General features: G+C 37.9%; 1 protein-coding gene across 3 annotated transcripts; it reads left to right on the top strand.

The window, feature by feature from the left end:
- The first annotated feature begins 109,010 nt into the window (after positions 1-109,010).
- On the top strand, positions 109,011-241,508 carry phf14 (PHD finger protein 14). Of its 3 annotated transcripts, none has more exons than XM_041246261.1 (18): positions 109,011-109,102; positions 111,009-111,119; positions 112,725-113,395; positions 116,007-116,151; positions 137,948-138,107; positions 145,419-145,530; positions 145,782-145,919; positions 155,318-155,464; positions 155,896-156,166; positions 156,463-156,569; positions 157,694-157,789; positions 162,327-162,430; positions 164,806-164,937; positions 176,944-177,112; positions 185,741-185,797; positions 185,886-186,007; positions 203,991-204,108; positions 240,845-241,508. In XM_041246261.1, coding segments are annotated over exons 1-18 (2,733 nt in total). In that variant the 5' UTR covers positions 109,011-109,101; the 3' UTR covers positions 240,917-241,508. The 3 variants fall into 3 exon arrangements, with proteins under 3 accessions (XP_041102195.1, XP_041102196.1, XP_041102197.1); XM_041246262.1 differs by having other exon boundaries at positions 176,944-177,100; XM_041246263.1 differs by lacking the exon at positions 203,991-204,108.
- Positions 241,509-271,861: the final 30,353 nt, after the last annotated feature.

The raw sequence follows: 271,861 nt of genomic DNA on the forward strand, positions 1-271,861 counted from the left end.
AGTTGTTTGCCACTCAAATAGAAGAGTTGGCAGATGTAGCTGACTGTGCAGGTTTGTTTGTGTATGTGCGTTACTGCTGCAATGGTGACTTACAGGCAGTGTTGCCAAATTGGGCAGGTTCCCGCCCAACTGGGCTGTTATTTTAGTATTGTGTGTGAAAAAATGACTTTGGGCGGGTGCCTATTTGTTTGGCTAGTTTTTGCCATTTGTGCGGGTATTACATTTGGATATATTTTGAATAGTTTAAAATATTTACAATATTTTTAAGCCAAATACTAAGCTATATGATACACAATCCACAATTTACATCACTGTTGCTAAGCATTGTAACAATAACACGCATCAATATCTGTCATATGACGTACATTCCATTGTTACTTTGGGCTAGAAACGTAGTATTTTCTAAAAGGCACAGTGTGGTAACAGACGTTATTGAGAAAGATAATTTGTTCTCAAGGGTTTTACTTGATTAAAGAAAAGGAATGATTGATTCGTATGATTCATATCAGCATTATTCTGCAATAAAAATCAAAGGCTAAAATTGAGGGCCCCCCACGTCACATTATAAGAATCATAAACAGCACTATTGAATAACAGTTTTACAGGAAGCATTAAATGGTAATTCAAATTCGAAGGAAGTTCCATAAACTCACCAGACTGCCATCAATCAATAGTAAACAAACCTAAGCCTATCATTTTACTTTACACATTGCAAATACTAATAATAAAAACCAAACAATAGTATTTATATTAGTTTATCTCAAGTTAGTCTTTATCACCTGGATGGATATTGCCAAACTTACTGACCTGATTTCTATAGTTTTTGGCATCTTTAAACAGCTTTTTGAGTAGTAAATACTTGAATGTGACACGGACTATGTGCCTTGTTCACCAGAAGCAGTTTTATTGAACAAGTATGCTTACTAAATTTAAAGCAAAATTGCCTGTGTCAGTGATTATATATGATAAGTGTACTGACTTGGTTACACCCTGCCCCCAAGCTCATATAAATTTTGATAGAAACCTTACAGAGGGCAGGCAGGTGCAGATCAGGTTGCTGCTTTTTTTTTGTTTTTTGTTTTTTTTGTAATCATTTTCTTTATTTATTTGTAATATCTACATTAAAAATATTGTACCTTTTTATGTCTTTATGGCTTTATTTTTATTGAGTGGGTCACAGCTTCAGTAGAAAAATACAAAAGTGGGTCTCCAAAAAAAAAAAAAAAAAAGTTGAGAACTGCTGCTCTAAGGTATATTTGGGCTTAATACTAATATAGTACCAAGATGTGTGTTAAAAAGTATGCTTGTCTCTCCCAAGTGCATTGTAGAGGTGATTAACTGGCCTGTCCTACTGGCCTTGAAGAGCTAAATAGGTTCCAACAGAAAAGAAAATGTCACCAGAAAGACAAAATACACAAATGTGGCAAATAAAGATTAAAATATGTGATGTAAATCCCACTTGCTCCAGAAACAGTTCACTATAGAAGTGTCTCAGTCTAACGTAATACTTACTTGATCTTACCACTGACCAAAAGACAACATTGACCCCTCTAATGTACTATACATTTCTATATTTATAACTCACCAAAATTACAAAGAAATATACTACTTTACCACAATTAATCAATAATTTGATAAATTTTCCTTTGCCAGGTAGCATGGATTTCTTGTTGGCTTGGTGTCTCCCAATATCCAGCACAACGTCATGATTAGGAACTACTTAGGAACAAAGGCAGATCACTGCAGCTGTGCTAACCACGTATCACTGCGCCACCAAAATCAAAGAAAACATCTGTCAAAATGCCTGCTGTCATGGAAGATACTGAAGATATCAATGTGTCTTGTCATATCTTCCAGTTTATATTAATTTGCACTACAAACCACTAATTGCTATTTTAAACAAGACACTGTTTTGGTATTTTATTTGTAGTACTTAGATACCAGTCATTTTCTGTAACTCCAGCTGGAACCAGTTGTCAGATATTCAGTTTTATTTTCCTCTTTATAGTTGGTATCAGCCATTGTTTTGTGAAACTGACCTTTCATTAAGTTTTTTAACTGTGGACACGTTTATATTTTTCGATAGTATTTACATTACTACACACAGGGTATGATTTTCAAACTAAATGCGTTAATTAAATCAGTCCGTTAATGCTTTGAAATTGAGTCGATGAGGTCGTTAATGAACGCAGTTCTCATTAAAAAGCTTAATGACTTCCTGTCTCACCGACTAGAGAAGGTAAACTCATTAATTAAAATGCATGTTAGCGAGATCAAGAAAATGAATGGAAGCATAATTACCTGGTGTTGAAAGTAATACTAGCGTACAGTGAGGCAGCTCTACAACAGCGAGCAGCAGCCAACTGGAAATAAAAAATAATGGGACGATCTATGTTGTGTATAATTTGTAAACTTCATTTAAAAGATTATCTGGCGTGTGGGTAAAAATCAGACATCAGGGATTAAAAAATAAATAAATAAATAAAATAAAGCTCCATTGGTCATTTACCCACATTCGAAGGGATATTGTGCCACAGCTTACTATATACATCTCTTTTAATGTGCATTTTGCAATCTTTTTTTGGTTAAAAAGAAAAAAAAATACTGTAAGCCATCTGTGTATGTTGGTTGGAATTTATTTTCTTGTGTTGACATCTACTTTTGTCTGTATTTTAGTATGTATGATTGTAGGCTATAAATAAATATGTTTGAAGTTCCATTTGTGTTTGTAGTTGTTAGCTATATTATACATGTATGTAACACTTTATTATATATTTATTAAGCTTTTAAAATTCTGTTAGAACTCCCTAACCCAATACACAATTTGTTTATAATAAATTGTTCGGTGAGTCTTCTAATCATACATTTTCTCTGGTACTCTTTGCTCGCCTCCGCGATAAATAAACTCAACATGATTAGAAGTAGCCACCGAACACTTACAGAATTATAAGAACATTTTATATGCATACAAACCTGTGAAGGTGAAAGTGTACACTGTACATAAAGTGTGGGGGGAGTCTGACAACATTAAATACATTTAGGCAAATTCCATGTCTATGATCTCGATCACATTCATAGTGCATCTCTGTGTGCCCTTGTATGCCTGTTCTTCATTCTTGTGTGGACAAGACACAGGTGTTAAAAGCCAAGGAGGCATTGCAAATCCGCAATCACCTAAGGAAACTTTATTGTAATATCTAATATGCCATTTTCTATACAAAGATTTCAGTTGTATAATTCAAATAAAATCTACAATAGAGGTCTGCTGTCATATAATGTATGAATGCAGAATTCAAATAGGCTACAGTTGCACAGATAATTCCTTGGTAGTAACATTACACATCGTGCAAATAACGGTGTATCATTTTAGCAATACAACAAACATTCCGTAAGGTTACAAATGGTTAAAACAAGTGAATAAATATCCTTCATAACCACAAGTATAGAAAAGGCTAAAATATTTTCATAACTACAAATATTTAATAAACTTGGATTATTTGCTCTAAATTCCCACGCAAACAAAATAGTCACAAGAAGCATTGCATGTTAAGACATTAACATTATTTCATACATTAACATAATTTTGGAACTCACATTAGGACGATTATTTAATAATGAAATAGGCATAACGACCGCTTGAAAATGCCAAAATCAATGCTACATACCGATTTATTGATTAATACTGAAGTTATCTTTTGCGACCTTTTGAAAACTTTAAATTACTTACCGTAACCCTGGTTCCTTGAAAGAGAAGACGACCACCAAAACGTTACGTATGGGACATGCCTGCCTATTAGTAGGTATTTTCTGAGCTCTCTATAGGAGGCTTCTTCCTGGTAAGCATGTTCTCTTTTTGCATCGAAACTGTGAGGGCGACTGATGTGACCCAGCTGATTGGTGGTTGTCTTCTCTTTCAGGGAATCAGGGTTACGTTATCTTTCCGTTCAATTTGAAGACGAGCACCAAAACAACAATAATTCAGGTGCAATGGTATTTTATTTGTAATTCCAATGGTCTGATGACACAATACATAGTAAATAATAATGATAACAAGCAATACAGTGGCATGTATTGCTTCATTATTATCCATGGGTTGGTCCCGAAATAATTACAGTCCCGTTCTTTTTGCTTGTGGTGCAAATACAGTTTATCGTGAAACAAAGTGTAGTGTTGTCCAACCTTTAGCGACAGCTCCGGATCGTGTTAGCCATCTAATAATAACAAGTATATGTTAGACACGACAAACAAAACAAGAAAAACAATAACAACACAGGTTCTCCTTCCGGTTCAGCTTTTAACCATACAAGGAACAAATCACTTCGCTACGCCCCCTTTTGTACCGTCATTCATGAACACTTGGTTAAGTAGTGCAACTGCTCCTCCAATCCACGGCTGCCACGAAGAAAATGGAGGTGGATGGAAAGACTCCAGTTCTACAGACTGGTTCATGTGGAAGGCTGTAATCACCTTGGGTTGGAAAGTAGGGTTTGTATGCAGTGAAACCCTGCTGCCATCATTCCAAATCCGCAAACAAGATCTGTGCACAGACAGCGCTGTAGCTCAATGACCCGCTTTGCGGAGATGATAGCCAAGAGAAAAGGCTATTTTCATTGACAGATGCTTCAACTCTATGGAGTGTATGGGCTCAAAAGGGGCCTTTGTGAGAGCCTCCAGTACAACATCAAGGCTCCAATTGGGGATACCGGCCCTCTTGGGAGGGCATAACCGCCGAGTGCCTTAAGAAACCAGGTAGCCAAGAAATGCGCACCCAGAGATACCAAATCTACATGGGCAAGGCATGCAGAGATAGCCGCTAAATACAACTTCAATGTGGAAAGTGACCTACCAGCATTAAGATAATTGCCATGGAGCAAGAACCTGGGTCGTGACTTCTAGTCAGACACCAATTCTGAAAATACTTCCACTTATAGGTGTATAGCGACCTAGTGGAGTCTGCCCTAATGCTATGCAGAGTACCCACATCCACGTCTGATAGCCCTAGGGCTGTCCAGCGGTCCGGTTCAGCGGCCAGACCCACAAATGGAAACTGCCCAGTTCCGGATGCCAGAGAGTGCCTCTCGTCTGACTGAGCAGAGCCAGGCAAAGCGGGATCTCCCAGGGCTTGCCTTGTATGAGCTGGCATAGGGTCGAGAGCCAGATTCTCCTGGGGCACCAAGGGGCCACTAAGAGAACTGTTGCTTTCTCTAACAGGACCTTCTTCAAGAAGGCCAGGAGCAATGGTACTGGCGGGAGCGTGTAAAGGAGCATCTTGGGCAACTCGTAAGCTAGGGCATTGACGCCGAGTGGACCGCTTAAGTGGTGCAAGGAATACCACAGGGGGCAATGAATCATCTCCGCTGAGGCAAAGAGATTTCTGCACCTTCCCAAACCATTCCCAAATGCTCTCCACCACCTGTGGGTGGAGTCTACACTCTGACGGATGCTCACCCTCCCAGACAGGAGGGGCGCAGCCCAGTTTGCCACTCCAGGAAGATGCGTCGCCCATATGGACAGAAGGTCCATTGTGCTCATTTCAGGAGCTGGAAGGCGATGCAATGCAACCCCAGGGACTGCAGGCCACCCTGATAGTTGACATACACCACCATTGCTGTTATTGTTGTTCATTTATTTATTTATTTATTTTGAAGGCCCAACACACCGAGGTTGGCTGGCCAAGTCAGCGGGTCTACTCTACAGCGGGTTTAGTAAAAATACAGCCCTGTGGAGGACAAGGCCTTTTACCCAGATGCTGTGCATCACAGGCACGTGGGTGTTCCGCAAAGTTATTTAGTCAACAACAACTATATATATTTTTATATATATTTAAACTGCCACACGACAGCTAACTTAGTCGCTCAACAGCAGGGGTATAGCAAAGCCTAGCCCTGGTGGAAGACGTGCTCCCACATGAGTGAAGGCTGGAAAAAACAACACTCACTCCTTTAAATCAATAGTGCACAGACAGTCGACGCACATACCACAGATAGAAAGCTAGCAGCCTGCAACATGTGCGCGCGGAAGTTGCTGAGAAAAGATAGAAAGAAAAAGGATGGATCAAGAGTCACTGATTCCCTGAAGGCAAGGGAACTGCAATAGACTCAAAGCTCTTTTTCACAGTACACTCAGATACCAACACAGAGGATCTGACCTTACCGTCTTGAGAGGCAAAAAGAGAAATGGCTTCCGTGGAATGATGGCTTTAAACCATCGGTAGATGGGACCGAGGGCATCATCCCAGGAAGGGGCCTATCGGCAGCTCTGGTATAGAGAGCTCAGAAAATACCTACCAAAAGGCAGGCATACCCCATAAGTAGTGTTTTGGTGGTCGTCTTCAAATTGAAAGGGAATCCTCTCCGAGATGTCTTAACCATCTGACTCGCCTTTCTTCACTGTCTCTCTTCTCCTTTACCACTGCACACTCACTCTCATTACAGGTACAAAAATCTAACATTTATGTGTTAAAAAAAAAAAAAAAACTTGAAATAAAATTAATACCACAAAACAAATAAATTGAGCTGTTAAATGCTTAAAGGACTGGCTTTCTAAAAAAAAAAAAAAAAAAAAACAACGAGTTTAAATTAATTACTTAATAATTAATAATCTTCATCCCAACAAAACAACTTAAACTCTTGCGCTGTTTGGTATATGCTAGAGCCAGTGGGAGCTACCTAGCAACAATGTTACGTAGAATATGCATGAAGGGCTCACAGATAAACAACTAAGCAAGGGCTTAAGTCAGAAAAAATGAACTGAAGCACATATAAGCAATGTTTTTATGTTTATTTAAAGCCTTTATTTTAAAAGGATATTGCTTTTACTGAAACAAAAAAAATGAATGTTTTACTTGAATATTATTTTTAGTTCATAGGGACTATTTTCTGTTGTGGAAGGTTACACCTCAAAATGTTAATAAATCTTTAGAAACTATATAGATTTCTCATTTCTTTTTTATAAAACATTTATACATCTGTTTTATAAAAGCAATAAGGCATTTGAGGGCATGGGTTGTGCTGGATGTTGTCACTCGACTGTGTCTCGTGCCTAACAACGCACCAAGAAGTGATAATATCCAGCACAACACAAGCCCTCTCATGCCTTATTGCTCAATTATAATTAAATCAAGAAAGCCATCATGTTGAGAACATAAAATGATTAGTAGTCACATTGTTGGCTCAGAAATGTTACCTTAGTGTCAAGAACAGTGAGAGACTGTTAATTACCTTACAATCTTGTGAAGGTCAACATTAGTCAAACATAAATGTGAACCCACCTTATTTTCAAAGTTATATATCTGTGTATAATAAATTTATATTATTAGGCTCTACACATTTACTTCAGATTTTAACGTATTTCTACAACATATGTGTCTTGAGAGCTACATATAATGTGTATCAGTAAACAGTGCTTTCTTAAATGTAGGTTTTTACAAATGGACTTGAATGTACAAAGAATCAAGCAGCCCTTGTTCCAGACATTAATGGCCACTACCACATTGTTTGTCGTAAATGAAAATACACTTGGTTTGCAGAACAGTTTTCTAATCATTAATTGCAATGTAAAACACAAGTTTGTGGGTTTTTTATTATTTATTTTTTGTATTTTGAGGATCATAACATATTTTCCTCCAGTAATTTCATACTCAACCTAACATCACAGAAATATATATTTTTTAATTTTTGTATTCACTTCTCTATGTCCTTGTCCATGTCCTTACAACCAACACGCTTTCAAAGAGGTTGGTTTATTTCCAGGTAAAATGTTGCCACTGAATTAATCTAATAAGCATGGCAGTTATACTGTAAAGTAGATATATAAAGTTGGCTGATTATTTTGTTTTAGATCCAACTAGTTTATTCCATCACGTGTCGCCTTCTATCACCTCCAGTGAGGTGATCAGGAGTTCTTGACATCTAATAAAATTGGCACAGAAAACACATTAATGCATTCCTTCAACTGAAGGAACACAAAGTGTCTCTGGAGTAAATTAACAGGTTATAGAAAAGGACATTTTGCCAGCTGTTTTATTTTTAAATTACAGTGCTGTGATTGGATTTACTTCTGGGTCCCCCCTAGTAACCATTACCTAAAGGAGTTCAGCTCATGCAGACTGTAAAACCAGAGCAGCAATGTGTTGGCCTCTTTTTAAAATTATATATATATTATATATATATATATGAATTATATTAGGTTATATATATATATATATATATACAGTAGAACATTTGTAAAAGATACTTTTTTTTTAAAATTAACAATAGAAGTCTTCAGATGCACTAGATGGGTTCGAAACTTAAGAAGTACCTAATTCTGCTGGCTAAAACGTAGTTGCATGCCTTAATACTAAGGCCTCACAGCCGAGTATGGTACTGGTCCAGATTCATTGCTGGTAAGGAAGTGATCTGCCAGTGATTTTTTTAAAAAAGTACAACTGTAACATATTTAAAAGTGCCAGCCCATTCAATTTAACCCATTTCAGGGGTGACCTGGAGTTGATAAGTAGGGGTCTGATTGTTAATTGATTGTCTGAAAGTTTTATATATATATATATATATATATATATATATATATATATATATATATATATATATATAAACTTTCATCAACAAAATGAACAGCATTTGATAATGTGTTAGTAAGGACAAGAGATCAACAGCTAACCTATCGTTAAGCCAATCTGCTCTTTTCACCCAGTAAACCTAAGCTTGGCTCAGCTCTTAGTGGCCTCTCTGAAAAGAAATGAGGCAAATTATCTCCAGTTGATTTTATGCACTGATACACAGACCAATGAGCTAATCCCTGCAGACCCTAGTCAAGCTCATCAGACTCAACACAACCAGTATTTGAAGCAGCAAGCTCCTGATTTTATGACTCATTCTGTATATAGTCCATACTTTACAGAGTATATGTTATGCAGCCCAGTTTGAACAAATGGGGACAAAAAAAACAAAAGGAAACTGTTGAGTTGTTGGATAGCAGCAAGAAGTCACTGGAGATCAAGACAACAGTGAAGTGAACACAGAAAAGCACCTTCATGTTCATCATGAATATATCAAGCAGCATGATATTAGAGATAGATTACCTGTCTGTGGTAGCTAACAGATATCCCCTAAGGGCTAGTAGACAAGGTGCAGCCAGTAAATTCCAATTATTGTGGTTTAGAAATAAGAGATGAGTGAATTTGGCACAAAATATAGACATGCTTTTTAATCCATGATGCTGTTTGAAAACCTGACACCACTAGTCTCACGACAGACCTAAAACTAAAATAAAGAGGCTCAAGAATACACCCAGTTTTCTTGAAATATTGGTAACATGTTAGGATCTAGATAATATATATATATATATATATATATATATATATATATATATATATATATATATATAATATATATATTCATTTTTGTTGATATATATATACGGTAAAATATATGATTATTAGAGACGAAACTTTGTTTGTTGTCAATTAGATTTTTCTTGTTGGAAATCACTTTCCTACGACCGCCACTTTTACGAAAATCAATCTCTGCTTTGAAATCAAAACCAAGTGCACACAGCCATATCTAAACAATAACACCCTTTAGTGAAAGGATGCTGGGTAATGTAAAAGATATGACATATAGTACTGAAATGACAAGACAAATGTCTGCAGCTGCGAGCTGGTTGACATCAGTGGCCCTCCACTGGGGTTTATGGATACAGGCTTTTATGCTTTTCAATGGCATTGCAGAATAACTTCTAAATTAGTTTATTTCACCAGTAGTGTTAATAAGGTTCCAAAAAGTGACAAAATCTACAGAATATGTTAACAAGATCAATTGACACCTATTGTCAGTGCTGTTGCTATGCATTTCTTTCCCACCAGCATATCAATACAAAGGTGCATATAGGCTCTTCTTTACTCCCTGTGAAACTGATTCAGTAACCCTGTTTATATTTAAAATATTTATATTAAAATTCTTAGTTTTAATATTCCTCTAGAATGTGTTCACCTTTGTACATTTCTATGACTAATATACTTATAATGACGATGTAAATAATCACAAATACATTTCAAAATCTGGTTGTTTTTTTTGGTTTTGTTTTAATCTTTAATCTCTTATTCATTAAAAAAAAAAAAAAAAAAAAAAAAAAAAGTCAGGTCAAAATCAATCAAAAATATTATTTTCCCAGTGTTCTGGTTAAATATCAGGGGTAATATTGGGGGACGGATGTATTTTCTAAATATACAACTATGATTTGTCTTGGTACACGTGAGTATTTCCATATGCTTAAAAGGATTGACACTTCTGATAAAACTGACCTATACCTATGTGTTAAACCTGGTCATTTTTTTGGAAGAAAAAAAAAAGAAAAACTGAAACAAAAAAGTGCTTGATCATATACACTCATTTGCATGAGCCTTTCTCTTTATAAAGAAAGGAATTGTGAAAAAGACACCAAGGGTTTTTAAATAGAAATTAGTTTAAAAATAGCAACTACCGCAACCACCCATGCGCATCATTTAGATAATCCTGATAATTTGAAGTCAGTGTATATTGTTTACATTAAATGTATTCTGTATGTCATTTTTAGAGTTTCTATTATATATATATATATATATATATATATATATATATATATATATATATGCCGAGTCGGTTCTGTCAAGATGGCTGCTTGATATCCCCAGTACATGGACAGGGGAAAACAGGTGTGCCTAGTAGATAATGAGATACCATAAATAATACCAGCAATCATCATCATCATCATCATCATCAGCAGCAGCAGAAGAAGAATGCACAACTTAGTTGTCCTAAAACAGAGTACCTTTATCGTAAAACCAGTGTTTAGTTCCTCCATATTTCTCCAAGGGTAACTTTTAATAGCCATTTGCTGACTTATTCACAGTACCCGGGTCTCTTTTCACTACTCGGGTATCGATTTATTAATTTAAGAATTTAAAGAAAATATGACAATGCAGTTGTAAGTGCAGGACACATAACAACACAAATCTGATTAAAATACAAAATAAAATAACTTCCAACCTAGGTAAAAAATACTGTAGAACATTTCAAAGGAGGAATATCAAAAGCCAACTATAGAAAATAGCTATTCAAAACCATGTGCTTTAAGGATGAAGGTAACATGAGTGTTGTAATAGTGAAAGGGAGACTAATACTGTGAGTACACTAGTCTAAAACATAACTTAGTCAAATGTGCAGAATATGTAATCTGAAAAAAAAAACTGGTTGTACTGTAGCAGTCCTGTATTTAAATTTTAAACCATGATGTCTTGTACTATGATTCACTGCTTCACTTCCTTTTCAAAAACATCTTCATTATTTACAGTGGCTCGCAAAAGTTTTAACACCCTCTTGGACTTTTCCACATTTTATTGTGTTACAACATGGAATCAAAATGGATTTAATTATGGGTTTTTGCCACCGATCAACACAAAAAAGTCCAGAATGTCAAAGTGAAAAATAAAATCTACAAATTGTTCTATATTAATAACAAATATAAAACAGAAAATAATTGATTGCATAAGTATTCACCCCCTTTGCTATGACACACCTAAATAAGCTCTGGTGAAACCAATTGTCTTTAGAAGTCACATAATTAGTTGAGTCCACCTGTGTGCAATTAAGGTGTTTACATGATTTCAGGTTAAATACACCTGTCACAGTTGGTTAGTACATTTCCTAACAAAAACTACATCATGAAGACGAAGGAACATTCAAAGCAAATCTGGAATAAGGCTCTTCAAAAGCACCAATCAGGGGTAGAATATAAAAACATTTCCAAGGCATTGACTATCCCCTGGAGCACAGTAAAGTCCATTATTAAGAAATGGAGAGAATATGGCACAACTGTGAATCTGTCTAGAAAAGACCATCCACAAAAACTGTGTATCCAGGTGAGAAGGGCACTAGTCAGGGAGGCCACCAAGAGGCCTAACACTGCACATCATCCTGAGAACACCATCCCTACTGTGAAGCATGATGGTGGCCTCATCTTGCTATGGGGATCCTTCTCTGAGTCAGGGCCTGGAAAGCTCGTGAAGATAGAGGGCAAAATGGATGCAGCAAAGTACAGAGAAATCCTGGAGGAAAACCTGCTGAAATCTGCAAGAGTCCTGGAACGGGAGAAGATTAATCTTCCAGCAGGATAATGACCCCAAACATGCAGCCAAAGCCACACTGGAGTGGCTTAAAAACAAAAAGGTCAATGTCCTGGAGTGGCCCAGTCAAAGCCCGGACTTCAATCCAATTGAGAATATGTGGAAACAGTTGAAAATTGCTGTTCACCAAAGGTCCCCATCCAACTTGATGGAGCATGAGCAATTTTGCAAAGAAGAATGGACAAAAATTGTAGTGTCCAGATGTGCTAAGCTGGTAGAGACTTATCCAAATAGATTCATGGCTGTAATTGCTGCCAAAGGTGCCTCTACCAAATATTGACTCAAGGGGGGTGAATACTTATGCAGTTAATTATTTTCTATTTTGTATTTGTAATTAATTAGAAAAAACCTAAGCCTTTGTTAGGTTATCAAAATGTAATGGTCATCATACATAAACTTGGTTCTAAAAAAAAACCTTTTATTAAAAAAAAAAAAAAAAAAAAAAAAAAACTTTATACACGTATAGTATTTGATAAAAATAAATATGTGTTAAAACCCATGGAGTGGATCCAATTTTGTGGAGAGGAAACTGTTATCATAAGCTCTTATCAAATAGGATAGGGAATATACATTATCTACTATTGCTACATGTTGTGTTGCACTGTACATAATATGCTTGTTTTGATATTTGTATTCACATATCCATGATCATAAATGCTTCTGATGTTTTTTTGTTATCATGCCACCCATCAAGTTTGCCCGTGAAAACTCCATGTCAACATCACTGCATCCACTAGGCCTGTAACTTGTCCTTGGTTTCCAGTGAATTTATTGTTTTGATTGCTTCATCTGTCCTCCATCTTTGCAGACGTTCTTTTCAGCTCACTCCATGGCATACACAGATGCATGAACAAGTTTATGAATATACACGACACGCTCCATATGACATGGCACCCTTCAAAAACAATTACAATTATCAACTTCATGAACTCATTATATTCTATTATGTTACTGTATATTATATTATAATATATTATTTGCTGTGATTTTACAGAAACTAAATGTGCCTACATACTTGTATCAATTTACACTGTTATATTATACTCTTCCAAAAGTTTGCTCAACAATGCTTCAGCACCCTCCAGGATCAGGTATTTGTGATTAACCATTGTGACTATGGATTATTGTCAGACCAATCTTAAATCTGATCCAGTACATTTTAACGTCATGTCTGCTATGACTACAAAGACCAGCTCATTTGAAGATTATGTCTCAAATATTGTAATATTCAATAGATAAATCCTTCAGTAATCCAAAATGTAATCTATCCTCATCTCTAGGCTTACATTTGGAATTAGAAAAGAGGATTTTACAAAATTCATATTTTAATATAATGGAATACACTTTTTTTTTTTTTTTTTTTTTACTTTGGCATCATTCATTTTAATAAAGTATTCATTATATGTGTAGATGTAGGCTTACTGTTAGATAAAGCTAAGAAAAACTGATGAAAAGCAGAATGGCAGGTTTATATTTCCTTTACACCAAATTATATTTATGCATGCTTCACTGGAATTTTCAAGTATAATTATCTTTTAATATGTTTTATTTTATAGTTATGAACCATCTGCATAATACAGATAAGATATTCAATTAACTAAACCATAAAGATCCATGTCATTAAATAAATATTAATAATCTTAAATATTGCTTGATTTTAACTGCTTAATTATAAAAGTGTTGTAAAGCTGTATTAAATAACTCTTAATTCTTTTGATTTATACTCCTATAAGAAAAAACAAACAAACAAACAAACACATGAGATAGAGTTCTGTTAATGCACGACTAAGACTCAAGACTCCTTCTTAACACAACATTTGCCACCATTGTATATATATATATATATATATATATATATATATATATATATATATATATATATATATATATATATATATATATATATATATATATATATATATATATATATATATATATATATATATATATATTATATAATATATTCTATTACTCCTATTTCTCAAAAGTTCTATGTCTGGATCACCACGAAAACGTGGTGTCACTACAAAACAAATTTATGTACCAAGTGTGAACATTTGTTTTAACAAACAAAAAGTTATTCCAAAGTTATGTATACAATAGGACAATAACAGGCTGACTTTCATTCCTCTAAACTGCTGAAGCACCTAGCTATTGAATGAGCACCTTTGAGGTTTGGTTTTTTCACACTTGCGACCTCCAAGAGGTGAAACTTCCATATCAGTGGAAGCACTGGGAGGACTTACGAACAGTTCTTTTTTTAAGCCTAGGCACCAGAGAATGCTGGTAAGTCATTGTCAGAAAAATAAAGAAATAACAGCGGGTGTGTTAAGCAATTATACTGTAAGGCTTTATATTACTGAATACTTTAGCACCTGAAAAATGTAATCTTATTGCTTCACAGCTCTTTTTACATTCCAGTAAGAAGTGGGAAATGTCAGTTTAAAGCAAAGTATTTTCATTAACAAATATTTAGGGACCTAGGAAATAGGAGAATAGGAATCACATTTTATGCTTTTTTGGGGGGAAAATGGTGACCCCTTTAATCACAATAACAACAAACATGCTTTGTATCTGCTTTGTATGTCTAGCATAGGTTCACCACACTAATGAAATGGATACAAAGGGAGAAAAATACACTCCCATATTTGTATCTAATCTAAAAGAAAGACATACTTAGGATTGTCACATGTTTTGGTAGCAACATCATTTTTTGTATTTTCTTTTGGTTGTTTATATTGTGACACTGATGCATTTATGTAATTAGAATTCCCCTACAAGGGAATTGAATCCAGAATCTTCATAAGTGTTTATGGAGCTTGAGTAGTCTTAGTATCACAACAAGTGTTTTCAACAGTACTCAAGAATACTCAAACTTTTGTCTTTTTAATTATGAAAGGAAATGTATACCCGCAGATATCAAAACAGGAAAGAACCTTGCAGTCTTTAATCAATGTTCAGCTTGCTGTACAGGTATTATAAAACAGCAATAGTCAGTCATTAGACATTTTTCTGTTCATTCTGCAGGCTTTTTTTTTTTTTTTTTTACCCAAGGACGGATATGTAAATCCAATGATGTTCAATTTATGATATGCATTTAAAAAAATGGATAATGTTGCTAATGAAGAAATGGAAATAACCAACCACCCTATGTTTATAGAGTAAGCAGGGTTCTGAAAAATACAATGTTATACATCGTCACATGCTACAGCTGTTTAAATAATGTGCTTGTATTTTTTCTTTTCATTGTTAACGTTTTACTTTTTACACGTTTAACTTTAAAGTCTGTTTCAAAGGCTGTTTTTTTTTTTTTCAAAAGTGTTCGGTCTGTCCGCTCTAGTGCACTGGTGTTTGAGATTTGTCCTCGGTCTAAATCAAGAAAAAAAAAAAAAAAAAAAAAAAAAAAAAAAAACATAACAAGTGCTCTGGCTTTTCTTTTCCGTACCACATAATGGATCGTTATCGCTGTGTTACCTGTTTGACAATGTGAGCAATAATCCTTCACTATCAGTGAAATTACATGAAAGTTATTTAAACAGTTGTAAGACGCCTTTATCCAAGGCAACTTACAGGTGTTACAGGGAGTACTGTACAGGGTTACAATGCAAGATTAATATTTAAATGCAGTATAGTTTACATTAAGTACAAATAATACTACTAAAATACAATATGAACTAGGATGCAACAAGTTAGGATTACAACAAGTTACATATCTACAATGACATATTAGTAGTGCAATAGTGCAATGATAGTGTATCAGCTGATGATCCAGTAATGTGGTGCTGAGGTTAAGCAGGTTCAATGCATAATAGTAGAAGGGGCAGATCAAGAGATTTGTAAGTGTAGTTTAAACAGGTTTTACCCCAATGCGGCTGGTAAATGCATTTTCTCCACTAGCCAAATGAATAAAGAAAACAGTAGCCCATGATAGTTTATTTAAATAAACTTAACAGTTACACTATGCTAGCGTATGTTTATAAATACATTGTATACAAAATGAATATAGCATTTAGATGTCAAGACCACGTCACTAACATACTTTGCATACAAAAAAAAATATTTTACTGGATTTAATTTAAATCATGTAATTCCTAGATTTAACAAAAGATTTTTTTTTTTTTTCCCCATGTTTAGCTTCATACATGAATGTTAAGAAAAACATACTTAAATTTGGAAATGTGTACATTCAATTATAATTTATAAATTTTGACAACGCGTATCACAAATTCAACATTTAAAGTCAATATGACAATTAAATCTGGAAATAAAATGTTTCAGTCTTTACATTTTTTTCTTAAACTTGGCATCCAACATTTAGCTAGTAGATTAGTCTGAAATACACGATCTTTCCACATTTTAAATAAAGTTAAATCTTTGTCATTAGCAATTAAATCTGGAAAAATAAATATGTATTTTGCAAGTTAAATCTGAAGCTAACATGCAAATGAGTCCCCGCCCATTTAAGCAGGGGAGGGGGCTGTGCCTGTCTACAACTTACTCTGATTCTGATTCGATGTATTGTTGTGTGTCTATATTGGGTCTGTAAGCATTCTTGGTTATGTAAAGCAATTTAATATGCTCTCTGGTAATGCTGCGCTTTAAAATCATGACATATATGGTAAACAAAACCGAACCTAAGATACTGAAATGTTGCACCTCATAATAAAAGCTATTGGCCTGTGGATTTAATTTAATTTGATTGGAGAGTCATCCCTGAAGTTTATCCTATGAATATTTTGCTAAAGTTAATATTTAGTAGATGTATTTTTGAGTTTATAAACATTTTGAATGATTTAGTAAGGTTTCTGGTATTCTTGTACTTGTGATCGCTGAATCCTGACAAAAAAATAAAATAAAATTATAACTTGTCTAGCTTTCTGTCTATCTAACTTTATTATTATTATTATTATTATTATTATTATTATTATTATTATTATTATTATTATTATTATTATTATTATTTATTTCTTAGCAGATGCCCTTATACAGGTGTTTCTTGAGGAGGCGCAGGAAGGTGGTCAGGGACTGAGCAGTCCTGATATCCATGGGTAGGTTGTTCCACCACTGAGAGGTAAGGGTGAAGAAGGGCTAGCAGTGGAGCAGTGGTGTAGCCTGGCAGAAATGAGGAAGGGAAAAGATGCAGTAGTCAAGGCGGGACGGTACCAGGGCCTGAACTAGGAGCTGGGTGAAGTAGTCATTGAGGAAGGGGCAAATTCTACATATCTTGCTAAGGAGAAAGCGACAGGAGCGTTGCGGAGTAGAGATGTGGTGGGAGTAGAAGAGGGAGAGGTCAAGGGTGACGCCGAGGTTCCTAGTGGATGAGGAGGGAGAGAGGGTGGTTGACTCGAGGAACAGAGGTAGAGAGGTCAAAGGTGGGGGAGGAAGAAGGAGAGAAGAAAAGGAGGTCTGATTTGGAGAGGTTGAGTTTAATATGATGCAAGTCATCCAGGAGAAGATGAGCGAGACAGATCTAGACACAAGACGAACAGGAGGGGTCCCAGGACTGAGCCTTTGAGGACACCTGTCGAAAGAGAGCAAGAGGCAGAGAGTGAGCCACGCCAGGACAACCCGGTACTTGTGATCAGTGAGGTAGGAGGAGAACCATGCAAGAGCAATGCCGGAGAGTCCCAGGTCAGCGAGGGAGGACAGGAGAATAGTTTGGTCGACCATGTCAAAGGCTGCAGAGAGGTTGAGGAGAATTAGGACAAAGGAGAGGGAGGCTGCACAAGCAGAGAGTAAAGAGTGACAGAGAGAAGAGCAGTTTCAGTGGAGTGTGCCCGGTGAAAACCAGATTGGAGTGGGTCGAGCAGAGAGTGTGTTGACGGGAAAGCAGAGAGCTGGTGATGTACCACTCACTCAAGGGTTTTAGAGAGGAACAGGAGAAGGGAGACATGACAGTAGTTCTGGAGGGATGATGGATCAAGGGAGGATTTTTTTAAGATGGGGGTGATGCAGGCCTGTTTGAAGGCAGAGGGGGAACAGCCAGAGAGCAGAGAGTTGTTGAGAAGCGAAGAAATTAAAGGGAGTAAAGTGGGGGCAGCAGTCTTGAAGAGGTGAGTGGAGAGAGGGTCCAGAGCACACATGGTGGGTTTATGGCTCTGGAGTAGGGAGCAAAGATCAGAGTCTGAGAGAGGCGAGAAGGAGGGGAAGAAGGGTAGAATAATAGGGGTTGCAGAGGGTGATGGGGATTGAGTGAGCAGAGGACAGGGGGTTGGTGATGAAGGAGGCGAGGTATTGAAGAGTGAGGATGTCTGTGATTTTGGAGGAGAAGGAGGAGGCAAAGTCTTCAGCTGAGATAGAGGAAGGGGGAGGTCTAAGGAGGGAGGAGAAAGTAGAGAAAAGTTAACAGGGATTGTTAGAGGAAAAGAGAATAATAGCGTGGTAGTAGAGGTGAGTGTAAAAAAGAAGGAAGAGAGGAGTGAGTGACAGAGAGCCAAGGCAGCAGGAAGATTGGTTTTCTTCCATTTCTTTTCATCAGAGCTCAGTTTGGTATGAGACGAGCAGTGCACAGAGAGCCAGGGCTGGTGCGGGAGGGGTGAGGGGGTCAAGGGGTGAGAGGGCAAAGGCAGTCGAGGAAGGAGGTGAGGGAAAATAAACTGTGGAGGTAGCCAAATCTAGAGGGAGTTGGGAGAAGAGGAAGAAAGGATGGGAACAACAGACAGAAGGAGATAAAGTAGTGATCAGAGATATCGAGAGGAGTGACAGAGAGGGTGGGGAGAGAGCAGTCCCTGATGAAGACGAGGTCCAGTCGATGGCCCGCTGTGTGTGTGTGTGTGTGTGTGTGTGTGTGTGTTGGGGGGGGAGACAGAAGGTGAAGAAGGGGAAGATATCCAGCAGACTGGTTAGGGTTGGAGAGGTGGATGTTGGATTTTAATGTACATCATGGCTCACCTCTCTTTTAGATAAATCTAATAAGCATTGATTTTATGTATTACTTGAATTTTCCGTAATATATTTAACATCATGTAATCAAAGAAACTACAAAATGTATGCAAAAGTCTATGGAAGCCATAACAGTAGTGCAGTATTTCATGTTAGATTTCGAAATGTCAAATGGTTTTAATTTGTGTCAGTTTTTGCGTTTAGTATATGGAAAACTACAAAGTGGTGTGTATTAACATTCAGTATGTTAACATAACATTATTCAACAGGTTTCATTCAACTTTGTGAAACAAAAATATTTATTTCTATAGAGTGATGCAAAACTTTTGGCCATAGCTGTATACTAGTTAAATCACTAAGCCAGCCATTTTTCAGACAAACAAGTTTATCAATTTTTTTTTTTAAATCTTCTTACTTTAGACTAAGATGATATGATAGACTTGTAGTATTTTGGTGAAAGGAAAGCACCGATGAGCAAATGTTTAAAGTTGCAGTCTTCCAGTAAGTACCCTCCAGTACCCTCTGTCATTTTTTAAGATTTCTGTTTTGATGCGGCACTCAGGTAGATTAATCAATAAATTATTTTCTAATTGATCAAAGCCCACAGGTGTGACCAATTGATTCCTCTTTAATCGATTAAAACCCAAACTTTGCGTTTGATCTAATCTATATGTTCACCAACACTCTGGTAATTTTCATTTTCACAGTCTGTAGCTCAGTTAAAAAAAAAAAAGAGTAGTACTAATGAGTATGCTGTAAGGGTTATTACACATTTTTAGATCTCGTACTGTTTTATCCCTGCCCTCTTCTAATGGTAAAAATACACATACAAATGATCAAAATCAAAATTGACTAAAATCACTGTCAAACGTTAAGCACTGGTCCCAGAAATTAGTTTTATGACACTTCTGATTTTACCTCTGAGTTATCATAGCCTAATTAGTGTGAGTATGAGTAACGTCCCCTCTCAACACACCTAGTCAAAAACCTCAGCGGAAAGGTCACGTTCTTTGGTACTGCAGCAAGCAGTCTACTCCCTCAGTGCAATGTATAGAGAGCTCTATATAGTTACTGTCACTACAGGGATATACAGAAAACAGGAAGCTCAATGAACATGACATTACATATTATTAGTTCATATACTCCAACTTTGTTATTGTATCTTTTCTGGTCTTATAATTTATGTTAAGCTCTAGTCAGGAGAAGATTCATGTAACTGGTCTTTAGTAACCAAAAATAAACATGGCCATGAGTTTCTCAGTAATTGCAGCAGAAGGTTTCTCCACAGGTAACCCGTCAGCTACCTTCTGGGACACTATATGTACCTGTGAAAACAGATAACAATCTGTCACAGATGAAACAAAGTCCCTGTCTTTATTAAGTTTAAAGGACAGCATATGGGTTTATCTCACCCTACAGGTGAGGGATCCTCTCCACACACAGAGCTGGGGCTGGTTGTGAATAGTTCAGGCCTAAGGAGATCTCCACATCTGATCAGTTTGTTTGAGATCACCACTTTCTGCACCATCGACCAGAGAAGGAATGATTTTACTCAGTGCACCAGATGGTCTGTGTTGCACAGATAGCACAAAAAGTACAAGTGTGTCTTTCTCAAAACTTTGCTCTTTTATACAAAGTTACACTTAAAAAGTAGAGATCCTTTAATGAGGCTGTTTTAGTACTGAAAGGCCAACAGAGAGAACTGGATAATGGAAATGCCATCACCTACAGTGAAGGATGCTATTATGAAGTCTAAGATGGAATTGCACCAGACATTTATCCTGGTCAGAAACAAATCCAAGCAATAGTCCCTAGCTGTGAAGTCAGAATTAAGTACAACTGTACTTTTTTTATGAGAACACTTTGCAAATGTGCTACAGTAAATATATGTCCATGTATGTCAAATAGCAACATAGCAGCATAAACCCTGCACCTGTGCATATTTTTTTGTTATATGTTGTATGTGATATGTATGTATTAGTGCACGGAGTGTGGGTTATCATGGGTGATTTAAAATCTATAATTGTATGGAGGCATGGGGATTGCACAATCACTTCACATGCAGGTAAAATGTGTATTAGAATGTGGGCCCACAGGGACTGCACAAATGAGTTCACGTGCTGGGATTCAAGTGAATGATTAATTAGTAATTGAATCCTGGCACAGCTGTATATATAGATGCACAAATCACTCACTTGGGGTTGGGTGTTCGGTGAGGAGAGAACAAGAGTCGGGAGGTAAAGAGAATATATACAAAATTACAATTGCTAGTCGTGGTGATGTTAAATCAGCACGTTACTTGTTTTGGGCTTGTCTCACCGTGTTCGTTTAGGTTTGGTCTCACCGTGTTTGTTTAGTGTCTGTCTGTTTTGGCCACCATGCCTTTTGTTTTGTGAAGTGTTTGTGTTTTTGTTAAATCTTTTTATTTCTTTCTTTATTAATAAAACGTGCAAGCAGCGCATTCACATTTCCTCGTAGTACTGTGTGTTCTTCCAGGTCTGACATCACACAAACCAGCCTGTTCACACTTGATTTAGGTAAAGCACATGAAAAATAATTGCTTACTCACAAAATTAACTGATGTAGTATTAGCTACACTGAAATAGTATGATTAACAATTCTATGAAAATAACTATAAATGTTACCCAATTTATCAAAGGTAGTAAATAATTTTTTCTGTGTATAGTACATTACTGTTTCGATTTTCATATTAACAAAGTAAGATTTAACTAAGATCCCTCTGGCCACCAGAGAAGTGGTATATTACACTGACTACACACTGTTGAATGTGTTATTGTGCTAATTGCATTATAGTTAAAGTTTTTTTTTTTGTTTTGTTTTTTGGCCAAAGGTCTATGACCATTAGTGCAATTTTGGGAAAATATTACACGTATGTAGTACTAGCTACACTGAAATAGCTATGTAGTAACAAATTTATGACATAGATCTCTAGGTTCCATCCCAAGTTATTACAAACAATTCAATAAACATGTAATGAAAGTAATAAGTTAAATTTTCATCTAAATGATTCTAAGGGAGACCGTGGTCTCTTCACCATATAATGGACGGTAATTGTGTGACACACTATACACAAACGGTTGACATTGGCTATTAACGTTATCTCAGCAGCAATAATCTTTGTTTGTTTGCTAATTTTTTCAAGTGCGTCTTGCATTAATCACACGCTTTCCAACAATCCCCAGTTTTGTCTGCAAAAAAAGTATCAGTTTTGTTTGTAACAGGCGCCCCTTCGCCATCCTTCCACAGGACCAGCTAAAAAAAAAAAAAAGTATCAGTAATTCTTATTATCATTTTTAACAGGATTTTTTTATTGAAATTACAGTAACACCGAAATCAATTTCAAATACGATACAATGAAAAGTATTATCATTTAAAAGTACTATGAAGTTTATTGAAAAGTGAACTTTTAAAAAGTATATATTGTAAATTAGCTGCTCTTGAAATCTCAATGCCCCATTCTGATCACAGACATTTTTTAACCACAAAAGGCCTCAACATCAGGATATTGAGAAAATCAAAAACACTGATGACTTGCATCCACAGTTTGCTGTTCGTAAGCCTGTATTATTATATACTGGTTTACTAAACGGTTGACAAAGTGTTCGCCATAATGTTCAAATCTGCAGCAACATCTTTTATTTTAATTTTTCAGTGGTGCATTATCCACCGCTTTCAACATCCCCACTTTTGTCTGCAAGGATAATGCATGTTTTTTGCACTGCTTCATGGAAATGGCATTGATTCGTGAGAATCATGGCAACTTGAAAGCTATGTCTATGGCAACATGAAATTCATCACTGGATCAGTATTCCCAAAACAGTGCTAAAATGCAGTGCAGAGGAGCTAATCTGGATGCAATTTAATACATTTACCAATATCCTTAACACACAGCTGTTCAAACTAAGTTATTCGTTTTATTCAATTTTTTTTTACCTGAAGGGGCTTTAAAATGATTAGCAGGAAATTTGTGAAAGTGAATTTGTATTATAAGAAGTAATTTACAAAAATGTCTCCGGGAAAATGTAGAACAGGGGTGTCAAACTTGTTTCGTATGGCGGGCTTGATCCGATACCCTGGTGCTTGGTGTTAGCCAAATAACAGTTATAAAAATACAAAGATGAACCCAAAATCTCAAAATGATCAAGTTCCTTCGCATGAGCAACACAAGATGTCATGTTGTGGTGATTGCTGTCAGTTACAACATCAGTGATACCACAAAAAGATTTTTTTTTCAGTTGTGATTTGTAGGTTCTGTAGTAACAAGTGTTACTATGTCTTTATCCATGAGAGAAAGGTCACCAAGAGTGCTGTGTGTTCCAAGACAAATTGGGAATTTCACATTTCTTTGCGGACATGAATGGAAAGCCAACATGCTTAATTTGAATACAGCATTAAGCAGACACTATGAAGCAAACCATGGCAAGAAATATGATAAATATACAGGAACGTTACGTGAAGATAAATACTCTAAATCAGAACAGTCATTGAAAAAGCAGCAATCGATGTTTACGAAGGCTTGCAGCATAAGTGATGCTGCTGTTAAGGTGAGCTAGGTGATTGCCCACGAAATAGCTGTTTCTTCAAAACCATTTTCCGATGGAGAGCTTTTGAAGAAATGCTGCTAAAAGCTACTGAAATAGTGTGTTCTGAAAAGCAGCAAGCTTTCTCCATCACAAATATCGCCAAATATAAATGTTGTTCTCAACTAACTGTCACACTCCTTAACTCAATATCCGAGATATCCTCAGCCCAGTCATTTGCTCCAAATGTTGATGCTCTGGTTGAAGCAAAGAGGTCCCAGGTATCAGGAAGCAGCCGTAGCAGTCGCTAATGTTCTTTTATCTTTTGGTGAGTGTTCAATAAATGTTCAATAAATATTGATCCATATCTATGTATATTTTGTGATTTTTGATTTTTGATAGTTGATTTTGCATGACAGCAAAGCATACATACACAGTTGATGTTGTTACTTTTATCACACAACAGACCTAAAGGATAAGCTATGGCATGTACTTTATAACAACCCCACCCCCCCATCTAAATTCAAATAAAAAAGCCAAAATACACAACAATGTGGTATTGCAATGTTATTCATTACACTGCACATGTGGCGAATCAATAACACAACTGTTAGTAACATGCCATTGTTAACTGAACACACTATTCCTATTTTAAATGAACACACCATTGCTGTATATAAACATATTATCAATCACTCTGAATTTCTAAAGCAATGTTGATGCTGAAATTGTAATAGAAACGCCTTTCACTATTTCTGTGACTTTTAGACTTTCCTGCAGAATATTTTGCTATTTGAGTCTGGGAACATGTCTACTACAGATTTGCTGACCTAGTCACAAGATGTAAATGTCTTTATATGTAATTTTTCGCCATTTTTCCTCTGGCAACAAAAGTTATTAACTCTTGCTCCCACCATTAAAATCAGTCCTGCATAGTTTACAGAAAATATGCATTATTTTTTCAGCAATGCTTTGGATTAAGTGAGGGTATGTTGTTGTCCAAGAAGCTTGAAATTTGAATGAGTATTTGTGTTTTTGTAAAGGGAGGGCTTATTGCATGCAAAGCCACTGTAGGTGGTCAAGTATGTGAGCTTGCCTCCTGCATTGAATGCATGCCTGTCACAGGGCTTCCCTGCGTCCTAAACACTGCCAGGTACAGACGGGAATTGCAGTAACCACAGACTGTACATTATTTTTGCAGAAATTCCTGGGAGTTGTCCAGGAGAATTGTCCAAAAAACGTGAGAGTCCCAGCAAATAAGGGAGAGTTGACAGTTCTGGTATCTTATTGAATAAAAACATTATATTTCACAATATTCCATGGGCCGGATGACATTGCTCCAGGGACTGGATCTAGAACGCCTGATGTAGAACATTCTTAGTTTCAGGAAATGTGTTTTAACCCGAGTTTGTTTCAATGAGAATTGACTGTATGTATATGTGTATGTTTTTATTCTCCTTTTAAGTGCCAGCAGTTTTCACATTATTCACAAAAAATAAATAAATAAATAAAAAAAATCCTGTATAATTTGTATGAATTTGTGAGCTGAAAACAAGTCATTCTAGGCCGGCTATAAGATAGTTGCCAATGCCAGATGATGAACCCTGGCATTGTGGAACTATAGAAGAGAGGATGGGTAATACATTCCCCACCCATGTAGTCTTGCTGTATATCATTTGTTATTGCCATAAATTAGGCTGAGGCCCTTTAAATATAAACAGTGTGCTTTTGGTGTTAGTTTTGTAAATAAGGTATGTTTCATTTGAAAATGTAATTTGTTCTAGATTTGGCAGGGCTGGGGTTAGAATTCCCTCCCTAATTAGAACAAGTGTGAAATGTGGCCAGGTGTTAATTGGTTGATTGAGTATCAATCAACACCTGGCCACATGCAGGAAAGCTAGTTCCTTTGTTCTTTGTCTTAGCAAGCTGGAGGTGAATTTGCTGGGAATCCTCACGACTACATGTATGAACCAAAGTGAGCAAACAAAGCAACCAATGACTGGCGTTCACTATATGTATAACAGGATCCTATTTTTTAGAGCAGGGACTCATTTATCCCTTTGAGTAGAACAAACGTACCAGTATGTCATTGAGTTAATGATCCCCAGGGAGTACTTTGAACTTGAACTTTGAACTTGAACTACTAAGTCTACAAAACTGCTGACAACCTGATATAGCAATTCTAGGTGTCTGAAACACCTTGTAGTGGTCTTTTGTGCCATCTGCCAGATATTTACGGAATTACACACAACAAACCCAGTCACAAAATGTCAACAATGTCGGAAAACAGTGAGAAATGCTGTGTGGGAAAGTACTAGAAATTATATTCAGTTCCGATTCTGATTTAAATTCTTCTACTGAATCAGGTGTTAGTGAAAATATCAGTGAAGACTATTGACCTTCCACATCGAGTGGGCCAAGCTCAGACAACGTGACAAGGATCACTGACCTACGTTTACCTCACTGCTTTCATTCACCCTCACCACGTGTTTACCCAGATGTGATGTATACCTATCTCTCTCTCTCTCTCTCTCTCTCTCTCTCTCTCTCTCTCTCTCTCTCTCTCTCTCTCTCTCTCTCTCTCGTTTTTTTTTTTTTTCTTTTTCTGGACGTGTTGTTGATCCTGATCGTTGTTTACTGATTACCTGTTATTTTTGTCAAAACCTTTCGCTATGACAAAATAACGATTAATATTTATTTGTTTTGTTTACTTACTGTAAGAAATAATTGTTTACATATTTTCATTGTGTAATACATTTCTAATAGGCCTACTAACGAAAGTGTCGATGTGAGGAGTGTAAATATGAAAAATTATGAAAAATAAAAAAAAAAACTCACTCCAGTGGGCCCATCAAAACATTCTAATCCCACCTAGTGTATTTCAGTTCATGTTCCTGGTGAGGGACCTCCCCGTATAGCGGGAGTAGCGCACAGCCCTCTATAGACCAGCTTTTTTATATTTTATAATATTTTTATTGTTTTGTTTTGCATTTTTTATTTTGCTTACACGTCTGTATGTCGCTCCACACTGGGTCTTACCATTTCTGGTATTCTAGTGGTGGCTACCTGCAACTGGAATAATAATTACTGTACATAATGTAAATGAATCCTGCAATCCAGCATGGCATGGCAAACACAACCTCCGTCTCAGTCTCTCTAACCTATATCCACACCCTTATAACACCCCTATCACAACCCTTGTTATAGTCAAATGTTAAATGCAACCATATTTTTAGTAAACATTTTCTGCAATATATATATATATATATATATATATATATATATATATATATATATATATATATATATATATATATATTACATTATTCCACTACTGGAAGTATATTTTTGATGTGCATTTACCAGATCTGCCGAGTTAATGTCCAGGGGTCGTAAAGTTGTCATCTCGGCAAAAGTGTGTGTGGTGGGGGCGGTGGCGTTGATGTCGACACAGGCAGGAGTGAAATTACAGGCATTAATAACATTAGGTAAATAGATTACATTTACAAATTAGACATACTTAAAATTCAAAGGTAGAGCACAGCACACAGTCATGTTAAAGAATCAAATAGTGCAGTTAACATATTTATTGACTGGTAAAATACAATTAAAAGTTAGTGCAGTATGTCCCCTGTTTTGTCATTTCAAATATTGTCACAAAATAAAAGTTAAACTTTAAAGCAGTGCAAAATCACTTCATGAAAAAAACACATTTGTAGGTGAAAAATGCTAGAATAAAAGTCGCTACATTTAAAAAAATATAAATGGTACATTTTCAGTCCACTAAAATAAATGGCTTTAAATAATATCTGTAAATAACAAATGCACAGTATGAAAACACAACACAAAATAAATTAGCGTAGCATCCAAAGTAGTAATATATATATATATAAATGCCTGAGTTACAAGTCTTGCAGTGTCTAAAAAATATAAAAAATCCAAATTATGGATTGCAGCGTGTGACAGGGCACTCATCGCCCCTGAGCATATTATGCTTTGTGTTATTTCGTATTCATTGTATTAGTATTTAAATTTACTGGTCTGTGTATTTAAAACACGTCGTTTTACTGGTATTGCTTTACAGCCTGGATGGGGTTAAAATGCCCCATCCAGATAAAATTGTGCGAATGCGCGGTCAACAGCAAGTGGTTATTGATAAACTGGCTGTGACCACGCATATGATAAAACCGGCGCTGAATGTGGTTGAGGAGTAAGTTAGGTAATTGAAAACCAGTTGACCCCTCAGCCATAATATAAAAGACCTGCAGCTTTGGCTGAACGGGTTTAGTGTGTTCAGAGGCGGAACGAAACGTGAGTGAAAAAGAAACTAAAATAAATCATTGCAATTGCTATTTGTGCTTTAGTTTATACCAGCGTGATACTGGCGTATTCCATGTCTGTTTGTCTGTTTTGGCCAACGTGCCTTTTTGTTTCTGTAAAGTGTTTTGTTTTGTTAAAACCTCTTATTTATTTTACAATAAACTGGCGCACCAGTGCATTAATTCATATCCCAGCACTATTGCAACAACAGAAAAGCCCTAGCAGTATTCAGATAAGCAGAGTTTTTAAAGTTGTTTTTTGTTTGCTGAGATTTGGAGGAAAAAACAAACAAAAAAGAAGTGCTATGTTGGTAAGACATACTAGAGCAGCTATCAGCACCCTAGACACAGTAGGCTGCCTAATGCCCAGTTTCCCACTGGAATTAAACTAGAGTGAAGTAGATAAACTAGTTACATTTATTCATGAATAAAATGGTTGTGTAAGCTGCAGAACCACACTTGGGCAATTAATTGCTTCTTTATCTATGACAGAATATAAATAAGTTTGTTTTGCTTATTTAAATAATGCAGAATTGTGGTTTCCTTCAAAGTTGTTCATTTTAACAGTGTAGATTACTATTTATATGTTCTATATTAGTGCATAGTGTGATCATTTCCCCATAGAATTAAACAATATATAGACCACAGTTGAAAAAAATCTAGTTTAGTTTCCACCTATTATTTTTAAATTTCTTAAACATTTTGTAATTTGAGTATAAAAGTACTTGGTGACATTTGACAAAAGCACAATATATCATTACACGCCCTCACGTCATCCTGCGCTGTTTCCGTCCCAATCGAGCTGTCATCTGCTTCTGGGAGGGTCCAGACATGTATGCAGAACAGAATAATGAATGTGCACTACCAGCTGCTGGAACCTGTGTGAGACAGGAGGAGCACAGAGTCTCTGTGAATGTGCATTACCAGATGCTGGAGCCTGTGTAACCACTCCTGCTCCTCCATCACTCTTGCCACCAATGGCCAAGATGAGGCCAGATTCAGGGTCGGCACCACTTCAGTACTTGGTGCAAGCCCCTTTTGCAGCAATAACAGCCATGAGTCATTTTGGATAAGTGTCTACCACCTTAGCACAGCGGGATGGTGCAGTTTTTGTCCATTCTTCTTGGCAGAATAGCTCAAGCTCTTTCAAGTTGGCTGGGGATCAACTGTGGACTGCAGTCTTCAAGTCTTGCCGCAGATTTTCTATAGGATTCAGATCTGGGCTTTGATTAGGCCACTCGAGGACATTCACTTTTTTCTTGCCACTCCATTGTTGCTTTTGCTTTGGGCTTAGGATCATTGTCTTGCTGAAAGATGAATCTTGTCCCCAGTCCCAGGTCTCTGGCAGACTGGAACAGGTTTTCCTCCAGGATCTGCCTGTACTTTGCACCATCCATCTTTCCCTCAGTCTTGACAAGCCTCCCTGTCCCTGCTGCTGCAAAGCATCCCCAAAACATAATGCTGCCACAACCATGCTTTACTGTAGGGATGGTGCTAGCAGGGTGATGTGCCGTGTTTGGTTTACGTCATACATATCTCTTAACATTGAGACCAAAAAGTTCCACTTTGGTCTCATCAGACCACAAAACCCTCTCCCACATGCGTGCAGTGTCCCCTAAGTGTTTCTTTGCAAAAGCTCATCATCTGGCTTTTTTTCAGCAGTGGCTTCCTTCTTGCCACCCTTCCATACAAGCCATGTTTGTGGACTACTCTTGAAATTGTCGAACTGTTAACATTTTCCCCAATCTCAGCCAGAGACCTCTGTAGTTCTTTTAAAGTAATTTTCCGCCTCACAGTGACCTCCCTCAGCAGTTTCCTTAAGCTACGGCTACTAACTTTGGAGGGACAGCCGAATCAAAGCAGTGTCTTGGTGGTACCAAACTGTTTCTACTTTACAATGATGGACCTGACAGTGCCCCAAGGGATATTCAAAGACACTGAAAGTTCCTTATAGCCTTCCCCCTATCTGTACCTTTCAATAACTTTATCCCAGAGTTCTTTTGGCAGCTCCTTGTTTGGCATGTTTAGCCATTTGCTTCTAATTCACTTCATACAACAGAAACAGCTTGATTCTTCATCCAGGAGTATTCAAATCAGTTGAACTATTGTGATTGGAAAGAGGTGGGCTCTATTTAACTTATTATGTGCCTTGTTAAGGCAAATTGTTGTACCTGAGCTAATTTGGGTTTGCTATGAGAAAGGGTGTGAAGAATTATGCAATCAAGACTTTTTGGTTTTTTATTTTTAATAACTTTTTGAATATTTCTATGATTGTTTTTTCACGTTGAAAGTGTAGATGATGTTGTATAGATCAATTAAAACAAACTTCTACTTTAATGCATTTTGAATTTTATTTCTTACGCAGCAGAATGTGAAAAATGTTCAAGGGTGTGAAGACTTTTTCAAGGCACTATATATAGTGGGAGCTGACCGAGCTGGAGCTGCTGCTCCAGAAATGGGAGCAGGCACGAGAAGCCCCGCTGTCTCCAGCGCCTGAGGGAGAAGCCCAGCTTTCTCCAGTGCCTGAGGGAGAAGCCCCGCTGTCTCCAGTGCCTGAGGGAGAAGCCCTGCTGTCTCCAGCGCCTGATGGAGAAGCCCCGCTGTCTCCAGTGCCTGAGGGAGAAGCCCAGCTGTCCCCAGCGCCTGAGGGAGAAGCCCCGCTGTCTCCAGCACCTGAGGGAGAAGCCCAGCTGCCTCCAGTGCCTGAGGGAGAAACAACAAGCAAGGGGGGGGAGGTGAGGAACCCACCTCCACCACAGCCCTGACCACCACCCCAGCGACCCAGTCCAGTGCTGCCAGGTATGGTCCCATGCCCCTTGCTCCTGGACACCCTGCTGGTATGCTTGGACCTCCCTGGACTAGACCTGGAGCCCAGGAGTCTGCATCACCGGCCACAATTCCTCCACTGGTCTCCGACTCCGCTCTCCCTAAGCACCAAGACGTCGCTGAGCTGCTCCCAAACGTTGCTTGTGCATCCCCTGGTCACTGCTTCGCTCCCCCTGGGTGATTGGTGTTAACTGCGCCAGTCCCCAGCGGCGGACCTCTGCCCAATTTTGCAGCCTTCTGTGCCCCGGTCGTTGTTGCTGTCACCCCAGTCGTCCTGGTGGGGTCCCGTGTCGCCAGTTCGCGGTCCTTCCCCGTAAGCGCTGGAGGGACCCGTCCACCCTCAAGCCCGCCCATGGAAGAGGGTGAAAATTGATATTTGTGGACTTGAGGGTGGGTGGTCTTTTAAGGGTGGAGGGAGGTGGCCGTTAAATGGCTGGTGTCTTAGAAAGACAAGGGGGAGGATGTGTAATACGGCAGGGAAGGGGTTAAGTTTTCCCTGCCCAAAAACATGTGAGAATGCACGTTTGAGTGTTTAATAGTTTTATTATTTGATTATTAGTTATCCCCTGCACCTGGTGTGTATTGTAAATTGGAGCCAGGTGCAGGGTATTTAAATGCAGCAGCCAGTCTGTTCAGGGCTGCTGTGTGAAGAGCCCGTCTGGGTAAATGTGTGTGCCAGGACGTAGAAAAACTAAAGTATAGTCTTTTGTTAGTATTTTATGACAGGTAAACGGCTTAGCCATCCTGCGTGTTAGTCAGGGAACTGTTAGTGTGTAGTTGCTCAACTCCATGATTGTATAGCAGCGGACCCACAGGTGTCCAGGTTTCCCACTGCGCCTGCAGAGGTTCCTTGGCGGGTCCTCCATTCATCTTCGTTGCATGCGGTTCTAGTGGAGGGGCTGGAGTGCTCTTCCCAGGGTACAGACTTAACTTGTTCAGCAGGGTCAGAGCCAGCGTGATGGTGGTTGGGCCTGCTAGTCGCACCTGGTGCTGGAGCTCAGTGAGAGTCAGGCCCTGGATGAAGGCTTCCATCACCAGGTCACTACGCACCTCGGGGTGGGGGGATGCTTTCTGGGTGAGGTAGCAGTCATCAGCAGTCAGAACTCCAAGCTTCTCCCTCTGGGCCTGCTGTTCAGCCCCTTCTTCAGATCCACCTGTGGGTCCACGGTCCAGGTCCACAGGTTGAGGACTGCCAACAGAGTCTGGATGTCTTGCTGCTGCTCTGTATCCATGTCCAGCAGTACCTGAAGTGCCGTTCTTTCCAATGCCTCTGTCATTGAACTTACCTTGATTACCAGCATGCTGCTGGTCTGCTCCTCAGCTTCCCGCTGTCTGCGGCATGATGCACCATACACCCTTTGAAGGGGATTTCATAATAATATTATTACAAATCGTGGCCAACAGTAAACAAGGATCGTTTTAGAATGTAAATGTTCAAATTACATTTTCTGTACTGTGTAAATTATTCTGAAATATTTTCCAATTAGAATCTTTTTATTTAACATGTCATTTCTAGAGCTAGTTGTTAATGAATTGCTTTAGCAAGGTATTATTCATATACCAGGACAAACCTTGTTAATTAAAGCCAGGAGCATTAGCTCTGTGGCAGTTATGACAAGCATGCTGGTGTTGATGCCTTAGGTTTGGTATATAATGAGACTTTGAGCTTTTAGGCAAAATAAGACAGTCTGTTATGGACGAAGCGTTAACACTGTAGCAGACCCTGCTTATCAGCTACCTTGCTATTACTATTCCAACCCCAATGTGCATACACAATATTTTCATCCTCTTCCCAAGAGATTTATCTGTCTGTTGAAGTAGAAAATGAATATTTTGCAGTTCACTTGTCTGATCAATTAACTACAAGCTGTTGTGGTATTTTACAGCAAGTTGGAGAGCAGTGTAGGTGAGGACAGAGAAGTCTAGGGGGAATCTTATAGCCAACTACAAAAAGATGTTGAGAATGAGCCATCTCAAATGAACCTTTGTTTAAATGGATCTAGTCATACATTTCAGCACAACCAATTAAAGCTTTTAAATGTTAATCAGCGTGACATGATTTCCAAAGGTGACAAAATATGATTGCGTGATTAGAGGATAATAAGTGTTGTTTCATTCAAAGCCAATTTGTATTTCATAAGATGACTTTCCCTTTGTATTCTTGAAGCAGAAAACTGCCTCTAGATAATTGTAGTGAAATTATAAAAGAATAAAGACAGGCTACTTGTGTTAGTATTTATCCTGATTGCTAACTTTGTTCATAAATTGCAAATAGTATACACACCACCCAATGTTTTAACATTATTTGTTACAAAATCATGTATAGGGCATCACAGTTTGTACTTGTAGTTTAATTGTATCATTGAAATTAGAGTTTAGGTGAACACTAAATAAAGACTAAAAGGGCTTGAAGAACATATTAATGAAAGAACACAAGCTGCCAACAATACATCAGATTTTTAAATTGTGTTTGCTTTTGGACACATATTTTCTTCATTATTGATTTATGTATAAATCAAATATATAGTTTCACAAGTAGTTTAATTACATATTTACTTTTGCTTATTTGAGTTACTGATTTCACCTGACAGTGTTTTATTTATTTTTTTTTGTGTTTTTTATTCACGTCCTGCAACCAGAAATGGATTAAGCACCGCCACCTGAAGTTAATGAGTGGCTGCCCACACAGCTTAAAAGCCCGCAGGTTAGCCAAACAGGGAGGGAGAGAGAGAGAGAGAGAGAGAGAGAGAGAGAGGGAGGAAGGAAGGAAGGAAGGAAGGAAGGAAGAAGAAGAAGGAAGGAAGGAAGGAAGGAAGGAAGGAAGGAAGGAAGGAAGGAAGGAAGGAAGGAAGGAAGGAAGGAAGGAAGGAGTCACGGAGAACAGTGGAAGCAGGAGTGAGCAAGCAGACAGGACTAAAGAAAGACAGAAAGAAACACGACTGCGGGCAACAACTGAGAAAGAAAGGAACAAGATCTTCAGAAGCTGAAAGAGGATTGAAACAAGGAAGAGAAAAACAGCATATCACCTGGAGTCGGAGAGAACCGCCCCAGGATGACTGCAGATTGAGTGTGTCTGTAGATTTAGGCTGGTGGGGGAAGTGACAAGAGAGAATTTGCTCCCCTACCAAAGCTAAGTGCACTAGTAACTTGTTACACTATCTCATGGTACTGCTTGTTGCTCCTCGTTGTCATGTGTTTTCTGCCTCTCTATATGCTTGATTAGTCATTTTAGTGGTCTTAGTCTTAATTATCATAGGGCAAGTGTTCTATATTACAGTTCTATATTACAGTCTCTCTGGATCCCATTGTTTTAAATGATTTAAAAGCATTGCAGTCCTGATTACTTGTTTTTAAAGAGACAGTTATTATTTTATTGTGCTTTTATTTGTGTGTATTTAATATACAACATTTTAATTTGTATCTTTGTAATTCATTGGTGACCTCACGGCAGAGTCCTGTGTGGGTCAGATTTTTTCCTGCTTCTGACCCGGACTTGCTACTACAGGACCCGACCCAAACCTGCAACCCCCTGCAATGCCATTTTCTTACCCACGACCCAACCCTCTTTAATAACCGACCTGCAACCTGACCCGAACCGGCAAGTGTTTATCCTTTACCTACTGCCTGTGCCGACTGGCTTTCTCACGCTCTCACATTCACACACATAGATATCACTACCATTCTCCACAGATTGAATTTTTAACGTACACAAAAACACAATGACTTTTACAGGTTTTACAAGCAACAAATCCAGTCACATGTTCATCATTCCATCCCTCTCAAACTATTATCCACTACATGATATAAACCCTTTTGTTTCAATCGTCCACAGACATTTTTTAATGTCGCCAAGCAAACGTGATAAAAGGATCTTGCAACTATTCAAAAAAGCAGCGAGAACACTGCTTAGTCAGCCTACTCCTCCCTAATCGCTTTGGTGCAGGAAATGCATTTATCTTCTAATACATTATTTGGGAAAGGGTTACAGACCAGTACGCTGAAAGGACAGAAAAGGTAGGTGGTGATTCAAATTCAGACGTGTCACAGGTATAAGGGGTTGATGCCTTTAAAACCTTTAATTTTACATTATAAAATGTAAAGAATAGAGGGAGCAACCTCATTGACTAACAAGTGTTCCAACCAGTGAAGATATGTCACTGTACCAGCACCATATTTCAATACCCTGTCTTATTGCATATTTACCACTTTCAACATAAGCTTGTCAGGCAGTTGTTTTGAGCATTCACTAAATAGTGTTCAAATTCTTGTTAACCATTTAAAGAGTAAGTAGCGGGGTTCCCAAAAATATATAGCATTACATGTCACCACATGTTGCTACAACAGTTTAAATAATGTACCTGTCATTTTTCTTTTCATTATTAACTCCCTGTGGCAAAGTGGTTGGTAAGGGGAACAGGTGCAGTGATGATGCGGTGCAGGAGTGATGAACAGACAACGGTATTTCAGTGAACAAGGTGCTTTAATTGGTAATCTAGGTCCTGAGTGCGTGCAGACGTGCAGGTGCTCGCTGCAGACACAAGTTTGTGTGGAGTGTAGTGGTGCTCCGGATAGTGCTGACCCTTTTTCCGACAGCTCTGGAAAAGTGCTTTAACTGTCTACAGTGACAAAAACACAGACAATTAACAATACACACACACACAACACTTATTTCTCTTTTATTTACTGAGAGTTCCTCTCTCGCTCCTTCTCTCTCCAAATGTTTACCCAAACGAAGGAAAAGATCAGCTTTACCCTGGCCCCTATATATAATCCTGCATGATATCTAGGTAAACGGTTGCAGCTGCCATATTACTTGCAGCTGCCCCTCGTTTACCTTTCAAGTCAATACGGTCTTACAACAGAGTCTCACTTCTTTCCAGGCTTCAGGCCAGCACTTCCAGATACTTCTCCTCTCATTCTTTAGTGCCCTCACAAGTTGGGAAGAAGATTTATCACCAGAACTGATTGTATTTCTGTCACACACCCTTACAACTGTTTACACTGCCTTTAGTCTGTTTCAAAGCTCTGTGCACTCTAGTGCACTGATAGTGTAAAGATTATTGCCCACATTGTCAAACAGATAGCACAGCAATAACAATCCATGGTGTGGTATTGAACATAAAAGCCAGAGTACTTGTTTTCATGTTTTTTTTTTAATTGCTCTTCCTACAGGTTTACTTTTATTCCCAACAGGGCCAGCACAGGAACATCTAATAGCACAAGCACAAATACCTGTACTCCATAATACTCCATGATAGACTATTCTAGCTCTATTTAATATCCTCGTTCGTCACCATTGGGTGTTACAAGTATGTATAGCAAATTGACCAATGAAACACATATTATTAATATTTAGTTTTTTTGTAATTTAAGTAACACTATATGCAGCACACTATATGTAGCACCCCAGAAAAAAAACCTAATATAAATATAATTTCAGTCCGGTTATTGCAGTGCAATGCAAGTATTAAGATCAGTCCAGTAATGCTGCCGTCAGTAGAGTGTGACACCGCCTCACACAATGCTTGATATTGCGGTACTCTCACCTTGGATTAGCTTTAGCAAAGAGACACCACGGTGAATGCAGTAACTTGTAGATGGCTGTGTTGAGCTGTAAAGTTCACAAGAACTTTTGTTTTACTTTTTGCAGAAAATCAATTAAATAAATATGGCACACTTGAATGAAAATTGTTCGCACCTTATTTAGTGTGTAAGATATTTTGACGAGCCAGCCAGGAAAAGTGATACCAAGAAGGAGAATACAAATCCAGCAAAGGGCCCCCACTCCTTCAGTGAGACGAATCGAAAATCAACTACCCATTAGTACTGACGAGAGATCGATTCTACTGACAACACAATGGACTTAGGGCTGTCAAGAGTAAAAATAGAAGAGGCTTTTGATTAAAATGATTGAAAAAGTGTTGGATGAAGTGAAAACGTTAATGTCAGTTTGTTAAGGACCTCCTGGACTTTTTAGGGAATCTATAGGCACGAGCAGGGGTAACAGAGGGGGAGTTTCAACAGCTGAGAACACAATACCTCCAAATGCAGAAAGCCCAAGAGGAAGTTAGGGAAGCCATTTTAAGTGTAAAGGTCAATGAAGAATCTGCACCCTCTTCCCCAGTTAAAGTACTAGAAGTGACCATAAGGAGGGAGTTTCGGATCTGTGGACAAATAGGTGAGGAAGAACAAAAGGACGAATTGTCTTATACCAACCTGCTGCACCAGATCAATGCAGGGTTCCAAAAGGGCCACAGCGATGCTGAAGTCATTGAAGCAGTTATCAAAGCATTACACAAGTTTAACACTAGAACTGCCACAGTTATACTCATACCTAAAACTGCCACCAGCAGTCATTATGACAGTTACATTTTAAAAAACATCAGTATTAAAATGAAAGAAAAACTATCAGATACAACTCAAAAGTTTTATTCAAACACATCATATCAAACATCTGCACAGCGGAAACGTATTTAAATGAACAATTAAACATAAAAGGGTTTATTTTCTCACTTACCACATATAAAGCACTACTTCAAAAAAAAACTGTAATAAAATAAACATTTCATAAGAAACTAGTGTGTAAACAGGTGTAAACAGGTAAGAACATAAGAACATAAGAAAGTTTACAAACGAGAGGAGGCCATTCGGCCCATCTTGCTCGTTTGGTTGTTAGTAGCTTATTGATCCCAAAATCTCATCAAGCAGCTTCTTGAAGGATCCCAGGGTGTCAGCTTCAACAACATTACTGGGGAGTTGATTCCAGACCCTCACAATTCTCTGTGTAAAAAAGTGTCTCCTATTTTCTGTTCTGAATGCCCCTTTTTCTAAACTCCATTTGTGACCCCTGGTCCTTGTTTCTTTTTTCAGGCTGAAAAAGTCCCTTGCGTCGACACTGTCAATACCTTTTAGAATTTTGAATGCTTGAATTAGGTCGCCACGTAGTCTTCTTTGTTCAAGACTGAACAGATTCAATTCTTTTAGCCTGTCTGCATATGACATGCCTTTTAAGCCCGGAATAATTCTGGTCGCTCTTCTTTGCACTCTTTCTAGAGCAGCAATATCTTTTTTATAGCGAGGTGACCAGAACTGCACACAATATTCAAGATGAGGTCTTACTAGTGCATTGTACAGTTTTAACATTACTTCCCTTGATTTAAATTCAACACTTTTCACAATGTATCCGAGTATCTTGTTAGCCTTTTTTTATAGCTTCCCCACATTGCCTAGATGAAGACATTTCAACGAGTCAACAAAAACTCCTAGGTCTTTTTCATAGATTCCTTCTCCAATTTCAATATCTCCCATATGATATTTATAATGTACATTTTTATTTCCTGCGTGCAGTACCTTACACTTTTCTCTATTAAATGTCATTTGCCATGTATCTGCCCAGTTCTGAATCTTGTCTAGATCATTTTGAATGACCTTTGCTGCTGCAACAGTGTTTGCCACTCCTCCAACTTTTGTGGTAGGGGTGATGCAGACTTCCATGAATTGTGGGTGTGCCAGTTCCTCAAGATCCTGTTGCTGTCTCACTTCTTCCAGCTCCATTTCTAGCACGCTTACTAGTTTATGCAAATCCTGGATCGCGCGGCACTTTACGCACACTTGGTTTAGCTCCGCTGGGTTTTCTCGGATTTCCCACATCAAGTAGGTGTCACAGATTACTGGCTTGAAGACCATGTTGAGGGTTTTTTTTTTTTTTTTTGAGTTTAGTTTCTTCTGCAGCTGTCAACCTGCTTTCAAACTGCTTCGAAACTGCTCTGTACTTTTCCACGCTGTACTTCTCCCACTCGCTGTCGCTGGGAAGACTGCCTCGTTTAACTGCGTTGTTCTGCTGTGCTGTCGGCTCCTCCCCTCGCCCGTGTCTCAAAACGGCGCTGAATTTGAATCAGCTGCTCCGAGTTTCAGCTTGTTTGTTATCAGAAAAACACACGCGGCTGTGTTTCCCCAATGTCCTCTGTTTTCTGATTAAAGCAATTCAAGATGCAATTTCTCCTTTCTGCTTCGAAACTGCTCTGTACTTTTCCACGCCTGTACTTCTCCCACTCGCTGTCGCTTCCACTCGCTGTCGCTGGGAAGACTGCCTCGTTTAACTGCGTTGTTCTGCTGTGCTGTCGGCTCCTCCCCTCGCCCGTGTCTCAAAACGGCGCTGAATTTGAATCAGCTGCTCCGAGTTTCAGCTTGTTTGTTATCAGAAAAACACACGCGGCTGTGTTTCCCCAATGTCCTCTGTTTTCTGATTAAAGCAATTCAAGATGCAATTTCTCCTTTCTGCTTCGAAACTGCTCTGTACTTTTCCACGCTGTACTTCTCCCACTCGCTGTCGCTTCCACTCGCTGTCGCTGGGAAGACTGCCTCGTTTAACTGCGTTGTTCTGCTGTGCTGTCGGCTCCTCCCCTCGCCCGTGTCTCAAAACGGCGCTGAATTTGAATCAGCTGCTCCGAGTTTCAGCTTGTTTGTTATCAGAAAAACACACGCGGCTGTGTTTCCCCAATGTCCTCTGTTTTCTGATTAAAGCAATTCAAGATGCAATTTCTCCTTTCTGCTTCGAAACTTCTCTGTACTTTTCCACGCTGTACTTCTCCCACTCGCTGTCGCTTCCACTCGCTATATGTACATACAAAACTTAAAAACTAAAGTCATTTTTAACGTAAAACGAAAGAAACATATGTTTTCTCTTGCTCGTGTCATTCAGTGCAGCACAGAATCCAGATTGAGCTGCTGCAGTCTCCTGCTTTGCAGTTTTATGATTGAAATGTTTCTGCTGAAGCGCTGTAGCTAGCTTCAAGATGAAATCTCTCCTACTGATATCTTCCCCTGTGCATTCCTTGTACAAAATGAAGGAATTGATGGTTGTCAGGTACAGTAGAGGTAATAACAGGCTTATATATAAAAATAAAATAGAATATTGTAGGTTATATTCAAAATAAAAACATGCATTATAAATGGGTAACATAACTTTCAGATACACAGAGGAATTTAAATTTGAAACCTCAAACTGTCAAAATGACTGCCGTGGCGGTTCTAATGTTAAGGAACATGTCAGAGATTAAAACAAAAAAAGGTTCATTTAAAGAAGAACACACATCAAAACTGGACAATAAAGTGGTCAACATCACTACCAGGCTACTATACACAAACCATTCCAAGAGAGAACTTCAGAAAGTTTGAGTGATAGGTCAGGTTGAGAGGGCAACACCCCAGTGAGGAAAAAAAAGAAGAGAACATGGAGATGTAGTTGCACTGCTGAGAGAGTTGGAAAAATTGTGCATTGACCAAAATGGAACTTTCTGAAGAGGGCATCCCATAGTCAGTTAGTCCTCCCCAAAGAATAAGACCGCTGTTATATAAAGAGCTACATCAGCAAATGGGACATTGAACCTTATGCAAGACAGGTTATACCGGCCTGAATGCAACAGGAGGTGGAACAAGTTTGTAAATGCCTGAAAAAGGGGAAAGAGGCCAGACCAACCTGTGCACCATTGTCAAGCATTAAGACTACCTGTGGCTTTCCCACCAGAATTCACCATGACATAGGAAAGGAATTTGAGAACCAGTTAATGGCTAGACTGAAGGAGCTGTGTGGAATCTTAGGCTCACACACCACACCCTATCACCCACAGAAAAACGGTTAAGTGGAGCGGTTCACTAGAACGCTGCTGGGAATGTTGAGGCCCTTACTGTAGAGCAAAAAGTGGACTGCAAAGCTTCTATGGCAAAGGTGTTGCTCATGCACAACTGCACAATACATGAAGCAACTGGGTATTACTCAGGAAAAAGGACAACCCTAGAAAAAAACTAATATAAATAAAATTTCATTCTGGTTACTGTTGTCCAATGCAGGTATTAAGATCAGTCTATTAATATAGTAGTAATGTAGTTGTTCTTACAGTTCAGTCAGTAGAGTTCTATAGAACCTCTATCACACAGTGCTTGATATTGGGATGCACTCACCTTGGATTAGCCTTAAAGAGACACCAGGGTGAAGGCAGTAAATTGTAGATGGTTGTGTGGAGCAGTAAAGTTCACAAGAACTTTTCTTTTACATTTTGCAGAAAATCCAGAAAAGTGTGTAAAAGCAGATTACAGTTGTTGTAAGTGACTCTGCAGCTGATGCATGGTTTACAAACCCTAATCTCATATCTTTTAAAGTGCTTTGTGATGGTGGTCCTCTATGAAAGGCACTATATAAAAATAAAGATTATTATTATCTGTGTAGCTAAAATGCACAAACATACAGTAATACTAACAGGTCAATTGTATTTTGAATAACCCTATGTGGCAAAGTGGTTGATTGTGTACAGGAGCAGAGGTGAAGCAGTGCAGGAATAAAACAGACATAGATTGTAATCTGGTTTGGAAAAGTGTTTCTTTATTTTATAATCCAGACCTGGTGATCAAACAATGATCCCTGGCAATACACAGCAATGTGTAGTACACAGGGTAAATAAAAAGAGGTTTGCCGTCCCAATCAATAAACACATGTATCTTTCCCACAATGTACAAACACAGTCACCAGTCCTGGGTGAGTGCTGTAGTGCTGGTGGTGAGTTATAAAGTTTAATACGTGACAATAGTTTAGTGCTGTTCTGGGTTTTATGCTGGCCCTTAGCAACAGCTCCAGAACATGTTAACTTAATAACAATTATAGACAAGACAAACAAACACTCACAATATTTTACAAATATTGCACGGGTCCTTCCAGGTTATTTTTTGTAACCAAAGCGAAGGAACATATTATGAGTGTCCATCAGCTGAGAAAACCTTTCAATGGCTGAGTGAGACCAGTAGGAGCTGAATGAAGCTGAAAAAAGGGGAAAAAGAAAAAATCTCACAGCCCCATGCACTACATAGATACGCGGACATAAACAAAAGAGACAGCTGCTTCTGTATCCAGTGCTCAAAGAATATCACAGACATTTGCAGAGCTTTTTGAGATGTTATAGTAATAAAATAATGAGTTGGATTGCATTATTGATGAGTTTGGTGATAAATTGAATGATCAGGAGAGGATTTATCAGTATGCACATCTATAAAGAGGTATGTGAAAAATACAGGGAACAAGGGGTGGGGCTTGGCTGAAGATGCAGTACCGAGTGTCTTTTTGCGATTCAGTGCCTTTTAAATGTGTTTTATTCTGAAAAAAATATTCTAAACAGCATGTGTGAAAATAAATTGGACCTAACGCGCCTGACAAGTGCTGAATAAATGGACTGCAAAGAGTCTGCGGCTGCTATGTCATTTCCCTTCCAGGTCAATACATTCTTGCAACAGTCTCACCAAGATTCATTGTATTTTGCAGTCAGATGTTCTAAGAACATTGTATTTCAGTCACACCTTATATATATATATATATCTATATATATATATATATATATATATTATATGTAGGTGATACTGGTGAGGTGTCTGGTGAAAGAATCCACAGACCACTTCTTAACAAATAATTGAAAACAATACAGTTCCATCCTCAAACTGCTTTCACTTGGCAATGTTGATTGTGCCTATTTCCAAAATCATGCTGTGGACTGGTCTGCCCATTTTCATTTTTATGAATGTATTCATGAAAAAAGCTAAAAGTTTTTAACCAAACTGACTCAAAAACATCTATCGAGGATACGAATCCTGATGTATTAAATGAATCAAACATGTCTAGAGGTGATTACCTCAATTTGGGAATTCTGGAAAACAAAAATGACCATGCAACAGCTTCATTGATCATCTCTACCATGTGTACTCGGTATTTCTTTGTTCACACTTCACAGCGGATGTACCAAACCTTACCGAGTGTGGACCAAAACCTCTAAACGGACCCAGTGTGAACACAGCCTTAGATATTTAAACAGGATTAATCCTCTAATGTGCAGCATTTCTTTTCCAGGGATGTCCTAGTGTTGTTTATAGGGTTTGGGAATGTAAAGACTTTGCTTTGGTCTTGACTACCTCCTGCTGTGCCTCAGATGAAGTAGAATGCATCAGACATTAATAGATGACATACAGGAAATGGGTGGGTTAGAGGAAGTGCTATGAAAGGAGAAACAAATAAAACTGAAGCTCAAACATCAATGCTACGTTTGTATTCTTTTGTGTAAAAGAGAAGACCGCACATCACAGATACCACTTCCTGCAGTGCCTGTGTTTTTTGAGTGTCTCCCATCCCATTACTAACTAAAATATCTTAAAACTATTAAAACATTGGTTAGTTATAATAAGCTAATTTATATGCATGTCATGTGACAAAGACATCAGACATTATTTCATAATCTGTTTCTTATGCTCTGTCATAATAACTGATGTTTTTCACATCAAAGATATATATTTTCTGATGTACAATTAATTATGTAAAACAGTCTTAATCTAAGGCAGATTTTTCTGGCCCGAATATATAAGGTATTATTAAATCTAAGCATTTATCTTTATTAAACAAACATTGAATTATAATATTCTGGCTTAGCAGGGTGTCTTATTTCAATACTTCTAGAACTCAAACACAGTACTTAACATAAGATATTTGTAGCCAGGGATTTGTTGTGGGGATGCCAGCACGTATATAGAGAATAATGCATGGAGTAGTGTGTGATGTGTGAATTGAATGCCCACCCGAGGGGTGGGATGCTACATAAACCCGATGGGTGGTTTATCCAAGCATCCCACCCTGAGGGTGGCCATTAAATCCTCATTTATCACACACTACCCAAAGCAGTTTTTTTATATAATCTCTGGTAAGCTATTATTTTCTTGTCAGTTCTAAAATTCTGTGTTGTGTTTTCTGGAATAACTGGGTGGTTATTTATGGGAAATATCAGCTGGATGAGCCCACTGAAAGGAAACAGCTGAAAGCATTTTTTTAAAACATATTTAGAAATGTTAAAGCAACTTAGTAAATACAAAATGTTTTTTCACATTTGACTTATTTACTTGCTTATATGACCTACTCAAACTAGCGGTGTTCACACCTCGGCATATATATTGTTGAATACGTACAGAATCTGCATATGCACATTCCTCTTAATGGCACCATTAATGAAAAAAATAGTACTATTCATGCATATTAGAAAATCTATATGGTTATCCCTGAGTTGGTTTGCCTGAAAATGCTTAACATGCTAGTTTATAACATTTGACCCTACTTATGTCAAGCATGCAAAATCAATTTTGTGCATTTAGGCTGTATTATATTAGCTCAGGTACCACTGGTATAGTTTGTTTTTAAAATATGGTCTGCTCAGGATGTGTTTAACAGAGTGTGCACTGTCTTGTCTAAAGATAGTTGCAAACTTCAGGTCATTGTACATATCTGCTGTGGTCAGCTATAATGAATCATTGTCCACAAAGTCTGTGAGGTATATTATGGGAATTTTGGATATCTGTGGGTAGAGTTTCGATTACCCAAACCATTCATAGAAATGAGATAACAGTTATCAGTGTATATAGTTTATAAGAAGTGCTGTTAAAAAAAAAAGTATACACAGAAAGGGGAATTTATTCTTCTTAGAATGGACTAATTAAAGTATTTACCAACTTTTATCTATGTTGTTATTTTAAAAAGTAAATGATTTAATTAAAATGTCAATTAATAATTAAAATGAACTGTATTGCATTCTATACAGGCCTATGAATTACTGCGAATCAAACACAGAATATCGTTAGAAGCAAATTGGGACTGTATATTGGTGAATTACAACAAAGCCACACCCCAGTCATTCTTCATCCTAGAAAATTGAGTTTGGTGCATGTGATACAGCGGACCCTGTCGCTGGTTGTTGCGTGGTTGTGTGCAGCTGGGATGCGTAACAGGTGACATGTTGCTAGGCAACTAATTGAGCAGGTAGACCGGTGCTGGTGACTAGATGGTGCTGAGCTGATTGCCTGGGGAGCCTGTGTGCTGCTCTAGGCGATTGCATCGCCATGGCTACCCAGACCGGTGCTTTGTTTACATCAAAGATCCACTCCGCTGGATAACTACTACAGAACCCTTCAACTGCAAGATGGTGCCTGTGAAGTCACTGCCCAGCCAGGATCATCGGAAAGAACCAGAGTCGCCGGGAGGCCATGATCAACAGTAGTGGGTTAGTTTAGGGAATGTGGATCCCAACTAGTATAGTGCAGTTTTTTCCTGGAGCGGAACTTCTCTTTCAATGAGGCTAGTGCTCACCTTGTGCGGCAAAATTTTATTTGTAGCTTTGTTTTGTTTATTAAATCTGATACTAAGGCTACCATTCCTGGTACCCTAGTGGCAGCACCTGTCTGTTTATTAAATCTTCGCACCTGTGCGGCATGTTAGCACCCAATGTTCTGTGTCTGACTCATTGTTATTCAGTGACGACCCACTGTATATATTTGAAGAAGATGATTGTTGATTTTGAGATTCATATTATTTGTAGTAAGCAAGTGATCTAGGTGGAGTAAAAAAAGGCAAAAATACCACAACCCATTGACCACAAACCAGTATATCATCTACTTTTTTGGCAAGCTTTCCTATAAAATATTCAATTGAGCCACTGTGAATTTGGGAAAATTGGTCTAAAATAAAACTAACTTGTGGTCAGGCACCAATTGTGTTATTGTATTGTGGAATGACTGTAGAACTGGGAGTTTTTTTTTTTTTTTTTTTAATATATTTGTAACATCATTTTAATACCAAGCTTGCTCATAGAAATTCATTATAAACCGGGGCTGTTCAGTTCTTAAAAGAACAATTGTATCTTACTGAACATTGCTTTTGCAATGATTTCAATAAAAGTGTTGACTTGACTCAGTTATTTCTTTTGGGAACTAGGGTGATATGCTCGCTGTCATTGCGAAATGATGAATGTTTTATTAAGAAACATATCATTTTTTATAATGAACTACTGGGATTTTTTTCACACAAACACACATTTAATGAATTTTAATTGTCTTGTTAATTTTGTTACATTCGTCTGTCTATTCCCAAGACATAGCTTTAAATGTTTGAGTCAATTACTTTTTTTACTTAATAAAGTTTCTGTATTTTACAAAATGTAATTATTTTCACACAGCAAGGGTTATTTGCATGTTTACTGTATGTTGTGTGGTACCAGCTATATACATTATTTTCCTTAATTTATTGTAATGTAAACAGAGATAACGTTGGAGTTCTGTTAGACGTGATAAAAATCCTGGCCAGATTAGGTTTCAGTTTTACATGCACAAGAAAACCCAAGACAACAGTCTTATTTAAATTTTCAATCTTTTAAACAATTCCTTAACGTGATCCTCAAACTGTATTTCGTTTTGCTACTTTTGACAGTAAATACCAGTATCGTGGAGTTAATATATTAATTTAAAAAATAAAAGGAGTATTCTTATTTGGTGAAAGAAGAAGCATTTCAATGTACTTTTAAAAAACTGTTATAATGACGCAGGAGGATTTAAATGCCCTGTTAGGATGCGAGTGGTGTCCACAAAGAAGGTGTTTTTACAGTAATTGTCCTGTTGATTTAAAGAACTGTGTGTCCCCTCTACCAACAATGGTATCGGGATCAAATGGTGGGCTTGCAGTCCCAAACAATAATAAAACAATAAATACAGTCCAAAGTGCTTGCACTTATTGTGGGGGTGTGCACGTGCCCGTGATCTAAGTGCTGGTACAGTTGTAGTGAGTTGGCAGTACAGGTGCTTCGGGTGTTAGTCCATGGTTTCAGCTCCCGAATCAGTCTCCGTCTGCTAGCACACAAAAAAGCAACAATCAAACACATCTCCGCAGCGGTGTGCTCACATGCCAACTTAAGGGACCGTACTCATGTAGCTGCATCCGTTTTGTAGTGCTAAACTCCTTCCTGTGATCAGTGCAACGTACCACCAATCTTACTTAGCGCCCTTCCAGGTCGGGAGGTAGATGTACAGCTCAGACTCATTCTCCAATAATTTAAGATGGTGAAGAATGCACGATAATGATGTATATAGTCAGACTGACAAAAACCTCCTTATATTCCTAGATTAAGACAGTCTTAAAAATTTGCGTTAAAGAATGACAAAACCTAGTTTTATAGTTGGATAAACTTCTCTAAAAATCAAATCTTTGTTTACATTGAGATAGATGACCAGTCTCCAAACAGCAGCAACATCGATGTGATGAAGAGGAATCCAGAACAGAATGAAGTCTTGGATTTAGGTTTAGGAGATTTGGGCGAATAAACATGTTTGAGTGGTAATATAAAAGTATCATGAAGGAATAACTGTACAAGATGACTTACTGCAGTTGTTTGTCTTTCACACTAGCACTCAGTTAGATGTACAGAGAACCTCATGTGTTCTAGATTGTGATAAGTAATGCCAAGCCAAAAAATAAATTTGCAGAATAATATTTATGGTACATTTTACATGATATGATTTGGGAAGATCTGAACACAGTTATAGGACAAAATAACATATTGGCAAAGTTGATAATCTTCACTGGGGACTTGCGTCATGTGGGCTTTGATGCTCCTGTGGGTCAGGGAGGCAAAACAGGCAGGGACTATTTCTCCTAATCGTGCTAGAGCAGACCCAACCGGCCAGGCGCCTAGTGAGATCAGACGGACACATAAATTTTAAATCACTTGTTCCATCATTGTTAGTTTGTTCATAGGTTGAACTTGTTTGTCTTTTGAAAGTTCATATTGCATTAGACATCTTATCAGAGAATTTACATTCAGTCTGAGCTGCAGAGGATATCACAAATGAAAAGGGGATTGCTTAATTATTTTGGCTTCTCTAACTATTTTTTTTTTTTTTTTTTATAAATGTAGTCGTCACCAATGATTTTTACCCCGGTTTTCTCCCCAATTTGGAATGCCCAATTATTATTTTTACTGGTTCACCGCTGCAGCTCCCTTGCCAACTCGGGAAATGGCAGCAGACACACATGTCCTCTGAAAGGTGTCCTGCCAAGCCGTCTTTTTTCGTGCTGCAGCTCTACAGTGAAGCCACCAGACCCATAGAGCCAACAACATAGATCTGAGTGGCTTCTACAGCAGACCCGCAGATGCCCTATCAGCCACAGGAGTCACTGGTGCGCGGTGAACCGAGGATTACCCTGCCAATCTGAGCCCTCCCCACCTGGGTGGCACTCGGACAATTGTGCTCCCCCCCAAGAGAACTCCCGGCCACAATCGGCGAAACTATATCTTTTTAAAAATAATTGTCAATAATAACGGTTCATAAAATGATTCCATAGTATACAATTTGCTACTTTGTAGTTGTTCGACACCACTATTAAATACATTGTGGCATTTTGCATATTCACTAGCAACACTATTGTAACATTGTACATTATTTTTGAGGGCACTCAATTATCCAAACTCCTCCAGTGACAAACACTTTGCATTGATAATCAGGTTCTTCAGATCTTATAGTTGCATTGAAGATGCTTTTTACCTTATAAGCTGAATTTGTTTCTATCTTTGATAGGTACAGTAGCTTTATTATGAAAGGTAGGTAATTTCAGGCAAAGCAGTCTCCCTAGCTTTCTATGTTTCTCATTTTAATTTCTAATTGAGTTGAAATGTGACCATGATAACCGTGAATGGAGGGGGGGGAGTAAAAAAAAGTTGAGAAGGAGGCGCTTGATTAAAAAAAGGCTGTTCAACAGCATTTGCCTCTGAACGAAGCAACAGTGTATTGTGATATTGTGTAACAAACCAACATCAGATGATTTCCCCTCCATAGTATGTGAGTGAAAAGGATATTTCAGCTCTCCATGTGGACCTCTAACCAAGATCAGGAACTCTGCATGACCAGGATTCAAACCGATAAGCTCCAGATTGCATTACTCAAACCACATTCTACATAGCACCTGGGATGCTACTGAGGACCCTTGAGTCTCTTTTTCCTGGTATAATACCATGAAATTCATCTAAAATAGTCTTGGCAACTTGATTGAAATCTTCTTTATTTCATTAAATACTTGGAATGAAATCTTTCCACTGACTGTCGTTTTATTTGATTTGTATAAGGGAAACTTTTCAACATACATGATTTCATCAGCATTTCTCTTAACTTGTTAATGCTAGAGACTGCACATGAAAGCTAGAATTAATCAAATCATTAAACCCTTAAACTAAAAAAAAATGTTAAGTTTATGACAGGGAAGTGATGGCTGGCCCTGCGGCTCTCATTCCTGGACTTTGGAACGTGACAGGGGCTCAGGGGCAGATTACAGCGAAAAATAAAAATAAACTGTAACAGTATTTTAAATGGGTACATGTGTCCTCAAGAGAAGCTTACTAAATGTGCATTTGGGAGTGTGACAGGGTCTTCCTCGGGTCACACGCGTGGGTCGCCGCTAATCAAGCATACAGAAAGACTGAGGTGGTGTTGAAACGCCGGCACAGGCGCGCAGGATTTATTAACAACAAACAGAAAACGAAAGTAAAATAAAGGCGGTCATGTGACGTTACCAGCGATGGTAATGCACAGAGGACAAATACAGTAAACTGTACAAAAAGTGCAAAATAAAACACAATACCCCAAACTATAACTCAAAAGGTGCCGTGAAAACGGCAGGCATTGCAGCAGCCCGTGGGTATCCCCACCCTGCCCCAGTACCCGGGCCGGGAGCTCCCGCCGACACCCCCCGACCAAATCCTGGACTACCCCTTCCCCCCAGTCCCTTCACCCTTTCCGGGGCCAGTTGAGGGGACGATCCAGTAGCCACACTCCTCCCGGGCAGTTTCACAGGCGTTGGCTCCGCTGCCTGGTACTGCTCAGCAAGTTCGACCGCCTGGTCCAGCGTGTCCGGAGCCTGCCGCTGGACCCACAGCCGAGGTCCCGAAGCTAGACACTCCAGGAAGCGCTTCACCACGATCATCTTCACCACCCTGGCTTTGGTGTTTAGATCTGGATTCAACCAACCCATGGTGTAATCCTTCAGCCAGTGGGCGATGGTTCGTGGGTGCTCCCCTGCCGCAAATTGCTCCTCACGGAATTTCTTCCGGTAGCCCTCCGGTGTGGCCCCCTCACGCCTTCAGCCGGGGGGTAATCCAACATGTGCTCCGGGGACAGCGTCCTCGCAGCTGCTTGAGCCTCCCCGGTGAGTTGGGGCAACACATAGCTTGCCCACTGGGCTTGGGGCCACCCGGCCGAGATCGCCATAGCCTCGAACACCTCCAAGTAGGCGTCCGGTCGATCCTCGGCCGTCAATTTGGTGGGTCTCTGGATGGAGTGGTCTGGAGCTGCAGGTCTAGCCGCCCCCTGCACTGCCGCGGTGAGCGTCTGCCGCAGGAGGTCCATCATTGCGGCAAACTGAGTCGCATCCATCGCTAGTCTGCTCCTTCTCTAGCTGCACTGCTTGGGGCAGTGCCAGTGAATCCCACTTCTTACACCACGTGTGGAAGGGGTGTGGGTAATTCACTGACCAGGAGACAGACAGGTGTACTTGGAACACCACACAGGTGCCCAGTTTTATTTTAGACCGGTTATTGTTTTTCTCCGGTAGAGGGCACTGTTGACCGTGGGCTGCCTATCAACGATGATAGACAGCACCACGGAAATACCAAAGCTGGTACACAAACAGCAAATGCACTCGCAGGTGCTCAAAGAAATAATAATGAAAACAGAAGGCGAAAAGAACAAGGGAAAACAAAACAGTAACAAAACTACAAATAAAAGTTGCTGCACTCGGCAGCGTTATCCCGGTCGCCGCTACCCGCACGACCCGGATCACCGTCCTACTCTATCGGCTATCTAGCCTGCTCTTTCACAATACGCCGGGGTCTGCCCAAGGATTCCCCACTCTCTCTCTCTCTGTGTGAATCTTTATTTCTCTCCCGGCTGATTCCCGGTCCCGAATCAAAGCTTCCGCACTCTTAACGCGTCTAAGTGGGCAGACCTGAGGAAACAGCAGAGCGTTATTTTATAGGACCAACAATCACCCAAGACCCGCCTCTCAGCCATTCAGAGAGGGGGAAAGTCCACACACCCACTTTCCCACCTCCCCGTGTCACTGCCATGACTCACAGGCGGTTGTTGGGCGACTGCCGCCCTCTTCCTGCAGCCCGTGAACACGCCAGCAGAGTCAGTACAGATCTCTCCCTGTTACAGGGAGTTACATTTTCTTTGAAAATAGAAAAATACTTTTTTATTTTTATTTTATTTTTTTTGTGCCTTGACAGTTTCTACATACCTGCAAAGACAGCTAACATACTTCTCATACCTTCACACACCTGCACCTGTAGCCTTGTTTAACTAGTGCCACATACTGCATCTTTTACATTCACCTTGCCAAGTATGCATGAGATACTAATAATGCTTCAACTGACATTTCAATTTTAAATGTTGTAAAGGATTCCTGCAATTTTATCATTTTGTAGAGCAAAACCCTCATAAAAAAAGTTTTGGCAAGCAAGATTTCAGCAAGTAAGCTGATTTTCCACTTTTACAAAGAAATACCTATTTTTCTATTTTGTAAATGTTTTAAAAAGAGAGGTGTTGTGTTACAGAGATCATTCATGTTTTGTATAACCCTACGTTATGACTTCTTACTCTTTCATTATTTTTTTCTAAATCCTCTCATTCTACACAAACGTGTAAAAGCACTTGCTGTAAACTCGTTGAAATATCACACAGTCACTTTCAATCATGTATGTAAACTATTTAGTTAGAATTGCAGATAAGATTTAGATATCCTCGAAAGCAAGTCATATTGTTTGGGTTGATTTCTATGTCATTACTGTTTAAGCTTTAAAGTTGGTGAAAGCAAATAAAAAGTACGTTTTGAATAGGTTTGAAAATGAAAGTGGTGAAAACAGCAATGGTTACCACCAAGCAGAAAATATGCACATTTTATGTGTGTAAGTTAATTATGGCACTTCAGAGGCACTTTTGAAAGGATAAGGAAAGCTGCATAAATTTAGCTGTAATCCAGGCAGGCAAAACTCATTTGCAAGGATGGTCTTATCTAGCCACTGCAGCTTTCTCAAAAAATTAACCTTGGATATTTGGGCCCAATTCAGAGAGTGTTTGATTTTTTTTCTCCTCTGCTCAGCATATGAGAATTTCAAATGCAATACAATAGCTGACTTTTAAGAGGCACTACTAACGCTGTAGGCAGTTCAGAGTTATTACTGCTATGAAAAAAAAAAAAAAAAAAAAAAAAAACATTGGCCTTCATGGTCGTTATTCCAGCTGATTATATATGCATCAGAAGGCCTGTCTGGAAATGTATGGGTTTTTTTGGATTAAGGCAAGATGCAACTCATTTTTATGCACTTAAAAAAATCATCAAAGTTCATTGCTGAAGAAGTCATGCATACTGGCTTGCTCATTCCACTGAAAAGGAAAATATTTCCCATAAATATGTTTAATGAAGTGTTGGACTGAAGTCCTGCCTGTTATTGCAATTACCATCTATTCAGAAATGATTGGTTTGTATGCAGCGCAATTAAAAGTTTGGTCTTCATTTCCTGTTTATCTTGTAAAGTGGACTCCAGCCGGGTATATTAAGTTTAATAAATTTGAATATTTGACACCTAAGACCTGCTGGCGAAAATAAACAAGTTGATTTGTATGGATTCTGTTTGCAAATACACAGAAATAGATTTACTACAAATACAGACAGACAGAATGCATGTAGCAACAGTGTGCCCTACTCTTCATGCTCTCACTACATTTTTGTTGTGATATCTTGGGAAACCCGAGAGTTGTATTGTATTTTATGAAATTCAATTCCTAGTCTTCACGAAGTAGAACAGGAAAATACTAATTATTATGAATTGGTTCTGATAAACTCTCTTATTGGTTGTAAGTGATCACATGACTGTGAAGTGATTTCCGTACTATTGCACAGCTGTGACAGCATTTGCCATTCATTCACACTGTCCTTGTATGTCTGCCACCAACTTGACAGCAAACAAAAGTCTTTTATACATATTTATTATAAGAAATAATGGGCACCAAACTGCATTAAATGGGTGTAATTAGAAATGCATATATTAATCTCATAGCATAATAATAAAAAAATCCCATTTAGGCAATCCAAAGCTATCCCCTCTGCCATCAATGGTATTGAGGATGTAAACGTTTCCAAAAATAATAAACAAATAAACAATAAATACAGTGCCCAGGGTGCAGGTGCTCATGCTCCGTGGTGCTGTGCTCTGGTGTAGTGCTGTGTTACTGCAGGTGCTTGTGCTCTGTTGTGCTGTGCTCCGGTGTAGTGCTGTGTTACTGCAGGTGCTTGTGCTCCGTGGTGCTGTGCTCCAGTGTAGTGCTGTGTTAGTGCAGGTGCTCATGCTCCGTGGTGCTGTGCTCTGGTGTAGTGCTGTGTTAGTGCAGGTGCTTGTGGTCCGTGGTGCTGTGCTCCGGTGTAGTGCTGTGTTAGTGCAGGTGCTTGTGGTCCGTGGTGCTGTGCTCTAGTGTAGTTCTGTGTTAGTGCAGGTGCTCATGCCCCGTGGTGCTGTGCTCTGGTGTAGTGCTGTGTTAGTGCAGGTGCTCATGCCCTGTGGTGCTGTGCTCTGGTGTAGTGCTGTGTTAGTGCAGGTGTTTGTGGTCCGTGGTGCTGTGCTCCGGTGTAGTGCTGTGTTAGTGCAGGTGCTCATGCCCCGTGGTGCTGTGCTCCGGTGTAGTGCTGTGTTAGTGCAGGTGCTCATGCCCCATGGTGCTGTGCTCTGGTGTAGTGCTGTGTTAGTGCAGGTGCTCATGCTCCGTGGTGCTGTGCTCCAGTGTAGTGCTGTGTTAGTGCAGGTGTTCGTGCCCCGTGGTGCTGTGCTCTGGTGTAGTGCTGTGTTAGTGCAGGTGTTTGTGGTCCGTGGTGCTGTGCTCAGGTGTAGTGCTGTGTTAGTGCAGGTGTTCTTGCCCCGTGGTGCTGTGCTCTGGTGTAGTGCTGTGTTAGTGCAGGTGCTTGTGGTCTGTGGTGCTGTGCTCTGGTGTAGTGCTGTGTTAGTGCAGGTGCTTGTGGTCCGTGGTGCTGTGCTCCGGTGTAGTGCTGTGTTAGTGCAGGTGTTTGTGGTCCGTGGTGCTGTGCTCAGGTGTAGTGCTGTGTTAGTGCAGGTGTTCTTGCCCCGTGGTGCTGTGCTCTGGTGTAGTGATGTGTTAGTGCAGGTGTTTGTGGTCCGTGGTGCTGTGCTCAGGTGTAGTGCTGTGTTAGTGCAGGTGTTCTTGCCCCGTGGTGCTGTGCTCTGGTGTAGTGCTGTGTTAGTGCAGGTGCTCGTGCCCCGTGGTGCTGTGCTCAGGTGTAGTGCTGTGTTAGTGCAGGTGTTCGTGCCCCGTGGTGCTGTGCTCTGGTGTAGTGCTGTGTTAGTGCAGGTGTTTGTGGTCCGTGGTGCTGTGCTCAGGTGTAGTGCTGTGTTAGTGCAGGTGTTCTTGCCCCGTGGTGCTGTGCTCTGGTGTAGTGCTGTGTTAGTGCAGGTGCTTGTGGTCTCTGGTGCTGTGCTCTGGTGTAGTGCTGTGTTAGTGCAGGTGCTTGTGGTCCGTGGTGCTGTGCTCCGGTGTAGTGCTGTGTTAGTGCAGGTGCTTGTGGTCCGTGGTGCTGTGCTCCGGTGTAGTGCTGTTAGTGCAGGTGCTTGTGGTCCGTGGTGCTGTGCTCCGGTGTAGTACTGTATTAGTGCAAGTGCTCGTGCTCCATGGTGTGATGCAGTTCCATCCTACCACTGAGTCAGCCCATCCCTGTGAAGGTGTACCACCAACCTTACTTGCACCCTTCCTGGTTGTGAGATAGATTTGCAACTCAAATTCCTTCTCTCCAGTTCACAGACGGCCTTCAGTCTATACAATGGATGGATCGGTATACCGGTTTTGAGGTTTACCATGGTTTAGATACATTCAGTATAGATACTGTTCCTGTGACGCTGCACCACAATTATCGTAATTGCAGTATAGAATGGTTAATGTTCATGTTCTTATGAACAAAGTGAACAAAAAAAGTCATGTACTTGAATGATCCATCCACGTATCGTCCTCTTACTCATCAGTGCCACCATTTTGTTTTTTTATATTTTTTTATAGGAAATATCAAACAAAGCAATGACAATTCAAGCCTTAGCTAAATGCCTGAGTTAGCTATTTTCCCACCTGCAAAATGTATTAAAACTACTGCTTGGATGTATTTCGGACATAAGAAAAAGCATTATTTGAAGACAGTGTGTGGTTTTGTAGACGTTGTAGAACACCAGTTTCCGCTCGTGGTGGAAACACATCTAACCTTTTTACACACCTCAGTGACCATCACCCTGCAATTTATGTAGATATAGTCTTATGTATATATAGTTGTAATAGGGGAGATCTGTGCTGACTGTTTGGCGCATACATGGTTCTGCAGGAAGAGGGCAGCAGCCCTGTAAGATCCACCTGCCAGTCAAGGTAATGACACAGAGAGGTGAGACGAGGGTGCGTGGTTTCTCTCTCTCTCTGAATGGTTGGAATGCAGGCCTTGGGGAATTGCTGGGCATATAAAATAATGCTTTGTTATTCCCTCTGGTCGGCCCCTATTGGACGACAAACGAGCAAGCATAAGCTCTATTTCCGGACCGAGAATGGCCGAAGAACAAAAAAAAAGAAAAGAAAAGAAAGATAGGGGTAGCGGAGAAACCGTGGGCAGGTGCCAAAAGTAAAGACCGTAGTCTGAGGGAACGGTAGAGTGTAGGACGAAGACCCGGGCCGTGCGGTCAGCGACGATCGGGGAAACATTGCAGAGTACAGCACCATTATTTTATAGTTTTGTTAACAGTGTTTTGTTTTCCCTTTTTCTTTGTGCCTTTTGTTTTCATTATTATTTTGAGCACTTTACAGGAATATGTGCACTGGACTGTATACCGGTATTGGTAACCCTGTGGTCCTGTTTACTGTTGGCAGTATTCAGGCTATGGACAACAGCACCTTCTGTGGGTAAAAATAAATCAGTGCGCCTGAACGGCATTACAAATAAAGTTTTGTCTCCTGTGTGTCATTGAATTACCCACCACCCTTCCACAATAGCATATATAGCCTTCTTTGCTATTAAATAATAACCAATACTAGTTAATGTCTGTGTTTCAAGCAATATGACTGATCATTTCTTAATTCTGTTTATCAGCAAATAAATAGTGCACTATATTTTTATTAATTTTTATTTTTGTACATTAGAATTTATTTAGAGTATAACAAATCTGATGCCTGTTTAAAAAAGGCCTGCAGCACAACATTCTTTTGAGAAAAGGATAAATATTAATATTAATACATAATGTGGCAATATAACATATATTGCACAACCTGAGGGTGTTCTTTTACATTTACATTTTTTTATGTTTGAAATTTGTGTTATGTGTTTACCAGTACTGTACTGTATTGCAATAAGTGAGTTTCTGCCAGCTGTTATATACTGTTCATTATTTTACAATATTTTATTTTCATATGGTGCTTTGCCAGAGAATAGTGTTGTTTGTATTGATTGTATAAAGTATTTTAAGTTGTTTTATTTTTCTGAACTTGTACAGTATTTCAAGTTACTTCTAATAAGTTACTTGTAATAAAATAAATAAAAATAACTTAGTTTATGCTGGCTGTTATATACATTATTTTACTTTTCATATCGTGGGTTGTTTACATTGAGCGTATAACATATTTAAAGTTTGTTTATTATTCTTAACGTGTTCAATATTTTAAGTTATTTGTAAGAAAATATAAGGTAAAAATAAAGTTCTGAATCTCATCAAATTGTGTCCTATATACATGTACACATACCTATAGATCCATTGTCATTATCTCCCACCCCACACCAGTCCCGAACCCATGCAGTTATGCAGAGTTGACTTTATATACTTCTTTTTTGTGCTGAACAGAAACAGAAAAAAAAAACCTTAAATGACAAATAATAAGCTTAATGGTATATTATTACACAAATGTTGAGCATGTAGAATGTTAACATAGGTTAACATAATACATTATTTATTTGCATTCTCTAAAATATAGTATAGAGAATTAAGACTAAGAATTTCTTAGTTTTAGAGATGGGGTTCTATGTAAAAAAAAAAAAAACTGAAACACAAACTGCGCAGACCATGAGTAAAATCCATGTTTGATGTAACTGTGTTGTATTTGCTTCATTTTATAACTTGCATTTGCACCATGATAGTAGGGTTACCATGGAATTGTTTTTAAAGGCTATCATACTGTGGAAATGTTATACCGTCCCATCCCTAGTCTATACCCACAGGGGACATTTTCCTGAGGTAATTTCTTACGACATTTAAGTTGCTTATTTTAATTTTTGAAAGTACTGTACTTTCATTTTTTTGCTTGTCTACAAATTTTTTCTGTGGACAAAACCTAAAAGCTGAATCATATACTGGTAGTAGCTTTTTAAAAAATTGTGGTTAGCAGTTTTATCATCAGCCTTATTATACATGGGTCACCATCTTATCTTACTATACACAGGTCTCATGCCACCACTATAATAAGACTGTAAAACACTGAAGTTTATAGGAAAATGATTGAACCATGTATTATAATGCATTAATTCAAACACAGCCTACTCCCGACTAGTATAGACACAAGATAAAACATTTGTTTCTTATAAGTTTTACCTTTGCTGTGATTCACTTGTGTTTTAGTATATTCAGAATTTCAACAGAAAGAGGACCTTCAGTGACGTGTCCAGTTCAGGCACTACTCTGTGGTGGAGGCGCCCACGACAAAATGAAGTTCAGCCTGTCCAAGCACCCCAAAATAGGCCTGTAGAGCAGCCTGTGTGGCTTGCAGAAGGGCTAACTGACCCTCCCATAGCAGAGCCTGGAGCACAACATCCCCAGAGAACAAGGCAGGTATAGGGATTATTTTTTAGATTATTACATGGGAAATGTTTTTTTTTTAAGGGAGGGGGTAGTGTAATCCAAGGGTGGTGGGTTTTAAAGAATGAATGTAGCCAATTACCTTCATTCTTTAAAACTTACCTGTAATGTTGTTGCAGCTGACACCCTGCGATCCTTCAAGGAGCTACTTGATGAGATTCTGGGATCAATAAACTACTAACAACCAGATGAGCAAGATGGGCCGAATGGCCTCCTCTTGTTTGTAAACTTTCTTATGTTCTTAAGGCAGCCCGCACATAGGTCCTATGCACTTAGTGCTTTAATTATGAAATGCCATTTTCCCTCCATGTCAATACAGAGCACAAATACTTTACAGGATGATGTGACCAAGATGGATGGTGGAGATGTCAGACTCAGAAGAGAATGGTCACCGACAGTCAGTACTGCAGGGTATGAAAAACGTTGCTTGCGCATTTAATAATAAATAAACAAAAGGTTTAAACAAAACAGAAAACATTATATATATATATATAATATTATATATATATATATATATATATATATATATATATATAATATATATATATATACACACACACACACACACACACACACACAATGGCTTATTCAGACCCCTGACCAATTCTCTCATATTACTGAATTACAAATGGTACATTGAAATTTCGTTCTGTTTCATATTTTATTTTTAAACACTAAAACTCAGAATCAATTATTGTAAGGTGACATTGGTTTTATGTTGGGAAATATTTTTAAGAAAAATAAAAAACTGAAATATCTTGCTTGCATAAGTATTCAAACCCTGTGCTGTGGAAGCTCCCAGTTTGCACCGATGAAAGAAATTGCCCTAACGAGGACACAATTACCTTACCATTGGCTTCCACATGTGAACCATTAAAGTTGCTGTCACATTTTCTGGATAAAAAACCCATTGTTGAAGGATCATTGGTAAGGCTGTGAATCTGAAGGAAAATTAAGACCAAAGAGCATTCTACAGAAGTTAAAGATAAAGTAATACAAATGCATAGATTAGGGAAAGGGTACAAAATAATATGCAAGTGTTTGGATATCCCAGTGAGCACAGTTGGATCAATAATCAGGAAGTGGAAGCTGCATCACACCACCCAGGCACTGCCAAGAAAAGACCGTCCCTCAAAACTCAGCACTCAAACAAGAAGGAGACTTGTGAGAGAAGCTACAGAGAGGCCAACAATCACTTTGAAGGAGCTAGAGAGTTCAATGGCTGGGAGTGGAGTAATGGTGCACCAGTCAGCCATATCAAGAGCTCTGCATAACTCTGGCCTGTATGGGAGGGTGGCAAGAAAGAAGCCGTTACTCAAAAAGTTTACCAGAAAGCATGAGAGTGACCCAGCTGCGATGTGGGAAAAGGTTTTGTGATCAGATGAGACCAAGATAGAGCTTTTTGGCCAAAACTCAAAGCGCTATGTGTGGCGCAAACCTAACACTGCCCATGCCTCAAGACACACCATCCCTACAGTGAAGTATGGTGGTGGCAGCATCATGCTGTGGGGATGCTTCTCATCAGCAGGGACTTGTTACAACCGAAGGAAGAATGGATGGAGCAAAATACAGGAAAATACTGCAAGAGAATCTGCTTCAGTCCGCTAAAAAACTCAAGCTTGGGAGGAAATTCACCTTTCAGCAGGACAATGATCTCAAGCACACGGCCAAAGCAAGACTGGAGTGGCTCAAAAACAAAAATGTGAATGTCCTACAGTGGCCCAGTCAAAGTCGTTATCTCAATCCCTTTGAGAATCTGTGGCACTATTTGAAAATTGCGGTCCACAAGCGTCGTCCAACCAACCTGAACAACCTGGAGCAAATCTGCCAAGAAGAATGGGCCAAAATCACTCCGACACTGTGTGCAAAGCTGGTACATACTTACCCCAAAAGACTTAAAGCTGTTATTGCAGCGAAAGCTGGCTCTACCAAATATTAATGTGTGGGGGTTGAATACTTATGCAAGCAAGATATTTCAGTTTTTTATTTTTCTTAAAAATATTTCCCAACATAAAACCAATGTCACCTTACAATAATTGATTTTGAGTTTAAGTGTTTTAAAATAAAATATCGAACAGAACAAAATTTCAATGTACCATTTGTAATTCAGTAATATGAGAGAATTGGTCAGGGGTCTGAATACTTTTGCAAGCCACTGTGTGTGTGTGTGTGTGTGTGTATATATATATATATATATATATATATATATATATATATATATATGACAGACTTCAGCAGGTTTTCCTCCAAAATTTCTCTCTACTTTGCTGCATCCCATTTTGCCCTCTATCTTCACGAGCTTTCCAGGCCCTGACACAGAGAAGCATCTCCATAGCATGATGCTTCCTCCACCATGCTTCACAGTAGGGGTGGTGTTCTCAGGATGGTGTGCGGTGTACGGCTTGCGCCAAACATATTGCTTAGCATTGAGGCCAAAAAGCTCTATTTTGGTCTCATCAGACCATAGAATCATCTTCCACTTGGTCTCATAGTCTCCCATATGCCTTCTGGCTAACTCTAGCTGAGATCTGATGTGAGTTTTTTTCAACAATGGCTTTTTTTTTGCCACTCTCCCATAAAGGCCAGTTATGTGAAGCACCCGGACTATTGTTGACGTATGCACAGTGTCTCCAAGCTCAGCCGTGGAAGACTGTAACTCCTTTAGAATTGCCATAGGCCTCTTGGTGGCCTCCCTGACTAGTGCCCTTCTTGCTCGGATACTCAGTTTTTGAGGATGGCCTGTTCTAGACAGATTCACAGTTGTGCCATATTCTCTCCATTTCTTAATAATGGAATTTACTGTGCTCTGGGGGATATTCAATGCCTTGGAAATGTTCTTATATCCTACCCCTGATTGGTGCTTTTGAAGAACCTTATTCTGGATTTGCTTTGAATGTTCCTTTGTCTTCATGATGTAGTTTTTGTTAGGAAATGTACTAACCAACTGTGGGACTGATCAGACACTGGTGTATTTAACCTGAAATCATGTGAAACACCTTAATTGCACACAGGTGGACTCCATTCAACTAATTATGTGACTTCTAAAGAAAATTGGTTGCACCAGAGCTTATTTAGGTGTGTCATAACAAAGGGGGTGAACACTTATGCAATCAATTATTTTCTGTTTTATATTTGTAATTAATTTAGAACAATTTGTAGATTTTATTTTTCACTTTGACATTCTGGACTTTTTTGTGTTGATCAGTGGCAAAAACTTCCTAAGTAAATCCATTTTGATTCCATGTTGTAACACAATAAAATGTGAAAAAGTCCAAGGGGTGAATACTTTTGAGAGCCACTGTACGTATTAAATATCTCAAAGCATCAGTAGACCCAGGGTTGCAGAAACTTATGAAGATATAATACGTTATATTTAGAACTACTGCAGCTGTCATTTTGACCGTCATAGTAAAAATGGTGGGTTTGGCTTAGTGCATGCGATCGAGCTGCTGAAGATTGGTGTTTATTTTGAATGGCTACAACAGGTTACTTTTTCAGACAAGTGATTTATTTATCAACAACTGCAGAAATACTTATTGTCTAGTGAAAACGAATAAACCAACACAACATAGGACTGCAGTACAAGTCTTTCAGTACTTTCAGGAATTATTGGAAGACGAATGTGGACACAAAAATACGGCACAACAGGAGACAGTTATGAAAATTATTGTAATCACAATTAGGTTACTGATAGTGACAGTGAAAGTGATAACGAAGTTGCAGACATTTTGGGACAGAGACAAACACAGCCACAGCTGCATTCTCATGTTAGATTTCTGTTGCCATCCAGGAGGCAGCAATTACTTGCCTTAGATACAGGTTGATCAACAGGCTGTGTATCAACTTGTGGACACAGAAGGGCTGCACTCTAACAGTCTGAAAGTGCAAACCATGAAAACTTGTAATTCTGCTGAGCTATCAGGGAATAATGCAAAGAAGATCCCATAGATTGTACAGTTTAATAATTCCACGAAGTTCGGAGTTGATATAGTAAACCATACACATGACTGCTGTGCTGCGTGCAATAAGGCCAAGTGTGACTCCACAAGGTCCTTTTTTTTTTAACATTCCACAATCCCAGAGATTGTACAGTTTAATAATTCCACGAAGTTCAGAGTTGATATAGTAAACCAGACACATGACTGCTGTGCTGCATGCAATAAGGCCAAGTGTGACTCCACAAGGTCCTTTTTTTTTTACATTCCCCATTTTGAACAGTTGTACACTTCCATCTTTTGAACAGTTGAACAATCCACGTTTTGAACAGTTGTAAGTTACATCTTTGAAGAGTTGTAAGTTACATTGTGATGAGTCAAAGGGGTTTCGGTCTGTGATTCAGCCTCCTGACAGTAGATGGCATCAAACCAACTCGGGACTTCCCTTACCAAGATCTCGTGACCATGGCAAAAGTCATCTTTTTGAGGGGCGGCACCTTGGTGAGGGGCGGAAGTACGAGTATGTAAATTCCAGCCACTGGAGTCAAGTGAAGGATAAGGACACTTGTCAGTTGGGGATTGGTGTTCCACTGACTACAGAGGTGGGACATTACATACTAAAGGGAACGTACTACTGTGTTCGGGGTTGGTCCGAAGGTAAAATAGGCGGAGTAACGGGTGGAGGGAGAGACTAGTTTGGAGCAGCGGGATTTTTGAAAATCTGAACTAATATTTATTTTGTCTTTGTTTTGTTTATGTCCGGTACGCCACAAAGACGATTAAGGAAGAGTTTTCACGATCTGTTTTGGATTTTTACCCCTGCACTCCCTCCCTCACGCCGTTTTGTTTTCTTTTTGTTATTTAATTTTTTTGTTGTTGTGTATAGAAAATAAAAATAAATTATTTTATTTCTGTACACATAAATTACTGTCTGGACATTCCATTTAATACACTCTCGCCTCACATACATCCTTTGAGCTTTTGAACCCTTTTTAATGTAGTCCTGTTGTGCATGATTATATTACAAAACAAAAATAAAGTTACAGAATAATAGTGTAGCAGAGTCTAAATCAGGCATATAATAAAAGACGGGTAAACAGAAAACATTTGTATAAAATAAAACACTCAAACAAACAAATGCGGGCACTGTAATTCTCTACTGCTCCACAGAATGTCAAAAGTGTTCTCTAAGCTGCTACAATCACCCCATTTTATAGCCCAGTATTTGCATACATGTGCAACATTTTACACAATGCAACCAATCAGAACTCCCCTTCCAACACCACCTCCAAGCCTGCTGTCCATCAGTGTACCAAGCAGGCTGCAGAAATGGTGTCACAAACACAATCCTGGAGGAAAACAAACAGTAATGTCAAACAAAAAGTTTTTTGCAACCTTGTTCTTCATGCTCATTTGCACTCCAAATATCACAGGCAAGATGGGGGAACATCTGATAATAGCAGTTCAGCAATAGCCTGTTCTTTATGATAAGCAGCACAAGAAATACCTCAATAAAGAATACAAAGAAATTATGGGAAAATATAACTGAGGAAATTGGAATTCCAAGTAAGCATTATGTTTGTTATTATATTATGTTTTATAATGTAAAACTGTCTGTGCTGTCTCATGTTATATCTACATTTACTGTATTGTCTAAAAAAAAAAAAATCAGGATGCATCAAAATGATTGCTTTTGGTAGTCCTATTAATTTTGTTTAACACAGAACAGTTTCGTAGCCTGTGACGCTGCTGTAGTTTTATACGCATTTTACTATAGCGATTAAAAAGACTGCTCCGGTAGTTCTGTGTGTATATGTACTTCCGTTAGTTTTAGTCTTAAATGGACGGACTAAGTCTGAACACTTTTCGAGATTCATTCGCTTTGGATATTTCATATGTATGAGTAACCACACGGAGACTGAACTTTTATGTATGTGAGCATCTCATTCCGTCTAACTAAAATGGGAAAAGGACATGGTCAATTGAATTGATCGTTTGCTTTTTTAACTATATACACCTTGCATTCATCAGGAATAAAGAAACTATTAAATACTAATACGTTGTCTGCTCCATAAATCTGTTCTTTGCACTGCAAGAAAGTGGATGTATGTTTGGTCTAATTGAACCTAATTGAAGATGATATACACTTTCTGAAGAATGCTTTTGTTGGAGAACACCTGTAGTGCAATGGGGTTAATTCATATATATATATATATATATATATATATATATATATATATATATATATATATATCAGGGGTGTGCAATTTGTATCGCCCAATGCCCGGGATAACACGATTTCTGCAAGGGACAACAAGTGTTGCTGTTATACGTTTAGTTTTTATTTATTTCTTTTTCCTGTATTCATTGAGTTGCTGGAAACACACTCTGGGTATGTTTCTAGAGAGCCATGCAAGTTTCTGAAACTGAATTCCTGAAGTCCAGCACCTACTGTACACACAAACATTTTAAAAATGTTTAAATCCCACATCCCATATAATTGGTTAGCTGAAACAAAATCATGATTCTAAAAATATTTCCAATCTCTGTAGAGCATTAGCTATCTTTTTTTAATAGAATTAACTGAATGGTGCTCTACCTATAAAATATTCTACAGCTTAAGCTATTTTCTGTAGAGGTACATAAATACAAATAAAAGAAAATACATTTCCCTTTTTTTAATTGGACTTAAATGAATTGGAAGGAACTGCAAGACAATTAACTGTTTTTTTTTTTTTTTTATCTCTAGCACACAGTTTGAAGGGGGGTTTAGTGCATGATGATAGTAGGCTGTCTTTGCTACCAGGTAAAATTTCTCTGAGGCATTTGAGGGACTTTGTTTATCTCGTTTTCAATTAACCTCAGTGATTTAACTTCATCATAAAGCTTCGTGCCTGTTTGTGCTAAAGAACAAATAAAATCATTTTCACTATAGTTCCCTGCCAGTAGTCCTATGCTTTGGGAAAAAAGCTGTAAATGTAAGATTACAAAAAATCTATCACAAGTGATACAGCTTTTTTTCAACACATTCTCTCTTTTTGTCAAGTTTACCATCAGAAAGAGAGGGAAAAAAAATGTACCATTAAAAAAAAAAACAAAAAAAACATGTACTGTGGGTATGCTAGTTGTGTCTTTAAAAGTTGTCCCTGTATTTAATTTCCCAGCAGCTAGTTTGTGATATGTAACATCTAAACAGAACCAAGCAGCGATGTTCAGACACCCGAAAATTCCAAATTCCACAAAGATTTCCATGCTGAATGTCAGTTCACGGATGGGAGCTAGGGCTGCGTGAAAAATATGGATTAGTATTTAGAGGCTTAGCCTTGAGGGAATGATGATGGCCTGTGGACCAGGAGTGCTTGTTTTGAACTACCATGGCAAAGGACGGGGTCTGGACTTAATACCCCAAGAACCTCGTACTGCGGAAGTCGGCCCCATGGGCCCCTGGGACCCCCTGAAAACATAGAAATCCAATGGAGTGCGCCTGCAGGGGTATCTGAAAGAGTTTGTTATTGTTTGTTTTTTTTGTATTTAAGGATTCTAGATGACTACAGCTTTTACTGGTACAGTGAGAGAGAAACAATAGAGTCTCTGGGTGAGACAAGAACAAGCACATGAGCTGCAAAAGATCAGTGTGGCCGGTGGTCCCCTCTCGCTACGGCAAGGACCCCCCCTTTTAACAAAGGCATGAGTAGTTGCGGCTGACTTGAGGACGTGAAATCCGAAGAAAGCTGTCAGGTACATAGCTTCCATCACCAGGTCATCAAATGGGTTCAAACATCCTGAGCGTAAAGTTGAAATTAATTGGGAAAGGGCATCTGTAGATATGGTTGGATGGATGGTGGTTGGCTCTTGGAAATTTCTCTGAGTGTGAGGCGCACTGCGGGGATAGAAAGAAGGAGATAAGATAAGATAAGATAAGATAAGATAAGATAAGATAAGATAATGAAATTGGATACCTGAGATGTAGGATTTATGGATGCTGGCAAAAGACGTAGAATGTCTCATGTGTGGACGATGAATGCTACAATCCATGCTACAATCTAGTTTTCATTAATGGAGTAGGGGATACAATGACGACCAACCTGTAGCATAGGAGGACCTGGTAGATGGAGAAAGGGCTTATGATATGTATTCTCTTGCAGATCAGAGTAGATTGGAGAGTGATGGGTTTAGTTGAATATAAGATGTTGGAACTGGGGAACCTTCTGATGTCTAGAGAGATGAGATGCTGACCATCCTATGTGTTAGTTAATACAGGATCAATCTGCAGTTTGCTACTATCATGAACTCACATTCAGAGATTTGGCTTTCACAACTCCAGTCATTTTCCTAATAGTGAAACTCCTTAACTCATAATCAAGACAGATTTCCACTCTTGTATCACGTCGCTCACCATGTATTAATGCTTGTAGTATTTGAGAGGATGAGCGGACATATTAGATGGGGATTAGGGTTAGCTTTGACTGTGGAAATGGCTGCCATGATCCAAGTATTGGAGGAAAGCTGGAGCACTGGAAGCTCTGGAGGAAGGTTTCTTGCTTCTGAAAGATATTTTTACATGACAATCCAGGTTTCTGCAGTTCAAGCGAGAGCAAGAAGGCGCGATGTGAATGTTCTGCCTTGGGAATAATATCAATTGCGAAATTGAATTGGCCAAAGGGAGATCTGTATTGAGATTGATTTTGATACTTGTTAATGAACTGACGAATGCTTTCTATTTTTTTAAATTATTTTTTTATTTAACCTTTAACCAGGAAGTCACATGATTGTCGAGTGGGAGGATGGCTTTGGAAGTGTCCCGGGTGATTCTGAGGAATTCTAGTCAGGGCGATGGTTTATCTTTAGGGTGGGATGGCTACTGAAGAAAACAGAGATCACAGATTGAAGATTGCTTGAGCAAGAGGGTCCAAAGATGGGAGTATAAAAAGAAAGTTGTCTCCTCCACAGATCCCGAACAGGTGGTGGAGAGAGGGATGAATGGCTGTGATTTAAAAGAGTCTAAAATATCTGCAGTGTTGCCTGTTTCATTGATGGATTTAATAGCGTTGGAAGCTGTCGTGTAACAAAGGGAGAATTGATCGTGGGGTGTTATGGTGTTGAGTCTGGAGTATAACTACCTCTTGGGGCAAAAAGACTGATGATTAGGTGCTGAGCAAGCAGGGACGGGGCGTGAGTGAAAAATTCAGCTTTGCTGGGGTAAAATCAAAATTATGAAAATATCTTTAGTTCAGTAGCAGTGAAAACTGGAAGTGTACAGGATGGGAAAATCTAGTAAAATAGCAGTGTGAAGCCTTTTTCCAAAAATTTAACTTGACAGAAACAACAACTCAGCCATTTCTTAGTAGTTCTAAGCAGTCTAAATTAGATCTGTACTTGAAAATGTTCCCTTTCAGAAAATAAAATGAAACAAGCTTGTAAAATAGCTTTGAGAATCTAGCCCTGAATGTGGTGGCTGGACTTGATTTTTGACTACATGCGCTTGCTGCCGGCCACTGAGGGCGGCCGATGCCCAGTTGTAGGTCAGAATGTCAGCTATGGGGACCGGAAGTTCTGTACCCGAAGAGACGGCAGCCAAGATTGTAGTAGCGAATACTGGGCTTGAAGCAATGGAGGAGCAACCAGTTTGTCCATATCGTTCAGCCATGTATTAATTGAGGCAATTGTGACAACGATGGGGTGAATGAGTGACTTCATGTCCTCGACAATGTTGTTATGAAGCTGTAGGATGAGTTCGGGTGCATCTCCTGGTTACTGGGCTGCTGAGAGGAGGGGCTGCTGCAGTCTGTCTTGGAACTCTGTGTGAGCAAGTTTGCTGAAGCGTGCTTGAGAGAAGGAGGCGACGTGGATGAAGCAGATATAAAGGTACATTTATTATTGAACAACGCCATATGCTTGCTTCCAGCCGGGATGTTGATATTGTTGTAGTGCAGGTTTTTAAGAGTTTGGCAAGTTGCTGGTCCTTATAAAATGGCTGAGCCTGCCGACGGGGCGTTTTGATCTTCAAAGTGCCAGGACAGCAGGTTTGGTTGCTGGGTAGGGGTCTGCATTAGAAGAAGACTGTCCATTGGAGAAATGAATGAGATATTTTGAGAATCCGGCAGGGAGGTTTCCTGCAACGTATGTAAAAAAAAGCAAACACAAGAGAAGGAACATAGATTGTGATGTGTCTTAAATAGACAGATAGCTTTGATTGGCAGGAGAAAAATAGGAGGAAAGCAGCTCCAGCTCCCGCCCCAGAACCCCACTTTAAATTTAACATTTAAAAAATACGTAACTGCTGTATAACCCGCAATACTTTACAGTTTTACAATATCTGATAATAGTTACAGACATGGTAGGGAACCTCACAAACTGCATTAGCAAGAGTATACAAAAAGTTAGTGTAACAGAGAGAAACATGCTCCCACTTGAAATCATCGAAAAACCCTCTTTTGAGTGCACTCATTGTGTTGCATGCTGGTTGGCCCTTTTTATTTATTTCGTAAACTCACTCTGAGTTATATAGTGGTTGGCCGATATTTCTGTATACTGCACTAAGTCACAGTTTGAACTGTGTACCACTTTGTAAAACAGAAACAGATTGGTATCCAAGCTGTCCAAGTGATTCAAAACTATCGAAATAATTCTCACATACTAGTACATAAATATCCTATTACAGGTGTATAGTTATATTGCTACAAAAAGAAAAATAACTGACCCCATCAACAAATTAACAATTAACCCTTTGCAGCCCTATGTCAGACCAGGTCTGACATTACAATTTTCCTTTCCAGTCTGATGTCGGACCTTGTCCGTCATCATGAAAAAGACATAAAGCACAGACCTCTATTATTTTTTTCTCAGGAAACCTTTCAATGGCTGAGGGAGACCGATAGGAGCCAAATGATATGAGGGAGGCTAGGTGAGTAGTGAACCAATGTCTTATGATTGTGGAAGAAGAGTCATGAAATGGGGATCTGACAGAAGGAAAGGAGATGTACTTGAACATGGAGGAGATTTGATTTTCGAGAGTTGGATGAATCGTCCTTGATGAAGCTGATCAGTTTTAGAGGTATTTAGGAGGATGAAGAAATGAAGGTTGTTGACCAAGAGGTCGCAGGAGCATATGCCTGAGGAAGGAAAGCTGGTAATTGATGAGACTGTAAACTCAGAGCATCTAAGAAAGCCAAAAAATGCAGTAAGGCACAAGACTTTCATGACGAGATCATTGAAGGGAGAAAAACAGAATTGAGATTCATGAAAATAATAGATCTGTAGATATGAGTAGCCAAGATGGGGAGGGAGGAGGGGAGCTTCTGATGATTCTATGAAGTGTCATACAAACTGTTGGTTTAGCTAGGTTGAAAAGATCAGGGTTGGGATGAGACCAATCTGTAATGAAGTTCAGAAGTCAGAAGCAAGGACTGAAGGACTGGAGGCAGGAGCAGCAGGTAGTCTGCCTCTGTCGCTGAAGAATGGTGTGGCTTTCCCTTGGTCGCTGGAGACTGGTGCAGCTCTCTTTCAGTCACTGGAGACTTGGGCTTCCCTTTCTTGGGCTCTGGACTTGTGGGCTTCCCCTTCTTGGGCTGTGGAAGCTCTGCCTCCACCTTTTTGTGCTGTGGATGCTCCAGCTCACCCCTCTTGGGCTGTGGACACTCTGCCTCCCCCTCTTGGGCAGTGGACAATCGAGCTCCCCCCTTCTGGCGCTGGAGACACTGGTACATGGGCTGCAGTTCTCTCCAGGTCTGCCTCTAAATAGCAGAGGACCAACCCTGCAATTTCCTCCAGTGACATCAGACTTTGTCTTTGTTGCCAGGCCTCCCATCGGCCCCCATCCCTCTGCCACAGGACATTACTTGTTATTGGGCTGGTCTGGTCCTCTAGCCCAGGACTTGCCATAATCCAATCCCACAGTTGGCCTGACTAGCTCCACTTCCAATTTTTCTCCCTTTTTTTCCAAAAAAGTGTTCCCGCAGTACCGTCTCCTTCCTGGCCTGTGACCCTCTATAAATAAAGTATAATCGTAAATCTCGAAAAACTACTCACTTCTAAATCTTTTGTAGTCATCTTTGTATTACTTTAGTATAAATACATGTTAATTTGGATTCATATGTTGTTTTTTTCTGACTTTATGTGAACGAAAAGACACACATTTGCCCATTTTCCCATTGGAAATAGTGATATTTCAAAATATCACTGTCCTGGTCACAAAAGCAAAGTTTGTGGGGAATAATAGCCATTTTCTATACTTTTGAGGTATAAACAATTTGGAAATAACGCTTACTACCCAGGAACAAAAATTGTGTTACATAGTGTAATAAATAAACTAAACAAAGATTTACAGTTATATAATTTTTTTCCCAGTGGGTATAGTTTCTTTCTCACAAAACGACACAGCTAAAACCACCATCTTTATTGTCACTGTGTATGTGGAAGCCTAAATAAGCGTGCATACTCATTCTCCCTAGTCACCGCAAGTGCTGTTCAAAGATCTGCTGAAAAACTCTGCTTTGTACACAAACACCATTTCATGATCCGGCTAAAAATAAGCTGGGATCCAATCCTTAGCCTTAGTAGTAAAGTACATTTATTTTACTACTAAGTACTATGGACATTTGGAAACTGGACAACTCATCTAAAAGCTACACATAAATCGTATATAAATTACAATGTTGTAATGATAATGTACAAAATCACCGCCAGTAAGTCACAATTACAAAGCTCTGAATCTCATGTTAAAATGTGACATTTCCCAAACAATTTGCCTGAGAGAAATTATTTACTTCACATACTTCAACTACTTCTCATGCTGCCTTCTCCAACCAGTGATGACAGAGGAGTGATTTCCAGCAGTGGTGGATTATAGTTTGATAGACAGCGGAATTTAAACAGCTTGTTTGACATATACCGATCAAAAACAATCAAAACAAACCCGAGATTACATTGCTTTCCCATCTATTTTATCATTTACAAACAAACCGAAAAGTGTTTCCTGTCCCCTTTTAAAAACATAATTTTTATAACTCATTTCTGCTTAGCGGAAGTGACCAACTACCCTGCGCGCACTGGCAAAATTACATTATTGCAGCATGTAATGGCGAATGCTGGAGAGAGAAACCAGTTTTAGCCAGATGACAACAGCAATCTGGTTGTAGGCAGACAGTCAAAAAGTGCAAAAAAGGAGGAATGCCACCAATTTATTGAAACATCTTTTATTTTAAATAAGTGAATCCAAGTGCACATTACTTATAAAAAAAGCAAAAATAAAAAATAAAATAGGAATGCGCTGGAAGGTGATCAAAAGGGGGTTCATTGATGCTTGTTTATTTCATCCTTACAATGCATTTGCTGGAAGCTGCAAAAAATATAAGTTGCCGACATGTGTCATTAACCCTTTGCGGTCCTATGTCAGGCATTTTCAAGCGGTCGTTATGCCTATTTTGTTATTAAATAATCGTCCTAATGTGAGTTTCGAAATTGTTAACCCTTGGCGGTCCTATGTCGGACCCCGCAAAGGGTTAACAATTTTTTAACTCTGTCCGACATCATCAAAAAGATGTAATGCACAGGCCTCTAGTTTTTCTCCAGAAAAAGCCCAGAAAACCTTTCAATGGCTGAGTGAGACTTATGTTTGTGTGTATTCCCTAATGTAACACATTAGTGTGCTCGTTTAAAAATACAATGTACATGAATCAATCAGGCTAGTCTAGTTTAGCATTATACTATGTGTTTACTTGTTTTACTTTCTAAAAGATTTGAACAGTATAAATTCATGAAGGTGTGTAAAGAGGACGGCACATTGTGACGTTAGATCAGAGAAATTAAACCAAAACACAGGTAACTGCGGGCAAAACTGAAACACTACAGCGTTCAGTATTTTATTAAACAATAAAACAAAATATTTAAACAAAACAAGACACAACAAAAGGCACGTTGGCCAAACAAATAAATAACAAATAAGTATCGTGATGATGTATAAACCAGCACACTTAGCAACTTTTATATTTTCAGTTATTTCTCTTTTCCTCCTGTTGGAGGCTGGACAAGGGCAGCATACTGTGGCTCGCCATCTTGGGTGCTCAAAGCCAGCAATTTCAAACCTGGCGAGATGGTATAACCAGACACACTCTGTCAATGACAGGCCATGAACTGGGAGACCAAGAGTATACCTGCCCAAGATTGACAGATCATTTTGCAGCATCTTCTTGATGTCAGTTGTTAATCAGTACACTAAAAAGTCACTGCACCTGCTCTAAAACAGCGGTTGTAATTTTTCGATCACATCTAGTGAATTTTATCCATATATATGTGATTATCTCAAAGATAAGAGAAAAGTTTATTTTGATGCTCAGTATGTGTATATATAAACAGCAAGTAATCCACCATGCTATAGCATTATTAACTGTATATAAGCCTCTTATGCACTTCGCACTTACAAAAAATTGAATTTGGCAGCCATTTAACACGTAATGGACATAAGATCCAAAGTATCGAATATCATGATATTGTGCATGGTATCGTATCGATACTCCCTAAATGACGTATCGCAGAACATTAATAGTTACTATGTAGTTGTGTAGGTTTGGTTGTAATATGGACTTGTAATTAGTCTAAAAATCTCATAGTGAAAACTAGACACTTCCAGTATTGTCTACTGCTGTTAACGTTGTGTTTACTGTGCAAACCTGGTGAATAAATGTTACAGCAACTCATCTCAGTTTTCCTGTGGCTGAGTATTAGAGCCTTGAAAATTTCACACAAATTGATTTAACTTCAATTCAGTCTTATAGCCCCCAGATGTCCACATAAAGGCTTCACTTAAATAATAATTGGGTTATTAACAGATTAACTATTAGCTAAAGAGTAATTATATCCATGGAAATCAAGGTGATTAAATGATAAAGCTGGCATTCAAGGCTTTATGTTTTACAGATAACATACCGTACATCAATACACATCTAGAGTAAGTACACGGATACTAATACATTTTTTCATGCTCTCACATTTATCATTCCAGAAAGTCTAGCTGCATCCACTATTGTTCTTACTTTTGTTTTACAGTGTGCTGCACATTATAACTTTTAAAGGACTACCCCAGGAAACACACAGTTAAAAGCCACGAAGTGACTCCTAACCAGAAAAAGGCTCTGATTAGCTGTCCTAAACCCCTTTCTTTGATCTTTGATGAATTCCACCACCCCCAAGAAAGTAACTATTTAAAAAGCTGCTCAGAATGAATCCCTTTGGTACCTGCAGGCATTGTGGGAGAAAGGAGGAGTACATTGGTGGAAAGGGCTGGAAACCTTTTTGATAATCCACAGCATGTCTTTGTGGGGGAGACCAGCTAATTTACAGCTGGAGGTTTTCTTTTTCCTTTTACCACAGTAATGTACTTTGAGGTATTTACTTTGCATGCTAGAAACTGGATGAAGCTTTCTGACCCGAGGGTCCCAGTTTCAAATTCCTGTCCTAACTGATAGCTGATGGACCGTTCCAGAAGTCGATTGTGCTGCAAGTATACCTTGCTTGAGGGTAGAGAAATTGTCATTACTGATAAGAGGCAGCTTAGCTGACTAACCAGCACGAAACAGCAAGGTGAGCATGAGTTTGATACTGCCAGGAAGGATGACATGAAAATGGTTTCTTTCCACCAGCCTAGTAAGAGTGGCAAGCTGCAGTGGCATTCAAATGAAGAATTTAAACTTATCAATTCCAAGTTGTCATTGGCTATGCATACAACAAAAATAGAGGTAGCAAACTGAAAGTAATGCACTTATTCCTTTAAAATAAATCTACTTCACTACAAGGCTTGTTAAACAAACTCTTTATAGAAATAAAAATCTAATTATCGATCCTGTACATAGACCCACCTCGGAGCCTTTTTGCAACCCACAGTTTGGAAGCTGCTGATCTATCTCACTTCTCTGGGAGACTGATCTTACTGTTCCTCATGTGACTATCACTGCCAATAGTGATTGTAGTACATTTTATAAAATACGAATCTAAAGTATACGTTTGGCAATGTTTATATTTTGATTAGTATCACACCAAAACACCGTTTAAAAGATAATATTAATAATACAGAAATCTGTAGTTAAATTGATACTGCAGCTCTGCCCTTAAACACATTTGGAGGGGGGTGGAAGGGTGGGGTTGGGGGCCGTAATCCCCCCCATGCCCCCTGTAATCCCACCTATGGATTCAATCTAAAACACTCAAAACAATAGGGATTTACCAAATTCCCTGCTGACAGAATATATTCTCCTGACAATTAAACTCACATTTCTAGTGTCTGAAGACTACAGCATTTGATCCACTACGTGTAAACTGCTATGGATGAATTGCTAGGGATGAAAGGATAAACTGCTTGTCTTATGTTTATCCATTGCCTTCGAAAACAGTTTAGTGGAGATTTCTGCATTCTTACAATCTGTATTCTACATGCAGTTTAGGCCTCAGCTACTGTGGTAATCACAGTGTGCAGTCCCAGTCCTTTATCCTTGGATCCCTTTGTGCATTAGCCAGATGAAGAAATCAGTGCTTAGGGAACAGCTGTCCTTTTGTAAACAGGAAAGCTTTCATTTTGTTAATATGCAGCTTGTATGTGATGCCAATTATATGATTACAAACGTTTCTGCCAATTATCCAGGATCCTGCCACAATTCCATCGTCTAGAGCACTATTCAGTACTTCTTATGTCATAGAAAATATAGCAAGCAGCTAAAGCTATATTTACTTAAAACAAAGGTTTGCTTTAGTCTTTTTTTTTTTCACTTTCTAAACGTTCAGCCTCCTATTCAAACTGTGTTATCTGACAGTATCACCAGTGCAGATCTTATACTTATGTTTCAAAATTACAGAAGGTCTGTACCATGTTTTCTAAGGGTTGATGATTGCATGCCCATATGCATGTTGATAATGAATTAAATCACCTTCATTAATTGCAGCTTAGATACTGTCTTCTTTCTGGCACAGATTAATACGGTAATCAATAGATGTTGTCCCTGTACATTTAACAAAGCATGTCTAAACCCAAAACAACAATATACTAATAAATCATGCAAAACATATTGTGGCACTTTGTCTAATTTTAGTAAATAAAACTGTTGTCTTTCATGCAGAAGCACATTTTGTCAAACACATATTATGAAAACTAATGATGTGTTACTCTGGGGGAAAAAAAAAAGTTCTCTTTATGATAAATACTATTACTAGAAATGTTCTTTAATGACAAATTCCAGTGTATATGGAGGTAGTGATCAAGGTTATTATAGCCATCTGTGAGCCTACAAATGAACAAAACTAAATGATACAGACTGATTGCTTTTGCAAAGAAAGGAAGAAAATGTGGAATTTACTCAAATCTGGTGGAAGTCAAATCCAAGCAGTTAAAGTGAGCATGACCTTTTGTCAGCGTGTTTTCTATAATGTCACTTCATAATTTCTAAAGAATAATCAATGAGACAGTTTTACACATTTTTCGCCCTTGGATGTTTAGTTTTTAGTAGATGTTTGTTCAGTTTCAAAGAACATTGCCCATTTGGCTTGTTGTAAATAGGTGTCCATGTACTGTACTGTGTATATATATATATATATATATATATATATATATATATATATATATATATATATATATATATATATATATATGTATTATAATATATATTTACACTATTTAAACTATGATTATAGACCTGGCAACAATAGACAAATATCCCTCCACTGTAATTGTGTCAAAGAATCAGAAGAACGTTAAATATCCATTTACATTCCTTAGATGTTTGTTGGGGGTAATTCCACATTGACTTGGGGCACTTTTATTGAATTCTATTAACATTTACATTTAGAGAAGAAGAAAAACTTTACCACATGCATTGTGCATAGCAGTAATGTTTTTGCAGCAGGCATTTGCATGACTCTTGAGAAATGTTGCTTATGAATATGTAACATTCAGTCATTTCGCCACATTTGTATGGTAGCATGCATCTCACTCACAATTCTTTCTTTTTAACTGAGGGACACAATTTATTTTCCTCTCAGGCAATGAAGGCAAGTGTGGCTAACTGGCTGAAGCTGATAAGCCCCCCTATAGAAGCAGTACTGCTGGCAAGACAAGATTTGTGAGAAAGACAATAGCCCACTGGGTCAGACAAGCTAGACTGTATATCAGACCTATCAAGAATCACATCTACTAAACAATACCTTAAACACGTGCCAACTATCATAAAAGCCCTCTGCTGTTTCAGTTTAAATGCCACATTATAATACTCCTTTTTGTTTCTTTAGTTTTAAGAATTTTGAAAGAATTCTCCAAACAACCAGCCTAGTTTAGGGTTATATCTTAAGAAAAAAAATACACTGTACTGGGTTTAACTTTTAGGAATTGTTGGATTTGGGAGCAATGCATTCTATTTATCATAAGAGATTTTATTTAATGTTTTATCTTGTTGTTTGTGTTGTGTAAAAATAGGACAGGAATATCATAATTGGGAAGGATTACAACAACCTAAAATGTCTGTATATGATAAAACTATACATTTTTTATTCATCAGGGGTGATGAATTAACACCCCTGAGCCATATGCGTCACTATGGAGTTTTCAAACATTGATATACACAACTACCGTAACATGATTTTCTTAATTTATTCTGTACAAAAGTTCCTTAAAATATCAATAAGCCTGTTCAGTTTTTTTTTTTTTTTTTTTTTTTTTTGCTGTTGCTGTTGTTGAAGCCATTGACTGAGTAAATCAGTTTCAGCTAAATAATGTTTGAAGTGAATCTGCACTCTTCCTTCGTGGTCTCTTTTTCTTTCTCTTTTTCTATCCTGGCATCTGATAATTTGATGGCTATTACATTGTAAAAGTTTCTTACTTTTTTTATTTGGCAAGACACATAGAATTACATATTCTGAACGACGAGAAATAGCATGTTACTATCAATCATATGTCAGCCACTGCACAATTTCTGTAGGGCATTCAGGACATTTTGATGTCTATAAATATTAAAGTCAAAGGGAATATCAAAAAGTTTCCTGATGGATTGGTGTAAGAGCAGAATTCAGCTATGATAGCTGTTTACAAATTACCTCATAAATTAGTATCCTTAATCAAAATTAGTCTTTGCTTCACATGACAGCAACCAATGTACCGTCTTCAAACCATAACCACACACATATTTTGAAATATTTACAAATACAAAGAAATGCTCTGCACATAGTAAACCTTAGCTTTCTCTTAGAGTTATTTAGTCACACAATTTCAAGTGAATAGATGTGTGTAAAAAGCAGATACAAATGAATACATATCATACCCTCTGATCCCGATTGCCACAAGTGATATACAATCTGAAACAACAACACATTGGAAATGTGAAAAAAAAACGGCAAGTTATAAAAAGTGCCCAGCCATTTAAAGTGGAGATATCAAAAACACAAGCCAAGTTTCAAGAACCCATTGGGGCAACCGAGCCCAGCACAAAGCAAATAGGCACAACTGTAAAACCAAAGGGGGCCAAGGTTGCCCCAATTGTTTCTTCTAACGTGTAATAAGTCTGAAAGTCTATGAAAGTTACTTTTGCCAGAGATAATATGATTGTTGATCTTACAGCAGCTTTATGAGCCTTCATTCTAAGTAGTATTTTGATTAAATAAATAATTAATTAATGGTCCAGATATATGAAAAACATGTAATACAGTGAACCTTCATTAATAGACCCACATCCATTGATTCAAGTGGCATTCCCCTGCCTCATTGCTATATCTTTTATGCCAAGGGTTAATAGGATTTGCTGTTGACTGATGTGACTTCAAGGCATGTTAAACGGATGGTACAAGCAGGGGCCAGACAGAACAGTCAACTAATGAGATGAAACTCAACATGTGGGGAGTCAGATAATATTGCCCTGGAGGCCCAGTTCTTTATAGGATAAATATCTGGAGCAAAATCTACAACAAACATTTTCCTTGATTTGTTTGGGTTCCAACATTCAAATCTTAGAGATTATTTATCATATCTAAATATTCAAAATATTTTTTGGAACCATGGAACTACTCCAGCAACAAAAAAAATCCCTTTCTACCCACATATACTACTTTTGAAAAGACTCCTAAAAACAGATTTTTTTAAATTAAATTTGTTATTTATTTATTGATATATGGAATCATAATGAGGCAAATGCTTTTAATTGAGAATGACTTCAGATACGCAAACCTTTGGGTGCAGGGATTAAGTTTTGATCATACAGATGATTGTGTTCCATTCCAAGAAATCAGCTTTTTCTGTAAAATGATGTCTTCTTAATACTAAAGGGTTATGTTGCAGCTGAGGAGCAAAATGCTAAACCAATGACTACATATTAACTTGCTATTAACACATAATTAAGCAATACATCTTGGCTAGCTGTGTGCCTGTTTGAGTGAATCATTTGAACAAGGGGGAACCACAGCAAATGTTGTGCGATGTTAGGTAATTGTCAGGAATGCAGCTTGACAGCATGTAATAAGGTATCCTTGTAATTGGAAAAACTCTTGGTTCCCCAGTATCACAGAAATAAATATTATTTCCTGTTTGTTGTGCATTAGTTCTTTTGATCACTTTAAAAATATATATATATATAATAATAAAAATTTAAAATAATAAGCAGACTGAGGATGTACTTTGAGGAGCAGGAATTTGACATCCTTGGAAACTTGCCTTACAAGTAAACCAAATTTTTCCTCCTGGATTCTTCCATCAGTGTGGAAGGGTGGTGGGTAATTCACTGACACACGGGAGACAGAACAGGTGTACTTGAAACACCACACAGGTGCCCAGTTTTATTAATGCAATGATTTGTTTTTAGCCTGCAGAGGGCGATGTTGTCTGTGGCCTGACTATAAGAGATGATATACAGGACCACGGGAATACCAGTGCTGGTAAGAAATTCACAGGGGGCGCACTCGTAGGTGATAATTAAAAAACCAAAGGCGAAAGAAAAAGTGAAAAGAAAACACAGTAATAAAAAACTACAAATAAAAGGTGCTGCACTCGGCAACGTTACCCCAGGCATCGCTCCCTGCACGGCCTGGGTCTCCGTCCTGTTCTGACCGTTCTTCAGTTAAAACTACTCAGGGGTCTGCCCACGGTGTCCCCGCTAACATTAGGGTTCTTTATTTTACGTTTGTTTCTTTCCAATTTCGTTCCTGGGTTTGTCTCTGTCCCGATAGTTCTCGGTTCCTGAGCTTCTGTACACCTGGTATGTCTTAGAAGGGCAGACCTGAGGAAACAGTATAGTGTTATTTTATAGGGCTAACAATCCCCCCAAGACCTGCCTCTCAGCCACTCAGAGAGAGGGAAAGTCCACACACCCTCTCTCCCACCTCTTCGTGTCACTGCCATGACCCACAGGCGGGTTTTGGACGATTGCTGCCCTCTTCCTGCAGCACTATGAACACGCCAGCAGAGCCAGTACAGATCTCCCCCCTGTTACAATCAGTTATTGATTAAAAATATGTCTTTTACATATTATCAATTAAGGTTGCAAGTGTCAGTGTTAAAAAGTAGAAATCCAAAAACAGACTGCTCTCTGTAAAAAGATATCTGCTGAAAGTAGGATTATTCTCAAAATGAAACTGACGGCTAACATTTTGGAAATAAAATGCTGTGGATTTTTTTCATGCCAATCAAATTTACTGTTCTTGCACGTTTCCAATTAGAAATCTTTCAATGGTCAAAACAGTGAGAATTGGTGGGTTTAAATACAGGTTCTATGTTCTAGAGAACACAAAGACTATACCAATAATTCCTCAATCATTTACAGAACAATGGTCTAAGTCAGACACAAATTGAAGATAAAGCTTATACAACAGACTGTAAACACATTTTGGTATTTACAGACATTATCCTTGTATGTTTTACTGTGCACACTACACTGGAAATGCTGTAGACCCAGTTGAAAACACTAGGTTTTTTAGAGGGGTTGTAATGTCATAGAGTTTGGCCCAAAGCTGAGGAGTTAGCAGTCATGCAAAAGCCTTGTCTGCTTCAAATGAAACATATGGCTAGATATTCAAAAGAGATGCAAGTTTCACAAGGGCAATTGACAAGACAAAGGAGTTGGATTCACGTTTGAGAAAAGCACTCGTGGCAAACTACAACAAAAGAAATAGTTACAGCACAGTATCAAAAGAAAAAATGGAATACCAAAATCCACAATCAGAGCAATACTACAGAACAAATTCAACTGAAATGCTTGAAAAAGTAGTAAGAATTGCCTGAGCAGCTACAAAAAAAAAAAAAATCAGAGATTAAAAGCCAAGCACTTAAAGAAAGATTTTGAAGCATCAGATATAATGGTACATGAATAACTGTACAAAGGACACAGAATAGTCCTCACTTGAAACCATTTAAAGAAAATTCATAAAACAAACCATCTTAAATAAGCCAATAAATATGAACAGGAATCTGAAGCATTGTTCAACAAAATTATCTAATCAGAGGAGTCAAAAGCAGAAAAATGGAACATAGTATGTGCAACAAGGTAGTATCACAGCCCAAGCGCTTACCGGCAGGACAAGAGACAAGTAGAGTCAAGAAGCTGCAGTTCAAGCACTAAAGCACACTTTTATTAAACAAAAAAACATAGGAACAAATAAAAGGCATGATGGCCAAAATAAAGATTTTTAACAAAATAAGCAAATGTAGGCTGGGCATTTGCCTTCACTGTACAGTATCACACATCTAACTCCCTCCTTCCAATGGACGCATTTCTGTTCCCTTTTATACAGGTGGCCACTACCCAATCAGCACTCAGTTACTTAACTGGGGAATGGTCACACCTGTGATTGTTGACAAGGGCAGAATTAACCCCATCACTGCCAAACTTACATTCCCATACACATTATTTACATAAGCAGGTCTTTTGCCCTGCCACAGTATGTTTGGAGAAAAAAAGGGAAAGCCTTCAGTGAAGAAAACCTCATAGAACAGTTATGCATGGAGGTGGTTCAGTCATGATGGGGGGTGTTTTAGTAGTTCAGGGAGTGGAGACATTGATGTGAATGAAGATCAAATGAATGCAGCCATATATCACTTTGTATTTTGCAAAGTACAATGATACCATCTGCTCGCAGGCTGATTGGCAGATTCAACACAATCATGACCCAAAGCATACTGCCAAGTCAACTCTGGAATTCTTGAAGAAAACCAAGATAAAAGTTCTGGAATGCCCGTCATAATCACCAGATCTCAATACAATAGAAACGATTTGGACTGATCTGAAAAAAGCTGTAGCCAAGCATTGTGCACCCTGTCTGACAGACTGGATAATTGAGTCTCTGTTGCCTCATGGTGGACCTAAGCCAGTGCTTAATCAGTGCCAACTTTGAAAACGACCGCTCACCCCCCCGGGTGCACCCGCTCCTTCTCTTTTGACAGCCTTCAACAAGAAAGTTGTTATGAAAATCCACGCCTTCAAAATCACACAGAATATATGGAAGACAAGATATGCTGGAAGACAAGACTCCTTTTGCAAAGCGCGTAGAAACTGCTTTGCGGCAGTTTTTGAAGAAATTCTCCTTTTATATTTATTTTCTGTGAACATTTGATTATGGATAATCTTATTTGCTTTTAAATCAATTAAGTTGTTACAAAACAGTTACTATTATTTAGTCCATTAGTTTTAATTCCGTACATGGTCTTGTAGTAGTGCTAAAATATACACTGCCTTTTTTTTCTTTATATATAAGAACATAAGAACATAAGAAAGTTTACAAACGAGAGGAGGCCATTCGGCCCATCTTGCTCGTTTGGTTGTTAGTAGCTTATTGATCCCAAAATCTCATCAAGCAGCTTCTTGAAGGATCCCAGGGTGTCAGCTTCAACAACATTACTGGGGAGTTGATTCCAGACCCTCACAATTCTCTGTGTAAAAAAGTGTCTCCTATTTTCTGTTCTGAATGCCCCTTTTTCTAAACTCCATTTGTGACCCCTGGTCCTTGTTTCTTTTTTCAGGCTGAAAAAGTCCCTTGGGTCGACACTGTCAATACCTTTTAGAATTTTGAATGCTTGAATTAGGTCGCCACGTAGTCTTCTTTGTTCAAGACTGAACAGATTCAATTCTTTTAGCCTGTCTGCATATGACATGCCTTTTAAGCCCGGAATAATTCTGGTCGCTCTTCTTTGCACTCTTTCTAGAGCAGCAATATCTTTTTTATAGCGAGGTGACCAGAACTGCACACAATATTCAAGATGAGGTCTTACAAGTGCATTGTACAGTTTTAACATTACTTCCCTTGATTTAAATTCAACACTTTTCACAATGTATCCGAGCATCTTGTTAGCCTTTTTTATAGCTTCCCCACATTGCCTAGATGAAGACATTTCTGAGTCCACAAAAACTCCTAGGTCTTTTTCATAGATTCCTTCTCCAATTTCAATATCTCCCATATGATATTTATAATGTACATTTTTATTTCCTGCGTGCAGTACCTTACACTTTTCTCTATTAAATGTCATTTGCCATGTGTCTGCCCAGTTCTGAATCTTGTCTAGATCATTTTGAATGACCTTTGCTGCTGCAACAGTGTTTGCCACTCCTCCTACTTTTGTGTCGTCTGCAAATTTAACAAGTTTGCTTACTATACCAGAATCTAAATCATTAATGTAGATTAGGAATAGCAGAGGACCTAATACTGATCCCTGTGGTACACCGCTGGTTACCACACTCCATTCTGAGGTTTTTCCTCTAATCAGTACTTTCTGTTTTCTACATGTTAACCACTCCCTAATCCATGTACATGTGTTTCCTTGAATCCCAACTGCGTTCAGTTTGAGAATTAATCTTTTGTGCGGGACTTTGTCAAAAGCTTTCTGGAAATCTAAATAAACCATGTCATATGCTTTGCAATTATCCATTATCGATGTTGCATCCTCAAAAAAATCAAGCAAGTTAGTTAGGCACGATCTCCCTTTCCTAAAACCATGTTGACTGTCTCCCAGTACCCTGTTACCATATAGGTAATTTTCCATTTTGGATCTTATTATAGTTTCCATAAGTTTGCATATAATAGAAGTCAGGCTTACTGGTCTGTAGTTACCTGGTTCAGTTTTGTTTCCCTTTTTGTGGATCGGTATTACGTTTGCAATTTTCCAGTCTGTCGGTACCACCCCTGTGTCAAGAGACTGCTGCATGATCTTGGTTAGCGGTTTGTAAATTACTTCTTTCATTTCTTTGAGTACTACTGGGAGGATCTCGTCCGGCCCAGGGGATTTGTTTATTTTAAGAGCTCCTAGTCCCTTTAACACTTCTGCCTCAGTTATGCTAAAGTTATTTAAAACTGGATAGGAACTGGATGACATGTGGGGCATGTTGTCAGTATCTTCCTTTGTAAAAACTTGTGAAAAGTAATCATTTAACATATTTGCTATTTTTTTTTCTTCCTCTACGATTTTGCCATTTGTATCTCTTAAACATTTAATCTCCTCTTTGAATGTTCTCTTGCTGTTGTAATATTGGAAAAACATTTTGGAATTGGTTTTAGCTCCCTTAGCAATGTTCATTTCTATTTCTCTCTTGGCCTTTCTAACTTCCTTTTTGACTTGCGTTTGCAGTTCCGTGTACTCTTTCTGCGTACTTTCTTTTCGGTCCTTTTTTAATGCTCTGTAAAGTGCCTTTTTTCGCTGAATATTTTTTTTAATTGATCTATTAAACCATTTTGGCAATTTAGTTTTACATTTAGATTTGTCTACTTTAGGGATGTAATTGTTTTGCGCCTCTAGTACTACATTTTTGAAGAACACAAGAACACAAGAAAGTTTACAAACGAGAGGAGGCCATTCGGCCCATCTTGCTCGTTTGGTTGTTAGTAGCTTATTGATCCCAAAATCTCATCAAGCAGTTTCTTGAAGGATCCCAGGGTGTCAGCTTCAACAACATTACTGGGGAGTTGATTCCAGACCCTCACAATTCTCTGTGTAAAAAAGTGTCTCCTATTTTCTGTTCTGAATGCCCCTTTTTCTAAACTCCATTTGTGACCCCTGGTCCTTGTTTCTTTTTTCAGGCTGAAAAAGTCCCTTGCGTCGACACTGTCAATACCTTTTAGAATTTTGAATGCTTGAATTAGGTCGCCACGTAGTCTTCTTTGTTCAAGACTGAACAGATTCAATTCTTTTAGCCTGTCTGCATATGACATGCCTTTTAAGCCCGGAATAATTCTGGTCGCTCTTCTTTGCACTCTTTCTAGAGCAGCAATATCTTTTTTATAGCGAGGTGACCAGAACTGCACACAATATTCAAGATGAGGTCTTACAAGTGCATTGTACAGTTTTAACATTACTTCCCTTGATTTAAATTCAACACTTTTCACAATGTATCCGAGTATCTTGTTAGCCTTTTTTATAGCTTCCCCACATTGCCTAGATGAAGACATTTCTGAGTCAACAAAAACTCCTAGGTCTTTTTCATAGATTCCTTCTCCAATTTCAATATCTCCCATATGATATTTATAATGTACATTTTTATTTCCTGCGTGCAGTACCTTACACTTTTCAACCATCCTTCTTCTGTGGGTGTTTTCTCTATTTTACTCCAATCTACTTCTGTTAGTCTCTGTTTCATGCCTTCATAGTTTGCTTTTCTAAAATTGTAAACCTTAACTTTAGTCTTTACTTTTGGGGATTTAAAAAACACTTCAAATGAGACCATGTTATGGTCTGAGTTTGCCAGTGGTTCTCTGACCTCTGTTTTAGTTATTCTATCTTCGTTATTTGAAAAGACTAAATCAAGGCATGCCTCCCCTCTAGTGGGTGCCTTCACAAATTGTGTTAGGAAGCAGTCATTTGTCATTTCCACCATTTCTATTTCATCCTTCGCGCTACCCACTGGGTTTTCCCATTTTATTTGGGGGAGGTTGAAATCCCCCATTAGTATGGCTTCTCCTTTGCTACACACATTTCTAATATCATTGTATAACAGATTATTGTGCTCACCGTCTGAATCTGGCGGTCTATAGCATGCTCCTATTATTATGCCTTTTGAATTTTTGTCTGTTATTCTGACCCATATTGATTCGGTTTTATTTTCTTTGTCCAGGTTTAACACCTGGGCTTCAAGACTGTTTCTTATGTACAGCGCTACCCCTCCTCCTCTTCTGTCCTGCCTGTCTTTCCTATACAGTGTATACCCACAAATATTATATTCGTCCCCATCACTCTCAGATAACCACGTTTCTGTAACACCTATCACATCATAGTTACCTGTTAGTGCAGCAGCTTCAAGTTCTAGAATTTTGTTTCTGATACTTCTAGCATTTAGATAAATACATTTAATGGTTGTCTTACCTGAGTTGTTGTTCTTGTTTTGATGCGGTCTCCCTTCTGTTTTTTTGTTGATTTCTCCCCCCTTCCTTTCTAGTTTAAATGCTTCCGAACCTGCTCGAGGATCTTTTCTCCGAGTAGACTAGTTCCCTTGTTATTTAAATGCAGTCCATCCCGTCTATACAGATAGTCCTCGTTGTAGAATGTGGTCCAATGATCAAGATAGGTGAAGCCTTCCCGTGTGCATCACGTCTTCAGCCATGCGTTTTGATTAATTATTTCCAGCTGTCCATATGGTCCTTTGCAAGGTGCGGGTAGTATACCAGAAAATACCACAGTTTTGGTTTTCTCTTTTAATTTCCTTCCTAGCTCTCTGAATTTATTTTGCAGGGATTTTGGTCTGTCTCTTCCAATGTTGTTTGTACCGATGTGGACGACTACTACCGGGTCGTCTCCTGTTCGTTCTAGGAGCCTGTCCACGTTCTCAGTGATGTGCTTGACCGAGGCTCCCGGAAGGCAGCACACTGTTGTAGTAAGGGGGTCCAAACTGCGAACTGAACTTGCTGTGTTTCTCAATATGGAGTCCCCAACAATCATGACCTCCCTTCTTTTTGCTGTCTGGTCACCACTGTCAATGGGGTCCTGGATGTTGTTCCTTTCATTCTCTTGTTGTTGGTTCTGCTCATCACAATTCTGAAGTGACTCAAATCTGTTGGTTGTTTTGATTTCTGGTGGTTGTGTTTGACGAAGTTTCTTTTTTTCCCTGCTTCTGCCTACCTGAACCCAGCTGTTCTGACCTTCTATCTCCCTGGTGGCTTTCAGTCTGTTAGGGGTGATGCAGACTTCCATGAATTGTGGGTGTGCCAGTTCCTCAAGATCCTGTTGCTGTCTCACTTCTTCCAGCTCCATTTCTAGCATACTTACTAGTTTATGCAAATCCTGGATCGCGCGGCACTTTACACACACTTGGTTTAGCTCCGCTGGGTTTTCTTGGATTTCCCACATCAAGCAGGTGTCACAGATTACAGGCTTGAAGACCATGTTGAGGGTTTTTTTTTTTTTAAGTTTAGTTTCTTCTGCAACTGTCAACCTGCTTTCAAACTGCTTCGAAACTGCTCTGTACTTTTCCACGCCTGTACTTCTCCCACTCGCTGTCGCTGGGAAGACTGCCTCGTTTAACTGCGTTGTTCTGCTGTGCTGTCGGCTCCTCCCCTCGCCCGTGTCTCAAAACGACGCTGAATTTGAATCAGCTGCTCCGAGTTTCAGCTTGTTTGTTATCAGAAAAACACACGCGGCTGTTTGACTTTGAGCTGCTGCTGTGTGTAGCAATCTTGGTTCCCGCAGGCAGGAACCTCACACAGGGCAAGGCAATCCACACACAGGCGGAGGGCATGCGCGAACTCGGGCCCTCTCACACTAAAGCATGGCGCCGATACCACTGTACAAAAGAGCTGTCTCCTTTGCAAGGAGCGTATATTGGGCTTATGTCTTTGTATGTGATTACATCACCTATCTGCCCTGCTGCTGCCTTCCCCCATGCACGCTACATATATTTACTTGAAACCTTGAGCTTTTAAACCAATTCAGTTGTTACAAAAAAACGACTATTCTATAGTCCATTCATTTTAATTCCGTTCATGGTCTTGTTGTACTAGTGCTAAAATATACACTGCCTTTTAAATTAAAAACTACTTTTGTTTGTATAGTTTTGTATGCACATAAACCTGTTTACACACTATTTTGAAATGTTTATTATAGTTTTTGATTTTTTGAAGTAGTGCTTTATATGTGGTAACTTAGAAAATAAAACCTTTTATGTTTAATTGTTCATTTAAATAAGTCGTTTCGGCTGTGCAGTTGTTTGATATGATGATGATGTTTAAAATGCACCGTGATAATGACTGCTGTCGACGGTTATAGGTATGAGTATAACCACAGCGGTTCTAGTGTTAAAGAAGTCCATAAATGTGCATTGTGTGTGTGTGTGTGTGTGTGTTTTGTATGGCCTTTCTTCTGGCGATTATGTGAGATTAAGTCAGTAGAACTGGATCTTGACTGCTGAAATCTTGTAAGCCACAAGCACCTTTCCTTTTTCAGTTTCACGATGTACTCACGTGACAACATCACACAGTCATGACTGTAGAGTTGATTTTCACATGCATTTAAACCCAGCCAATGAGACATCAGTTTATTTGCTGAACTAGTATTTACTTTGCTTTTTTTATGTGGCATCAAAAAATATGTAACCATTATTCACAACCAACAATGGTACATCCCTTAGTGTAAGATGGGTGAAGAGCGCCAAACAGGACCTCTAGGTTGGGGTTTGATGTATTTGCAGCACATTATAGAAATGCTCATTCCAAAACTGTATATACTGTAAATCAAAGTTCCTGTTGTGACATCCTGTGAATTCTTTGTTAATGACTTTTCCACACTTCGAAGACAGCAGACCAAATTACATTTTGGTATTGGTAGTGTATGTCTTTTTTCCAAATAAAATAAATGGAATACCTTTTACAGTATAATCTGTAACACTTACATGGTGTTTTCACATTTCTTTAAAAACAAATCCTTATTGAATTGTTTTACAATTGTATTTCATGTAGTAGTAACAAAAAAAAAGCAAAAAAAAAAAAAAAACAGGAACAAGGTTCTGCCCCTAAACTCTGGTTAGATTACTAAATCACTCACTGTTTTGGTTGTGTTAGAGCCAAGCCATACAAATCTGTGATCTTTAATATTATGCTTTTTAAAGCTAAACTTCTACTTTTATAGGGCTGAATGATTAATGTTTTCCTCATCCTTTGTAACTGCACTGGAGAACAGCAAACTGGTAACTTAAACTTGATTATTGTTCATCCAAATGTATGGGGATATTAATGTAATGGTCAATGTTCTCTTGCTAGAAGATTAAATAATCTGCACACAAGCATGGTGATTGGGGAGCTGTCCCTGAAATAAAAATGCATCTTAAAAAAAAGACCTTTTTCTATTTTACATAATGAAATTACTCATTTTATTTAAAAGTTTTATTTTGTGGTGACATTATTGCTGTTTTAATTTATTGCTTAGCCAATCCTTTGAAATCCATGATTACAATTATTGGAATACAGTGTTTAGATGGTTTTTATCCCCATTCTCTTTTCTTTTCAACATAATGTAGCATAATTGAGACTTGCGGTGATAGAGTAAGCAATCATCCACTATTGCCATTAAATAGTTGTGGAAAAAACATCAATAGGATTGTTTCTGACACTTCCTTCTCTATAAGTTAACCTTTTCTATTACACATATGAATATCTGTCCTTTAAAGAAACTAGAAACACTGCTATTTTAGAGATCTGACACCTAGTGTTTTTTTTTTTTATATATATAATATTGGGTTTGTTTCTTTTGCCCTCCTTTTGACTTTCTCAATTTCACAAACGTCATGATTAATATAAATGAGCTTAGATTCATTCAGATACGAAGGGAGCTCAAGACTGATGGTTGGAGCAAGCAAGAAGGATGATACGGATTGTCCTTGCACTATGATAAATTATACTGAATCGTGCATTAAAACCTTGAATTTTATCACACAGCATTAAACTCTTCATAATACATCATGACATACAATATCATCCTTTTACTATGAACAGTCAACTATCTTTATAATATATTCACAGATATACAATACTCTATACTGTTTGTTGCAACCAAATTCAATTTTTTGTAAGGTTTACAGTATTGTGGCATTTCTGAATCATACATTTTGTTAGTAAAACTATTTGCCACAAAAAGCAATAACATGTCTGTAGCAGGGCGATTGCCCTGCGCATGTGGAAATTAATGTTGGTGTAATTTACATGGGGAAATGGGTTTACTGTGTGTGCACTTTAGAGTTGATTTTTTTGATTAATTGACTGTTTACATACGGGCGCACGATTGAGACTGTGCTGCCAACTGGGTTTGGTTGAGAGGAGGGGCAGCAAGTGATTGGCCTCAATCAGCAGGTAGGCGGGTGTCTACTTAGTGTCCGTCAGTTTAAAAATATCCGGTGGAGATGGCTCAGGGCGACTGTAATGCCCTGCCTCAGAGGGAGGCGCTGTACATATATGAGCAGAGAGCGTCCGCTCTGCAGGAACGATAGCTATGCAACCCTGAAACTGAAAGTAGTGCTTGTGAAGGCAATGCCCAGCCAAGGCCGTATGAATCAGCATGAGTCATCGTATGAATACCGGTTCACGAGTAGGTTAATTTGGGGGACAGTGATCCCATGTAATCTATAGCGAGGGTTACGTAGTGCAGCCGGTTCCTGGAGCGGGACGCCTCACTTATAAGGCTAGCACTCACCCTGTGTGGCACATTTTATTTGTATTGTGTTTTATTTTGCATTTTGTACAGCTTGCTGTATGTGTCCCCTATGCGTTACCATCGCTGGTAGCATCACATGACCCATTTATTTAATTTCGTCTTGTGTATGAATAAATCCTGCGAGCCTGAGGGACGTTTCAACTCCACTTCCCATGTCTCTCTGTCATTCATATCACCGGTTACCCACACATGTGACACAGTATCCTGTCACAATGCCGTACACATTATATCCATGAAATGATTCAGTATGTCAGGCACGTATACATCATGGGGCAGCATGCATGACAAAACCTTCCCCACATGCCTAGTTAAACAGGTGCTGCCTTGTTCTCTGCTCATACAGACCTAAAAAAAAGATCAATTGTTAGCTAAAAGGCACGCTTAGTTGGCTTGGAAACATTAGCCATTTTTCAATAGTTACTGATACATAAGGTTAAGGTTTTCTTCTGGGGTTCAGGACAACTCAATTTATAGTAGTTTCTACATTTTAATGTATTGCTACCTCTTACAAAAGAACTTTTTACATGATATATATATATATATATATTATATTATATTATATATATATATATATATATATATATTTTAAATTTAGTGAACGTCACTATGCAGTGTGATATTTATCAGATCCATGGTTTTATGATAAAATACGGAATAAATTCTGTTGGCAGCAGGAGTATCCCTGAGCTTTACAAATGGAATACTGGTAATTTTTTTGATTAATAAATGTAACAAACTACAACTAACAGGATCTATTTAAATCTCTTTTAAAAAAAGATATTAGTCTTTAAACAATTCATATATAGTTTGATTCAGGGTAAAATTCTCAACAAAAAAAGTGCAGGTACTCATATGTACAGCCGGGTGTAAACATTTAAAAATTGAAACAATTTGAGTGCCAATGAATAAATACTTGTGACAGAGATCGAATGACGCTTGGTGTTAGATCTCCTTCCCGACCGGTGAGGGCACTAGAAAGAAGGAACAGAGTAACCTTAAACAAATGGCAAGACAATTTATTCAGAAGGGTAGGTGGAAGTCGGCCATTTAGGAAAGGGGTGGAGCTACGGCACCCAAGATCACTGACCCGGACGGTAAACGGTGTGGCATCTGAGGATTGGAGGAGTGGATGCACTCATTAACCTAGGGGTCATGGGCGAGGGTATAAATGGGGGGGGGGGGGGGGGGGGGGGGGGGGGGGGGGGGGGGGGGGGGCTTTGTGATCTGTTCCTTTGCAGATGGTTATGCTAAATAGCCCAGGAGCCTGTTTGTATACCGAAAACGTGAGTGTCCTGCTTGTTTGTGTATTAACACTGTTTGTCTTGTGTTGTTTTCACTAAGACTACTGAGAACGATCCGGAGCTGCAGCCTCAGGCCAGCGTAAAACCTGGATATCACCACTCACCTTTCCACTACAGGAACCGTCTTTTTCCACCACAAGCACTAAAATCGCGCACTGTCGGAATTGTGTCTGTGTTTTGTGTTTTGTGTGGGTGAAAGAACTGAACTTTGGGTTACGGGTCAAACCTGTGGGATTATAAATTAGAAGTGATACATATTGGTACACAGTACATTTATAAATACAAACTAAGCCTTAAAAAATAGCCAATCTACCATAAACAAAGAAGTTTTGTACCCTCTGCTTGTATTGGTTGTCAGAAGTAGGATGGACTACGCAGCACTGTCGGCGCTGCTGGAGCAGCTGGATAGCAGACGGAAGGCGAAGGAGAGAAGGAGAGAGGAGAGGTACACCGCGCTGATCGAGAGGGTAGGGCTGGCGATACCTCCCCCCGTATCAGCAGAACTAAAAATGACGGCGCCAAAGGCAAGGACGCACAAAATGACGGGGGAGGATGACCCTGAAGCTTACTTGGTGGCGTTTGAGCGGTTGAATACCATCGCGTCATGACCCTGACAGTACTGGGCAAGCCAACTAGGACCCTGCCCGATTGGTGAAGCCCAGGCAGCATACCAGGCGTTGGGCGATGCCATCGCCACCCAGTACGACCTAGTAAAGCTGGCCATTCTCCGCCGTCTGAACATCACGGAGGAAACTCACCGTGCGAGGTTCAGGGAGTATAAAAGGTCCCTGGATATACGCCCCAGAGTGGTCGCGCAGAAACTCTGTGACCACATGGTACACTGGCTCACCCTGGCGCTAAAAACAAGCGCACAGATGGGTGAGGCCATTGTGATCGAGCAGTTTTGCCATGTGGTCGGCGCCGAGACCCAAGCGTGGATACGGCGTGTGAGGCGAGAGTGTATTAAATGGAATGTCTAGACAGTAATTTATGTGTACAGAAATAAAATAATTTATTTTTATTATCTATACACAACAAAATAATTAAATAACAAAAGAAAACAAAATGGTGTGAGGGAAGGAGTGCAGGGGTGAAATCCAAAACAAACCGTGATGACTCGTCTTTAATTGTCTTCGTGGCGAACCATACATAAACAAAAAGACAAAAGAAATGTTAATGTTTTTTGTTTTAAAAATCCCACTGCACCAAACCAGTCTCTCCCTCCACCCATTACTCCTCCTATTTTACTTTCGGACCAACCCCGAACACAGTAGTACGTTCCCTTTAGTATGTAATGTCCCGCCTCTGTAGTCAGTGGAACACCAATCCCCAACTGACAAGTGTCCTTATCCTTCACTTGACTCCAGTGGCTGGAATTTACATACTCGTACTTCCGCCCCTCACCAAGGTGCCGCCCCTCAAAAGATGACTTTTGCCATGGTCACGAGATCTTGGTAAGGGAAGTCCCGAGTTGGTTTGATGCCATCTACTGTCGGGAGGCTGAATCACAGACCGAAATCCCTTTGACTCATCACACGGCGCCACAACCCCGACACCCTGGACAAGGCAATAAAACTCGCAGAGGACTTTGAAGACTCCCTGGTATCAGCCCAGACTGGGCTACTGACGACGCCAGGCCAACGGAACGTCCGAGCCCCACCTCCTCCCTCTGCTCCACCAGCTCTATCACCAGGACCGGGACAACGACCTCCTAGAGCGCCGGCCCCAATGGGCAACCTTGCCTCCCCCCCATGGAGACCAAGGTTGGCCCCCAGTTGGGGTAGAGGTGCTGCCCCCGCCCTGTTGCCATACCAGCAGCGGGACAGATCATTAACCTCTGTGCACTCCTTTCCCCCTACCTGTTTTAGGTGCCACCAGCCAGGTCATCAGGCCAGGTCATGCCCATTTGCGATGGAGTGCGACATGGCCGTATGCAATCTGGCATCTGAAGCGGGTAAGCGAGAGAAAAATGGTTGGGAGGGGCCTTGTATTGTTAATGTGGTTTTGGGCAATGTGAAAACCCATGCATTAGTGGACACAGGGTGTGGTCAGACCTTAATTAGAGCATCTCTCCTAGGCGATGTGTTGTGGCAGCCACAAGGTCAGGTGGCGATCTCCTGTATCCATGGATACACGGCAACATATCCCACAGTTAAAGCATATTTATCGGTTGGTCCGATTAAACATCACCTGGTAGTGGGAGTGGCGGAAAGGCTACCACATCCAGTTACTCTGGGTCGAGACTGGCCAAACTACAAAGATTTGCTGAAATTAATGGCAGTCCCGACCATACACGTAAAAGTAGCAGAAAAAGCCGAAAAGGAAACGATTGGTAGCATATTTCCTTTTCAAACGGAAATGTTCCCTCCCCTATTCCGGCCGAGAAAAACAAATAAAGAGAGAATGTTGCAAAAATGGGAGGGAGCATTAATGAGACAAGGCTGGGGGCTGGTGAGAGCCTGCTGTAACGGTGAGAAACGCCAGTCAAAGGGGGTTGGAACGCAGTGCGACCGAGAGGGCGAGGTTACTGGGCCATTAAGGGCAGATGCTACTCCCGCCCCTCTCAATATACCGGACATGTGGTACTCAAATGTGGACATAGTGTGGGACCAGAAAAACGACCCCTCACTAGTGCACATTTGGGAACAGGTCCGGTCTATTGAAGGTAAGGATGTTGAAGGCGCTGGGGCACTAGTATTTCCACACTTCATTATCAAGGGGCAATTACTATATAGAGTAAACCTGGCCACGGGCACAGGACAGCCGGTAACACAATTATTGGTTCCCTTGTTCTGCCGGCCAGAGGTCATGAGGATGGCGCATGATATCCCTTTTTTGGGACACCTCGGAGCCGACAAGACAAGGGAATGAATATTGGCTCGTTTTTTTTGGCTAGGACTTTATAGAGATGTATCGAAATATGTAGCCACATGCCCAGACTGCCAGCGAGTAGCGCCAGGTCGAGTGCGCCACTCCCCTTTGGTTCCACTGCCGATTATTTCCACCCCTTTGAGCGCATCGCAATGGACATAGTCGGCCCTTTGCTACCTTCTGATTCCAGGTATACGCATATATTAGTGGTGGTAGATTACGCAACACGATACCCGGAGGCAGTTCCATTGAGGTCCACTAGTGCCGTGGCGATAGTCAAAGAACTAGTGCAGATTATGGCAAGAGTAGGGATCCCCAAGGAGATATTGACTGATCATGGAACTAATTTCTTGTCGAACACGTTACAGCAGGTATATAAAATACTAAAAATACGTCCCATCAGAACGTCTGTTTATCATCCACAGATGGACGGTTTGGTGGAACGTTTTAATCAGACCTTGAAGGCGATGCTGAGACGGTTTGTAAATCAAGAGCAAAAACGTTTGGCATCGTTGCTTCCCTACCTCCTTTTTGTAGTGAGAGAGGTACCGCAGAGTTCGACAGGGTTCTCCCCCTTTGAACCCTTGTACGGCCGACAGCCTCGCGGCATTCTCGATCTGTTGAGAGAGGGATGGGAGGAGCACAAAGGCTCGTCTAAAAATGTAGTGCAGCATGTGCTCCTCCTACTCAGAGATCGCCTAGATTTGGTCGGTCGTTTGGCCCAAGACAATCTCACAGCGGCTCAGCACCGACAACAGCAGCATTACAATCAAAATATATTGATTCGAACCTTTCGACCTGGAGACAAGGTAATGCTGCTGCTTCCCTCAGCAGAATCCCAACTATGTGCTAAATGGCAGGGGCCATACGAAGTGATTCGGGCTATAGGAAAAGTGAATTATGAAATTAGACAGCCCGATCGCCGAAATGAAAAAGAAATTTATCATATAAATTTATTAAACCCCTGGCAGGCAACAGAGGTCTTATTTATAGCCCCAGGCAATGTAAAGGATGATTTGGGCACCGAGTTAGAATCCTCTAGTACAAAGAGCATTTCAATGGGGGAACAATTACTTCCAGATCAGCAACGAGAGCTGCGCATGTTAACTGAGGAATTTAGTGATGTTTTTTCTAACGTGCCCGGTAGAACTAACATTGCTGAATATGATATTATCACTCCACCAGGTGTCACGATGAGAGAGACACCATACCGGATCCCAGAAACTCGACGAAATGGCGTTCGCAAAGAGACATGGGACATGCTTGAACTTGGGGTGATTGAACCTTCCAGGAGCGAGTGGTGCAGTCTGATTGTCATAGTGAGCAAAAAGGATGGCACCAACCGTTTCTGTGTGGACTTTCGTAAGGTAAACGCCATTGCGAAGTTTGATGCGTATCCCATGCCTCGGGTTGACGAACTTCTCGATAGACTGGGGAAGGCAGGGTTTATTTCCACCCTAGACCTGACGAAAGCATACTGGCAGATCCCGTTAACTCGTAGATCCAAAGAAATAACGGCATTTTCAACTCCAGAAGGGCTGTTCCATTTCACAACCATGCCGTTTGGGCTTCATGGTGCGCCCGCTGCCTTTCAAAGACTTATGGACCAGGTTTTACATCCACATCGTGAATATGCGGCAGCGTATATTGAGCTACGGCACCCAAGCTCACTGACCCGGATGGTAAATGGCATGGCATCTGAGGATTGGAGGAGCGGATGCACTCGTTAACCTAGGGGTCATGGGCGAGGGTATAAATAGGGGGGCGTGGCTTTGTGATCTGTTCCTTTGCAGATGGTTACACTAAATAACTCAGAAGGAGCCTGTTTGTATACCGAAACCGTGAGTGTCCTGCTTGTTTGTGTATTAACACTGTTTGTCTTGTGTTGTTTTCACTAAGACTACTGAGAACGATCCGGAGCTGCAGCCGTAGGCCAGCGTAAAACCCGGACATCACCACTCACCTTTCCACTACAGGAACCGTCTCTTTGCACCAGGAGCACTAAAATCACGCACTGTCGGAATTGTGTCTGTGTTTTGTGTTTTGTGTTTTGTGTGGGGGTGAAAGAACTGGACTTTGGGTTACGGGTCAAACCCATGGGATTATAAATTAGAAGTGATACACGCCGCTGTACCACTTCCAACATTATTATTATTTGCAGGTTTGCTATAAGGCTCTGGACATTGAATTCATTTAATAAACACCCTTGCACCTGTATATCATCGTCTGTGTCACTTATCCACTCTGCACTGCACTCACCTGCACGTATTCACCACTTTGCCACAATACTTAAAAAAAATTGTATACATATTGGTACACAATACATTTATAAATACAAACTAAGTCTTAAAAAATAGCCAATCTACCATAAACAAAGAAGTTTTGTACCCTCTGCTTGTATTACTCAGTCATGTACTGTAATAGAATACTTAAGATAAACCTTGTATAAAAAAAAAACATCTGTGCTATGAAAAAATTATAAAAAAAAGGTTGAAGTCAAACTGCACAATAGGGGCTAAAATACCCCTCAATACTATGATCATTAGTCACTACTATGACTAATGATGTTCTTGCCCATTTCAATCTCCACAGTATTCTCTGAAATCATCTTCATACTTTCCAGACCATGGGTACACCCCTACAACAGGACCTGGCCATGGTACAATAATAGCCTTGGATTAGAACACATATCCCTGTTTGTTTTATTTAATTTGTACTTATTACTTATGTTCTGTGTGCTTCTCTGTTGTGTTTCTGTGTAGATTAATTACCATGATCTATTCCAGAAAAAAGATTTTTCATGCAGAAACAGTGTAAGTGTCAACTTTTTATTTTATTTAATTCCTGGTATTGTGGTTTCTGCACAAGAAACAAAGTCGCAAAAGACACATTTTCATAAAGTAATATCATTATTGTGGTGAAAACTCAAATACATAAATAAACTCTTCAAAATGTTTTAGAAAAGGGGGCATTGTACAAAGAAAAAAAACACCTCACCATTTTGGTTTTCGTGTATTACAATCCTCATACAGAAAATATAAGGATCACAACAAAACAAAATATCGATCACTATGCTTAATGTGATACATCGGTGCAAGGCAAAATGTGCTATGATAATTATTTCTAAATATTTATCATCTATGTAATTTATGGTGAACACTGACATGGATTTTTGCCTTCAAATTCATGTGCAGCAATGTTCATTTAGACTATTTCAGAGTTTCCGCCACACTAAAGAAAATAATTATTACTTCATAATAATGATAATTACTCCATACTGCTTTTTTCACATTGCACTGCTAAAGTATTCTCTCGTTGATCAACGAATGAGCGCTGATACAAAGTGAAATGGGCGGCGATTTTTGATTCATGCCAAAATGAAATCTGATCAGAATGAAAGCTCGGCCAATCAACAGGCAGTGATTATACTGACGTTAATAGTGGCCAATAGCAGCTAACAGAAACAGAAGCAGCTAACCGAACAGAAGCAGTATGAGGAAATAGAATGCAAGCAGCACAAACTGTGCTGAATGAAAATGCTCCTGTGAAACGTTGCGCTAGTGGACTGTGTGAGTGGATGGAATGCATCCGCATTGGATGAAAAGTAAATGAATTAAGTCCCAGTACCCAGTACCTGCGTCAAAATAAGTCTGGGTACAGAGTACTGGTGAGTACTGGTAGAATTTTACCCCTGGTTTGATTGAATACTTCCTATTTACAAAATGTATAAAGTAACACTCCCTTGTTGCATCCAGCACCCAGAAGTTATAAAATGCCAAGTTATAGGATATTCTGTAAAACATGTTACAGACTTCTCAAGATTTATAATCATTGGATGATTGTTGCAGTTGCCTACTGAATGTGATCAAGCCCTATACTTCACAGGGATCCTTTTGTTTCTCTCCAGTTAATGTCAGTCATAATACTACAGTCCAACATGCTGTATTTGTCACTGAGCCAAGGGCGAATTACAAAACTAAGTTAAGGGTGTTATTATTATGATCGTGAAACTAAAGCTGATAAATGTGTAGGTGTACATTTTTTACAAGTGGTAATATGCCTGCTCAACTGTGAAACTTTTTTCATTCACTGGAGGGTTGCATTTATCTTCACCTAATGGTGCAAAAGTACTATGATATAAAACTATAAGACTTCTTAGCTGGAAGTAGCCACTTGTTCTGTATTCAAATGTCACATTGTTTGAAATTAAAAGAATATTTTGGGACTGTTATGTTAACACTTCTATAAGTGACAGTGTTCGCTTTACGTACCTGCAATTACTATTGTTGGTGTGCTCTTCTGTAGAACTATACAATTATATATATCTGTGGCAAAGTGCCCACCCCTGTGTGTATTTTCTGTTGTATGTTGTGTGTTCGGTGACTGGAGAACGGGATTGGAGACGGAGGTAATAATAATAGGAATAATAATAATAATAGTAATAGTTAAAAACATCAGCTCACCGTGTTTGTTTAGTGTTAGTCTGTTTTTGTTTCATCTCTTTCTTTTGGCGAATGTGCCGTGTCTTTGTTTTTGTTTGTCTTGTAACCTTTTATTTTCTGTCTGTCTGTGTACTATTAAATGCTGAACGAGACCATTCGCTCAGCTCCACCCAACTCCACCTCTCTGTCGTTTATTTCCTGGTTCCTGTTTCTGGTCTGACGTCCACCACTCCAGCCATCTTTATGACATGTGGTGTTAGTAGTGGGATTACCAGCGCCTCCTAGACGCAGGCCAGAGCGGGAACTGCAGTGGTTTAAAACAAATAAAAAGACCAAAAAATGGAAGGCTGGAGAGATGGCTGCACAGAGCTGGAGGAGCTCCTCAGTGGTCTGGAGGACCAAGGCTGGTGCCTTGCCTGCAGGGTGTACAGGCACGTGGTGGCTGTCTGCCCCTACCAAGAGGGAGAGGAGGAACTGGCCCAGGAGAGGAAGGTGAGGAGAAGGAGGCAGAGAAGGGGAAAGGGGAAGAGAAAAGCAGAGCGTCCACCGCCCAAGTCTCCACCAGCAGAGGAAGAATGCCTGCTGGTTTCACCTCCACAGCCTGCGTGGAAGGAGGCCGAATGTCCACAGCCCAAGAGGGAGGAGTCAGTGCGCCCACAGCCCGCAAAGGGGGAGTTGGAGCCGCAGGCTTTTATACAGATGACCATCTCCCGATTAGCAATAAATTAATCACTTAACTAATTCGGGAGATGGCCACCTTCTGCACGCATTTGAATTATTAACGTGGATGGGCTTCCCACCCACGCTGCACAAACAAAATACAGCCCTGTCGTCATTTATAATAAATACATTTTTTTTAAAACAATAACAACACAAAAATGCACGGCTGCGCCGTCATGTATTTATAAATACAAAACAAAAAAAATAAACAGTTCACCATCCTCTATAAATACACAGAAGAAACACAATAAACAAATACAATAAATAAATCATAATACATAAATAACACAAGGATGGAGGAGGAGTTTATTTTTATTCTAAAAATAAACAAACAAAATACATTTAAGCAGGGCTTTCCTACCGCCTGCTACATATCCCCCTCCTTGTGCGAAGCACACATGGCCCCAATGGCCACCTCCCCCCTTAGTCTCAAAGTCCCGGAAGAGGGGGAGCAAGGTGTCGATGGTGACAGCCACGGTGGGAGGTCCTTTTCCCCCCACTCCTTCGTGGCTGGCAGCTTCCTCTTCCGAGGCTTCAGCCAAAAGTGCAGCTGTGGGAGCTGGTCTCCTGACCTCCCCCCCTTCTTTGTAGCCGGCAGCCCCCTTTTCCGAGGTGCCGGCCCCGGTGCTTCCTGCGGTCCTGCAGGACTAGTACCGGCTCCAGGGAGCGTAAGCCAGGCATAGGCCCTAGGCGAAGCAAAGCCGGCAGCGGCCCCAGGCGAAGCAGAGGAGAGACAAGCAACCCCAGGTGAAGCGGGACCCTTGGCAACCCTAGGGGATAAAAGAGAGAGAAGCAGCCCCAGACGAAGCTGAGGGACAGGCAGCCCCAGGCGATGCAGATGTGGCATCCTTGGCCGGTGCGAGGCAGGCATCCTTGGGGGGTGCAAAGCAGGCATCCTTGGGCGGTGCGAGGCAGGGCAGCAACAGACCCTCGGGAGGCAACGGCAGGAGGAGAGCCAGGCCTAGCTGTGGTGCGGGGTTTGGCCCTATTCGTAGCCACTGTGGCTGGGCGTTTTTCCCCTGTGCTCCCCTCAGCCACCTATGCAGGGGCTGCTGAAGTCTGGCAGCATCCTGACCTGGTCCCTCCAATGCTGAAGGGATGAAGCAGCTCGTGCTTCTCTCCCTCTAGCGGGGTTGGAGACAGAGGCAGCTCCTGCTGCTCTGCTCCTGGTGACGGTGGAGACTGAAGCAGCTCCTTCTGCTCTGCTCCTGGCAAAGATGGCAGGGGCTCCTCCCCTTCTGGCAGTGAAGGCGGCAGGGGCTCCCCCCCTTCTGGCAGCGAAGGCGGCAGGGGCTCCTTCCCTTCTGGCTGCAGTGGGGAAACCAGCAGACATACTCCCTCCGCTGGTGGAGGTGGGAGTAGCGCGTAGTCCTCCCACAGTGGTGGAGGTGCCACCAGCAGGTGGAGGTGGAAGCGATAAGCAGGGCCCCTCCCACTCTGGCGCAGGATGCTTGGGCTCCTCCCCTCTTGGTGGAGGTGGCAGAACCAGCAGGTATTCTTCTAGTGGGAGGGGGCAGTTGAGTGGAAAGTGCCTCCACTCCCCACAGAGGTAGCACTCCTGTGTCACCCCTATGGTGTGGAGGAAGGCTATTCAGTTGCTCTCCTCCAGTGGTTGTGGTGGGACCAGCAGGTTCTCCTCCTCCACTGGGGCAGGCTTGGGCTGTGGCTGTTCAGGATCCTCCCTCTTGGGCGTTGGCGGAGTCTGGTCTCTCGGCCAGAACCACTCTGACGCATCCCCAACCAGGCCCTGGTTCCAGGCCTCCTCATATTGGGGGTCGCCATAGGGGCAGTCCTCCCGAACGTGTCCAAAGTCACCACAGGCTCCGCACATGGGGTCCCCTTCAGCCCTCCATCCTTCCTGCTCAGCTGCCGTCCAGAGGTCCAAACCGAGTTGGAGCCCGTGTCCACCACCTCTTCTGCTGCTGCGGTTGCTGCTGCTGCTTTTTGCAACTCCTCATCTTTCCTTCCATCCTTCCTTCCTCTTCCTCACTCCAAAAAATAATTATAACAATTAAAAAAATGAAACTGCAGTACCCTTCTGCAGTACCTCTTCTGGCCTGAGTCCAGGAGGCGCTGGTGATCCACCACGTGTGGCAGGAAATGGCGTTGCGGTGACTCAGACCAGAAGAAAGCACACACAGGTCAGGTAGCCACAGTTTACCAAAGATGCGGCATGCGTCATTTTATTTAAAGAAAAAATAAACAACATATCTAAACAAAAATAAACTCTTGCTCACAGAGCACAAAAATAAAATAATAAACAAACAAGTCATGAACACAAAATACGATCAGGCTGGGCAATAGCCTTCACTGATCTTTACTTTTAAATTGATTTTCTCTTCTTTCTCCACTCTTGTTCCGCATCTGGAACACCCCACCACCTCTAACATGGAGAGCAGCAGGCTTTTATACAGATACAATACATTAAAAGATACAAAGCAAAGTAGATATGCAGCTTTATAACAAAACAACATATTATTTCATAACAGTAAATATTTTGAAACCAGTTCCTGGCATCTTTCTGGAGGTATTTTTGCATTTTCTTCAACACATGGTTACCTGCCCCGTAACCGATTGCAGGGGATTCGTTTTGTATACATGAAGCTAAGCACTTCTGCCAAGATGGCCGACCTCCGGTTTCTACCTACCGTCGAGTCGACCAGTCTGCAGGGAAGCGTACCACTCACCTTACACAAAGCCCTTTCTGGTTGGGAGGGAGATTTACAACATAGACTATTTCTGTCTCTGTCACAAAGCCAGAACCAAAAATTGTAATTGCTAATAAGAAGAGGTCATTTCATAGTGGTTGGTGGATTTACTGACCGAAGGTACCATCTTAATTGCTAGCCTTGTTTACTTTTCAGTAACTGTGTGCGTGCATGGTCAAAGTAAGGCTTTATTGATTTAAAAAGTCTGGAGCGGGCTATAAAGCGTCACAGCCAGTCAAGAGTTATCCATCTTTAATTTAAAGATGGATAACAACCTTGCAAGTGTCCATTAATTTCAAGGTTATCTTTTTTACTGCCTGAATCGGTATATTCTTCCTAAAGTCATAATATTTGTGAATAACATCTAAGAACTGCATTTTTTTTCTCACTGTGTAATATATTCAACCTTAATCCTTTACTAATTGTTGATATAGCCCTCCAACTCTGACACTGAGCAGTGTCTTTGAAGCTTTACATTTATTTTTTGAGTTATTTTTATTCCCAGGAGACTTCCTTCTGAAGTTTGTTACAAAGGATATAACCTGTCCTCATATAAAGTCTTTAAATGCATTCCAAATAAAAAAAAATGCATGAATATCGAAATGGGGTCTGTTTTAAGAATCTAAACAGGGATGAGAATAAGACTCCCATTGCATAGCAGTTTGATCCATTCCTGGTTTTACTGGTTTTACTGTGAGTTTAACAAGACACACCTGAGCTTGTTACCTATACACACTGTGGCTAACCAAGCTTGTAGTAAAACCCGAAATGATCAAAACTACTGTGCAATAGGAGTCTTATTTCAATCTCTGCACCTTGTTTAGAGATGTGAAGAAGAGGCCAATAAATCACCTTGATAAAACAGCAGCAGGACTAATACAGAGCTAATGAGCTGCAGTATTTTAATTCAGTCCTGTTTTATATCATTACATAGACCAGTTTCAGAAGTTTTCTATCATCCAGTAGAAAATTTAAATCTCCTCGGAAACCCCCTCTTGGCTATATAAAAAGCACACACATTTACAAATCTGGAAAGGTATTATTTGGTTGGTTGTTTTCAAGACACTGGTACAGTTGTCCTTCATTTTCCAACCAGAATATGTCTTGTCAGTTTAATTATTTTAGATATTATCTTAGATAATTAATATTTTACAAAAATGGTTTCCTTTTTTAAAATCTGTTTTTCAGTCTTTCTAGATACAGTACCTTTTATGTTTTGGATGCCACTTGTGGCCTGTTGTGTCTTTTGCATATAAGTCATTTGGAAATGGTTTCTTGGAGAATTTTAATATTTGAGTTTATATTATTCAGCTTTTTTGTGAGTGTTTGGCGTGTGAGTAAAAATGGATTTTCCAGACAGCGATTTACGTGTAAAAAAAATAAAACTTTTATTTAATATCACACGGAAAAGAAAAAAAAAAACAATAAAGAAGGATGTGAGGGAGGGAGTGCTGGAGTAATCAAAAATAAAGGAACGGAAGCCTCTTAATCCTCTTCGTGATCTGCTCAATCCAAAAATGAAACAAAAAGGAATAAAAATAGGAAAGAGCAAAGTTAGTAAGGCCTCCGTCCGTAATTAAAAGTAAATAACACAGTCCACCCCACACGTACTTCCCTCCAGCCTTTTTTTCCCCGCCTCTATTCCTGAGGACCAACCCCGAACACAGTATCACGTTTCATTTAGTATGCAAACCCCGCCCCGGTAGTCAGTGGATCACCAATCCGGCTGAATTGCAGACCGAAACCCCTTTGACTCATCACAGTGAGTTTGCAGGTATTCTCATGTATTGTTTTTGTAGTTGTTTTCTTTGATTTATAACATCTCTTAGATATCTTTTTTCATTAAAAATAAATAAATACTTATGTTCAGTACTTTAATATGTACAATGGGTTTGGTAAAAATGTATGCTCTCAAATTGTAAGCTCTTAAGATTAAAGACAGTGTTTTACTAGCAGTCCTACTTGCAGCCGCAACACCACAAATATTAGGGGTGAAAAAAGCTTTTTTCCTTTAAACTCAGAAAAAGCAACGCTATTTTAAATAGAGTCCTATAAGATGATATAGGAGTAACACATTATACTGCACAAAAAAAGTGTTTCTTTCTTAATCTTCCATTGCCATTGTGCAACCTTTGATGTTTCAATCTTGTTACAAAGAACATCCAGTCCAAAGGTTCCAAAAAGTGGTTAGCTTATTTCTGACACCTTCCATTTCCCTTTAAAACATGTAACTATTTATAAAACTGCCTCCCTCTATCCTTGAAGCTGTTGACAGTGCTTTCATTTAACTGATGGATGTGTGCTGTCATCTGGAAGCTATGTGGAGCTTCTTTAAGTTTATGGACATTGTTTCCTTCCTGACAATATGGAATCTGCGGAATCACTTTTTCATTTACAATAAATAAAAAATAATACAACAGTATTTTGTATATTGGACTATAAGGAAAGTTAAGATTTTTTCCTCCCTCACTAAATTTAGTTTTAATCCCTTGCACAATTATGCTAACCTTTTAATTAGCAGTTTATTATTGTAGTATTTATATATGCAAGATTAATAGTCTATAATATTTTAATTAGTGTATGTGTGTGACAGGCTGGCGAGTGGATAGAGGCCCAGAGACAGACTGCAGTTCAAACAAATAATACTTTTATTATAAATAAGCACAAAATAAAAGGACACAAGGGCTAAAACAAAGGTATTTATACACAAAAAAACCCCCAAAAAACCAAAGCAAAACTTACAGAAAAGGTTTTCAGGCTGGGTGATGCCTTCACTGGATCAGAAAAATCACAAAACACAAAACAAACCAAAAAATAGCAAACACAAACACCAGCTTGCTTCCTCAGCTCCCTCCTCTCTCTAATGGGAAGCTGAGGCCTCCTTTTATGTCAGATGGCTGGGTGCTGATTGATTGTTAATTACTCCAATCAACCCCCCAACCCCCCCCCCAAAGAGTCCCATTATGTCCCTAGAGTGGGCTGTTTCGGTGGGTGGTGGTGGGCAGGGTTGATGACGAAGCCCCTAAGCCTTCTTTGGTTGGGGGGGCCCCAGATCTCAAAGGAAGTAAGGCAATGCTGTCATGGGACCTGGACCCTCCAGCATGTTGATAACTACGGGGAGGTCGTGGAAGAGGTTCGCTTCAGGGTGCATCAACCAGTCCCATATATCCTGGGACGGTGCTGGAGGTAGTGGGGCGGCCGCTGATGCCTGGGACTGATTGTAGGGGCATCCTGCCCAGTTGTGGCCGTCCTCCTCACAACTGCCACACCAGTCAGGCGGTGGCACTTCTGGGCAGGACCTCCAGCGGTGGTCCTCCTTCCCGCACCAGGAACACCAGGGGAAGAGGCTGGATGGGTCCTCCAGCAGTGGCTGTTACAGCAGCTTACATTTCTTCAGCTGCTGCATCTCCGTCTGCCTTTGCCGCTGCCTGCTTTTCTTTCCCATTTATTTATTTATTTATTTGTTTAAAAAAATTGTCCCAAAAGTTCCAAAAAGAACAAACCCTGCAGTACTGCTCTGAGCCTCCTGGAGGTGCTATAATCTCATTTCTGTCACCAAGTGTGACAGGCTGGCGAGTGGATAGAGGCCTAGAGACAGACTGCAGTTCAAAAAAATAATACTTTATTATAAATAAGCACAAAATACGCGGCGACCTAATTCAAGCATTCAGAATTCTAAAAGGTATTGACAATGTCGACCCAAGGGACTTTTTTGACCTGAAAAAAGAAACAGGGACCAGGGGTCACAAATGGTGATTAGACAAAGGGGCATTCAGAAAAGAAAATAGGAGGCACACTTTTACACAGAGAATCGTGAGGGTCTGGAATGAACTCCCCAGTAATGTTGTTGAAGCTGACACCCTGGGATCCTTCAAGAAGCTGCTTGATGAGATTCTGGGATCAATAAGCTACTAACAACCAAACGAGCAAGATGGGCCGAATGGCCTCCTCTCATTTGTAAACTTTCTTATGTTCTTATGCACTGCTCACGTGTTATAGGCATAGGAGGCTGTGTGGTCTGGTGGTTAAAGAAAAGGGCTTACTGTGTGACCTTGAGCAAGACACTTAACCTCCTTGTGCTCTGTCTTTTGTGTGAGACATTGTTATAAGTGACTCTGCAGCTGATGCATTGTTCACACACCCTGGTCTCTTTAAGTCGCCTTGGATAAAGGTGTCTGCTAAATAAACAAATAATAATAATAATTAGTGTATGCTAGCCTTGGTGCAAGTAGGGCTTATGACCCCTTATGTTTTTTTTTTTCCCAGGAACACCAAAACAACCCTAAAGACATATATTTGTTTGTGTCTACTAAGGAGCTTTACAACTATACTTATGGGCTATTTATAGGCAGAGTGAAGAGAACATGCAGCACACAACAAAACTGCCATAGGCTTTTACTAATGATTGCATAGTTTGTCTTAGCTTGACCCTAGATACTAAATGTATCTGTAAATATAAAGCTACTGTAAGACATATAAAGCATGTATTCCAGAGCACAGTTCGAAAGACATTATTTACTTAACATTTCCAACAAAGATGTTATAGTTTTCAGTATATAGATACAAAAGGGCCCTACTAACCAATTTTATGGCTGAATGGACAAAGCACAAGAAGGTTAAGTGGCTTACTTAAAGGTCACATGGTGAGCATGTGTCTGAGATGAGATTTGAAAGTTACATCATTCTGCTCCTAGTATTTGTCCAAATACAATTCCCACTTAAAGAAGCAGATGCAACTGACACCCCATCTGCTCAAATATAGATATCCTTCGTTACTTTCATTTAATTGTGAATATGCATATTTTTTAATTAACAACTCTGTAGCTTTGTAAAGCTCAGATTGCTCTTAATGGTACAGTTCCTTCGTCAGACTGATTCTAATTGTCTACCAAAGCGAGGCTCTTTGGCCAGACCACAGAAATGATTATGGTGACTCTTTTCCTAGATCAGGTACTTATAATCTAGTATATTTTATTATTTTGCCGAATTTTCTGTTTTTCTATCTGCTACTTATTTTGTGAAACACTGAGGCTTCACTAAGGGCTGGAACTTCTTTCCTGATTTTATCTTTCAATATACAACTTAAGAATTTCATTCTATCTCAACTGTATTTACTAAGCTCTCAGCTCCAACTGAGGGACTTACAGTTGATTAAGTGAACTGCTTGCAGTGGCCATGTGTATCCCACATATTGCAGCTCGGAATTTTAACACATTTTCATTTACGTCACATGGATAGTTGCTTGAGTGGGTTGTGAAGTTTCCTTGGTGACACAAAGCTGAGTTAGTCATTGCTTATCTCATATCAGCACTCTTATCAGGACAGCTCAGATCTGATGGCCATCATTCTGAAGGAAACTGACTTAAAGCAGGGAGATGCCTTTTTAAAAAGTGGATCTCTTGTATAATTAAAATAAAATTGCCTTATTGTGCTTTGTGCAGACTAGAATAAAAATTTCAATTAGGTGGGTGAAAAAAACAAACAACAATTCAGCCTGCAGGCAACTCATTTGTTGTGATGTGCTCGGTTGTAAACAAGAAATTATTGTTAATTCAAGTAAATTTGTTTTAAGGGCAACATAATCAGGAAATACAAATAAAAGATCTATTATCTTATGTAAATTAGGAATTAAAAGATTTAAAAGTTTGGATGCAGGTTGACAGGTTACTTTGGACAAGCTACAGACTCTCAGACTGCAGCCTTCTGCTCTGTAAACATTTCTCATGCATACGCATCTTCCGACTGATAGGTCTTTGATGAAATAATAATTAATCAAAATAATCGTTGATAATTATTAGTAACATTAAACAAAATTAGACTACACATAAATTGATTCCTGTTTGGCATCAGATCCAGTTTCAAATAATACAATAAATGAATGACTGGATAAGACTATTACATTGAGGAAATTAGTCATTCAGAACAGTGTTCTCCATTACATTCACAAAATATGGCAAGCCCTTTTAACATGTAATCTTCTATTTCTAAAATCAGTATTCTGTTACTGATAACTGGAACTGGAGGAACTGGAGGACCCCCTTCTGCAGATCCAGCTGGCTGCCGGTGCCAGAGAAGGTCCAAACACAAGATGCCCCCAGTCACGGTGCACAGCTGCACTGTAGTAGTGGGTAAACGCCCCCGTTTGGTTGAACAGATAGATTGAACAGATAAACATGAACAGATACATTGTTATTGGCCCTCAGCCAACCAGAGCCCTCAACCCCCATACAGTTATTTCCCCTCTCAGGTGCTGTTCACGTCTGAATAGTCAGAGACCGGATGATGCGCTTCACGTAAACAGTTCTGTGAGTGTCCTTTTGTAGGCTAGGATAAAGGCTACTAGCACCACTCTGCAGGTCCAGTCTGCCTAACAACAGAACATTAACAGAACATAAACAACCAATCACAGACACACACACATACACACACACACAAACAGAACACGCAGTCCAGTGGCCATGCCTCCCTGCTCGCGCCACAGTTCTGAGTGCTCTAAGCTGTCAGTCTCGCACGCAGCAACATAACACAGATGCTTACCGTTAAAATATCTTGTCATTAACGCAGGATTTGCATATCACAGGAGAGTAGAAATAAGTAAACTCTGTATCGCTTATATGGAAGTGGGTAAACTATATTGGCCACATTAAAAGTGGGTAAATGTGGGGAGATCATAGGCATTTTCCCCACAGGTACACATCTATTCTACTCAGAATTGATGACAGACTCAACAGAGTTAAAGTTTTAGCTACCCATTCCACATAGCTGCAGAGCATAACACAAGTCAGACAATTCAACACACACTCCGGAGAGACGGGGGGGGGGGGGGGGGGGGGGCATCAAATGACTCACACACACTATACGGTAATACATCACACTTACCCCAGACAGGACAGGATGGTGGTACACATAATGGGAAACAATAACACAAGGGTTAACGTCCGAAAAGGGGAACAGAACAGTCCACTTGTCCTTCGAAGCCGATAGAAAGTCCAATCACTCTGTCCCAGCATGCCCCGCTCTGGCCATATGCTTATTAGGTCCCCAGTTGCTTGTACTGTGAGGTAATGTCATTTATAAAGTTGATTTGTGACAAGACAATAATGACATGTGTGTGATAATATGAAGTATTAGACTTCTTCAGGAAAGGATCAATACAAATTAATAATAAGTCAAAACTGCAATATACAAGTCTTCATTTGCTTTCCTATATTAGTAAAATAATATGTCTGGTAAGGAATTCAATTTAGCCTTTTATTTTTAGAATGTATTGCAATATATTTTGATGAAATCCAAAATATATTTTAGCATTCTGCAATCTATAAAATACATCTTGCATTCTTGTAAGAATGTACTGCAATACATTTTAATGTTTTCTGAAATGTATGAGAATATATTGCACTATACAGAATATATTTAGGAAAGAGGTGACAATATATTACCATATATTTTTAAATATATTTATATTGCTTTGACATATACTGCAATATATTATTTTTCTGTATGGGTTGTACCATGGACATTTCAAAATGGAAACAAAAAATTGGTTAAGACACTAATCTGTGCTAGCTGACTGATTGACCTTGGTATACAACTCACCCCTTCATTGACACAATACTGAGTGACTTGAAGATACCGCAGATCTAATTTTATTCACCTGGCAAAAAGCGACGACCTCTCTTTCTCTATGCCCTATAAAAGGTAAACCTGAAATCGAATTTGACATTTAAAAATATAAGTCTTTAATGAGTCAATTCTGATATGTTTTGTAAGTAGTGGGATCTCAGTACCTTTAGTCCATGTTGCAACACGGTAGTGCTTTTCGCTGTAAACGAGGAAGGCTGTTGCTTTGTTGCCATGGTTTTTGAAGTTCCGCCCATAAAGAACGTCAGCAGTTTGTGTTTAAAACGTAGAGCGCATTATTGGTTCGGAGAGGAGTTCTTTGTGTTACAGCAAATCTATTCAGTAGTTCTCCTGTTAGAAACGTGAAATTATTTTAAAGTGAGTGGGTTTTTTTGTTTTTATATTGTTGTATTTAAATATTTAAACTAAGCCAGTAAAGCGATGCTAATATATTTGCTTATTTTTTTTAAAGAACGTGGATGACTGAAAGGATGCATGTACTGTAGTATTTTGTCAGAGGCCTATTTCACATTGATTAACCATTCGTTCTTTTTCATATATATATATATATATATATATATATATATATATATATATATATATATATATATATATATATATACACAAAGGTGTACCTTACGTGCTTGAAGCGGGTTGCTTTTTGTGTATTGTATGGGTTCTTGTTTAGCATTGTCACTTTGTTTTAATATAAAAATCAAGAAGCTAAGTTACATTGTATCTGATAGATAGCTAAATGCACGGAATACTTAAATTCTAAGCAACATTGTTTATACAATATTGTGTACAACTTGTATTTTTTATTTTATTCGAATTTATTTGCTTACATAGAATAATTACTATAACTACATTTTTGTACTTTTCAGATTTAAAAATACACAGCCCAGTTATGGGGACTGCAAAAACAGTAATAAGAAAAGCTAACTTGTAGTCTTTAAAATCCAGTGTTTCATTACCGGATTTAAACATGTCGGGTTTTGTAGTTGGAGCCCTTTACACAATTCATATTTCTGATCATGTAAAGCATGAATCAATTCGGTTGCGTCACAAGGAGGTCACATTTTCTTAGAAATGCATTTGAAGAAAGTACGGTATCTGCACTTTTTTTTTTTTTTTAAATTCCACTATTTTAGCTGTATTTATATGTACTTTTTATTAGAAACTGTTTTTAAGAGTGACTGAAACTGAATCATCATCAATTATACATAAAGGTCATTGCTGTGAGATGGGCAACTTAATACACACATAACTGATACTCAACTGGCTGAGCTATTGAACATTATATTGGACCACTTGACTCATTTTAATTAACTTCAGAAGTAATTTTGGTTCAGAATGTTGGTCAGCTTTCACAGACCCGAAGCCCGATTGTTTGGGGTATTAAATTCTTGAGGACACTTCTGTAAAAGCAAGCTGAACTAACTTATTGATGACCAAACAGACATTTTTATTTAAACCATTTTGTCTGAAACAGAAGCTGCCAATATAAAACTTTCTGTAGTTTTGTATAGTGAGGAGCTTTACTTTGGTATGTCCTTAATAAGTCTTACTGATGATGTCACAGCTAAATCACCACATAGTGTGAAAAAAGTGTTCATGACGAAACAACAGTCAGGTTTGTACTTGTAAAAATGGTGTGGTGGTGTTTTTTGTTTAGCTCTTTAAGAACATGTAGTTGTATTGGCTCTATTCATAAAGCTTGTCATTTTTTTTTAAATTTAGTTATTTCATTTAAGAATGTCATGAAAAATGTTCCATATTGTTGAACATTGACTTTAACAGCCCAGCATATTAAATGCATTTCATTCATAAAAACTGAAAACGTATTCACCAATTAATGCTTAACTATTAGTCTACACACTGCCAAGCTTACTACGTTTCCAAAGAATGTGTTATCTTTAGTGTGAAAATGTAATACAACTTTATTGAAAAGCAGTTTATTGAAAATAACAGCTTTTATTAAAAAAAAAAAAATCTAACAAAAAAACATAAGTAAGGAATTAACTATTTTCAAAGCATTTGAAATTAGGAAAGAAAATGTTACAAAATGAATAAGGAAAACAGCTCGATTAATCTTAAATTCTATTATGTAGTTTGGTTCTAATTTTAGGAGACAGTATTTTGAAAATAAATGCCTAATTTTACTTTGTAACTGATTTTTATTTCATGAAATCTAAAAAAAAATGTTCTTAAAGTATATATGTTGAATGAATTTTCCCTCAACATTATCTCACCTTAATGGATTTTGACTTTTTATTGTTCACAGTGGAACGCAGTTCAAAGAGAAGACAAGTGAAGCCCTTGGCAGCTTCTTTGCTGGAAGCTCTTGATTATGATAGTTCGGACGACAGTGATTTTGAAGTTGGTGATGCTTCAGGTAACTGCGCCTAAAGGAATACCAACTGGCTTCACAAGTTGAAGATTATGCTGGCAATCTGTATTATTTTTCTCTTTCTATAGAAAAATGTATTACCCCTTTCATTTTCACCGTAGGGAGTAGGGCCACCATTGGCAGTCAGAACAGAACTGATTTTATGTGCTGATTCGGCAAGGTGACACAGAACTTAACCATTCCAGATTGATTGGTACCTGAATTTTTTTCAAGCAAGTGAACAGCTGTCATTGATTTATTAATGGATTTGGAAAGCCCTTTCTCTGCAAAATCATGGCCAACATCTTGTCTTTTTATATTTAAAGTATAGTCTAAATTATAGATTGCACACATATAATCAGGTTGGGACTCCAACTGACTCTACCAGCACAGATGTATGTGTCTATGCCAAAGAATTTGCCAGCATCCAGGTTTTTCAGTTGAACAGCAGAAGTGGCAGCAGCATGCGCTTCTGTAAATAGATTTTTGTTCAACAGCCTGCTGTGCACAATTGTAAATATATATATATATATATATATATATATATATATATATATATATATATTTATCCTGCCCCCTCCTGTCAGGATGAAGTCTGTAGTCTTTAACCTTGGAGAGTGTATTGAGAACCTTGCCCCAAACGCTCCTATTAACATGTTAAAAAAAAAAAACATAGCCAAAGTTACTGAAATGAAAAAAATGCTTTAAACTGTTTCACAATACTCTTGGTAGGTTTATTTCTTTGTTTTTTTTGTATGCTGTAGCGATAGTCTGTTCAGCGTATGTTTCACAATACTCTTGGTAGGTTTATTTCTTTGTTTTTTTTGTATGCTGTAGCGATAGTCTGTTCAGCGTATCGGCAGCTGATGTTAAGGACGTTAAAGGCTGATTCAGGTTTTTTGCTTCATTTGCTATTGACAACAAGTTATTTGATTTATACCTACCTATTGTTTCTGATTGTCTGGCTTTAGTGGGAATTAATGAGGCCACTCACATTTCATTTACAAATGGTATTAAAAAGCGAGTCTTGACATCGATAATAAATAAAAGATTTTATTTTTTATTGCTCTGTTGCATTATGAATGTGTGGCTGAACATAAGAAGCATACGTGTATATGAAAAGTGTTGAACACGAGAAAGGCATTTGGCCCTTTAATGCTTGTACAGTTCCTAGTCGCCGATTGAGCTTTGAATTTTTTCACGGTGATTCTGAAGTTGCTTCAACAGGAAAAGCATGACGCGTTTGCCCATTTCAAATACTCTTCACTCATTGCTACAAATGATTAGTAACTTATATTAACTTTGTCTGTTTTAGTATTTCAAAGACTTTGATTAGGTCTCCCCTAAACCTTTTTTTTTGTACTAGGCTAAATAGGTTCTGCTTTCTTCAACGTGACTTTTATAGCCACAGGATTAGTCTAGTTGCTATTTACTGGTGACTGTAAGTGTACCAGTTATATATTGTAATGGAGACAAAATACGATTAAAGTATCGTTTTTCATTTGAGTGCACAAGTTGCTGTTTTGTGAGTTATAGCAATATACCATCTATTAGTCTGTATTCAAAGCTGTTCTCAAGTTATTATTAAATTTTATGCTCCTTAATTGACAGGCTCAGAAGGCAGTGGAAATGGAAGTGATGATGATGGGTCAAAGGAGAGTGGTGGAGGATCGGACAGTGACTCTGAAGAAAATGCACTGGAAGAAGAAGAGGAGGAAGAAGAAGGAGGATCAATTTGTGAAGAGCAGCCTAAAAGTCTGAACACTGAAGTAACCTCTGTTACAAAGGAAAAATCGGACGACGAACCATGTGGATCTGCAAGCAAAGAGGAGGCTGTCACCAAATGCAAGAAGAAAACTGAAAAAGTTTCAGAGGGTGAGGCCAGTGCCAGTACCAGTACCAGTGCCACTACCGAAGAGTCTTCCTCGGAGCCCAAAAAGTGGAATTTGCGCAGAAACAGACCTATGTTAGATTTTATCACAATGGAACAGCTGAATGAGATGGATGATTATGACAGTGAGGACGACAATGACTGGCGACCAACGGCTGGGAAGAAAAAAGGAAAAGCTACAGCGCACAAAGGGGGAAGTGATGAAGAGGACAATGGAAGTGGGAGTGATGAGGATAATGATGGTGATGAAAATGATGAAGATGACAGCAGTAGCGGAAGCGAGGATGAAAGCCAAAAAAAAGCCAAAACGAAAGCACCAAGAACAAACAGTGTGGAAGAGGAGGAGTGGACTAATGATAGCCTAAGTATCTCTCGGGGTAAAAACAATGAGGTACAGATGTGTTTTTTTTTTTTTTTTAAACACTATTGATTAACGTGTACTATCCTGCTGCATTTCTCAGGTTTTTGAAAGATTGTTGTTGAGTGCATTAAGACTGCTGATTTTAGAGCTTCAGTTTTTGCTCATTGTACTGCACAGTTATGCTCTAAAGCAGTGGTTTTCATCTCAAGTACCAGTGTTTCCATCAAGGACCCCCAGGTCTATCAGTAACTGTGCAATCTTCACTGGCTGTTGTAAAACAGATACCTATCCCATTACAGCCAAGTTTGTTGTGTCTGTACACACGTGTTTGTTGCCTTATTCCCATGAATGGTTAATCTATGCAGCTGATGACTGCAATGAACTCTGCATGTTTATATTATGTTGTTTTATGGAATTGGTGCACTGTTGTAATATGGGAAATAGCATGCTGCAGCTCCCATGCTCAGTGTTTATGAAGACTTGATCTGACAGCTTGCAACACAGACAGCTCTATAATTACATGTTCCCGTTTATTTTTCAGTAAAAAACAGTTTAAATTGCAGTGAGTTTATTCTGCTATATTTATGATAATAAATACACCACAGCAAACACACTGTCATGTATTTACATTAGCACAATCTGAGAGCTAAATGTAGTGAATGGAGTTTTTTTTTTTTTTTTTTTTTTTTTTACTGCAATCAAGTAAGCAGTACTACATTTTATTACGCTTTCTATTTACAATCCCATGTATTTCTGTGTGTTATACTTTCACATTTCTTAATTGTCGTTTTGAGAAGTAAACTTTGTTTTCCTGCAACAGCTGACCCTGCTTTAGTACATTACTGTTTTTCATTATGTTAACGATACTCTTAAATTACTGTGCCTGCTTCTTTGCATGAAGAGATACTATCAACTCATCATCTAAAGCCCCTTTCACACTGGCATGCTCTACCCAGGTCAGAGTCTACCTGCGTCAGTATCCGGTGTCATGTGAGTGGGGTAAGCGATTTCACACTGTGTTTGATAAAGCAGAGTTGACCTGGGTGACAGACGCAAGTACACAATACACGTATCAATGCCCCGGAAGCAGCTTGTTACTGATGCTTCCATCCAAGCTTCTCTGTATATGAACCGTCAGCCCAAATGTTGATTGGAGCAAATGTTTCTACATCCCTGCTGCAGTCTGGCTCATGCTGTGCCTTAATCAACAAAAATATGGCTAAACAGAATAAATGAAAATGTTCCTCACGGAAGTGAAACCTTTATGCAGGAGTGGTGGCTGTTTGTTATTGCGTCGGCTCATGGACGGCCGTCAAGCATTTTGTCTCGCTCAACCCGGGTCAAATCGTGTCAACCCACATCCTGAGGTTGCCCTGGTATGTAGTTTCATACTCCGCGGGATTGTGACCCGGGTAGCCAGGACCCAGGTAGGAGTGCCAGTGTGAAAGGGGCTTAACTGGGGAAACTGTTTTACAATTAAATCATCCTTAAAGTCCTGACGGTAAACAGTATATCTAAATCGATTTATATCTGGGATGCAACAGATGAAAAAAATCAGTTCGTGTTGACTCAACACTGTTTAGGTTCTCTGCGAGTTGACTGCAAAAGGTTGGTTTATTGGAGTTCACAGACTTGGTATGGTAACCTTTTCACTTCCTTTTTTGTTTAATTGTTAAGCCTTTTGCTACATTTCAGCCCTTCATTAATTATTTTCTTTATTTTAAGTTTCCAGGGCAGTTTGTTAATGGCACATGTGCAATACACAAACGTTAAGTGTATTTTTGTTTTTCACTGTTTTATATTTCTTAAAAGGAGCTCTCACGCGTTTGGTCACCATCATAACTGTTGCAAAAAACTGGGGTTCCCGTATTCTGCAGGTGTAAATACCACTGTGCGCTTGCAAGCATTTGTATTAGATCAAATTGTACTGCCCTTCTCACCCTTGTTTATTAAAACATGTGATATGCATTTTAAAAAAAAAAAAATAAATTATACAGACCGACGTCCTGTCGCATTCAGAAAAAGTGACGCATGCTTTTTAAAAGGAGAGGCAACATGTTTGTGGTTAACCCCAAAAAACAGTTGTCAAAACTTTTGTTTTCTTATTTGCAACCATTTTAGTCGCAGTCTGGAGCCCTGCACCGTCATTTGTCTGTGACTCAATGGTACAAACAGATTGATACATTACGATGGTGGGATTGAGGGAGTATTGTGGTTGAGGAATCATGTCGTCATAAAGAACAACTTCCAGTGCGGGTACCAGTTGCAAGCCTGTCATGTACCAGTACTGGTATGCGTACCACAGTTGAAAACCACTGCTCTAAAGCACATTGACATGCTCCGTTCAAAAAGCTTATTGGGAGGCCATTGAGTTATGTCATTGATCTAACAGCCAAACATGGCACAGTGAGTGCCGTTGGGTTTTTGATCTGTTTAGTCAAGTTTGGTGATGTTTTGTCTAGCAAATATTTTATAAGTAAAAGTGTCAAAAACACACCCCAAAGGAAATCCGTGCAGGAACTTAAAATGTGGTTCTGTTTTTGGCTCAATGTGCATTGGCTGAGTCATTTTCTCATCATCAGCTTTTAGATACACCTTTTTAAAATAAACAATATTATTTCTTGATTTTCTTTTAATGTAGGATTCACTGCAGCTAGACAAAAGCCAGAACAGGAGCTCTCAGAAGATGGATCACATACTAATCTGTTGTGTGTGCCTAGGTGATAACAGTGAAGATGCAGATGAAATAATACAGTGTGACAACTGTGGAGTAACCGTACATGAAGGTAACTATAATGCTTTCCGATATCTTAAGTTACCTGCATAATATGTGAATTAATTAATAAAATGACATGGTATTAGAACTAATTTTTGCAGCTATGTTTGTTTTTACATTTGAGAGACTTTATATAACTTCACAGTTATTGAAATGTTCAGTTGCAAAGGATTTACTGTTTTGTTACGGTGCATTCCTGGATGATTGATTTCAGGGGGAAAAAAAAAAAAAAAATCGTTATGCTGTTTTAAGCATACTACACAGTCTAACCCCTTTCATGAAAGCACACATTTTACTAGTTAAAAAGCAAAACTACGTAAGGTAGTGGGAATGTATTGCACAAAAACAAATGAAAACAGACATCTCTTCTTCCTTCTTTTCAAACGTTTTGGAGTTGGCACGGGGCTCAGACACAAAAATCACGCAGTGACACTGCCAGTAAACAAGTGTGATTGAAAAATCCTGGAAGCGTGGTCATATTGAGCTTTAAGCCAGGTACAGATAGGCGCGGCATCCGCCACTGACAGTACTGCTCAAAACGAATACAGAGTATATATTTTCTGGCTGCTGCTCGAATTTACCAATCACAGCTAAGTGCTGACAACACATGCTTGCCGGGAAGAATGAAACTGCTATCTACGGATGTGTCCAAGCACCCTGAAGTGTTCCCTCACATATTGCATACAAGGACAGGCAAGTCAGTATTTTATACATCACCCCTGATGAGCCTCCTTCCTGTAGCCAATTTGATACTGTTATCACGTTTTACCTTTTTTTGTCATTGCTGTAGGTCACTATTGTTTTTACTAAGTAACTGGCTGTAAAAGGATATACAGTATTTCCGAACACTTTAATAGTAGGCTGCTTGCTGTCAGCAACATGTTTGTATGTTTCTTTGCTAAGATCACATTGCTCATTTCATACACCTACATATAGATGACAGAAAAACAACTTTTAAAAAAAAAAGTGTTTTTATTTAGTAGATTATATGGGGTGGCATTACAGCTATGGCCAAAAGTTTTGCATCACACCTTATAGAATTAATAATGTTACTTTGTCATATTGAAATTACATATCGCTTTGTTGTTTTCCAAAAATGGAAAAATGTGACATTTTGAAAGCTAACATGAAATACTGTACTACTACTACTATAGTTTCCAGTAGACTTTTGGGATACTGATTAGTAGTTTCTTAGATTGCATGGTGTTAAATATAATATCGAAATTATGTTCATATAGTTTTTTTTTTTTTTTTTTAAATTAAAACCTTTTGGCCATATATGAAAATTATGTTCAGGTACATAGTCTACGGTGTAGTAGTGACAACTACTGTACTGTACATTTTTTCTATATTGTAAGAAGTCAGTCTCGTAGTGCATACCCCTCCTGTGTGTCTGGTTGCAGACTAGCGGTATCGCACTGAAAATGACAGCGGTGCCAAGCCTGTCTGTCTGTCTGTCTCAGGCTTAACAACGTCTCTCCCTCTGTTTGCCCATCATGAACCAATGGTACAGTATGTCTTTCTTGTGGCTTAGTGCTGGGAGGGGCACAGTAAAAAGAATGGCAACAATAATACATTATGACTCATTTTCTGTCAGGACGAGATGAAGAATTCAATTGAATTGTGGCGGAACGGGCCGGCTGACTCTGAGCAAGTTTGTGAATGGGTTGTAGATCAGATGTTCTGGTGCAGAGGGACACTGGCGGCAATGATGGGCGGGCTGCATGCAGGCAAGCAGCTTGGTCACTGTGGCAATTGCTGTTGGTGCTGTCAGTTATTTCGCACCCTGATTATTGTAACTACGCTGAGCTAAGTGCGTTTCAGTTTTTTAGAACTGGGGGAGGGAGTCCCATCTTTAGGTTTCAGTTTTCGGGGGATGAGACTGTTTTGCGGGAGGCTTTGAATTTTTGGGGGTGAATTTAAAAAGATAATAGTTTTAATAAAAACTGACACCTAATTCATTATAATATATGAATTACCTAATAATAAAAATAAAACAATTGTGGCTAGAACACATTTTCTTCTTAGCCATGTCCATATGTACGGCAGTGTGTAAATTCAATTTCTTCATCTTGAGAACCAATAATCCAATATTTGACTAACCTTACTAAAGCATTGTACAGTCAGTTTTTATTTATTATCCCCCACTAGGGTGACTGGGATGTGGTTCAGGTGCTTGTACATGCTATAATGATACAGATAGCTCTAGTTTTGTCTTTACAGCATGATAGGCTGAGCGGAATGGAAGAGTGTGTATGCAGTGTATGGTAAGGTGTCCTTTGGATCGTTAGTCTAACTACATTTTGCCAGTTTTGGACTGCTGGATGTTCATTAATAGTTTTTGGATCCTTGTTATGATTTAGCTATGTTAATATATACTTTTTTGCCAAATTTGATATGCAAGGGAATTTAATTCCACTTGAAATGTAAAATGGGAAGTAAATGTTTAAAGATTAAGACGTGACATTACCTTCATTTTTCGAAATAATCCCCTTACAATCCATTAAGGCTTGAAATAACTATTGCACCATATCTTCTGGGCACCGCTTGACCTGTATGTATTTGTAATGAACTTTTATGAAATATATAATGGTGTTGCCAATTGCTGTTCTTCTCTCTTGCTAAGTTGGGACATTAGAGTTGATTTATGTCCATCTGTCTGCTTCTGCTGTACTTTGTGCTCAGAACCGTCTTGTCAAGTCTTCATTTATCTTTTCAAAATTGTGTGGGGCTGAGATTAACAGAAAAGGGTAAAACTGAGATCAATAATTATCTGTGAACTGCATATAAATATCATAAATGATATGTAATCATGCTTTATTAAATCAGTGTAACCTTGAAACAGTGAGGGGCTTTGACTTGCAGAAATAGCTATGCAATGCCAGCCCTTTGAGCTACATACAGAATGCTAAAGCCAGTCAGCTACTGTATTTGGGCTTTTCTACGGTATAATGAGGGCTTCTGTTTTTCAGTTTTTATTAATTGTATTTTTCGGTGCTTATTTTTAGCAATTTTCAAGTTTTATGTAAATCCTTTTTTTTCGCTGGCTTTCGTTTTTGATATTGTATCAAATTATTGTTTTTGGTTACTTTGCAAAATGCTTGAGTGTTTTTTTTTTTATTATTATTTTTTGGTCAAAATATGTAGTAACTCGATAGTACTTGCACACTTAAGTTGTACCTTCTTTCCTTTGCTGTCTTCCGCAACGAAACCCCTAAGGTCATGGGCACATTCTTCTGGGGTTTTTGTGTGTTGGCATTTTTGTACATTTCGCCACAATTCTGTTTTAAATCCTCAGTAGCTTAACTGTAATACGGCTTTAAATTCCTCTAACAAGCCTCCATTCCTGATTGTAATCTCGTTTTAAATCTCACAGGCGGAGTCTCTAATAGAAATGTAGGAATATGCTGTCGCTCGGTAGTTGGGGCAGGTTTAAAGTATTCAGAACGAATCAATGATATATACAAGTCAGGAAGGCGGGACATTGCCCAACAGAACTGGGAAATGTATTTATTATTATTTTTGTAGTAGGTTTTATTTTTTAATGGGAAGGGTAAAGTCAACATGAATTGATTAACCATTTCCACAGTTTTTCTGGTGTTTATTGGCTAGCCACCAATTTCATTTTTTTTTTGTGTTGGGTGTTTTATTGGGTTTTATTGGTTAAAACCGAAAATCAGAAGCCCTAAGTATAATATATGACTGTCTCAAGAAAATGTTGGTGGCTTTTCAGTTATTTTCCTTTTATCTTCTGTATATTTGTGCCTTTGAAATATATTTCATTTTCATCATTTTTTCCCCCCAAATTGATGATTTTATTTAAAAACAGCAAGTGGTGTTCAGTGAAGTTTTTTGAAGAGATAGGACTCGAGGATATTTATCCCTTTGACGTTGTAACCATGTCACTGTTTTCTGACATAAAACAGCTGCTTATTTGGGTTTGTTTTGGTTTTGTAAGAGTACGGTGGGGCAAACTTTTTTTTAGATTTCAACAAACAAAACCCCAAGTACGTTATTATTAATAGTTTTCAATATTAGCAATACTCTCTCAGGACCGTTTCCCTGCTCTGGTTGGAGAGCATATACTGGCAATTGAACATCTGGTTGTGAGACAACTACATGAAACATACTTTGCCAATGATCAGTTAACTTACCCTTACCTTTGCTCTGATGTCCTGCAACAAGACACTTTCTCCAGGGAGTAAGGGTACACCTCGGGTCCTCTGATTGTAAAACCTTTTCTGTTGAGCTGCTTCTTCTCTAGACTGCTTCCCTGCTTGTTTGTAAGCACCGACAGCATTTTTAAATGCATGGGTTTTGTTTGTAATATACAGAAAAGTAAGGTATTGCAGCATGTTTTAAAGGGCATTTATTTGTCTCTTACAAAATTATAATTAAACCCATTATGTTATATTTATTTTAGGTCAAAAAACCATAACAACATTTTACATATTAATAATTTATAAAGAATGTTATTATAAAACATTGGATTAATGCATTTGCCACTGAAAAAGCTGGTAATGTATACATAATTAATATGAAGCATTTTTTAATGTTATAAATGTAATCCAATTTAAACTAAATCTGTGCATTGCAAAGTTTTCCACATGTTTTAACTTACTTTTTTTTTAACTTACATGGATTTGTAAAATAGAAAGTATTTGCAGACTCGGCTCCACTGTGAATTGCAGAATTAGGAAAGAAACAATTGAGACGATTAATTATGCGTTTACATTAAAAGGGGCGCTATTTAAATTACAATATTAATTAGCAGTGAACTTGTTTTAGAGCAACTAATAATACCTAGCAACGAGTCAATGCCTTTATCAGCGTTTCATATGGTCCATTGTCAGAGACTACTTTCTCTGTGTTCCATGCCTTGCAAGTACAGACTTCATCAGAGTGATCACAGTTTCACTTGTTGATTCTCTTAACAGGCCTACTCCAAAGAATCCAGAATATGAGTACATCGTCAATACATATTTTTTGTTTTCAAAGTAGAAGATAGCTGTGGAAATCATCTGCATTGGTGTGTTTTTAGATCCTCATGCTGGGTCAGTGTTTCTTTTTGCTGTTGTCGTTTGTGTTTCTGGCATACAGCAAATTTTGACACTACATCAATAATTAATGCATTCATGCCTGGCCAATACAAGATCTATCTGGCTCTTCTTTTACATGCTTCAATGCTGAGGTGTCCTTCATGTATTATTTTCAGCATTTCACTCCACGTTCTCTCAGGTATGACTATTTTCTCCCCTTTTAGGATTAGATTGTCAGATGTGCTGAGTTCTTCTCTCACATTCCAGTAGGGTTTCAGCTCTTTTGGTATTTCTTTGCTTGTTTCAGGCCATCCTTTCTCTATAACCTTTTTCAGAGCCTGCATTGTGCTGTCATTTTGAATCTCGACACGTCCTTTGCGTTTGTCATACGAGATGGAAAAATGTTGTCAGCATATGTACCTGTGCCTCAGCTTCCTCTTCAATGCTGTGATCTGTCTCTGGCAGGTAAGCTCTCGATAGCGCATCAGCAGCCAGCATTAGTTTTCAGTAGGAATTTAGGAATTCTTGGTGGTGCTTTACTCTGTGGTTTCTTCACTATTTCTTCAGGTGGCTTGTGATCTGATTGAACATCAGTTCTTCTGTCATACACATACTGGTGGAACCTCTCACATCCAAATACTACTGCCAGCATCTCCTTGTCAATTTGAGCATACCTTTGATCTGTGGTGGTCAGTGCTCAGGATGCATATGCAATTTCCATACTGACTTGTAGCAAAGCTGCTTCCAAGCCACTTTGTGAGGCATCTACTGTTAACTTTACTGGCTTGTTTTGGTCAAAATACTTAACAACTGGAGCTTTTGTTAAACATGCTTTCACCTCTTTCACAGCCGTTTGTGTTCTTTTGTCCTGTACCATTCAATGTTAATTTGAAACAGTTGTCTTAGTGGTGCTGTTATTACGTTTGTGGTAGGTATTTTGCAAGAAATTAACCATACCTACAGTGGCATGCGACAGTATTGACCCCCCTTGGCATTTTCCCTATTTTGTTGCCTTACAACCTGGAATTAAAATGGATTTTTTGGGGGTTTGTATCATTTGATTTACACAACATGCCTACCACTTTGAAGATGCAAAATATTTTTTTATTGTGAAACAAACAAGAAATAAGACAAAAAAACATAAAACTTGAGCGTGCATAAGTATTCACCCCCCCAAAGTCAATACTTTGTAGTGCCACCTTTTGCAGCAATTACAGCTGCAAGTCTCTTGGGGTATGTATCTATAAGCTTGGCACATCTAGCCACTGGGATTTTTGCCCATTCTTCAAGGCAAAACTGCTCCAGCTCCTTCAGGTTGGATGGGTTCCGCTGGTGTACAGCAATCTTTAAGTCATACCACAGATTCTCAATTAGATTGAGGTCTGGGCTTTGACTAGGCCATTCCAAGACATTTAAATGTTTCCCCTTAAACCACTCGAGTGTTGCTTTAGCAGTATGCTTAGGGTCATTGTCCTGCTGGAAGGTGAACCTCCCAGCTCAAATCTCTGGAAGACTGAAACCGGTTTCCCTCAAGAATTTCCCTGTATTTAGCGCCATCCATCATTCCTTCAATTCTGACCAGTTTCCCAGTCCCTGCCAATGAAAAACATCCCCACAGCATGATGCTGCCACCACCATGCTTCACTGTGGGGATGGTGTTCTCGGGGTGATGAGAGGTGTTGGGTTTGCGCCAGACATAACGTTTTCCTTGATGGCAAAAAGCTCAATTTTAGTCTCATCTGACCAGAGTACCTTCTTCCATATGTTTGGGGAGTCTCCCACATGCCTTTTGGTGAACACCAAACGTGTTTGCTTATTTTTTTCTTTAAGCAATGGCTTTTTTCTGGCCACTCTTCCGTAAAGCCCAGCTCTGTGGAGTGTACGGCTTAAAGTGGTCCTATGGACAGATACTCCAATCTCCGCTGTGGAGCTTTGCAGCTCCTTCAGGGTTATCTTTGGTCTCTTTGTTGCCTCTCTGATTTAATGCCCTCCTTGCCTGGTCCGTGAGTTTTGGTGGGCAGCCCTCTCTTGCCAGGTTTGTTGTGGTGCCATATTCTTTCCATTTTTTAATAATGGCTTTAATGGTGCTCTGTGGGATGTTCAAAGTTTCGGATATTTTTTTATAACCCAACCCTGATCTGTACTTCTCCACAACTTTGTCCCTGACCTGTTTGGAGAGCTCCTTGGTCTTCATGGTGCCGCTTGCTTGGTGGTGCAGGCTCTGGGGCCTTTCAGAACAGGTGATATATGTATATGTGTATATATATATATATATATATATATATATATATATATATATATATATATATATATATATATATATATATATATATATATATATATATATATACATACAATGAGATCATGTGACACTTAGATTGCACACAGGTGGACTTTAACTAATTATGTGACTTTTGAAGGTAATTGGTTGCACCAGATCTTATTTAGAGGCTTAATATCAAAGGGGGTGAATACATATGCACGCACCACTTTTTTGTTATTTATTTTTTAGAATTTTTTGAAACAAGTTATTTTTTTTCATTTCACTTCACCAATTTGGACTATTTTGTGTATGTCCATTACATGAAATCCAAATAAAAATATTCAATACTTTCATAAGAATTACTCCCAGTTCTGTCATTCTTTCCAATTCTTTTTTTAACTTTGTCTCTTTAAGCAAACTATTTTCTTTGGTGGATGCACAGCTGGAGCAACGTCCAGGTCAAATTTAATTCTGTGATTGCCTTGTAAACTCTCCAAAAGCATCTTTGTACTGTGCTAATATCTCGCTTCCTTCTTGTACTATATTTAAATGCATCAGTCACTTTATTAAATTGAGCTCTTCACATGCTTGTAATCCTAACACAGACTGTGCTTTTACATCAACTACTGTCAATTCAAAGGTTTTGACAGTACCTTTGTGGGCATTGTTGTCACTCCGATGACTGGAATTAGTTCGCCACTGTATGTTATCAGTTTCACTTTTGTCTTTTTGAAAGCTAGCTTTGAGCTCATTTTCTGGTAGGTGTGTTTTGGCAAAACGTTGGCTTGTGCTCCGGTATCTAGTTTAAGCATGACGGATTCTCCATTTACCTCTGTTTGTGCTTTTCAGTCTTTTACAGGTCTGTCTACATTCTCCATAACTTTTATAAACAGTTCACTTTCACTGTCTTCCTCTATCTGCTTCACTCTCTGTATTTTGTCCGTTACATCCTTGCGAAAAGGATTTCTTTTTGCACTCTTTTCCCATGGCTGAACAGCTGTTTCTCGAATGTTCCTTGCCACACCATCCGCATTTGGCTTCAGAATTGCTACGACTTAAGTAAATTAAAGAAAAAAAAAAAATGGACAGTGCGAGAAACTAAAGTTCTGGTAGAAATTTTGGCCAGACACCAAAATATTGCCAAATATGACAAAACTCACAAAATTATAAAATATATTCAGTCTTTTCTCAAATAACTTTTAGTGCTGACATTAGGAGAACCGTGCAGGACTGCGTAAACTGCGTTCTCTTACTTGCTGGCATTCAAGAAATGTATTAATTAAATTAAAGTGCTTTCCCAGTGCTTTCTTCCACAGCAGTGTGTAAGAATCTAAAACATGCTATATTACAAACCAGGAAAATACATCAATAGCTTGCAGGATATTGTAAACATCCGATTCGCACACCATATAAACGACCCGAGTTCACTTGCAAACTGCATTGTGAACACAAACGGACCGAAAGGGGGGGGGGGGGGGGGGGGGGGACAACCTTTAGCTTGCATGCATATTTTTTCATGATTGTTTTTCATTGCCGTATGTTCCTAATGTGTACAGTAACCTAAGAGAGCCCACGTCTCAAATAAAAAGAAAAAAAAAAAAAAAAAAAAGGCTAAGGGAAGCCTTTCATATATGCTATTGTATTTCAGCCATTTAACATGCACACATTGGCGTGCTTGTCAGAAAATGAAAATACTGTATTCATGATTTGAAAATGTGCACAAATGATTTTTTTTTTTTTTTTTTTTTTTTTTTTTTAAGCAAATCCGCAATCGAGCTGTTACCATATGGTAACAGAAACGCTAAAAGATTAACTGATTTATACTAATCCTAATAGTAAACACTATTCAAACAATAGTCATAATAAAAATAAACGCTCTCAGATCGTTGTCGCTTGTAGCCTCTCCCAAGTCGGCACCAATCTTACTGCTGATACAAACCTTCTGACCTGAACACATTGTATCCCAAATCAAAACGTTAGTCAATTCGATCCAGTTGTCCAGCTTCCATGTGGCGTATCTGGGAATCCGTCTTTTTTCACAGCAGTCACAGCAGCTGGCAAACTACTGCTAACCTTGTGAACTATTACTGTGATACTGGTTATGATGTCAACTAAATGCTGAATTCCTGACACAAAAAGCTGTTGTTTTATCTGCAAGTCTGGGTAACTGACATTTGTTTCACTGTCACTACATTTTTGTCTTTTTTTTTTTTCTCATAATGTCTTTATCATTATTGATTTAAACACTTTTGGCTTATTGGTGCAGTTGGCTGCTTAGTTGTAAAGAATTGCCATGTCGAGATAACGAGTATTACCAACAGCACTTCATTATGTAGTCTCAGATGCTGACTGTACAACAAATGTGGCAGGAAAGTTTGGACGACTTCGTTTACGCCGTTACAGGTTTTTCGCCTAACCCTTTACTCTAAGAATAATCGCCTACAATCCTAGTATTTTCTAGACTTTTCTAAAATTATGTTCTGCATTTTTATATAGAAATTTCTAGCACTGTGTAGACAATACTATCATAGCATCAAAGGATATGAATAGTTTTGCAAAAAAATTGCTGAAATAAATAATTGTAGACATCTATTTCTTGGAAATTGTAAATTTCCATATATATATGTATATAGATATAATATATGTGTGTGTGTGTGTGTGTGTATATATATATATATATATATATATATATATTACACACACACACACACACATACATTTATAGTCAAAAGTTGACTACAAATGTTATATCGGATATTTGGACAATACATGGTTGCAAGGTCCTGAAAAAAGTTCCCCCTTCAAACGCCTTACAGGACTGAGAACCATATTCAACCTGGCTGCATAAGCAGGTAAGGTGTGCTGTGCCAGTCGCCCCAACAGGACAAACATCTGTTACTGTAACTAGTGATGGTCTTGCTGTCAGCATCCAGAAAATCAAATTATTGATGCGGCAGAATTAAAAAAAAAAAAAAATGCACAAGTCAAGCTTGCATCATATTGCAAAGTAAACTTTAGCATTTTATACAACAATAGCTAGGAACTGACTCAAAGTAGTCCCAACAAAGTTATTTATTGTAATAATGATCTTTTCTTTATCTGTCCAGTAACTGACTAGGGCTGGGCATAAAAGCTGCCTTATCCTCACAAAAGCTGCTGGTTGCTTGACACTTGTAACAGAATTTGATGAATGACTTTGTCTGTGAACATGCTGATGTATAGTAGTTTGTTATTGACGTGCAGGAATGTTTTTCTTGCAAGGTTCAGTATGTTTTTGTAGGTCAATAGAAATATATATATATATATATATATATATATATATATATATATATATATCAGTGCCTTGCAAAAGTATTCAGACCCCTGACCAATTCTGCCATATTACTGAATTACAAATGGTACATTGACATTTCGTTCTGTTTGATATTTTATTTTAAAACACTTCAATTCAAAATCAATTATTGTAAGGTGACATTGGTTTTATGTTGGGAAATATTTTTACGAAAAATAAAAAACTGAAATATCTTGCTTGCATAAGTATTCAACCCTTGTGCTGTGGAAGCTCCCAGTTTGCACCGATGAAAGAAATTGCCCTAACGAGGACACAGTTACCTTACCATTGACCTCCACCTGTGAACCATTAAAGTTGCTATCACATTTTCTGGATAAAAACCTGCCTGTTGAAGGATCATTGGTAAGGCTGTGAATCTGAAGGAAAATGAAGACCAAAGAGCATTCTACAGAAGTTAGAGATAAAGTAATACAAATGCATAGATTAGGGAAAGGGTACAAAATAATATGCAAGTGTTTGGATATCCCAGTGAGCACAGTTGGATCAATAATCATGAAGTGGAAGCTGCATCATACCACCCAGGCACTGCCAAGAAAAGGCTGTCCCTCAAAACAGCACTCAAACAAGAAGGAGACTTGTGAAAGAGGCCAACAATCACTTTGAAGGAGCTAGAGAGTTCAGTGGCTGGGAGTGGAGTAATGGTGCACCAGTCAACCATATCAAGAGCTCTGCATAACACTAGCCGGTATAGGAGGGTGGCAAGAAAGAAGCCGTTACTCAAAAAGTACCATCTGAAAGCATGCCTGGAGTGCCAGAAAGCATGAGAGTGACCCAGCTGCGATGTGGGAAAAGGTTTTGTGGTCAGATGAGACCAAGATAAAGCTTTTTGGCCAAAACTCAAAGCGCTATGTGTGGCGCAAACCTAACACTGCCCATGCCTCAAGACACACCATCCTTACAGTGAAGTATGGTGGTGGCAGCATCATGCTGTGGGGATGCTTCTCATCAGCAGGGACTGGGCGTCTTGTTACAATTGAAGGAAGAATGGATGGAGCAAAATACAGGAAAATACTGCAAGAGAATCTGTTTAGGCCGCTAAAAAACTGAAGCTTGGGAAGAAATTCACCTTTCAGCAGGATAATGATCCCAAGCACAATGCCAAAGCAACATTGGAGTGGCTCAAGAACAAAAAGGTGAATGTCCTACAATGGCCCAGTCAAAGTCGTTATCTCAATCCCATTGAGAATCTGTGGCACTATTTGAATATTGCGGTCCACAATCATCGTCCAACCAACTTGAACAACCTTGCGCAAATCTGCCAAGAATAATGGGCCAAAATCACTCCAACACTGTGTGCAAAGCTGGTACATACTTACCCCAAAAGACTTAAAGCTGTTATAGCAGCGAAAGGTGGCTCTACCAAATATTAATGTGTGGGGGTTGAATACTTATGCAAGAAAGATATTTCAATTTTTTATTTTTCTTAAATATTTCCCAACATAAAACCAATGTCACCTTACAATAATTGATTTTGAGTTTCAGTGTTTTAAAATAAAATATCGAACAGAACGAAATTTCAATGTACCATTTGTAATTCAGTAATATGAGAGGATTGGTCAGGGGTCTGAATACTTTTGCAAGGCACTGTGTGTGTGTGTGTGTGTGTGTGTGTGTCTATATGAATGAGGTACTGCATTTCAGTATCTTTAGGTTTCGGTTTTGATTATGGTGTATACCATGATTTTAAAGTGCAGTATTACCACAGAGCATATTCAGTTGCTTTATGAAACCAAGAATACTTACCTACCGAAAGAAAAAAAAGTTTTTTTTACAGAAGGTCTTGATGAGTTGACAGATCTATCTGACGACGAACTTCTTCACATTATGCACCCGTCAAAACAATTTGGTGTAAAATCAAAAGCAGACATGGTATTTATAAAATTCTTTCTGATTCTAGTTCCTGAGAGTTGTGGCTACCACTGATGTAAGGTTTTTAGGTAGTAGATCACTAAATTACACTTATGGAGACATTTGTGGAGATTAAATTAATTTAAGTATATTTTAAAACTTATTTTTTACATTCAAACTAGGTAATCGTAGGGTTGAAAACATCCTAGAATGTAAAAATTATTCTCAGTAATCTCTCAGCACTGATAGGCTTATTAAAACGTTGTCATTTGAATAGTAAACAAGAACCTTACCCACTTTGTAAATGTTATTTGTGGACGTTTTTTGTTTGTTTTGTTTTTTGCTAAGTGCAAACAGGACAGTGAAAGAATAAAAAAGGGCTAGCTACAGAAGGATGATATGTAACTGGTGTTGTGCTGTAGTTTATTTAAACAAGGTTTCTTTTTTTTCCCCTCCCTGTACTTGTTCGGTATGCATTGGTCCCTAAAAGAGGTGAATTTTGCGGTGACCCCTCAATTTCACGTTTTCCACGTAATCCGCAAAATCGTGATTTCGGTAGACCCTTACTTATAAGCCTTTGAGTGACACAGTTATGTTCTTCATTATAAATAACATGATTTGGCTTAATTTAATTATAATGATGTTAATAATAAATGAGTCATGGCAGCAGTTAAGTATTCTGTAAATATGTCATCTAAAAAGTACAATGCTTATGGGGCTGTTGGTTCTTGTCGGCACAGACATTGTATACAAATTAATGGAAAACCGTGTGTGTGTGTGTGTGTATATATATATTATATATATATATATATATATATATATATATATATATATATATATATATATATATATATTTCTTTATATTTGCGTCATTGGAAAAGACATAAGGTCGAGACACCATCAGTATTCCAGCTCTGTGGTAGTAAAAAGGGTCATCGTATAGCGAAAAGGCTTAATCCCAATTAAGCGCATATTATATATATATATAATATAATATATATATATATATTATATTATATATCTATAATATATATAATATATATAGCGCAGCGTATGTATGGAGTTTGCATGGGGAAGCCTTTTAGATGATACTGCCAGACATGGTCAAAGGTTTTGTGGTCTGACCAAAAATTGAAAACTTTTCGGTCTAAATTCCAAGTATTACGTCTGGCGCGAGAGCTGCCCACATCACCCAGTCAGCATCATCCCAGCTGTCAAGCATGGTGGTGGTGCAGCATCATGTTATGGGGCTGCTTCTCTTCAGCAGGGACTGAGAAGCTTGTCACGATAGAGGGGAGAATGGATGGTGCAAAGTATAAGCGAATCCTTGTGGAAAACCTGTTTGAGTCAGCCAAGATTAAAACTGGGGAGTAAATTCACATTTCAGCAGGACAGTGACCCAAAGCATAAAGCCAAAGCCACACTGGAGTGGTTGAACAAGAAGAGAATTAATATTCTTGAGTGGCCCAGTCAAAGTCCTGACTGAATCCAATCGAAAATTTATGGTGAAACTTGAAGATTGCAGTGAGCAAAAGTGTAATCATCTTTCTGTGCAAAGCTAGTAGAGACCTGTCCAAAAAGACTCATAGCAGTAATTTCTGGAAAAGGTGCTTCTACCAAGTACTGACTTAAGGGAATGAATACTCTGCAACCAGTACATGTCATTTTGGAAATTTTCTTTGCAAGTTTTGCTGATATTTAACCTCCTCCTCATATAACAGTGTTCATTAACCACTGCAGCTTTGAATAAAAATAGTTTGTTTGAAAAACTGCATATATTTATAATTCAACAAAATGTGACATTATTGGTAGGGGTGTAATTTAATATATAGAGAAAGATATCTTTTTGGATTTTTACTTTGAAAACCATGAAACCACATGGGTTAAATGAAACCCTGGATCTCAGTTTTTATCTCTAATATAATTGAATTGGATTAAAGATTAAGTAAAATGTAGCTGACGATGTTTAAGTGTAGGAGTATTTAAGCTATAATTGTTACTTATTTGTAATTGATAAATGCATAAATGAGTCTGGTGTGTACAATTTCTGATCTGAATTGTTCATTTATTTTGTAACCTTTTGCTATTGGCATTATTCTGTTCATATTGATGGTTGTAGATTATACATGATTTTAATGGATTATACAAATGACAAGTTATCTGTTGGAAGTTTTAGGATAAATAGTTTAACATTACATACATTTTTATAAGGGTTATTTGTTTCATGAAATTAAAAATTTAATTGCACAATCATTCATCCTTGACCATGACACGCTTGAGTGACTATGACTAAAGCATATGCACTTAATCACCTAATTAGTGAGACAGTTGATAGGACACTGGCTATGGAGTGATTTCATCTCTTGAATTGAAAGCTTGAGTAAAAGCAATAAGTCACAGAAAAAAAAAAAACAACAAATTGCCACATCTGTCAAGAGAGCAGTGCGTTCGTGCAATCGGCATGTTGGAGGCTGCATTAGGACAGCGTACTGTGTTTGCTGTCTTGGGTGCTCGCAGCCAGCAATTTCAAACCTGGCGAGATGGTATAACCAGACACACTCTGTCAATGCCACAGACTGGGAGGCCAAGAGTCACAACACCTGCCCAAGATCGAAATTGTTAATTGTCAATTGTTAAGTCAGCACAATAAAAAAAGTCACTGCACCTGCTTTAAAACAGAGTTTGTAATTTTTTTGATCGCATCTAGTGAATTTTATACAAATATAACTGATAGGTTTCTTTTTTCTTTTTTGTGTGTGTGTGTGCATATACACACACAGTACTGTGCAAAAGTTTTAGGCAGGTGTGAAAAAATGCTGTAAAGTAAGAATGCTTTCAAAAATAGACATGTTAATAGATTATATTTATCAATTAACTAAATGCAAAGTGAGTGAACAGAAGAAAAATCTACATCAAATCCATATTTGTGTGACCACCCTTTGCTTTCAAAACAACATCAATTCTTCTATGTACACTTGCACAAAGTCAGGGATTTTGTAGGCATATAGTCAGGTGTATGATTAAATAATTATATCAAACAGGTACTAATGATCATCAATTCAATATGTAGGTTGAAACACAATCATTAACTGAAATAGAAACAGCTGTGTAGGAGGAATACAACTGGGTGAGGAACAGCCAAACTCGGCTAACAAGGTGAGGTTGCTGAAGACAGTTTACTGTCAAAAGTCATACACCATGGCAAGACTGTGCACAGCAACATGACATAAGGTAGTTATACTGCATCAGCAAGGTCTCTCCCAGGCAGAAATTTCAAGACAGACAGGGGTTTCCAGATGTGCTCTCCAAGCTCTTTTGAAGAAGCACAAAGAAACGGAAAACAGTGAGACCCTGGTACACCCATCTACTGTCCGGAGAAGTCTGGTCAGAAGTGGCCTTCATAGAAGACTTGCGGCCAAAAAGCCATACCTCCGACGTGGAAACAAGGCCAAGCGACTCAACTGTGCACAAAAACACAGGAACTGGGGTGCAGAAAAATGGCAGCAGGTGCTCTGATGAGTCAAAATTAGAAATATTTGGTTGTAGCAGAAGGCAGTTTGTTCGCCGAAGGGCTGGAGTCCGGTACATGAATGAGTGTCTGCAGGCAACATTGAAGCATGGTGGAGGTTCCTTGCAAGTTTGGGGCTGCATTCTGCAAATGGAGTTGGGGATTTGGTCAGAATTAATTGGCTCTTCAATGCTGAGAAGTACAGGCAGATACTTATCCATCATTTGCATTTTGTTAATTGATAAAGTTAAACTATTAACATGTCTATTTTTGAAAGCATTCTTACTTTACAGCATTTTTTCAAACCTGCCTAAAACTTTTGCACAGTACTGTATATATATATATATATATTATATATATATATATATATATATTGTTTTTTTTTTTTTATTTAACATAAAGTAAATAAATAAAATATACAGGGTGGTTAGAAAATAATTTTATCACATCAATGCACCATGCGTTGCTGTGGTAAACTTACTTTCTAATCACCCTCTATATTTAATAAATAGAGAGAATACATGCATGTCTGCAGTCATATTTGGTTTTCACGATCACCTCGCTTCTAGACGGAATTGTTTACATTAGTATCCTACAGCCATAGTCTTATGTTTTCGCCTATTGATTTGCCCCGTTGCTGCTGTACTATATGCATCCGGTGCAGGTCAAACATCAGAAAAAAATCACAAATAGTGCATCCCTTCCTGTGGTTTCATCAGGCAGTGCGTGATGCCCGCTCGCAAAGATTTTGTTTTGCGATGTGACCTCCTCCATTGAGATGCGACGGTCCCATCAAGCATTGTGTTCCAGTTTTTACTAGCACCATTACTACATGCTTTATTTTAACTGTGAAACATTACCGGTATGCATGTCAAGGCTTTGCTAATTTTGAAGTGGTTTGCCTTGAGTACCAGTATTACCTATAAATGTCTTCTCTATGCTACATCAAAATGATATGTAACTGTTGCACTTCATTTTGCTGTGCTGTGAAATTCCATACAGTCTCCTAGGAGGCTTGGGGCTGTATTTAATGCCATGACTTTGTCATGTGAGTTATGAGTTGTCAGATTCAAGCTGCCACTTAACATCGCTTGCTGAGCTAGAGCAGATTGTGTTCTTCAGCAGGGAAAGAATGGTGGTATACTCATGCAGGTGATAAATCTGTTTTATAATATTTGTTCAGTGTACTGGTTGTTAGTGGAATGACTTTGGTGTGGAAGGTTCTTCTTGAGCTGCTACACAATTGTCATTTTTGTAGCTTGTAATATAAAAAAAAAAATCTAAAATATGTTCCCTGTAAATGGTTCAGTTGTTACCAGTGAAGAGACATAAACAATGTTTTTTAACATGATCGTGTTTGGTCAGCAAATATCCATAGTGTTTGTTTTTTACACTACACCCAGCCAAGTTGATTTAATTCATTGTGATTTCACTTGCGTCTCTGCCGAATCTCAACATGGCGGCTGCACTAATGAAGAAAAAAAATGCAATATTTCAGTAAAAGACAGAGCTAAATCATTTTTTGATTGTCTGTATGAGGATGGTGGGATACTAGTCTACAACTTTTGCTGTCATTCGATTGATTATGTAAGAGTCAATACGATTAAAGATAATTTTGCCGGTTAAACACGTAGCGAAAAAGAAAGCAAAAAGGTGGCAACAATGGCAAAACATTGCATCACTTGCAACTGAACTAGGTGTGAGAGTGCCCTTATACCTAAGGTACTGTGATCATGGTGGGGCTTTCCCCAAGTAAATAAGCTAAATTAATTGCATATTTAATTATTGTTTAGTTTATTTCTTTCCACTCTGCCTGCATTTGATATAAGTTAGCCATTTATCATTGCTTAGTATATGGGATAATTTTGTTGGCAATATATAGTCCAATAAAAAAACAAAACTCCTAGTAGAGATAGGCGTATGCAAAAAAACGTCCTAGTAGAGATAGGCTTATGCAACTCTCCAGATATCGTTTTGGGTCTGGGAATAACTTAACCCCAGTGGCACTGGAACAATTTTTAAAGTCGGGGTGCTGAAAGCAATTGAACAAAACTGTAACCCCTTTATATGATGGAAGGTATGCAAAGCAAGGGGTGCTGCTGCACCCCCAGCACATCAAGTTCCAGCGTCCTTACTTCAACCTGCGTAGCTTCAAATTTTTCCTATTCTTACTGTGATTGGCTGCAAAGACAACAGGGCTAGCCAGAGGTTGGATGTTTGTTGGGTTGGTTGTTCTTGTGTACAATTTCCTAGTAACTGAAGACAGTTCTGACATGCTGGGAGATGTTTTTGTTAGTGGAAATTTTAGGGGAGGCAGACAAGTTGTGCAGCAAAATTGTTGTTTATTTTAACACATTAAATTAAAATTGAGTTTGTATTTGGTATTTTTTAATGTGTAAGAACAGCATTTACTCAGCTTATCTGCACTGCTGGGCGTATGCGTGTCACACGTTAATTTTTGTATACAGTACCAGTCAAAAGTTTGAGTACACTTGCTTGAAACCAGGTTTTTCATGATTATTTATGCTTTTAACTGTATAAACTTGTCCATAAACACGTAATTCATTATATGACACATGTACTTATATCAGCTGATAATCATAAGTGAATTGCATTCAAAAAATTTATTTTTAAATGAAAATGCAAATCTTGTCAATTTCAATGAAATGGTCACCCAAAGCAAGGGGATTTCAGTCTGCAGCCCAAGTCAATTAAAAGTCTGAAATGTGTATAACACTGTGTTAGAACACCAGCCTAAGTATAAAAGTGTCTTTGTTGGATGTTCTCTGAGTTAACTAGCATGTTACCTAATTAACCTTTTGTCAACAATTATTAACAACAGGTTAGGGTCCATGATTACTATAAATATAGGTAGCATAGGCACAAGTTTGTCATTCCTGAATGTAAGGGAGCGGAAAATGGCAAAATACGGTCTGTTAAGCAAAGGAAACAGACAGTCTGTAATTACTTTAAGAAACGTAGGTCAATCTTAAAGACAAATCGCTAGAACTTTGCAAATGTCTGTAACTGCTGTGGCCAAGACCATCAAACAATTTGAAGAAACTGGCAGTCATGAGGACCGAACAACTTCAGGCAGGCCAAGGGTGACCTCAGAATCAGAGAACAAGTTTATTCGAGTCACAAGTCTGTGAAACCGGCAATTAACTGCCCCTGAAATAAAATCTCAGCTAAATGCTGCTAAAAGTATAGATGTTTCAACATCAAATGTTCAGAGGGGATTGCGTGAAGCTGGACTAACTGGAAGAATTGCTGCAAAGAAACCATTGCAAGAGTGCAGAATAAGAGGAAGAAACCAGAAAACACAGAAACTGGACGTTTGAGGAGTGGAAGTCAGTCTTATGGACCAATGAGTCAAAATTTGAAATATTTGGGTCCAACCGCCGAGTATTTGTAAGACGCAGAGAGGGTGTGCGCATGAGTTCTGTTTTTTTCAATTTTAACATTGTATTTCTTCAGTGGGCATTTACACGGTCAAAAGTGGGGACCCATACGCCCTCATTATGTGTGTCCGTTCATCTCTCCATATGTTTGTCTCTGTCACATTGTACACGGCGATCACGGTAACTGCCTTGATTTTGCTCAGTCTTTACCAGACTTTTATATTACACTCCTAGCCTTTATTACAGTACTACAGTAATAAAACAACCCATTAATAAATATACTTATTTTGCAGGTTTTAATATTATGTTGTTGTTTGTATGTACATAAAGTGCCAAGCATCCTGTATGTTCAGCCTAGATAGTTCTAAAGATCCTGTGTCCTGCAGGCTACATGCATGCACAGCAAGTGCTATGTATAATGCTAATCAATAAACAAGTAACATTATGTTGTTCACTCAGCTGTATCTGATTGTATAATGACAGCTCTACAATAAGGTGATAACATTTCTCCTTCCGGTATTAGTATGACAGAATAGATGAACATTTCTCTGATTTTGCAGTATGATTTAGTGCTTTCTTTTGCCGATCAATTAAAATACCAATGCTTCATTTTGCCTGAACAAAACAATGTATTATAATTTAGATCAGTACAAATGAGCTGTATTAATAGATACAATGCTTTTAATGGTGCATCGTTGCATCCTACATCTTTAAACAAAGCAGAAATAGAATTAAGAACACTTTTAACTTCATACCATTATGATAAACATACTTTGCATTTAGGGTAATGGCTCACTCTTCCTGTTTTATTATTTTTCTGTTGTTCATCCAGGTCCTTTTAAATTGATGCAACTTTTTTTGTTGCATCAATTTGCAAAATGCTATTTTTGTTTTATATTTTAGTAAATTTTTATAATTTTTGCTGACTGTTGGCGGGCCACTTGGTTGTCCCTTGCGGGCCGGGTGTGACCCGTGGGCCACCAGTTGAAGAGCTCTGCTGTAATAATAAAGATTATTATAAAAATAAATATTATTCCTGTAGGCTATACAAATAATAAAGGCACTTGTTCTAAGATTTTATTGTACACATTTAATGTGCTGTTATATATGTTGTGGATATATGCACTGTATCATTAATGTACAGTATGCATATGAATACACCCTTTTAAATTACACACATCCTGAAAAAATGTTTTGGCAAAAAAATAGCCCTGTCAACAAACATAAACAATTTGTCATGGATGCTTTAGGGGATGAAAATGTGTCACTTTTCCTTTCTGGGGGAAGAAGGTTAAACAAGTGGTTTAGAACAATATAACTGGTACCATGCAAGGCAACTGCTCATTAAATTAATCACAGTGTAATTACTTCACAGAATGCTGGCTTTTGCACATGTGTAGAAGTTGTACTGTTTTTTTAAACCCTTTTTCATGGGCTAATCTGTCACAATGGGTGAATGCATTTGTGCCAAGATCTTGTAACTGGCTTGTAATACCAGCACACCCCCAACTGTGATGCTAGCACTGCTGACATATTGATTGCAGTGTGTCTGAAGAAAAATGTCTGGTACATCTCATATAGTGTGTGACACTAGCCCTTGGTAGTGCATTTGCCAGCGAGTGCCCTTGGGCCCATTTACCATAAATTAAATGAGATACAAAGTTATAAATCCTGTTGAACATTTTTCATCTTTACTCTAACTTTTTGCTGTGTTCTGCACTGACTTCAGCTAACCATTTAATATTCATTTCATTGCCACATAGCAGATACTGTAGATGTGCCCTGAAGTAGCCTTGAAAATATTACTGCTGTTTTCTTGAACTCTTTATTTATTGTAATTTATGATAAATACTGGAGATGGATCATTTAAATATACATACATTGATGGATTAAATTGTGCAGGGGAGAAGAGTATTCCTTTGAAAAGGGGCACAGTGATGTGAACCAGCCAGAGAACAGTCGGAGACTATTGCCTGGTGGTGTAAGGTAGTTGGGGCAATGGTTCAATTTGTTTTTTGTTTGAATTTTTAACCAATTACAAACCACGATTTCCAACCACCTATTCATTCATATAGATAGAAAGATAGATTGATCAGTGGTTGGAAATCCTGGCTCCCCCTTTATAATGCAGTCCTTTATACTGTGGAACAGGTTATAAGGCAGTACAGTCATGGCTCCCATTTGCCTCATAATGCCATTACACTAACATTAGTATTCTCGTTATAAGGCGGAACACAAAGAGCACGGTCTCTTAACTATGGCTCCTGACTATAGCATTAAAAAGGGGGAGCACTGTGTAATTTTTATTTTATTCTAAAGAGAATCCCTAGTCTTTATTGTAACAGCAAAAATGTATACACATGCTAGTATTTAAACTATTTTAAATATTTTTTAGGTTGCTATGGTGTTGATGGAGAGAGCGATTCCATCATGAGTTCAGCTTCAGAAAACTCCACTGAACCCTGGTTCTGCGATGCATGTAAAAATGGAGTTACACCCAGCTGTGAGCTGTGTCCTAATCAGGATGGGATTTTCAAGGAGACCGATGCTGGAAGGTGATTCAGTGATTTATTTGGTTTAATTGTATTTATTATTAGAGAGATTCTTTAGCAACACCTTAGCAACTCCGAAGCCTTTACAATGACAGTATATAATAACAGTCATAACAACTGATTGTTTTTCTTTCTGTTGTCCTGACATGTTAAACGTACAAAAAGCCAGATTAGAAAAAATAGATCAGCTATTAGTAGTCTGAATTTCAAGTGGATATCCGAACATGAAAATAGCATGTTTGTTCTTGTACTATGCTATTCCCTTAAGGCAGGGACAGTATCATTGGCACATGTAAGTGTAGCAGCTGGGAATGGAATATTGATGAGATGAGTAGAGTGTTACGTTAGGTTTCTAAAGAAAAGGACAGCTCTCCAGATAAGGTTTTGGGCCATTGACTAATTTACTTATAATTGTCTAATCTCCAATTTAGACACTATGTGAGCAAAGTGTGTTTTGGACGACTAAAGTGCAACATTACTTTGAAGTCATGAGTTCTTCCAATACATACTTTAATGCAAATTTATGGCATATGATTTGACTACAACCTTACATTTGAACTGTAATGCAAGGGTGAAAGTCCTCAGTCTGTAGACGGAATTCCGTCAAAATGGCCTCTCTCAGGTCCATTCCTATGATTCCTGTAGAAATGCCAAAATAATTCTGTGTTTTTGCACATTCTTCATGACCTCCTTTTGAACTGTAACTTGATTGAGACCGTAGGCACCTAACCCATAGAGCACAGGGAAGGCAAACTATATATTATGCCACTCTACTTTTTTTTTCCTCTGTGTAACACTATTATTCTATGTTATGATTTTGCCTATAAACGGTTTAAAATGTAGAAAAAAGAAGTTTCATTTGTAAGACGCCATAATAAGTCCAACATTAAAAATAAATAAACAAAAATCCACAATAAAACGGCCCCTACACGAACATTGGTTTGATCCATCATAGTTCGCTATGCACTATTTACAACAGCTAACTTTAGCAACGGTGTGACTGTAAAAGAAGATGCTGGACAATTTGCATTCTACAAAAGAAATGTTTTTTTTTCATTAAAAACTTGTCGTTCTTTATTAATTTTCAGCTTTCATAATGAAGCTTGTTATGTACGACACATTCAAGCAAACCAAGTAGGAAGTTGCTTAAGACGTTTTTCAAATCAATTAAGCGTTTTTTTTTTTTTTGCATGCCAAATCAGTCTGTCTTTATTGTGCAGTTACACAGCACTTCCTCCAATTTCACATGACGAAAATGCAGCAAAAACAAACAAGACAATTTACGGAAACGTAAAAGTTAATCATTAAACAGTTTTAGATACTGTGATGCATTTTTTTGTTGCTTTTGTGCATTTTCATTTGCAAGTGAACTATGACATTAGGGATTATCGAGCAGTATATTCTGTATTTTGAGTACTGACTTTGGATATGGTTTTAATTCTGGAAACCTGATGGTGTGTTTTTTAAATCTTTTGCTAAATTGCATTGCCTTTTACATTTTACGCAGTTCTGTGCATGGGTAACATTTTGATTTTCATTTTGCTCTTGGGTCGTTATTGGGGAATTTTACACACTGCTTCAAATGTACTGTATTACAGTCCACGTGTCCCCTCTTTTGGCAAGTGATAGTTTCATCATATTGTTCTGAATTAAAATACTACTTCTGTTGAAAATATAGTACTGTACCAACAAAACCAACAACAGTATATCTAAATGGAAGCCTAATTTTTTTAGCGATGTGTTTTTGACATTGTCTTTTTTTCAGGTAACACAAAAAAGATACAAGGGTTTTAACGGGCCAAAATGAAATAATCAGATATGCGTCACATTCTTTTTATAGTCAGACAATCAGAATGAAGATTTGTGACAGGGTGCGGAACTTTGGTGCACTAACTCATCGACCCGGAAGGGAAACGATGTGGCAGCCTTGGAGGACCGGCTGCACTCGTTTACCAAGGGGTTGTGTGTGATGGTACAAATAGGGGACGGAGAGACGTGACCTGTTCCTTCCTTTATGGTTCAGGAACGACCCGGAAGGACCAACCATTGTTGTGTTATTGTACGTGAGGGTTTGTTTGTTTTGTCTCGTCTCTAATTGTTGATTGTTGTTATTAGTAGACGGCTAACATGTTCTGGAGCTGTAGCCAGAGGCCAGCACGAACCCGGACATCACTACACCAATGTCGCGATAATTACTCTATTAGCACCACGAGCACCCAGGACTGGTGACCATGTTTGTATCTTATGTTTGTTTATTATTTGGGCCTGAAAACCCTTTGTTTTGAACAGTGCAATTATAATCAAAGGTATTTAATATATACAATAAAAATCAGTGTAGGCACATACAGAAGTTCTTCATAATCCTGTAATAACCTTACCCAGAACAAATAAATAAATACATATCTCACTGCATTGCCGCTCAGCAGTGATGCAGACATCATATGATGGATGGTTTTTGTTCAAAAGGGATGAAATTACTGTTTAACATCGATGTGACATATTGAAAAAAAGTAATTTAATATAAATAAGAAATATATAATATATATATATATATTATATATATATTCTGTATAATACAATATTTTGAACAATAAATAGCAAATAACCATGAATGTTTTTATAAATTGCATTTTACTTGTTCATGTCAATTTAACTCTTAGCATCTGACCTGAGATCCCTGTAAAACTGCTAATATTGACAACGATCATATAAATGCATGTTATATTGGTGTTACGTGTTTGAAACAGCAATCAAATGGCACTTTAACGAGCTTCCTTTGGCTTCTTACTTTAGAAAGCAGTATGTTATTAAACAATAAGGTTTACTGTAGACCCTTGTATATCTTACTTACCTTCTGACTGCTGTCTATACTGTGTTTTGTGAAGGTGGATATGAAGTGATGATGTAATGTTTGGACAGTTTGTAATTCATATAAAATTGAACAATTAGCAGATTGTAACCAAATTCAATCCAAAATGTCTATGGGAGGATAGGAGTGAAATGATAATTGTTTGGTAAAAATGGGTGCAGAAGCAAGGCAGTTATCATGTTATAATGATAACTCTGAAAAGGGGGGAAAAAAAACGAACAAAAAAAAACAATAAAACATAGTGTTGATTTTGAGAACAAATTGTTATCCTGACAATTTGTGCTTTAACAAAAATAATTGTTATACCGGTCAGAATAATGTTTGGAATAAATGTATTTTAAAGACTAAAGATCAACTGTTTCTTGTGCCTCCAGAATGAGGACACTGTATAGAGCCCAAACTCTTAAATCTAATGAAATCCTTACTAAAGCGTTGTGAGAAGGGCAGCATGAAGCACACCGTCAGTTGCGGTGTTATCAAAGATAAAATTCTGCAGCCTGCACTACCATTTAATACTTCACTAGAGCATGAAAAACAGTGTAAATTAAATTGAAAAGCAAGTGCTTGTTGAAGATGTGTATCTTTTATATTGGACTTCAGGTTATTTCCTTTCCCAGAGTCTGCATTTAAAACCATATCAGTCTAAATAGCAGGCTTTGGCTTGTAAGCAGAGACATTCAAGGAGGACAGATTTTCCACTCCAAGAGAACAGTGTTTTTTCTTTTTTCTTTTTTTTTTTTTTTTTTTTTTTTTTTTAAATCCGGGTACCATTCGATTTAAATGGAAAGCTACAGTACACCAGTTTTACTATGCTAGGATAAATTTGTATTACTTCAAGCTAATGCATTTATAGTAATCTGGCTCCAGGCAAATCTTTTGCATTATAACCCAATAAACATCACCACATCCTCTGAAAGTGCTGGCTTCTCTATTGGACAGAAAATGCTAAACAAAGAAAAAATTGGTCCACATTTATTTTATCTTCCAAAATCAGCCAATCAATACTATGCACTGAAAAAAGCAACCAGTCCTGTACACGCAACTGCCGAATCAGCCAATCACAGCCTGTCAGCTCGACTGGAGTTAAGCATCTTTCAACAACAACAAACTGAGATGCGGACATTTCAGCAATATTACTCAAATCAGATATCTGGCACTGTCCAGTTCAATTATAAGCAGCTCTAACAAGAACAAAAAAAAGTTATTTATTTAATAGTTATCTTTTTTTTTTTCTTTTCCTAATTATTTATGTGATCCTTTGAACATTTTTGGGACTATTTTCCTAGAACTTTTCTCGGCAGAAGGGTACCTGATGAATCATTTACATGTTCAAAGTAAATCTAAGTCGTAAAGTGTTTTTGTTTTTTAAAGAAAATAATGGGAAAAGTTGTGTTTTAATAGCAATAGTTCCCTCTCGATGAAGACTACCGTGTGATAGTTGACCTTGACTTTTGTTAGCGCCCTCGCCTTTGGCTTGGGACGCATAACTCCAGTTGTGATCAACTACCACACAAGAGAGTCTTCATCGATGGGCACTATCGCTTAAGTGGAATACCTCAAATCTATTTTAAAAAGTGTAAAATGAGGAAGGACATTTTTTTTTTTTTTTGTTAAGACCCATAAAGTAAACTGAAAACTCCTTACCCCTGTAATAGTAGGAAGGGAAACACTTGGAGAAGAATGATGTATGGAATGACAGCCCAGAATACGCCTTTGATTACTGGTTGATTGAACACAAGTCATTTGAACAAATACATTTGTTATTGTAGTAATTGTATTATTTCTCAGCTTTGGTGTGTTTTCTGACATTTTGTCAGTAGTGTACTATGTTAATTTCTATGCTTTGTACATTTCTCACAAATGAGTCACTTAATGAAAAGGGGTTACCAATGTATGGTTAGTTAACTAGTGTACTAAAAACAAAATTGTAAATCAATAAGGGAAGTAAGATAACATGAGGTCAGAGGATGTGTAACATTTGAATAAACATCTCGTCTTTAAAAAAAACGCACCAATTTAAAGAAGGGAAATATGTCTTAATAAAATGCCTGTTTTTCATGCACATGTCTTTACAAATAACAAACAAAAAACAAACATCTACTTTAGTGTTTTTTCTTTTTGAGTAATTTCCATGAGTGTGTCATTTATTTTCCTGACCTGAGGTTGTCTGTAAAAATGGTAGCAACCCTAGTATGTCATGTCCAAATCTGTTACGTTCCAAATCATCGTAAACAAAAAATCAGAAAACTTGCCAGCACAGGGTGTATTTGCACCACTTGACCATCTGCTGTTGTTGTGATCAGCAAGTGTGGTGAGATAACACTTTTCTTCTACAGTCAGAGAGGTCTATTGCAAGGAGGCTTTTGAACAGATCAGAATAGTGTGGATATTTAAAAATAAATAACATTGTGCATGTACAGTAAGGTCAGAGATCATAACAGCTGTCAATCTGCAAAGTCTCTGCTCACAATGCACTAATAGCTCTGCCCAGCAACATTTTAAATGCATTTAAAATGATGTACTGAACACCAGTCAAACGAATGACGTTGCTGAATGACATCACCAAACAAAATATTCCACTTCTCTTTATTAAGATACATTGGCTGTCTGGTAACAAGCAGCAAATGTGGACAATAAAATATCGGCATGTTTTTCTATGCGTTCTTCTTTCACCGTTCATAAAATGATCAGTTTGAGAAATCCTCTATTTTTCTGCAACAGCGGGCGCTGCTTTAGTACAAAACTCACGCAATATTTACTGTTTTTCATTATGGTAATAATTACTATGCCTGCTTCTTTGGCTGAAAAGATATGATCAGCTCATAATCTAACTAGGGAAGCTGCTGCTTAATTAAATCATCCTCAAACACCTGATGGTAAACAATATAACTTAATCTATTATATGTGGGATAAATGCGGCTGCTAAAGAGCAATAGTCTCACGTTTAGTCACCATCACAACTGTCGCATGCAACTCGGGTTACCATATTCTGCTGGTATTATTACAGCACCTATGTACTTCCAGTCATTTGTGTTCTGTCCGGTTGTTACCGTCCTTCTCGCAGTTCAGTTTAAAACGTGATATGCAGAGTTTTTTTCTTTACTGACGGAAGTCACAGTGCATTCATAAATATTGACACACGTTTTTAAAGGGAGAGGTTTTTGTGTTACAGGCACCAAGTCTTCAGTCTGAAGCCCTTCTAATACAATTACAGTAGAGTCAATTATCCATACTGTGTAATCAACCGAATGCACCTGTAATCCCGTAATGAATTACATGTGGTGTATTACGCACACAGCTTCTGCTGCTAAAACGTCGATGAGATTTAGCTGCCAAAAAAAAGGACCAGCAGACTGAAGCAAAGGAAAGTTTAAAAATGATTTAACCAAACTACCAAAATCTTAGATGGAGTATTGTGTGCTTTAAATTTTAAGCAAATTAAAACAGTTGCCTGGTTCTTGATTTTTCTTCTATTTTGTCAGTAAGGGCTTGAGAGCCTTTCTGTTATTGAGCAGCTAAGAACTGTTGTTTTATTCATTTCAGTTGCACATTATTACAATGCCTTAACAGCAAGCATCAAAATATATAAACATTTTACTGAATTAAAGTTTAATGGTTCTTAAAGTTCTGTAATTGTACTGAATTGTGTTCTTTGATTTTCAAAGTTTGGTATATGGTACATTTAATTACAGTATTTAATTACCTTAACTGTAGTTGTTAAAGTTTTACAGAATTGCATTAATTTAATGATTTGTAAAGCATTGTAATGTTGTATGCTTAATGTGATTGAATAGGTTCCTAGCTATATATCTTCAATTGGTACTTGTAAATGTTAACTTTATTCTGAACATTTTTAAAGGCACGGTAAATGATTAATACATGTTTGATTATCCTTACAAATCGATTACGTGAACTAGTATTGGTCCCAGTTACCCAGTTTAGACAGTTAACTTTACTGTCTTTACTTTTTAACATCAATACAATCAAATTATTGTCGAATTAATTTGTCAGGTCTCCTTGCTTAAATATTTTTTGTAATAATTCTTTATTTCAAAAAAAGGCAGCTCTTGCAAAGATTTATTGCTTTTGCTGTTTTACTGGTATATTTTGTATTTAATTAAACTGCAGTATTTCTACAGTAGTCTTCAGAACTAAAGATATGTTCATTAGCTAAAGTTAAAATAAGTTGGTTCACACAATCATTTTCATACTAACATTTGGGAATTAATGCATTATTATAGAGACATTTGCGTTAATGGATCAATGGGGGCTTTTGCTTTAGTAAATTGTGTCACAGATAAAATATACTGCATTTTATCAATGAAAATGGATATAATATGACTCATTTTGTTTTAATTTAACCTTTTGAAAAGCCAATGGTGCTGCTTTGTTACAGATCTCCTACACATGGTTGTTTTAAACAGTGTTTTCCTTTGTTGGTGTAGGTGGGTCCATGTTGTCTGTGCCCTTTATGTCCCTGGAGTAGCATTTGGAGACATTGACAAATTGCGTCCAGTGACTCTTACTGAAATGAACTATTCAAAATATGGTGCCAAGGTAAGCTTTTCAACAAAAGCAAAACAAGAAAAGTTGTTCACAGAATTCTACAAAAATATGTAGTAAGTGTACACAGGGTTGTATTGTAACATGATGCTGTAGCTTTATTTTATTATGTTTTGATGCAAGGCATAATCTATGTTAAATTAATAAATCATTAAATCTTATGTATTTCCCGGTTTAAAAAAAAAAAAAAAAAAAAAAATCGATTGATAGAAGTAGCTTAGTTAAAACTTTTTCTTTCATTTTAGGAGTGCAGTTTTTGTGAAGACCCCCGTTTTGCACGTACTGGTGTATGCATAAGCTGTGACGCAGGCATGTGCAGGTCCTACTTCCATGTGACGTGTGCTCAGAGGGAAGGATTGCTGTCTGAGGCTGCTGCTGAAGAAGTGAGTTAATACTAATCTCTTAAGAATTGGTTTAGGGTTTTATGAAATTCTATTAAATCTGGTTTCTTGTAAATACACTAAAATAAATCCAGGTTTTACATTGTTCATTATTGATATTCGTCTCCATTCATCCAGGACTGCACATGCTTCACTTCAATGTTCAGGATATATTGTCTGCTGAATGTATTATGAGGCTGTAATGAATCACTTAATTTAAGCTTTTATGTCAAGGAACAAATTGAGGTGGTTATTCTCAAACGGGATTTGCCACAGTAAGGGGTTTTTCACAAATCTTAAACTGCTTATTTCCTGGTCACGAGGCATTGGGGACTTTTAGCAACATAACAATTTGTATGTTTTACAGTGATGTGATTATGAACAAAGGTAGACCTTACTATCATCCTTTGCTATATGTGTTGGGAATACTAAATATCCATGGCCCAAACAGCAAGACAAGTAATTATGTTTATTGTGTATTTACCAAGAGAAAAATACACATGCTTAATCCTAGTGTGTGTGTGTGTGTGTGTGTGTGTGTGTTTTTTTTTTTTTTTTTTTTTTTTTTTTTTTGGTAAGGACATATGGCTAGATTCTCAAAGGTATTTACCTCATTTTGTTATTTGTGTATTTTTCAGAAAAGAAAATAAAGCACTTTGGCAAAGTGCCCCACCCCAAGGCTATTTATTTGTGTTGTATGTTACGTGTTGTGTGTTAATGTTGGTGTATAGTCATTGGTACACAGGATATAAATGGGTCTGTTTAACACGAGTGTTTAAAATGTATATTTGTATTTAGGCACGAGGATTGCACTGCACTTCACGTGCAAGTAAAATGTAATAATATGTGAGCACGGGGAATTACACTTTATTAATTTACGTGCAGTTGATTGATTAGCAATCGAGTCTTGGTACAGCTGCATAAAAGTAGCATGTTTTCACTCACTTGGGGTTGTGTGTTCAGTGCATGGAGAACGGGATTGGAGATGGAGGTTATAATAACACTATGTAACACGATTTTTGTTCCTGGGTAGTAAGTGTTATTTCCTAATTGCTTATGCCTCAAAAGTATAGAAAATGGCTATTATTCCTCACAAACTTTGCTTTTGTGACCAGGACAGTGATATTTTGAAATGTACCTATTTTCCAGAGCATTCCAGATAGATTCAGTGCTGAGTAAACTTGGAGTAACTTCTAGAACTTTCCAGTAATATAAATAGTAGTATAAATACAGGGGCCTAAGTGGATACATATCTGCACTTTTCTGGGAGGTCATAGGAGACTTCAAAATGGTGGCATTCCTGATGGGTCTCCAAGGTGGTTTTACCAAGTTTCCCTGCTATCGTTGCCTTTGGGACAGCAGGGACACGAAGGCCACTACCACAGACGGGACTGGCCACAGCAGACCGAGTTCTCTGTAGGGAGGAACAACGTCAAGTGGGAGCCACTGGTGGACCCCCGGAAGGTGCTGATGCCACCACTGCACATTAAATTGGGCCTTATGAAACAATTTGTCAGAGCTCTAGATAAGGAGCCGGCAGCCTTCAAGTACCTTCTAGACTTCTTCCCTAAGCTGTCTGAGGCAAAGGTCAAAGCCGGTGTCTTCATCGGACCACAGATAAAGAAGATCCTGGAGTGCAATGAATTCCCCAAGAAGCTCACTAGTAAGAAGAAAGCGGCTTGGAACAGCTTTGTCGCAGTGGTTCGGGGCTTCCTGGGCAATCACAAGGCCGAAAACTATGTGGAGCTGGTTGAGACTCTGGTGAAGAACTACGGCACAATGGGCTGTAGGATGTCCCTCAAAGTCCATATCCTTGATGCTCATCTTGATAAATTCAAGGAGAACATGGGAGAGTACTCAGAGGAGCAAGGCGAGCACTTCCACCAGGATATACTGGACTTTGAACGCCGCTACCAAGGACAGTATAACGAGAACATGATGGGAGACTACATTTGGGGGCTGATTCGTGAAAGTGATTTACAGTATAATCGTAAATCTCGAAATACTACTCACTTCTAAATCTTTTGTAGTCATTTTTGTATTACTTTAGTATAAATACATGTTAATTTGGATTCATATGTTGTTTTCCCATTGGAAATAGGTCAATTTCAAAATATCACTGTCCTGGTCACAAAAGCAAAGTTTGTGGGGAATAATTACCATTTTCTATACTTTTGAGGCATAAGCAATTAGGAAATAACACTTACTACCCAGGAACCAAAAAATAAATAAATAAATAAATAGTTTCACGGTGTAATCAAAGTAAATAATAGCAGCTCACCGTGTTTGTTTGTGTAGTTTGTTTTTGTTTGTCTCTTTGTTTTGGCTGCCAGTGCCGTGTCCTGTGTTTTGTTGGTCTTGCAACCTTTTATTTTCTGCGCTGTTTAATTATTAAATGCTGAGTGAAAACAATCTCTTAGCTTCACCAAACACCACCTCTCTGTTTATTCTGTGTTGGTTCCTGTTTCTGGTCTGACGACACCCACTACAGCCGTCTTTGTGACAAGCACCCAATAAAGATACAAAACTATAAATAAAGAATCCAAACATTTAATTTAGAGGGCCTGTCAGTAGTCTGAAGTTGTTATTTCTTTCAGAATTATAATTCATTTTTCGGCTCTACTGATTACTTGGAGTAAATAGCTTTGAGAAACCAGCCCGTAGTGTGAAGAAACACACTGAACCAGTCCTAACCATAGCAGAAAAAAAAAAAAAAATTGTAACGGAATGATTATCCTCTTAACTTCAATAAATGAAGATATTTATTAAAATCAGTATTTTGATGAATGTTTCCATCAGTGTCTTTAGGGCACTGTTGTAACCATGGTGTGAGTGGCAATCACTAAACCTGGACACAAGGAACATTTATTTGGTATAATTTATATAAACATGTAGATGGCTGATAGTGTGACAGGACTTGTAAAACAGTCTGTGTATGTATATATATATATATATGTGTATGTATGTATGTATGTATGTATGTATGTATGTATGTATATATATATATATATATATATATATATATATATATATATATATATATCAATACCAGTCAAAAGTTTGAGTACACCTGCTTGCAACCAGGTTTTTCATGATTATCTATGCTTTTAACTGTATAAACTTGTCCATAAACAGTTAATATTTCATTATATGAGACGTGTAATTTTATAAGCTGATAATCATAAGTGAATTGCATTCAAAATTTTTATTTTTTAATGAAAATGTAAATCTTGTCAATTTCAATGAAATGGTCACCCAAAGCATGGGGATTTCAGTCTGAAGCCCATGTCAGTTAAAAGTCTGAAATGTGTATAACATGGTGTTAGAACACTGGCCTAAGTATAAAAGTGTCTTTGTTGGATGTTCTCTGATTTATCTAGCATGTTACCTGATTAACCTTTTGTCACCAATTACTGTTAACAGATTAGGGTCCATGATTACTATAAATATAGGTAGCATAGGCACAAGTTTGTCATTCCTGAATGTAAGGGAGCAGAAAATGGCAAAATATGTTCAGTTAAGCAAAGAAAAAAGACTTTAAGAAATGAAGGTCAATCATAAAGACAAATCGCTAGAACTTTGCAAATGTCTTTAACTGCTGTGGCCAAAACCATCAGATGATTCGAAGAAACTGGCACTCATGAGGACCGAACAAGGTCAGGCAGTCCAAGGGTGACCTCAGAATCAGAGAACAAGTTTATTCGAGTCACAAGTCTGCGAAACCGGCAATTAACTGCACCTGAAATACAATCTCAGCTAAATGCTACTAGAAGTACAGATGTTTCAACATCAACTGTTCAGAGGAGATTGCGTGAAGCTGGCCTAACTGGAAGAATTGCTGCTAAGAAACCATTGTTAAGAGTGCAGAATAAGAGGAAGAAACTTTGGGAGAAACCAGAAAACACAGAAACTGGACGTTTGAGGAGTGGAAGTCAGTCTTATGGACCAATGAGTCAAAATTTGAAATATTTGGTTCCAACCGCCGAGTATTTGTAAGACGCAGAGAGGGCGTGCGCTTGAGTTCTTCATGTGTGGTTTCCACTGTCAAGCATGGAGCAGGCAGTGTCATTGTCTGGGGTTGCTTTGCTAGAGACAGAGTTGGTAATCTTTACCAAGTTCACGGCAAGCTCAACCAGCATGGCTATCAAAAAGTATTCGGACTCCTGACCAATTCTCTCATATTACTGAATTACAAATGGTACATTGAAATTTCGTTCTATTCAATATTTTATTTTAAAACACCGAAACTCAAAATCAATTATTGAAAGGTGACATTGGTTTTATGTTGGGAAATATTTTTAAGAAAAATAAAAAACTGAAATATCTTTCTTGCATAAGTATTCAACCCCCAGACATTAATATTTGGTAGAGCCACCTTTCGCTGCTATAACAGCTTTAAGTCTTTTGGGGTAAGTATGTACCAGCTTTGCACACAGTGTCAGAGTGATTTTGGCCCATTCTTCTTGGCAGATTTCCTTCAAGTTGGTTCAGGTTGGTTGGATGACGCTTGTGGACCGCAATTTCCAAATAGTGCCACAGATTCTCAATGGGATTGAGATCAGGACTTTGACTGGGCCACTGTAGGACATTCACCTTTTTGTTCTTGAGCCACTCCAGTGTTGCTTTGGCCTTGTGCTTGGGATCACTGTCCTGCTGAAAGGTGAATTTCCTCCCAAGCTTCAGTTTTTTAGCGGACCAAAGCAGATTTTCTTGCAGTATTTTCCTGTATTTTGCTCCATCCATTTTTCCTTCAATTGTAACAAGATGCCCAATCCCTGCTGATGAGAAGCATCCCCACAGCATGATGCTGCCACCACCATACTTCACTGTAGGGATGGTGTGTCTTGAGGCATGGGCAGTGTTAGGTTTGCGCCACACATAGCGCTTTGAGTTTTGGCCAAAAAGCTCTATCTTGGTCTCGTCTGACCACAAAACCTTTTCCCACATCGGGGCTGGGTTACTTTTATGCTTTCTGGCAAACTCCAGACGTGCTTTCAGATGGTACTTTTTGAGTAACGACTTGTTTCTTGCCACCCACCCATACAGGCCAGTGTTATGCAGAGCTCTTGATATGGTTGACTGGTGCACCATTACTCCACTCCCAGCCACTGAACTCTGTAGCTCCTTCAAAGTGATTGTTGGCCTCTCTGTGGCTTCTCTCACAAGTCTCCTTCTTGTTTGAGCACTGAGTTTTGAGGGACGGCCTTTTCTTGGCAGTGCCTGGGTGGTGTGATGCAGCTTCCACTTCCTGATTATTGATCCAACTGTGCTCACTGGGATATCCAAACACTTGGATATTATTTTGTACCCTTTCCCTAATCTATGCATTTGTATTACTTTATCTCTAACTTCTATAGAATGCTCTTTGGTCTTCATTTTCCTTCAGATTCACAGCCTTACCAATGATCCTTCAACAGTGGGGTTTTTATCCAGAAAATGTGACAGCAACTTTAATGGTTCACAGGTGGAGGCCAATGGTAAGGTAATTGTGTCCTCGTTAGGGCAATTTCTTTCATCGGTGCAAACTGGGAGCTTCCACAGCACAGGGGTTGAATACTTATGCAAGCAAGATATTTCAGTTTTTTATTTTTCTTAAAAATATTTCCCAACATAAAACCAATGTCACCTTACAATAATTGATTCTGAGTTTCAGTGTTTAAAAATAAAATATCAAACAGAACGAAATTTCAATGTACCATTTGTAATTCGGTAATATGAGAGAATTGGTCAGGGGTCTGAATACTTTTGCAAGGCACTGTGTGTGTGTGTATATATATATATATATATATATATATATATATATATATATATATATATATATATATATATATATATATATATAGTGTGTGTGTGGTACACACGTACCAGGTCCAGTGTCAAACAGACTTTTTCCTTCCTTACCTAGAGAAATAATGATTGGCAGCACTGTGAACCAAGTAGTTTTAACAGTTTATGTAAACAGGTCAACTAACTCATTGCTATTTTCATCATAAGCAGCTTTCCAAAATACCTATTTTTCAGTATTATGAAAATGATGTACATATAAATCATGTTCTTTGAAAGGTCGACTGGATATTCATCAGTGTAATCAGAAGCTCTTACTTTCAGAATGACATCGGATTAGTCGGAATGAATAGGTTTACCCCGGCCTTGGGTCGGTAAGCAATAGGTACAGATAATAATATATATATATATATATATATATATATATATATATATATATATATATATATATATATATACATACACACATACACATACATACATAGTCATAGTCATTAATCTCTAGAAATGATTGTAAAGTTAACCATTAGAGGGGATTTAGTAAAACTCCAGAAAACCAACCCTAAGCCTCCTGTCATCTATTTTCGCCAATCCCCTAATCTCCGTAAATTTTTAGTAAGAGCTGAATCAAAACAACCTGCCATAAATTTTAGCTTTCACCACTGGATCATCTTGAAGAAATTCTTACTTTCAAAAGTACAAATAGAATCTACAGTATAAAGCAGAATATCTCCATCAGATCTACCAGTGTCATCTATGTTATACAGTGCAAACATCCTCACTGTCTGTACTCATAAAATTTTTTTAACGCATGTTAGCACACTCCCCTGCCTTGTCACTCTTAGCATACCGTAAGTAATTTACTGCTTCACCATTTTAATACACTCGAGTGCATGCCAGGATTGAATGCATGTAGGTATTAGTTGCATATAAAATCTGTCACTGAACCGTTTTATGTAGCAAGACTCAAACTGAAGGACTTTTTTTTTTTTTTTTTTAAACTTTCTGACATTTCATTGGATAGAAAGAGGGCTATTTGTATCTACTGTCAGTGAGATCCAGTATCTCAGAAGTGCATCTAGTCTGCTGTACTACCTACGTGCTGAACATGCGTTCACTTCTCAAAATACACTTTCTAGTAGTTCTTCTGCTACAGACAAGAACAGTACAGCAACAAATTAAACCAATCAGTTTCGAGAGAGTACTCTTAGAAATTCAAGATCAATGCAAACCAATGAATCAAGTTAAGTACGACACTATAATCGGTGCTGTTACAAAGCAGATAGCTACCGACTGCAGCCCCGTTAACGTTGTAGTTTTGTTTTATTTCAATAACCACATTTATTTTAAATTATAGTGTTTACAGTTATGGAGGATATAACCGTTACTCTGTGAATAAAACAAAACATTCAGGCATTTTCATGTTGTTAATAAAAGAGAATTAAATTATTATTATTATTATTATTATTATTATTATTATTATTATTATTATTATTATTTAAACAGCAATGAAAAACATCAGTTTATGAGTAAAGGAAACTGTAAAGGAAACTGATAATTGTAAATGCAGTAAGGTGAGTAATAAACTGACTCATTGTGATTTAGCAGTTGGTTCAAACAATTTAACAACAAATGCTGGATTGTAAATAAATATAAAACTATAAAGAGGGACCAACAAATACCTGGTGACCAACAAATATTATCGGAGTATATATATATATATATATATATATATATATATATATATATATATATATATATATATATATATATATATATATATATAGCCTTATAAAGTGTGTGGTTGTGATTCTGTTTGGTTAGGTAAAAATGCTGCCATCAGCTTCAGAATTCTGCAAATCATAGTAGCCCTCTGGCGTTGGCTGCTACAAATCTTGCCACAAATTAAGGTGCTACAGACTAAATATTAATGTTTGCTGGAATTGATCGTGCTAGCAATACAGATCCAATGACACTGTAGTTTTGGGATCCATTATAAAACTTATTAAATATGTACTATGTATGTTAGATCCTGTATACAAATATCTGACATTTGTTATCAGTAAGGGTCTACCTAAATGGCGATTTCGCAGAAATCGGGAAATTGAGGGGTCACCGCGAAATTCACCTCTTATGTTTGGTCTTAGCATTGGAAGACAAACATAACATGACCAATAATTTGCCACCAGTTCCATCAAAACATTACACACAAAAGGCAACATTCCGCTGCCCAAGAGAGCAACCGCCAAGAAAAGGTGTTAAAACCAAGCCTTGCCCGGACAACTGGAAGCTGCAAGAGACTGGAAAATGCTGGCAGAAGCAGAAGCAGATGTTGGTCAGTGGCTTATTTTTCCACCAGAGATTGCCATCACTAATCTTCAACCAGGTGTTGTCTTGTGGTCTGGGTCAGCACGCCTTGTTCACCTGGTAGAGTTAACAGTGCCATGGGAGGGTGCTGTAGATGAGGTGTATGTGAGGAAGAAACTGCTATATGCTGAACTAGCTGCTGAAGTGGAACAGCGAGGATGTGGCACACTCTACAACCCGGTTTCTCAGAGACGTCGGATTCAGTGGCCAAGAGTTGCGTCGCACAGTGAAGAACTTATCTGAAGCAGCAGAAAGGAGCAGCAACTGGCTGTGGTTGAGACGTAATGATTCTGGCTGGGGATCTGAAGCACAATAGAAAGAAAGAAAAGTTGATGTACAGGGAAGTAAGCTGGGTTGAATTGAGTGGGGGACGGAGGTGGGTGATGTTGGGACACCAGAATCATAGTCGAGCCTTCTTGAGGTGTCATGGGCTTGTCGACAAAACACAGAGGATGGAAGGTGCCCAGTTGAATACCCCAGAGATGTACCCTACTTAGCTCAATCCAGGCGGTTGTCATGTTGATGCGCTGGGGAAACTGCACTATGGTTGATCCCTGAGCCGTCATTGCAGCCGTTGTGTGTGCTGATGCGCTGGGGAGGCAAAATAAGCTGATCCCTGGAGCCAGCATTACACATCAGCCATCAGCACCAGGCAGAAGGATATCTACATCACCAGATGGAAGAAAACGTAAATGGATGGAGACGCAGATGGATTACATTAGTTTACTGTAAAGCTACGTCTTAGTTGTTGCTTATCATGGCAACAGTTCAAGTCAGCCTGGTTTTAACATCTGCTCTCATGTAATGGAAATCATAACCTACCCGTGAAAAATAACAAAGCCCCGTAGTTATCAGGTATGTCGCAGAGCAACCAGGACGCCCGCTTTTGGACTGCCACTCTGACCATCTGTGGGGTGGATAGCAGCTTGTGTTGCACAGCACCCTATACGATATCCGGTTTATATAACACGTGTGCGTGTGTGTGTTTTTATATATATATATATATATATATATATATATATATATATATATATATATATATATATATATATATATATAATATATCGAGATACAATAGCTCGAGAAACATTGTTCCCTCGGGACACTGTACATAAAATTTATAATTTTTATTTTAATATATATGTACAGGTCCTGTGTTTACAGTGACTATTTTTTTAAACATTTCTTTGCCTAGGATTGTAGTCAGTATTGAATAAATATACGGTGCTTTTTGTCTATTTTTTATCCAGGACATTGCAGACCCATTTTTTGCTTACTGCAAGCAGCATGCGGATAGGTTGGACAGAAAGTGGAAGAGGAAGAACTACCTTGCTTTGCAATCATATTGCAAAATGTCCTTGCAAGAGAGAGAGAAACAACTTGCACCAGAAGCACAGGTACCGATGTTAAGTCTTTCCAGGCTGATTGTCATAAGAATAAAGTAAGAAGAATAAAGTAGCTCTGTGATTGAAAGTGAAGTTACAACAACCAGTAAAAATGCCACAATACATTTACAATTTCTTTGTGTAAAAAGGTAGTACAGATTAACATTGCAGTCTGACATGAATTGTTTGCATATTATACAGTCTTTAAATATTATTTTTGCTTTACCTTGTTTTTATGTTTATGTAGTTTAATCAAATGACAGTCTATTGTATTCACAACAATTAGTTGAAGCAGTTTAAAGCGGGCTTTGTGATTATTTAGTTTTTTAGGCCCCACAGTTCTTAAGTTGGTCATAAATTATTTTGCAAATTATATGTTATTTAAATGTGTATGAGTGTATTCATGTACATTTTTAACATGACCTCTTACTATATGTCCCTAGGCCCGTATCACTACCAGGCTTCAACAATACCGTGCCAAAGCAGAGCTGGCTCGCAACACCAGGCCACAAGCCTGGGTACCCAGAGAGAAGCTGCCTCGGCCACTCACTAGCAGCGCCTCTGCCATACGCAAGCTTATGCGCAAGGCTGAGCTGATGGGAATCAGCACAGACATCTTCCCTGTAGACACCTCCGATACCAGCGCCAGTGTAGACGGCAGAAGAAAGCATAAGCAGCCAGCCCTAACTGCAGACTTTGTGAATTATTACCTTGGTACAAAGAACACAATTATTAATACATACAAATAAAATCAATAACATATAGTGTAAAGATGCAGGTTAGGCTGTTAATAATCTTGAAAATACCCGATTACCCATTGACAAAAACAAAGGCTAAAGTCATCAGTCTTAATTTTGTAGTTGCTGTAATTCACTGAATGTCACTATAAAAACCAAATGTTCCATGCAAATTGAGCAATGCACAGAATGTTAATGTTGATATGAGTATGATTTCCTTTACTATGACTTGCACATTTCTGAAAGTGATCATTTTCTTTGTTTTCTTTATAGAAAGGAATATGCGAATGATACAAATCCAGGACAACATTGCAGACCAGAAGAATCTTAAAGATAAGCTTGAAAATGAACAGGAAAAACTTCACATTGAATATAACAAGGTACAGTAGGAACGCAGTGTTATAGTGCTGATGTGTTTCTGATTTTGCTTTTTTTTTTTTTTTTTTTTTTTTAAAGAATAAAACAATCCAAACACTCATTCTGTCAAGCGGAATGGAAATTGTTTTGTAGATGGCACAGTAAGAAACAGTAGGTTTACCTCCTCTCTACCTAGTGCACTGCTGGTTCCAAATCCCTGTTTTCATGACCACTATCGGTGAAGTCAGCTATAACAATGGGGCAATTTCCATGGATATAAAAATGTCTCCCCTTTTTCTCACTCTGTTTTGGTAGTACTTTCAGGTTGTGTGTGTTTCCATGTAGTTTTCTTTTAGCCTGATACATTCTCCTTCTAGATAACCTAATTAATGTTAAAGCACTGTATGATATATTTAAATATTTGTGGCTGAGTTACACTTTGGCCTTGCATGACTGCTCGTGTCGTACAGCTTTCTTAAATCGGATTTCCATGAAGTTTTTAATTTTATTTTGAGCCTATTGCTGTGCCATCATTCTGCTTGTCATTTTCGGTTTCCAAATGTAAAATAACACTTTTCTAAAACTATCTTGATCATATTTAATATTTCTTCTGTAGGTATCATTTTATTTGTTCTGTTATCTGGTGTTTCTTTAAATGCTTCTAAAGTTGAATTCCTAGGATCACTGGGGTACAGTGATTTTTTAAATCCATGCAAAATAAAATAGCATTCTCTGGAAGTTTAGTCTTTATTCTATTGTGTTGTATCTTTGCATAGCTAGGTAAACATACAACATGTGGCTGCAGCTGCTTCTTAGCAATTTTCGCAATAATGTTTGCTAGGTTATCAATTGTGCTAACAATTTAGATCCAACATTGTTATGCATCTATAAAGAAGTAACAAAGGATTTATGGAATATCAGTAACCTCCTAGAAAGGCATAGAACATTTACAGACTATTTTTTCTGGTCTATTTGCTGTTGAGTACCAGTATGCCTCTTGAATTGTAACTAACTTTTTTCTTTTTTTTCATGTCTAGGTCAAGAGTGCCTCCTATAGACAATAATAGAAAATGCTAAGAAATAATGCTGTTTTCTGCCCCTTTTTTAGTACTTGCTGCTTATGCTACTTTCATTTGTCATATTCTAGTTGTGTGAGTCTTTGGAAGATTTACAGAATGTCAATGGCAATCTAAGGAATGAAGGGCAAACAATATGGGCAGTACTCGGTAGCATTATTGGACAGGTTGGTGACCTTTTTCATCTCTTTCAATAACACTTCCTTTTCTATTGCTTCCCATCTACCTTTACTATTGTGCTTTAAAAAAATCAATTTGATCAGATCCATTGGTACGCTAGGTAATGATTTCTGATTGAAATAGATGTGGATTGGGGCAAACCACCTACTGGAAACGTAAGGCTTAATTTTGTTGTTGTAATAGCTATCTTGTTTGTAAAATCCTTTCATTTTCTGTAACTGATTGACCTGTCATTCGGGATGAAACTGGATCTGAATCTGAAGTTTAATCTACCTAGCACCTCCTTTTTACCATGGCAACAGCTCTGCCTAGCTGCTCAGCCACACAATATTGGCTATTTAATCAGTCTAAGGAAAAAAGTGAAGCAAATAAATGTACTATAAGAAGAGATTTTTTTCTTTTGTTTGTTTCTCCTAATTTTTAGTGGTAATTTACATATTGCATGGTAAAAAAAAAAAAAGAAAAGCAGCTGCCTGTCTGCATAACTGTTATTAAATTGTGAAAGTATTATTTAAACAATTATATGGATCTTTTCATATTGCTGCACAGGCATATTATCAGATGTCTAATTTAACATTCCCTTCTATTACCATTAGGGATGTCATGGTATACTGTGGCATAGATTGCCACGGTTTCAAACAGCAACCATTTTTCTATACCATGGTATGCAAAAGTGGTACACGTGTTTCTGTCTTTAACCAGTTCCAAATTGCTGCTTGTCAGTTTTGAACCCCAAAAAAAGAAAAATGAGCGTTTTAAATTGCGTGGTATTCAGCACAGGAAACAGATTTGTTGAAACTAAACAAGCAAAACACAGAAGTCGGATAGTAAACAAACTCACAGAAGTAATGAAAGTGACCCGACACCCCCCGCGAAACAGATCATGTCATCCATCTGGGGATATTTTGGGTATGAAAATAAAACGAAGAGGGTTTTGTAGTTGATGATGGAAAACCAGTGTGCATAGCATGCAGGATTTGGGTAACACAGCTAGAGTAGGGAATACATCCAACAGAGCATGCAGGATTCGGGTAACACAGCTAGAGGAGGGAATACATCCAACAGAGATTTCGGGTAACACAGCTAGAGGAGCATGCATACATGCAGGATTCGGGTAACACAGCTAGAGGAGGGAATACATCCAACAGAGTATGCAGGATTCGGGTAACACAGCTAGAGGAGGGAATACATCCAACAGAGCATGCAAGATTCGGGTAACACAGCTAGAGGAGGGAATACATCCAACAGAGCATGCAGGATTCGGGTAACACAGCTAGAGGAGGGAATACATCCAACCTCTTCACGCAGTATCACACGTCCCTGTATAGCAAAGCTCAGGTATGTAAATTTGTAGTAAAATAAAAATAAAAGGCAATTTTAAAACTTGCGTAACCAGTGCATAATATGACTCTTTATTTACAGCAGTATCACCTTTCTCAACTGCAATTCTGAAACATGCGTTCTCCAGCGCTCGGCCAAATTCTGCGCTGCCCCCTAGGAACCCCTGGTCGCAGTCGGGAATGACATAGCTTGGATTTGAGCCAGTTTTAAAACAGAACGCTTAATATTAAAAGTAACTAAAAGTAACTAATTAATAAAAATATTAGTTGACCACTGTATTTCTTTAAATAGCCATTTCAAAAATGATTTAAAAAAATTACATTATACTGTGGTATGAACATAACCAATGTAATATTGTACCTTGACATCCCTAATTACAATTAGCAGCAAGGGTGAGGAAGCAAAACTGTCACCAAATATGATGGTATTTTTACTTAAGAAATTCTATAACTATCATTGTAGTGGAAGTTTAAAATTGGGGTTTATTTGTCTCTGGAAATTGGGAAAGTCGTTTTAATCTGGACTTTTTCTAGTTCTTAAAGTTGTCCGGAAGAGAAATGCTGCATTCATTGAATAGGTGAAGGTGATGGCATTCCAAAATATGAGTGAAAAACAAGTGATATCACATCATTTTATAGTTCTAGAAATTATTATTGATACTATGTCTGGGTAGATATGCGTTTGGTGCCAAATCCAGCTCTACCTATCTTTTAGTGATTTGATGCAAGATGTTTTCGATCAATGCTGTTAAATTCAGTTTCAAATGCTAGTTGCTGCTGTTGCAAATCTACCTGGTAGATGACCACTTTAATATACAGTGTATATAGTGTTCAAAGACTTGGGGTTTCTAAGGCCTGTGGTAATGATGAGAATCACGGTAGAATACGTAGACTTTATATGTTGGTGTGGCAAAGTTCTCAAGTGAGTGCAGGTGTAGGCAGTGCAGCAGTGAAGGAACAGACGGACAACGATTTACAGGTGCAAGTGTGTTTATTGATGGTTTCAATGTCCAGAGCCTTACGGAAAACAACTGTAAATAATACATGTTATGAAGTGATACAGTGGCATGTATCACTTTGTTTGTAATCCCTGTGTTTAACCCGTAACCAAATGTCCAGTTTACACTAACACGTAACACAAAACACATACACAATTCCTACAGTGAGTGAATTAGTCCTCATGGTGCAAAGACAGTTTTCTCTGTGAAAGGAAAGTGCTGGTGTCCAGGTTTACTGCTGGCCTGCGGTGACAGCTCCGTATAGGTGTTGGTAGTCTTAGAAAAACAGACAAACAGTCAACTAGACAAACTAACAAAACACAACACTCACATTTCTCGTTAACACAGTTTCTCCTTTTAGGTTGTTTCTGACCGTTTTGAAAGGAACAGATTACTTTCACTACGACCCCTGTTTATACCCTCCTTCATGACCCCTTGGTTAACAAACTCATCCGCTTCTCCAGTCTGCAGATGCCACGCCATTTCCCGTTCGTGTACCGTAGCTCTGCCCCTTTTCAGGAGGTCATTCGATCTCTGTCACAGTGGGTCATAATTCATTATTTGATTAAAAAAGCAGCATTTGTATGAACATTAGTTTTGTGCTTTCATTTCTCCTGGAATTTGAATTTCCACATGTCTGACTGCTACTACATCCTTACCTTGTATAACTGGTATTCCATGGTCCAAATGTGTGTTCTGCTTCTTAAATGCTCTCCTCTGAACTTGGGTTACAGTATATTGAGGTGTTGAGATTGCTTTGTCACTCTAGATTGGTTCATATTGCAATAAAGGAAAACGAATAAGCTTTCATTCAATTACAAATCCCAAAGGAGATCAGGTGTGCTTTTGAAAAATAAATCCTCAACGTCAGTGGCAGTGTTGTAAGTGTGACAACACAAGAATGTACTGCCACATAAAGTGCTTACTATGTATTTATTTAATATTATATTTGTTGGTTTTTACAAAATAAAGTTTCAGAGCAGATTTGTGGATGAATTTCATTTTATAGCATTTAAATACATTTACTAAATATACTAAATAGACTCACTTTTACAATAATACAAAATCAAATAACATTCACCTCCCCTCTTTTAATCATGTGGTTTGATTTCTTGGGTCTTGGTGAGTTAAGACCATATCAAATGTTTTTATAGGGACATGTTAAAAAGCATGCTGCTGCCGATTTTGTTTCCCGGTAGTTTTATAAATAAGAGAATAAGAAAGGAGTCGACTTTTTTCATATTTACCAACAAAACCTTACATGTTTTACCTTTTGATAACCTGAAATCACGACAAGCCAACGCATACATTTGTGTGTGCAAGCTGTAGAAAAGCAGCAGTAGGATTCATTTGCACAGCTTGCATGGCACTTTCTTCCAGTTGGCTGAACAGATGCCAACCCACAGGGCTGCAGAGAAATGACTTTGATAGATGGTTGCTGTCTGAGAAGCTAGCATGCTGCAGATTAGTGGAAACCCGAAGAGAATCTTGTCTGCTTTGTGGAGAGTTTGGCCCAATGAGATAATTTTTCTAATTAACCTATAGAACACCACCAGTGTTGCAGAGAAGTTGAGAAAAATAAACTACCTCAATGTTCTATTGCCAAGGATAGTGTTTTTCTTCCTTCTTAAACCAACTTGCCTTGTCTGTCACTTTCAAAGCTCCCATAGAAGTGAGTTGTGAAATGCATTATGTTGTGGAGCTTTTGCATGCATGGCTATTTTGAGATGTTGCTAAAACCATATTTTGAAATAATTTAATCTTTACGCTATTTTTTTCTGCAGCATAATATAGTCAGTTCTGAACATTTACAAAAAAAAATGTACATTGTGTTTAATTGTGTATATGCCTAAATTTGAGTTTTTCTTTACTAAATGTTAAGTAATGTTTTTAGTGTTTGTACAGAAATAAGCATTTAGGTTTAATCTGTGTTGCTTACTAATGGGTTGCAGTTTTTAACTATACAGTTCAGCCACACAATTTCAGATTTTTGCTTTTCTTCACTAGATTGTATTTCCTTATAAATGTGTTACATAAGTGTAAACATTTAAATGGTACAGTTTAGTTTTCTTATGTCATAGTGCACTTTTGCTATTCATATTTTCCATTGTAAAAATGTGCACTATGTGTCTGTGGCTAGTTCTGTTTAATATCACTTAAATAACCAAATTGTCTCAAAATGACAGAAATTGAATGCCCCAGCCATTTTGCGAGCACCGAAGGAAAGAAAACCAAGTAAGAAGGAAGGAGGGACACAGAAATCATCAACTCTTCCAGCTGTACTTTACAGGTAAGTGATATAAGCTATAGAGGATATGAATGATCGTTCGTGGTGTACGGTTTTTATTCACTGCAGGAGGATGTCCAAGTAAATCACTAGCCTCGACAGGGGTGACTGACTTATGCTAGACATACTCCTAAGTCTATAAATATGTACATTATGTATATTAAATCAATCATAAGTCTTAAGGAATAGGATTGTTTTTACATATTAACTACCATTTTAGGCCATGACCAATTCATTTACGGCAGAATCACTGTTCATCATACAAATTTCTTTGTTTAGCCAAGTAAACTGTAAAAGTGTGCTGCATCCATATTAAATAGAATAAGTAAAACCATTAATCAAAGATTTCTATTTTAATGAATCTGTGGAGTATTAATTATTATTGCAGTATGTCTTTTTCTATTTACTGTAGAGTAAAACCTGTCATATCCGATCCTGTAAGATACAATACCCTCTATTAACCGACGGACCTCTTGCATGTGTCATTTACACAGGCCGCTACACACTGAGCGGTTCTGATGGAAACTGGTCAATGCATATTTTATTATGGGTCTAAGACAAGAACGGATTTAGTATCAGAAAGAAAAAGGAATTCAATTTCCCTTATTACATGCTGCCACTACATGTTACTGCCCAGTTTAAATAAAAGAAAGTAAGGGAATAATATTACTGTACCGTTTTAAAAAGATTTTTTTTTTTTTTTGACCTCCAAAGCCTGTTTGTGTGTATGCTTTCTAGTCGTTGTTTCTGTCTCTGTTAACATGAACAGTGCAAAAAGACCTGTTGGATTACTTTGGCTTAAACTGAGAAAGCTCATTAAGAACTGTTTTTGCACCTGATGTACCTGACTGATGTAATTTATAAAGCTCCAACATTAATAAAGCTACTACAATATAGTATAACGCCTCCCTCCGAGATATAGTATTTTTATATATCCAATCGACCCTGGAACCAATTAAATTGGATATTACAGGTTCTACTGTACATTAGTCATGGCCATTAAACGATAAAAGTAGAGAAACTTGCTATATGGCTTATTGACTGGTAAAAATAGCTTTATTTGATTTATTTAAATGTTTTAGTTTTTATTGTATGTTTTTTTTCAATACAGTATATTAAAGGTCTCCTATGAAATTGAGTAAGTGTAGATCTCGAAATTATTGGTCAGGGCCTTACAATGTGTGTTTCTTTTTTTTTTTTTTTAAATGTATTTTTTCATAATGTGAGGATTATCTGTAACATACCCTGGTTTGCATTTTTATTAAAGTTACTTTATAATCAGTACTATTTCTGTCAGAAAGTTTTGTTACACTGCAGTGCATTCAGCAAGGGAGCAAAACTAACTGTAGAACATGCAATACCAGTACAAGCCTTTTAACCCCTTTACAGTCAAGCGATTTTGTCATAGATATCACCCAACAGGCAAGCATGTTATGTCCGTTTTTATCAACATAATGAAAAAAAACAAAACAAAAATATGGTGTAAAAGTTAGTTAATTATTTTTGCAGATTGTCAAATGTATATGTACACTAAAGTACAGGGATTATTGTGAGATGTTACAGTTTATACAGGCATATACTTCCAAATAAATATATTTCTAAACATTACTTGCATGCATTTGATGTTTTCGTTGTCATTTTGAAATAGAATTGAAAATTTTTGTTGGGACCAAAAACAAAACAAAACAAAAAACCATGAGCACATGATCTGGGAATCTGGGTCTGTGAGAGAGTGACAGATTCCAATCAAATAAACTGTCTGGCGGGTTCGCAAAGGGCTTGACTATCTCTATACAAAGTGTGGTGCAGTTTAATGACAGCAGTTACACAGCCAAGAACACATGCATAGTGTGAAATCAAACATGGCCTATGGTAGCTACCCAATGACCACTCGGTAATCAAACATTGCCACTGAAGGCTGCAAAGGGGTTAAATGGACTATACCTTTTATGACAAGCCTTGTTCATTAATGATGTAACAGCTTGTATAGGTCATCCAACTTCAAAACACTTAATCAAAATTCTAATGTAAAACTTAGTGTAAAAGCTACTTAGTTTCTTGTAAGTTTCTCAACAGTCTGTATAGGAAATGTGTTATGTGATGCACACAATTATTTAGCAACAGTAGACTACAGGGAATGCAGTATGCTTACGCCATCCCAGTTGGTCTACAGTTGCTACCTGCCCTCTTGCATTGCTTGTTTTCATGGCATGTATTTAAAAATAAACTCTGGTCACTTCTCCAGTATGTTTAAAATTACAGCCTGTATGAAATGCATTTTTAAATCTTTGTCATACATACAAAGGTACAGAAGCAAACTCACAAACTTGTTAAATGTGATTTAAACAATATTGGATTATAAATGTATTTCCTGGCAGCTGTGGGATTTGCAAGAAAAACCAGGACCAGCACCTCCTCCTGCTCTGTGATACCTGTAAACTGCATTACCACCTGGGCTGCTTAGATCCACCCCTCACAAGAATGCCCAAGAAGACTAAAAACAGTTACTGGTGAGACCTATTTTATCTGCAATCTTTTTCTAGCTTTTTGAACGTTACGTGCATGGTATTAATCACAGTTTGAATACTTTTCTTAAATACGTACCTAAGTTATTTTTTACACTTTAACAGCCAGGCCCCCTCTTTAGAACATGCTTAAAAGAAAAGTAGAACATGTAAGTAAAGCGGTTGTATAACATATCATCCACAAGATTGTAGAGAAATTGAAGCAGAATTTATTTTGCTTCATTTTTCTAGAATAAAGATAAACGTCAATGAGACATTTTGTATTGCTGCTGTCCTTTTAGTTAAGAATGACTCGTTTTGGTAGACTTCCCATAGATCCCATTATCCAATCTTGAGCGATGCAAATCCATTCCTCTTGCAGCTTACCCAGGGATGTGGAATGATGCAGATGGCTTTGTCAGTTGCTCTATAATAGAATGCATGTCAGGTGAATTACCTTAAGCTGTAAAAAATTGGATGAATGAATCCTGTTTTAAATACCACCATACACAGATGTAACACTTATTATATTCACACAATTATTTTTTTGAGATTCAGCTTTTATTAGGGAGCTCACCTAAATCCCTCATTTAGAAAGATACAGGGTATTAATGCTTGTGAGTGCCATGTGGGTGCATGCATTTGCTTCTGAGTGATAGGCAGGATATCGAGACGGAGGTTGAAGTTGATACGCCCTGCAGGCAAACAGGATTTATTTACATATACAGCTCACATGACACTATCAGCAATAGCAGCGCATGGAGCACATAAACACAGTGTATGAAAACTTTGATAGGGTCTGCAATATCGGAACTAATTTTCTCTGTTCAATAATAAATTAACGTTGCTGAAGAGGTTGATTTATGGTGGATAAATGATTAGGGCGGATATGTGACTGATTACGGTAGTTGAGTAAAGCCAGTTGCCCAATTTGTCTGCATGGTTAACATAATGGGAACGTGTGCTTCATTGCTTGTGTGACTCCGTGGCTGGCTGTTGTAATTTGCGTACCTGATTTGATAAGAAAACTGAAATATACAATTGACATCCTTACTGTTACTATGGACTGACGTCTACGTACCTACAAATGTGTTTTTTAATTTAATTTTTTTTTTTTTTTTTAACATTTTGTACTACTGTAAGGATTATGGAGACAGCTTTAAACATGTACCGTAGAATCTTGCTTATCCGAACCAAGCAGTCAGTATTAACCTACAGTTTATTACACACCACTGTATCATAATTAAATGCATGCTGATAGCAAATGTAAAAGCTGAATTTTCATATTTAAATAATACTGCAAACAGTGACGCACATGTATAGTACAGTGCACATAAGAACATAAGAACATAAGAAAGTTTACAAACGAGAGGAGGCCATTCGGCCCATCTTGCTCGTTTGGTTGTTAGTAGCTTATTGATCCCAAAATCTCATCAAGCAGCTTCTTGAAGGATCCCAGGGTGTCAGCTTCAACAACATTACTGGGGAGTTGATTCCAGACCCTCACAATTCTCTGTGTAAAAAAGTGTCTCCTATTTTCTGTTCTGAATGCCCCTTTTTCTAAACTCCATTTGTGACCCCTGGTCCTTGTTTCTTTTTTCAGGCTGAAAAAGTCCCTTGGGTCGACACTGTCAATACCTTTTAGAATTTTGAATGCTTGAATTAGATCGCCACGCAGTCTTCTTTGTTCAAGACTGAACAGATTCAATTCTTTTAGCCTGTCTGCATATGACATGCCTTTTAAGCCCGGAATAATTCTGGTTGCTCTTCTTTGCACTCTTTCTAGAGCAGCAATATCTTTTTTATAGCGAGGTGACCAGAACTGAACACAATATTCAAGATGAGGTCTTACAAGTGCATTGTACAGTTTTAACATTACTTCCCTTGATTTAAATTCAACACTTTTCACAATGTATCCGAGCATCTTGTTAGCCTTTTTTATAGCTTCCCCACATTGCCTAGATGAAGACATTTCTGAGTCAACAAAAACTCCTAGGTCTTTTTCATAGATTCCTTCTCCAATTTCAATATCTCCCATATAATATTTATAATGTACACTTTTATTTCCTGCGTGCAGTACCTTACACTTTTCTCTATTAAATGTCATTTGCCATGTGTCTGCCCAGTTCTGAATCTTGTCTAGATCATTTTGAATGACCTTTGCTGCTGCAACAGTGTTTGCCACTCCTCCTACTTTTGTGTCGTCTGCAAATTTAACAAGTTTGCTTACTATACCAGAATCTAAATCATTAATGTAGATTAGGAATAGCAGAGGACCTAATACTGATCCCTGTGGTACACCGCTGGTTACCACACTCCATTCTGAGGTTTTTCCTCTAATCAGTACTTTCTGTTTTCTACATGTTAACCACTCCCTAATCCATGTACATGCGTTTCCTTGAATCCCAACTGCGTTCAGTTTGAGAATTAATCTTTTGTGCGGGACTTTGTCAAAAGCTTTCTGGAAATCTAAATAAACCATGTCATATGCTTTGCAATTATCCATTATCGATGTTGCATCCTCAAAAAAATCAAGCAAGTTAGTTAGACACGATCTCCCTTTCCTAAAACCATGTTGACTGTCTCCCAGTACCCTGTTACCATATAGGTAATTTTCCATTTTGGATCTTATTATAGTTTCCATAAGTTTGCATATAATAGAAGTCAGGCTTACTGGTCTGTAGTTACCTGGTTCAGTTTTGTTTCCCTTTTTGTGGATCGGTATTACGTTTGCAATTTTCCAGTCTGTCGGTACCACCCCTGTGTCAAGAGACTGCTGCATGATCTTGGTTAGCGGTTTGTAAATTACTTCTTTCATTTCTTTGAGTACTACTGGGAGGATCTCATCCGGCCCAGGGGATTTGTTTATTTTAAGAGCTCCTAGTCCCTTTAACACTTCTGCCTCAGTTATGCTAAAGTTATTTAAAACTGGATAGGAACTGGATGACATGTGGGGCATGTTGTCAGTATCTTCCTTTGTAAAAACTTGTGAAAAGTAATCATTTAACATATTTGCTATTTTTTTTCTTCCTCTACGATTTTGCCATTTGTATCTCTTAAACATTTAATCTCCTCTTTGAATGTTCTCTTGCTGTTGTAATATTGGAAAAACATTTTGGAATTGGTTTTAGCTCCCTTAGCAATGTTCATTTCTATTTCTCTCTTGGCCTTTCTAACTTCCTTTTTGACTTGCGTTTGCAGTTCCATGTACTCTTTCTGCGTACTTTCTTTTTGGTCCTTTTTTAATGCTCTGTAAAGTGCCTTTTTTCGCTGAATATTTTTTTTAATTGATCTATTAAACCATTTTGGCAATTTAGTTTTACATTTAGATTTGTCTACTTTAGGGATACATCCTTATTAAACATTCCTGTTAGGGGAGCTGGTATGAATTTGCAAAGTTTTTCCCTTAGAACAGTTACGATACATTAGGCTAACATTGCTTGTAGCTGTTTCACAGTGGACATTTAAGGACTCTCCACTAAAAGTGATGTCGTTATTCTAAATTTAGAGACCTATCATGCATGCCCAGTTACAGATGGTGATATGTAAAGGGGTTTTGCATGCAGAAACATACTGGCATGAAAGACTACACTAGAAAAGTTCCTTAATCAAAACAATATATACCAGTGGCTATTTGCAATAGCAATAGACAGGAGGTAGATTTATATCTAAAACTAACATGGCAATTGCGATTTAAGAAATTGCACGTTGTGTAGGTTACCCAATTAATTAAACATATTGCTACACCAGAGATCTGGCTGTAGCAGCTACTCTATTGGAGGTTCTGATGTGCCAAAGAGGTATACAGCAATGTTTTTAATAAAAAAAAAAAAGACATGCCATGAATTTTAATGAAGAGATTTTATGTATGCCATGTGTATTTTCCTGTTTGTTTATTTTTTTTAAATAATGTCATTAGAAATTGTCAGTACAAAAACAAGCAATTAAAAAAAGCACCACTTGTATTAAGTACTGGCATTCTTCAGTCATTCTTGACATACTGCTGTGTATGTAAAATTTCATTTTCACACCATTGATTAATGAATAAAAATGCAAAACTAATGGTTGGAAGTTGTGCAAACATTATTACTATTTTTTCTTGTGGGATCGTCAGTGTTACCGTTTTCTTGGTAATGTTACTCTAAGCCCAACTTACATGCCTAAGCACGCATCAATTGATCTGCTCCTGTAATGCATTGCAAGTTCAACCCTCAATAGACTTTTAAATTTATTTGCTTGGTGTTTGGAAGTTGATGTGAATTTTAGTGAATGTTGTAAGAGCCTAGATTTTACAGTTTGTTTTGTTTTGGTTTTGGTTTTTTTGCAGGATTTATCTTTCCATAATTGTTGGTGTTTAATTATTTATAATTGTTTGTTTTGACTAACATGTTCTTATTATAGTTAAGTGTTTTACTCATTTAACAAAGCTTAGTAAATCTGCCCCAATAATTCATTTGTGCAGATGAGTTAGAGGTCTAATCGTTTCATTGTTGGTTACTACAGTATTTAGTGGCTGATCCCATGTAAAAACACTGTAGTTTCCAATAATAACTACAATACATGCTATAGCAAGCTATTTTGTATTTGGACAGAACTCTAGTATTTTCTTATATGTGATAGTAACATAAGAACATAAGAAAGTTTACAAACGAGAGGAGGCCATTCGGCCCATCTTGCTCGTTTGGTTGTTAGTAGCTTATTGATCCCAAAATCTCATCAAGCAGCTTCTTGAAGGATCCCAGGGTGTCAGCTTCAACAACATTACTGGGGAGTTGATTCCAGACCCTCACAATTCTCTGTGTAAAAAAGTGTCTCCTATTTTCTGTTCTGAATGCCCCTTTTTCTAAACTCCATTTGTGACCCCTGGTCCTTGTTTCTTTTTTCAGGCTGAAAAAGTCCCTTGGGTCGACACTGTCAATACCTTTTAGAATTTTGAATGCTTGAATTAGGTCGCCACGTAGTCTTCTTTGTTCAAGACTGAACAGATTCAATTCTTTTAGCCTGTCTGCATATGACATGCCTTTTAAACCCGGAATAATTCTGGTCGCTCTTCTTTGCACTCTTTCTAGAGCAGCAATATCTTTTTTATAGCGAGGTGACCAGAACTGCACACAATATTCAAGATGAGGTCTTACTAGTGCATTGTACAGTTTTAACATTACTTCCCTTGATTTAAATTCAACACTTTTCACAATGTATCCGAGTATCTTGTTAGCCTTTTTTATAGCTTCCCCACATTGTCTAGATGAAGACATTTCTGAGTCAACAAAAACTCCTAGGTCTTTTTCATAGATTCCTTCTCCAATTTCAATATCTCCCATATGATATTTATAATGTACATTTTTATTTCCTGCGTGCAGTACCTTACACTTTTCTCTATTAAATGTCATTTGCCAGGTCATTGTCAAAAAGTAGAGTATTAATAGCATCTTCAGTACAATCATTGTATCTATTAATATTAAAATGAAAAAAAAAATAAAAATATGGTGGATCTTCTTTGTAATGTATTTCTCTCCAAGTATATTGATAGTTTTTTTTTTTTTTTCCTTCTGTACTTTTGGTATTTAATATTTAAGTCCACTTTTGATAGCACTTATGAGTAAGGCTACAATTTTGTCACGGAAATCATGAAAATCCTGAATTTGAAAAAAGTGAAATCTTGGAAATGGATGTAAAAACACTTTTGATTAGACATGTACTTTTATTCCCTTTAAAAATGCAGTATGTCCTGCATTGAAAGTACAAATCTGCGAGTATCTATAAATTATTTGGTTGTGTATGCATGCAGCATTTACGTGTTGCTACGTAGGTCGCAAAATTGTAGATTACTGTCGTTCGCGCAGCTTGGTGGGGGGGAAAAAAAAATAAAAAAAAATACTGTGTGTTTCTCCGTCTGGGCTTTAGCCTGCCCTGCTGTCGAGTAGACTTTGTTGGCTGCCTCGGCCCACCCGTCTTAGTGCTTTGGGCCTTCAAAAATAAATAAATAAATGTGTATTATCCCTTCTGCTCTGTTCTTTTTCAAACTAACTGAGCTCTCACCCACCTCAGCAGCTTTGTCCTGTGTGTCTCCTCTGGTGCATCCTGTGCTCTGACCAGGTGACTCTCTCAGTGAGTACAGCAAGTATTCTGACTGCCTATTTGGATGGCGTACTGCGGGAAGCCCTGGGACAGAGCCTGGCAAACCTGGTGAAGGCTCACAAAAAGCTTTGGCTGTCACTGGCGAGGGTCCCTGATGCGGATAAAATGCCGCTGTTGGACGTGCCGATATCCCCGTATACTGTTGGCCCAGCAATAGAGGTCCTACAGTGCTCTCATCGAGAACGTGAGACATCTCGGTAAGTGGCAAGCTCCACAGGCACGCACAATAATCCGGATGATCCTGATTCCCACGGCTCCGCTGGGTGACCTGATGGAACCGCCTGCAAGCCACTGTGGCAGCAGGCAGTCGGACACCCTAGCCAATGAAAGGTCCAAAGTGCTTTTTATAAGCTTTCCCGCCGATACTGCTGCTCCCTGTCTTTCTGGAAAAGGTCAGGAGAGAGAAAGCGACAGTTTTCGGTGGTGGCCCCGAGATGGCCTAGGAGAATCAGGTTTTCGAACCTTTGCCAGCTGCTGCAGGGCCAGCCCTGGAAGATCACCCTACGCATGGATCCCCTCAGTCAGGCGAAAGGCATCCTCTGGCACCCAGATCCGGACAGACTCCATCAGTGGGTCTGGCCCCTGAACGGGACCATCTGTCCGCCTTAGGGCTCTCAGATGCAATAATTAGTACACTGCAGAACGCTAGGTCTTCCTCCACAAGAGCATTGTATGTTTCTAAATGGAGGTATTTTCAGAAGTGGTGCATGACCAGAGGCCATGACCCTATTTACTGCGCCATAGTGATTATTTTACAGTTTCTGCAAGGTTTACTAGAGTTGGGCAGGTCCCCCTCTACGCTGAAAATGTACTTGCACCTATAGACTCGGCTTCCATGGGAGGTCATATTCTGGGAACCCCGTTTCTAAAGGGTTCACGGCGACTGCTTCCCCCTAAAAGGGTATGCCCTCCCCGAGTGGAGTTTAGACATGGTACTGGAGGCTCTTACTAAGGGCCTGTTTGAGCCTATACCCTCCATAGAGCTGAAATATCTCTCTATGAAGTCAGCCTTTTTATTGACCATCACCTCCGCTAAGCGGCTCAATGAGTTGCAGGCTCTGTCTGTGCACAGTTCCTGTATGCGCGTCTGGGATAATGGAAATCATTACGCACAAACCCTGCGTTCCTACCCAAGGTGATTACGGCTTTCCACTTGAACCAGTCAGTGGAATTTAGAGACCTTCCACCCCCCTCCCTTTGATTCGGTGGAGGATAGGAAACTGAATTCTCTCTGCCCTGTGAGGGCATTGAGAGAGTATATGGATAGGACGAAGATGCAGTTTAACCAGCTCTTTGTTTGCTATGGTGAAAGGACCCCAGGGCAAGCCCTGTTGAAACAGTGACTGGCCCACTGAATTTTGGACACAGTATTGACTGCTTATAATGAAGCTGGCCTACCCCCATCGGGGAGGGTGGCCACGCATTCTACTAGAGGGGTGGCCGCATCATGGCTGCTCTTTCAAGGCACATCGTTGACTGACATTTGTACTGCAGCTAGCTAGTCTGTTTTGCATACATTCACCAGGCTCTACCACATCAATGTGGTATATCCCTCTATGCCTTCATTAAGCAGCAGGGTCCTTGAGGTTGTACATGTGCACCACCAACTCTAATTGGCGGTAGCGAGGCATCCCTCATATGTTGTCCATTCACGCCACCTCGTGACGGCTCCGGTATATTTTCCCAAAAGTACTGGTTGATGGTCATCTTCGAATTGAAAGGGAGAATTAGGTTACTTACCGTACCCCTGGTTCCCAGAAAGACGACCACAAAACCTTGCAAGGTCGCATCACTCGCATTCACGGGTTCGATACAAAAGAGGAAGCGAGCGCCACGGAATGACTGCTTATTTCCTCGGCAGGCGAGACCGTGGATGTCATTCCACGGAGGGGCCTATCGGCAGATCTGACATAAAATGTTTCATGCTGCAAGCATCTCATGAAAGAGGGACTACATTCCTAATAAATTGGCTATCAATTGTTATATGCAGGCATCGCAGTTTCTTCTTGAAATCAAAATAATGTATGATCTTTTTTGATTGTTATTTGAGATTTGAACCCATGGTTTGAGGTGAAAGGTTAGTGTACTGCCAATCGAACCAACTAATCATCTATTAATTACCCAGCATTTTCTCTCTTTTTTTTTTTTTTTTTTTTTTTTTTTTTAATGAACCTCAAGAGATGGAATCAAGATGAGTTTGAAGCTGAATCTGGAGAGCTCCTCACTGTAAAATCATAGTTTGCTTTGTTGAATCTCAGGAGGAATATGGCAGGTTACTTTGGGTCAAGGAATGCTTTTATTTGAGCGCTCATCAGTGGTTTAGTGTATTTCACATCCACCATGTGGCTCTTTAAGCAAATTAGGTTTAAGTGCCAGGCTTTCACAGAACCAGTACCTTGGGATTAAGAACATAAGAAAGTTTACAAACGAGAGGAGGCCATTTGGCCCATCTTTTTGGTTGTTAGTAGCTATTGGTCCCAAAATCTCATCAAGCAGCTTCTTGAAGGATCCCAGGGTGTCGGCTTCAACGTTATTACTGGGGAGTTGGTTCCAGACCCTCACAATTCTCTGTATAAAAAAGTGCCTCCTATTTTCTGTTCTTAATGCCCCTTTGTCTAATCTTCATTTGTAACCCCTGGTCCTTGTTTCTTTTTTCATGTTGAAAAAGTCCCTTGGGTCAACATTGTCAATACCTTTTAGAATTTGGAATGCTTGAATCAGGTCGCCGCGTAGTCTTCTTTGTTCAAGACTGAATAGATTTAATTCTTTTAGCCTGACTGCATTGGACATGCATTTTAAACTCTGAATAATTCGGTTTGCTCTTCTTTGCACTCTTTCTAGAGCAGCAATATCTTTTTTATAGCGAGGTGACCAGAACTGAACACAATATTCAAGATGAGGTCTTACTAATGCATTGTACAGTTTTAACATTACTTCCCTTGATTTAAATTCAACAGTTTTCACAATATATCCGAGCATCTTGTTCTTTTTTATAGCTTCCCCACATTGTCTAGAGGAAGACATTTCTGAATCAACATAAACTCCTAGGTTTTTTTCATAGATTCCTTCTTCAATTTCAGTAGTTTCCTTGTGATATTTATAATGCACATATAAAGCACACCCTCCAACTTTCATCAGATTGACAGAGTCATAGATGGCAGCCGATGACAAAACATTTAATTGGTTTTATAGATCCATGTTGGTGGGTACTCAGCTTTTGTTTTAAACCACTTGCTTGTCTTAGCGGGAAATTTCATGCTTGAGTTGTGCTTCTTATCTCAAAGTCAACTATCATTTTTAATTAGTCCAGTCTGGTAGATATGACTGTAGTAGAAGGAATGGGGCTATATTGATTGTCTTCCTTTCATCTTTGTTGTGTCCCTTTCAAGATTAATAGAACAAAGATGAAACATGAGGTTCTTTTTAAGTGTTTTCAGTTTCTTTGAGGTTTCTGAACTCTTTCCTGTTGGACCAATGGTTATTAGAAAGCACATTTTAAAACATAGCCAGAATGTCTGCCAGCTCATTGAATTATCAAATCCCTACTAACAGAAGTGGTGCACTACTCCCATCATTATTTCCTGGAATTCTGGAATTCTGAGCACCCAAGCGTGCACCTGGGACAAGCATGGTGTTTTGTGTGTATTTACAGGTTAAGTTCTATAGTTCTTGTTGGTAGCAAGTCAACTAATGAAAGTACCAGTAAAGTTATATACATTTAGTTATCTTTTTCTAGTTGTTAAAATTAAAAGAAAAACTGTATTACACCAGTCAGTGTAATGGTTTGGTGTGACATCATATAGGAAACATGATTGTCAAGTACATATAAAATTACTTGAATTTTATACAGTGCCTATAGTAAGTATTCACCCCCCTTGGACGTTTTCACAGTTTGTTGTGTTACAACCTGAAGTCTTGATGCATTTAAATGGTATTTTTTTCCTTTGATTTACACAACCTACTCAACACTTTGAAGTGGCAAGAACATTTTTATTGTGAAACAACACTTATTGAAAAAGAAAGAAAAAAAAACTGAAATGTCTTGGTTAGATAAGTATTCACCCCCCTGAGTCAATACTTGGTAGAACCACCTTTTGCAGCGATTATAGTTGTGAGTCTTTTGGGATAAGTCTCTACCAGGGTTGCACATCTTGTTCATGCAACATTCTCCCATTCTTCTTTGCAAAATTGTTCAAGCTCTGTCAAGGATTGTGAATTTCTTGTCTTTTTATACCCCTCCCCTGATCTGTGCCTTTCCATAACTTTATCCTGGAGTTATTTTGAAAGCTCCTTGGTCTTCATGGTAGTATCTTTGCTTTGAATGCACTACCCAACTGTGGAACCTTACAGATACAGGTATATTTAATCTGAAATCACGTGAACCACTTTTATTGCACACAGATGGACTCCATTTAACTTATTGTGTGAATTCTGAAGGCAACTGGTTGCACCTGAGCTTATGTAGGAGTGTCAGTGTGTTGAGTAGGTTGTGTAAATCAAAGGAGAAAAAACATCCCATTTAAATGCATCAAGATTTCAGGTTGTAACACAAACTGAAAACGTCGAATGGGGGGCATACTTCCTATAGGCACTGTACGTGTGATATTGAGGACCTACATGACACCAGTTTTTATTCATCATGTTTAGTCCATTCAGACCACTTGTCCCTTCTTTAAAAATAAACCTTTTTAGAAAACATGTCACTGAGATATAAAAATCCACCACATTCAGATCCCCTCTTGACTTATGCTATCAGTGATCAATGAACAGTTTCTTTCTGATTTGCTATATTGAATCCTGCATAGCCTTACACAGACCCCTTCAGAAGATAAGGTCAACCATGTTAAAAATAGCAGAATGTAGATTGCATCCACGTTGACACAGTCTATCAAACAAAAGAAGTGCAGTTTAAAAACCTGGTTGTTCTGCAGCCCACTTTTTGTGCCCAGAGTTCTAATCGTCAGGAAGTATGCTGAGTGCTTTCTTGTGAGTGGGTATAAAGAATTATGTATAAAAAAACATAATTAAATGCAACCTAGATGTACCGTCCTGGTTGATGAAAAACATTCCCAATAACACCCACTGTCTAAAATACACACAAATTACATTTTCATCTAAACTTTAAGTACAAGAAATATATTAGTGTAAAGACATTCATAGTTGTTCCATCGCATTGCTTAATGGTATAAATTTGATTAATAAGATGGCATAGATTTTTCAAATCACGAAATAACCCGTTGTGATGAGTCAAAGGGATTTCGGTCTGTGATTCAGCCTCCCGACAGTAGATGGCATCAAACCAACTCGGGACTTCCCTTACCAAGATCTCGTGACCATGGCAAAAGTCATCTTTTTGAGGGGCGGCACCTTGGTGAGGGGTGGAAGTACGAGTATGTAAATTCCAGCCACTGGAGTCAACTGAAGGATAAGGACACTTGGGGATTGGTGTTCCACTGACTAGAGAGGCGGGACATTACATACTAAAGGCAACGTACTACTGTGTTCGGGGTTGGTCCGAAAGTAAAATAGGAGGAATAACGGGTGGAGGGAGAGACTAGTTTGGTGCAGCAGGATTTAAAAAACAAAAAAACAAAAAACACTAACATTTGTCTTTTTTTGTTTATGTATGGTTTACCACGAAGACGATTAAAGACGAGTTATCACGATCGGTTTTGGATTTCACCCCTGCACTCCTTCCCTCACACCATTTTGTTTTCTTTTGTTATTTAATTATTTTGTTGTGTATAGATAATAAAAATAATTATTTCTGTACACATAAATTACTGTCTGGACATTCCATTTAATACACTCTCGCCTCACACCCGTATTTAGCATTTCTGTAGTTGTAATGCAATCTTTTTTTTAATTTTTCAGGCAGTGTTCAGAATGTGACCAGGCAGGTAGCAGTGACATGGAGGCAGACATTGCCATGGAAACCCTACCAGATGGGACTAAGAGATCAAGGCGACAAATTAAGGAGCCATTAAAATTTGTTCCACAGGATGTGTCCCCAGAACCTAAGAAGGTCCAAGTAAGAAACACGGTAAAGTTCCTCCCTGAAAATATTTTGTTTTTATTGTATAATGCACTTCAATGGTAAATATAAATCAGTGTACCATGTACATAATTAGATAAAGAATTTGGATTTATGAATTGGGTGACCTTCTAGTTTAGGCTTTATTGTGCTCCACTTTCAGTAATGGTAAAAAAGAATTGGCATTTAAAATATATATCTATTTTTTTTTCATTGACTGCTTCATCTTCTCTCAACAGAAAGAGAAAATGTTCACAAGAGGATGACGCATATTGCTCTTTATTCACTTTATCTAATATTTAATAAGTACACCCATCCCTCGTTATCGCCCCTCACTATACTGCGGATACAGATATATCATGGTCCTGGAGTTGGCTCTCCATTTTTACTGTAACTGCGGATGCCTTAGCTGCAATATACATAGGCACTTAGAATTACTGTTCGTTTTGATTTCGTACTGCACATCACAAACAACAATATACAAAACAATTAAAAACAAAGCATTACTATTGTACTGTTATCACATACACACATATTGCACAATAACACAAAGCAGATTAAATATCTACTTGCTGAAGCGGTTTTTATTTTAGCCAATGAGGTGTTCACGTTTGGCAGCAATACATTAGCAAAAAGTCACAAGGCAATGGCATCAGCTCCCTCAATTTTACGTAATGACAGACTGTCATTAATTATTTTTTGTTTTGCTGCTCAAGATATTAAACATTTTAAAGCTATACAAGTGTATTTTTTCTTTCTTTACTGTGAGCAAAGAAAGATAAGTCAGCACCACACTGTGCTATTATTTATCATAATTTATTGTTTTGACTTATCATACTCTACCACACCCAGATTCTCAGAGATTACGCTCTCTCTCTCTCTCTGAAAGAAAATAAGACAATATTGCTAACTATACTTTAGCTATTGGGTTTACCTTTGTTTTGCAACTGGGTATGTAGCCTCCTTGTAATGATTAAACATAATTAGACATTTAAGCATTCTTGAACATGACAGAGAAAAATGTTCAGTAATACAAATCCACGAGGAAATGCTTTTGGATATATTATTAGATTACCCATAAACAACAGAGCATAATCTTTAATATTCTTGGGCAATTTGCAGATTTAAATACATAAAATGTAATTGTATACAATCTAGTTAATATTTGAAGACACCCCCCCCAGTATTGTATACTATAAACAAAATGCCTCTTATAGAAATTGTCAGACCGCTAACAAAGAACTGTTAGTTTTGTCTCTTATTTCAAACAATAATTTATTTCTTGCCGGGCATGGCTTCTAGCTTCCTTCATTGTTTCCTCCCAAGCGTAGGTGGCTTATCTGACAGCAGTGCATGTCATCTTTTGTGTGGTCATTCTCTGAAACGTGTGACAGGCATGATACTATGATAGCATTGCTTTGGTAACCTGGCATAACTTTTACTTTGCTTTATCAGTGAAAAAAATATATATATACTTCTAGCAATATTTACGCTTTGACAGAGTGTCTTTACATTTAGTACACAGCTTTATGAAGTTTGTACTGTAATCTATTTTTTTAATGAACCAAAATAACCTTAAACCTGACCTCTAACCTAATACGGCTGCCATAGTTGCCGTATTTATGTGACTTTCATTTCGACATGCTTTGAGATGCAGCTCTGGATTTCAGTTTAGGTCTGTATTCTTACATCTTGGTTTCTCTGTCAAGTTTGATTATGGCAATCATCCAGTACTGAATAGCCATTTTGCAGGGACATTTATTTTAATCTTTGGTCATATTAATTACTAAAACTACTGGATGTGAGATTATTGGGATGTATATAAACAGAATCTAAATACTGCCACTGAGATTGTGTACCAAGATTTTGAAAATCAAGCAACTAACAGTGTGAGTGTCTTTAGTGCATGCAAGACACCAGAGAGGGTCCTTTTTAGTGATTTTTAGAGGCTGGCAGCTTTTAGCTCTGTCACCATTGAAACAGATGAATCATTTCGTTGTCTTCAAATGTGGAACACAGTACTGTACCATGATTCATTCTGTCTGCTTTGGCTGTTGGTTTCTTTCAATAAAAGGTAAATTAATTGTGGCTAGAATTATGTAACCTTCCTGACATATTTCTGAAACCCTAAATTATATCGTCCTCCACTTACAACCACTCATTTTCCATACAGTATCCATTTTACTTAATGTTTACAAACTGTTCTATAAGCGGTGCCATTCCCCTCATATACTAGTACTGGAGATTTGTATTTTTTTGTGATGTTTAATTGTGTAAATGTTACCCAACCACAGTTCAGTTTGAAATTAGAAAAATCTGCCACTGAGGAGTTGCTACCTCCAGATGTGCTTGTTTTTCTACCATATTGTTATTCTGTTGTAATTTAAAGTAATGTGGATTTTGGTTAACTTGGTTTCTGAGGAAGGCTTAGTCATTTGGATGGCAAGGCCAAGCTAAACTGTTCTGTGACTTGCCTATTTGGGTGACAAAAATAAAAATCTTGCGGTATTACTCATGTTTTATTTTTCATGTGTCATTCACTTGCTTTTTCAATTTAAAATGTTTTGAATTACTTTAACACTTATGCAGATATACAGGTCTCGGAAATATAACCCAGTTCGAAACCCCAGACTAATAAATTCATCGTCTATAACAATATGCATATGTCAATTTTATTAATTTGTTTTTCAGTGTACTAAAACTTTATTTCAGTAATCTTTCTATAAAGCTAAAAGAAAAGAAAATAAAACAGTAAAGTTTACAGCGACATTGTTTCAGTTACTGATAGGCTGCAGCTATACACCAGTTAGTTATATCGTGTTACAGAAATGAACTGCAGCATAATGGCACTGATATATGTACTCAGAGATATGTAGTATTATATAACAATCTACACTTGGAAACCTTCCTTACTTGTCAGTTAAACAATGTGAAATGCTTGCGGTTGATTCTAGTTCCCAATGAAATGACCTTTTGTGTGTCATGTGACATGTAGGACACACCCCAACGGAGTAAGGAGTATGTGGTTTCAATCGTGGGACTCATGCGATACCAACTGTTTATGTTTATGCCCCCCAGCTTAATATAACTAACTCAGAGGTAACACTGACTTCTCTCTGGTCTCCGAGTATTAACAATATACATGTATGTGCTTCATGCATTTAATCTTTGTTACAAGGTAGGCCGGAGTCCATAAACAAAAAAAAGAAAGAAAACCTACATGCTTTTAAGCTGTTTAACATTGTAAAACATGCAGGTAGCCTAGATGTAATGGTATTGTATTTAGCTAGAAGAGCAGTTACCTGCATTTCATCTTGTAAAATAAACTATATATGTTTGAAACATCCATACCCCACAGCAGAGGCTTGGATGTTTTTATATAACAGTACTATACAAGTTGTGATGTTGTCTAACCCTGATTGCAGTGAGTTTGTATTTCAAGGAAATGTGAAAACTAATCTTGTATGGTTTATATGTCATGAACATGAGTACAAATGTTCTTATGCTTTAAATATCCAAATGGTTACCATTTCATTCAACATAATACTGAGAATAGGGGTCCTCCTTTCCAGTAAACATTCAGTATCTATTTGTATCTGCAGTCGGTGTAACAGAGTTTAACTCATGATTGCAGGCAATGTTCTATTGTAAAAGAATATATATATTTTTTTTCTTTATATATATCACTTGTAACATTACTATTTGGTCTATATATATATATATATATATAATTTTCCTTCAAGTCTGTGATCACTTGTCATGATAATACCAGGATATTGACATTTTTTGTTCAGCTTGTATCATGATGTGAAAAATCTAGTATCGCTAAAACCCTACTCATGATTGAGGTTTGCTTTTTCACATACTGAAACTTTACTGGCTGGAGTATCGGTAGCTATGTCAAAGGAATGTGTTATTAGCTGACTAGCTGAGTTTCAGTATTTACCTGAAACTGGCATTTGATAGAATATGTTATTCCATGGTACTAAAAATGTTTTGTGATCCCCCCCCCCAAAAAAAAAACCAAACAAACAAACAAAAAGAAAAACAACTCTGAAGTTTAACAGATAGCATGAATTGTATTTTTTCATACATGTTTATTCACTTCTGTTTTAATTTAAATAAATAGGTTAGCTTGTCTAGAAGGTTATTGGCCTTGATATAGCGTCTCAGATGCATCTTTGTCAGTTTCTTGCTAAAGTCATTGTCTGGTACTATTCGTCAGGGGTAATGGTAGGAAATTGAGCTGCCAATTGGTGATAACTGCTCCATCTGCCATGTCTTTTGTTGCCAAAGGCAACAGATGGGATTATATTCAGTCAGTTTAAATATGTTGTCTATTTTTCCTCCTTTAAAAAAAAAAATCACTTGAGTACCTTAATTTTCAACTTGACTTTAAGAATGTGTTTTTTGAATGATTTACTGTGCAACATGATTTTTAAAAGACTGGAGTGTCTGAATTACGCATCAATATATTATTTACCATTTGTTTTAATCTGTGTTAGGCAGTCCCTGCACTAGTTTACTGTTCCAGGATTCTTAGCAATTTACTTCTGAAGTAATGTTTTTTCTGGACATAGCACATACAAGGGATTTCAATAATTTCATTGTTTTGTGATTGTAAGGCATAGTGTAGCTGTAATGTTAAAATATGGCCATTTCAAACCGATTACTCTATCTATGACTTATGGTGAAACCCTCTTAATGTCACGCTCTGCATATTATTACTGCATTGAAATGGAGTATAATGGGAATCAAGGGAAACACGATGATGTTAATGTCAGTTAACTTGCGTACAGTTTACTCAGCTGTAGCCCGTCTCTGCTTCTTCAGTTCTGTGTATACTGTATATGCAGCAGCATCATCAAAATGAATGAACTCATATTGTATGATAAAGAAAACCATTATATATTATTTTTTACTTTCTTACAGTTCACACACACACACATATGTATAAATGCTGATCTCACGGCAACTGTCCTGATGATTGTAGTATTTTTTCACAATGCCACATTTCACTTTAAGCATTGGTATGTTGTTGTCATAGTAACAGTACGTATATGGATGTATTCTGTATAGCTGACCACCTCAAGAAGACTCGAAAGTGAGTCTGGCATCCCAGCATTGCCCCCCTCCGTCCCCCACTCAATTCAGCCCAGCTTACTTACCCGTACATCAGCATTGCTTTCTTCCTATTGTACTTGAGATTCCCAGTGAGAATCTTTCCGTCTCAACCACAGCCAGTTGCTGCTCCTTTCTGTTGCTTCAGATAAGTTCTTCACTGTGCGATGCAACTCTTGGCCACTGAACCCAACTTCTCTGAAAAACCAGGTTGTAGAGTTTGCCACAAATCCTCGACCACCCACCTCCACTGGGTAAACTCAGACTCTCCATCCTCGCTGTTCCGCTTCAGCAGCTAGTTGAGCATACCGAAGTTTCTTCCTCTCATACGCGTCATCCACAGCATCCTCCCATGGCACTGTTAACTCTACCATTTGAACAGACCACAAGAAAATGTCTGGTCAAAAGTTAGTGGTGGCACTCTCAGGTGGAAAAACAAGCTGTTGACCAACATCTGCCAGCATTTTCCAGTCTGTAGCAGCTTCCAGTTGTCCTATGCAATGCTTGGTTTTAACACCTTTTGTTGGTGGTTTCTTTCCTTGACAGAGGAATATTGTCTTTTGTGTGTAATGATTTGATGGAACTGGTGAAACGTATTGGTCAGATTACGCTTGTCTTCCAATGCTAAGGCCAAACATCGCAGCACCTGGTCATGGTGCCAAGTAAACCGCCCTTGGCTTAGACCCCCCTAACATCCTGTCAAAATGTGCCTTAGTGTTGCAGGTGATGAAAACAAAGGACATGAGGGATTTTCACCCACCCAAAGGTTTAGGTTCTGTGGTGATGGAACATCATATGTTGATCATGAGGAAAATGATCCTGCTCTGTTCCTTTGTTTATAGGTCTTGCCAGCCGATCTTGCATTGTTCCACACCCTCTCACCTCCATATGTCTCCATTCTTCCAAAAAGCAAAACTTAGAAAAATAAAGGTTCCAGGCTGGGCGATGCATTCACTGGATTAGAAAATAAACACAAAAACAGCAAGCACAAACACCAGCTTGCTTCCTCAGCTCCCTCCTCTCCCTAATGCGAAGCTGAGGCCTCCTTTTATGTCAGGTGGCTGGGTGCTGATTGATTGTTAATTATTCTAATCAACCCCAGCCACCTGAACACAGTAAACCCAGGCAGGTAGGGGAATTTAACCCCATAACTGCCAATTTATATATGGCAGAGCTCTGCTCTTCCACAGACATGTAAAGAGTCTAACTATCCATCTGTCAAATGTTATTGAGAGCATATTATCTACTTAAAAAAAAAAAAAAATGAAATAGTAGAATGTTTCGTAACAGTGAAGAAACTTTAATAAAATTCCAATGTATTCAATTTGAGTGTGTGATCACAATCTGGTAGGGGTGCAACAATTAATCGATGCATCGATTATTGATCATCTGTCCTTAAATTTCCCGAGCTTTGATAACATATTGGTGAATCGATGAAACAAATTAGAACCCAGTTTGAAGTCTTCTGTTGCCGGTTTGTATTAAAACCTTGTATGTGTCGCAGGGCTTGAATTTCAGTGTGGGATTGTGGGAATCACGCATTTTCCAAGTTTCTCCCGCATATCTGCAACTTTTAGTGCAGGAGAGATATTTTAAGAAACCAAACTACTGTATTTTTCACCCAATTTAGAATGCCTGAAATGCTACAGCAGTCTTTTAAGGAAGTGATTGTCAGTGATGAAAGCACTATGAGCCGCATTCTGAGTAGTTCTGGTTAAAATAAATAAATAAAATTAGTACTTTAAGTGCCGCAAGACTTTATTCTCTCTTTCGTGATTTTCGGACGCTGTCTTTAAGGATTATAGAAACTCAGTACACTGCAGTAAGTAAACAGTTTGGGGGGGGTGGGGGGGGGGTAGGTAGTCTATATTAAGTCTATCTAGGTGTTGTTTTGCAAGCGGTGACTTTCACTTTAACTCTTAAAACTGCCCCATTCATTTTGGGGTGCCAGTGCACCGAAGGTTACGCACATACTCAGGCACCATAAAAAAACACCTACATGGTTTGTTTAAAAGTACCGACTCTAGGCTTTCCAAGGTTGTATACAGTGTGTGTATGCGGTACTTCTAGCCAGAACTGCGATTGCCTGAAGTTAAGCCTTTCATCATGTGACAGAGTTCACAGTGTAGGTTTTGTTTTTAGTCTATTGCTCTGTCATTGTAGCAGCTAGACTAAAAGGGGCAATATCCGTTGTAAAGCTTAGAAGCTCCGCTGCCCCCCCCCCCATGTTCATTTTATATTGAGGTTCAATGGTGTAGTGTTTCTTATTGAGGTTCAATGGTGCAGTGACATATAGTATGCCTGATCCTGTTACAACTTACATAATATGAAAGGAAATGTTGTAGACTATTGTTTGATGTTACATGCATGCAGTACAAACTGTCCAGTAGTTAAAATATACATAAATGAAAACTGTAAACAACAGGCCGAAATAGGACTGAGTGTAAAGAGATAAAAAGAAAGAAATGGGGCGCTTGTTAAAAAGAAAAAGCACCTTTTTCTTCTACCGCTTGCAAAATCTTCACGTCAGACAATGGCAGAAGCAATGGAGAATGCTCTGTCTCACAGTGATGAACAGCTGTTAGGTCTCCTGAAAGCAGCTTATTTTAAACCACCACTGCAGTGTGAATGTTGATGCAGTATATATATATATATATATATATATATATATATATATATATATATATTTTTTATATGCAAAAGTTCCTTTTCTTTTGCCATTGCCCCCTAAAATTTTGGAAACCCCACCATTGGCTGCAGCATAGGAGGAAATCCCCCCAGCACACACAAATGAAATTCAAGCCCTGGTGTGTGAGAGTGCATTTCTTTTAGTGCTAGTATGGTAGATTAGCGTGTTGCTAGGATACACACTTTAGGCCTCTACATTCATGCTGGACAAGCCAAATCAGAAGTTATTCACGTTTTCTTGATTTAAAAATTAAGGCAATATGTTTTTGTTTTTTTTGTTTTGTTTTAAATCTATTATATATTGATTACCATCTTTTGTTTCAAAGCATGTTGTGTTTGGATTATATGGCAATATTATATAAGAAGCTGAACTTAGTACTCTAGTTAAATTAGTCAGGATTGTGAGATTAATTCAAATGTTTTGCTTTGCTTTTGGATGTAAAATGTTAACAATAATGAACAACCGTAGTTCAGATGGAAATGACTTGTGTTAAAATATAGTATTTATTGTTATTATTACAATGTTAAAAATACATCTGATCCTTTGTTCTTATTTGAATGTAAGCCTTTTTGTTTAACTATTATGCACAATGGTGTCTTTACTTATTGGGTCTTCTGTAAAAAAAAAAAAAAAAAAAAAGTTTGTTCCTTATTTTAAAAAATACAATGTCAGTGCATCGATTATCATTGATAAATGCCTATACGATAATTGAATACAAAATTAGGGTGCTGATTGCACCAGTACATTCTGGGGATATGTGAAGACTGATATCTGTCTGTCGCACATTTTCAGTTTCACATGTGCATTTTTTTTTTTATCTATTATAGAGAACTAGAGGCCAAAAACGAAAACGAGTCTCCATCTCCGAAGAGGAAAAAACAGAGGTATGATATATTTATATATATACATTTTCTATCTGGTAAAATATATCATATTCTTTGGTTCATCATGCATTGTTTAATCTTTTCATAGGAGCCACCTCCCCGAGAAAGAAGACAGCGACAGTCAGTAATGCAGAAGAAACCAAAACCAGATGATCTGAGGACAGAGTGTGCCACCTGTAAAGGTCCAGGAGACAATGAGAATTTAGTCAGGTAGGCCTGGTCTTGTTGACATTTTCCCTGATGAAATTCCATCTTCATTAGGATCGCCTTATGTTTTAATGAAGAAAATGGCAATGTTAAATTGAAAAAAAAAAAAAAAGAATTAGTGAGAAACATCACTTCAGAAACCTCCATTTATCTGGCTCCACTTAACTGCCATAGACATGTATACTGTGGATTTAGATGTAATTAAGTAGGATAATCTGCTTGTTTTCTAACGCAAATGGATTAATCCTTCTTGTCAAGAGTGTAGTCAATGGTTTAGAGGTCCTTGAGATAAACATTTAAAAAGCAGTCATTGAAGAATAAGTGAAATGAACTGACAACTGGACAGTGCATACTAATAGAGGTTCAGACCAATGAATTCTGGACACAGAAGGCCAATGCATTTGGACAAATTTGATATTTGTAGAATTACAATTTATTTAATAAATGTTATGCAATTACTTGTGCTTTCTGTGATTTGTTAATCATCCAGTTATCTAACAGGTAAAGTCAGCTACATCTATTAGTATTGCTTATTTTAGGAAAAATGCCAACAGCATAATAATACACTGCTGCTTATACAAGGTTTATCAGAGTAAAGGCTGCTACCCACCAGACGTGATGCGAAACTGTGTAGCAATGCAACCAAATGAATAGAACCTATACTTTTGATAAGTACCTTTCACACCACATGCGACATGGGGGCGACACCAGGGCGACACAATTTGAAATTGCAATTTGTCATGCGACAGTTTGGGTAATGAGCATTCAGAGAACAGCAAAGTAGTATCCAAAATACAGGGGAAAAAATAATACTAGGAAAAAAATAATACTTGGAAAAATACCAGTTTTGTGACAGATCATGACAACTATAAAGATACTGATTTGAAAGATAATATATGTGTGTCCATTTCGAAGGGACTGGATAAGCCTGGTGTGTATCATTTATTGCCACATATTAGGGGTGAGTCTGAATATTCGAGTATTCTAAATAATGATTTCCATTACATGAGAGTAGATGTTAAAAATTCATACTGATTTGAACTCCGCTCTCACCAAGATAAGCACCAACAAAGACAGTAAACTAATGTGATCCATCTGCGTCTCCATCCATTTGCATTTCCTTCCCTCTGATGATGTAGATATCCTACTGCCTGGTGTTGATGGCTGAAGTGTAATGCTGGCTCCAAGGATCAGTTTATTTCGTTGACTTCCAGATTCCTCCGTTGAGCTGGGGCTGCCTTGTGCCATGTAGGAGGAGCTGGACTGAGACCAAGACCCCCTCTTCAATGCTGAACTTGCCCCATAATAACTCAGATTCGAAAGGCAGCCTTTGCATCTTCCACAGCTTTCTTTTCCGCCCACTTTCTTCCAGTTTTCAACACAGGTGCTGTTATACATTTGTCATGTGACTACTAATGTCGTTTCCAGTTGGACCTTGGCGCACTTAAACTCTTCGGTTAGAGCAGAGACTGGTAGCTGCAGTATTCCTTTATCATAAAGTCCCACTTTGTTGAGGCAGCATGGAACTCCCAACCATTTCCTGACATATAAACTGTTTAAAGCTTCAAGCTTCTCTACTGTTGTCAAAGAAAACCTCTTACACAGTCAGTGGCCACTACAGCCTCGGCAGCAGACCAAACTGAAAGCACCAGAGTTTTAGTTTGCTTGGTAAAGTGCTGCTGTCTATGCTGTTCACACAACGGCTACGATACTGGCTCCAGGGAAAAACCACAGCGTAGTCTCCGCAGCGCATCAGCATGACAACCGCCTGGATTGAGCTAAGTAGGATACTTCTCTGGGGTCTTGAAGTGGGCACTTTCCATCCTCAGTGTTTCGTCGACTAGCCCACGACACCTCAAGAGGACTCGATGGTGATTCTGGCATCCAACTGCTCATTACTCGAATACTCATTCATTTCTAAAACAAATGGAAAAATGCGCTAACTACACCCGAACAAATTTGGCACTGTATTTGTGAGAGAGGAGGAAGTGATCAGCCACTACAATTGTTACCTCACTCATAATTGACAGGGAGGCAGGCGCTCTTCATTACATAGCTCTGCTGTTGGCTAAGGGAGTACATGAGTAGTGAAAATGGCATCTTTAAAAAAAAAAAAAAAAAATGTGCAACACGCGGAAGTATTTTGAAAAGGTTAAACGAGACCACCATGCAATGTAATTTCTGTAGCATAAGTATTTTGTATTGTAAATCAATGAGTTAAATGCAAGCACCCTTCTGCTACTTTGGAAGATAACACATGATGTGTCAAAAAACAAACAAGCATTGCATCTTTTGCTGTGTGCAGTGGTCGGCGATGTGATTTGTCTTGGGCTGAAAAAAGTCTTTTTGTTTTGTAAAAGTTAAATTTAGTTTGAATTTTGACTGCAAACTACCCAGGCGATGTTAAGTCTTTGTTGCTTGAGTTCTGCTGTTCCTGGTCTCCTACTAATATCGTCTTCATTCCGGAATCAGATTTTTTTTTTTTTTAATTATTATTATTTCATGGAATCTAGTATGGATACAGTGTATCTCGTTTTTTATGTTACTATAGCAGATGTTATTGAGCAAACATATTTTGTTTTGTTTTCTTAGTAAGCAGTCGTGTTTTACGAACTACATAACTTTTCATTTGCAACGCATTATCTGAACTGAGTTATGTCTTTTCAGTGCTACTGTTTCCAGTTGGAAAAGTGCTGACATGTCAAAGATGATGCTGTAAGATGATTGGAAATCAACACATTGATTTCCATTTAAAAATAACTATTTGTTATTGAGAGCCGATGCAATACAATGCGTACTTCAAGCAAAGTACCGTCTCCTTTTATTGGAACTTCAGATCCAGAGAGAGAAGCTGCAGTGTTCATTATCAAAGAAGATTGATTTATCATATCGAATGTTAAAAACTTGATGACTTGAGCAATTAACTGTAGCTAATCGGGGTTCCCCCCAGACGTTTTCAGCCTGGCACAGTGGCTGTCGCTGCCCAGCTAAAAAAAAACCTGATCCGCCCGTCTTGCAGATGCTACTGTGCCTTTAACAATAAGGATTGATTTAGCTTCTAGCAGACTAGATCAGTTGCGTGTTGCTGGGTGAAAAAAAAAATATTGGAATCACATGACCGCTGTGTTGCGTCTTGACACAGCATTTAACCAATCAGAGAGTTGAAGGGGCGGGTTTTCTGCGTTGAGCGCTTCGAGAGGCTAAAATGTTAAAAATGACCTGCTAAAAAATAACCAATTATTTTCAAAGCAAAAATATTGACAATGAATGCAGGATGTCAAAATAAGCCGGTGATCGGCACAATCCACCGCTTAACCTTTTGCGGTCCATTTATTCAGTGCGTCAGGCACTTCATTTTTTTTTTTTCTGAGTTAAACAGGTTTAAAAGGCATTGAATTACAAAAAGGACACTCAGTATTGCATCTCCAGCCAAGCCCCACCCCTTGTTCGCTGTATTTTTCACCTATAGACATGCATAGTGATAAATCCTCTTGTGATCACTCGTTTTATCACCAAACTCCTCAATAATGCGACCGAAGTCATTATTTTATTACTATAACATCTCAAAAAGCTCTGCAAATGTCTGATATTCTTTGTATCTCCTTTGTTTATGTCCTTGTTATCTCTGTGGTGCATGAGGCTATGGGATACGCACTTTTTTTCTGCTTCATTTGGCGCCTATCAGTCTCACGCCGTCATTGAAAGGTTTTCTCTGCTTTTTCCAGAGAAAAAACGACTAGATACCTGTGCTTTGTCTTTCTGATGACAGCGGACTGGAAGGGGAAAATTGTAATGTCGGACCTGGTCTGACAAAGGACCACAAAGGATTAATACTATATTTGCACCAGCTACTTTATTAAAAAAAATATAGATTATTTTCGGGTATTATGATTCAGTCCATTTTTTGTTGTATTATTGTACTGTAAGGTGATATATAGTACATAATAGCTATACATATGCACCAAAAAAGTGGAATTTTGTTATATATATATATATATATATATATATATATATATATATATATAATTATCTTTCCCAGGTCAAATCATAGAGTGCCTAAATAAGCAGGTAATTTACCATAATAAAAAACAGTAATGAAAAAGAAAATGTAGAACATAAAAAAAGAGCTGCAACCAGATATAGTCAATGAAAGACAACACATTATTCAAATTCTTTGTCGTATTATATATTTAAGGTAAGGCAAGTTTATTTTTCTGTTAAAAGTGCTCCCGGCTATAATGTTCTGCCGCCCGGCTGTACAGAGTTCCTGGGGAGAACCCTAGCTAATGCTGCCAAGTTTAGTGGATAAATTCAAGATGCAATTTCTCCTTAAAATAAACTATATATATATTGCTATATATATATATATATATATATATATATATATATATATATATATATATATATATATATATTCAATTCTCCAAGGAGTATTTGTGTTACTTCAAGAATTCTGTGTGTCCCGGTATAAACGGGGTAAAGACTCATTGCCCCATTTCTGAGTTAATTTGAATATATAATCACTATGTAACACGATTTTTGTTCCTGGGTAGTAAGTGTTATTTCCTAATTGCTTATGCCTCAAAAGTATAGAAAATGGCTATTATTCCCCACAAACTTTGCATTTGTGACCAGGACAGTGATATTTTGAAATGTACCTATTTCCAATGAGAAAACGGGCGAATTTGTGTCTTTTCGTTCACATAAAGTCAGAAAAAAACAACATATGAATCCAAATTAACATGTATTTATACTAAAGTAATACAAAAATGACTACAAAAGATTTAGAAGTGAGTAGTTTTTTGAGATTTACGATTATACTGTAAATCACTTTCACGAATCAGCCCCCAAATGTAGTCTCCCATCATTTTCTCGTTATGCTGTCCTTGGTAGCGACGTTCAAAGTCCAGTATATCCTGGTGGAAGCGCTCGCCTTGCTTCTCCAAGTACACTCCCATGTTCTCCTTGAATTTATCAAGATAAGCATCAAGGATATGGACTTTGAGGGACATCCTACAGCCCATTGTGCCGTAGTTCTTCACCAGAGTCTCAACCAGCTCCACATAGTTTTTGGCCTTGTGATTGCCCAGGAAGCCTCGAACCACTGCGACAAAGCTGTCCAAGCCTCTTTCTCCTTACTAGTGAGCTTCTTGGGGAATTCATTGCATTCCAGGATCTTCTTTATCTGTGGTCCGACGAAGACACCGGCTTTGACCTTTGCCTCAGACAGCTTAGGAAAGAAGTCTTGAAGGTACTTGAAGGCTGCCGACTCCTTATCTAGAGTTCTGGCTAATTGTTTCATAAGGCCCAATTTGATGTGCAGTGGTGGCATCAGCACCTTCCGGGGGTCCACCAGTGGCTCCCACTTGACGTTGTTCCTCCCCACAGAGAACTCGGTCCACTGTGGCCAGTGCCACCTGTGGTACTGCTGTCCCAAAGGCAAAGGTAGCAGGAAAACTTGATAAAACCGCCTAGGAGACCCATCAGGAATGCCACCATTGCAGCCTCTTGATGCCATCTCAGAAAAATGCAGATATGTATCCACTTAGGCAGCTGGAACTAAACTGAACTGGTGGGCTTAAGGCCCCTGTATTTATACTACTATTTATATTACTGGAAAGTTGTAGAAAGTTCTAGAAGTTACTCCAAGTTTACTCAGCACTGAATCTATCTGGAATGTTCTGGAAAATAGGTAAATTTAAAAATATCACTGTCCTGGTCACAAAAGCACAGTTTGTGGGGAATAATAGCCATTTTCTATACTTTTGAGGCATAAGCAATTAGGAAATAACACTTACTACCCAGGAACCAAAAAAAAAAAAATAATAATTGTTACACTGTGTAATCAGTTAAGGTTGATAACATAATATTACTTTGGTAGATCACGTCTAAACTAACACGGTAAAACTAATTTGCTAAATTAGGTACTGGAATGTTGGATTCCATTATGAGTGGAAAGTTGAATTAATTCTTGTGCATTTGATATGAAACATCGATTACAGCAAGAAACGAGTATTGAAAATACTAATGCAAAGTAGACACTGTGTGATTGATCAGTTATAATATTATTAACCATGTATGATAGTAATGTTATGGTCGTTGTAATCGTTTCATTATGAAATCAATGAACTGTATGCCAATTGCCTCGCCTTTCTGTAATATTAGATTAGTTGTGCACCCTTTTTATTTTTAAATGAAATATTGTTTTATATTTCTGACACGTTGTATGTGTCGATTTTATTGTCAAGGAAATCCGACTTCTACGTGATCCTGAACTTAAATAAGGTATACCTTATTTATCATTTTGACGTCACTGAGTGGGCGACTAGAGACAGTCGCTGTGAAAATATCTGTCCAATAAAAAATTGCATTGTGTCCGGTGTGTTGCTACATTTACAGTTGCAGTTGATAAGTAAAGATTTATAGACTATGATTAAAAGGCAGTCCTTGTAAAATGAAAAGAAAACATCTACAAATACAAGCATGCAAAATACGAGAAATAATCATGATTGTTAGAACCAGAACATTACCATTACTGTATGTTTTTTTCAACCAGATTGCCTGTTATATATTCCATGGTCTCACAACAAAACATTCTTAAATCAGTTCTGTTCTGTTTTGACTTTATAAACTTCTTAACATCTAATTTAAATCCTGTGCCAATGTCAACATGGTATTTGCAATAATTTACCAGTTTTAGTTAACATAGCTGGAGTTCCAGTCAAGCTGGTCAGTAAGAATTGACACAAAGTGAAGGGCAGAGCAGATTGTGATTCAATTCAAAAGTACTGAACTGTTTACATGATGGAGGAATCATGTTTCATGTTTACATGAAAAAGTAATCCAAAAGCAAACAGTAATGACAAAGAACTGGGTATATGAATGCTACATCATTTGCAGGTACCGAATGATTTTTAAGATTGATTAAGAAGTTCATTTTCTGTTGTGCTGAGTTTCATGTTTAGGGTCCAACCTTATGTTTAGGATTTAAACTATTAAAACATTATAAATTGTGTACTGCAGAAAAACAAAATCTTACTTCTACGGACATTCATGATGAAATGGCTACCGTTGGGAGCCTATTAATTCAAATAAATGATCGCATTCATTGTCTTGAGCTCTGGTTAAAGTCAATTTATTTTAGCTCTTATGATGTTATTGTGTCTCAGGTAACCCTGACCAAATCATTTTTGTATTGAAAATGTAAAGCTATGGAACTTGGAAATCTAGCAATACAAAACAAAACAAAAAAAAAAGGTTTTTCAATCCGTATTTTAATCTAGGCCATCAAACTTTGAAGTTGCAGTCATATCATATTTTATAATCCATGACCAGGATTAGCTAATGAATAGATAGTGTATTAAACACATGGATATCTGCACGCTTGTGCAGCTTTTTATCAGTATGCTGCCATGGACTTAGTCTGTCTTGAGTTTCTGATTATATGTAAGTCATACAGAGATCAGTCGTTATCCATACATAATACCAAAATCACATTAACTCGTTCTCTTTCTTGGATAATCCTTTCTGACACTTACTTAAGAACTTGAAATTCAGCTGGTGTTTGTGTTACAAATAGATTGATTTTAATTATTGTGTCGATACCAAATTAGACTAGATGGGACATTTTCTTAGATGGTCTGTGTGTGTGTGTGTGTGTGTGGTGTGTAATATATATATATATATATATATATATATATATATATATATATATATATATATATATATATATATATATATATATATATATATAATTTTTTTCTTTGATTCCTTTTACTTTTATTTTTTTTCAGCATCTCTGTGCTGTCATCTGTATATCTATGTCTTATGGCCTATCAGTATTTTTGACAAGTGTCATCCATCCCCTAAAAACTGCATCCCTTAGAGCTTATGTGCTGTTTTTATCTGGCTACCATAGGGAATGTATGTACCCATCTCCATTGTCTTCCCACGAAAACTGCTTACAAGCATTAAAAATAATTCATCTTTCAAAAGATCTTGTAATAATTGTAGATATGTCTGCATGACTGAACTTGCTGTGATTTGAGATGTTGGAAGCAAAAGTTTTCTGTAGCAAAATAAAAGAAGCTACTAAAGCGGTTTCAACTAGAAATCTTTATCAATGTCTTTCAGTGGTGAAATTAGTTTTAGTTGGTGTGCTAGTACCATTCTTCAAAAAGGTTTTAGTGAGCAATGTTTCTACTTAATGCATTTTATAGGGGTGGGGAAAATATCAGAATATCCAAACTAATATTTTTTCATGAATTCGAATACGAAAATAAAATATTTGTATTCGTCAGAAATGCATATTATGTGTTTTTTTTTTTAATTTTATTATTATTGCTTTTTTGCAAAGTAAAATGTACATAATGCAGGGTTTGTTTTAGTAATAGGCTACTGTAAATACTGTGTCTGCTGTGAGAAATTACATTGTTGAAAACAGTCGGAAATAAGCATCATGTTTGCTCTTCTGCTTCATTCAGACGTTGCAATATGGAAAGTGGCAAAAGGTGTGGAATTACTTTGACAAAATGAAATGAACAACATCTGTGCAAGTGCTAATACTTGCTCTTGATCCCTGATTTAAAATTCTTAAGTTTATTTCTGATGTCCAAAAAAAAGAAACCAAAAGAGAAATTGAGATTACGCGCACGCAACCCGGAGCTGGCAAATACTTCTTCTCTTGGATTTGGGAAGCGAGACAACATCGGCATTGACTTCCGTCAGCAACACTGATGCAGTTACCACAGAACATACCCGATCTGAGTATGATGTTTTTTTTGCAAGAACCCAAACTATCTGTCACAGAAGACCCACTCTTGTGGTGGAAGCAACATGCCTCACGTTCCCAATTTGCAAAGAAAATGTTCTGCATATCGGAGAGGGTCAGGGTCAGAGAGGGTTTATCAGAAGCCGGTAACACCATTACAAAGAAGCGGGCCCGCCTAATTGCAGAAGTCGTGGACACTATTCTGTTTCTTAAAAAAAAAAAAAAAAAAAAATCAGATTTTGTTTTTAAATTATTTTCTGTTGGACTGTAAAGTGAACAACGGAAGGGCGAGTTTGTTTAAATTCTATGAAGGCACTTGAACACTGTTGCGACCGAAAAGTTAATACATTTAAGTTTCTTTATTGGTTGGTATTTGTTAGTTACGAAAAGGCCTGAAGTACGCAAGTGCTGTGTTTTTGTTACCCGAACATTAAAAAAAAAAAAAAAAAAAAAAAAAAAAAAAAAAAACATTTTCGTCCCACCACTAATATTTTATACTATCTTGTTCATTAGTTTTTGGTACAAATATGGTATCATTTGATTTTCTATGTGATGTGTTTCCATTAAATTGGTTGCTTTTTCTGTTAAAACATTTTTTTCCCTTTTTGACTGTGTGTGCTCTTTAGATGTATATTATGCAGTATTGTGGTCTGAAGACAGGAATGACAATTTATTATTTACTATAGTGGTTTCTGTATAGTTTTTTTGTGTTCTTACTGCTTGTCTCTCCCTGACTTCTAAGTTATCAGTGGTATCCTGGTATGCATCTTCAAAACCTTTCCCAATCATTTACATAATGCAGCATCATCTGATTCTTTGTTCTTCGCTCCTGGTCACAGGGTACGTTCTCTTTATTCTGGTCTCCATCTGTTTTATTTCTCTCTCACATCTGTCCTTCCAGTCCATTGCTTGACACGTACAATGCTGTCCTTTGTTGGGTACAAGTACCTCGTTCATTGTATTTTATTTTTTATTGCATCCCTTTGAGACCCAGCTTGTGTGGAGAATATTGATGCAGCAGTTTTTATGTATGTTTTTTTTTTTTTTTTTTTTGGCCAATGGTTATACTGCCTAGCTTTTTTAGTGTCACCCCAAGTGAATCTTGGATTCTATGTGAACACATACAATATGCTATTTTTATTAATGTCAAAATAGAATAGCAATCTTTTTTCAATTGTTTAGTTAATGTTATCCCACAATATGCATTTATACATGTCATCCTTAAAGCTTACTGGACTGATGTTTTTAAAAAAAAAAAAAAAGACACCTTTCAAAGTGATGGCATTTAATTTGAATTAAAATAATATATTTATAATGTTGCTGGCCTTTGCTAATGTAACCTTTTCAGATTGTTTGTTTGTTTTTTTCTGTCCGTGTAGTGTTATGCGATATAGGTGTACCAAAAGAAAAATAAATCTAGTTGAATGCTGCTTAAAAGCTCCTATCAGAATACTAGGTCACTGTGGCAAGGCAGCAAGATATTACAATTATTTTGAACAGCGACACCTATGGGTTACAGTTACAATATGGGGCAAATCATGCAGCAACTTTTTGCTTTTAATGATGTTGAAGAATTGGCTACATATAATCTCTAGGTCAAGTTCAAGTTGTCATAAAATTAAAAAAAATAAATAACTGTTTGCCAGTTATTTTACAAAACTTACATGGTCCCTTACACATTGTCTTTTATCTCTGAAACCATCTGAGGTGCGGCATGGTGGATATTTGCTTGGTTATGTAAACCCAGAGACAATACACTTTGAGTTACTGTCTTAATGAAAGGTCACATTGTCACATAATTTGAATTGAATGAGGAAGGCTGTTCAATAGACATTTAGGATTCTGCTCCTAACTCAAAATTATCTCAGTCAGATAAATGTAGATTCATAGAAAAATTAGAGCTCAGTAGTGGATCAGCAGAGCACAGAACCACCCAGAATGATTGAAAACACCTCAGCATAATAACAAAATGTAAAAAGTAACTTGCTCTTTAAGAAGCCATTACTATTGGAGCAAAAGGAGGTGTTGAAGTGACCATCGTAAATAAGAAGATGGTGACCGCCTTTTGTTGGATTTATTTGACTGTGAAATTCAAGACTGTTCCATAAAATCACTGCATACTAAACCATATTTGACAATATCTTAGCTTATCATGTTAAGTGTATTTCTGTATAAAACTGATTTGAGTGCCATGAAAAAAATGTGCTTTCTTATTCATGTTGACTGTTGGTTTAATGCAATATGCTGTACTTGAGAATCTGGTTAACAGCATAATGTGACATTGTAAGATGGTGTAGTTACAGATTTTTAGCATTTGTGCATAAACAGAGTAGTTAACCTTAAATCATAAAATCACTTTCAGCCGAGTAACTGCTAAAATCACTGCACTGTAGCATCCTGTAAATGCCATAATCCTTCATCTGCCACATTAAGCCCAGGGAGAATGGTGAGCTGTGGTATCAGGAGAGTTATATTAAGGGATGAGCCCTGAACCAAGTGGAAAGATGTTCTGGAAGAACAGTAACCTTTCCCATGATGAGTGCATTTGCCATTACGTTTTTGACATAGAATTGTGTAAAATGATTTAATGTTGGCATTTTTGTTTTGCTGACTCCCTGTTTTCCTAGTAAAGAGAAGACAAAAGCTGGGTTAGGTATGTAGAGGGAGAGTGACCAAGCATCTGAATTCTATTGCAGTTGTTCTTTAGGGTTAATTTATGGCATTGCCCTGTGTAGTAATTGCATACAAGATTAATTATAAATCAAAAGTGCATAGCTTCTAATTAGCAGACGGAAAGCCCAACGCATCAAATATGTGACACCACATGCATGTCGTATCCCATTTCTGAAAGAACACAAAAGGGTATAGTTGGGCTGCAAAGATGGAAGGTAGATGTGCTCAACCGAGTATGATATTCAGTGTTACAAACACATGCGGTATAGTGAAAAAAATGCTTTTATATCCATTACTTTTAATAATGGAGGATACCTCATAAACATTCTTATAGCTCGCCCCATTTATAATGCTGTAGTCGAGAGTCATAGTTAAGAGACCGTGTTATTTGTGTTCTGCCTTATAACGAGAATACTATTGTTAGTGTAATGGCATTATGGGGCAAATGGGATCCATGACTGTACATCCTTATAATCTGTTCCAAGCATGTTCATATGTGACACTCTGTGAGATCAGTTCCTGGCCAAGATGAGCAACAAATGTCCAATGCCCCAACAGCACAGGTTTTAATTCCTTGGTAAGCCAGGGTATATCACCATGTTGGATCCAGACACATTTTACATACCATGTAAAATTGGTATTTTTCAGTTACAAGAAGTGTCACTGCCAATAAAACATTTAAGTATAGTATATTTTCCTGACTCTACCTGAAGGGTGGTCATTTTTTTAAACATCACATTGTCCCATACTCCATATTCCTTTGTTCGATTTGGACTTATGATTCCTTTTTTTAATCAGTTATCTTACAATATGGTTGTGTGTTGCTTCTAGGTAAAGAGAATATTTCAATTGGAAAAATTTGAGTAGGGGATGTACGACATTGTGTCAAAGTGGATTACAGTGTACAGGTGCAGGAGTGATGTTGTGTGTAATTAGTAGACATTTGTAATCCAGTTGGAAAAGTATTTTTATTTTAACAATCCAGGTCTGATGACCAAATAATGGTTCCTGGCAATACACAGCAATGTGTTGTGCATGGGGTAAATAACGGGTTTGCAGTCCGAAATAGTAAAAACGAGTACCCTTCAAACCAGGTCACCAGTCCTGGGTGCATGCTGTATTGCTCGTGGTGGGTGATACAGTTTATTGCGTGACAACAGTGCAGTGCTGTTCTGAGTTTACTGCACAGGTCCTTCCGGGTTATTTTCTCTTAACCAAAGGGAAGGAACAGATTGCGTCTCTCCATCCCCTTTTATGCCGTCACACATGACCCCTTGATAAACGAGTGCAGCCGCCCCTCCAATCCGCGACTGCCACATTGTTTCCCTTCTTCTGGAGTTCCGCCCCCCTTTCTAGCTGGCCGACTTCCCTTGAACCCTGGGAACGAACTGTCGGGCCAGCCCATCCAAGGTACTCTGTTCTTGCTACTTAGTGCCCTCAAATCAGGAGGGAGATTTAGCACCAAGAATCACTGTATTTCTGTCACAGACATATATGATAAATAATACAATAAATAATTGTTGGTGTGTTGCCCCCACCCCCCAACTTAAATGGCCTACTGTTCAAATCTTTAATTTGAAATCAGAAAAGGTTTTCCCTGTTATATATATTTTTTTTGATAAAACAGACTTGCTTAATATTAAAATAGGTTTGAAAAATTGGATAATCCGCCTCTCTTCTACAAGCGACACAAAGGAAAAATCTAAACATTTCATTCACTAGCCCTTAATCAATTTGGAAGTATATTGTCTGTTATTGACCTGATCTCTTGGTTACTCCTTAGTTAATTGCTCTGCTATTTGATAAATGTGTTATTTACCACTTAGACTAATCTGCTTGGTGATGAAAAGATGAGGAATAGCAGGGCTTTTGCCAATATAGTATGCTGGTTACTTGATCCTATATATTTAAGTTTGTTGTAACTAAAGTAATCTTTTTTGTTTTATTAAACTCAGGTGCAAGGTACTTGTTAGTGAGTTGAGTCCCCACAGTGAATGTCAGGCCAGAAACGGAATGACCCATTATAGGTGCTGTAATTTAACTTAACATTTTTAGTTTTTCATGTGGTATGACATAAACCTTGAATGGACATCTGCTGCAAAAGCTATTTACCTATGTTATACAACACTTGGCCATTGTTGTGAAGGGACAAAAATTTAAACCTATAGTAAAGTCTGTTCACTAGAATGCACTGCAGTCGTCAATTTAGAGAGTTTTCATAATAATCTTTGGTAATTTATCTACAGTATAGAAGCACATGTCAGCAGAGTAGGTTCTTATCCTGTCAGATTGGTACCTGAATTAGACATTTAAAATTGGTTAAACGAGGGTAACATTTTACTGAACATTCTACTCTCACTATCATCCAAAAAAAATATATATATATACGTATGTGTATTATGTTTTTTATATTTATTTTATATACAAGCCATCAAGTAAATGGTTAAACACGATACTTTATATTATGTGGTTCTGTACTAGTTCATTGAATGATGATGTCATTACTTGACTTGCTGGAGCATGACCTCCTGACAGTTTTTTGGTTAAATATATACAACTATTAATTAGGTATTTCTACCTTCAACTAGAGTAGCTTATATGTGAATGACATTGCTGTATATATGTATGAATACTTGAGTGGTAAAATATTAACCAAGGTGGCCATGAAGATTTATTCTTCAACCAGCGTAAGCATAGATGAAGGAGCTTTGCCTTCAGGGAAACTTAAGAACTCCTATTGCAAATTAAATGGATGAAACAGATACAACTAGCTTGAGGAGAAAGACATGTGTTGCAGACAAAGGGAATCGATCATGTTCCCTCACATCCAAATAAGATTACATCAATCAATAACCACTCTTTGGAGTGATTGAATTCTGCCAGGCTAAAATTTCTATCTTCAGACTGGTCAATTTTACCAATGATTAAAGTAGTCCCAAATTGCTTTGATAACATCAAGGACCTTGTTGTGACAAGGTCTGTAAGTGCAATCTCTTCAAAAGATAGAGGGGTAGAGGTATATTATCGAAGGCATTGGGAAAATACACTACCCGAAGGTTCAAGAGTGCATCTTAGGTGACTCTTGTGAAGTCTATTGCTGTTTATCACATTTTAGATACTATATTCGGTATATATGTTACACTCAGTCAGGATTCGGTCAGTGAAGATTAAAAATAACCATTTCACGATTTGAGCATTGACAGATTATCAAAGAACGAAATGAATGGTTAGTTTGATCTTTGAGAAACTTATTTTGATCAAATTGCGAAATGGAAAGTGTCAAACAAGCAAAGAGCGAAATACAAAAGAAGGTACAGCTTCTTCGGTCTTTGAGTAAAGCGATATAATCAAATTGCAAAATGTAAAATACCAAACGAGCAAAGAAAGAAACACAAAAGAAGAGAAAACATATTCGGTCTTCGTCTGCTGGAGGAGACAGTCGGAATGAATTTCAATTGTCCGATAGTTAATTCCTAATTTGGACGAAGTACCCAAAGAAAACAACATTTATTTTTTTTGTCAAGCAAAGAAGTGCTTCTATATAATATATAATTTGCTCAAAGAGCCAACTTCCTGAAGTTTTGGTATGTTTAACATGCCTTTGTATATAAATGTACTTTAGTTAGATATAGATGGAGAGATCTAGAATATATACACATCTATTTTATATAGTTTTAAAAGGAGGTATAACTGCAGTGTAGAAAAATGAAACAAAAAATGGGGATGTACACAGAAGATTTGAAGGATTAAAATATAATCTAATTTAGGACGTTTCGGACAAATGCTTTGACCACAATGTGCCCTGTAAATACATTAACATCCAAACTGAGATGAGAGGCACTAAATCATCATTCAACATACATGAACCTTGTACATGCACCTATAAAGGAATAGTATAGTACATTATCTGCAAGAAATGCAACAAACTATACTGGGGAAAATAAAAGGCGTTTAGCAGACGCTTTGTGGAACATTTACGAAGCATTAGAAGCAACATCACTACATTTCCAGTAGCCTGACATTTCAACAAAAATCGTGGTGGTCCAGTGGTTAGAGAAAGGGACTTGTTACCTCAGTGTGTGTGACCCCGAGCAAGTCACTTAACCTTGTGCTTCGTCCTTTGGAAGAGACGTAAAACCGAGGTCTTATTTTAAGTGAGTCTGCACCAGCAGTTGTGATGCATAGTTCACCCCCTAGTCTCTGTAAGTCACTGGGGATAAAAGCTTCTGCTAAATTATTATTATTAATAATAATAATAATAATAATTCAATGCTATGGGACACATGCTGCTTTGTCTGAAATGCCCGCAAAAACAATGTTTCATTTTCATCTACCTGTGTATTAATTTTGAACTACTATGCCTTTTTACTTTAAAATATCTCAGAACTGACTTTTTGGAACAACAGTAAGACAATGTGTGCACTTTTACAGCAAGCAGAAAAGGCAGTCAAATCAGTGTCCAGTTGCATACAATATAACAATAGAGCAGTTCTCATTAGTGTCTGCAGCATTCTACCCATGTGTCTTCTTTTCAGCAGTTAAAATAATTGAAATATCTTCAGATTTTTTTAAATAAATGTGTGCTTACCTCTGTGAATCAATTGTTCTTCAGACCTCTTATTTTTCACACACATAGCTATTTTTAATCTTGCTGTTAAGTTAAAGTTAAAAAAAAATTTCCTAAAGATTTTTCATGGCTGAAAAAGTCAAGTAAGCAGGACAAGGTAATAATTTGGAGCTGTAGGCTACGATTTTGAATCCCCAGATATGGATTATCAAATATGATATGACAACATGAGTATTGGCACATCCACCATCAGTTTATGAAAGTAAAATCACATAAACAAAATTAGAAAAAATAATTGAATAATACATGCCACCTACTGATTTCTTGCAGCAGTTACCTCTTGATGAAGAGCCTAGCACAATAGTATTACATCAGAGCTTTGTATGTGTGAGGCACACTATATAGTCTTAAAGTATGTATTTAAATCAATAAAACTGATATCCAAGCACTTTTTTTGAATGTTGACGAATTTTCCTTTTTCTGTGACAGTGGGCTCTTAATCAATTTGCTTGACATTAAGTAACTTAAATGCATCTGTTCATTAGCCTCTTGTGTACCTTGAAAATTCAAACCTTTTTCCCTGGTGCTCGCTACCAGCCTCCTGCAGGCTAACTGATAAGACCCCCCCCCCCTCCCCCGGTGCAGGTAGTAGTGGCATAATGGAACAAAATGTGGGCATTGGGCTTTGAAAATAAAATGAGATTGACCCTTGGCTGTTATCTCATGTTTCTGATTTACATTGTAAAATCAGGATCTACACTATTGGTTAGTACAAAATTAGTTAATCGTGAACAGGAAGGGTCTTGGATGATTTCAGTACAGTGGAATGCAAAGCAGCACCGACTGTAGGACACAGTCAAATAGCAGATTGTAGTTTGCAAATAATAAAGGAAGTATTTCAGTGTCACTAAGTATTATACAAAGACCTTCAGTGTTTCAAAGTAGAGAGAGGTTTCCTCAGCTCTTCTAATTCTGAGATGTCTGTTTGCCTTTTTTCACTTTTGTTGAATGCTACATAATTATGCAAGTACACAAACATTTTGTTTTGTAACACAGCAGCCTCACAATGTTAGTAGTAGTAATTATAGTAGTAGTAGTCATATTTAATGGTTTGATTTATTTTATTATTTTTTTGTTAGCTGTTCAGAAATTGCACAGTGTAAACATTGTTTATTTATATGTCTTAACTGAGGGCCCTTCTGTTGGCATGTCAGCATTAGTAATGAACTTGTAGGATCTGGAATGATTTTTTTAGATGTGATATTTGTATTTAGGCATAACAGATTTTTATTGTACAGGGTGGGTGGAGTAATTTACTTTTTATTGTGGCTAAGATAGATTTCATGTGGTTCCAATTTTTAAATGGCTATCCAGGTGTTACTAAACTGCAAGATAGTAAAATGTACCTGTGACTATGGTGCATGAAATAAAAATTGTTGTATGCCTTGAAAACAGTAGCATCCATCAGCTCACGGTAGCTCATATTGCAGTGTGCCAGGATGGCAGGGGCAATTAATTTGTGGTTCTACATATTTAAACTGCCTGTGCTGTCCTTGTTTAGAAGATAACAAATGCAGTGACTTCTCAAGACCTAAGTCGGCCTCTGACATTTGATTTATTCTTATCTCACGTCAATGTAATTTATATGCAAACATGATTTTGTCTGTGCTTGCCTTATGGCATTACTTGAAAAATATCACAGTATAAATATAACACTCTGGGAATATGATTATGTTGTCCATATCTTGGTATAGGTTCATTAAAGGGTATTGAGATGAGAACACTTCTTTCTGGAATGCAATTTCTCCTTTTGTATACTTAAAACTGCCAAATAAAGTCTATTACAACATGAGTGTATATTCAGAAAACATAGATCTATGAAATTTGAAGGAAAACTCTTACAAGCACATGGTATAGAGAAAATATGGAAAAAGTGTAGAATTTTAATTTATCGACTAAATTATGTTATCGTCCAGGTGTGATGAATGCCGCCTGTGCTACCACTTTGGATGTTTGGACCCTCCTCTAAAAAAGTCTCCTAAGCAGACAGGCTATGGTTGGATCTGCCAAGACTGTGATACCTCATCCTCCAAGGTAAGAGATAGCACTGTAACTTTCACATACGAGTCTTACTTTGTATAATTGGAAACTGCAAACCTTCAAAGAACAAGTAAGCTTTCACCTCTGGAGGGCAGGCTTCTAACCTGCCATGGTCAAAGTGATGAGTTTGGTTTGGTGTACAGTTGCCTACAGTACATCACAAAAACACCACGCACGACTCGAATCTGGAAAGCCCAGAACTGAATCACCAGTGGATTGGAAAAGCCTGGTCTGGATGTTGCATAGCACACACTATGTACCATGTAAGATGTGTGGAACAGTTTTGTTAGTTAATTACTGAAGCTTCCCTACACACACACACACAGCCTGTTCCTCCTCATCCTTTCAACCTCATGGTTGAATTATTCAAGTTATAGATGAAAACTACCTACCGGTTTAATATTAAAAAAATAAATAAATAAAATTAATTCTATTATCTAATCAAACACATTTTTGTATAATTGCTCCTGTTACATATAATGAGGTCAGAAATGTACAATACTTGATAGGGTATACATGTAAATTAGTTTGAAAAAATGGGTTTGCTGCTTGAGATTAGGCTTCAGAGAGATTGCATTCTGGTTGCATGTGGATAGAATAAAAATTGCAATTCAATTTCTGTCGAGTTTATGAGCAAAAGTGGTTTTAGGCATTATCTAAATTGCTTCTCTTGATTCTTTTTCTTTTACTACCTATTTTATAGTCTCAAGGAAAAAAAATGAAAAGTATGTTTTAAACAACTTTTATTAACACAAACAGCATCTTAAACTCTTAGGGCCCTGTCATACCTAGTTTGTTTATGAAGATCTGATTTAGAATTCACTTGCAAACAATCGAAAATGTTACAATTTTGCTTTGATTGTTTTCACACCAGAAGATCTGAAACTAACTGCATTTTTCCTCCAGGCGAGTTCATGTTCGCCTTCTCGATTGTAATCGCCCCAGAATGCATTTGTTTTCACACTGCAATTTTTTAGGTGAATCTGAATTTCTGCACGTGACCAAAATTATATCTTCCAGTTAATGCCCAGATGGATGTTCATTATTAAACATGGACACAACAGCTAATAACCCATCACACCTTTCTTCTTAAAGGCGTACAGCCTCTAGTAACCCCCAGTATCTCTCACATCCGCCTGGTACATATTGTTACAATATCACAACAAAATCCCATCTTGTTCGTTTGGTTGTTAGTAGCTTATTGGTCCCAGAATCTCATCAAGCAGCTTCTTGAAGGATTCCAGGGTGTCAGCTTCAACAACATGAATTACTGTATTTGGAGTTAGAGCTACAACTACGGTACTATTAAAATGTTTAAATAATAATAAAAAAAAAAAAAAAGTAAGTAAATAGATTTCAATAAAAAAAAAAAAAAATCGGATTTTTTAGAAGAAAAAAACGGCCCCCTGCTTAATGCTTATAACCCCAAAAGTGAAAAAGCCTGTTTCAGGATACACTTAGCCTTACAGGTGGATTGACAGATCATAGGAAAATGAAATGATTTATCTGCCTAAAGAGTGTGAAGAGTTTATTCTGTTCTAACAACCTTACAAGGTACTTTACTTGCAATTCTGTTAACTCTACTATATATTTCCATATTTTCCTTTCTGTCAAATAATGGACAGTCAGTGACCTTGCTGTAGGGCATTAGGGCAGCATCTTCTTAGCTAGCAATACTGCCTGTCACTTTTCAGTAATAAGAAGTCTATTTCTATGAATGCCTGCCAGTTGCAATAAATCTAGAGGCTAATAAAGAGCATAAGGGCATCGGTCTAAAGGATAATATCACCTGTACCTGTCATGTTTTTGCTAAATTATTAATTGGGATTTAATTTGTATTTGTTCTACCTATAAAATTAAGGTTTTGTTGAAATAACCACCCTAACCACTTCTATTGTTTGAAATCTCGTTATGAAGAACTGCAGACCTGTATATGACTGCTTATTATCAGATAGCTGCCTTTACGAAAACCCAGCTCTGTCGAAAGATCTTTTATGCCCTACTTCATTCTAATGTTAATGTTCATAAAAATAACAGTTTGCTTATTGAATTATATTGTAGTCTGCATAGTACTGTGTATATCTCCATTGTAAATTAATTCAATTAATAAATGTATCGGCCTTCAATTGTGTTTAAAGGACATCAGTCTTGGTTTAACAGTATAGTTTCTCAAGCTGCATTTGCATGGAAACCATGGTTAAACCATATAAAAAGTGCAATATACTGCCTTGATTCTTGTCCTTGGGAGTGGAGAATGTTTAATGTAATGCAGGTTATAGATTGGTTTTCTTAGAATTTGCTTAGTTGGGTAATAGCCATTGCAACTCATGAATATACAAATCTAAATATGTTTGCGAGGCATTCTTATTTATTGTTGAAACACTTTTGTAACTTTCTCATCTAGATGTAAGGCAGAGTGAACTGCTGTTCTAGTACTTTTGCCCTGTGATCAAACTTTAATTGGGTACCATTGGGACCATATAAACCAAATGTAGAGCCGTAGTGTACATGATATGCCTTTTTGTAACACATTTTGACCCTTCAGGCAATAATACTATTTTTATTTGTTTTAGCAGGAACTTAATTGCAGTTTGCATTCATGTGTGTATTAACACTGGTCTACACTTATATCTAGTGCAACTTTAAATGCAGAGTTTTAATTAAGGTTTTACCTGACTTCTAATTTCCAGGATTATAAATGTTAATATCACCAGATGGACAAGTAACCACTCCATCTTCATCCTTTTGGTTATGCTACAGTGCCTATTTGAAGTATTCCCCCCATTCGACGTTTTCACAGTTTGTTGTGTTACAACCTGAAATCTTGATGTATTTAAATGGGATTTTTTTTCCTTTGATTTACACAACATACTCAACACTTTCGATGTGTGAAAAAATGTGGGGGGTGTGAAAAAACAAATCAATTAAAAATAAAAACCTGCAAAGTCTTCATTAGATAAGTATTCACCCCCTTTGCTGTGACACTCCTAAATAAGCTTATTTGCAACCAATTGCCTTCAGAATTCACACAATAAGTTAAATGGAGTCCATCTGTGTGCAATAAAAGTGGTTCACATGATTTCAGATTAAGTGCACCTGTCTTCGTGGACAGTTTTGCTTTTGTTTTCTGTTCATTGTTTATATTTTAAATATTTTGCAAGTGTTGTGTCTGAAATTGGTGACGGCACTCCCATGCTAAGTGTTGGTGAAGTCCTGATCTGAGAGCATGTAATACAGACAGCTCTTATGATTACGTGTTATTGTTTGTTTTTCAGTAAAAACAAGTTTAAATTGTAGGGAGCTGGTTCTTCTGTTTAAGATAGTAAATATTAAATGTTTACACAAACCTCAAACACGTTTGGTCACCATCACAACTGTTGCATTAAACTGGGGTACTGTATTCTGTCAGTGTTAATACAGCACCTGTCTACACTTAAAAGCATTGTATTAGATGAAATTGTTGTTATTATTGTTAGTGTATTTGTTACCGTCCTTCTTGCACTTCATTTTGTTAAAACATGTGATATGCGTTCCACCCACCCCCACCCAACGTCATAGTGCATTCATACATATTAAAACGTGCTTTTAAAGGGAGAGGCAGCATTTCTGTGTTGTAGGCACCTTTTTTGTCGCATTTCCAACCATCTGGAGCCCTGCAAATTTTTACACACAGCGTGACTCTTGTCAAGAACATGAGGCGAGTCCACACTGGATTTTAAACTGGCCAGATCAGGTCAAATTTTGCTGTCGCCCTGATGAGATTATTAATAACCCGTCTCCGCTCAGCTTATATTTTGCTCAGCTGCCGGCGGACTTGACAAAAACAACCTGAACACTGATTGGTAGGTGAAGCTGCTAGAGGACATGCTAATAAATAATAATCTCTACTCCTCAGTGCAGAGATTATTATTATTTGTTTGTTAGCAGACAAAATTACTTAAAAAAATTAAATAAATATATAATCGTATCATCAAGAAAAATATCGCGGTTCTCCGCATGATCGATGAATCGCCACACCCCTACTAAAAACACTGTCATTCTAAAAAATAAAAAGGTAGTAGATTAAAGGGCATCATGATTAACCAAGTCTTTTAATTCAAAAGTATTTCCTACAAGGCCAACTCCCTTGAGCCTAAGGATTAGGTACAGGCACATTTCATCATCCCTTCAAAGCTTGCATAGCTGCCAGTTTATGATTAAAACATCTGAAATATTAACTAATGAGCCCAGAAAAATGTTAATTGTTCCTGGTATAGGTTGTAAAAGTCTATTTGGGGGTAAAAGTGTATTTCTGTGACTTACAGCAATACAATTTTAATGGTCTTTGTCCACCAAAAGGTTTACCATTTGCTACCAGATGATCATGAAGTCCAGTCTGTATATCCTGTGTTGTAATGCACTTTGTTTCAATTACAATGCACAGTTGCCTTTTTTAATAAGAGTCTGTTGCTTCAGTTGACCTACTACATATCACAGTGACACTGCAAGCTGCCAATTTTTGATGTGACACAAATCTTTACTAATGAAAATCAACAGGGTATCTTTCCCAATACTATGGCATCTTGCAAATGGAAATGGCTCGATTTGGGAATTAGGACACTCTGATTTTAGTATCAAGTATGTGTGTCAATGTGCGAGTAAGAAGGTACTTATACTGGTGCATTACTATAAAATAAAATACAAATCAATCAGACTAGCATTCTGTCACCCTTATCTAGGAAATCTAAATGTGCTTTCATTGTATAGAGTATGGTTAAATACAGCAAGTTCAACTTTTTAAAAAATGCTAACAATACAGACTAGAAATAATTTCAAGTAAAAAAGTGTGCAACTAAAAGCTGATTAGTTTTACTTTATAACCTTGGCCCTATTATGACTAGAGCCATAAATGATAATGAAAGTGTTAGTATACAAGCACCAGTAATTTCACAGATGCATTGTTTTCATGGCAGCACCTTTTAATTGAAGTGCAAGAGCATGAACTGTTTTTCCGATCGCTTCCAAGTTAATTCTACAGTTTATATGACAAATACAATTTTTAAAGTTGTATCGTTCATAATAAACTTTCATATTCAAATGCATAAACTTCTTGGCATTCTTTAGAGATAATATAAAAGGCTGTCACCCCAGGTATCTTTTTAATTACAAAATAAGTCTGATATCAATTAAAAGCAATGATGACGGGAGAGATCACGTGACCTTACCGCTGGGATGGCTGCTTGTTGATAGAGCTCCTGTCGCCACTTTGCTATTTCATTTATAATTGATCAACTTACGCTCTTTATATTATTTTTTGATAATTTTTTTATATAAACATTATCTACTTCCATTTTTGGATGGCTACTTCACGCAAGGGACCTGTTGCTTCCCCTCAATCCACACTGGAGGGAAAGCACATGAAGAGGTCACTGGGCCCCGATGATTGGAACGCCTGCTTGGCAGAGGTTGCACGCGCTTTCCGTGGGCCAGTTCAGGAAGCAGCTTTGTGGCCTGTGACTCAAATCGTAACTGAAACAGCTACTATCCTCAACGCTCTTAAACATGAGGTTTTTGATATTGCTGGGGTTTAGGTGTAGATACGGAGTGGAACCAGCAAGTGAGAGGTAGTACATCCGTTAACTGTGGTCTGAGATTTCTGATATGCAGTGTGCTCCTTCTGGCTTTTTTCTTTTATCATTTTAAATTTGTGTACCAACGCTCCCTTCTCAGTTTAATTTACTATGTTTTTGACAATTGTTGTATTGGGGGTGGGGGCTGGATTTTGGGATTGGGGGGGGCTAGGGAGGCGGAAGTAGGGACTGGGAGGCTGAGATTTTGGGATTGGGGGGGTCGAGAGGGGAGCAGAGTCTGAAAGCGAGAGGGAGTACAGATGTTAATTGTGGCTTGAGCTTTCTGATATGAAGTGTGCTCACTCTGGCTCTCTTCTTTATCACTTCTTTGTTCAAGACTGAACAGATTCAATTCTTTTAGCCTGTCTGTAACCATGCTCCCATCTCTGTTTATTTTGCTGTGTTTTTGTCATTACTATGCAGCTACCCTGTAGGATATTGCTATATGATGAGTGCCAAGTCGGGGATCTTTCTCCATGTCATATTGCTCTCTCTGAGTGCTATGTCTTTTACTCATTCATTTTCCCTGATCTTAATCTCTATTTTTGACTATGGGTAGTGTTGTCATTAATTCCTGAAATTTCAAGGGGCCAGTCGTCCTGTAAAAAGAGCACAGTGCTTGGATTATGTTTTAAGAAAAAAAGTTGATGTGGCATGTTTGCAGGAAGCACATTTGGTTTCAAGTGATTTTTTAAATAAACATAAGTATCCTGTAGTATTTTTTGGTTTTTGAAGTCCACATAAATTAATCTCGGACCACGCCCCTGTGCCATTCACTTTCAGTTTTTCACAGGGGTGGGAGTGTTCTGTCTGTGGACGATTTTCCGTCTTATTAAAAATATTTTGGAAACTGTGAAAAATGAGTGTGTGTTTCGAATGTGTACTGTAGCAATGTCAGGCATTGGCGAGCCAAGAGCTGATTTCGTAAGCAAAAATTAAAAGTTGTTTTCAGCTTCTTGCAATTCATCGTCAAAAATGTGCACTTTATTTTCCTTACAGTTTTACACTGTAAAGTCATACTTTTATCAGAGCCGTGCATTTGGTTACTATGGCAATGAGGTCAAACATAACTGACTTCATGATTGGTGTTTGAGCTATACTTATACTAGTCCATACATTGACCTAGCGAGTCAGTGGCATATATGATGTTACAATTTACTAATTCATAATTATTTCTACGTAGTATTAGAAGTGTAAAGAAAAATTCAAAAACGTTGTCATTTAAGGTTTGCATGTATACGCGATTTATTGATGTAAAGGCAGCAAAATATGGAAATTGCATGTTCCTTTTCAATAGTATGTCAACATAATTTTAAAAGGTTTACAAACTTGAAAATGCCACTGAATTTGGCACTCTAGGTTGTTTAAAAAAAAAATATAAAAAAACTTTTTGTCTGCTTGTTATGTTTTTTTGCAGCCAACACATTTATAGAACATTGATATGTTTTTAAAGATTGCTTCAATAGCGACTTGTGTTTCAATCCTTGAATGCCATTTTACCTTTGAAGTAGCGCAAATACTGCCAAGGTTAGCTCAAAGGTATTCTATTTAATAGAATAGAAATAAATAGAGTGTCTTTGGTTAGCTGTACCTGAGAAAATGCAGTGAAAACGAGCAGCCATATTTAGCTGGAAACGAGGTATTCTCAGCACAGTAACAAGCTTTTAGTTTTGGTTTGAAGGCAGCAGGTGCATAGCATGCCTTTATTTATTTTTTTATTCGCTTGACAGACGCCCTTATGCACAGCGACTTAGAGGTAACAAGTTATTACAATAAGCTAAGAAACAAGAAATACAGCTTTTTTTTTTTTTTTTTTTTAAGTTTCTGTTTTCTGTTTTGTTTTGTAAAATGAAACAGTTTGTGCAATTATTGTACACAGTGTGTTTGTTTCTGAGGGTTGTATACCCATATTTGCTTTGTATTTGTAGTGTATAAGCTGTGTGCAACTACTGTTAAAATATGAACTGCTAAAAATGTTCGCCTTGCTGCACTCAGCACCATACGTTTTCCGTCTTGGCTAATTTGCTCTGCTCCCACCTGTTTTTGTTCTTTTGGAAAGGTCTACGACTTGGCTACACTTAGCCACTGCTAACACAATGGCAGCATGGGATACTGCTGCTGATAGAGGCACAGTTGTTTGAGTGAGATAAAGTGCATATTATGGAATTTCCCCCTAGGATAACTTTCATTCAATTAATTAAGGTATATTATTTCCTTTATTTTAGTTTTCATAGTTTATTGTATCTTGTTGTAATATTCTTGTTTCTGTCTTGATATTATTTTGTATTGTTGTGGTGTTTTTTTGATCTGTATAATCTCCCCCATTTCCCTCTTCCCAAGGGGTGAGGAAAAGAAGTATTATTAATAAAAATAATTGTTCACAAAAAAGCAATGACGACTCATTTGTAAAATGAGGAAACTCGATCCCTAAAGATAGTTTCCATTTAATACATATTGAGAAATCCAAAAGGAGAGGTGTAGACTGGGACTGATGTGCACTGGTGGTGTGCAAGCAACATTTTTCGTTAATCTGGCATTTCAGAGATAAGACTATTTTAAGGTTACTTTTAAGTTCTCAGACAGCACTGATTTTAAGATATAGTACAGTAGCTCTGGGGTGGATTTAAGATTAAACTAGAAAGGTTAACAGACAGCAGGCTGTGCTAGGCTGAGTTATAAAAATATGGTACCTTCAAATCCGAAGTACTGTATGTCATGTCATTCTACTGTGTGTTCCCATTCTAGGTTATATATAAATATTTAAGATGAATACTTTGGAGGGCTGCTTTTTCAATTAGTATGCACTACATTCATATTAGACTCATTGAAAGGGTTTGGCTAAGCGGTTAAGGCTGGTTCATACTTCAAATTCCGACATCATTTCTGGTTAGAGTTGTGGGTCGCCGACCCTGTTTGACAGGCTGGAATTACGTCATCCATCCTTGCGACGTTTTTTTTGAGTGTCATACAGCCTTTTCCAATGTGTCTGTGACCTGAAATTGCATGGGGTTGGATGATGTTGAAAAATGTCAACATTTGCTGCATGGTCGTGCTCTGGTAACCGTCATGGAGCATGGCTTTGAGGAAATTTTAATAGAAGAACTTTTTTAAAATCCACATTGATATAACCCTCACTTAAAGAATATAGAGATGCCCAAATAATAGAATCAGGGTTGGTGTGTATTATTCAAGTCTTTTTGCAACTGTCACTGGCATTACATGTTTATTTTTGCATTGAAGCCACGGTCCCAATCTGTTTAACAGATCGTCAAACCTTTCACCTGTCTTTCTAAAATAACTCACTGTCACATACCCGCATCTCTCTAATTAATGTTAAAAATTCTCCCTTTCAGATTCTCTATTGGTTGAAAGAACGAATGTGTCAACAACAATGCTTTTGATTTTATTTTATTTTTTTAAAATTTTTTTTTTTACCTCTTGTATATGAGGTACAAACTCAGCACATCCTGTAAAATGTAAATGTTTCCAAATACGTGAATGCAGTCTGTATTTAAAGCATAAACGACAGCTGTGCAGTCATAAGGGTTGCTACACCGATGCATCCTTCATAAAACAAGCAGTGAAGCTGCAGAGCGCCTGATGTATTGCATTCTTCTGTGACAGAAGTATGAACCAACCCTTAGGCTCTGAGTGGAGCTGACATTTTGTGGTAGCACCATTCTAGTCTTGTTTGAACCTCAGGTGTTCTCTACGGAACCAATTGCCCAAAGGTGAACTGCTGTGGGTGACCAGCCCCAGCAAGGTTATCTGGATACTAATTAATTGTTTAATACAAAGTTATTATCAAGCCTCAGGTGATGGTCATATGCAAATATTTGACATTAAAGGCTTTGCTAGGAAAGAGGGCCCCAATTATCCAAACTATCGCTGCTCTTTTGTCCACTTGTAATATGTCAATAGAGGCCATACTGGAAATATGTGTGTTGAGTGAGTGCCTGTGCATTATAGACATGTATGATGTAAACATTTCTGAGCATATCTGATTTGTTTGGAACAGTTAACATATGGTTTTAAAACAAATTGGTTAGATAAAGTGCTTTATTTATCTGGAAAAAAAAAAGAAAAAAACTCAGCTTCAGTAACTTTTTTTAAAATTGTCAACCCATGGGTTTTCCATAAAATGTAGTTAAAGTTTTAATTATTTTTATGAAAATGTAAAAATAATTCTCATTGTTACAGCTTGAAAAAAAAAAAAAGGCAGGTATTTGTGTTATGCTGCTGCTGATAAAAGTCTTTATTAGAGAGTTTGGTTCAATTCATTACTGCAGTCGCTTTCAGAGCCTGGCACTGGAGATAAACCTCCTGCAAATACAGAGAGCATCCATTTTCTTTCCACCCCAGGCCACACGTAATTGATTTGACTAATAAAATGACAGTCTCCTGTAATATACAGAAGGGTCTTTAATTTGCAAGCCAGTTACATTGCGATGCAAACCGTGTTTAAATCCAGTTTATGGATTGTGTGATTCACTGGGACCAGGGTAAATGCTAAAATATACTACATAAATGCTACATAAACGTAACAGATTCAGCCTTGTTGACTACAAGTATAAGAAAAAAACAAATGATTGGTAAGCGTTTTTTTGTAAAGTTGATGTGTCCATAAACAGAGAACAAAGGGCAAGATATAAGGTCTTGACATCAAAATGTGTTTTTCCTTTACCTTCAAAGGTCATTTTATTTACTTCACCTTTCACTTACCTTTTTTGTGTGATGTGTACAATACTTCTGAGTGGATCTACATTTTTTAATTCTAGTATTGTGTTTTGTTAGTGCTCTTTACACTTCCATCTGAAGATTACAATCCATGTTGCCAGCTCCAAAAAAGAAATCACCAAAAAAGCAGTGACCTTTTAACTCTGCTAACCCCACTTTGTTCATACTGTTACTATAGATCAATGACCAGTTCAGTAACTTGAAGTCCCATTTAGTTTACCCCTTAATGTTTTTTTTGTTTGTTTTAATAAAGCTAGTTTCTGCTATAGAATGAGGAAAGGGTTGCATTATAAATGTGTTATGTGTTTAACTATTTAGAATGTGGGTAATACAGTATCAATGTGTATAAAAACTAAAAACTAGTAAAGGTTCCCTTTCAAGTATGAAATGTAACCATTACCCTATGGGTATTTATCTCCTAAAGACCCCGAAACCTGAATAAGATTGTGGCAAAGCGGTTGATTGTGTACAGGTGCAGGAGTGATGCAGTGCGCAATGAACAGACAGAGATATGTAATCCAGTTAGAAAAGGGGTTTTATTTATTGTAATCCTGGACTGGTGACCAAACTATAATTCCAGGCAGTACACAACAATGTGCACTGGACTGGAAACAAACAAACTGGTTGCAATCCCAAATAAACACACGTATCTGTCCCACAATGTACAGACACGGTCACCAGTCCTGGGTGCGTGCTGCAATGCTCGTGGTGGGTGATGTTTATTTGTGACAAAAGTGAAGTGCTGTTCCAGGTTTTGTGCTGGCCCTTGGCGACAGCTCCGGAAAGCGTTAGCCGTCTAATAATTGCAAACAAACAATTCTTGACAAACAAAACACTCATGGTACTTTTTATCACTGGGTTTCTCACGAGTCCTTACAGGTTTAAATGCTCAAACCAAAATGAAGGAACAGATACATCACTTCGACCCCTATTCATACCGTCACTCACGCCCCCTCGGTAAACGATTTTCAGCTGCTTTTTATGATTTGCAGTTGCCACATGATTTGCCCTCCGGGTCAATAAGTTAGTGTACCGAAGCTCTGTCTTTTTTATACATGACCGACTTCCTTTTAACCCTCGGAGCGAAGTGTCAGGTCAAGTAGTCCAGAGTATTCTGTTCCCGTTACTTAGTGCCCTCACAAGTCAGGAGGGAGATTTACCACCAAGCATCATAGTCTTTCTGTTACAAAGATATATCAAAGTTGCTCGCAAATCCTGTGACAGTCATGGCCTGCCCCCAAGGGCATAAAAGCACTGCACTCACAGACTTCTGTGCCATTATTTCCTTTCAAAACTGAACTGACGGACAAGCCTTGTTCAGATAAGTACTTGCTACCACTATGTGCTATATAATTCGCATTTAGTGATATTAAAGTAATCACTGTAATAGTTTTCACTAACTCCACGTAATTGTGCACTAATGCTTGTTAAGTCCCGCTGCAGCCTTGTGCCCTGCATGAAGCTTGTGGCTTAGTCACGCTTTCCCAGGGATGCAGCCTGTCGGCTGATTTATGCTCTCCCTCCAGGCTGCATAGCTCATGCTGGAGTTATTATTTCTTCTTTCTGTTACGAGACATTAATAAGTGGTTTTGCCAGTGGCTTGTACAGGTTGGCATCCCTGTACATTGCTTCTCGTGGTGGACCCGTACCCTACTGTACCAAGGTCACCGACCCACTCTGTTCACGACCCGGTACCGTACTGAACCGGGATTGAGGTTACCGAACCAGTGCAGACCTGGTACCCTGCTTATACCGTCTTGGTATGGTACCGACCCGGTGCTAAAGAACTGACCCAGTGCTACATGGCCCGCTACTGAACGGTGCTCACGCCCCCAGTCAGGTACCAAAACCGGTCTTGTTTGGGTCTTGACCAGCACGGTTGCTATCTATAAGCAGATTGAGGCAGCACCTGTACGTCTGTGTACTGTGTACTGTACATTGCATTGCTTGTTTCTTGCGTCATGCCTGGGTTTTATCCCTGCAGCACATGTATGGCCAGTCTTCCTGCGAGGACAAGCACAGCGAGTTTTGCCCATCTTTCTCTAAGCACACGCTGGAGAAACATCTGCACAGCGCTGTTAGAGAGGTGGCTGCATCCTAAACCCATGGCTCTGTGTTAAGGAAGACCAGACAACGCACCCCGGAAAGGCAGATTGAAAAACTGTTTCCCACCAAAGAACAATTCTAGCAGAATTACTGTGAATTAGTGAAAAGTGCATAATACTTCATGGTAGCATAATACTTAAAATGGTAACAGCAACACAGCAGCTAATAGCAGATATCAGGCTTAAAGAGCATGGAAAGCAAGAGAGAACAAGTGGGTCTTGAGAGTTGATTTAAAGCGAGCGACAGTGGGAGCATCACGCACCAAAACTGGGAGAGTCTTCCAAAGAGTCGGCGCATGAAGCTTAATGAGCATTCTCCAGTTGTGGTGCACTTTCGCTTGGGATAGCAAGCAGGCCAGGGTTGGAGGACCTCAGCTTGCGGGCAGGGACATAGCGGGTCAGCAAGTTGAGGAGGTATTCAGGACCTGTGTGATGATACAGAAATATAACAATTATTGCAACCCATTCTTCTAGTCAAATAATGGTAGTCCCCTAACTTGCAGCCGAAATGGTAATGAGCCGTTACCTTCAACTAGGAACACCCTCTCAGCACGTTCGGAGGTCGTTCTTTTCTCCTGGGCAATTCAGATAAGTGTAGTCCCCTCTAAGCTTTTTATAGTTGTATTTCATTTGGCTCTGAATATGCACAGTCTTAATCCTATAGAATTCCATAGTCTGTTTCACATTAGCTGATACAGGACTCTTCACATAGAGTTAACCTATACAATGGTAAACATGACAAAGTTATAGTAAAATAAATCAAAACACCAAAAAACACATCAATATTAGCAGAGAAATAAAGAGAGAAGAACACTTAAAATTTTATATAAAATGCTAGTCTAAAAAAGTGAGTTTTTAATCTTGGTTTAAAAATATTGAGACTCTGCATCTCTAATGGCAGATGATAGTTTATTCCAGAATCTGGGAGCATTGTAACTAAAAGCTCTTTTTCCTTTCCTTTTTTTTTAATCTTTGGGAGGGAGAGAAGACCAGAATCAGCCGATGTTAAAGCACGTCTCGGTACATATAGGGACAAAAGCTCTTTTAGATAATCAGGTGCCAGGACATGTAGTGTTTTGCAAGTCAAAAGTAGGATCTTATAATCAACTGTCCCCACGTTTCATCAGCATAGCTGTGAAAATGTACATGATGTTTAAGAAATATCTCCCCCAGCGTTAGCATGTATAAAGAAAGTAGTATGTGACCAAGAATGGAACCCTGGGGAACACCACAGGTAATTGTAGCTAATCCTGATGCTGAGTCTTCCAAGGAAACAAAATGCTGTCTATTAGTAAGATATGATTTAGCTGTTGTAGCTTCGATATGAGGGGGTGCAATCGAGGATGGGTCTCACAGTTAGCTGCTGTAGCTTTGATATCGGGGTGCAATCGAGGACGGGTTAACTAATTTATCAATAGTGGAAAAGAGCTCAGTGCTGTCTGTCAATTCCAACAAACTCAGTGGATGCAGAGAGAGCTCTAACAGACAGGTATTTACACCGCAGAGACAGAGAATGAAGAGTTGTAGGATGCTCTATGCTCCCAATCAATCCCTGGCTTCAGTAAAGTGTGACCTGTTAATGCTAAGCATTCCAGAATAGTTTTTGAGTTTTTGTTGCATTTAATGACATTTAAAATCAGAACAGTTTTTTTTTTTTTTTTTTAAATAACAATAACAGAAACTCAACAATCATAGGGCGATCCTCTGGATTTGAGTTTCATGGTCTTTTAGCGTTTCTGCTTTGTTAGTCACATGCTTTTATTAACTTCAGGGCTTTAAATGTTTATGTTTTGCCGTTTTTAACTACATGTTCATGCTTTGTTATACCGTCATGAAATTTAAAATTTAAATAGCTGAAACCGTGAAATTTAAGATTTTTGAAATGTTATGATCGTGAAATTTACGAAAATGGACCATGAAATTGCTAGGGCCCTAGTTGTTATCATAACCCTGGTTCCCTGAAATATAAATGTAACCGTTAGTCACTGCGTCCATGATTGCAGCAACCTTGAAGGAAAAATATCGCTGGTCTGTGCGTGCAGTACTTGTATGCCCTCGAGGGTGGGCCATGACTGCGTCAAAAGCAGCTTTTGATATATCTTATTCATCTTGTTCAGGTTTCAAGGTCTTTAGGAGGTAAAGACCCACACAGTAATGGTTACATGTATATTTCAGAGAACCAGCGTTATGATAATAACCTAATGTTTTGTATGTATTATGCTCAAATATATTATTTATTATTTAATAATTTTGTTTTCTCAATGGATGCCTCATTTCCACATTTAGAATTGAGTTTTAAGGAAATACGATTTTGCTTTATATATTCATTGACTTGTGGTCATTTATTTGATCTAGTAACCATGAGCCTACAGAAGATAATGAACGGTGGTGTATAGGCATTTCTGATGATATAGACAAACATATATCTATGCATTTTATTGTATGTGTATAAATCTGGTGGCAAATGGAGCATGTTAGTTCTAGGGTATTATTTATAGCATTCAGTCCTAAGTTGGGATTAGCTGTGGTAATGATAAAGGGTTGTCATTTACATGTGAATCTTGTATAATTGGCTGCTGTTAGTTCTCTGAATATTTGGTGACGTTCCTTCTGAGGGATAGGGTTGGAACAATAATCGATAATATCGATAATCACAAATTTTTTGCAGCAATAATTTTATCGCTTTAAAAAATTATTGATAATCACAATTATCATCCATGACCCAATGAAATGGCTTTGCACTGAGCAGTAAGTGGCCCTGAACTGTCTGTGTGAGCATGACCTGTGTGAGCACTGTGTACATTGGGAAGTTGAGTACTGATTTTAAACAATATGCTTAGGCTTTTTTTTTTTTTTTTTTTTTTTTAATTTAGTCGTTGCCAATTTTTATTTAGGCTCGGCTCACCGCTGCCACCCCTGTGCTGACTCGGGAGCGGCGAAGACGAACACACTCTGTCCTCCGAAACGTGTGCCGTCAGCCGCCCGCTTCTTTATACAATACGGATTCACCATGCAGACACCCAGGAGCTAAAGCGTGAGAGGACAACACAGCTCCCGGGCAGCTAACAGGCAAGCCCGCAGGCGCCCAGTCAGACTACAGGGGTTGCTGGTACGCGGTGAGCCGAGGACACTCTGGCCAACCTAGACCCCCCTTTGTATTAAAGGGTAGTTGAGAGTTAAATTTTAATGGAAGGATAGGTAGTTTATTTTACTAAACTGTCTGCATACAAGCAGCCATGTGCAACTCAGTATGTTCCTAATAGTGTACAACTCTGTATGCACACACACACACACCTAGTTTAATTTTCTTAATGTCATATTTGCCACACAAATAAAGAGAAAAATGCTTCCAGGTAACGTTAGCAATTTTTTTTTGTTATATTAATAAATTTGGTGGCACTTTTTTATGAAAGTAAACATTCTAGAATTAACATAAATGTTTAAATAAGAAAAAAATACGTTATTTTATAGGAAAACTACATCATGTATTAATGTACAAATTACAATAGGTGTATTTTTATACATTTGTTCTGGGCACCCACCAGAAATTAAAAAAATTTGCTGCATATACTGTATTTTTTTTTTTCTTCGAAACTCAGTGATTTATACTGACAGTTATCATGTACATGTAAATTTGATAAAGTAGAAGAATTTGTATTTTAATGTTATTTATTTGACCGATAATCACCATTGTTGTAATAATTTACAGATGATAATCGGTTGCTGAAAATGTCATTATCATCCAACTCTAGTGAGGGGATTGATGGCTTAATGCCTGGCATGACTTGTCTTTTATCTTAGTACATTGGGTTAAGGCTGCTGTAAGTTTTTAATCAAACTGCCCTTGCTTGAAATCCATCAATGCCCAATTTTATGCTAATAATTACTATGGGATCTTTGGATTTTCACATTCATTTTCTGCTGCCAATTTAGAGAATTGCAGGCTGGTTGTTGACGGATTGGATGATTAGTTTTTGTAAGTTGCCTTGGATAAAGGTGTCTGCTAAATAAACATCATCATCTTCAATAATAATAATAATAATAATAATAATAATAATAATAATAATAATAATAATAGAAGAAGAGCGTTGTATTTGTGCTACAGGATTAAAATTCAGTAAAAATAAGAAATATTGATATATGGCCCCAAACACATTTGAGAATGGATTCCATAAAAAAAAAAAAAAAAAAAAGAAAAATGCAGAACTGTTATTTTATAGTACTGTTGTGCATATAAATCAAACTTTTGGACATGGATTGTAAATTTGTAATATGTATTACCTTCAAACCTCAAAGAAGACTCTGTACCCTCTGTGTTGTGCTGTTTTTTATGTGTAACTCTGCCCCATGGACTTAAGATGGCTGCCATTAGTCAGAAACAGCTTAAGGGGATTAAAAGCAGCAGCATGGATCTTTTTAAGTATTGCAGATCATTCTATTACTAAACATGTAGCACTTCAGAAGCAAGTTCCATTAGTAAAACTGTCAATTGTTAATTGTTAGACAGTAAGGGGTAGTTGACTTTTGAAAAAAAGTCAAATATAAAAAAGCCAAAGAATCTGTAGGCCTAATTCCATTTTATTCTGCAGAGTCAACGCCCCAGTTTAAACGATTGCCCCTACTCAACTTTTAGCTGAAAATAAAAATTTTAACCATTCATTTCTGGTTCTCTTTCAAGTATGAAATGTAACCATTACCTAATGGGTGTTTACCTCCTAAAAACCTGAAACCTGAATAGTTTCTCAGCCAAGCAGCGCTGTGCAGGACCAAGAGGCTGTTTTGGTTGTGGTTGCTTGCTGTCCCTGCCACACCATCTTGATGTCGTTTTGAGAATGGACTCGTACCGTACCAGTACCCATGTCAGCGATCCACTCCTATCCCAACTCGTTAACGAGCAGGGACCAAGTTTAACACACCGGTACTCCACTGGTACCGTACCGAACGGGTGCTAGTGTCACCAAACCAGTACCGACCCGGTACCATCCAGGTTCCGACTCGTTATCAACCAGGGCTGGCATCCGCAGTCCATTACCAAGCCAGTCTTGTTCAGGTCTTCAACAGCCCCGTTGCTGTCTTTAAGCAGACTGAGGCAGCACCTGTACAGTGTTACTGTACCTGCATTGCTACTTGCATAATGCCTGGGTTTTATCCCTGCAAGACATGCAAAGCCAACACAGTGCTGTTCCTCCTTGCCTTCTGTTAGAGAGGTGGCTGCGTCCTTCCCCATGGCTCTGTGCCATGGGAGAGCGGCGACGCACTTGGGAAAGTAGCCCACGCAGAAGCCGTCTTCACACTCTTCATCATCCTCTGTTCAGCGCCACCTCTCTCCTTGGGGTTCCAAAGGGCTATGAGCACAGATTGAAAGCTGGATGACATGCTGTCCATCAGCACCTGGGAAAACAGGAGCCTACATTCCCGTGTTTGATGAATTTTCCTCTTGTCTTTCAGTTACGCTTTTACTAAAAGTTTTAGTAAATATATATCACTCAACATCTTTTTCTTGTGGCAGCATCAGAAACATTTTGAAATCTGGTCATCAGTTTCATTAAACTGACAGTTTGTGTGCTGTGGTGAAGTTAGTTAAGATGCCCACATGACCTGTAAATAATAAACCATAATAGTCTTACAGCTGCCTGTACATAATAAGACTGTAAACTCCAGGAGTTCTGATATAATCTATAGGCCTATAAATGGCTACTACCGATTTAATAATAATAATAATAATAGTAATAATAATACAACTTGGCAATTATGTGTTATTGATTAGGAAAATGTATTAATTTTAATCAAAATACAAATGAAACTTTAAATGTGCACTTACCATGCTCAAGCTGGGAAGAGCAAAATTCAGATCATGCAGTAGTTCTACTAAATTTGATGCCACCAAAGTATTTACCAGAAACAGACAGTTTGGTGCTTTTACTGATTTTTTTTCCACTGACATTCTGGTTCATCACGAGAGATTTTGCTTTTTTTGAAGATGCTACTTTTTTCTCATTACTACCACCAAATAAACAGTACGATTTTATCAGCTTAACATGTCTGTTTTGCTTCAACCGATCGCACAAGTCCACGCTTATGAAGACGAAAGTTTTCAAATCAAAGGTACGCACAGTGCATAACATGTGTACGGCTGTGGGCACTAATGGTCAGTGATAAGGATCTCTGCGGCAATCCCGTAGCACTCTGTGTTTATACCGTTTCTGTACCTGAGCAAAGTGCAGTTCCTATTGAATTTCAATGCTCTGCTTTGCTCTGGGTTTTATATATATATTATCAGTTTCTCTGGTTTTACTATTTATAGGTATGTGTTTGGGTAAAATGAACATTTTTGTTTTATTCTATAAACTACTGACAACATTTCTCCCAAATTCCAAATATAAATATTGTCATTTAGAGCATTTATTTGCAGAAAATGACAACTGATCAAAATAACAAAAAAGATGCAGTGTTGTCAGACCTCGAATAATGCAAAGAAAATAAGTTCATATTCATTTTTAAACAACACAATACTAATATTTTAACTTAGGAAGAGTTCAGAAATCAATATTTGGTGGAATAACCCTGATTTTCAAGCACAGCTTTCATGCGTCTTGGCATGCTCTCCACCAGTCTTTCACATTGATGTTGGGTGACTTTATGCCACTCCTGGCGCAAAAATTTAAGCAGCTCGGCTTTGTTTGATGGCTTGTGACCATCCATCTTCCTCTTGATCACATTCCAGAGGTATTCAATGGGGTTCAGGTCTGGAGATTGGGCTGGCCATGACACACCTGTGTGTGAGGACCTCTTGAGAAATGTGGTCCTCCATCCACACCTTGATTGACCTGGCTGTGTGGCACGGAGCTTTGTCCTGCTGATAAAACCAGTCCTCAGAGTTGGGGAACATTGTCAGAGCAGAAGGAAGCAAGTTTTCTTCCAGGACGACCTTGTATTTGGCTTGATTCATGCTTCCTTCACAAAGACAAATCTGCCCGATTCCAGCCTTGCTGAAGCACCCCCAGATGAGTCCAATTTTCAGCTTTGCCCAACACCTGGTCGTCTAATGGTTAGACGGAGACCTGGAGAGGCCTACAAGCCACAGTGTCTCGCACCCACTGTGAAATGTGGTGGAGGATCGGTGATGATTTGGGGGTGCTTCAGCAAGGCTGGAATCAGGCAGCTTTGGCATGAATCAAGCCAAGTACAAGGTTGTCCTGGAAGAAAACTTGCTTTCTTCTGCTCTGACAATGTTCCCCAACTCTGAGGATTGTTTTTTCCAGCAGGACAATGCTCCATGCCACACAGCCAGGTCAATCAAGGTGTGGATGGAGGACCACCAGATCAAGACCCTGTCATGGCCAGCTCAATCTCCAGACCTGAACCCCATTGAATACCTCTGGAATGTGATCAAGAGGAAGATGGATGGTCACAAGCCATCAAACAAAGCCGAGCTGCTTGAATTTTTGCGCCAGGAGTGGCATAAAGTCACCCAACATCAATGTGAAAGACTGGTGGAGAGCATGCCAAGACGCATGAAAGCTGTGCTTGAAAATCAGGGTTATTCCACCAAATACTGATTTCTGAACTCTTCCTAAGTTAAAACATTAGTATTGTGTTGTTTAAAAATGAATATGAACTTATTTTCTTTGCATTATTCGAGGTCTGACAACACTGCGTCTTTTTTGTTATTTTGACCAGTTGTCATTTTCTGCAAATAAATGCTCTAAATGACAATATTTTTATTTGGAATTTGGGAGAAATGTTGTCAGTAGTTTATAGAATAAAACAAAAATGTTCATTTTACCCAAACACATACCTATAAATAGTAAAACCAGAGAAACTGATAATTTTGCAGAGGTCTCTTAATTTTTTCCAGAGGTGTGTGTGTGTGTGTGTGTGTGTGTGTGTGTGTGTGTGTGTGTATATATATATATATATATATATATATATATATATATATATATATATATATATATATCAATGTTATAAACACTTTTTTATTCCATTTATTTACTTTGAAAAAAATAAGGTAAAGAAATGAATTTGGTTTCTTTTTAATCACTCAATCATTCATCATTGACCATAGCACACTTGAGTGACTATAACTGAAGAATATGCACTTAATCATCTAATTAGTGAGACAGTTAATTGGACTATGAATATGGAGTGATTTTAGCTGTTGAATTGCAAGCTTGAATAAAAGCAATTAAAAAAATCACAGAAAAAAAAGACTATGTGCCACGTCAGTCAAGAGAGCAGCGCCTTTATGCAATCGGCTGGACTAGGGCAGCGTACTGTGGCTCACCATCTTGGGTGCTCATAGCTAGCAATTTCAAACCTGGCGAGACTGTGTAACCCGACACACTCTGTCAATGACTGGCCGCAAACTGGGAGACCAAGAGTCACAACACCTGCCCAAGATCGACAGATCATTTTGCTGAATCTTCGTGATGTCAGTTGTTAATCAGCACAATAAAACATCACTGCATCTGCTCTAAAACAGAGTTTGTCATTTTTCGATCACATCTACTGAATTTTATCAAAATATAAGTGATAAGTTTCTTTTGATGCTCAGATATAAGTAGCACGTTTCTTTTGGTGCTCAAATTTAAGTGGTAAGTTTATTTTGATGCTCTGTGTGTGTGTGTGTGTGTCATTTCTAAAAACTATTTTCTAAAGTCCTATTTACTGGTATATAGGTAGTGTGACATTAAAAAGTCCTCCCTTCTGGAAATTGCCACAGAAATGCATTACTTAAACAACTCACAATATTTGGTAAGTTAATAAACATAATTTTGCTGTATCATCATTCTCATTTTAAGATTTAATTCATGGCCTGGTGTCATGAATTTTTTATGCAAGAAGATTAACTTTACAGCCCTTGCTGTTAATATGAATAGCTCTACATATTGACCTGTGAAAGAGCATAATTAAGTTACCCTAATTAAATTAATTAATTGTCACACTCTGTTGACTTTACTATTGAAGGGATATTAAAGGCAAATAGGGATCATTAATCATTGGTTTAAAATCATAAAAACATTTTATCGATTGAGTGAAAAGATGTATTGCTGTACCAGATAAGCCCAAATAGAAAAAGTGTGTGTGTGTGTGTGTGTGTGTGTGTGTGTGTGTGTGTGTATTTATATAGGGCATTCTTAAAAATAAGGAAGGACTTGGTTTGTCATAAAAACTAAATTCAATAAAAGAAGAAAAGAAAAATGAAATGGTTGTTTTAATCAAATTGATTTAAATGCCTGTTGCTTAAATTCCTTTAGAATTACTAAATATTTTAAAGGTCATTCTCGTTTATTGAATTCTAGGGCAGTAACCTTAAGGTAGTGTTTTAAGGTTGGGTCACAGTTCAAAGGCCTTAATTTTTAAGCGTCAGTTATTTATTTATTTTAATTGGGCAGGAGGCGTGGGAAAACTACATGTGTTGTTACTAAGAAATTGGAGTACAAAATCGGCTTGACTTTTTTCGAGGGTGGAGTTGAATGATTTCCTCCTTATGCATCTGATTTCTACCCTGCCTAACGTTCCACGGAGGGCATGTGTCTGAGGTAATTCCTTGCTAAATTTATGTTATTGATTTTCGAGTACCTTATTCTGCTTTTCCACAAATTTCTCCCAGTATTCTGCAGATAGAACTTTAAATCTGCAGACCGTTGTTGATTGTTTTGGTATTGACAGTATTGTGTTGTGTACTGGTGGTAAAGTTTTTACCAAAAATTAGGTTAGCAGTTATATCCTCAACCTAATTATGTATGGGCAGTCTTATACACAGGTCTTGCGCCCCCAACTAATCCTTTTATGCACCAGCGTGTATAATAAGACTGAAAAACACTGACATTTACAGGAAAATTCTTGTTCCATGTATGATAAGAATAATAATATCTGAAGGATAAAACTGTCCTAAATAATCAGCACCCAGTCTTAGGTAACCCCAAATGATGTTTGATTAGACAGACTTCGATGTATATAAACTAGGTTAATAGTGTTAATGTTCCAGTGATGTTACAGGTAGGCTAAACAATGCTTTTACTTAAAAGATCATTTTAGGAAACTTCACCCTAAACTGTTTTCTTATTGTGCAAATTGTACTACGTCAAAATGTTCTGTTTATATTTAATTGAGGGTGAATTTGAGGCCATTGAGCAGGTTGGCAGTTTAACTGAAATCAAACTCACAATAAATCCATCTCACTCATTTTCTCAAGAAAAACAAGTGTGTGCTTTCAGAACTGACAATTCCTGACCCATGTCTTTTGGAAAAATACTTTAAAAAAAATATATATATATATATATATATATATATATATATATATATATATATATATATATATATATATATATATATATATTTAAAACAAGTACACAAGTAATAAATATATTAACTTATGCAATGAAGTCGGCACCACTTAATCGGGAGACTGATAAATGAGGCAGAACTCTGGGAGGTTATTCTACATTTATTCCAGCACATTCTAGATATTGACTTACAATTAAGATAAAGATCATGAGACCCTGTTTTTTTGTTTTTTTGTTAAATACCAGCGTGAAGTAGCATTGCATTCTAAAATGTCATTTAGAGTGCGTTGAAAATATTTTGTTTGGTAAATGGACAAGCAATAGCCTGCACAACTCGATTTGACATTAAGGTCTGGACATCATCAGTAAAGGCAGAATGTTAAATCAATTTTCAATGTCACCTTAAGGTAATGGAGATAAGGAAATAGTGCTCTATAGCCATTAATAATGTGTATCTTGTAAAGGTTGTTTCTCTAGTAGTTTTAAGGGTTATCTCTGAATTGCAATGCTTTCATCTAAAGTGAACACTATTTTATCAGCTTTCATATTTAAATGATTTTCAAAAGACAATGTCATATTTTGTGTAAGATTTCGGTTTTTCATAAGAGGTACAGTATGTGTGATTTCATTGCAGCACACACAATGGATGTAAAGGTTGTATCTAACAAGAGGTTTACATAAAGCCTACTGTTGTACAGTATGGTTTTTGCATATATAGCAGATAATTTATCTAAATAGTTTTAACAAATCATTTCAGCTATTCTGGATTTAATGTTATTTGTTTTATTATTATTACTATCACGGGTATTACAAAGATTTTCTCTGACCGCCAATCATTTTTCAGTATTTAAGAATGATTAAAGAAGATAAAATACAATTACATGAATAAAGAATGGTATTTGGTAGTGGGCAAAGACTTAAGTTCAGCATGAATGAAATAAAATCAGCTCAGGTACGGGTCATGCCACCCCCTCAGGGTGGCATGCTTGGTTAAGTTTTTGTAGCACCCCACCCCTCGGGTGAGCATTGAATTCTCATATCACACACTCACCAATGCATTAATCTCTATTTCAGGATACCATTACAACAAACCTATATAGATGTGTATCATGCATGTTATGTAATTGGTTTATTTGAATACTATTAATAATACTAATAGTTTTATTTAGAACCTTAACCAGTTGTGTAAGAATCATGCATTGCGGTATCTCTCAAAAAACATAACAGGAAACTTGTGAAAAGGAAATAGGCAAGATTTCAAGGTCAATTTACATATTAGAAGGGCATACATGGAGTTGTTTCTGTCACTAGTTCATATAGAAAGCCTGAAAAATGCTGAATACAATAGATAAAGAGATAAACTAATAGAGAAATTATTTGGTATTTTATGTTGCAGTTGGGTGGAACACCACAGTAAAGTGATTCTGTCCAGACACACCCCAGGTTAAAGTCAATCAGTCAAGAGTGTGATTTATTGAGTTGAGATAAATGTAATGGGATTTGAGCATTTTATGCCTTGATCAGCAGCAAAAGGCTTAATTTTTTTAAAACAAGTGAGAGCTTTTCAGCATGGTTCCCCAGTTTGCTTCCTGACAGGTGTCTGTGGTCAGAGCTGGATAGCGGTAAGTGATCGTTTGAGCTGCTACAACCTTTTCAAAAACATTGAAAGTTAAGTATGTGTGGGACAACTTAAAGCTACTGTGTTAACTGTATGTTTAATCACAGCTCTATCCATGTAAGCATTGTGTTTAACCTTTTGAATTGGGGTTGACTATTTTTCATACTGTGAATTTAGGTCAGTACAATCTATGCAGCTGTGTAGACGTGACATTGTGAGAAATGACAAAGGGAGAGGGGTGTTTCCTTAAATTTAAATCTAGCCTCAGTATTCATTGCAAATTAGGATTTTTAAGGTAAATATTTTTCTAACATTTCACGAAACTAAATTCAAGAAATCTAATAGATCCATAGTGTGTTGCAGACTTTGAACTTGATCTGCTTTTTCTTGCGCTGAGGCAGAGTTAGTAGCCAACTGTGTACTGTTGTTGTATGAGGTATGCAGCGGCATGTAGTGTTAACAACCGATACCGGGTTCGGTAAAAGATTGTGCGTTATTCATAGGAATGTGTAAAACAACTAACTCATTACAGAAATGACAAAACATTTGTGGAATGCATTGGAGAGCATTTTACAAACCAGTGCATGACCATATAAGAAAATTATGGAACTAAATTTTAAAGCCAGTTGTTTTGTTTCATCACATCTGATCATTTTTTTTAATTATTGTCTCCAAAAAAAGGGGTTTTGTTTCTTGTTGGACATTAAGATCCCTGTTTAACTTTTAATTATACACACTGATACTTTCAAAAATTGAAAAACAAGCATAGCCAGGTCCTGCAAGTCTCAGATGAGCAGTGAAGGAAGCCCACATCACACAATTGCTCCAACCACCACTACCAAAATTGTGACCACTGATGAGTCTGTTTTACCATTGCTCAGAATGTACTCCACACGTTTATTGAAACACATTCAGTCTACTGTAAAAGGTAGTAGTTTTGTTTGCTGATGGTCCAGAGAGCTTTATGTAGCACTGGCTGATCAAAGCATGTTATCTACAAAGCAGGACCCAACACAGCATCATTGTACTATACATGACAGTTTTGAAAAAGGTACCTCTAAGGTGACAACTTCTGGTTGGCAAACGCACAAAGACAAGGCTCACTCGGTCACCCCCTATTTGAACAAAGATTAAGATACCTGCTGTGGGCATTCTAACATGAATCAGTATAACTCATCTGGTACTTGATACCTCACAAAGCAATATACTCTATCCTCTGAGATGTAGAGGCGTGAAACAGGATGCTTAGGTACTACAATCTGCAGGATACCGCAAGTAACTGAGTAACTGTGTTTTCATGTTTTGTTTTCATTACTAGTGCGTTTTTCATGATATCTGTAATACATCACATACAGTACCATTTAAACTGTAAAGCTTAATGAATTAAACCAGACACCTTGCTAAATGTAATAATTAAACACTAAAGGGGATTAAATACTTAGGTAAACCGTGAAATTGGAAGTGAAGCTGATCCTGAAAACTGTATGTACACAGATTGGAGAGGCTGCTAGGATTCTCTGTGCCCGTTCAGTTGATGGCCATTGTTTCTGGATTAGTCAAAATTGAAAAAACTGTTCTGTCAGGAAAATAGTGTAAACTCAAATATGTGATCTTGTGTTTGGCAAATGGAGGGTTTTGTTTACTGTTGAACACCAAGTAACCAGACTAATGGGTGACATGAGCAGTCTGGTTTGATGATTATTTGGATAATTGACCCTAAATCTTGAAAGTAAAAATGACCAGTTGCATTGCTAGCTGTTAATCAAATATAAAGACTTAATCTCTATTTTAAGAGCACGAAAGCTGCCAATTATGAACCCTTTGTAGCCTTCACAAAGCTTTAACCCTGTACAGCCCAGGTATATTTGACAGTATAGTGAATATATATCACCTTTTGTTGCCTTATAGCCTGGAATTAAAATGCATACTTTTTTTTTTTTTTCCCCACCCCCCCCCTTGTAATAGCAATCCTAATTTAGCTCAGGTATAACCAGTCACGTTCAAAATCACACACCAAGTTAAGTGGCCTCCACCTGTGTTAAATTGTGGTGATTCACATGATTTCAGGATAAATTCAACAGTTCCTGTAGTTTCCCTCTTCTGGGTAGAGCATTTCAAAGCAAAGACTCAACCATGAGCATCAAGGCTCTTTCAAAAGAACTCTGGGACAAAGTTGTTGAAAGGCACATATCAGGGGATGGGTATAAAAAAATATCAAAGGCCTTGAATGTCCTTTGGAGCACGGTCAAGACCATTATAAAGAAGTGGAAGGTGTATGGCACCACCAAGACCCTGACTAGATCAGGCCGTCCCTCCAAACTGGATGACCGAGCAAAAAGGAGACTGATCAGAGAGGCTACCAAGAGGCCAATGGCAACTTTGCAGGAGCTACAGGCTTTTATGGCCAAGACTGGTCAAAATGTGCATGTGACAACAATATCCCAAGCACTCCACAAATCTGGTGGCAAGAAGGAAGCCATTACTCAAGAATGCCCACCTTGAATCCCGTTGAAGTATGCAAAAAAAACACTCAGGAGATTCTGTAGCCATGTTACAAAAAGTTTTGTGGTCTGACAAAACTGAAATGGAATTTTTTGGCCTAAATGCAAAGCATTATGTTTGGTGCAAACCCAACACAACGCATCACCCAAAGAACACCATCCCTACTGTGAAGCATGGTGGTGGCAGCATCATGTTATGGGGATGTTTCTCATCATCAGGGACTGGGGCACCTGTCAGGATAGATTGGAAAATGAATGGAGCAATGTACAGAGAAGTCCTTGAGGAACTAATGTGTGCACAGTTTTTTAAACAAACTTTTTTTATTTAACGCTGTAGTTGTTGAACTGAACTCGTTTATATGAGGAGCTGATTTAAATGGAAGCAGAACTTGCAAAGAAAATGTACAAAATGAAATTTACTGGTTGCGTAAGTATTCAGCCTCTTAACCCTTAGCGGTCCATTTATTCAGCGCTTGTCAGGTGTGTCATGTCCAATTTATTTCCACACGCGCTGTTTAAAATATTTTTTTTCAGTGTAAAACAGGTTTAAAAGGCACTGAATTGCAAAAGGATACTCAGTACTGTATCTCCAGCAAAGCCCCACCCCTTGTTCTCTGTATTTTTCACATACCTCTTTTAGACGTGCATAGTGATAAATCCTCTCCTGATCACTCGTTTTAAAACATCTAGAGACCTGTGTTTTTACGTATTTTTGATGTTATCAGACCTGAAAGGGAAGATTGTAATGTCGGACCTGGTCCGACAGGACAGCAATTACGGAGTCATTTTGGATAGGTCTACTATCCAACTATCTCACTACTAGCTTTGCACAGAGGGATGGTGAAATTTTTGCCCATTCTTCACAGGACTGCAATCTTCAAGCCTCGCCATAAATTTTCAATGAAACTCAAGTCAGGATTTTGACTGGGCCACTCAAGAACACTGGCGTAAAAGTCGCTCCGCCCTTTGAGACTTAACACTGCGCAACACTGATAAATAAAGAAAGATACACAGGTTTAGGTTTGAAATAACCCTTGTTTACAAAATGTTATTCCGTTAATTTTAAAGTGTTGTTTTTCGTTTTTAGTTAGTGCTAGAAACTGTTGTTTTTCAAAATTTTGAAATAATTTGTTCAATTAAATTTTAATGATATCAAAATACATAAAATATAGATATAATAGTACTACAGTACTGTAAACCACTGACAAGTGGTACTTGAATGAATGTAAAAAGTAATAATTAACAGACTGTAAAATCAAGTTGTACGTCCCACATCGCATCTGTATTAACCTATTTTATTTGAGTTTATCTAGTACCCAAGCAAGTTCAAGAACATATCTTCTGTGCTTTACTGAACATTTCTTGCCAAAACCATACTTAGAAAATAGTTCCAGCTGTGTTGGCTTTTACAAGTTTGATGTATTATTATTATTATTCTTTTTTTTTTTTTTTTAAGTATTAAACAATGCTGCTTGCATCAATTAAAAAAGCAAAAAAAAAAACCAATAAACTAAACAGTGCACAATCTAATAACCAGTAAAGAAAACATCTTCATGTTGCATACAGTGCAGTAGAATTGCATTACATTTCCAGCTGTACAAATACATTCATACAAATACAATCAATAACCACCATACTTTACAAGTGTACCACTGTGTTGCACTGACATGTAGAACAAGTTACAGCATGTATTAAAGTCATTCAAAGTACTCCATTCAAACAAAATAGTTTTTTCTTTGTTTAGTTTCCAGTCACGTACTGTTTTGTCAGCATTGCAATTGCCATTCATTTTGGCAAATTCAACAACGCACAATTTCAAACCTGTTGTGTAGCATTTTAATTTTATGATTGACTTTCCTACTTTATCCAGTCTCAAAGTCAAGTCTGCATTATTATAGCATTGCAGTTACAGAGAACAGAAGACTTTATAAGTTTACTCGGCTTTCTAACTAACAGCTGTTTGCTATGCATCCCAGGGGCGGGTTCAGTATGATTGTTGACAAATCAATGGCTCGGGAGGGTGGGAATAAGGAAATTCATAAAGCCTGGCAGCTATTGTGTTAGCAGTGAAGTGACGTTTTCATATTTCAAAGATTGGTAACTTTAACCACTATTTTTTTTCTCCACGAACATGCGTCTGCGTCGAGAGGAGGTCAGTCAAGAGCCTGAAAGCTTACGTTTAACATTCAAAATGACTAAGGGTATTGAGAGTAAGAAATTCAAACTTTTAATTAGAACAGTGGTTTTGTGTTTCTACCTAGCAACGTAACCTAAATGCCGTACAGCCTAAAAAAATAGTCGGATTGTTGACAGTTGTATGTGTGAACCATGATCACTGTGGCTATAGTAATCCCATTGTGGCACTGGTACAGTAGTTTAATATTAGGCACACAGGCGCATACGTTGCACTGGTGTATTAGTCGCTCCCCCTTGTAAGGGCCCTGCAAAAATGCCTAGAAAATCAACTTATACAAAGTTTTTTACGGTAGTTATTGTATTACAGATCTATTTGTATGAAGGAACAAAATAAAAATATGCATAAATATAATTACATTATATGTTCATCCACAGTACAGATTTAGAAATTCAAAGAAAAATCTTAATCATTCATAGCATCACCTCCTACTTGCATTAGATTCTATCTACGTTGAGAAGAAGAAAAAAAAGGTATAAATCAAATAGTTACTGTTATTTTACAGATTATAGAAAGTATAAGATATAATAAACAAAGAATAAGTATATTCAGAATAGAATACATATATTACTATATGCATGTACTACCAAATAAACATTTTTAAAGTTTAGAGTATCGCAAAATCAATTACTTAAATGTATCAGATGTTTATGATGTTCTTTTGAAAATCTGCAGGCGATCTGGGAATGTGGGTCTGTGAGTGACAGCTGCAACACCAATCAAAGCCACTATCTTCAAAGCAAACATCCTGTGAATCAAGCTGTGTCAGTAAACTGAGACACGTCTGGCAGGTTCTTAAAGTGCTTGACTGCCTCTATACGAACTTTGTTAAAGTTTAATGACAGAGTGCCGCAGTTGCACAGCTATGAAGGGATGCATAATGTGAAATTGAACATGGCCGATGCCAGTTACCGATAGACCATGAGGGGAATTGAATATACCCGATGGAGGCTGTAAAGTGGTTAATGTTTTACACATGTTAAAGCATGTGTTAATTCAAAATCTATTTTTAAGCTTTTAGATACTTGAGTTGGATATAAACAGTATTTTTCCTATATGGGAGTATATTCCCAGGTTGCTATAAAGACTACAATTAATAATTAAGAATGCCCAGTTGAGCTTGCAAATGTGCTGCTCTTTCCACCATTTCAGCTAGTAACTTCATAGTTTCAGTGTTATGGAAAGCATCTTTCACTTAGACATGCGACTTTTAACTGTCTGGATGATGGAACTACGCTTTGAGATATTGGATTCATACACAGCTGTATTCTTTGATGCTCTAGGTCAAGTTCGATAAGGATATTATACAAAAAAATGTACCCTTTCATGATGGTTATCTGTGTCTCATATCACAGAAACCATTTGAGGGAGTGACCACATTTGCAGTGTTATGTAAAATATCCTTTCTAAATTGACCTAATCAAATGTGACTGCCATGTTGAGGTTATGTGACTTTTTAGATTTCTTCTGTATCAAGACAGTACCTTTTTAGTTCTTTACAGCGCTGTGTTCCTCGATTCTCCTTAGATTTGTTTACAACAGGGTAGCAACAATCACTAAGGCTGTGGCATCCGTCTGTGATTCTCCAAAGAGATCAGTGATCAGGACTTGCTGATGAATTTGATTTCTTATAATCAGATTTCCACACATTACATTCTCTGTTTTTGTTGTATCAGTTAAAAGGCATACTGAAACAGAAGTTAGCAGCCACATTTCTGGTTTTAGCATAGAACATTGGTCATGACTACTTTGGTTTAATGTACATCCAATTATTATTATTTTGTTTTTAATCCATAGAAAGAAATGTCCTTAAATAAAATACTATATTATATCTAAATGAAGATTATATCTGTACTGCACTACAAACACTACAGAAATATGTATTGTGTTGTCCTTTTGAGCTTGAAGTTTTAGTATGATTGACATTTTTCATTCATTGACCCACATAAAGATTACTGATACCTGATAATAGAAGCACTAAATATGAAGCTTTTTTTTTTTCTTAAACAAAGATGCAATGTTAAGATATGGCAAATGTAGTGTTATTTGAGGCCTGTTCATATTGAATATCTGTGTTCGTATCAGAAGATAACATTGAGCATTTCAATTAAGCATTTCCTGAAAGTTCTTCTTGGTGTCTTTCAAGGCTGACTTAAAATGAACATACTCACGGAAAGTGATTAACTGCTATTTCTAATAAAAGAAATAAAATGCACAAATATGCAGAGTCATGAAATGTAATTGTGTTATCCAGTTGCTCATGTAATGCAATGGAGAACTGAAATCAAGAAACACAGAAATGAAGGATGTAGAAATGTTTGTGACTGTGAAGCAGTTGTGCCATATAAAGAATGATGGTGGCATTAAAGCATTAAAACAATGGAATTTATCAGCAGTCAGTGAACCCATGTGTTTAGTAAAACATTTGCACTCTGTTTATTTACAGTATTTTTACTTAGGTTTGGTTATTGTGCAATCTTAAAATGTTGTCTTATGTTCTTATTTTTTTTAAATGTTTTATTTTTTTGCAATCAAATTGAAACAGTGAGAACCGAGAAGCATAACTCCAGCAAGACAGTTCATACCCTCAAACATGCAGATATACTGCTAAATGTGCAATTGTGGCAGCTACAGATGAAACTTTCATCAAAATGAATGTAGATGCAGCTCTCCACTAGTACCAAAGTGCTCCCTAGAGACCTACTGGGAGGCTGCCTGGGTCATGGGTGAAGGCAGACTGCTAAGGATGTCTATTTACAGAATGTATGTGTCTGCTGTCTGCCAACATTGTCCTAAGACACTGGAGAAATGGTGAATGCAGAACATACTGGTATGACAGCACAATGTGTACAGGCCAGCAGTGACGATGAGGCCACCCCTCCCATTTAATCATCTCTGTCTGTGTTCCATTGCTCATCCAGTCTCCTGTCATGCACGTCACAACTGACCATACATATCCACTTCCCAAATGTTGCCCTGCATGCATCTACCCTCCTCCCCCACCCAGCAAGCTGACAGCACATCAAACATGTGGATGGCACACTAGACATAAAGGTACAGTGTGTTGTTGGTGCCAACCCTACCATGATGCATTTGTGTCCTACTAGACCTGCCTAAGCAGTTCCCAGAGTTACATGCAGTGCCCCCCACCCCCCACCCATAGTGCCCAGCATGTGTTTGGTGATAATGACATCATCCATTATAGGACTGCAAATTATCACGGTATTCATGATTATCAACTGAATAGATCCCATTTCTTGTAACTTGTCTTGTAATTGCTAACTTCATTACAAAAAAAATAGCAAAAGTAACACAACCGAATTTAAGTTTTTCTTGGTAGATTTTTTACTCTATCCATTTCATCAGTTGATGTGAGTGGTGTTATCGTTGCGCACTGTACAGCAGTCTTTCTTTACCGTACTTCTTCGCTGTTGAAAGTTAAGTGCCTTCCCATGTGAAACATGTAGATAAAATAAACACATTTCCAACTCACAAATTGGAAATCTAATGTTAGTCAATTTTACAGAGTCCCAGTTATATAGAGACATGTCCTGGTTTATTAAAGATTGTGATTTTAAGGCAGTTCCAATTAATATTATTTTTATTAATTTTTTTTTTTTTTTTGGAAACAATACTACCGCCTCACAAACAAACTTATTTTTTTCTGGCGCATTGATATTGTTGCAGCAAGAGGGCAGCAGCCCTACAATATCCGCCTGTCAGTCATGGCATTGACACGGAGAGGTGGGAAAGAGGGTGTGTGGGCTTTCCCTTTCTCTGAGTGGCTGAGGGCAGGCTTTGAGGGATTGCTGCACTTATAAAATGACGCTCTGGGGTTCCCTTGGGTCTGCCCCCTCTAAGACGAAAAGAGCCAGCTGGCGAAAGCTCTTAAAAAGAGAAAGGAAAAATAAACAGCCAAAAGAAAAGAGAAAGATTATAGAGATCGGGGAATCCTTGGGCAGACCCTGAGTGTGTGTAGGTGGAGGAAACACAGCACTGTAGAACAGAGACCCGGGCCGTACGGATAGCGATGGTCGGGGTAACGCTGCCGAGTGCGGCACCTTTATTTTGTAGTTTTTTTACTGTGTTTTATTTTCCCTTTTTCTCTCGCCTTTTGATTTCATTATTATTTTTAGCATTTGCATGTGCACTAGACCCTGTACCGGAATTGGTAAACCCGTAGTCCTGTTTACTGTTGACAGTATTCAGGCCACGGACAACAGCGCCCTCTACGGTTTGAAATAAATCAGTGCGCCTGAGCGGCGTTACAAATAAAGGTCTGTCTCCATGGCAGTGAATTGCCCACCACCCTTCCACAGGCCCCTTACGACAAAATATTTTTTCTTGAAGCTAATTCTTTTTTCGTGATGAAACAGCAAACCTGGAGAGATGTACTGAGCATACTCAGAATCCAACATTTGAAATCCTTAGAACTCAGAACTGATTCATATGTTTTCACCAAAACAGCGAAAGGCACTGTTCTGGGCCAGTCCCCTTTGCACCCAGAACATTTCAAATGAAAATTACAAGCTGTTTGGGTGTTGGAGAGTGACCAAAAAAACAGCAATAAAAATTAGATTTTAGATACTTTCACTATCTGGATCTCGGAATCCGCACATCCGAGTGGTACAAAATGGACCACTTCAAGAGATCTAACCAATGACACCACACATGCGATATTTCATGTAAACTCAACCCTAACTAGAGTGCAAAGCAACTGACCAGTATCCCACAGTGCACTGCACTCTTAAGGAACAGCACCTACTGCAGTTCCATGGAACCCACTGTGTGTGTGTGTGTATCGGTAACCAATTCACCTGTATAACACATTTAGAATGTTATGAGGAGAATGCAATGAATAGTTCTGTTTTAGTTATATGAAAATATATTTAAAAAATTTCAAAAGACCCAGATACTTAAAAAAAACAAAAAAAATATATGATTAAAAAATGTGACCATAAAGTAATGTTTGGTTAGCAGCATTTTATTATTATTATTATTTGTTTATTATTATTTTACTACATTCTGTATTGTTTACAGAACTGGGATCACCATTGAATTGTTCTATATTGGTTTTCGTTTTGGAAACAATACAATTTAGGTTACTGCAATGTACAAATATGTGTTAAAATTATTTTTATTTTTATTTTTTTTTTTTTTTCATTTTTTAAAGCTTTGCTTTTATTTTTCTTGTGGATTGCCTTCTGGAGATCTGTAAAACAGACAATAACAATTATTGCCACCTATGGTTTCCTTTTTTTTTTTTTTTTTTTTTTTTGAGAGAATATCGCTATTGGCTTTTCTTATTTTGAAAATTCAACTTGTAACAGAAAAACCTAAATGCTTTCATTTGATTAGCTCAAATCTTGTGTCGTTCCATTTAAATGGTTAGGCTAAGTAATAACTTATTTTTAATAGGTGACTTATATCGCAAGTCTGTTGCAGACTATCTTAAGTTGTCATCCCCAATGAGAAATAATGGAGATATACAACAAAGGCAAGACTGTCAACTTTCCAAAATCCCAGAGGGTGCATTTTCCTGGTGGCTGCTTCAAAATACTTCATAAAGCAAATGTCAGACTGTCAAGGCTGTCAGTATGAAAATGATCCATGTAGCCGGGGATCGCATTCACTGGAAAACAAACAGCTGCCTTTCCACTGCACAGTGGCAATGTTAAAAAATCTGCTATCGATCATTGCAAATGTATATCTGTTTTGGTGCTGTTAAGTGCACTGCTTATAATATCAATTATAAACTGGACATGGCTGTAAGATAAGGGTCAGTTCACACCAGACCGACATGGTTGTTGCCTGGAGAACTGGGTGAATGCATTAAATGAGTGACAGTACCACCCAAGAATTAAACAAAAAAAAAAAAAAAGTGTAATGTTATCCAAATGCAAGTTCTATTTAGATCATATTACAGTTTTTAAACATTTGTTGCCTACTTTGATTAATGTTGATATATGTTGAACGTATGCCGGGGGAAAGATCATTTTTATTCAAAGGATTGCTGTGTGGACAAATCATGGTGTCTTCTGCAACAATGCTGGGTTTCTGTTCCCACAATACAGCACTCACTTCAATCAAAACGCCAACATTGCTGCAGAAGCAAGCATGATCTAGATACACTGCAGCCACATACTGACTACAGAAGGAGCAGAGATCAGCATCAAAGGGACAACCTTCTTTCCTCTGTTTAGCCAGTTACCACTTTTCACCCAGTGAGCATAAGCAGCGAATGTTATCAAGCTTTTGCACTCGGGTGATGACAATTCAGCTTAATTGGCCACTGCCTGGCCTAGTATCCTCCCCATCCCACGTGACCGCAGAGGCCAATGCCGCACACAACCCCATTCAGTGTTTTAAATAAGCACCTTTCTTGTAGGTATTCAATAAGCCAATAAAATACACCTGGAATGGCTGTTAGATTTAATCTGTTAACTTATCACAAACAATTAGATTTAAGTTATTATACAAGTGCCTGCATCCCTACAAATCACTGCAGTAAAAACACATTTTAACTGTATTTTACAGCCTACATACTCTAACTTCGTTCTGAATGTAAAACATGAAAATAAATGGAAACAAGATTTGTCTGTAGATATGAATTTCTAAAATGTTTTCTATCACTGTAATTTAGATAGCTAGACCTTTTTAAAATGTATTTTAAAGTCTGTCATATCTCATGGTAGCAACCAAACTTCTGCTGGAGTCTCCTTTGTGTTGGACACAGGGGACCTATCATCCCTATGGAAACTGGCAGTGTGATGTCACTCCATTTATACCATGTGGTCCCAAGGAATATGCAGTAAATTATGAGTAAAACTCTCAGAGTTAGAGCTTTATAAAATTGTTAGCATGCTGCTGCCTGACATTTTCATGTTTCCCATTTTAGACCTGACTGATCTTCAGATAACATATGGTGCTACAAGTAATTGGAAAATTGGCAGACTTGTCAGAAAGATATGGTGGATAGCACAGAAATATGGTGCAGCAGCACACAAGGTGCATCGTGTTAGATTTATACCCTTTTATCAGATGGTGAAGTAAAAGTATCTGTGTTAAAAAAAAAAAAAGTGAAACACTTTTCAGTGAGAGCCACTTATCAAAAGTGATTTTAGACAATGGCAAGGCTCTTGCAAGGAAAAATCTTATAAATTGCCAGACTTTAAAAAAAAAAAAAAAAAAACCTGACCTACTGATATATAAATACCAGAAGATTCGCAATATGGTTTATTCTGTTGTCAACTGAAGAAGGTAGCCATTTAATAGGCTTAGTAATATTAATAAGATGGGTGAAACGTGTAAATGCAAAGGTTTCTGGATTCATGTATCTTCTCCAAAAAAAAAAAAAAAAAAACAGCAACATTTAGATATGAAACTATAGGGCAAAAGTGTTTACTCCAGTCTGTGATTTAGTCCCATTGTCTTTCCTGTGAAAAGCTCAGCTAGTATTGATACCGAATGGCAGCTCTCTAGCCTTGACTTTTGCATACTTTTATCTATGTACTGACAATATCTCAGCAGAACTGTCAATCGTATACATGCATGCCTAGGACTACTGGTTGACAGTACATCCATATATTGCAAGTGAGTACATGACATTGCTACTCTGTCCTGTGAAGAACCACTTTCATAGCAACATTAATTGTTTTTAATCTTCATTTCCAGGAAGATGAAGATGAGCGAGAGGAAGAGGATTTGGTTAAAGAAGCAGCTGTGGAGGAAGACGGTCCAAAGTGAATTAAAGTTATTGAGTCCAGTTCACAGAAAGTGAACTGCTACACACTTGTGCCCTGCACGTAATGGATGTGAATGCATTATATTCTGCCATCACTCAAAGTTGTTACCAACACGATGCTGTAAATGTGTTGTGATTGAATTGTTGACTTCTCAGTTGTTGTTTTTTTTTACCTTAAAAACATAAACATATCCAATTCATACAATGTAAAAACTTTCAGAAGGACCTGTTTCTGTTAAGCAGTCTGTAAATTAGTTAGAAAGTCAGTATTGTTTTTAGTAATATGTGCACAAGAAAGTGCAAATGTCTGACCCAGAAAATAGAGTAAGTACTATGATATGCATTTATGCTTATATTCAGAAGTGAACAAAGTATGCATTCTTTATATGACCTTGACATATATCAACTATGGACCAGTATTTAAATACCATGTTTACATACAATAGTAAATAAATCTAAAATGTGTCAGAATGTCTTGTTTATTTTAATAAGTATTGCCACCAATGACAATCTTTGCCATGTATTTGTTGAACCATTTCTGTTTCAGTATGCCTTATAGCATTACTTAATATAAAATTAAAATGTCAGTATGTTGCAATAATGCTACTGTTTATTTAAAAAAATGCAGGCACACCCATCATATTTAATTGGTAAGAATATCACTTTAATCACTGAGATTGCTTGTCGTCTGTCCCACAGTATCTCGTTTCCGTCTTGGTGACTGCTTACATCACCATTACGAAGGCTGTTAGGGCTCTAACAAGCAGGATTCCCTCAGTCTCGTACTCATGCTGACTTTGGTTTTGCTCAAAGCTTATACAGGTGGGCATGCCTGTATACTGCTGACCCGGTACTGTACCATACAAAACGGAACGAGGTTACCTCACCGACCTGGGTGCAAGTCAGACTGCACATCCCCTGCGGTTAAGCTCTCTCTGTCAGAAGAGCTTTTGCCACTGATTAAGAGAGATCCTGCAGTTTTGCACTGGCCTATAGGTGAGACGAGGCAGTGCATCTTAGATGATGAGCCTGCTGCCTCTCCTGTGACCCTGTCTCCGCCCCTCCCCCTGCCCCCCAATGCACCCGGATTATCTTTTTGAAATCCAATCATCCTGGGTTCACCCGGTTACAGCTCCGGCTGTATCCTGGTCAATGGATCCACTGTACAGCCTGCATGACAAGGAAAAACTGGGTTTGGCCCAATCTCCACCTGTAGAGGTTTCAATTGCCGCTCTGGTAGAGGTGCCTAAACTAGCACTCCTTTCCAAGGACGCCAGCTGCCCTAACAAGCAGTGTCAGTCTGAAGCATGTGTATTCAGCGGGTGCATTCACCACAAGGCTGGGTAATTGACAGCATACTGGTAGCTTACCAGTTTTGTTTGTTGAAATGGGCCTGAGAATCACAGACCCTCACCACAGCAGCTAGAGGAGCTGCGTTTGGTGAACAAAACCCTGCTCCGTGTCTCCACATTGAACGGGCAGACTGTGGGCAGGAACCTGGCTACTTTGACAGCAGCAAGAAGACAGGTTTGGCTTTCCCAGGCACGCGTGGATAAAGCACCACTGTTAGATGCCCACATAACACGGCAACATACCTTTGGTCCTGCCGTGGATGAGATGCTACAGTGCTCTCACTGCGCACAGGAGTTCACAAAGGAGCTGGTGTGTCTGCTTCCCAAGCGAACACCCCCAGTGCAAATCAGCTGCAAACCTCAGCAGCCTCATAAACTGGCACAGCCAGCTGCAACTAAGGCTGGAGATGGTTTTCATAACCAGCCCACATCAGAGCTTTAACAAGTTCAGCCACCAGGTGAAAAAACAACAGCTCAGCCGCAGCCCTAGGAACTGTCTGCCACAAGCCAAGGGCCCCTTTTCAGAGAGCCACCTGGAGTATTGGCATCAGTGCACCACAGACATCTGGGTGCTTACTACTGTTGAGACCGGCTAGTCTGCAATTTAGGCACGGTCCCCCTCCCTTTCAGGGCGTAACTTCAACATTAGTGATGGACTCGCAAGACGCTGCAATATTATCTCAGGAGATGACAGCTCGCTGCAAAAACTAGCTATTTGCACAATAGACCGTCTCCACTTGAAGGAAGGGTTCTATTCCAGGTACTTCCTGGTGCCTAAGTTGGGCTTGTTGGTGAATCGTGCAAAGAGCTGGTTATACTGCAATTCTACAAAACCTGTTTGATGAGAGGAAATCCCCCTCTGCATTAAAGGTCTACCTGGCAGCCATTTCCGCTACCATGTCAAAATCCACTCGGACTCCCCAGAAACTCTCTTCCTGGTGGGCTGTACATGAAGGATATTGCTCCTCACTGGATGTTTAATATGGTGCTTGATGCACTCATGAAGCCTCCATTTGGACCCTTGCATTCAGCTGAGCTGAAATTTGTATCGCTCAAAGCGGCTGTCTTGCTTGCAATCACCTCTGCAAAGCGGGTGAGTGAGATGCAGGCATTCTCAATTGCAGAAGTCAGGACAAAGGTTATGCTCCGTACCAGTGTTGCTTTTTTGCCAAAGACTATCTCTGCATTTTATGTCAACCAGTCTGTGGAATTGGAGGCTTTCCAGTCTGACAGAGAGCAAAAGCTCCATACACTCTGCCCAGTGCGGGCCCTGGCATATTATGTTGCCCCCTCCAGTAAAGCTCACTGCCCATTCCACCAGGGGCATGATAACTTCATGGGCTTTATTCCAGGGTGCATCTGTCAAGGACATTTGCAATGCAGCGGTGTGGTCTACTCCCCATATCTTTACTAGGTTCTACAGAATGTTGTAGATCCTCAAAACCCTGGGTTTGGAACTAGCGTTAAGGACGGCTTCTCAGTCGACCCTTACAATAGGTATAGTGGCGAGTTTCTCCCTCAGTGTTTTAGCCCTAACTACTTGGGTTACTGGTGTCCTGAATGGTAATGCACAAGGCTGCCTCGGCTTAGCCTTGTAGCATTCCAGTTGTGCGTCAATCTTGCCACTGCGACGGCTTGGGTATACTGACCCTAACCCTAACCCTGGTTCCCTGAAATAGAAATGTAACCATAAACCTTGAAGGTCGCTGCTTCCATGATTGCAGTAGATTTGAAGGAAGAATAAGGCTGAGATCTGTCAGTGCAGTACTTTATACCCTCAGGGACAGGCATGACTGTCAGAGGCTTTGTTATATATGCTTTAGGGGTAAATACCCATTCGGTAATGGTTACATTTCTATTTCTGGGAACCAGGGTTATGATAATAACCTAACATTTGTCTGCTTTTAAAGCCACACAGGAGAAACCCTTTAAAACTATTGAACCATGAAAGCCATTTCCTTAAGGGTTTTAATTTTTGGAACAGACATGTGAAATGTGCTTTGATGGGATGTTCTTTGCCTGCAGTCAAAACAGGAGCCCCATCACTGGTTTCCCAGCATGACACCTATGCTTCCTCATCTGTGCGGGATATCATTAGGCTCATAATAACACAACTATCTTCATGGAAACGTTGGAAAGGTTCAGTTCTGATGCTTGTATTTCTAGTCTTTGTTTTACACCTACAGCATACTAAATAGTCCTAAAAGATTTAAGAGGGAGGGAGGGTTGTGTGTGAGGTATTGCTCTTTGGAGAGTGATGTAGGAAGGGTTTCAGCCTTATATTTCTTTTAATGATCAGATAATGAGTCCAGTTACAAAAATGACACAATTGATATAAATCCAGCCCATTACAAAGTGTCCATAACTCTGGCTAAAATGATAGGTATTAGGGAAAAGTCATTTTACATTTAACTTTGGAGACATTTTACCTCTTTTTATCTCACAATTTAACCAGATAATTAATGTATGGGTTCTGTCTTAAAAATAGATAGATAATTATATTTTGTTAATTTGTGGTAATTCAAATTTTTCTAAAGGATGTCCGAAGGTCTTTGGAAACAGAAAAAACATTTAACCCACGTGAAGCTGGTGAACTACCCTTGAGCAATAACAATAGCATGTGGCAAAATGTGGCAAAACTTGGCACAAAAAAAATAAAGTAAAAAAAAAGTCACATGTTGTTTGAATTCTGTATGTGTTAGAATACTTTCTCATGCATATAAACTTATATTATACATACATGGCATGGAAAGACATACATGTTAAAAGGATAATAAAAAATGGAACATACAGGTTTTTTTTTTTTTTTCATGAAATGCATTTGAGATATTTTCACCAAGACAAACTGCTTGTCTATTTCTGCATATGGGATGTTCCTTCACATGAAACTCCTGAGGAAAGGAGAGGATACTTCATAAGGAAGGTAAATTGTTTCAGTTTTTAAAAACTTTAATTATTTAGTTAATTTTCTTGCATTCTTCAACAGTGTAGTCAATCAAGCACAGCAGGCAAAACAAAGACAGTGTGGGGCTCCCAACGGATTGTAAAAGCAACTGCATCTATAGCTCTCTGTGAAGATGTTTTTACTGTGGCTGTTAATCGTATAGCTTAGAATGTTACTGTATGGGCTAGGAATGCATCAGGTTTACCTTACTGCAAGACCCTAACAGTGTTAGCATGACTGTGCATTGTTTTATTATATTTTAACTTCATCATCTGATAGTGGAATATTTGAATTTCGCAAATAATTACAACAGCTGCAGTGTCAAATCTGAATTTTAGGAATATCACTAACAGCCACTGTAATATTTGTTTATTTGTGAAAAACAGTATTTCTTTAGAAGGACATACAGCAATCATGTATCTCACCAATACTGTACTGATCTGTTTGGTATTGCTTATACAGCACCATTAATGTAGCAAATAATTGACTTAAGGCACATACATATTTTTAAAAAAATAATTTATCTTTGATTTTTTTTTTTTCAATTTTAATTCATTGTTTAAAAAGTTGTTGTTTTTTGAATAGCACCATCACTCCAATGTCTGAAGAGCCCAGTTAACCTTTTTTTCTGCTTTCTTTATTATGACAGAATCGTTTTCTCTTCTTATACATCTAGAATTAATTCCACTTCTAATATAACTTCCCAATGATTTTGATCTTAGCCTCTTGACACTTAAACACCAATTTCAGTACAAAGACAAACTCATTTGAATGCAGGTCAAATAGAATTCTGGCACAATTATATCAACCGCTTTAATCAAGTCATTTAATTACTTCAACATCCCTGGCAGCATTTCAAAAAAATTAAACAGAGCTAAGAATTTCATTTTGATTTGCTTTATTTTCCGATCCACAATATAAAATGAGCCAAGCTTTATTGAAAATGGAAATCATGTTTCCATCGACACTAATTAAACAAAAATGGAATTATTGTAACCATTTCACATTTTGTAGTGCATTAATTAGTTTTATTTGTGATATTTTCTATTGATCGATTAATCACCTGATCTATGCGAACGGTCTGTCAATTAATCACACCTGTTTGCTAGTGTATTGTATCGGATGACAACGGCAGCACATTTGTATGTAATTATTTTAACTTATGTCTCATTTAACAGTTTGAAAATTACTTACTAGTAATTGGAAGTTAGCCAAAATGAGTCATTTCAAAGTATTAACTTAGTTTTTAATTGCATTCTCTGGTATTCCTTTTCAAGTACAAAATGTAACCAATGTAACCGAATGGGTATTTACCTCCTAAAGACCCGAATCCTGAAAATTGTATACCAAAGCTGCTCAGCGAGCCTGTGATGCAGTCATGCCCCACCCCTAGGGCACAAAAGGACTCTGCTGCCAGATCTCAGCACCATTTTTCCTTCCAAGACTGACTTGATTGGGTATACCCAACAAGGCTTGTTCAGATTAGTACATTATTGCATTTATTTACACAAATTGTATGTGATATTTTAATTAATTGCTGTTATAATTTTTACTAATTTCTGCCCATTCTACCAGGGGCATGGCAACTTCGTGGGCTTTATTCCAGGGTGTACCTGTCAAGGACATTTGTAATGCAGCGGTGTGGGCTACTCCCCATACCTTCACCAGGTCTACAGTCTTAATGTCGTGGATCCTCAAAATCCTAGTTTTGGAACTAGAGTGTTAAGGGCAACTTTACAGTTAACCCTTACAACACAGGTATAGAGGTAAAACTCTCCCACATTTTTTTTTCATCCTAGCTACTTGTTACTGGGTTCTATATTGATCTAAGATACTAATATAGTGTGTATAGTCCATTTAAGGTCCATTTAAGACACTGAAATTATGTAGTTAGTAATACTAATTGTGTTGACTTTCTTTGAAGTTCTGTATTGCTGAAAGAGTTCAGGTGGGACTCAGTATATCCGGGTAGATCAGTATCATAAAAACACGGCGCATATCTTTTCAGATTTTTTTTTAACATAACACATAAAATGGGTGTGCTTTGATGACATAATTAGTGGGTATAGTTTAAGGTCTTTGGGAGCTGTAATGTTATCTTAGAAAAGTAAATCAATGTCTCCTTAGTTCCCAGTTACATCCAGATTAATGCACTCGTTTTTGGGTTTTTTTACCCTCATTAGAGACTCTAATTTCTTAAAAAAAAAAAATAATAGTTCATTCATTCCACATCCCCGCTTTCTTTCTTAATCCATATTTTACACTTTCATGTTTGCACTATAATACAAACTTTTGTACAACATACACTTTTGCATCAACTTCACTGCAGAATTGTGCATTTCATGCTCAAATCTACAACCCAGAGGAATACGACATGCTCTCTGTTTACAAAACCATAATGCCTGCTGAAGCTTGTCAGCGGACATTGCTGCAGACTACATCATTTTGCATGCCTTTGTAAGGCACTGTCTGCAAAGGGAGTTGTATCTGAGTGCAGTCTATACAGTATATTCAGTGTGATCTGTGTTGGATGTTCAGTTTGAAAGCATTGAAGTGCTGCAATTGTAGTATATGCTGGAACCAAACCAGTGGAAAATTAAAAGACAAAACCACAGAAGACAAGGGAACACAAGTGATCTTTAGAGTGGGGAATTTAGCTCAGATAAACAATACACGTATAACAGGAATGAAAACAAATATCATCTGGAATGGGCGAGATAACAGTCTGTGATGTAAAATGAGAAACACAAAGAAAAGAACTGGGACAGTTAAGTGTCATGAGCACAGGACAATGATGTAAAGAAGGACAATAAAAGGCCGATCATGTCTGAGAATGATTAACAATTGTGACATCTCCAAATATAAACTAAAGCAAATATATTATTTATACATGTTGTTTCTTATTCCAGTAATAATGGATGTTACAATGAAATGCCTGATTACACAACAGTGCTGTAATATTGTAAAATGTATTGCTTACAATGTGCATTTAAAATGACTGAAGCATGCTATTAAATATTGTCTGGGTACAGTTTTGACTAGTCCTTTATTTGAATAACCTGTTTTAAGCACCCAAATATATTATGCTGCATTTATAGTCTGATGATTACTGTTAGTATACTCCTTGTAATAGAAATGACTGCTAATTTGAATTAAAGAACATTTGAAAATGTTGATAATCTTGTGCTCTCCCTCTAGATATGCAGCACAGTGACTGCCCCTAATACTGTCCTACTGCTAGGTGCAGTGTGGCACATTGCCTAATAGCCTTCAGCTTGGTTACCCTCGCATATAATCAGCCCGGTATTAGCCCATGTTATGTGTGTCTAAGGTATAAGTTGATGTTCAAGTCCCAATTGAAGTGTAGTGATTTGAACCCTGTACCCTGTATTATCTAGTGTACCAGTGGAGGCTGCTTAGAGGAGGAAAGGGAGGCAGAGCCTCTTCAACTTTTCAAAGGAAACAAATTATATATATATATATATATATATATATATATATATATATATATATATATATATATATATATATATATATATATATAATATTAAATAAAATAAAATAATAAAATAAATACAATTACTGGCTAAAATTTAAGAAAGCAAATATTTTAACTTAACCCTGAGAGACACGTGCTGACGGTACTAGCAGTGCCAGATGGCGTTCTGGTCCTGGAGGAGCGTTTTTTTGTTTTGTTTTTTAACAAAGGGAGGCAAGCCTCCCTTCTCCCATTAAAAGCAGTGTTAGTAGTGGCAGATCATGTGATCTGAGCAGGGGTTTTAATTGGAGGAGACCAGAGTGGTTTTTTTTTTTGTTTGTTTTATTTGTTTTGTTTTGTTTTTTTACCAGAGGAGGCTTTGGCTCCGATAACGAAGTCCTGTCTGTCTGAAACACAGCACTCCCACTAGTAGATCAGGTGATCTAGGCACAGGTTTTAATTGGAGGAGCGACCCACATCCTCCCGCCCCCTTCTAAAGCGCTGCTGTATTGCAGTTGTATGTGCAATTAATGTAGGAGTGAGGGTTGAAATTGCTTCGTTGTGTTTTGCATTTTATCAGTGGTAAGAAACACAATATATGTTATATTATTGTTTTATTTTGGTGCTTGTCTTCTGAAGGCTTCAGATGTGAAATGCAGGATAACGCAGTTGATCGGCTGATTAAGAATATTTGCCACACTAGATTTTATACTGAAAAACTCTGAAGGGAAGCCACAATCAAAATTCAATTTGCCACTGTAATTTCATTTGGCAGTAGAGCATTACATTTGAGATTACATATTTGATGGGTATATGATGCACAACTTTAATTGTTACACATATTGTGCAGGACAGGCACTTAGCTAAAGGAAAGAAAAAGGACGTTGCTGGTTGTTGCTATGGTAAGATGAGACGCAACGTACTGTTTTTTGTTTTTTTTTGTTTGCTTACATAGAGAAAAAAAACAGTTACCTCACGAATACAGTAAGAGCCTTTCAGAATGTTAAAAATGACATTTACAAATGAAAAATCCTCAGCTAAAAGGCTTAGAAACTAAAAACTAACTCAAAAGCTGCAAGTAAGTCCCCTGTTTTTATTTTATTATTATTATTTTTAATTTTACCGTAATGATTGATGACTATAGAGAAACAACATAATTTATTTGGCATGGAAAAATAACAAAATATGTTTTTTTTTGTTTTGTTTTTGTTTTTTACTGATACAGTCCGTTTTTAATGTTGACAATACTATTTTTTTTTTTAATACAATTCAATTAAAAGTGACTCCTACTCCAATGAACACAAACTGATTTTGTCTTGTTCACTGCGCCTGCAGAGTATAAAGTTAAATTAAGTAAACCTAATTACATTTTTTTTTTAAATGGTAAAAATTGAAAACAGTAAAACAGATTTCATGGGGCCTTAACTCACTTATGAACCTCTTTTTACTTTAACTCGCTGTCAATTGTAAAGCTGAAAATCATGTTAGAAATCACGTTAAAAATACACATTTTTATAATGCTAAAAATACTGAATACCGAGAAAAAAAACTACTTTATTTAAATGTTCAATGTTATTGCAAATGTAATTTAGAAGAGATTACTCTTGGCCTTAGAGTGCTATGATAAAGGCAAAAAACAGATTCATTGCACACACACACCCCACGTACTTGTGCCTCCCCTGTTCCAGAGGTCACTTGTACTGTACCTGCAACTTGCACATTTAAACCTTTCTGGCTGTTAATAGATTGACTCAGAATCCATCTTTGCTATTTTTTGATGGCCTCAATACTGTAGTTTCTTATGGTTTTACATTTTTTAAGAGGTCGCGTACAGTATCCTGTCTACAGTCTAGCATCGTCTCTAAGTAATATATTATTAGTTAACACAGTTTTGTGTATACTGTGTCAACATTCAGTAGTATGCATTTTCAAGGAAAACCCTGTGCAAAGGGTTGTTTTCTATTCTTCAATGCATGGATTTGAATTACTATGTCAAAACTCCATTCACGTAGTGCTTGTGTTGCCTGCGGCTTTTTTCACAGCAACGAAGCAGTGAGAGATTTTGCCAAATGCATTTTTACTTCAAGCAGAACAAATACAAGATTTCACCTCTGTTTAATTTGCCAGGAAACAGGTGAGGAATAGAAATGGCAGTTGCTTACCCTGAGGCAGCGTGTTGCATCAACAATGTCACGTAATAGAGCAATTGCTGAAAGCTACAACTAAAAAATCCGAAGCTGCCATATGCCAAAGCTAGTGAGAAGAAAATATTTAAAAGGTCTTCATATTTGCAAATATATGTTAATAATGCCTAGACTGTCAATCATTGTTTTAATATATTTTCTCTAGAAGTGTTCTGTTTTTAATCACATGCCTTTGGTGAAAATATGCAATTAAAATTTACCACAAGAAGCCAACCAGTTTTTCCATGTATTCACATGGAATTACAAAAAAAAAAAAAAAAAAACCAGCCAATAAATTCAATGCAAACACACTTCAACAGACAACAACTTTAATCCTTTTAGACTGATGAGACAGAAATGCACTTTTATTTTATTTCTTTGAACCTTATACTGAACACTACTATTAGCCTATAGAAAAGTTTACCACAGTAATTGTCTATGCAGTTTACCATGGTTTGCCATGCTTTGAATGTGCATTGCCATACCTCTAAACTTTTAAATAAATACATACATGACAAGTTCTTACCTTTCAAATGAGCCGTTGATGATCACTTTAGGACTGAGAAATGAAGCTTGAAGTGGCAAGTGTGAGTGAAACTACAGTGAACAGTGAGCCGAAATGATGGCTACCATGTATGGGACGACAAGTTTATTTTGTGTTTGTCAATGGATTTATTTGTTAGAAATGTTAGCTAAATGTTGACTTGCCATGTGTAAAAAAAAAAAAAAAAAAAAAAGTACATTCACGGATTTATTTGTTAGAAATGGTACACTTTACCTTGAATTCACTATACTTTATTCACTACGCTTTTACTGATAATCTTTTGGCAATCCTCACAACTGTTTAGTGCTGAAAGATACAGGATACAGATTTATATACAGAATAAACTGAGCTTCAAGAAGCGGTTTTGCATACCTGTCTTCATATTCGTTATAAACACTTTGGAGAAATGTATTGCTTCATTGCTGGTTCAATATGGTGTTATATGTAAAATGTCAATAAACACGAGGGAGACTATCAAGACTGAACAGCAGCAGGAGATGCTGTAGGAGTGGTCTTCACAGACACAGCACACGTTTCCAAAATACGGGCAATGTTTGGTACCATTGGCTAGATTTCTGTTTACCTAAAATATTCATGAGAGCACTTCATTACTGAATCCAGTGACTTAACTTTCTACTTTTAAACTGATTATTTTAGTTTAATGTCATGCAATTGAGACTTAAGTCATGTTTATAATTGGATGACTATTGTTTGAATAAAGCCAAGCCAACCTGATCCCTTTGATTTAAAACAAGCAGGTTTTAAACATGGTGGTTCTTATGTGATCCCTAGTTTGCTCCACCTAAGTAGTTTTTTGAGCAACCTTATATTTTGTAGTTTGAATCTGTGTTATAATTTTTATTTTTATTTTTTTTTTATTTTTAAGTCCATAGTGTGGTGTTATCCATAACGGATACAGTATATAACAGTTGGTGTGGGTTCACAAAACCAGAAACATAAGCTTTTCTGTTTAATTTCTTTCTTCTAATAGTGTCATTTTACAGACAATGGTTTTGGTAGGGAAGCAACTGTAAAACACCCAGCTATCTTGTTGACAGTATAATTGGATCAGAATAACAGCTCAAAAGAGTAGAGTCGACTGTAACATGATGGATTAAAGATACCTCTAAAGTAACAAAACATTGACCTTGTCTTGCCATAGATATTATTTCAATGATTTAAACATGGCAGTAGTGATTGCAGAACCCTTTATAGATGGTCAGGCAATGTATTAATAGGAGGTAAGTTTCTGAATCAATCTTATACAGTCAGTATGGTGTAACAGTAAGAGCACACAACAAGCTGGACGATCCTGGCTTTAAATCCCAGCACTGTCTGACCTTGGGCATGTCATTTGAACTCACAGTGCACCTCCCCCCCACCCCAGCAGCTGTAAAACAGGATTGCTTTTACTATCCTTGGAATTTTAAACGTTTATTATCACATGAAACACTAAGGAAGGAGGGATAGTTCTAAAGCATTCATATGAAGTCTAATTCAAAAGCTTCCAGCGTAACTTTTTACTATAAACTAAATATCAAGCCGATTATTTGCCAGCTGTATACCTTTTGGTCAATTTGCATATATTGGAATGTTTTCTCTATAGTACAATGTGGTAGAGTGATGAAACTTCATACAGTAGTAGAGGCCTATGGGAAATTAAAGTCAAGGAAAGAATGAAGTTGAATGGTCCCATTGTTTGGTAGGCATATTGGATTTTACTAGACACATTTTTGTATGTCCGTGAAATTAACACCATTGCACGAAAGCTCATGAAACTTGGTAGGATGGTAGAGTCCTTTGGGAGGTTGTATCAGATGAAAATGAAGGTCATAGGTCACATGGTGTGGCAGCCATATTGGATTTTTCAAGAATTTTGGACAAAAATCTTCTCCAAAACTGCTTATGGTAGAGATGTGAAACTTGAGGCACAGACTATATTTAGATTTGTTCAAGAGAAGATAATATTGGATTTGTCAAAAATATTCAAAATCTTGTGTGAAACCGCTATGCCAATTGAAGAGAAACTTTGCATACATGACCTTGGCAAGGCTGTCTATCAAGATTGTTCAAAGCAAGTCGTTACAAAAAAAAAAAAAAAAAAAACATGGCCGCCACAACCCAATCAGATTTCAGCTATAGTCAATTTGCACATATTTGCAATTGCAGTTTTTATCAAAATTACAATGTTGTAGACTTGTGAATCTTCACACAGTAGTGGAAGCCTATGGCAATTAATGTATGTTCTATTAAAAAATTACCTTGATCTTGACCTTTGACCTGTCACTAAGGTAAAATGTAGAACTAGTTTTGAACTCCCTTACATAGGGCCATGGTTACTATAGAACACATATGTGAACTCATATATGCTCTATCAAAAATGTATCTGACAGCAACCTTTGACCTCTCCTTAAGGTCAATGCAAAAGTGGCTTATAACTGCTTAGAGAGTGCAGGTAGGGCTTGGTTACTATGGAACACAGATATGGACAAGAATGCCTTGGATGCCATCAAGTTGCTTGCAACTTCTAGTTGTTTTTTTTTTCCTTTTAAAAAGATTTACATTTGCCTTTGCAATTGCTTCAAAACAGTTTTGTTCTTATTTCTATTTTTACAAATACTTTTTTTTTAAACATTCCTTTAATATACAGTTATTTTATAGCAGTTTTTCAGGCCCTGTATTTTGTACTTTGCTTCTAGAGATCAGATATTGGTGGCTTGTACTACCTTTCAGAATGTGATCACTCCAGTGCTGCAGTCAGCCCCGACAGTTTAAAATGAAACGTCTCCCAGTAGAATAAGACTAAATCCAGACAACACAGTCACTTATCTTGCTACACTAGAGGCTGTGATCCCAAAATAGTTACAGTACTTTACTGCGATTCTGTCTTGCCAGGATATTGTGGTTTATTCACTTTAAATTCATTTGGTCCACTTTGAAATACTGTTTCACAATGTTTAGCTTTACAGAATGATACCTGGTCTCTTATTGTTTTACTGTATATGATACTTATTGGGGATGTTAAGATACTTGATTAAAAAAATATCTAATTACACATCCTCGTGTTTGTGTCCATTGAAACATTACATTTTCCTTGGGGGAAATGGGGTGGGGGGTTATTATAAAAATAAAACATGTTTAATAATTGCAAATACATATTTCCATGAAGAAAATAAACACATAAAGTCAGATATCATTTAGATTATGTTTAAAATAGACATATTATCAGATTATTTTAATGTGTGTATATTTAATTGATCTATCCACGTTCATTCATGAGGGATTCTTTCTTTTGTGGATTTTAATATTTCAACACATTTTTGTTTCATGTTAGTTATGTAAATCTAATTACTTTGCAGGTTGTTGAACAGCTATGGACACGTTAGTAAGGTGATAATTGAACCCGACTCAATATTTTGGGAAAAATTATCAGCTGACAAAACAAAACCCAGGAGGTTTTTGTCCTGAATGAAAGTTGACAATGGTGCCTATAGCTGTACATAATGATGGCTAATCCAGAACCATGTTAGAGAAGATGCTATTTGATTGCCATTGACCGGTATTCTAAAATGTGTAGATGATGGTAAATGAATGAAAGACATTTATTTTTCTTGTGTAATTAATACATTTTAAACACCAACAACATGTTAAAGGGAATTAGTCTGAAAACCTGATTATCTGCACATCCCCACTTCCAATTAAACTGATTTCACACTATTCAACATAATCTTTATTCTTTAGAAAACATGAGCACCAAAGTCCAAACAGAATTGTATTCAGGGAACAGATTCTTTAGATGGTCACTCTGGACAAATAAACTTACTGTATTTCGTTTGGATTCTGCTTGTGTTAAAGATAACGTAATTGTTACTTTGAGTCTCAGGTTTCCATAAATTTAAGACTGATGATGACTGAAGCCCACTTTTTATGCGTGAATTGTTTATTGTTTAAAAGAAAAGAGAGAAAGGAAATGTTTTCACATGAGTTAATGCTGTAGTCATGAACATTATCACAAAGAACAAGTGCAAACACATATGAACGGTCTTCATATAATCTCACAGTTAGAAATGGAAAACAGATTATTTGTATAAAACCAACAGTTTATTACATTACACCCAAATGCAATCTGGAAGGTCTTAAGGAGGCTAGGAGTCGTTGATACAAGTTTGGTGAAGATGGGTGGAAATTCAAGGCAGACATGTTTTCCTCCTACAGTGTTACTGACGCACATCTTTGAGGTCTACACATACATCCCCAGTTTAAATAAGGATTTTTGCTGTCTCATTTTCATTGAAACATCCAATTACAGACATGCTACTGATGCTACTCTGGTACTGAACACACATTTCACAAAATGTTGGGGAAAGCATCTAAAGGTTCTTGTTGTGTTAAAGGTATTGGAATATACTTTACAGTGAAATAATGTAACATTGAAGAACTTTATATCTATTATGTATGTTATATTGTACATTTAAACCACTTTTTCAAGGTAAGACATTAAAATACAATCTCAGGAGAACGAGAAAAGTCAACAGCAATAATCTAATCTTAGCAAGTCTGAACGTTTCATTTACAAAATACAGGCGATACCAAGAACTACTTTGCATCTAAAACATAGTGTAGTGTTTTATGTTGCCTGTGAATGTGCCTGGAAAGATTTTAAAAGATATGGACAAGGAGAACAAATCATTTTCAATTACTGCTTAATCAATAAAAATGTGTGTGTGTGTCTATATATATATATATATATATATATATATATATATATATATATATATATATATATATATATATATATATACACACACACACACACATATATACACACATATATACAAACAGCCTTATGACCCGAGTCCTGTGTTGAGATACATTTCTAGCAGCGTAGCTTCAAAATGTAATTTTTGTCAAAAGCAATTTAGTTTGTACATACAGTATTAGCCTTTACTAGTCTTGTCTCTGGGAAAACCCACTTCCTTTAAGCAGCATCTTCCACAGGTATGAAACATATATTCTTAGTTTGGAATAAAATTTACATTGCTAATGTCTGAGCAAAAAACAAAGAAATGTCTTTTTGTTTTTTGGGCTCAAAGTTTGTTCTCCAAAAGTGCTTTTTTTCTTATGTGAGCTGAATTTAAACTCATTGGAGCTTTTAACTTGAACATTAAAGTCTGAAAAACCAACCTGAATGTATTTTCATGATGACCGAAAAGCTATTCAGCAGAAATAAAAAAAAAAAATGAAGAAAAGCTCAGTGTGATGCATAATAACCCAGTATAATCCTGTAAGATTCACACTTTATAGAGGAATTACTTAATTCAGAGAAGAGAATCCTGGGTCAGATCAATCAAGCGGAGAATCTTCCAGGACCTGCCAACATCTAAGGAAAGGCAGCAGTTGAACATTTTCACAACGGTGAGATAGGTCAGAGATTGAAAATGGCACAAAACTTGACAGACCTCGGGCCCCATGAGCTGAGATTATCATCAACTGGCAGTAAAATGCACAGTACTCAGACAGTGCTGTATGGTTGTCTGCTCTGTTGAGGGGCATCAATTCGGTTTTTAAGTAGTGACTCAGTAATTGAAATGTGTGGAGTGTAGTGATAATGCTGAGATAAATAGAAAATAAATCGTGATAGCCTGTATGTCTAAAAATCATCGAAGGAGAGCACTTTGTCAATGCAGAAATTTGAAGGAAACTTACAGATAAAACTTAATGGAGTGATACCTTTATCTTTAGCCAGAAACCCATTATACTACGACATTGGTAGTAAATTGATCATATTTGGGGTACCACAGCACTTGTGGAAGAGACTGTTCATTAAAATATCTTGCATATTTTTAAAGAGGAGACGACTTTCTATTCAGGGATCCCAAGACATTTAGGGCATTTTTTACTAAACGGCGCTAAGAGCAGAATTACCACAAGGGAGGGAGAAGCCACACTGGCCTCTATACTCAAAAGTGTCAGTACCAAAATTTCTTAGTACGGAACGTTTGTGGCATGTTTAAAGAATATTTGTGATACTCAAAACACTCCTTCCCACATTCCGACTAAGGAAGAAACGACATTTGCATGCTATAATTTATAGGCCTTGCATAAATCTATTAAATCTGCCTGACAAGGACATCGTACAACCATGCTTTAGATTAAACCATGCAGCAATATTAGATTTGTGCGAGTTACTTAAAAATGACTTGGAGAGCCTGATAGACAGAAGCCACGCATTATCCCTGCATATGGAAATATTAATGGCATTGGAATGTAATGCATCAGGGACTTTTCAGAGAGCCAGATGAGACAGATTTGGGGTCAGCCAGCCAGCCAGCCAGCCAACCATGTCCATTGTACTGTATCAGGTAACCGATGCATTAGTTCGTAAGGCAGCCAATTATATTATTTTTCCCAATGACCAACAACAATAGTGTCAAAACAGATGCGTTTTATAATGCAAGTGGATTTCCATCATTGCTGGGAACAATTGACTGTACACATGTGGCATTGCGAACACCTGCTGATGGGGCTGCAGTATACGTGAACAGAAAGGTATACTCCTTGATAAACACACAGATGGTTTGTGATGCAAACTACAAGATCTTAAATGTGTGTGCCAATTTCACTGGATCTGGCCACAACTCATATATCCTAAGAAATTTGTGCATTTGGAAACTTTTTGAAGGTACTTCCATCCACATGGTGTTTTACTGGGTGTCATATTCCATACATATTACCTACTATTGTAAAATGTTAATTATTGCATCAGGAAAATGCAAACTCATGTATGTATATTCGAACGCTGGTCTAGAGACAAGAAAAATCATGTCTGTGACAGGACACCATAAAGAAGGCTCAGTTTTCAGCTACTGGACAGCAAATCAACAGGGAAGACACAATTGGTCCACGCTTCTGTCATCGGCTGGATCACTTGTTTCTGCACCAGCCAATCCCTTACCTGCCTGCTTGAATGACATCCCGCCTCCAACAAGGAGGCGAGTCTGACTCAATACTGCACAGACTATCCAACAATTGTACACGTCCAGATAAATTATAAGAGAGTAAGATTCCAATTAATAAATAGGTTAGCAATAATAATAATGTTCTATACATGTATGTTATTTTTCTATTCTAATTATTTTTGGGATTATTTTCCTCAGCGAAATGTTACTTGATGAAATATCAGAAGTTCAAGGTAAATAAGTTTTTTGTTTTTTTTTAAAGAGAAAATAAAGAAATAAATCATTTTCTAATAGCGATAGAGCCCGCTTGGGACGCATAACTCCATTCGATGTCATTTACCACACAGTAGAGCCTGCATTGACGGGCTCTATCACTTAAACATATATATTATATATATATTATATTATATATATATATATATATATATATATATATATATATATATATACCGTATTATTTCAATTTGGCGCCGCAGCGTTTATTTTAAATTGATCAAAATGACTGTGGCCCTTAAACGAGAGTGGCCTTTATTAATAACACTATGCTTTACAAACGCTGCAATATTTTATTACATGATTTAAGGCATTTTAGAAGCAACGCGGTGGGAGGCTCCGATCTGGAACACTGTACTCTTCTTTGTTTTTCGGGCTTGAATACAAAACATTTACTGACAGTTAACAAGAGCCTATTAGGTGGGAGTTGGGATGTCAGGGGAGTACTGTACCAGCGAATCAGGAGTGTGTATTGGTTGCTATGGGGCGGGTCAAGAAGAGAGAGAACGGTAGTTGAGTGTAATGCAATTGTTTTTCTAAACTAAAAACATTACCTCTGAATATCCGTTTGATTTCTGTTAAAACTAAAATATAGCCTACTCGGTTATTATTATTTTTATTCGCTGTAATTTACCTGCTTGTTTGTAATTTCTCTTTAAGAGAAACCGAAACTAAATCGTCTCAGATAGTAAGCAATGTTATATATATTGTCACTTTTTTGCACGCCACAGAGGCTTTCACGGGTTCTTCTCCCTTCTGAATCACGACCCAACACACAGGATTGTACTGAAACAGCGCTCACATGCACTTTTAATAAACACAAAATGAAATAAACACAACACAAACACCTAGCTCCTATTTGGAGCACTCACTAAATGTAAACAATAATCTAATTATCACGCAGGACGGCTAAACCGTTTACCTGCCACAAACATTCAAAAACACACCTTCACACAATACGACCGCTCACTCACACAGTCGGGCTCTTCTCTCAGCAGCAGCCTAGAACAGACTGGCTGCCTCTCAAATACCCTGCACCTGGCTCTAATTTACAATTACCACCAGGTGCAGGGGATTACTAAACAATAAAACAATTACACAATTAAACCCCATAACACCCAAAAGTGCATTCTCACAAGGTTTTTAGCAGGGAAGGATTTTAACCCCCTCCCTGCTATCTCACAATATATATATATATATATATATATATATATATATATATATATATATATATATATATATATATATGGCATATATATAAAACAAAAATGTTCATTTTACCCAAACACATACCTATGAATATTAAAACCTGAGAAACTGATAATTTTGCAGTGGTCTCTTTAATTTTTTCCAGAGCTGTATATATAACAGGAACGGAGCTTCCCCTCTGCCCCTGTACTTTGTTTTGTGTTTATTTATTATTTACTTTTGTTTGTAGATGACGGCGAACTGACGTGTGTTTTGTTTGTTTATTATTTATTGTATGACAGCGTAGCTATGCTTTTAGTTTTGTTATTGTTTTGCAGTGTGAATGGGAAGCCCCAGCTACATTATAAAACCCGTGCAGAAGGTGGCCATCTACTGAATTAAGTGATTAATTTGTTGCTAATCAGGAGATGGTCACCTGCATAAATACCTGCAGCTCTCTGCACTCGGGGTGGCTGTACGGAGGAGAGCGAGCGAGCGAGCAAGGAGAAATTAAATTTAAAAGAATATAAGGATCAGTGAAGGCAGCTGCACAGCCTGACCTTAGCGTTTATTTTGTGTTCGAGATTTATTTTGTTTAATTGTTTTATTTTGCTCTGTGAGCAGTATTTATTTTTGTTTTCTTTAAATAAAAAGGTGCATGCGCCACTGCACTGTGCCCATCTGTTGTTGTTCCTCCTTCTGGTCTGAGTCACCATAACGCCATTATCCTATATATATTATATATATATATATATATATATATATATATATATATATATATATATATATATATATTTGTACAGGACTGAGTCAAAGTCCAATTGAATAAAAAAGAAAACAACTAAACCCCCTTCAAGAACATATCTTTGGCCAGATATGGGGGGAGAGATAATGTCATATTCAACAAGATTAGTTCTGCCAGGCACATCAGAAAAAAACATCCTTGAACTCCTCCATTAACTTGCGCAGATCTCTCTGATCTGGGAGTAATTATTGCCCCATCGGAATGTTTGGTATGCTAGGGACCTCTTTACAGGGTCCAAAATCATCCTCTACCTCGCCTGGGGCTATAAATAAGGCCTAACTTGCCTGCAAGGGCTTTAATAAATTGATATGGTAAGTTTCCTACGAAGAAACGATGCCCAATGTTTCTGCTCTTGGTTCACAAATCGTCTCAGCATCTTAAAACGTTCCACCAAACTGTCCGACTGTGGATGATAAACAGATGTCCAGATGGGATGTATTTTTAACATTTTATACACCTGTTGTAGCATTCAAGACAGAAAGTTAGTCCCATGATCAGTCATTATCTCTTTGGGGATCCCTACTCTCGACATAATCTGTACTGGCAGTGGCACTAGTGGACCTCAATGGAACTGCCTCTGTGTATCGCGTTGCATAATCCACCACTACTAGTATATGTGTATACCCAAAATCAAAAGGTAGCAAAGAGCCCATTATGTCTATTGCAATGCGCTCAAAGGTAGTGGAAATAATTGGCAGTGGGACCAAAAGGGTGGGGCGCACTCAACCAAGCACTATTTGCTGGCAGACTGAGCATGTGGCTAAATATTTCAACATTTCATTATGAAGCCCTACCCAATAAAATCGAGGCAGTATGCATTCCCTTGCCTTGTCGGCTCCCAAATGTCTTGCAAAAGTGATATCATGCGCCAGCCTCATGACCTCGGGCCGACACGATGGGGGAATCATCAATTGTGTTACAGGCTGCCCTGTGCCCATGGCTGGGTTTACTCTATACAGTAATTGCCCCTTGATAATGAAGTGCGGATATACTAGCGCCCCAGCGCCTTCAGCATCCTTACCTTCAATAGACCAGACCTTTCCCATACATTTACCAGTGTGGGGTTTTCTGGTCCCACACTCGGTCCGCACTTGAGCCCCACATGTCCGGTATGTTGAGAGGGGCTGGAGTAGCATCTGCCCTGAGTGGCCCAGTAACATTGTCCACTCGGTCACATTGCGTACCAACTCCCTTTGAGTGGTGTTTGACACCATCCACGCTCTCTCCCACCAGTCTCCGCTGTGTCTGATCTATCGACCAACCACCACTTTACCAACCACCACATTAATGACACAAGACCCCTCCCAACCATTTCCCCATTCCTTACCTGTGCTTGCTTTTTTATTCTTCATTCCATTGGATTGTGGGTAGCCTGGGCTTGAGTGTGTCAACTTTTTTTCCACACGACACTGCAAAGCTTTGCAGCTATTGACTTGCAAACTTGGACAGAGACCAGTTCTTTCAGGATGCCATGTCTTGTGAACACTGACTTTAGCTTGACAATTACTGTGTGAGCTGTTTTGGATATTTTGAGAAGTAATTAACTATCAGCAGATAAGGTTAAACCTCGTGGTCAAATATGTGCCTTGGTAGTTCAGGAATGCTGTGTGACCATAATGGACCCCTTTGATTCCTGGGGAGATACTGTTGATAAGTGTTGCAAAAGCTTCAACCATCTGGTCTATGTTCATGGTCATCCCCGGCGAATACATGTGGGCTCTCGCTTGGGCTTTTTGCATTGAATTTGTTGATAAGCAAGATGTAGTTTCTGCAGCATTTCTAGTCTGGCACTGAGAGGAACTATTATCCTATCTCATATCATTAGCAGTCCTAGCAGGCCTTGCTATAAAGTGACAGAATGCCTAATGGAACACTATTTTTTAAGTCTGAGATCCAGCTGTTTCTTTCTCCTTGGCCAGCTCCTTCGATGCACCTCCATTATTGCTTGTAGAATCTCGTCTTTTGACGTTGCTTCTGGCAATTGACTTAATCTCTCAGAGCTGAGTGCTTCTGTAGCTTGCTTCTGTGAGCTTGTCACTGCTTGGAGGTGCTTGTCTTACAGCAGCTTGAGACAGGGTGTCTACCTGAATGTCATAGCGTTGCTGCTGATGCTCATTCTATGCAGTCTTGTTGGTGCTTTTCCTAGTGGCTTCGATAGAATAGCATTTAATGGCTTATGATCCGATTGAACCCTCACTGGTGTTCCAAAAACATATTGATGGAACTTTTACTGCAAAGACAATGGACAGTAGCTCCTTTTCGATTTGGGCATAGTTTTGTTCGTAAACAAACAAAGCACGGGAGGCATATGTGATTAGCCTCTCCTCTTGCAGAAGACATGCTCCAAGACCGTCTTTCGATGAGTCTGCCTGTAATTTGATTTGCTTGTCAGGATCAAAGAACCTCAGCACAGGTAACCAAGTAAGGGCTTGTTTGAGCTGCGTCAAGGCCCTGTCATGCTCATGTCCCAACTGTCAATGCATGTCTTTGCACAGTCATTTTCTCAGGGGTGTAGTGAGTGATGCTTCACTAGGATTATACTGCGCAAGATACCTTGGCATACCCAACAGGCGTTGCAGTGCCTTTTTTTATCTTCAGGGGGTGGTATTTCTGTAATTGCCTGCACTTTCCCAGCATCAGGCCTTACTACATCAGTGTTGATGACTGTGGCAGGGACAGGGTTAATGTCTCTGCCAGCAACCACAGATGTGGCCATACTTCAGTTAGTGCAGATTGGTGCTAATTTGGCAGTGGCCACCTGCATAAAAACTGACAGAAAGACTTTAACAACCACTGACATGATGAGCAATGGTAGCAGCAAGATGAATGGACTCCATGGTGCACATGCACATACTCCTGTGGGGAGTATGTGCATATCACGGAAGGGTACCCCTACAAAGACCCCTGCTTTAGTGAAGCATACTATACTGATGAGTGGCTCCGCCTAAAGGCCCAAGATCAGCTGCCAGCCCGAAAGGAAAGCCAATGACGGACTTCTATGCCTCCTGGTCACCTGGGATGGTAGTTTAGATGCCCTCCTTGCTGGCTTGGAGGACCAAGGTTGATGCCTGGCCTGTGGAGTGTTCAGGCATCCTATGATGTGCTGCCCCACATTCTCAGATTGGCAGTCAATCTCAGATTGTTATTAATTTTCCTCACAATTCTTCTACTTGTTCTTGGTGAAAGAACCTTCTTTCTTCTAGACCAAGGGAGCGTTGTGACAGTACCATGTGTCTTGATAATAGAAACACTAGCTGAATTTGGGATACTCAAATGCTTGGACATCTTCTTGTGTCCTTCTCCAGCTTTATGACAATAAATAATTTTCTGCTTAAGGTCTTCAGATAGCTGTTTAATTTTTTCCAATCATCCTATGCTTAACCCTTTTATACTCTCTAAGAATGTTCACCTACAATCCAGCATGTTTCTAGAATTAGGTTCTGCATTATCATGTTGAAATTTCTAGCACCTTGTAGAGAATACTCTCATAGCATCAAAGGATATGAATATTTTTGAATTAGCATTTTTGGAGTTTTGCAAAAAAAAAAAAATACTGAAATAAATAATTGTAGACAGATAATAAAAAGAAAAACAGCATTTAAGCTAATTGGAAACTAGAGTCGGGTCCAATAGACCCGAAACCTAATAGAAGGTTTAAATAAGATACAATATTTTGTTATCCTTGGTTATCTTCTTTAAGGTCTTGATTAACAAGCATTATTTTGACCAGTTGGCCTTGGACTTAAATTACATATGACTTTTCCAGATCAGGTCGTCATCCTCAGGAATCCAATTGGTCTGCATCTTGCTGTCCAATCTCTGTTTAACACGCCGATAATACTTATTTTATTGGCTGGCCTGAATGTTGAGATCCACACAAGAACACACAGATCAAAAAATGATTTGCTGTAGCTGAATACCATAAAAAATAATAAAAACGCAATGAAAAAACATACCATACTATTTCTACTTGCATGTATGCATTTAAAGAATCCTCCTTGGGAGTTAGCGGATTATTATTTTATTTTTATTTTTCTTTAAAATCCTCATAAAATTGAATGAATGTCGACAATTTTACTTTTGTTCAAATATTTCCCCATACATACAGGGATGTTCCTTCAGTGTTTTCATATATGCCCCTTCATTAGATCACAGACCAGTTTACTTCTCCCTAGGACCTGTCAGGGATAACGAATTTGTTTACTGTAAATTGCACCCTACTCACTCCTAAACACCATCTGCCACACTTTGAAGCAGAGCTTCGTTCTTGTCTAAAAATAACCATTTTTAATTTAATCCCAGCATATTGAGACTTAGGAGGCCCACATTTTGAAAAGTAAGCATTTGGGAGAAATCACATAGGTTATCGCTGCACCCTTTCCAGACTTTCTGGCTTTAAAACCATTGACTTTGTTTTATGATTAATTGAATCACATAAAGCTGATAAGACCGTCATAAAATACAAGCTAATTTCAACTCTCTTAAACAATGTCCTTTTTACAGGACCTTGGGATGTCAGCAAAAGTTTACAATAAATCCGTTTTTTCTCTGTATTTGTGCCTAATTCTAATACTAAACAATATGTATGGTACTATCTGGTTATATACAGTTACATAGTACACTAAAACTAACTTTTGAAATCTTTGCTATTGATTTTCTGATGCAAAATTAGCAGTATGTATTGTACACAAACTGTAGACTGCATCTATAAGGCCTTATACACACACACACTGCGGTTAGCGTGACAACCGGATTAACAAAGTGCACTCGCTGCGGTTGTGTGTTGTACACACACGCCTTTCATTACTGAAGTGAGTGCACTCCCTGAACTCGGACCACCATGACACAGCATTTGTTAGGTTTGTGTGAGAACATGGAGACTGTGTATTTGTTTATGCTTTTGGAAGAAAGTACAGTATGTAATCGATCGAGAGCTCGTCACGCTCTTTTCTGTAAAGCCAGCGGAAATGCCGTTTTGCTTTTTCAAACACGGCAGAATTTTGTTGCTGCCGTCCAGTTTAGCCTGGACCCCTTCCTCGGACGAAACGTTTATTCATTTTTTGGTCTGATAAATGATGACATCATTCCTTGCCCAGAAATCCATGAGCACCTACTGCAGTTGTTTTTAGTTTTAATATACACACAGTTGCTGTGCAACCGAACTGAATTAATACCCAAACTCGCTACTTGTTCTGAACAGGATTAACTAGTACGGATGTTACTGCCTTTTGCAACCACACTGTGAGTGTACTTAAACCATGTTAAGAGCAAAAGGTGAACTCGCAATCGCATTTAGGCTGTGATTTGTTGAGATACCGAAGAGCATAAAATTTGGTTTTGACTAAAGTAGGTTGCAATTTTTCCAATCTGAAATCGTGTGTTTTTTCCTGTTGCTGGTAACATCGATCAGTACCCTACAGAGAGCAAAATAGATAGTCCCTGATCTGTCATCCAGTGGTCTGCAACTGCACAGTACAGAAATAATCTCTCAAACACCTGCAGTTTAATTCTGCCCAGAAGCAAGCAGCTGGTAGGTTGTGGAAATCTGCTCTGAAATCTATTCTTTGGCATCCACAAGGCATAAGACAAATAGTCAATCAATGTCTACCTTGGATTCCCTTGGAATACGAAACCTGTATCTGTGAAGATTTCCTGGTAGAGCTGTGCAGCTGTGGGTAGCTGCTGCAACAGGAACAATCAAGGGGCTTGAGGGTTCAGATTTACTCTTTGAAAGATCAATATATGCACTAGTGAGGACACTTCCAGCAAGAGCATGAGTTTTGTAGTACATAAACAGATATTGTAGTACTGTGCACCAGCTTTCTTTGATCTCAGTTCAAATGATGTCTCTTAAAACCTCAGTAGCTCCTGGATACAGAATTCCAGTGCATTGATGCATTAAAGAAGTAACAGCTGTCATTTATAGAAAGTTATGGTCTTACAATAACAACATATTAAAACAGTGCATGTTTTTTGCACTTATTCATAAACACAAAAATGTGCTTTTAAACCTTCTATATTGTAGCCTGCAGGTTTTAGGAAGTAAAATGTTTAAGTTGCAATTACTTTATCAACCTGATGATATTCATAGCTTTGAACATCTGCGAAGACCATATGAAAGGTCTCAGGATGACATGGAAATGATATGTTAACCTTATCAAGAGCTGGCTCATCTGTCACAGAGCACCTTGTTTGATTCCACAAGGCTGAGTACAGCAGTACACTGATCATAAACTGAGGGATTGCTTTAATTTATTACCCAATTAGTAGTGACAGACTGCCCCTATAGATTATAGACAGTTTCAGAGCTAGCAGGCTGGTTTATGCAAGATATAGTAGATCACTGGTGTGGCCTATAGTTAATGGAAACTAGCCACTGTACCTTTATGCTTTTGCATTTGGTAAATTATTTTTAATTATTTATTAATTATTTTAATTATATTAATTTGTTCTTGCTAAACCCACATTCAGTTCTCTAATGTTGCTAATTTTACTTCCTTTATTTCAGATAAACTCTGCACATATTTAATCTGACATTACACAATTTCCCATGTATCATTTAAAAGAAGCATGAGTTGTTGGGTTGTTTAATATTGCTAGGAAACTGCTTGAGGTAGAAAAGGGTGTACCCTGGCTTGATTTAAAAATCCAATTGAGTGGACGCTTTGCACAGTAAAAATACAATGATGGTTTAATAATGGTCAAAGGCAGCTTTAAATAGGAAGAATAGAGTCTCTATTGACTCACTTAAAAGATGTGCTACAGTCTGAACATATATCTTGGATGACCAGGTGCTTCTGGGAAATCAAGAATAAGAATTTATCAGAGGGTTACAACAGTACTTTAATATTGGTTGTTCTTTGTAACAGTAGAGGAGGAAATGAGATATGCACTACATAGCAGCTTGATCTATTCAATGTTTTAGTTTAACTAATTTAATTTAGTTTAATTAATCACCAAATATAGGTTACAAGCTCCGGTATGGCTAATTAGGCAACCTAAAATGGCTGAGCCTGCTCTGCAACGGGAGTCTTGTTTTCCCCAGTTCACAGTTTGTATCTCCACCATGCAGCTCTGCTGTGACACGATAATGATAAATTATACTGTAATTTCACAACCTGTTCCCCTTCTTCAAGCAAAATGTTTTCAACTGACTTCTGTAGTCTGGTTTTGCTGCTCCATTTTCATTGCCAGGTCATCACCCACACATGCTAAGATTACTCCTCAAGGGCAGTCAAGCCTCCATAGTTTTGTAATTTAGATTAAAAGAGAAGGTTCCTACACTGAGATATAAAACTAACCAATTCAGTTAGCACAGTTGTACATTGAAGTGTCTTTGTGGTTTATTGATAAGCTGTCCTTGATGTTTTTTTGTTTTCGTTTTGTTTTTTACTGAAAAGTAAAACATATGTGTAGTTTGGAACTGTTTGATGGTAGGACTGGCTAATAACAATGTAAAATATATAACCAACAAATACATAAGAATATTCCTCTTATAAACATGCTTCTAAAGCACCAGAAAAAAGCAACTGAAGCATTTGTGTCCTGGGCACCGGCTGGGCTGATGGAACTATTTTTCCGGCAGAAGAATATTGTTTTCGCTGCTCTGGGCTGCCTTATGCTTACCACGTGCGTCTACCAGCGGACTGACACAGGAGCAGACACGTAGGCTACATGTGGAAAGAGCAAAGAAAATTGCGATGTGTAAACGCAAGTGTGTGTTTTGTAAAGCGCTAACAACCAGCCACATACACACCTTCAACGTGCACTGATAAAGAGAGCCGGAGCAGTAATGAGACAATTATAACAATTTCTTGAGAATGACAGTTAACATTGCACTATATAAGAAATGACCTTTCCTGTGAATTACAGTAGTCCCTTGCTAATACAAAAAAAAAAAAAAAAGTTATACTGATACTAAAGACAAAAATAAACAGAAGAACAAATATAAGTTGCCTATTAAATCGTTAAAATGAAGTAAATTATTAAAAAAAGGGCATATGAACTCATACTTTAAAGAGTTAAAACAAATGCAATCAATCGGTAGGAAAAGGGTGAGGAACTTTCAGACATATTTTGAAGCTTTAATAAAATGGTTTCATATATGTAAATCTGGAAATATGTAATTCACACATGGCAAATTACTTTAATTTTATTCATTCTGTATATACAGATCTCGGATCTACAGCTTAAATGTTTAAAAGTGTGTTTCTACTCTCTGGAATATCCAGACTGACATCAACACCTCTAAAAGCGATTAAAAAAAAGAAACTGTTTGAGTTGGATGATGACATAAGTGTCACTGCTTTCCCCTGAAATAATATTCAGATACGATACATTGTAAAAGATATTGCTGTAAAAGCATTGTTGTTAACTGTTTTCTGGACCAGGCCCTAAATATCTGTAAGCATGCTTAAGGTAAGAACGTAAAAGAGTGAATGTGCAGGTTACATGGGATTGTAACTAAATGCAGTAGAAACGTGTATAGGAGAAGAGGAATGTATTTGGTGATGACTGGTGTAAAGTCAAGGCAGTTATCGTGTTCACCATGTCAGGAGAGACAGACGGACAGACAGACGGGCTGGTGGACATGATCAGCGTATAAGGGTCCCCATTTTTAAATGAAGACACTTTGCTGTTGATCACTCAACCATTGTCAAATTGAATCATTGCTTCAGTCATTTAAATCAAGATGTGGTTGACAACCCACTACTACCTCAAGGGAAGAAAGGCATACAGTAATATAACAATCTAAGTTGGCTCTACTACTGCCTGAGAGAAACTGCATTAAAGGATTACAACTGACAGCTGCCCATCAGCGATAAACTGTAGCTGAGCAGTGACAGCTCAGTAATAAATCCTGTTTTAGTATTCAATTAGCTGATTGAAGACTTTGGTGTTTGGTGTCATACAGGGACAACATGCTATTTATGTGAAGTGGCTTTCTACTGTATTAAATAAATAGTTTACAGCAGGGGTCTCCAACCCTGGTCCTGGAGAGTCCCTATCCAGCAGGATTTATAGGTGTCTTTGCATCATCAATGGCTAAAGATCCGGAACACCCATTAATCTTGTCAAATTAAGCCAATAGTTTGTTTCAATTAAGCAACTGAAAGCTTGGTTGAAATGAAAATGAGAAGACCCTGTAGCTCTCTAGGCCTAGGGTTGGAGACTCCTGATTTTCTATAATACAATATTTATTTAAGCAGTTTTATTACCTTGATATTACACAAAGTATCAAAGAAAATGTCTTTTTCCTGAAGGCTAAAATTTTCTTCGTTTTTTTCATTAGTAATTACTGTTTCCTAAAATGTAAGGCTTAATTCCAATCAATAGTTCAAAAAGTAATATGTTTTGTTTAAAATACATTTTGTTCCATTTTCTATTGATAACTACTTATTAAAGGAGGCAGAGAATGGGCTGTCTCAAAATCCTTGCAGTGTTTCTAGAAAAAGAAAAATGAGCCCAAATATCTGAGCTCACTCAGTTGTGCCTTAAAGACTGTGCAGAAGATTGTTCTCTTGCCTTCACAGTGCACCAAATAGTTAGACTCAATAGATCAAACACTACTGCCGAATTCAGAAATGTGAAATTTCTACAGCATTATTAGATTTTACTGGTTTATTTTAGTAACACGACATACGTCAAATATGACCTTAAAAACTACCAATGCGATTTTGTAAGCAGTGGCCAATCCTGGTCCTGGAGAGCCACAGTCCTGCAGGTTTTCTGGGTGTCTTTAAATCATCACTGACCAAAGACCTAGGAAACATGGTAGTGTTTCCCAATTAAGAAAACAATTGGTTCAATTAAGAAAATAATTGGTTAAATGAAGTAATTGATAACTCGGGTGGAGCGAAAACCAGAATAACCTGCAGCTCTCCAGGACCAGAATTGGCCACCCCTGGCCTATGCTGTATGGTGCAATGATTTGTACATATTTATGTATACAGATATCTTGAAAATAGAACCATAAATTCAGCTATCATTTTGTATTCCAAAAAAATAAAAGGATGGAGCTTGGCATTTATTCATCTAGTTTCTCATTACAGATTACAAGAAACACCAGCTCATTCATAACACCTGTAATGGGTTAGGCTGAGATAAACATCTAGGCGTCGGTCCTGCCCCTTCATGACATTATTATTGAACTGCCTTTTCTTCTCAGGAAATCAAGGGGGAGCAGCAGGAGGGATGGCTATGCTCTGAGCTTTTGAACCAGAATAGAAAACCTGGACTTATAACAAATCTCATGCTTCAAAACTAAACCTAAACTCCCACTTTACCAAGCAGTTTAAAAGCTGGACTTCCTCTCCCAAATTGTTCTGAAGGTGGAATAGTGAACATGTCTATTATTGCTTGGTTACGGAAGCTTGAGCTTCTCACTCTACTATAAAACAATGATGTCCCATTTACAGTTTAAACAAAATTTCCAGCTAAAGAACCAATATATCTTATATGGCCCAGTACAGAACAACAGCACCAAGGCAGTAACTGTGGTAACAGTCACGTGAGAGCTCTTTTAAACATGATTTCTCTACCGGGCCTTCAATGCTAAATGTATGGGATTTTGAGACTTCCCGTTTAAAAACATGTTATCATTTAGTAAAGCTACTAACTCAGTAGATGGGATAGGCACATTCTTACAGTAAACATTCATTTTAAAATATCATCAGGCTGCACATAATTAATCTGCCTTGATAGTGTTTTTGTCTATTTTATAACATTGACTTAACAAAAACGTGCCAGCAAATCTTGAAATATCAGTTGAGCAGCTCCACCTTGTGGTTCAAACTAAACATGCCAGCATGCCCTGCAAGGAGCTGTAAATGTACAGTTAATCAATCATTGTTTCATGAATATCTTTACAAAAAAAAAAAAAAAAAAAGAACATGAACATTATACACACAATAGTGCATTTTTTGCAAACACAGAATGCCTCTCCAGTCTAAGTCTTCTAATTCTATTAACTAAAACAGTGAAACAACTACTAGAAACTGTTTATCTTTTGGTAGTAGTAATATTTGGATGAGTGCTAGTCAGGATCTGTTTAACACGATTTTCAATCACAAACTTAAAACAAGGTACAATTATGTTTTATTTACAATTGCGTGTTTTACTTATTTGAAACAGGATGCATTTGTACTGCTTCAGTTACACTAGAAAAGTTTTCAAGGTTAAAAGTAATTAATATAAAACAAGTATTATACACTGGAGCTTA

Source organism: Polyodon spathula, chromosome 3 (genome assembly GCF_017654505.1).
Source record: "Polyodon spathula isolate WHYD16114869_AA chromosome 3, ASM1765450v1, whole genome shotgun sequence".
Classification (NCBI taxonomy): domain Eukaryota; kingdom Metazoa; phylum Chordata; class Actinopteri; order Acipenseriformes; family Polyodontidae; genus Polyodon; species Polyodon spathula.

Excerpts from the sequence above, each read along its gene's own strand:
- phf14 (XM_041246261.1), top strand. Across the intron at positions 156,167-156,462 it reads CTTTGTGAATTATTACCTTG|AAAGGAATATGCGAATGATA; the intron begins GTACAAAGAACA and ends TTTTCTTTATAG. Across the intron at positions 177,113-185,740 it reads AGGTCCAAGTAAGAAACACG|AGAACTAGAGGCCAAAAACG; the intron begins GTAAAGTTCCTC and ends TATCTATTATAG.